General features: G+C 45.0%; 1 protein-coding gene and 2 non-coding genes across 3 annotated transcripts; 2 read left to right on the plus strand and 1 right to left on the minus strand.

Annotated features, from left to right (window-relative positions):
- Positions 1–15,328: 15,328 nt before the first annotated feature.
- On the minus strand, positions 15,329–185,162 carry MAP3K13 (mitogen-activated protein kinase kinase kinase 13). Its single transcript, XM_038743278.1, is given in 15 exon segments — positions 15,329–16,073; positions 21,481–21,778; positions 28,610–28,680; positions 39,111–39,792; positions 49,741–49,878; positions 60,392–60,508; positions 62,738–62,826; positions 62,828–62,848; positions 65,786–65,894; positions 67,223–67,381; positions 72,934–73,092; positions 79,281–79,472; positions 93,444–93,627; positions 104,110–104,667; positions 184,943–185,162. Coding segments are annotated over 14 exon segments (2,805 nt in total). The 5' UTR covers positions 104,594–104,667; positions 184,943–185,162; the 3' UTR covers positions 15,329–15,971.
- LOC119935958 lies at positions 21,106–21,181 on the plus strand. Its single transcript, XR_005453557.1, has one exon. It is a non-coding gene; the product is annotated as a small nucleolar RNA U2-19 (small nucleolar RNA).
- LOC119933594 lies at positions 120,152–120,289 on the plus strand. The gene has a single exon (XR_005452575.1). It is a non-coding gene; the product is annotated as a small nucleolar RNA SNORA7 (small nucleolar RNA).
- Positions 185,163–283,802: the final 98,640 nt, after the last annotated feature.

The following is a 283,802-nucleotide window of genomic DNA, read 5'->3' on the forward strand; positions in this document are numbered from 1 at the left end:
GTGACCGTGTCCCCTCCGGCCGTCGCCTGAACTTTGGAAAGAAACTGCCGCTCCTATTTTGGAATTGAGGGCAGAGAAAGAGAGCAGAACTTAGTGGTCTCAATTGTGCCGTCCCTTCGCTGAGACTTCAGTGACTTTTTCGGTTCCCCTTCTTCAGTAAAGTGCCTTACCGGGTCTGCATAAATTCAGCAGAGTACCTTTTTTACATATGAAGCACCTCATTTCTTGATAGAGTCCAAAATTTGCTCCGTAATGCCTTTTTGTACACACAGACAACTCATTTTAGTGGGAGTCAGGGAGACCACGGTTATTGGAAATCCACAGGCACCACAAAACTCATTTCAGACATGTTTCAACCTCCTTTACCAACCAATCTTTTACCAGAAATGGGGTCAGTGGTATTAAAAAAAAAAAGAAAAAAGGTGGTATTGGTTTGAGCATCATTTTCTTCCCCATCCTTTGTTCTAATGAAGATTCCAACAGGCAGGAGAATGAAGGTGGCAGGAGAAAGAACTAAGAGAACTGAAATAATCCAGTAATTAGACTTGTAGTTCCTGAAGAGTTGGCTGTTCCCAGCTGCCTAAATTAGTTGCTTTTTACGCCCGAGCTTATGCTGGAAGTGATCCAGGAAAACCCAGACCATCCTGCTGCGATCCCAGGTTCTGTAGGGCCTCATTCAAGTCATGCATCCAATCTCTTTTCCTAAGCCCTCCTGGCGTATTCCAAAGCCTTCTCAATTTCACCAGTTCTCAGGACACAAAGTAAGAACCTGAAGAAAAGACAAGCCCAGAAAGTAATGACGTACTTTGGTTTTTTTTGTTGTGTTTTTTTGTTTTTCATTCCATGCATTGCTTCACTTTGATAGTCATTCCATCAAGAAGCAGTGTGGCCTAGTGGTTAGAGCCCGGGCTTGGGAGTCAGAGGTCATGGGTTCTAATCCCGGCTCCACCACTTAACCGTGTGACTTTGGGCAAGTCCCTTCTCTGTGCTTCAGTTACCTCAACCGTAAAATTTGGATTAAGACTGTGAATCCCACCTGGGACAACCTGATTACTTTGTATCTGCCCCAGCGCTTAGAACAGTGCTTGGCACATAGTAAGCGCTTAAATACCATCATTATAATTATTGTTATTCTGGTGGTTCCCATCACTGTACATCCTTCAATATAAAAAGTGAAGTTGGCTTCAGAAAGAGAATGGGAGGGGAGAGCAGGAACAGGCAGATGAAGGAGCCATTTTTCAGATAAGCCATAAAGAAGAAATGATTTGGCTTTAAACTGAAATGACGGCGGTTGAGTTGGGTATCCCGCGAGGAGTCGGAACGAAGCTTCTTAGCGGCTAGAGAACGGGGAGGTGGGGGTGGGTGTCTGGATAAGTAACTCACCAAGAACTGGTTCATTCATTCAATCGTATTTATTGAGCGCTTACTGTGTGCAGAGCACTGTACTAAGCACTTGGGAAGTACAAGTTGGCAACATATAGAGACGGTCCCTCCCCAACAACGGGCTCACAGTCTAGAAGGGGGAGACAGACAACAAAACAAAACATGTGGGCAGGTGTCAAGTCATCAGAATAAATACAAATAAAGCTAGATGCACATCATTAACCAAATAGAATAGTAAATATGTACAAGTAAAATAGAGTAATAAATCTGTACAAACATATGCAGGTGCTGTGGGGAGGGGAAGGAGGTTGCTCAGAAGCAACAAGTCTAGTATTTATGGTTGAGCAGAACTGCAAGGCTCCTCCCTGAAGGCGTCAAGCATGAGGCCACAAGAAGCAGCGTGGTTTAGTGGCTAGAGCACAGGCCTGGGAGTCTTAAGGTCATGAGTTCTAATCCTGCCACTGCCACTTATCAACTGTGAGACCATGGGCAAGTCACTTGATGTCTCTGGGCCTTGGTTACCTCATCTGTAAAATGGGGGTTGAGACTGTGAGCACCTCATGGGACAGGGACCAGGTCCAGCCTGATTCGCTTGTAGCATCATCATCATCATCAGTCGTATTTATTGAGCGCTTACTGTGTGCAGAGCACCGTACTAAGCGCTTGGGAAGTACAAGTTGGCAACATATAGAGACAGTCCCTACCCAACAGTGGGCTCACAGTCTAAAAGTCTCACAGTATCCACTCCAGTGCTTAGTACAGTGTCTGGCATATAGTAAGCACATAAATACCATAATTATTATTACGTGGCCTGGTGATCACGTCCCCTCTGATCCAGCTTTCTCCGGAAAGCACAGATCTCTGACCTGTTTCCCTGAATAATGTCTTGGCACTGAGTTCCTGGATACGCGCGGTATCCCACTGTGTGACCAGGTAAGGGAGTGTGACAGGCATCTTGCAGCGAAGAGTCATGTGATTCTTGTTTTAACAGGTTAGTAGGACAGCTCACCTCCAAGTTATTCATTCATTCAATCGTGTTTATTGAGCGCTTACTGTGTGCAGAGCACTGTACTAAGCACTTGGAAAGTACAAGTCGGCGACATGTAGAGACAGTCCCTTCCCAACAACGGGCTCACAGTCTAGAAGGGAGAGACAGACAACAAAACAAAACATGTGGACAGGTGTCGAGTCATCAGAATAAATAGAAAAAAGCTAGATGCACATCATTAACAAAATAAATAGAATAGTAAATATGTACAAGTAGAATAAATAGAGTAATAAATCTTTACAAACATATTTACAGGTGCCGTGGGAAGGGAAGGAGGTTGCTCAGCAGCAGCAAGTCTAGTATTTATGGATGAGCTGAACTGCAAGGCTCCTTCCAGGTGCTGTGGGGAGGGGAAGGAGGAGAGGAAAAAGGGGGCTCAGTGTGGGAAGGCCTCCTGGAGGAGGTGAGCTCTCAGGCTTTGAAGGGAGGAAGAGAGCTAGCTTGGCGGATGTGAAGAGGGAGGGCGTTCCAGGCCAGTGGGAGGACGGGGGCCGGGGGTCGCTGGTGGGAAAGGCGAGAACGAGGCCCAGTGAGGAGGTTAGCGGCGGCAGAGGAGCGGAGGGTGCGGGCTGGGCTGGAGAAGGACAGAAGGGAAGTTATGCATGTAGAACAGGGACGTTTTAGTAGGATGATGTTTTAGCTGGGAAATTAGTAAAAAGGAGAAACAGACGCACATCACATGACTTGACACCATGTCTCTGCCAATGATCCTGAATATTATTAGCTCCCTGGGATTCATTCATTCATTCATTCAATCGTATTTATTTAGCACATACTGTGTGCAGAGCACCGTACTAAGCGCTTGGGAAGTACAAGTTGGCAACATATAGAGACTGTCCCTACCCAACAGTGGGCTCACAGTCTTCCAATTCAAGGTCAGTGTAAATGCTTGCCGATTATCTAACTCTTAGTTTCTGTAACATTCTCCTAAGGCTTGCTGAAGTTAGGTGCCTGAAGAGAACTTGGGCATAGGTAGCCTTGGTAATACTGAAGGAAGCACAGGTAAATAAATGTCTACAAATAATAAATACGGTATTTGTTAGGCGCTTACTATGTAGCAGGTACTGTACTGACCTCCCCTCCCCGCCAAACGAATGAGTATGGGTTGAGGTTTCCTTCTCCCTGTTCTTGTTCCTGTCCATCTGCTGGTAGAAGTGTCAATAAGTAGGGAAAGAGCCAAAATATGAGCAAGAAGGGAATATGCAATACAATAATAATAATAATTTTACGGTATTTGTTCGCTTAACCACGTGGCAGGCACTGTACTAAGCACTGGGGTGGATCCAAGCAAATGGGGTTGGACATAGTCCATGTCTCATGTGGGGCTTACAGTCTCACCCCCCATTTTACAGAGGAGGTAATTGAGGCCCAGAGAATTGAAGTGACTTGCCCAGGGTCACCCAGCAGACAAGTAACAGAGCTGGGATTCACTCATTCATTCATTCATTCAATCGTATTTATTGAGTGCTTACTATGTTCAGAGCACTGTACTAAGTGCTTGGGAAAATACAACACAACAAACAACAGTGAATTCCCTGCCCGCAGTGAGGTCATAACCTAGGGGCAGGGGACAGCTCAATGGAAAGAGCCCGGGCTTAGGAGTCAGAGGTCATGGGTTCAAATCCCAGCTCTGCCACTTTTCTGCTGTGTGACTTTGGGCAAGTCACTTCACTTCTCTGGGCCTCAGTTCCCTCACCTGTAAAATGGGGATGAAGACTGTGAGCCCCACGTGGGACAACCTGATCACCTTGTATCCTCCCCAGCGCTTCGAACGGCGCTTTGCACTTAGTAAGTGCTTAACAAATGCCATCATTATTATTATTAATACAACTAAATAAAATTACAGATATGGACAGAAGTGATGTGGGGCTGGGAGTGGGGGGATGAACAAAGGGAGCAAGTCGGTGATGCAGAAGGGAGTGGGAGATGAGGAAAAGTGGGGCTTAGTCTGGGAAGGTTGGTTGGAGGAGTGGGCCTTCAATAATGCTTTGAAATGGGGGGAGGACAGTAATTGTCCGTCGGATTTGAGGAGGGAAGGCATTCCAGGTCAGAGGCAGGATGTGGGCTAAGGGTTGGTGGTGAGACAGGCGAGATGGAGGCACAGTGAGAAGGTTAGCATCAGAGGAGCAAAATGTGTGGTAAGAGTAACAAGATTATAGTAAGAGTGACAAGGTGAGGAAGGAGGGGGTGAGGGAATTGAGTTCTTTTAAGCCAATAGTGAGGAGTTTTTGTTTGATGCAGAATTGGATGGGCAACCACTGGAGTTTTTTGAGGAGGGGGTTGGCACGTCCTGAACGTTTATGTAGAAAACTGATCTGAGCAGCAGAGTGAAGTATGGACTGGAGTGGGGAGAGACAGGAGGCTGGGAGGTCAGCAAGGAGGCTGATGCAGTCTTCCAGGTGGTAGGATGAGTGATTGGATTAACTCGGTAGCAGTTTAGATGGAGAGGAAAGGGTGGATTTTAGCGGTTGTGAAGGTGGGACCAACGGAATTTGGTGACGGATCGAATATGTGGGTAGAATGACAGAGAGGAGTCAGGGATAATGCCAAGGTTACGGGCTTGTGAGGCAGGAAGGTGGTGGTGCCGTCTACAGTAGTGATGGGAAAGTCAGGGGGAGACAGGGTTTGGGTGGGAAGTTAAAGCGCTCTGTTTTGGACGTTAAGCTTGAGGTGACGGGAGATATACAAGTAGAGATGTCCGTCGTTGGGTAGGGACCGCCTCTATATGTTGCCGACTTGTACTTTCCAAGCACTCAGTACAGTGCTCTGCACACAGTAAGCGCTCAATAAAAACGATTGATTGCTCTGCGCACAGTAAGCGCTCAATAAATACAATTGAACGAATGACTGGAGAGAGGGAGGGAGATCAGGGCTGGAGATATAGATTTGGGTGTCATCTGCGTACAGGTGGTAGTTGAAACCATGGGAGCAAATGTGTATATATTATTCTATGGATCTATTCTGCTATGTGATCTTGGGCAAGTCGCTTCACTTCTTTGGGCCTCATTTACCTCCTATGCAAAATGGGGATTAAGACTGTGAGCCCCATATGGGAAAAAGACTGTCCCACCTATCCAACCTGATTGTCTTGTAGTTAGTCCAGCGCTGGGGCATAGTGAGCACTAAATGAATACCACAATTATTATTATTATAGTCAGTCAATCGTACTTATTGAACGCTTACTGTGTGCAGAGCACTGGATTAAGTGCTTGGGAGAGTACAATATAACAGACGCATTCCCTGCCCACGACAAGCTTACCCCTACTCAGTAGGGGAAAGCAAGAAATCATGTCTAAATATACCTCAGGGAAAGGGGAATGTAAATCTGCTCTAAGAAAAAACACACAACCAAGAAATGGCTACTCAGGCTTGAGTGTTTTTCATTCATTCATTCAATCTTATTTATTGAGCGCTTACTGTTGTGCAGAGCACTGTACTAAGCACTTGGAAAGTATAATTCGGCAACAGAGAGAGACAGTCCCTGTCCAGCAACGGGTTCACGGCCTAGAAGGGTTTTTTTTGCCTTCCAGAGTCGATCAATCGTATTTACTGAGCGCTTCCTGTGTGCAGAGCACTGAACGAAGCGCTTGAGTCAAGCAACAAGTCATTTTCCAGGAAAATTATCATGTTCAGCTTCTAATTGGAGTGATGTCACTATAAGAAAGCAAATGAAGGAATCTGGGAAGTTCCTATCGCTCCAGGAGGAAACTCTCAAAAGCCCCCATATAGCAGTTACTCCTCAAAGAAAAAGGAACAGTTGTTCCTCAGAGAAGCAGCATGGCTCAATGGAAAGAGCACGGGCTTGAGAGTCCGAAGTCATGGGTTCAAATCCCAGCTCTGCCAATTGTCAGCTGTGTGACTTTGGGCAAGTCACTTCACTTCTCTGTGCCTCAGTTACCTCATCTTGAAAATAGGGAAGAAAACTGTGAGCCCCACGTGGGACAATCTGATCACCTCGTATCCTCCCCAGCGCTTAGAACAGTGCTGTGCACATAGTAAGCGCTTAACAAATGCCATCATCATCAACTTTCCGAGGTTGTTTTTCCTCCCAGGACTCATTAGGAGGATGTACAGACTGTAAACTTCGTATGGGCAGGGAATGGGCCTTCTAATTCTGTTTGAACTCTCCCAAGAGCTTAGTACAATGCTCTGCTCATAGTTAGCGCTCGATAAATACCATTGATGGATTGATTGAAAGCTGTAAAAGAGCTAGAACCCACACATCCTGACTCTCAGCTAGAAACACCACCAGGTCCACAGCGAAACAGAGTTCAAACTATTTCTTAGGGTTTCGGTTTCAGGGATTCACATCAGCTCACAGGTCCAGGGTCTGAAAAACAGGAAACCAGTAAGCCTGTTTAGCAAAATCAAAAATTCTGCGTCTGCCTCTCCCCCTGTAGACGGTAAGCTCGTTGTGGGAAAGGAATGTGTCTATTGTTCTGCTGTACTCTCCCAACCGCTTAGTACAGTGCTTTGCACACAGTAGGCACTCAATAAATATGGTTGAATTCATGAACAAATGCCATCTTTGCAGCCTCATCGGAGAAGCGGCAGGCTTAGTGGATAGAGCATGGGCTTGGGAGTTCTAATCCCACTATTCTACTCATCTGCTGTGTGACCCTGGGCAATCCACTTCAATTCTCTGTGCCACAGTTACCTCATCTGTAAACTAGGGATAATAATAATAATAATGGCATTTATTAAGCGCTTACTATGTGCAGAGCACTGTTCTAAGCGCTGGGGAATTTACAAGGTGATCAGGTTGTCCCACGTGGGGCTCACAGTCTTCATCCCCATTTTACAGATGAGGGAACTGAGGCCCAGAGAAGTTAAGTGACTTGCCCAAAGTCACACAGTTGACAAGTGGTGGAGCCGGGATTTGAACCCATGACCTCTGACTCCAAAGCCCGTGCTTTTTCCACTGAGCCACGCTGCTTCAGGGATGAAGAATATGAGCCCCATGTGGGACAGGAACAGTATCCAACTTGATTTGCTTGTAACCACCCCAGGGCTTAGTTCAGTGCCTGGCACAGAGTAAGTGCTTAACAAATACCAGAATTGTTAATAATAGTAATGGTATTTGTTAAGTGCTTACTATTCAATCATTCATTCATTCAATTGTATTTATTGAGCACTTACTGTGTGCAGAGCACTGTACTAAGCGCATGGGAAGTACAAGTCGGCAAGCACTGTTCTAAGTGCTGGGGTAGATAGAACGCTATCAGGTTGTCCCACGTGGGGCTCACAGTCTTAATCCCTATTTTACAGATGAGGTAACTGAAGCACAGAGAAGTTAAGAGACTTGCCCAAAGTCCCACAGCTGACAAGTGGTGGAGCCGGGACTAGAACCCATGTCCACTGACTCCCAAGCCCGTGCTCTTTCCACTAAGCCACGCTGCTTCTATTATTATTGTATTATTATTATATTCTATTATTATTGTTATCTACAAAGCTACTGAAGGATGTGTTCCCTTCCTATATTTCTGAGGGCTAGCTAAGATGGACCCAATCCTCCTTGACCTCTCATCTGCCTTCGACTCCGTGGACCATCCCCTTCTCCTCAACACGCTCTCCAACCTTGGCTTCACAGACTCCATCCTCTCCTGGTTCTCCTCTTATCTCTCTGGCCATTCATTCTCAGTCTCTTTCGCGGGCTCCTCTTCCCCCTCCCATTCCCTTACTTTAGAGATTCCTCAAGGGTCAGTTCTTGGTCCCCTTCTGTTCTACATCTACACTCACTCCCTTGGTGAACTCATTCACTCCCACGGCTTCAGCTATCATCTCTACACTGACGACACCCAAATCTACATCTCCACCCCTGTCTCCCTCCCTCCCTCCAGTCTCGCATCTCCTCCTGCCTTCAGGACATCTCCATCTGGATGTCTGCCCGCCATCTAAAACTCAACATGTCCAAGACTGAACTCCTTATCTTCCCTCCCAAGCCCTGTCCTCTTCCTGCCTTTCCCATCACTGTAGACGGCACTACCATTCTTCCCGTCTCGCAAGCCCTCAACCTTGGTGTCATTCTTGACTCCACTCTCTCATTCATCCCATACAGCCAATCTGTCACCAAAACCTGCCGGTCTCGCCTCCACAACATCGCCAAGATCCGTCCTTTCCTCTCCATCCAAACGGCTGCCTTACTGGTTCAATCTCTCATCCTATCCTGACTGGATTACTGCATCGGCCTCCTTTCTGATCTTCCATCCTCCTGTCTCTCCCCGCTTCAGTCTATACTTCACTCTGCTGCCCAGATTATCTTTGCACAGAAATGCTCTGGGCGTGTCACTTTCCTCCTCAAAAATCTCCGGTGGCTGCCCGTCAACGTACAAATCAAGCAAAAACTTCTCACTCTCAGCTTCAAGGCTGTCCATTACCTCGCCCCCTCCTGCCTCACCTCCCTTCTCTTCTTCTCCAGCCTAGCCCGCACCCTCCGCTCCTGTGCCACCACTAACCTCCTCACTGGGTCTTGTTCTCACCTGTCCCACCATCGACCTCCGGCCCACGTTATCCCTCGGGCCTGGAATGCCCTCCCTCTGCCCACCCGCCAAGCTAGCTCTCTTCCTCCCTTCAAGGCCCTGCTGAGAGCTCACCTCCTCCAGGAGGCCTTCCCAGACTGAGCTCCCCCTCCTTATCCCCTCCTCCTTCTCCCTTCCCCATCACCCCCACTCCCTCCCTCTGCCCTACCCTCTTCCCCTCCCCACAGCACTTATGTATATTTGTACATATTTATTACTTTATTTATTTTATTAATGATGTGTATATAGCTACAATTCTATTTATTCTGATGGCATTGACACCTGATTACTTGATTTGTTTTGTTGTCTGCCTCCCCCTTCTAGACTGTGAGCCTGTTGTTGGGTAGGGACCATCTCTATGTTGCCGATTTGTACTTCCCAAGCGCTTAGTACAGTGCTCTGCACACAGTAAGCACTCAATAAATACGATTGGATGAATGACCCTCTGAACACTAAGAGTAACAGCCTTTGCCTCCATGGGTTTTTAATCAGCAGCAGATATCGGGTACCCTTGAAAAGTTCATCTGAATCAGTCTGGGGAAAAGAACAGCCAAATGGACTAAAAGCCCGAAGACCTAGAATGAAAAGATGAGAAATAATGACCTGCAATGTTCCACTGGGAAGGAAGCTCTGAGCATTGATGCTATCATCAGTTTGCTGTAACATTTTTATTAACAATCTAGAAAAGGGAAAAAAAAAACCCAAATCCAGTGAGAAAATTAGCACATGGTACTAATCTGTGACACATTCCAAACAGCACGCCAGAAAGAGGACTGATACAGAGACAACAACAGAGGTTAGACAGAAAGGCTGGAAAATGGGATTCCAAGTAAAACCAACATCTTTGAGAGGACAACGTTCACATTAAGGGAAGTGGAGAGTCTCAGGAAGCAGAACGCGATCAGAAAACCTCAGAGTTTACCGATTGGCACGGTAGCCAAATGAGCTGGTGTGGCCATTCGCCAAAAGGCACCGCGACACAGAACAGGGAGAAGGTGGAACCTTTCCCATTAATACTGGGTTTCCTTCCAGGAAGACACAGAGGGGAATGGTTTTCGAAAAAGCGAGTGAAAGGCCGAGGGTGAGAGTGACGGTCGGGATTGGGTGCTGACGGTAGGAAAGATTAAAATAACTAATCTGGGGTTTTTGGTCATTTAAGGGGTCATAGCAAACATCTATTCGGGACTGAAAGACAATGACAACCCAGAAATAGAGAAATTGCTTAAAGTAGCCCAGTTCGGAACTGGTCAAAACTGAGCAGCGAAAGATGCTATCTAAGATTATCCATCCTACAATCCTTTAAGACTAAACTGGATGCTGGGAATCGTTGGAGAGGGGTCTAGAGCCTCTAAGCAATCAACGGGCCTCTGATGTTAAAGAGATGGACATTCTATATTCTAAATTTGATTTCAGGGACCAAAACCTCAAACTGGGGCATTCAGAAGGAAACTTTCTGACCCAAGGGATGTGGTAAGCACACGTGAACTTCGGCTCCTGCGCCTTCAACCATCACTCCATCGGTCCTAATTCTAGGTGAGTTTGGTACGCAACGGTCAATCAATGGTATTTAGTGAGCGCTTACTCGGTGCAGAACACTGTAGCAAGCTCTTAGGAGAGGGCAATATAATCAAATTGGTAGATACATCCCTGCCCATAGCGAACTTACAGTCTAGAGGGGGAGACAACAATGTCACGTGGCTTGGTGTTCTGATTGGGATCCAAAGTTTACCACTGACTGAATAATAATAATAATAATAATGGCATTTATTAAGCACTTACTATGTGCAGAGCACTGTTCTAAGCGCTGGAATGTCTAAGACTGAAATGAGGCTATACTCGCCAGAAGAATAGAGCTAGATCCCGGATAAAGAAGGGCCATCACCTGAAGCAGTGTGGCTTAAAGGCAAGAGCTTAGAACAGTGCTTTGCACATAGTAAGTGCTTAATAAATGCCATCGTTATTATTATTATTAAGAGCACGGGCTTCTGAGTCAGAGGATGTGGGTTCTAAAGCCGGCTCTGCCACTTGTCTGCTGTGTGACCTTGGGCAAGACACTTAATTTCTCTGAGCCTCCGTTCCCTCATCTGGAAAATGGGGATGAAGACTGTGATCCCCAAGTGGGACAAGCTGATTACCTTGTGTCTACCCCAGTGCTTAGAACAGTGCTTGGCACATAGTAAGTGCTTAACAGACACCATCATTTTATGTTCCACCCATGCCAAAGTATCACTCCATTGCAGAGTGCTTAGACCCAGACCCTCAAGCAGGGTCCTGGAAACAATCCATTCCTTTCTCCAGCTTCCCGATAGATGTAGTGTGGCCCAGGGCCTAGTCTAAATTCAATCTCATTTGGCCTTTTGAATAGATCACGGGTCCGGGGGTCAGAAGGTCATGAGTTCTAATCCCGGCTTTGCCACTTGTCTGGTGTGTGACCTCGGGCAAGTCACTTCACTTCTGTGGGTCTCAGCTACCTCGTCTGGAAAATGGGATTGAGACTGTGAGCCCCACGTGGGACAGGGACTGGATTCACCCAATTTGCTTGTATCCACCCCCTCGCTTAGCACAGTGACTGGCACATGGTAAGTCCTTAACAAATATCACAATTATTATTATTATTCTGCAGTTATTGTTATTATTATTATTGTTGTATTTGTTAAGCACTTACTATAAACCTTGTCCCCCCTTTCCTAGATTGTGAGTCCCCTTAAGGTCAGAGAACCTATCTAATTCTTCGTCCCATAGTCTTCCCCAGCACTGAGTTCAGTGTGCTTTGCACAGAGGAGACATTTAATAAATACCATTACTACTACTACTACTACTAGTAGACCCCAGAGTGAGATGACTGGCTCGATAGACAACTCGCTGACAGCTTTTCAAGTTTCCTAGGCATCACCAGCCTGGCAGTTACGAGGAATGTCGGGCTGGAGAAAGTATTTATTTTCTATTCTTTTAGCCCAGCCTGGAAATCATGTCTACCATCCAGGGGTACGTGAAGGTTTGACCAGAGGGTGTTTCACTGCTTTCCAACTACCTGGAGTGACTAAAGACCCAGTGTGGTCTTACTTTTTTGAAAAGCAGTATTTGTTAAGCTTCTGCTATGTGCCGAGCACTGTACTAAGCACTGGGGTAAATCCCGGCTCTGCCACTTGTCTGCTTTGTGATCCTGGGCAAGTCACTTCACAGAAGCAGCGTGGCTCAGTGGAAAGAGCACGGGCTTGGCAGCCAGAGGTCATGGGTTCTAATTCCAGCTCCACCACATGTCTGCTGTGGGACCTTGGGCAAGTCACTTAACTTCTCTGAGCCTCAGTTACCTCATCTTTAAAATGGGGATTAAGACTGTGAGCCCCATGTGGAACAACCTGATCACCTTGTATCCCCCCCCAGCGCTTAGAACAGTGCTTTGCATGTAGTAAGTGCTTAACAAATGCCATTATTGTTATTATTAATATTCTCTGTGCCTCAGTTAACTCATCTGGAAAATAGGGATTGAGACTGTGAGCCCCATTGTGTCCAATCTGATTTGCTCGCATCCAGCCAATGCTTAGTACAGTGCCCGGCACATAGTAAGTGCTTAACTTAGCCAGTGCTTGGCACATAGTAAGTGCTTAACAAATACCATCATTATTATTATTATTATTAACAAATGCCACAATTAATATTATTATTGTTACAAGATAATCAGGTTGGACACAGTTTCTGCCCCATGTGGGGCTCACAGTCCAAGTATATAACCAGCAGCGGTTATAATAGGAAATTGGGGGGACTCTTGGTGGTGTCAGAATATCAACACCCCACACCCCCAAAATCAGGAGGAAAGTTACAAAAGCCCAAAGAGGGGTTATTTACATAGAGGAGATGGAACAAGAAGAAAGAAACTTCAACGTCAGCCGGAGAGATGGAGCACAGATCCGTTACAAGGAAGAACTTCCGGACAACGAGGGGATGGGTCGCCGAAGACACTCCTTTCTCCAGGAGTCCCGAAGGAGAAGACGTCAAGTGGGAGGAAGGCGAGACGATTCCTCAAATTCCCATCCGGCCTGCTCATTCTCTAAATGACCAGAATCAATCAATCAATCAATCAATCGAATTTATTGAGAGCTTACTGTGTGCAGAGCACTGTACTAAGCGCTTGGGAAGTACAAGTTGGCAACATATAGAGACAGTCCCTACCCAACAGTGGGCTCACAGTCTAAAAGGGGCTCACAGTCTAAAAGACCAGAACTTCAAAACCCTCACGCTGGAAATCTCCAGGTTGTTAGAATGACCAAGGGGGTGTTTTGCTGATACCCCGAAGCAGGAGACTCTTCCTTCTTTCCTTCCTCCCCACTCCCACATAGTTGAAACATTGGATTAGGCTGGAGATCTGCTCTTCCCTGGAATGACTGTGCTGATCTACTCTTATGGCAAGGTCTCTTCCAACGAATTTCTTCTTCTAGCCGAGGGAAGGGTCTGCCTTCCTCCTTGATGCCCAGGGAATCACTCAGTAGATCAAATCAATCAATTGTATTTATTGAGCGCTCACTGTGTGCACCGAACCGAGCGCTTGGGAGAGGACAACAGAACGACATAACAGACACATTCCCTGCCCACACCGAGCTTACAGTCTAGAGTCCCAGGAATTAGCTTGGAGAGAACTTAGAGGTTCTTAAATTGCTCGTCTGCTACTCAGTCATCTGCTCCCCTGTTCTCCCTCCTCCGCGGCTCGCTCCGGGAACTCTCGTGAGTACGCCAAAATCACAACATATCCACAATTCAAAGCTTTTCGAAAACATGAAAATCGGGGAGACAGCGGTTACTTCACCGTTACAATGATTGTAGCTAACCGGGCAAAAAGGAGAGGGGAGGATGTGGGCGAATCATTGAGAGCCCCCCAAAGTCACTTCCATTTTCATTCTTCTTCATCTTTTTTTATAAAAAAAAATCACACAATTCACCGTCAGGAATAAAGACACAATCATTGTGCTAGTAAACCAAACCTTCTGATCTACAGAAAAAGAGAACAATAACAACAATTATAAAACAACGATAATAAAATAACCGTAACGCCATAACTTAAGATTTCTCATGTAGTCCTGCTACAGAATAAAAAATGGAATAATTTAACTCATACAATACTGCTTTCTGCATAATCAATCGATCAACGGTGTTTATTGAGCGCTTCCCGCGTGCAGAGTCCTCTACTAAGCGCTTGGGAGAGTACACTACAGCAGAGTTGGTAGTCACGATCCCTGCCCACAACGAGTCTTCGGTGACAACGTGATCCTTCGTCCCACCCAAGGACTCTCAATTAAGGACACGAAATGCAAATCAACGGTATCGATGTAAAGTGTAAACAATGGGATGGATCAAACCAGGAAAAGAACTGTCCCAAATGAATTCCCGCCATTCATTTAGAGCGTGTGCAATCCATCAGCTGAGGGGGTGGGGGGAGGGCGGCAAAACCCTCTTCTGCTCGAGCAAAGATTTCCTGACTGGAGATACCCTCCTCTCGAAATGTCGACCACGAGGCCTATCTCCAGAAGCCAGCTGCCTGCCGTGTGAGAACGCTTTAGGGCGAACCCCCACTAAACAAGTGAAAATGTTGCGGACAACGGGGACTTTTTCTTCAAGCCAAGGCACGATAGGGCCCGGGAAGAGAATTTCGGAGCCAGCCAAGCCGGGAGCGAGGAGATTGGCGGACCTCCGCCTCTTCGGTCCACCGCTCTGCCCCCTTGTCTTCTCCAGTCAGTTCGTGGATGACCGTCCCATCACCTCGGGTTCAAACCGGACGATCTCGGCGGTGTCCACCCTCCGTCCGGGGTTCCGTTTCCCACTTTGGCCCCGAACCCCACTCGGAGGGCGTCGGTCCGCCGATTGCTGTGGCAAAAACGAGGAGGCTCACGTTGGTGCCGTCTTGTTTCCCGGCCTCCTCCCAGATCCCAACTCTCTCTTCTGGGAATCCCGAGGTCGGTAGTAGCCAGAGCCGAGGCTCTCAGAGAGGGCTCCCGACTTCCTCCCATCCAGCTGGGGTGAGGTTTCTCGAGACTGTGCTTCCCGCGCCCTGAAATCGGCTCTTCCAACACTGATGTGGTTTTTTTTTGTTTTGTTTCTTCTTTCGTCCTTCCAGCCTTCTTTTTGGGGGGAAGTAGTAAACGTTGGGGGCTGAAAGGCCTTTCTGTGCTCTTCAGGAGAACCATCCAGTTCCGCCTGACACCATTAAACGGGGATGGGGGGCGTCGACGATAAGAAGTGCTCTTCGTATTAAGTCTCGGGAAAGGATGGATTCCGACCCGAGCTGCAGGCCCTCACGACGTATTGCTGGTTTGACCTCCCGCTCCCCGCCAAACCCACTATAACCCACTGAACCCACCCACCCTCCCTCTTCCCACCCCAGGGCGTGGGAAGACTCCGGATGTGATCATCGGCTACAAACCATCCTCGGGACGGGACCGCCATCTGAGAACTGAAAATCCAGATGATCCGGAGATTTGTTCCTACGTTTCCTGGAATCTCAGCCACCTCTCACATTAAGACGGCTCTATGCGTTTTGTTCCGACTCTTTTTTGTTCACGGGGGCCCGAAGGGCCCGATTCATGCAGCATGTGAAGAATTCCCCCAACCCCGTCCCCCAATGGATCCCGCTCATCCCCTTAATTCAACTCCTTTCTGAATTTTTTTGCAACAAAGTATCGTGCCTATATATACGCACCATATATATAGTCCACTCTTTACAGTACAAAGTGTTAAAATGTCAAACAAAAATAAATATCCGTGTTACAGTAGCTAGAATATTCCATAAAATAGATCCCTGCCATTCTTGATTGAAATGCTCAGTGAGGATTAACTTCATTTGGACGTTTTTCCGGAGATTTGAGAAGTCTTGTATCCCTGTTATTGCAGATCGTCTCTAGGGAGGGCAAGGGGCTGCTCTCCTTTGGGGGAAAGCATCACGGAAGGAGGGGAAGAGTTGCGGGAGGGGGTGAGGGAGAGTGAAATGCCTGGAGTACGGTAAGAGCTTGCTTCAGGCTGGGCCCGTTTCTTCATTACCAAGTAGCTGAGTTGCAGTGTTTATTGGTCCTGACCGTTGCATCGGAGCATTCTCCATCCGAAGAGTCGCAGTCTGATTCCTCAAACTGCACGGGATTCTGTAAAGCAAAAGGGAGAAACACCTCATCTAATTAGATACTTGCGGGATTTGTTAAGCGCTTACCGTGCGTTGGGCACTGATCTCGGCACTGAGGTGGATACAAGCAAATCAGACGGGACACATCCCTGTCCCGTGTCCCTGTCACGATCCCGATCTCATTTTACAGATGAACTATCTGAGGTACAGAGAAGTTAAGTGATTTGTCCAAAGTCCCACAGCAGGCAAGTTGTGGAGCCGGGACTAGAACCCAGATCCTTCTGACTCCTGCTCTAGCCACTAGGCCACACCGCGTCCGCTGATATGTCCATTTTGGAAGCTGGCTGGGATGGCAGCTTTCTGGTTTCTGAGGAATTACCTCTTGGTCTTCCCCATGTGACATTCCTAGAGGGAAGGGTCTGCCATAATTCCCCCCGGCTGGCCACTTTTATTAGCACCAAACAGGCCAAGGGGATCCCAATATAATTCCCAGCCTAAGAAACAGAGGGGAGGGACAAGAGGTGGAGGAGAGCCAGAGGAGAGACACAAGCTGAGAAGCGGTGTGGTCCGGCGCGAAGACCTCGGTTCTAATCCCGGTTCCATCCCACGTCTGGCCTGTGCCCTTGGGGAAGTCACTTTCCTTCTAAGCTTCAACATACCATTAAACTCTGTTTTCCTAGTAATTTTCTAAAGCTGTAAGCATCTGTCCATTTTGAAAAGTGACGATTTATTGAGTACCTACTATGAGCCAAATATTGCTTTGCACATAACAAGCGCTTAATAAATGCCATTAAAAAAAAAGTACTGTAGAGTAAGCACTGATCTAACCAAGGATGCTCTTTAGGATTGTACAAAGTGAAAGAAACATAGGAAATATTTGCTTTTGCAGAGTTGACATTCCTGTTATGTATAATTACCTACATGTATCCCAAGACACAGCCTTATTTTCTCAATATTCTCAAGAAGAGTCTATGTAAGTATGGTTACTTCACCCTTTGGTAATAATAGACTGTGAACCCACTGTTGGGTAGGGACTGTCTCTATATGTTGCCAACTTGTACTTCCCAAGCGCTTAGTACAGTGCTCGGCACACAGTAAGTGCTCAATAAATACAATTGATTGATATCATATTATATATTATTATTAATCATCATAATTATAATTATATAATCATTATATATTTAATCGTTAATTATTATGCTATATATTATAATTAACAATCATACTATATTATATATTGTAATCATTCATTATAGTATTATAATGAATGATTACAATATATAATATAGTTATGATGATAATTATTATTATTATTTGTACGTATGTATTTATTACTCTATTTATTTATTTATTTTATTTGTACATATTTATTCTATTTATTTTATTTTATCAATATGTTTCGTTTTGTTGTCTGTCTCCCCCTTGTAGACTGTGAGGCCACTGTTGGGTAGGGACCGTCTCTATATGTTGCCAACTTGTACTTCGGTGTGGGAGCGTGGCTCAGTGGAAAGAGCCTGGGCTTTGGAGTAAGAGGTCATGGGTTCAAATCCCGGCTCCACCACTCGTCAGCTGTGTGACTTTGGGCAAGTCACTTCACTTCTCTGGGCCTCAGTTACCTCATCTGTAAAGTGGGGATTAAGACTGTGAACCCCACGGGGAGCAACCTGATCACCTTGTAAATTCCCCAGCACTTAGAACAGTGCTCTGCACATAGTAAGTGCTTAATAAATGCCATTATTATTATTATTATTATTATTATTCCCAAGTGCTTAGTACAGTGCTCTGCACACAGTAAGCGCTCAATAAATACAATTGAATGAATGAATGAATGGCCTGTGCCCTTGGGGAAGTCACTTTCCTTCTAAGAATAATGATTATATATTATATTATATATTAATAACAATAATTATAATCATGTAATTATAATATATTATCGTAATTATGATACATTATAACTATTAAGTATAATATATTACACTTGATCATTATATTATATATTATAATTATGATGATTATAATAATTATTATTTGTGCATATTTATTTATTACTCTATTTATTTATTTTATTTGTACATATTTATTCTATTTATTTTAGTTTGTTAATACATTTTGTTTTGTTACCTCTCTCCCCCTTCTAGACTGTGAGCCTGCTGTTGGGTAAGGACCGTCTCTCTATGTTGCCAACTTGTGCTTCCCAAGCGCTTAGTCCAGTGCTCTGCACACAGTAAGCACTCAATAAATACGATTGAATGAATGAATTATGGTACTTGTTAAGCGCTCACTGTGTGCCAAGCACTGTTGGGGTAAATACACGCAAATCAAGCTGAACACAATCCCTGTCCCACAGGGGGCTCACAGTCTTAATCCCCATTTTACAGATGAGGGAACTGAGGCCCAGAGAAGTGAAGTGACTTGCCTAAGGTCACACAGCATTCATTCATTCATTCAATCGTATTTATTGAGCGCTTACTGTGTGCAGAGCACTGTACTAAGAGCTTGGGAAGTACAAGTCAGCAGCATATAGAGACGGTCCCTACCCAACAACGGGTTCACAGTCTAGAAGACATGGGGCAGACATGGGGCAGAGGCGGGATTAGAACCCAGGTCCTTCGGACTTCCAGGCCTGTGGTCTATCCACTAGGCCATCCTGCTTCCCAGATTTTCAGTGCCTCAGATTACCTAATCTGTAAAATGGGGTTTCAATACCTGTCCTCTTTCCTACTTAGGATCTGAGCCCCACGTGGTGCCTGATTAGGTTGAATCTACCCCAGTGCTTCGAACAGTGCTGTGCACATAGTAAGCGCTTAACAAATGCCGTTATTATTATTATTATTATTATTATTATTATTATTATTATTATTATTATTATTATTAACAGAGCTTGGCACAGAAGCAGCATGTCCTAGTGGAAAGAACACAGACTTGGGAGTCGGAGGACGTCGGTTCTCGTCCTAACTCTACCACGTACCTGCTGGGTGACCTTGGGCAAGTCGCTTAACTTCTCTGACCCTCGGTTCCTGCATCTACAAAATGAGGATTCAATACCCGTTCTCTCTCCTACTTAGACTCTGAGCCCCTTGTGGGCTTTTGGCTCTACTCTGGTGCTTAGTACAGTAATTATAATAATAATAATAATGATAATAATAATAATAATGGCATTTATTAAGCGTTTACTATGTGCAAAGCACTAAGCACTGGGGGGGTTACAAGGTGATCAGGTTGTCCCACGGGGGGCTCACAGTCTTAATCTCTGTTTTACAGATGAGGGAACTGAGGCCCAGAAAAGTGAAGTGACTTGCCCAAAGTCACACAGCTGACAATCGGCGGAGCAGGGATTCGAACCCATGACCTCTGACTCCAGAGCCCGGGCTCTTTCCACTGAGCCACGCTGCAGTACAGGAAGCAGCTTGGTGTAGTGGATAGATCCCGGGCCTGGGAGTAGGAAAGTCATGAGTTCTAATCTTGGCTCTGTCACTTGTCTGCTGTGTGGCCTTGAGCAAGTCGCTTCACTTCTCTGGGCCTCAGTTACCTCCTCTGTAAAATGGGAATCGAGACATAGATATTCTGATGGTTTTGACACCTGTCCCCATGTTTTGTTGTCTGTCTCCCCCTTCTAGACTGTGAGCCCGTTGTTGGGGAGGGACTGTCTCTATATGTTACCGTCTTCTGCTTCCCAAGCGCTTAGTACAGTGCTCTGCACACAGTAAGCGCTCAATAAATACGACTGAATGAATGAATGACGGGGACTGTGTCCAATTCAGTTTGCTTGCATTCACCCCAGCACTTAGTACAGTACCCAACACATAGTAAGCGCTTAATACCATAATTATTACTATTACAGTGCTTAGCACACCCAGTGGCTTGGGAGTCAGAGGATGTGGGTTCGAATCCCACCTCCACCGCTTGTCTGCTACGTGACCTTGGGCAAGTCACTTCACTTCTCTGGGCCTCAGTTCCCTCATCTGTAAAATGGGGATTATGACTGTAAACCCCATGTAGGACAGAGACTCAGCATGGCCTAGTGGCTAGAGCCCGAGCCTGGGACTCAGAGGACCTGGGTTCTAATCCTGGCTCTGCCACTTGTCCTCTCCATCCCCCCCGCCTTACCTCCTTCCCTTCCCCACAGCACTTGTATATATGTTTGTACGTATTTATTACTCTATTTATTTATTTTACTTATACATATCTAATCTATTTTATTTTGTTAATATGTTTGGTTTTGTTCTCTGTCTCCCCCTTCTAGACTGTGAGCCCACTGTTGGGTAGGGACCATCTCTATATGTGTTGCCAATGTGTACTTCCCAAGCGCTTAGTACAGTGCTCTGCACACAGTAAGCGCTCAATAAATACGATTGATTGATTTTCCATTGCGTGACTTTGGGCAAGTCACTTCACTTCTCTGGGCCTCAGTTACTTTATCGGCAAAATGCGGATTAAGTACCTATTTACTATTCTATTTATTTTGTTAATGATGTGCATCTAGTTTTATTTGTATTTATTCTGATGACTTGACACCTGCCCACATATTTTGTTTTGTTGTCTGTCTCCCCCTTCTAGACTGGAAGCCCATTGTTGGGGAGGGACCGTCTCTATGTTGCCAACTTGGACTTCCCAAGCGCTTAGCACAGTGCTCTGCACACAGTAAGTGCTCAATAAATACGATTGAATGAATGAATGAGTGAATGAATTGCGAGCCCCATGTGGGACAGGAACTGTGTCCAACCTGATTACCTTGTATCTACCTCAGCGCTTCGAACAGTACTTGGCACATAGTAAGCACTTAAATTCATTCATTCATTCATTCAATCGTATTTATTGAGCGCTTACTGTGTGCAAAGCAACAAATACCATCAGCGTGGCTCAGTGGATAAAGCCCGGGCTTTGGAGTCTGAGGTCATGGGTTCAAATCCCGGCTCCGCCAATTGTCAGCTGTGTGACTTGGGGCAAGTCACTTCACTTCTCTGGGCCTCAGTGACCTCATCTGGAAAATGGGGATGAAGAATGTGAGCCCCCCGAGGGACACCCCGATCACCTTGTAACCTCCCCAGCGCTTAGAACAGCGCTTTCAGCCAAAGCTGAGCATCAGAGGCCATCTGGTCCACGTGGTGCATGATCGCTATAGTTCTGGGAAGCAATGAGATAGACAGACTAGGAAGTGAGTGTGAGAGAGAGCATGAGAGAATGAGTCTTTGCACATAGTAAGCGCTTAATAAATGCTATTATTATTATTATTAAAGTGCTCAGCATTCATTCATTCATTCAATCGTATGCACGCTTGGGAAGTCCAAGTTGGCAACATATAGAGACGGTCCCTACCCAACAGCGGGCTTTCAATCAACAAATACGATTCATAAGTTCATTTACCATGATAGACGCCCGCAGGAAGCGCTCAACGGGTACCATAAAGAGGTAGAAAAAGGGGCGCCCACCTCGTAGCCGTGGTCGTCGGCGCACAGCTTGCCCAGGGACATCTGCGTCTTGACGCGCCTGACGGCGCACTCCTTGTCCGACAGCCCGTCGGACTGGGTGGAGATCTCGATGGGGATCTCCGGGGTCTGGGAGAGCATGTCCTCCAGCTGCTCGGCCAGCCGGTCCTTCAGCCGGGCCGCCGACTCGTCCGGGCTGTTGGAATGGTCGCTCGTGTTCCCTTCCTCTCCGTCGGACACCGAGAAGTTCTCGGAGCTGAAAGTCGAGTAGGACTGCCGGCTGCTGATACAGCGGTGGGGCCTGAAACCCCAAGGGGATCGGGGTTGGCTTCGTTCGTTCGTTCATCATCATCATCAATCGTATTTATTGAGCGCTTACTGTGTGCAGAGCACTGGGCTAAGCGCTTGGGAAGTCCAAGTTGGCAACATAGAGAGACGGTCCCTACCCAACGGCGGGCTCACAGGCTAAAAGGGGGAGACAGAGAACGGAACCAAACATACTAACAAAATAAAATAAATAGAATAGATATGTACAAGTAAAATAAATAAATAAATAGAGTAATAAATATATACAAACATATATACAGGTTTATTTCACAGTAATGATGATAAAGATGGTATTTGTTAAGCGCTTACTAGGTGCCAAGCACTGTTCTAAGCATCAGGGTAGATACCAGCTAATCAGCTTGTCCCACATGGGGCTCACTGTCTTAATCCTCATTTTACAGGTGAGGGAACTGAGGCACAGAGAAGTGAAGTGACTTGCCCAAAGTCACACAGCTGACAAGTGGCAGAGGCGGGGTTATTAATTAATTAATTAATTAATGTTGGTCTTTGTTAAGCACTTACTATGTGCCAAGCACCGTTCTAAGCGCTGGGGGGAATACCAGGAGATGAGGTTGTCCCACGTGGGGCTCACAGTCTTAATCCCCATTTCACAGATGAGGGAACTGAGGCCCAGAGAAGTGAAGTGACTTGCCCAAGGTCACACAGCAGACACGTGGGGGAGGCGGGAAGCTTAACTGTACTTTCTTAGTAAGACCTTACTGTGAGTAGAGGGACCCCTCCGGCCCCCAACGTCCCAAGCAATAACCTCCCAGCGCCCCGGATCAGGCCGAGGCAACGTGGCCTAATGGATAGGGCCCGGGCCGGGGACTCAGAAGGTCCTGGGTTCTAATCCTGGCTCCACCCCCGTCTGCCGTCTGGGGCAAATCACTTCACTCCCCTGGGCCTCGGTTTCCTCATCTGTAAAAGGGGGATTGAGACTCTGAACCCCGCGAGGGACAGGGACTGTGTTCAACCAGATTACCTCGTATCCACCCCACCGCTCAGAACAGTGCCTGGCACATAGTAAGTTCTTAATGAATAATAATAATAATGACAATAATTATGGTATTTGTTAAGCGCTTACTTTGTGCCAGGCACTGTGCTAAGTGCTAGTACACTTCCCAAGCATTTAGTACAGTGCTCTGCACACAGTAAGCGCTCAATAAATACGACTGACTGAATGAATGCAAGGATGGATACAAGCAAATTGGGTTGGACGCAGTCCCTTGTCCCACTGTGGGGCTCACAGTCTCGATCCTCATTTTTTTTTACAGGTGAGGTAACTGAGGCCCAGAGAAGTGAAGCGACTTGTCCAAGGTCACACAGCAGACAAGTGGCAGAGCCAGGATTAGAACCCATGACCTTCTGACTCCCAAGCTCGCGCTCTATCCGCTATGTCAAGATACAAGCTAATCAGGCTGGACGAAGGCCATGTCTCACAGGGGGCTCGGATGTAATCTCAAGCTGATGCATTATTAAACGTGGCCAAACTGGGGTGATGTAAATAATAATGGTGGTATTTGTTAAGCGCTTACTATGTGCCAAGCACTGTTCTAAGCACTGGGGTAGATTACAAGGTAATCACGTTGTCCCACGTGGGGCATACAGTTTCCATCCCCATTTTCCAGATGAGGTAACTGAGGCACAGAGAAGTGAAGTGACTTTCCCAAGGTCATACAGTCAACAAGTGGCGTGGCCGGAATTAGAACCCATGACCTTCTGATTTCCAGGTTCGTGCCTGGTCCAGGTATGTCATCCCGTCGGCCAACTCTAGTACTTACATAGTTATCTAAGGCCTCCCTCACAACTTAATAATTATAATAATAATAATGGCATTTGTTAAGCGCTTACCATGTGTAAAGCACTGTTCTAAGCGCTGGGGGGATAAAGGTGATCAGGTTGTCCCACGTGGGGCTCACAGTCATCATCCCCATTTTACAGATGAGGTAACTGAGGCCCAGAGAAGTTAAGTGACTTGCCCAAGGTCACACAGCAGACATGTGGCGGAGCTGGGATTCAAACCCACGACCTCTGACTCCAAAGCCTGTGCTCTTTCCACTGAGCCACGCTGCTTCTCTAGATGTCTAGATGTCTAATTGATTGTACAGTTGAGAAGCAGCGTGGCAGCGTGGCTCAGTGGAAAGAGCCCGGGATTTGGAGTCAGAGGTCCTGGGTTCAAATCCCCACTCTGCCAATTGTCAGCTGTGTTACTTTGGGCAAGTCACTTCACTTCTCTGTGCCTCAGTGACCTCATCTGTAAAATGGGGAATAAGACTGTGAGCCCCCCCCGTGGGACAATCTGATCACCTTGTAACCTCCCCAGTGCTTAGAACAGTGCTTTGCACATAGTAAGCGCTTAATAAGTGCCATTATTATTATTATTATTGTTACAGGCCATTGCTAGGGAAGCAACATGGCCTAGTGGCTAGAGCCCAAGCCTTAGAGTCTGGAGGATCTGGGTTCTAATCCCGGCTCTGCCACTCATCTGTTAGGTGACCTTGGGCAAATCGCTTCACTTCTCTGGGCTTCAGTTGCCTCATCTGTAAAATGGGGATTAAGACTGTGAGCCCCACGTGGGACAGGGACTGTGTTTAAACTGATGAGCTCGTATCTGCTCCAGCGCTTAGAACGCTTAACACATAATAAACACTTAACAAATATCATCATAATTATTAATAATAATAATAATAATAATAATGATGGCATTTGTTACGTGCTTACTATGTGCCAAGCACTGTTCTAAGCACTGTGGGGGATGCAAGGTTATCAGGTTGTCCCACGTGGGGCTCACAGTCTTCATCCCCATTTTACAGATGAGGGAACTGAGGCCCAGAGAAGTGAAGTGACTTGCCCAAAGTCACACAGCCGACAAGCAGCGGAGCTGGGATTAGAACCCAAGACCTCTGCTCCCAAGTCTGGGCTGTTTCCACTGAGCCATGTTTCTGGTTATCCATCATCAATAGTATTTATTGAGCGCTTACTGTGTGCAGAGCACTGTACTAAGAGCTTAAGTGTTAAGCGCTTAAGCTTAAGTGTAGCATCCATCTGTAAGTGTTGCTATGCCTAGCTCCATGTTCACAGTGCAATCTCCCTGTGGGCAGGAACTGTATTCATTCATTCATTCATTCAATCATATTTACTGAGCACTTACTGTGTGCAGAGCACTGTACTAAGCGCTTGGGAAGTAGAAGTTGGCAACATATAATCCACTTTTTTTTCCTGTATCCCAGAATTTACCAGAATGTTTGGTGCTTAGTAAATGTTATCTTCATCGTTAGCCTGGCCTAGTGGCAGCGTGGCTCAGTGGAAAGAGCCAAGGCTTTGGAGTCAGTGGTCATGGGTTCAAATGCCAGCTCCGCCAATTGTCAGCTGTGTGACTTTGGTCAAGTCACTTAACTTCTCTGGGCCTCAGTTCCCTCATCTGTAAAATGGGGATTGACTGTGAGCTCCCCGTGGGACAACCTGATCACTTTGCAACCTCCCCAGCGCTTAGAGCAGTGCTTTGCACATAGTAAGCGCTTAATAAATGACATCATTTGGCGCAGGGAAAGTGTTCTGTGCTTCTGTTATACTTTCCCAAGCTACTCCATGCAAGCAGTGTGGCCTAATGGCTAGAACACCATCCAGGGACTCAGAGGACCTGGGGTCTAATCCCGGTTCCACCCCTTGCCTGCTGTATGACCTTGGGCAAGTCACTTCATTCATTCATTCATTCATTCATTCAAGAGTATTTATTGAGCGCTTACTGTGTGCAGAGCACTGTACTAAGCGCTTGGGAAGTCCAAGTTGGCAACATAGAGAGACGGTCCCTACCCAACAGCGGGCTCACAGTCTAGAATATCACCCGGCTCTTTAGGCCTCGGCCCTCACCACGGCTCTGTTCTGTTCCCCAAGTCGATCAATCGATGGTATCCATTGAGTGCCGACGGTGTGCAGAGCACTGCACTGAGCGCTTGGGAGAGGACAATGCAGTTGGTGACGCTGCCCCTCCACCACTTGTCTGCTGTGTGACCTTGGCAAGTCACAACTTCTCTGGGCCTCAGTTACCTCATCTGTCAAATGGGGACTGTGAGCCCGCTGTTGGGTAGGGACTGTCTCTAAGTGTTGCCGACTTGTACTTCCCAAGCGCTTAGTACAGTGCTCTGCACACAGTAAGTGCTCAATAAATATAAATGATTGATTGATTGACTGAGACTGTGAGCCCCATGCAGGGCTCATATTATTAATAATAATAACTGTAGCATTTGTTAAGCGCTTACTACTACTACTAATAATAATCGCTTCTCTGTGTCAGTTTCCTCAGCTGCAAAAAGGGAATTCAATACCTGTTATCTCTCCTATTTAGATAATAGTAATAATAATAATAATAATAATAATGGCATGTATTAAGCGCTTACTATGTGCAAAGCACTGTTCTAAGTGCTGGGGAGCTTACAAGGTGATCAGGTTGTCCCATGTGGGGCTCACAGTCTTCATCCCCATTTTCCAGATGAGGTCACTGAGGCCCAGAGAAGTGAAGTGACTTGCCCAAAGTCACACAGCTGACAATTGGTGGAGCGGGACTTGAACCCATGACCTCTGACTCCAAAGCCCGGGCTCTTTCCACTGAGCCACGCTTTTTAGATATATGTGAGCCCCATGTGGGACAGGGACTGTGTCCAACCTGATTTACTTGTATCTATCCCAGTGCTTAGAACAGGGCTTGACGTATAGTAAATGCTTAACAAATACCCTCAAAAAAAAATTAAAAGTGGGCGGCAATCTGATCCTGGAGGGAGTTTTAGAGGAAGCAGCATGGCGTAGTGGATAGAGCCTGGGCACGGGAGTTGGAAAGTCAAGAGTTCTAATCCTGATTCCACCACTTGTCTGCTGTGTGACCTACTTGTTTTGTTTTGTCCTCTGTCCCCCCCTTCTAGACTGTGAGCCCGTTGTTGGGTAGGGACCGTCTCTATATGTTGCCAACTTGTACTTCCCAAGTGCTTAGTACAGTGCTCTGCACACAGTAAGTTCTCAATAATAATAATAATAATTTTGGTATTTCCTTAGCACTTACTATGTGCCAAGCATTGTTCTAAGCACTGGGTAGATACAAGGTAATCAGGTTTTCCCACATGGGGCTCACAGTCTTAATCCCCATTTTCCAGATGAGGGAACTGAGCCACAGAGAAGTTAAGTGACTTGCCCAAAGTCACACAGCTGATCAGTGGCGGAGCTGGTATTCAAACCCACGACCTCTGACTCCCAAGCCCGGGCTCTTTCCACTGAGCCACGCTGCTTCTCAGTAAATACGATTGAATGAATGAATGAATGAATGAATGAACTTAAGGTCTCTGGGCCTCAGTGACCTTATCTGCAAAATAGGGATTGAGGCGGTGAGCCCCACGTGGAACGGGGACTGTGTCCAACCCGACTGGCTTGTATCCACCCCAGCGCTTAGTACAGTGCCTGGCACATAGTAAGTGCTTAATGGATACCATAAAAAAAAATATTAGCAGCATTCACATGGCCTAACTCCTCTCCCTCGGCTTCAAGGCTGTCCATCCCCTCGCCCTCTCCTACCTCCCCTCCCTTCTCTCCTTCTCCAGCCCAGCCGGCACCCTCCGCTCCTCCGCCTCCGCTAACCTCCTCACCGGGCCTCGTTCTCTCCTGTTCCGCCGTCGACCCCCAGCCCACGTCCTTCCCCTGGCCTGGAATGCCCTCCCTCCCTCCGCACATCCACCAAGCTGGCTCTCTTCCTCCCTTCAAAGCCCTACTGAGAGCTCACCTCCTCCAGGAGGCCTTCCCACACTCAGCCCCCTCCTTCCTCTCCCCCTCCTCCCCCTCTCCATTCCCCCGCCTTACCTCCTCCCCTCCCCACAGCACCTGTATATATGTATGTATGTTTGTATGTATTTATTACTCTATTTTATTTGCACATATTTATTCTATTCATTTTATTTTGTTAATATGTTTTGTTTTGTTCTCTGTCTCCCCCTTCTAGACTGTGAGCCCACTGTTGGGTAGGGACTGTCTCTATATGTTGCCAACTTTTACTTCCCAAGCGCTTAGTCCAGTGCTCTGCACACAGTAAGCGCTCAATAAATACGATTGAATGAATGAATGCTTGGAATAGCTGATGCCAGACAGGACAGGGAAGCAGTGTGGCCTGGACTCTTATCCCCTGGAATTCTTCTGGCTCTGCCGCTTGTCTGCTGCAGAAACTCGGGCTGTGCTCTATACACTATGCCAAGATACAAACTAATCAGGCTGGACGAAGGCCATGTCTCACACAGGGCTCGTATGTAATCTCAAGCCGATGCATTGTTAAACGTGGCCACACTGGGGTGATGTAATAATAATAATAATAACGATAATAATAATAATAATTGGCATTTGTTAAGCGCTTACTATGTGCAAAGCACTGTTCTAAGCGCTGGGGAGGATACAGGGTGATCAGGTTGTCCCATGTGGGGCTCACAGTCTTAGTCCCCATTTTACAGATGAGGTAACTGAGGCCCAGAGAAGTTAAGTGACTTTATCATCAATCGTATTTATTGAGTGCTTACTGTGTGCAGAGCACTGTACTAAGCGCTTGGGAAGTCCAAGTTGGCAACATATAGAGACGGTCCCTACCCACCAGTGGGCTCGCAGTCTAAAAGACTTGCCCAAGATCACACAGCAGACAGGTGGTGGAGTCGGAATTCGAACCCATGACCTCTGACTCCAAATCCCGGGCTCTTTCCACTGAGCCACGCTGCTTCTCAACCCAGATGTAAAGATCTGGGTTCCCTTGGGGAGGCCCCAGCCCGACTGCTCTGCTCTTTACCTTTGTCTTCGAGGAAATTCAACTTCACTGTCCACTTCTCCTTCTTCCTCTTCGGAGGACTCATCGCCGCTCTAATAGGGATAAGGAAACAGTTGGATGAGGGTTGCGACTTGCCTCGGCTTCTGCCGTCGGGTCGTCTCCCACCCGTAGCGACGCCGTGGACACCTCTCTCCCAGAACGCTCCGCCCTCCATCTGCAATCGTTCTGGGAATAATAATAATAATAATAATAATAATAGGCATTTGTTAAGTGCTTACTATGTGCAAAGCACTGTTCTAAGTGCTGGGGAGGATACAGGGTGATCAGGTTGTTCCACGTGGGGCTCACAGTCTTAATCCCCATTTTACAGATGAGGGAACTGAGGCCCAGAGAAGTTAAGTGACTTGCCCAAGATCACACAGCAGACATGTGGTGGAGTTGGGATTCGAACCCATGACCTCTGACTCCAAAGCCCGGGAGTGGATCCGTAGAGTTTTCTCGGTCAAAATGTGGAAGTGGTTCACCAGTGCCGCCTTCCAAGCCGTCAGCTTCAGTCTCCACCCTCGACTCTCTCCCATGTCGCAGTCTTTTAGACTGTGAGCCCACTGTTGGGTAGGGACTGTCTCTATATGTTGCCAATTTGTACTTCCCAAGCGCTTAGTACAGTGCTCTGCACATAGTGAGCACTCAATAAATACGATTGATGATGATGTCGCCGCTGCCCGGCCCGGGTGAGTTTTGACCTGTAGCCGATTGCCTGCCACTCGCTAGCCACTGCCCAACCTAGGAATGGAATGGGTTGCCCTCCCCACAGCACCTGTATATATTTAGAAGCGGCGTGGCTCAGTGGAAAGAGCCCGGGCTTTAGAGTCAGAGGTCATGGGTTCTAATCCCGGCCCTGCCACCTGTCAGCTGTGTGACTTTGGGCAAGTTACTGGACTTCTCTGGGCCTCAGTGACCTCATCTGAAAAATGGGGATTAAAACTGTGAGCCCCCCGTGGGACAACCTGATCACCTTGTAACCTCCCCAGTGTTTAGAACAGTGCTTTACACATAGTAAGCACTTAACAAATACCATTATTATTATTTCTATTTATTTATTTATTTATTTATTTATTTATTTATTTTACTTGTACATAGCTATTCTACTTATTTTATTTTGTTAGTATGTTTGATTTTGTTCTCTGTCTCCCCCTTTTAGACTGTGAGCCCACTGTTGGGTAGGGACTGTATATGTTGCAAATTTGTACTTCCCAAGCGCTTAGTACAGTGATCTGCACATAGTAAGCGCTCAATAAATACGATTGATGATGATGATTTCTACATATTTATTACTCTATTTTATTTGTACATATTTACTATATTTATTTTATTAATGATATGTATATAGCTATAATCCTATTTATTCTGATAGTAGTGACCCCCGTCTGTGACCTACATGTTTTGTTTTGTTGTCTGTCTCCCCCTTCTAGACTGTGAGCCCGTTGTTGGGTAGGGACCGTCCCTATATGTTGCCGATTTGTACTTCCCAAGCGCTTTGTACAGTGCTCTGCACACAGTAAGCGCTCAGTAAATACGATTGAATGAATGAATGCTTGACTCTCCCTCCAGTAGTCGAGACTGGGAGAGGACTGGAAACTCTCCAGGTGCCATCCTGAGAGGGGAGGGTTGCTACTGGGAAAGTATAAATCCAATTTTTCCAACAATGGGACGAGGTAGAGAGGAGGGAAATGAAGCAGCCTTACCTAGTGGAAAAAGCACAGGCCTGGGAGTCCAAGGACCTGGGTTCTAATCCTTCTCTGCCAACTGCTGTGTGAACTTGGGCAAGTCACTTCATTCATTCAGTCGTATTTATAAAGCACTTACTGTGTGCAGACCACTGTATTAAGTGCTTGGAAAGTATAATTAGGCAACAGAGACAATCCCTACCCAACAATGGGCTTACAGACTAGAGGGGGGAGACAGATAAGAAAACAAAGCAAAACAAGTAGATAGAAATCAATAGCATCAATATAAATAAATGGAATTATAGATATATATATAGATATATATATGTATATATACATCATTAATAAAATAGATAGAATAATAAATATGTACATATATACACAAGTGCTGCGAGGTGGGGAGGGGGGTAGAGCAGAGGAGGAGGAGCAGAGGAAAAGGGGGGCTCAGTCTGGAAAGGCCTCCTGGAGGAGGTAGGCTTTGAAGGGGGAAGTGTGCTAGTTCATTCATTCATTCATTCATTCATTCACTCAATCGTATTTATTGAGCACTTACTGTGTGCAGAGCACTGTACTAAGAGCTTGGGAAGTACAAGTTGGCAACATATAGAGACAGTTCCTACCCAACAACGGGCTCACAGTCTAGAAGGGGGGAGACAGACAACAAAACAAAACATGTGGACAAGTGTCGAGTCAGCAGAATAAATAGAAATAAAGCTAGATGCATATCATTAAGAAAATAAATAGAATAGGAAAAATGTACAAGTAAAATAAATAGAGTAATAAATCTGTACAAACACATATGCAGGTACTGTGGGGAGGGGAAGGAGGTAGGGTGGGGTGGATGGGGAGGAGGAGAGGAAAAATGGGGCTCAGTGTGGGAAGGCCTCCTGGAGGAGGTGAGCTCTCAGTAGGGCTTTGAAGGGAGGAAGAGAGCTAGTTTGGCGGATGTGCGGAGGGAGGGCATGCCAGGCCAGGGGGAGGACGTGGGCCAGGGGTCGACGGCGGGACGGGCCAGAACAAGGCCCAGTGAGGAGGTTAGCGGCGGCAGAGGAGCGGAGGGTGCGGGCTGGGATGGAGAAGGAGAGAAGGGAGGTGAGGGAGGAGGGGGCGAGGGGATGGACAGCCTGGAAGCCCAGGGTGAGGAGTTTTTGCCTGATTCATAGGTTGACAGGCAGCCACTGGAGATTTTTGAGGAGGGGAGTGACATGCCCAGAGCGTTTCTAGAAGGGCATTCCAGGCCAGAGGTAGGATGTGGGCCAGGGGACAGTGGTGAGACAGACGAGATGGAGGCACAGTGAGAAGTTTAGCACCAGAGGAGAGAAATGTATGGGCTAAGATGTAGAAGGAGAGAAGGGAAGTGAGGTAGGAGGGGGCAAGGGGATGGAGAGCTTTGAAGCCAATAGTGAGGACTTTTTGCTTGATACTGTCTACTGTGGGATCTCGGGAAACTCATTTCACTTCTCTGTGCCTTAGTTCCCTCATCATAAAATGGGGATTAAGACTGCGGGCCCCCTGTGGGACCAGGACTGTGTCCAACCTGATTATCTTGTATCTACCCCAGCACTTACTACAGTGCCTGGTACATAGTAAGCACTTAACAAATGCCATTTAAAAAAAAAAATCACACTTGGGACATACCTCGACTGAAAACTGCATCCAGCTGAATTGTGTGCAACGAGACGTGGGTAGGGATTGTCTCTCTTTATTGCTGAATTGTACTTTCAAAGCACTTAATACAGTGCTCTGCACACAGTACGAACTCAATAAATACGATTGAATGAATGAATGAATGAAACAATCCACTGTTTATTCGTGCCTGGGTCATTCATTCATTCAATCGTATTTATTAAACGATTACTGTGTTCAGAGCACTGTACTAAGCGCTTGGGAAAGCACAGTACAACAATAAACAGTGACAGTTCCTGCCTACGATGAGCTTACAGTCTAGAGGGGTTCAGGAGTAGGTTGGTGTTCTGTGAGAATTAAAGTCTGTCTCCCCGCTTCTAGACTGTAAGCTCCTTATGGGCAGGGAACGTGTCCGTTTATTGTTGCATTGTACTCTCCCAAGCACTTAGTTCAGTGCTCTGCACACAGTTGGCGCTCAATAAATACAATTAAGTCAAATAGACTTGGTCCCTTCCTACTAGAATCTGACAGTCCCATCTATCCCCATCTATCATCTATGAAGAGAAGCAGCGTGGCTCAGTGGAAAGAGCCCGGGCTTTGGAGTCAGAGGTCGTGGGTTCGAGTCCCAGCTCCACCACGAGTCTGCTGTGTGACCTTGGGCAAGTCACTTAACTTCTCTGAGCCTCAGTTACCTCATCTGTAAAAATGGGGATTAAGACTGTGAGCCCTACGTGGGACAACTTGATCACATTGTATCCCCCCCAGCGCTTAGAATGGTGCTTTGCACTTAGTAAGCGCTTAACAAATGCCATTATTATTATTATTATTATCCCCAACCTATCTGCCTAGCCCTGTGTAGCCTGCAGGCTCCTCGATAAATTATTTTCCTTTTTCTGCTGTTCCCCCAAGAGGTGTTGTTGGGTTTTTTTTTGTAAAAGATAGCTCAAAAAGCACAATATAGACTTAAAAAGAGAGTATTCCCATCAGGAGGAAGACCAAGCTGACCAGGACCATGTCTCGATCGGAACGAAACTTTCCTCCCATTCAGTATTCCATTGTCATTTCATTTTCCATCTCCTCTCGTCTCCCTCCAGGCCATCAAGGAAAGGAGCCGGAGTTGGGGTTCGCACTGGTCCTTTGTTTGAAAAATCCTAAGTAGAGGCTGAACTTCCCATCTCTGACCGACCATTTTGATGCTAGTGATGCCTGTCCACTTGTTTTGTTGTCTGTCTCCCCCTTCTAGACTGTAAGCCCATTGTTGGGTTGGGATTGTCTCTATCTGTTGCCGAATTGTACTTTCCAAGCGCTTAGTCCAGTGCTCTGCACACAGTAAGCGCTCGATAAATAAGATTGAATGAATGAATGAAGGCAGGGAGATAAAACTTCTGATAGAATCTGTGGATTTCAGAGTATAGACTTTGGACTATCATCATCAATCGTATTTATTGAACGCTTACTATGTGCAGAGCACTGTACTAAGCGCTTGGGAAGTACATATTGACTACGATAAATAATAATAGTAAAATAATGATGGCATCTGTTAAGCACCTACTACATGCCAGGCACTGTTCCAAGTGCTGGGGTAGATACATGGTAATCGGGTTGTCCCACGTGGGGCTGAAAAATTGGTATCGACTCCAGCGATCAGTACGGTGCTTGGTACATAGTAAGCGCTTAAAAGAGGCCATGATTATTATTAAGTTGCATTTTCTCTTTAATTGCGATAAAGTTGGGTTTGAATTTTGAAAATCTGGGCTTTGATTTTAGCTTTTCTGTTTATGATTTACATACAGCAATACCTGCATAGAAAGTGTTTCCTCACTGATATTGGTCCACCATGGGTAAATGATGCAAATGGCTAAATAATAATAATAATAATGATGATGATGATGATGGTATTCGTTAAGCACTTACTGTGTGTCAAGCACTGCTTTAAGTGCTGGGGTAGATGTAGGTAATCAGGTTGGACACAATCCCTGTCCTACATGGGGCTCATAGTCTTCATCCCATTTTACAGATAAGGTAACTGTGGTACAGAGAAGCGACGGGGCTCATAGTCTTCATCCCCATTTTACAGATGAGGTAACTGAGGTACAGAGAAGTGAAGTGACTTGCCTAAGCGCACAGAGCAGCTGTGAGACCCCCTTCTAGACTGTGAGCCCGTTGTTGGGTAGGGACCGTCTCTATATGTTACTGACTTGTACTTCCCAAGCGTTTTGTACAGTGCTCTGCACACAGTAAACGCTCAATAAATACGATTGAGTGAATGAATGAATGACAAGTGGCCGAGCCGGGATTAGAACCCATGACCTTTTGATCCCCAGGCCCGTGCTCTATCCACTATGCCATACTGTACTCGGGAAGTGCTCAATAAATACGACTGAATGAATGAATGCTCTGTACTCAGTGGCTCAGAGAAGCAGGGTGGCTCAGTGGAAAGAGCCCAGGCTTTGGAGTCAGAGGTCATGGGTTCAAATCCTGGCTCTGCCGCTTATCAGCTATGCGACTTTGGGCAAATCACTTCACTTCTCTGTGCTTCAGTTCCCTCATCTGTAAAATGGGGGTTGAGACTGTGAGCCCTACGTGGGACAACCTAAATTACCTTGTATCCACCCCAGCGCTTGGCACGTAGTAAGCGCTTAACAAATACCTTCATTAATTAATGAATTAATTGCCAGCTGTGTGACTTTGGGGAAGTCACTTAACTTCTCTGGGCCTCAGTTCCCTCATCTGTAAAATGGGGGTTGAAACTGTGAGCCCCCCGTGGGACAACCTGATCACCTTGTAACCTCCTCAGCGCTTAGAACAGTGCTTTGCACATAGTAAGCGCTTAATAAATGCTATCATCATTATTATTATTATTACACAGTAAGCATTCCAGAAATATAATTGATTGATTGAGTGCTTAGAACAGTGCTTTGCACATAGTAAGCGCTTAATAAATGCTATCATCATTATTATTATTACACAGTAAGCATTCCAGAAATACAGTTGATTGATTGAGCGCTTAGAATAGTACTTTGCACATAGTAAGCACTTAATAAATGCTATCATTATTATTATTATTACACAGTAAGCATTCCAGAAATACAATTGATTGATTGAGCGCTTAGAACAGTGCTTTGCACATAGTAAGCGCTTAATAAATGCTGTCATCATCATTATTATTATTATTATTACATAGTAAGCATTCTAGAAATACAATTGATTGATTGAGCGCTTAGAACAGTGCTTTGCACATAGTAAGTGCTTAATTAATGCTATCATTGTTATTATTATTATTATTATTATTATTCTTCATTCATTCATTCAATCGTATTTATTGAGCGCTTACTGTGTGCAGAGCACTGTACTAAGCGCTTGGGAAGTACAAGTTGGCAACATAGACAGACGGTCCCGACCCAACAACGGGCTCACAGTCTAGAAGGGGGAGGAGACAGACAACAAAACAAAACATGTAGACAGGTGTGAAGTCATCAGAATAAATAGAAGTAAAGCTAGACGCACATCAGGAGTTGGATATTAAAATAAAAAAGCGTTCCAGAAATACAATTGATTGATTGATATCGATTGATCCCCTTCAAAGCCCTACTGAGAGCTCACCTCCTCCAGGAGGCCTTCCCAGACTGAGCCCCCTCCTTCCTCTCCCCCTCTCCATCCCCCCCGCCTTACCTCCTTCCCCTCCCCACAGCACCTGTATATATGTATAGATGTTTGTACGGATTTATTACTCTATTTTATTTGTACCTATTTATTTTATTTTGTTAATATGTTTTGTTTTATCGCCCGTCTCCCCCTTCTCGACTGTGAGCCCGCTGCTGGGTAGGGGCCGTCTCTCTACGTTGCCAACTTGCACTTCCCAAGCGCTTAGTCCAGTGCTCTGCGCTTACAGTAAGCGCTCATTGCACTTAGTCAATCAATCGTATTTATTGAGCGCTTACTGTGCGCAGAGCACTGTACTAAGCGCTTAGACTAAGTGGACTAAAAGTAGACTAAGTAGTCTAAGACTAAGTGGACTAAGCACTGTACTTAGTGCACTGCCAAGTGCTCAGTCCAGTGCTCTGCACACAGTAAGCGCTCATTTTTTAGACTGTGAGCCCACTGTTGGGTAGGGACTGTCTCTATATGTTGCCAGTTTGTACTTCCCAAGCGCTTAGTACAGTGCTCTGCACATAGTAAGTGCTCAATAAATACGATTGATGATGATGATGATTGCACTTAGTCAATCGTATTTATTGAGCGCTTACTGTGCGCAGAGCACTGTACTAAGCGCTTAGACTAAGTGGACTAAAAGTAGACTAAGTAGACTAAGACTAAGTGTGCTAAGTGGACTAAGCACTGGACTTAGTCCACTGCCAAGAGCTCAGTCCAGTGCTCTGCACACAGTAAGCGCTCATTGCACTTAATCGTATTTATTGAGCACTTACTGTGCGCAGAGCACTGTACTAAGCGCTTAGACTAAGTGGACTAAAAGTAGACTAAGTAGACTAAGACTAAGTGGACTAAGTGGACTAAGCACTGTACTTAGTCCACTGCCAAGCGCTCAGTCCAGTGCTCTGCACACAGTAAGCGCTCATTGCACTTAGTCAATCGTATTTATTGAGCGCTTACTGTGCGCAGAGCACTGTACTAAGCGCTTAGACTAAGTGGACTAAAAGTAGACTAAGTAGACTAAGACTAAGTGTGCTAAGTGGACTAAGCACTGCACTTAGTCCACTGCCAATAATAATAATAATAATAATAATAATAATAATAATAATGAGGGCATTTGTTAAGCGCTTACTATGTGCAGAGCACTGTTCTAAGCGCTGGGGGGGATACAAGGTGATCAAGTTGTCCCACGTGGGGCTCCCAGTCTTAATCCCCATTTTACAGATGAGGGAACTGAGGCTCAGAGAAGTTAAGAAGTGACTTGCCCAAGGTCACACAGCAGACATGTGGCAGAGCGGGATTCGAACTCATGACCTCTGACTCCAAAGCCCGGGCTCTTTCCAATGAGCGCTCAGTCCGGTGCTCTGCACACAGGAAGCGCTCAATAAATACGATGGAATGAACGGAGCGATTGCGGACTAAGCGCTGTACTTAGTGCACTGCCAAGCGCTCAGTCCGGTGCTCCGCACACAGGAAGTGCTCAATAAATATGATTGAATGAACGGAACGATTGCGGACTAAGTGCTGTACTTAGTGCACTGCCAAGCGCTCAGTCCAGTGCTCCGCACACAGGAAGTGCTCAATAAATATGATTGAATGAACGGAACGATTGTGGACTAAGCGCTGTACTTAGTGCACTGCCAAGCGCTCAGTCCGGTGCTCCGCACACAGGAAGTGCTCAATAAATATGATTGAATGAACGGAACAATTGTGGACTAAGTGCTGTACTTAGCGCAGTGCCAAGCGCTCAGTCCAGTGCTCCGCACACAGGAAGTGCTCAATAAATATGATTGAATGAACGGAACGATTGTGGACTAAGCGCTGTACTTAGTGCACTGCCAAGCGCTCAGTCCGGTGCTCTGCACACAGGAAGTGCTCAATAAATATGATTGAATGAACGGAACGATTGTGGACTAAGCGCTGTACTTAGTCCACTGCCAAGCGCTCAGTCCAGTGCTCCGCACACAGGAAGTGCTCAATAAATGTGATGGAATGAATGGAACGATTGCGGACTAAATGCTGCACTTAGTCCACTGCCAAGCGCTCAGTCCAGTGCTCCGCACACAGGAAGTGCTCAATAAATATGATTGAATGAATGGAACGATTGTGGACTAAGCGCTGTACTTAGTGCACTGCCAAGCGCTCAGTCCGGTGCTCTGCACACAGGAAGTGCTCAATAAATATGACTGAATGAATGGAACCATTGTGGACTAAGTGCTGTACTTAGTCCACTGCCAAGCGCCCAGTCCAATGCTCTGCACACAGGAAGTGCTCAATAAATATGATTGAGAACGGAATGATTGTGGACTAAGCGCTGTACTTAGTCCACTGCCAAGTGCTCAGTCCAGTGCTCCGCACACAGGAAGTGCTCGATAAATATGATGGAATGAACAGAACGATTGTGGACTAAGCGCTGTACTTAGTCCTCTGCCAAGCGCTTAGTCCAGTGCTCTGCACACAGGAAGCGCTCAATAAATGTGATGGAATGAATGGAACGATTGCGGACTAAGTGCTGTACTTAGTCCACTGCCAAGTGCTCAGTCCAGTGCTCCGCACACAGGAAGTGCTCAATAAATATGACTGAATGAATGGAACCATTGTGGACTAAGTGCTGTACTTAGTCCACTGCCAAGGGCTCAGTCCAGTGCTCTGCACACAGGAAGTGCTCAATAAATATGATTGAATGAACGGAACGATTGTGGACTAAGCGCTGTACTTAGTGCACTGCCAAGCGCTCAGTCCAGTGCTCCGCACACAGGAAGTGCTCAATAAATGTGATGGAATGAATGGAACGATTGCGGACTAAATGCTGCACTTAGTCCACTGCCAAGCGCTCAGTCCAGTGCTCTGCACACAGGAAGCACTCAATAAATATGATTGAATGAATGGAACGATTGTGGACTAAGCACTGTACTTAGTGCACTGCCAAGCGCTCAGTCCAGTGCTCCGCACACAGGAAGTGCTCAATAAATATGACTGAATGAATGGAACCATTGTGGACTAAGTGCTGTACTTAGTCCACTGCCAAGCGCCCAGTCCAATGCTCTGCACACAGGAAGTGCTCAATAAATATGATTGAGAACGGAATGATTGTGGACTAAGCGCTGTACTTAGTCCACTGCCAAGTGCTCAGTCCAGTGCTCCGCACACAGGAAGTGCTCGATAAATATGATGGAATGAACAGAACGATTGTGGACTAAGCGCTGTACTTAGTCCTCTGCCAAGCGCTCAGTCCAGTGCTCTGCACACAGGAAGCGCTCAATAAATACGATGGAATGAATGGAACGATTGCGGACTAATCGCTGTACTTAGTCCACTGCCAAGCGCTCAGTCCAATGCTCCGCACACAGGAAGCGCTCAATAAATATGATTGAATGAACGGAACGATTGTGGACTAAGCGCTGCACTTAGTCCACTGCCAAGCGCTCAGTCCAGTGACGGGAAGCGCTCAATAAATACGACGGATGAACGAACGATTGATGGGTCGGGCTCTTAGGAGAGGGCAGGGTGCCCCTTACCTTGCGAAGGGGCCTGACGTTGCGAGGTAGAACGGGGGGCGTCATGTGCTGGGGTGTGCCGAGGGAGGAGGCCGACCCGCAGCCGCCGCCGTCGTCGTCGTCGTCCGGCGGCCCGTCGAGGCGGTCGTCCACGGGGCCGGCGGGCGAGCTGAGGCCCGCCACGTGCCTCCCTTCCCGCCCGGCGGGCGCGGGCCCCGGCCGGCACCTGAGGCAGGGGTCCGAACAGCCCCCGGCCCGAGGAGCCCCGGCCCTTCGGCCGTCGGCCGCCACGGCGGTGGAGATGAGGTCGGGGCTGGACCCCGCCACCTGCCTCTGAGCGTGGTCGCTCAGCGGGCTGCGCAGGGCCGCCGCCGGCCCGAAGTACCTCAGGTTGTTGGCGCAGCTGGCGATGTCCCGCCCGTGCCCGCCGAGCCGGGGGTAGGAGCCGAAGGAGAAGGGGGCGAGGGGAGGCTCGGGGGGCTGGTGTGGGCCCGGCCGAGGCGAGTCCTCCGGGCCTGGCTGAGCTTTCGAGAAGGCCGCAAAGTCGCCATGGCTGCCCTTGCTGTTCCCTCGGCGGTGGCGCGGCTTGCCGCGGTGGCGGCCCTTCCCGCCCGCGGCCGACGTCTTGGGGCTCCCGGACACCGGGGAGCCCTGGGGACCCGTTTCCACGCTGGGGATGCCTTCGGACCTCAGTAGGTCCGGCCTGCGACGGGAGAAAGGGCAGTCGTTCGTTCAGTCAGTCATTCAATCGTATTTATTCATCATCATCATCATCATCATCAATCGTATTTATTGAGCGCTTACTGTGTGCAGAGCACTGTACCAAATTGGCAACATGTAGAGGCAGTCCCAACAGTGGGCTCACAGTCTAAAAGGGGGAGGCAGAGAACAAAACCAAACATACTAACAAAATAAAATGAATAGAATAGATATTTATTGAGCGCTTACGGTGGGCAGAGCCTGGGAAGTACAAGTTAGCCCACTCTTTTAGACTGGGAGCCCACTCTGTGAGCCCACTGTTGGGTAGGGATTGTCTCTATATGTTGCCAACTTGGACTTCCCAAGCGCTTAGTGCAGTGCTCTGCGCACAGTAAGCGCTCAATAAATGCGATTGATTGATGGATTACAAGTTGGCAACATAAAGAGACGGTCATCATCATCATCATCAATCGTGTTTATTGAGCGCTTACTATGTGCAGAGCACTGTACTAAGCGCTTGGGAAGTATCAATTGGCAACCTATAGAGGCAGTCCCTACCCAACAGTGGGCTCACAGTCTAAAAGGGGTCCCTACCCAACAGTGGGCTCACAGTCTAGAATAATAATAATAGTGATGGCATTTATTAAGCACTTACTATGTGCAAAGCACTGCTCTAAGTGCTGGGGAATTTACAAGGTGAGCAGGCTGTCCCACGTGGGGCTCACAGTCTTCATCCCCATTTTCCAGATGAGGGAACTGAGGCCCACAGAAGTGAAGTGACTTGCCCAAAGTCACCCAGCTGACAAGTGGCGGAGCTGGGATTTGAACCCATGACCTCTGACTCCAAAGCCCGGGCTCTTTCCACTGAACCACGCTGCTGACAGTCGTTTATTCATTCAGTCACTCAATCGTATTCATTCATTCATTCAATCGTATTTATTGAGCGCTTACGGTGTGCAGAGCACCGCACTAAGCACCTGGGAGGTACAAGGTGGCAACATAGAGAGACGGTCCCTACTCAACAGTGGGCTCACAGTCTAGAATAATAATAATAATAATAATAGTGATGGCATTTATTAAGCACCTACTATGTGCAAAGCACTGTTCTAAACGCTGGGGAATTTACAAGGTGATCAGGTTGTCCCACGTGGGGCTCACAGTCTGCATCCCCATTTTCCAGATGAGGGAACTGAGGCCCAGAGAAGTGAAGTGACTTGCCCAAAGTCGCACAGCTGACCAGTGGCAGAGCCAGGATTTGAACCGATGACCTCTGACTTCAAAGCCCAGGCTCATTCCACTGAGCCACGCTGCTTCCCTAGAAGACTTCGGTATTCCTTCCCAAGTGCTTAGTACAGTGCTCTGCACACAGTAAGCGCTCAATAAATACAGTTGAATGAATGAATGAATGATGATGGCATGTGTTAAGTGCTTACTATGTGCAAAGCACTGTTCTAAGCACTGGGATAGGTACAAGGTGATCAGATGTCCCACGGGGGGCTCACAGTCTTCATCCCCATTTTCCAGATGAGGGAACTGAGGCCCAGAGAAGTGAAGTGACTTGCCCAAAGTCACCCAGCTGACGTGGCGGAGCCGGGATTTGAACTCATGACCTCTGACTCTAAAGCCCGGGCTCTTTCCACTGAGCCAGGCTGCTGACAGTCGTTCATTCATTCAGTCACTCAATCGTATTTATTCATTCATTCAATCGTATTTATTGAGCGCTTACTGTGTGCAGAGCACTGTACTAAGTGCTTAGGAAGTACAAGTTGGCAACATAGAGAGACGGTCCCTACCCAACAGTGGGTTCACAGTCTGGAAGACTTCAGTATTCCTTCCCAAGCGCTTAGTACAGTGCTCTGCACACAGCAAGCGTTCAATAAATACAATTGAATGAATGAATGAATGAATGCTGATGGCATTTGTTAAGCGCTTACTATGTGCAAAGCACTGTTCTAAGCGCTGGGGAGGTTACAAGGTGATCAGGTTGTCCCATGGGCGGGCTCACAGTCTTAATCCCCATTTTACAGATGAGGGAACTGAGGCCCAGAGAAGTGAAGTGACTTGCCCAAAGTCACACAGCTGACAATTGGCGGAGCCAATTGAGCGCTTTATTGAGCGCTTACTTGTGCCGAGCATTGGACTGAGCATTAGGGAGAGTCCAATATAATAATAATAATAATGGTTTTTGTTCAGTGCTTATTCTGTGCCAGGCACTGTACTAAGCGCTGGGGTGGACACAAACAAATTGGGTTGGACACAGTCCGGTTCCCACAAGGGGCTCACAGTCTTTATCCCCATTTTACAGATGAAGCAACTGAGGCCCGGAGAAGTGAAGTGACTTTCATTCAATCGTATTTATCGAGCACTTACTGTGTGCAGAGCACTGGGCTGAGGGCTTGGAGAGTCCAATATAATAATAGTAATAATAATGATGAGGGTATTTGTTACATATCTATTCTATTTATTTATTCTATTTATTCTATTTATTTTATTTTGTTAGTATGTTTGTTTTTTTTTTCTCTGTCTCCCCCTTTTAGACTGTGAGCCCAATGTTGGGTAGGGACTGTCTCTATATGTTGCCAATTTGTACTTCCCAAGCACTTAGTACAGTGCTCTGCACATAGTAAGCGCTCAATAAATATGATTGATTGATTGATTAAGCACTTATTATCTGCTAGGCACTGTAGTAAGTGCTGGGGTGGATGCAAGCAAATCGAGTTGGACACAGTCCCTGTCCCACGTGGGGCTCACAGTCTCAATCTCCATTTTACGGGTGAGAGAACTGAGGCCCGGAGAAGTGAAGTGACTCCCCCAAGGTCACACAGCAGACAAGTTGCTGAATTGTACCTCCCAAGCGCTTAGTACAGTGCTCCGCACACAGTAAGCGCTCAATAAATACGATCGAATGAATGAACGAATGCATGAAAGTGGCGGAAGCGGGATTAGAACCCATGACCTCCTGTCTCCCAGACTCGTGCTCTATCCGCTAGACCATGCCCACAATAAACTTACCGTCTAAAGGATATTCAGAGATTGGGCATGTGGGCAAATTATAGGACAATGTGATAGATGAATCATGGGAAGCCATCGGCTCAGACCCGACGGACAATCGTCATCCCCGCCTTCGAAGCCTTACTGAAGGCCCGTCTCCTTCAGGAAGCCTTCCCTCCTTTCCTCCTCTCCCACTTCCATCTGCTTCGCCCTGATTTCCTCCCTTTATTCACCCTCCACCCCACCCTCAGCCCCACGTATCCATAATTTATTTATTTATATTAATGTCTATCTCTCCCTCCAGACTGTAAGTTCGTTGTGGGCAAGGAATGTGTCTGTAATATGGCGTTCTCCCTATAATAATTACTATAGCTTATATTATATATTAGATTACATTACTGCATTATATCATATTATTATATTATATTACATTACATTACATTATATTATATTATATTATATTATATTATATTATGTTATATTATATTATATTATATCATATTATCACATTATATTATATTATATTATATATATATTATATTATATTACATTATATTATCACATTATATTATATTATATTATATATTATATTGTATATATTATATTATATTATATTATATTATATTATATTATATTATATTATTATATTATATTATATTATCTTTTATATTATATTATATTGTATTGTATATTATATTATTATGTTATGTTATGTTATATCATATCGTATATTATATTACATTAATTATATTATATTAATTATATTATATTATCATATTATATCATATTATATTATATATTATGTTATGTGACGTTATGTTATATCACATTATCACTATTGAACTATTGAATGAATGAATGGGAGAGTACAAGAACAATATGACAGGGATGGTAGATAGAGAAGCAGCGTGGCTCAGTGGAAAGAATCCGGGCTTGGGAGTCAGAGGACTTGGGTTCAAATCCTGCCTCCACCACTAATCAGCTGTGTGACTTTGGGACAGTCACTTCACTTCTCTGTGCCTCAGTTCCCTCATCTGTAAAATGGGGATGAAGACTATGAGCCCCCTGTGGGACAACCTGATCGCCTTGTAACCGCCCCAGCGCTTAGAACAGTGCTCTGCACATAGTAAGCGCTTAATAAATGCCATCATTATTATTATTATCTCAGAGCAATGGCTGGTCATCATGGCCTGCAGTGTAATCTATGCTAAGGAGCAGTGTGGCCTCGTGGTTAGAGCCCGGGCCTGGGAGCCAGAGGACCTGGGTTTTAATCACGGCTCCACTACTGGCCCGCTGTGTGACCCTGGACAAGTCACTTGACTTCTCAGTGTCTCAGTTCCCTCATCTGCAAAATGGGGATGAAGACTGTGAGCCCCACATGGGACTCCCTCCTTCCTCTCCCCCTCCCCCTCCCCCCCGCCCTACCTCCTTCCCCTCCCCACAGCACCTGTATATATGTTTGTACAGTTTTATCACTCTATTTATTTTACCTGTACATATTTAGTATTCTATTTATTTTCTTATGATGTGCGTCTAGCTTTACTTCTATTTATTCTGATGGCTTGACACCCGTCCACATGTTTTGTTTTGTTGTCTGTCTCCCCCTTCTAGACTGTGAGCCCGTTGTTGGGTAGGGACCGTCTCTATATGTTGCCAATGTGTACTTCCCAAGCGCTTAGTACAGTGCTCTGCACACAGTAAGCACTCAAAAAATGCGATTGAATGAATGACAGGGACTGCGTCCAATCGGATTTGCTTGTATCTATCCCAGAGCTTAGTACGGTCCCTGACATATCATCATCATCAATCGTATTTATTGAGCGCTTACTATGTGCAGAGCACTGTACTAAGCGCTTGAGCACTGTACTAAGCGCTTGAGCACTTACATATAGTAAGCATTTAACAAATACCACACATTAAATCAATCATTACGATTACTATTATTATATTTATATACCTGAATAATAATTATGGTATTTGTTAAGAACTTACTATGTGCCAGGGACTGTACTAAACGCTGGGGGGGGGGGGGGAAACAAGCAAATCAGGTTGGACACAGTCCCTGTCCCACTTGGAGCTCACAGTCTCCATCCCCATTTTGCAGATGAGGTAACTGAGGCACAGAGAAGTAGAGCGACTTGCCCAAGGCCACAAAGCAGACAGTTGGCGGAGCTGGGATTAGAACCCAAGACCCTCTGATTTCCAGGCCTGTTTTCTCTATCCAGTAGAGCAGTTTTCGCTTCTTGTGGTTAATAATAATAATGATAATTATTATTATGGTATTTGTTAAGCACTTAATACGTGTCAAGCACTGTTCTAAGCGCTGGGGTAGATACAGAGTAATGAGGTAGTCCCGCACAGGGCTCCCAGTCTTAATCCCCTTTTGGCAGATGAGGTAACTGAGGCACAGAGAAGCTAGTGGCTTGCCCAAGGTCACACAGCAGACAAGTGGTGGAGCTGGGATTAGAACCCACGTCCCCTGATTCCCAAGCCCGTGCTCTTCCCACTGAGCCACGCTGCTTCTCCCAACGTGTTAAATAACCTACATCTCTCAAATTGTTTCCCAGGGGTAATATTTTCCAATTATCTTTGTGATTCTACTCTGAACTGCAATTTCTTTTAGTCTCGATTACTTTGCAAAGCTCAGAAGAGGGCATCATTCCCTTAATTAAAGAATCTGATCAGGACGACGTACAAGAGGAGTTTTTCACAGATTTTATATGGCATGTTCTTGTTTACACTTTCTGGTAACACGCTTACATCATTAACAACAGCACGATTTTGCGAGATCTTTCATCTGTTGTTCTTAAAATAAACAGGCCGTTCCCCATCTTATACTTAGGCGGTGAAGAAACATGCCCTCCTTCACTTGTTCCTATTGATTTTGATTTTATTTTTTTGCGGTATTTGTTAAGTGCTTATTATATTCCAGGCACTGTACTAAGAGCCAGGGAAATCACAAGCTAATTAGGTTGGACACAGTTCTTATCCCACATGGGGCTAATAGTCTTAATACCCATATTGCAGATGAGGTCACTGAGGCCTAGAAAAGTGAAATAATTTGCCCAAGGTCACACAGCACTTATGTGAGAAGCAGCATGGCTCAGTGGAAAGAGCCCGGGCTTTGGAGTCAGAGGTCATGGGTTCAAATCCTAGCTCTGCCAATTGCCAGCTGTGTGACTTTGGGCAAGTCACTTAATTTCTCCGTGCCTCAGTTACCTCATCTGTAAAATGGGGATTAAGACTGTGAGACCCTCATGGGACAACCTGATCACCTTGTAACCTCCCCAGTGCTTAGAACAGTGCTTTGCACATAGTAAGCACTTAATAAATGCCACTATTATTATTATTATTATTATGTACATATCTGTAATTTACTTATTCATAGTAAGGTCTGTCTCCCCCTCTAATAATAATAATAATGATGATGATATTTTTTAAGTGCTTACTATGTGCCACGCACTGTTCTAAGCGCTGGGGTAGACGCAAGGTAATCGGGTAGTCCCACATGGGGCTCACAGTCTTATTCTCCATTTTACAGATGAATTAACTGAGGCACAGAGAAGTTAAGCGACTTGCCCAAATTCACACAGCTGACAAGTGGCAGAGCCAGGATTAGAACCCATGACCATGACCCATGACTGTAAGCTCATTGTGGGCAGGGAATGTGCCTGTTTATTGTTATTTTGCACTCTCCCAAGTGTTTGGTACAGTGCTCCGAAGACAGTGAGAGCTCGATAAATATGATTGAATGAATGAATGAATGAATGAATAAGCAGCAGGCAATTGGCAGAGGCAGGATTGGAATCCAGGACCTTTAGTCTCCCAGGCCCATGCTCTATCCACTAGGCCAGGCTGCTTTTCTTTATTCCTGACCACTTGTACTAACTAAAGTCATTTTGAATTTTCAGTCCATCTTCCAAGGTGCTGGGCAATCCCCAAGCCACTTCATGTTACCCAGAGCAACTTGGAATAATAATAATAATAATAATAATGATGGTATTTATTAAGCGTTTACTATGTGCAAAACACTATTCTAAGTGCTGGGGAGGTTACAAGGTGATCAGGTTGTCCCCCAGGGGGCTCACAGTCTTAATCCCCATTCTACAGATGAGGGAACTGAGGCCCAGAGAAGTGAAGTGACTTGCTCAAAGTCACACAGCTGACAATTGGCAGAGCCGGGATTCGAACCCATGACCTCTGACTCTAAAGCCCGCGCTCTTTCCACTGAGCCACACTGCCTTCCAAGAAACTGATGAGGCATTTAAGACCCATCCCCAGGGTCCCATTTCACTATTTTCACCTTCCTTCCCCCTGGCTCTATATCTGCTTTCCCTGGGAGCAGGGTGCGAGGTCAGATTGGCTTGTTCCTCGAGCATCCAAAACACTAGGAAATGAAAAACGATTTTCAAAATGAAAAACGATTCATTACTCTATTTATTTTACTTGTACCTATTTACTATTCTATTTGTGTTGTTAATGATGTGCATATAGCTAGAATTCTATTTATTCTGATGATTTTGACACCTGTCTACATGTTTTGTTTTGTTGTCTGTCTCATCATCATCATCAATCGTATTTATTGAGCGCTTACTATGTGCAGAGCACTGTACTAAGCGCTTGGGAAGTACAAATTGGCAACATATAGAGACAGTCCCTACCCAACAGTGGGCTCACAGTCTAAAAGACGGTCTCCCCCTTCTAGACTGTGAGCCCGTTGTTGGGTAGGGACCATCTCTATATAATAGTAATAATGACTGTATTTGTTAATATACTATAATATATTATGTTATATCTATTCTATTTATTTTATTTTGTTAGTATGTTTGGTTTTGTTCTCTGTCTCCCCCTTTTAGACTGTGAACCCACTGTTGGGTAGGGACCGTCTCTATATGTTGCCAACTTGTACTTCCCAAGCGCTTAGTACAGTGCTCTGCACACAGTAAGCGCTCAATAAATACGATTGATGATGATGATGATGGTTAAGCACGTACTATGTGCAAAGCACTGTTCTAGGCGCTGGGGGGATACAGGGTGGTCAGGTTGTCCCACGTGGGGCTCACAGTCTTAATCCCCATTTTACAGATGAGGGAACTGAGGCACAGAGAAGTGAAGTGACTTGCCCAAAGTCACACAGCTGACGTTGGTGGAGCTGGGATTTGAACCCATGACCTCTGACTCCAAAGCCTGTGCTCTTTCCCCTGAGCCACGCTGCTTCTCTATATGTTGCCGACTTGTACAGTGCTCTGCACACAGTAAGCGCTCAATAAATGTGATTGAATGAATGAATGAAAAAAGGGAAAAACTATATGGTAAGTATTGTACCCTCCAAGTATAATAGTGCATATCTTTTAGACTGTGAGCCCACTGTTGGGTCGGGACTGTCTCTATACGTTGCCAATTTGTACTTCTCAAGCGCTTAGTACAGTGCTCTGCACATAGTAAGCGCTCAATAAATACGATTGATGATGATATCCTTTGCGTATCTATATGAGAAGCAGCTTTGTCTAATGAGAAGCAGTGTGGCCTACCGGAAAGGGCACGGCCCTGGGAGCTGGAGGACGTGGGTTCTAATCCCGGCTCTGCCACGTGTCTGCTGTGCGACCTTGGGAGAGTCACTTTCTGCGCCTCAGCCGCCTCATCTGTAAAACTGGGGTCAAGACTGGGGGCCCCACGTGGGACAGGGATTGTGTTCAATATACTTCCCAAGCGCTTAGTACAGTGCTCTGCACACAGTAAGCGCTCAATAAATATGTTTGGTTCTGTTCTCTGTCTCCCCCTTTTAGACTGTGAGCCCGCTGTTGGGTAGGGACTGTCTCTATATGTTACCAACTTGTCCTTCCCAAGCTCTTAGTACAGTGTTCTGCACACAGTAAGCGCTCAATAAATACGATTGATGATGATGATAATAAACACGATTGATTGATTGATTGATTGGTGTCCTCCTTCCCTTCCCCACAGCACCTGTATATATGTTTGTACATATTTATTACTCTATTTATTTTACTTGTACGTATCTATTGTATTGATTTGATTTTGTTAATATGTGTTGTTTCGTTCTCTGTCTCCCCTTTCTAGACTGTGAGCCCGCTGTTGGGTAGGGACTGTCTCTAGATGTTGCCAACTTGTACTTCCCAAGTGCTTAGTACAGTGCTCTGCACACAGTAAGCACTCAATAAATACGATTGATGATGATGATAATAAATACGATTGATTGATTGATTGATTGGTGTCCTCCTTCCCTTCCCCACAGCACCTGTATATATGTTTGTACATATTTATTACTCTATTTATTTTACTTGTACATATCTATTGTATTGATTTTATTTTGTTAATATGTGTTGTTTTGTTCTCTGTCTCCCCCTTCTAGACTGTGAGACTGCTATTGGGTAGGGACTGTCTTTATATGTTACCAACTTGTACTTCCCAAGCGCTCAGTACAGTGCTCTGCACACAGTAAGCGCTCAATAAATACGATTGATGATGATGATAATAAACACGATTGATTGATTGATTGATTGGTGTCCTCCTTCCCTTCCCCACAGCACCTGTATATATGTTTGTACATATTTATTACTCCATTTATTTTACTTGTACATATCTATTGTACTGATTTTATTTTGTTAATATGTGTTGTTTCGTTCTCTGTCTCCCCCCTTCTAGACTGTGAGCCCGCTGTTGGGTAGGGACTGTCTCTATATGTTGCCAACTTGTACTTCCCAAGCGCTTAGTCCAGTGCTCTGCACACAGTAAGCGCTCAATAAATACGATTGATTGATTGATTAGGTTGTCTCTACCCCAGTGCTCAGAATAACGCTTGGCACAAAGTAAGTGCTTAACAAATACTACAATTATTATTATTTCCTATGATATCCTGTGCCCACACGCAGTTTTCAAAGCCCTAAAGCCTAACCCTGCTTCACTTTTAGCCTTGCTTCTGGTCCGTGCCGAAGTCTCTCACCGTTTGGCTTGCACTCCTGGCCTTTGGGCCACTCCTTTCCTTTTCATCAGTTTCTCCACTGCATTGGGGTGGATGATCGGTCTGACTGGATGACGTTTGTAGGTTCCAGGATACTTCTTCTCCACAGCTTGTTCTCGTCTGCAGGGTGAAAGGACAAAAGGGCAGCCCCCTCATCTTCAGAAGACAGCAAAAACTGACCCGTGGCCCGTCCTGGGCCTGTTTCATTTAATAATGGCATTTATTAAGTGCTTACTATGTGCAAAGCCCCGTTCTAAGCGCTGGGGAGGTTACACGGCGATCAGGTTGTCCCACGTGGGGTCCCATTTTACAGACGAGGCAACTGAGGCACAGAGAAGCGAAGCGAATTGCCCAAAGTCACACAGCTGACAAGTGGCAGAGCTGGGATTTGAACCCACGTCCTTTGGCTCCCAAGCCTGTGCTTTTTCCACTGAGCCACGCTGCCTCATTTATTGAGCGATTACTATATGCAGGACAATGTACTAAGCGCTTGGGAGAATGCAAAATAGCAATAAACAGACACATTTCCTGCCCACAATGAGCTTACTGTTGAGAGGTGGAGACGGTCGTTAATAGAAAGAAATTAATTCCAAATCCGTGCGTAAGTGCTGTGTGGCTGGGAGGGGGGATGAATAAAGGGAGCAAGTCAGGGGGATGCAGAAGGGAGTGGGAAAAGAGGGAAGGAGAGGAAGGAGGGCTTAGTAAGGGAAGGTCTCGTGGAGGAGATGATGATAATAATAATGATGGTATTTGTTAAGCACTTCCTATGTGCCCGGCACTGTACTAGGTGCTGGGGTGGATCCAAGCAAATCAAGTTGGACACAGTCCCTGTCCCACGTGGAGCTCCCAGTCTCATTCCTCATTTTACAGATGAGGTAACTGAGGCACGGAGAAGTGAAGTGACTTGCCCAGGGTCACACTGCAAACACCTGACGGAGCTGGGCTCAGAACCCATGACCTCAGAGAAGCAGCGTGGCACAGTGGAAAGAGCCCGGGCTTGGGAGTCAGAGGTCGTGGGTTCTAATCCCGGCTCCGCCACTTGTCAGCTGTGTGACTTTGGGCAAGTCACTTCGCTTCGCTGGGCCTCAGTTCCCTCATCTGTAATAATAATCATAATAAAATAATAATAATGGCATTTGTTAAGCGCTTACTATGTGCAAAGCACTGTTCTAAGCGCTGGGGGGATACAGGGTAATCAGGTTGTCCCACGGAGGGCTCACACTCTTAATCCCCATTTTACAGATGAGGAAACTGAGGCCCAGAGAAGTTAAGTGACTTGCCCTTTTGTTTTGTTGTCTGTCTCCCCCTTCTAGGTTGTGAGCCCGCTGTTGAGTAGGGACTGTCTCCATATGTTGCCAACCCGTACCTCCCAAGCGCTCAGTACAGTGCTCTGCACACAGTAAGCGCTCAATAAATACGATTGAATGAATGAATGAATGAACACCAAGCCGGTGTTAATTTTTTTGCTTTCAATGGGGATGAAGACTATGAGCCCCATGTGGGATAACCTGATCACCCTGTATCCCCCCCAAGAGCTTAGAACAGTGCTTCGCACATAGTAAGCACTTAACAAATACCATTATTATTATTATTATTATTATTATTATTATTATTATCTGATTCCCAGGCCCATGCTCTCTTCACTACACCATTTGGCTTCAATAAGGCTTTGAATGGGGAGAGACTAATTGTCAGATTTGGGGTGGTGTTGGGGGGTATTCCAGGCCAGAGGGAGGACGTGGGTGAGGAGTCGGTGGTGAGATAGACCATTCATTCAATCGTATTTATTGATCGCTTACTGTGTGCGGAGCACTGTACTAAGCGCTTGGGAAGTACAAGTTGGCAACAGACCAGACTGAGGTACAGTGAGAAGGTTGTCATTAGTGTAAGCCTGCTGTTGGGTAGGGACCGTCTCTATATGTTGCCAACTTGTACTTCCCAAGCGCTTAGTACAGTGCTCTGCACACAGTAAGTGCTCAATAAATACGACTGAATGAATGAATCAAAGTGTGCGGGCTGGCTTGTACAAGGAGAATAGCGAGGTGAGGTAAGGGGGGCAAGGGGATTGACTGCTTTGAAACCAATGGTGAGGAGTTTTTCTCTGACGCGAAGGTGAATGGGCATCCTCTGGAGTTTCTTGAGGACTAGGGAAACATGTCCTGAACGTTTCTGTAGAAAAGTGATCCGGGCAGCAGAGTGAAGTACGGACTCGAGGCGGGAGAGACAGGAGGCTGGGAGGTCAGCATGGAGGCCGATACAGTAATCAAGGTGGGATGGGATGAGTGATTGGATTAACGTGGCAGCAGTTTGGATGGAGAGGAAAGGGTGGATTTTTGCAATGTGGTGAAGGTGGAAATGACAGGATATAGTGATGGACTGAATATGAGGGTTGAATGAGAGAGAGAGGAGTTGAGGATAATGCCAAGGTTACGGGCTTCTGGGACAGGAAGGATGGTGGTGCTGTCTACAGTGATGAAAAAGTGAGGGGAGGGACAGGGTTTGGGTGGGAAGATAGGTTTCAAAGGTCATTTCTATCAATTAATCAATCAGTGGTATTTTATTGAGCACTTACTATGTACAGAGCACTGTACTAAATGCTTGGGAGAATAACAATCATCATCATGCCATATTTGTTAAGTGCTTACTTTGTGCCATGCACTGTACTAAGCGCTGGGGTAGATACAAGCAATTAGGGTTGGACACAGTCCCTGTCATCATCAATCGTATTTACTGAGCGCTTACTGTGTGCAGAGCACTGTACTAAGCGCTTGGGAAGTACAGGTTGGCAACATATAGAGACAGTCCCTACCCAACAGTGGGCTCACAGTCATGGGGCTCCCGGTCTCAATCTCCATTTTACAGATGAGGGAACTGAGGCCCAGAGAAGTGAAGTGACTTGCCCAAGGTCACACAGCAGACAGGTGGCAGAGCCGGGATTAGAACCCATGACCTTCTGACTCCAGGCCTGTGATCTCTGCACTACACCATGCAGGGCTCTGCACACAGTAAGCACTCAATAAATACGATTGAATGAAATGCTTCTCCCTACAGTACAACAGAATAAGCAGATTCATTCTCTGCCCTTCGGGGACTGTGGGTGAAGGGAGAAAGGAGGGAAGGGTGGAGTGGATAGAGGGTGGAAGTATGGCCTAGCGGAAAAGTAATATTAATAAAAATAATAGTGGCATTTATTAAGCGCTTAGTATGGACAAAGCACTGTTCTAAGTGCTGGGGAGGTTACAAGGTGATGAGGTTGTCCCCCGTGGGGCTCACAGTCTTCATCCCCATTTTCCAGATGAGGGAACTGAGGCCCAGAGAAGTTAAGTGACTTGCCCAAAGTCACACACCTGACAGTCGGCCGAGCTGGGATTTGAACCCGTGACCTCTGACTCCAAAGCCCGGGCTCTTTCCACTGAGCCACGCTGCTTCTCTGTGATGATACTACACATACTACTACGACTACTACTACTACTACTACTACTAGTATTTGTTTAGCATTCACACAGTAAGTGCTCAATAATTATGATCGGTTGATTGCTTATTATATGCCAAGCAAGTAAGTTCCCCCCGCCCCCCCGTTCTAGACTGTGAGCCTGTTGTGGGCAGGGATTGTCTCTATTTGTTGCTGAATAGTACTTCTCAAGCACTTAGTACAGTGGTCTGCGTACAGTAAGCGCTCAATAAATATGATTGAATGAATGAATGAATGAATGAATGAGGGACTGGATTAAGCACTGGAGTAGAAACAAGATAATCATGCCCCACATGGGGCTCACATTCTAAATAGGAGGGAGAACAGGTATTGAATCCCCATTTTGCAGATGAGGGAACTGAGGCACAGAGAAGTGAAGTGACTTGCCCAAGGTCAACACAGCAGGGAAGGGGTAGAGTCAGGATTAGAACCCAGGTCCGGGCTCCTTCCACTAAGCTTTTTCTCAAAAGTCCAAGATTGGCAGTCGGGAGACTGCGGGTTCGAGTCTTAGTTCTGCCACTGGCCTGCGGGATGACTTACACAGATCACTTCTCTCTGTGTCTCCGTTTGTCACCTGCAAAATGGGGATAAAAATATCAGCCTCTCCCGGTAAAAGAAGAGGACTGTGAAAAATAAAATGACACTCTGGAAAAATAAAAGGGCTCCTTGAATACGGGGCTTTATTCTAGACGGTGAGCCCGTTGTTGGGTAGGGACCATCTCTATATAATAATAATAATAATAATAATAATAATAATAATAATGGCATTTGTTAAATTCTTACTATGTGCAAAGCACTGTTCTAAGCGCTGGGGGAATACAATGTGATCAAGTTGTCCCACGTGGGGCTCACAGTCTTAATCCCCATTTTTACAGATGAGGTGACTGAGGCTCAGAGAAGTTAAGTGACTTGCTGCCAACTTGTACTTCCCAAGTGCTTAAGTACAGTGCTCTGCACACAGTAAGCACTCAATAAATACGATCAAATGAATTAATGATGGGGCTTTTTCATATTTCCGCGTTCTCTCACCAGAACAGATTTTTGCCCCGAAGAATACCCATTTTAATCACTTTGTAAGAATGAGCTGATGAACCTCTCCGTCCCAGATAATTACGGGCATTGTACCGTGATTCTAGCACCTCCATTCCCAATTCAGGAGAGGGACATGGCTGTGTGGGTTGTCAGTGGTGACATCATTCATTCATTCATTCATTCAATCGTATTATTGAGCGCTTACTGTGTGCAGAGCACTGTACTAAGCGCTTGGGAAGTACAAGTTGGCATTCGGGTCAGGACTGGCCTCTGGAGCCTGAGGGCTCACGGGAGGTCCAGTTCAAAACTAGAAAGGGCGTTCTGAGCCCGGCCCCAGTGGATTTTTGGGAAAAATGTGGCCCTCTGGTCCAACCTGGAACTGATACAATAACAACATTAATAATAATAATAATAATATTTGTTAAGCACTTAATCTGCAGCAAACCCATCATGGGGAAGCAGCATGGCCTCGTGAAAAGCACACAGGTCTGGGGATCAGAAAGACCTGGGTTCTAATCCAGCATGGCTCAGTGGAAAAAGCCCGGGCTTTGGAGTCAGAGGTTATGGGTTCAAATCCCAGCTCTGCCAATTGTCAGCTGTGTGACTTTGGGCAGGTCACTTAACTTCTCTGTGCCTTAGTTCCCTCATCTGTAAAATGGGGATGAAGACTGTGAGCCCCATGTGGGACAACCTGATCACCTTACATCCCCCCAGCGCTTAGAACAGTGCTTTGCACATAGTAAGTGCTTAACAAATACCATTATTATTATTATTATTATTATTAATCCTCTCCTTTTTCCTGTCCTCCTCCCCATCCCCTCCACCATACCCCCTTCCCCTCCCCACAGCACCTGCATATGTGTTTGTACAGATTTATTACTCTATTTATTTTACTTGTATGTATTTACTATTCTATTTATATCATTAATGATGTTCATTTAACTTTAATTCTATTTGTTCTGATGACACCTGTTCACATGTTTTTGTTTTGTTGTCTGTCTCCCCCTTCTAGACTGTGAGCCTGTTGTTGGGTAGGGACTGTCTCTATATGTTGCCGACTTGTACTTCCCAAGCACTCAGTACAGTGCTGTGCACACAGTAAGCACTCAATAAATACAATTGAATAAATAAATGAATAATCCCAGCTCTGCCACTCGTCTGCTGGAAGGCTTCGGAGTCAGAGGACTGGCTTCTACTCCTGGCTCTGCCATTTGCTTACTGGGTGACCTGGGGCAAGTCACTTAAATTTCTTTGTGCTTCTATTTCTTCATTTGTAAAATGGGAATTAAATACCTGTTCTCCCTTCTCCCTTAGGCTGTGATTCCCATATGTGTCAGGGACTGTGTCCCACCTGTGTGTGCCTGCCACCTAAATCTCAACATGTCCAAGACAGAACTGCTTGTCTTCCCTCCCAAACCCTGCCCTCTCCCTGACTTTCCCATCTCTGTTGACGGCACTACCATCCTTCCCGTCTCACAAGCCCGCAATCTTGGTGTCATCCTCGACTCCGCTCTCTCATTCCCCCCTCACATCCAAGCCGTCACCAAAACCTGCCGGTCTCAGCTCCGCAACATTGCCAAGATCCGCCCTTTCCTCTCCATCCCAACTGCTACCCTGCTCATTCAAGCTCTCATCCTATCCCGTCTGGACTACTGCATCAGTCTTCTCCCTGATCTCCCATCCTCCTTTCTTTCCCCACTTCAATCCATACCTCACGCTGCTGCCCGGATTGTCTTTGTCCAGAAACGCTCTGGGCATGTTACTTCCCTCCTCAAAAATCTCCAGTGGCTACCAATCAGTCTGCGCATCAAGCAGAAGCTCCTCACCCTGGGCTTCCAGGCTGTCCATCCCCTCGCCCCCTCCTACCTCACCTCCCTTCTCTCCTTCTCCAGCCAAGCCCGCACCCTCCACTCCTCCGCTGCTAATCTCCTCACTGTTCCTCGTTCTCGCCTGTCCCACCGTCGACCCCCGGCCCACGTCCTCCCCTGGGCCACGTCCTCCCTCTGCCCCTCCGCCAAGCTCGCTCTCTTCCTCCCTTCAAGGCCCTACTGAGAGCTCACCTCCTCCAGGAGGCCTTCCCAGACTGAGCCCCCTCCTTCCTCTCCCCCTCGTCCCCCTCTTCATCCCCCCGTCTTACCTCCTTCCCTTCCCCACAGCACCTGTATATTTGTATATATGTTTGTACATATTTATTACTCTATTTATTTATTTTACTTGTACATATCTATTCTATTTATTTTATTTTGTTAATATGTTTGGTTTTGTTCTCTGTCTCCCCCTTCTAGACTGTGAGCCCACTATTGGGTAGGGACTGTCTCTATATGTTGCCAACTTGTACTTCCCAAGCGCTTAGTACAGTGCTCTGAACACAGTAAGCGCTCAATAAATACAATTGATTGATTGATTGATCTTCCCCAGTGCAAAATTTGTTTTATTTGTTTTGTTTTTATGGAATTTGTTAAGCACTTACCATGTGCCAGGCATCGTACTAAGCACTGGGGTAGATACAAGCTAATCAATCAATCAATCAATCGTATTTATTGAGCACTTACTGTGTGCAGAGCACTGCACTAAGTGCTTGGGAAGTACAAGTTGGCAACATATAGAGACAGTCCCTACCTGACAGTGGGCTCACAGTCTAGAAGGGGGAGACAGAGAACAAAACCAAACATATTAACAAAATAAAATAAATAGAATAGATATGTACAAGTAAAATAAATAAATGAATAGAGCAATAAATATGTACAAACATATATACATATATACAGGTGCTGTGGGGAAGGGAAGGAGGTAAGACGTGGGGATAGAGAGGGGGACGAGGGGGAGAGGAAGGAAGGGGCTGAGTGTGGGAAAGCCTCCTGGAGGAGGTGAGCTTTCAGTAGGGCCTTGAAGGGAGGAAGAGAGTTAGCTTGGCGGGTGGGCAGAGGGAGGGCATTCCAGGCCAGGGGGAGGACGTGGGCCGGTGGGATGGTGGGACGGTGTCCTACTCAGGTTGGACACTGTCCCTGTCCCACATGGGGCTCAGAGACGGTGGGACGGTGTCCTGATCAGGTTGGACACCGTCCCTGTCCCACATGGGGCTCAGAGTCTTCATCCCCATTTTACAAATGAGGTAACTGAGGCCCAAAGAAGTGAAGCGACCTGCTCACCCAGTAAGCCAATGGCAGAGCCAGGAGTAGAAGCCAGGCTGCTGACTCCCAAGCCTGTGTCCTCTCCACTAAGCCACACTGCTTCCCCCCACTGACATTCTTAGCCGTCCTTATTACATGTTATTAGAATCTGGGTCGCGGTCCTTCACAGAAGAATCTCTGATTAAAACCCAATAAGTGAAAAATGAAGAGATCAGAACAGAAGAGATCGAATCAATTAAGGAACTTGCTTTTAATCCCACTTCTCGGTACGTGACTCATCGTGGGTTGAAAATGAGCTAACTTTCATTTCATTTCATATCTTCAAGCTGCTTCCAAGGCCTGTAGCAGGTCAGGAGAATAATAATAATAATAATAACAATGGCATTTATTAAGTGCTTACTATGTGCAAAGCACTGTTCTAAGCACTGGGGAGGTTACAAGGTGATCGGGTTGTCCCACGGGGGCTCACAGTCTTAATCCCCATTTTACAGATGAGGTAACTGAGGCCCAGAGAAGTGAAGTGACTTGCCCAAAGTCACACAGCTGACAAGTGGCAGAGCCGGGATTTGAACCCATGACCTCTGACTCCAAAGCCCAGGCTCTTTCCACTGAGCCACGCTGCTAGGTCCTGCGTGCTTTCTTTTACTCAATCACCTTGCCCCACCAGCGATTTACCTCGCTGACTTCTTCATTCATTCATTCATTCATTCATTAAATCGTATTTATTGAGCGCTTACTGTGTGCAGAGCACTGTACTAAGCGCTTGGGAAGTACAATTTGGCAACATATATGGTTGTTCTTCCTACAACCCAGCACGTTCATTCTGCTCCTCTAACACCTACCTACGGACTCTACCTCCATCGTGTCTATCTCACCGCCGACCACTCTCTCCCACGCCCTGCCTGTGGCCTCCCTCCCTCTCCCTTCATATCCAACAGACCATCACTCTTCCTACTTTCAAAGCCTTATTAAAAATCAAATCTCCCCCAAGAAAGCTTCCCTGAGTAAGCCCACATTTCCTCTATTCCCTTTCCCTTCAGTGTCCCCCTCGCACTTGTGCTTTGCACATAGTAAGCGCTTAACAAATACCATTATTATTATTATTTGTACCCTTAATTCAGTCCACCCTCTGCCCCACAGCCTTATGGACAAAGCTGTAATTTATTTTAATGTCTGTCTCCCACTTAGGACTGGTAACCCATTATGGGCAACTCTGTCGTATTTTGCTCTCTTAAGTGCTTAGTTCAGTGCTCTGTACACAGTAAGCACTCAAAAACATGACTGATTTTTTAAAAAGATGGAAACAGGATTCGAGGAACACTTTTGTTCTCTCTCTCCCCCTCCCCATATATAAAACTGTGAACCCAATGTGGGGCAAGGACTGTGTCTAACCTGATTATCTTCTATACTTATTAGTAACTGCTTAAGAAATATCATTATTATTATTCATTCAATCATATTTATTGAGTGCTTACTGTGTGCAGAACACTATACTAAGCACTTGGGTACAATTATTATTATTGTTGCTGTCATTGTTATTATCTCTCCCTCCCGTTCCAACTTATTCTCCCCAGAGGCTAGACACTAGAACCTTTGCTCATTTAATGCTCCTTTTTTAGGGTCACCATTTCTTCTTTTCCAGGAAAGCATCTAATCCCATCACCTTTGTAATTTATTTTATTGTCTGTCCCCCTCTTAGGACTGTAAGCTCCTTATGGGCCACTTGGTCATACTGTACTTTCTCAAGCACTTAGTTCAGTGCTCTGCACACAGCAAGTGCTTAATAAATACGACCAAATGAATTAATAATAAATACTATTGAATGAACAAATCCACTGGCTTCATCACCGGCTCTGTCTGAGGTCAGTGAAGGGAGCTCTGCTCCGCTGAAAACTGACAACACAATGAGGGCATTTCCCAGCGGTCCTTTCCGCTTACACTGTAAGTTCCAACAGTGCTTGGCACATAGTAAGCGCTTAATAAATGCCATCATTATTATTATACATCATTCACTTAGTCAATGGTATTTACTGAGCTCTTATTATGTGCCGAATACTGTACTAAGCACTTGGGAGAGGACAAAATAACAATAAGCAGACACATTCCCTGTCCACAATGAGCTTACAGTCTAGAGAGACTGGGGCAGTGTCTCTTCATTCATTCATTCATATTAATTGAGCGCTTATTGTGTGCAGTGCACTGTTCTAAGCGCTTGGGAAGTACAAGTCTGCAACATATAGAGACGGTCCCTCCCCAACAACGGGCTCACAGTCTAGAAGGGGGCGAGACAGACAACAAAACAAAGCATGTGGACAGGTGTCAAGTCATCAGGACAAATAAATTAAAGTTAAATGCACATCATTAACAAAATGAATAGAATAGTAAATATGTACAAGTAAAATAAATAGAGTAATAAATCTGCACAAACGTATACAGGTGCTGTGGGGAGGGGAAGGAGGTAGGGCAGCAGGGACGGGGAGGAGGAGAGGAAAAAGGGGGCTCAGTCTGGGAAGGCCTCTTGGAGGAGGTGAGCTCTCAGTAGGGTTTTGAAGAGAGGAAGAGAGCTAGCTTGGCGGATGGGCAGAGGGAGGACATTCCAGGCCAGGGGGAGGACGTGGGCCGGGGGTCAACGGCGGGACAGGCGAGAACGAGGCACAGTGAGGAGGTGAGTGGCAGAGGAGCGGAGGGTGCAGGTTGGGCTGGAGAAGGAGAGAAGGGAGGTGAGGTAGGAGGGGGTGAGGGGATGGACAGCCTGGAAGCCCAGGGTGAGGAGTTTTTGCCTGATGAGTAGGTTGACAGGCAGCCACTGGAGATTTTTGAGGAACGGACTCTCCTCTGACTGAGACCACAGAGCTCGGCAAATAGTAAGGACTTCGCAAATACCATGATTACTATTTTTATTTTTGGAATATTTTATGCACTTTTTTTTGGAGCTCTGCCCACACACATGCCCACATATGTACACACACACCCCCTCACACACACACCCATCACCTACTTAATGAGTTCCTTCTCGCGGACTTCCAGCTGCAGCATGATGGCACTCAGCTCCATGTATAAGTTATTGGCTCTTTCCAGCTTTCTCTCATAGTGCTCCCGGATATCCAAAGCGTGCCTATCAAAGGAATGAAAAAGTTTCAGGAGACAACGGGGACTTTGTTTCGGGGAGCGAGAAGGTGGTCCGTTCCCGAAGAAGGGACAAAACCGAACAGTTCCCCTGAGAATTGGAGCGGAGAAGCAGTGTGGCTTAGTGGATAGAGCACAGGCCTGGGAGTTGGAAGGGCCTGGCTTCTGAAATCGGCTCTGCCGGATGTCTGCTGTGTGACCTTGGGCAAGTCACTTCGCTTCTCCGGACCTCACTTACCTCATCTGTAAAATGGGGGTTAAGAGTGTGAGCCCCATGGGGGACAGGGACCGTGGCCAAACTGCTTAACTTGTATCTACCCCAGCATTTAGGACAGTGCTTGGCACATAGTAAGCACATTATTATTATTATTATTAATGAAAGGTGCCCCAATTCAGAAGTCTTCTCCAATAATAATAATAATAATAATAATAATAATAATAATGGCATTTATTAAGTACTTATTATGTGCAAAGCACTGTTCTAAGCTCTGGGGAGGTTACAAGGTGATCAGGTTGTCCCACAGGGGGCTCACAGTCTTAATCCCCCTTTTTACAGATGTGGTTACTGAGGCACAGAGAAGTGAAGTACAGTGCTTAGTACAGTGCTCTGCACATAGTAAGCACTCAATAAATATGACTGATGATGATGATGAAGTGACTTGCCCAAAGTCACCCAGCTGACAATTGGCGGAGCCGGGATTTGAACCCATGAACTCTAACTGCAAAGCCCGGGCTCTTTCCACTGAGCCACCCTGCTTCCCCAAGCTGCTTCTCCAAGCAGTTAGTACAGTGCCCTGCATACTTAAGTGCTCAATAAATACCATTAATTGATCGATAGGTTGGCTCCCCGCAGTGGGGTTCTGTTTTCTGCCCTTGTGGCGATGGCTCAGACAAAATGAGAGACAGACATCATAAAGTGGAATCTAATAATGGTAATAGTAACAATTATTGTGGTATCTGTTAAGCGCTTCCTATATGTCAAGCACAGTACTGAGTTCTGCGTGACCTTGGGCAAGTCACTTCGCTTCTCTGGGCCTCAGTTACTTCATCTGTTAAATGAGGATTAAGACTGCGAGCCCATCTGGGACAAGGACTGTGTCCAAACTGATTTCCTTGTACCTACCCAGCACTTACAATAGTGCCTGGCACATAGTAAGCGATTAACAAATATCATTAAAAAAATGTGCTGGGGTAGGTAGATCCAAGATAATCAGGCCCCACATGGGGCTCACAGAGAAAGCAGGAGGGGGAATAGGTATTAATAATCATAATAATAATGGTATTTGTTAAGCGCTTACTATGTGCCAAGCACTGTTCTAAATGCTGGGGGAGATACAGGGTGATCAGGTTGTCCCACATGGGGCTCACACTTTTAATCCCCATTTTCCAGATGAGGTAACTGAGGCACAGAGAAGTGAAGTGACTTGCCCAAAGTCACACAGCTGACAAGGGGCGGAGGTGGGATTAGAACCCACGTCCTCTGACACCCAAGCCTGCACTCTTTCCACTAAGCCACGTTGAATCCTTATCTTGCAGGTGAGGGAACTGAGGCACAGAGAAGTAAGGTGACTTGCCCAAGGTCTCAAAGCGGGCCGGTGGCAGAGCCGGGATTAGAACCCAGGTCCTCTGACTCTCTATTCCATTAGGCCATGCTGGATCTTCTAGACTGTGAGCCCACTGTTGGGTAGGGACCGTCTCTATATGTTGCCAACTTGTACTTCCCAAGCACTTAGTACAGTGCTCTGCACCCAGTAAGTGCTCAATAAATACGATTGATTGATTGATTGGATCTCTACTCAGATTTTACCAAAGGTCGCGACTGAGGACAGAGCGAGGGTGAAATTTTCCAGATGGTTCCAAGCGTACCTGCGTAGAAAATCCGTGTTGCCATCATAAACAGTACAGTCTAATCTGAGGCAATTTTCCAGTTCAAACGCTTTTGCTCTTAAACTGGAGATCGCCGTTTCCTTATTTTCCTCTCCCCTCTTCCTCGTCCACTAAGGCTGACCCGGAGCAGGAGGGAAAATGACCCAAGGAGGGACAGAGGACAGCGGGAAGCCAGAGCGAGGGGACGTCAGAGGGAGGAAGGGATCGGCATAGGCCGCCGAAACTCTCTGCCACTTCCCAGAGATTTGCCGGGAGTCGGCCACCGATTAGGAATTTTTGGTGGCGAGAGTGGCAGGCCTGGGAAAAGGAAAGGATAGAACCAGCCGCGGACCTGAGCTCTTCTCTTCGTCGGCGGATGAGTTCTTCGTCTAACCGGTGTATGCAGGTCCCTTCGCTTTTAATCTTCTCGAAGTGTTTTTTTCACTTCTTCTCTCCATTCAGCCTGAAGGAGGGGAATTTACATTCAGGAAATTTGGCAAATCCGCAACAACAGCAGTCAGGCACCATCCCCGAGAACATTATTCAGGTGTAGAAGAAAGCAGTGTGGCCTAGTGGGTAGAGCTTATCTGAACCTCCCCTGTTTCTAATTAATCTCTTCTGATTAGGCTGCAGAGGATGTGTTACTTAAGTGCTCTTGTGCCTCTGTTTCCTCAGCTGTAAAATGGGGATTCAATTTAGAGATGCAGCATGGCCTTGTAAAATGGGGATTCAAGTCGGATAGAGAAGCAGCATGGCCTAGTAGCAACAGCATGGGCTTGGGAATCAGAGGTCGTGGGTTCTAATCCCGGCTCTGCCACTTGTCCGCTGTGTGACCTTGGGAAAGTCACTTCACTTCTCTGTGCCTCAGTTACCTCATCTGTAAAATGGGGATTGAGACTGTGAGCCCCACGTGGGACAACCTGATTACTTTCTATCTACCCCAGCGCTTAGACCAGTGCTTGGCACATATTAAGCACTTTACAAATACCATCATTATCAATTATTATTATATTCTCCCGCCTTCTCAGATTGTGAGCCTCATATGAGGCAAGTACTGAGTCCTACCTGGATTTTTTTGCTGTATTTGTTAAGCACTTACTATGTAGCGGGCACTGGGGTAGAAACAAGCTAATCAGATTGGACACAGTCCATGTCCCACATGGGGCTCACAGTCTTCATCTCCATTTTACAGATGAGGTAACTGAGGAACAGAGAAGTTAAGTGACTTTTCCAAGGTCACACAGCAGACAGTTGGCAGAGCCGGGATTAGAATGCCAGGTCCTCTGACTCCTAGGCCTGTGATTTTTCCGTTAGGCCACACGGCTTCTCTAGCCTGATTAACCTATATCTTCCCCAGTGCTTAGTACAGTGCTCGATCAATCAAAAGTATTTATTGAGTGGTTACTTTTTTAAAATTTGCATTTGTTAAGTGTTTACCATGTCTTAAGCACTGTTCCAAGCATTGGGGTGGCTACAAGTTAATCAGATGGGACACAGTCCCACGTGGCTCACATTTCAGTAGGAGGGAGAACTGGTACTGAATCCCCATTTTACAGTTCAGGAAACTGAGGCCTAGAAAGGTTAAGGGACTTCTCGAAGGTCCCACAGCAGACACGTGGTGGAGCTGGGATAAGAACCCAGGTCTCCAAGCCCATGCTTTGTTCATTTGTTCTTCTAGACTGTGAGCCCGCGGTTGGGTAGGGACCGTCTCTATATGTTGCCAACTTGTACTTCCCAAGCGCCTAGTACAGTGCTCTGCACACAGTAAGCGCTCAATAAATACGATTGAATGAATGAATGAATGAATGAATTAGGCCATGCTGCTTCCCTTTGGTGTAGAGCATGCACATATTTACTATTCTATTTATTTTGTTAATGATGTGCATACAACTTTAGTTCTATTTGTTCTGACGACTTTGACACCTGTCTCCATGTTTTGTTTTGTTGTCTGTCTCCCCCCTTCTAGACTGTGAGCCCATTGTTGGGAAGGGACGGTCTTTATATGTTGCCAACTTGAGCTTCCCAAGCGCTTAGTACAGTGCTCTGCACACAGTAAGCGCTCAATGAATACGATTGAATGAATTGAATGAATGAAAGTAAGCATTTAGGAGAGTACATTACAACAGAGTTGGTTGACATGTTTCCTGCCCACAGGGAGCTTACAGGCCACAGGAACAGACATTTATATAAATAAATGAATCACGGCTATGTACGTAAGTGCTGTGGGGTTGAGGGTGGAGTAAATAAAGGGTGGAAATCCAAATGCAAAGATGACATGGAACGAAGTGGGAGAAGAGGAAAGGAGGGATTAGTCAGGGAAGGCCTTCGGGAGGAGATGTGTCTTCAATAAGGCAATCTGTAGGTGGGGAGAGTATGTCTGTCAGATATTCATTCATTCAATCGTATTTATTGAGTGCTTACTGTGTGCAGAGCACTATACTAAGCGCTTGGGAAGTACAAGTTGGCAACATATAGAGACGGTCCCTACCCAACAGCGGGCTCACAGTCTAGAAGGGGGAGACAGAGAACAAAACAAAACATGGAGACAGGTGTCAAAGTCGTCAAAACAAATAGAATTAAAGCTGTATGCACATAATTAACAAAATAAATAGAATAGTAAATATGTGCATGCTCTACACCAAAGGGAAGCAGCATGGCCTAATTCATTCATTCATTCATTCATTCAATACAAGTACAAGTAAAATAAATAAATAAATAGAGTAATAAATACGTACAAACATATATACATATATACAGGTGTTGTGGGGAAGGGAAGGAGGTAAGGCGGGGGGGATGGAGAGGGGGAGGAAGGAGGGGGCTCAGTCTGGGAAGGCCTATGAAGTGGGAGGCAGGACTTGGGCAGGGGATCGGCAACTAAGAGAGATGATATTGAGGTCCGGTGAGAAGGTTGCCATTAGAGGAACAAAGTGTGTGGACTGGGTTGTAGAAGAAAATGAGAGAGGTGAGGTGCGGGGAACAAGGTGATTGAGGGCTTCAAAGTCGATGGTAAGGAGTTTCCGTTTGACACGGAGGTAGAGGGGCAACTGCTGGGGGCTCTTGAGGAGTGGGGAAATCTGGACTAGAGTGGTTTTGTAAAAAAATGATCCAGGCAGCAGAGTGAAGTACGAACTGAAGTGGGGAGAGGCAGGAGGCAGGAAGGTTGGCAAGGAGGCACCTCGCTCCTGAAGCGTGACGATGACTAGGGCAGGCACCCATTCTCTCTCCCGTTCAGTAGTGTAGACACCATGGAATGATCCACTTCTACGTATTTACGAACACCATCCTCCAAACCACCGCCAGACACTTTGGAAATACCCTTTCCACGGCCCTGCTCCTAAGGCAGGAGGAAGATGACGGAGGGTTCCCGGTTGCCTTGAGCAGGCCCCAAAGGGATCGTTACCTGGGATTTGAAATAAGTCTCCTGCGGCGTGGCGAGCACGTCGGCCGACGCGATGTCCAGATGCATGAGTGTCTGCCGGAAAGAAGGTCGATTACGGGGCTTGCTCTGCCTGGAGGTAAAAACAGACGCTACTGTCTAATAAGCATTTTTTTTCAGCTCCTCTAACCCCCCCGCTCCAGTCAGCTTTCGGTCAGTCGGTCGTATTTATTGAGCACTTACCGTGTGCAGAACGCTGTACTAAGCGCTTGGGAGCGTACAATACAACAATAGAATAGCCGCATTCCTTGCCCACAGTGAGCTTACAGTCTAGAGGGGAAGACAGACGTTAATAGAAATCAATAAATTACAGATCTGTAGACTGCGAGCCCGTTGTTGGGTAGGGACCGTCTCTCTATGTTGCCAGCTTGTACTTCCCAAGCGCTTAGTACAGTAAGCGCTCAATAAATACGACCGAATGAATGAAAGTCAGTGGGGCTGGGAGTGGGGGGAATGAATAAATTACAGAGAAGCAGCGTGGCTCGGTGGAAAGAGCATGGGCTTTGGAGTCAGAGGTCATGGGTTCGAATCCCGACTCCGCCACATCTGCTGGGTGACCTTGGGTAAGTCACTTAACTTCTCTGAGCCTCAGTTAACCTCATCTGTAAAATGGGGATTAAGACTGTGAGCCCCATGTGGGACCACTTGATCACCTTGTAACCTCCCCAGCGCTTAGAACAGTGCTCTGCACATAGTAAGTGCTTAATAAATGCCCTTATTATTATTATTATTATTATGAATAAAGGGAGCAAGTCAGGGCAAAGCAGAAGGAGTTGAGGAAAAGGATAAGATAGTCTGGGAAGGCCCCTTGGAGGAGATGTGCTTTTAAGAAGGCTTTGAAGGTGGGGAAAGTCATTGTCTCTTGGATAACAACAACAATAATAATAATAGGTAAGTGTTTACTATATGCCAAGCACTGTTCTAAGCGCTGGGGTAGATTTAAGTTAATCAGTAGGATGCAGTTCCTGTCCCACATGGGGCTCACACTCTTAATCCCCATTTTACAGATGAGCAAATTGAGGCCCAGAGAAGCTAAGTGACTTGCCCAAAGTCACACAGCAGACATGCGGCAGAGCCGGGATTAGAACTCATGCCCTTCTGATATGAGGAGGGAGGGCGTTCCAGGCCAGAGGCAGGACGTGGGTTTTACTCCATTTACCACTAAAAACAGGAGTCCCAGATGCTTTTTGACTGCAAAACTCAAATCTCCAGGGCCAGGCCCGTTTCCCTGGCGACCTGTCCTTTAGATCAAGGAAATTGAATCTGGATCGATCCTACCTGATGGTTCATGAGTCCCCGCACCTGGGGGTCCTCTCTGTTTTCCAGAAGTCTTTCCTAGACTTGGGTCTGAGGAGGAACAGGAAAGGGGTAGAGAGGTAGGTGGGGAGATAATTTTCTCACCACGTCTGCTTCATAAGGATTTTGAAGCCGTCAGGACAAGTCGAAGGGACGGGAAGGTGTAGGCTGTTGCTGCCCACCCCCCAGATGATGGCTGAGGAATCCACATCCTTATAGGGAATTTCTCCTGTGAGGAGTTCCCACAGCACCACTCCGAAGGACCTGAAACAAGAGGAAAATAGGACGTGAGATCCAGTACCCAATGGGAAAGTGAGTTCATTCATCCATTTTTTTTGGGGGTGGTGGTTAATGGCATTTATTAAGCGCTTACTATGTGCAAAGCACTGCTCTAAGCACTGGGGAGGTTACAGAGTGATCAGGTTGTCCCACGGGGGGCTCACAGTCTTCATTCTCATTTTGCAGATGAGGTAACTGAGGTACAGAGAAGTTAAGTGACTTGCCCAAAGTCACACAGCTGACAACTGGCAGAGCTGGGAATTTTTTTAATGGCATTTATTAAGCGCTTACTGTGTGCAAAGCACTGTTCTAAGCACTGGGGAGGTTACAGGGTGATCAGGTTGTCCCAAGGGGGGCTCACAGTCTTCATCCTCATTTTACAGATGAGGTAACTGAGGCACAGAGAAGTGAAGTGACTTGCCCAAAGTCACACAGCTGACAATTGGCAGAACTGGGATTTGAACCCATGACCTCTGACTCCAAAGCCCGGGCTCTTTCCACTGAGCCACGCTGCTTCTTTCATTCAATCATATTTATTGTGTGCTTACTGTGTGCAGAGCACTGTACTAAGCGCTTGGGAAGTACAAGTTGGTGACATATAGAGACGGTCCCTACCCAACAATGGGATCACAGTCTAGAAGGGAGAGACGGACAACAAAACAAGACATGTGGACAGGTGTCAAGTCGTCAGAACAAATAGAATTATAGCTAAATGCACATCATTAACAAAAGCAGAATAGTAAATATGGACAAGTAAAATAAATAGAGTAATAAATCTGTACAAACATATATGCAGGTGCTGTGGGGAGGGGAAGGAGGTAGGGTAGGGGGGATGGGGAGGAGGAGAGGAAAAGGGGGGCTCAGTGTGGGAAGGCCTCCTGGAGGAGGTGAGCTCTCAGTAGGGCTTTGAAGGGAGGAAGAGAGCTAGTTTGGCGGATGTGCGGAGGGAGGGCATGCCAGGCCACGGGGAGGACGTGGGCTGGGGGTCGATGGCGGGACAGGCGAGAACGAGGTACAGTGAGAAGTTTGGCAGAGGAGCGGAGGGTGCAGGCTGGGCTGGAGGAGAGAAGGGAGGTGAGGTAGGAGGGGGTGAGGGGATGGACAGCCTTGAAGCCCAGAGTGAGGAGTTTTTGCTTGATGCGTAGTTGACAGGCAGCCACTGGGGATTTTTGAAGAGGGGAGTAACATGCCCAAGTGCTTACTATGTACCAGGCATTGTACTGAGCGCTGGGGTAGATACGAGTTGATCAGATTGGATACCGTTGCTGTCACACATAGGGCTCACAGTCTTAATCCCCATTTTACAGATGAGGCAACTGAGGCACAGAGAAGTTAAGTGACTTGCCCAAGGTCACACAGCCAACATGAAGCACAGCCAAGATTGGAACCCTGATCCTTCTGGTTCCCAGATTTGTGCTCTGGCCACTAGGCCACGCTCAATCAACCGTATTTATTGAGTGCTTTCTGTGTGCAAATCACTGTACTGAGCGCTTGGGAGACTACAATACAACTACAAATGGACATGATGATGATGATGATGATGATGGCATTTGTTAAGCGCTTACTATGTGCACAGCACTGTTCTAAGCGCTGAGGAGGATACAAGGTGATCAAATTGTCCCACATGGGGCTCATAGTTTTCTTCCCCATTTTCCAGATGAGGTAACTGAGGCACAGAGAAGTGAAGTGACTTGCCCACAATCACACAGTTGACAGTTGGCAGAGCCGGGATTTGAAACCATGACCTCTGACTCTATCAATCAATCAAATAAATACGATTGATTGATTGATTGATTGACTCTCAAGCCCGTGCTCTTTCCATTGAGCCATGCTGCTTCTCTGAGGAACAACTGTTCCTTTTTCTTTGAGGGGGGTCCTTTGAGAGTTTCCTCCTGGAGCGATAGGAACTTCCCAGATTCCTTCATTTGCTTTCTTATAGTGACATCACTCTAGTTAGAAGCTGAAATTTCAGATTTCACTGCCGTATTCTTAGAAGGCAGTTCACTTAAGAGTTTTTGAACACCTTAGGGAATTTGCTAAGGAGTGTTCAGAAAGCAGTATAGCTTCAGTGTTGGCTTAGGACAATGTGTACTACTATTAAACATGCTTCAGGCTGTGCTTGGAATGTTTAAGTAAGAAGAATTGTGGTCTGCATTTACTGTAGAAATCTGAATCAGTGATTGAAATGAAAATTATCCGTTTTTCATAGCAGATGAAATTGGCATCTAAGGCAAGCATTTGGTCTCTTCCAGAAGACTAAATCCTGGTCACCCATCCTTACCACTCAATAGTACTTGTAACTTGCCAACTTATACTTCCCAAGCACTTAGTACAGTGCTCTGCACACAGTAAGCGCTCAACAAATACGATTGAATGAATGAATGAATTAATCATTTTCCTGGAAAATGACATATTCCCTAACCACAACAAGCTCGCAGTCTAGAGGGGGAGATAGATATTAATATAAATAAATAAATTATGGATATATACCTATGTGCCGTGGGGATGAGAGGAGGGATGAATGAAGAGAGCAAATCAGGGCGACGCAGAAGGGAGTGGGAGGAGAGGAGTGGAGGGATTAGTTATTTGGGAATAGTCTTGTCTTGCATTATCGGTGACACATGGGAAGAAGAGCCTCAAAAAACCATATGATTTTGAACACAATTAGCATTCTATTCATTCATTTGATCATGCTTATTGCGTGATTACTGTGGGCAGAGCACAGTACTAAGCACTTGGGAGAGTATAATACAAACATAAACGACACATTCCCTGCCCATTACGAGCTTACAGTCTAGAAGGTGATATCTTCCCCTAGTCTTTTTCTAAGGCTTTGTTTTTACCTCGGAAACCTCTTTTATCTTCAGCTACCCTTTAAAATTTTCCATTTACAGTCTCTCACGTGTGAAGGAAAATGATATTTCAGAACTTGGACGGAACAGGAGATATACCTGCTAGAGGAAGCCCACTGCTGGGTAGGGACTGTCTCTATATGTTGCCAACTTGTATTTCCCAAGCGCTTAGTACAGTGCTCTGCACACAGTAAGCGCTCAATAAATACGATTGATGATGATATAAGTCCCACCAATACTATTATTTTCTAAAAAATATTTTACGGTATTTGTTAAGTGCTTACTATGTGCCAGGCACTGTGCTAAGCACTGGAGTAGATACAAGATAATTAGGTTGGACACAGTCCATGTCCCACCTGGGTCCACAGTCTTAATCCCCAATTTACAGATGAGGTAAAGAGGCACAGAGAAGTTAAGTGACTTGCCCAAGGTCACACAGCAGGCAATTGGAAAAGCCAAGATTAGAACGCAGGTCCTCTGATTTCCAGATCCATGCTCTTTCCACTAGGCCACACTGCTTGAAAACCATTTCCTGCAGCCCTCCTAATAATAGCTGCAACTGTCTCTACTGCAGCATGGCTCAGTGGAAAGAGCACAGGCTTTGGAGTCAGAGGTCATGGGTTCAAACCCTGGCTCTGCCAATTGTCAGCTGTGTGACTTTGGGCAAGTCACTTCTCTGTGCCTCAGTTACCTCATCTGGAAAATGGGGATTAAGACTGTGAGCACCCTCTGGGACAACCTGATCACCTTGTAACCTCCCCAGAGCTTAGAACAGTACTTTGCACATAGTAAGCGCTTAATAAATGCCATCATTATTATTATTACTGCATTCCCTGTCAGGTGGGAGAGAACACTGCACATTTAAGAGATCAGGAACCAACCCTAGAAATAGACTGTCACTACCCCAGATGCTGCTCGGGTTACAATAATAACAATAATAATAATAATAATGGTATTTGTTAAGCACTTACCATGTGCAAATAATAATAATAATAATAACGGCATTTGCTAACGCTTACTATGTGCAAAGCACTGTTCTAAGTGCTGGGGGGATACAAGGTGATCAGGTTGTCCCACATGCGGCTCACAGTCTTCACCCCCATTTTACAGATGAGGCAACTGAGGCACAGAGAAGTTAAGTGGCTTGCCCAAGGTCACACATCAGACAAGTGGCGGAGCCGGGATTCGAACCCTTGACCTTTGACTCCTAAGCCCGGGCTCTTTCCACTGAGCCACGCCGCTTCTTAATCCCCATTTTACAGATGAGATACCTGAGGCATGGAGAAGTTAAGCGACTTGCCCAAGGTCACGGAGACAAGTGCTTGAGCCGGGATTAAAACCCAGGCCTGTGCTCTTTCCCCTAGGCCGTGCTGCTTCCCCTCTTAACCATTGAGGGGGATACAAGGTGATCAGGTTGTGGGGCTCACAGTCTTAATCCCCATTTTACAGATGAGGGAACTGAGGCACAGAGGAACACAGTCGACAAGTGGTGGAGCCGGGATTAGAACCCATGACCTCTGACTCCCAAGCCCGGGCTCTTTCCACCGAGCCTTGCTGCTTCTCTATGGAATCTTATTTTTCGGAAGAGGGAAGGTACTAAATTTCACGCTTTAGTTGCTGAAACCGGGGACTCTAAGAGGGGCCACCATGAAAATAAATACATGCCTATAAGTGCGGGACCTAAAAGGAAATCAGAGAACCCCGATGAAAATTAGCCAGTGGGGAGCATTTGTGTTTGATAAGCGCTTAGTACAGTGCTCTGCACATAGTAAGCGCTCAATAAATATGATTGATGATGATGATGATGATGATTTTGAAGGGAATTTGTGTGTATTTGTTGCGAGCAGATGTTTGAGTTCCATCAGCCTGGTGACAAAGAAGGAAAATAATGCTTGTTCCCAATGATCAATTAATCAATCAAACAGTGGTACTTATTAAGTGCTTAGTACGTGCAGAGCACTGTTCTAAGTGTTTGGGAGAGTACAATACAACAGAATTAGCAGATACATTCCCTGCCCATAACGAGCTTACATTCTAGAGGGATGCCTAGATGCTGATTTTGAACTATTTTATTTCTGTTAGTTTTACTGAGAATTCAAAAATATGAGAACCCTTTAGGTCTAGCCTGTTTTTCCATCTGCTGGTATTTATCCAAAAAAATACATTTTTTATTCCTTCTTAAGTCTGTTTGATTTCCTCATAGTTCCTCAAACTCCGCTGTCTTTTTACAATGGGTTCCCTAGACACTCAAGCACAGCGCAGTCATCATCATCAATCGTATTTATTGAGCGCTTACTATGTGCAGAGCACTGTACTAAGCGCTTGGGAAGTACAAATTGGCAACATACAGAGTCCTTCGCCCTTTGGCATTTATTGAGCGCTTACCGTGTGCAGAGCACTGTACTAAGCGCTCGGGAAGTACAATTCGGCAACGTATAGAGACGGTTCCTACCCAACAACGGGCTCACAGTCTAGAAGGGAGAGACGGACAACAGAACAAGTAGATGGGTGCCAATACCAACAGAATAGATAAATAGAATTATAGATATGTACACATGATTAATAAAATAATTAGAGGAATAAATATGTACAAATATACGCAAGCGCTTGCGTATATACCGAAGAATACCGAGAGGGCATTGAAGGAGAGAAGAGTGAGAAGACGCGGTTTTGCAATGATCTCACCAGATATCCACTTTCTCCGAGACGGGCTCGTTGCGAATCACCTCTGGTGCCATCCATGCCACCGTGCCAGCGAAGGACATTTTGGTACTTTTATCGCTGAGTTCTTTCGAAGTGCCAAAATCTGAAATCTTGACTGCATCGGTGTGAGTGACTAATACGCTAAGAGGAGAAAAACACGCGGCATTTAGGCCCGAAGAAAAACGCAACTGGGAAAATTTTAGTATTTCTTCCTATTAATATAGCTTCCTCCGTGCCAAATGCTGTTCTGAGCACTGGGGTAGACACAACCACTTGTGTATATTTGTACATATTTATTACTCTAATTATTTTATTATTAATAATAATTCATTCACTCAATCGCATTTATTGAGCGCTTACTGTGTGCAGAGCACTGGACTAAGCGCTTGGGAAGTAATAACAATAATGATGATGGCATTTATTAAGCGCTTACTATTACTCTATTTATTTATTACTCTATGATTACTCTATTTATTTATTTATGTTACTTGTACATATCTATTCTATTTATTTTATTTTGTTAATATGTTTGGTTTTGTTCTCTGTCTCCCCCTTCTAGACTGTGAGCCCACTGTTGGGTAGGGACTGTCTCTATATGTTGCCAACTTGTACTTCCCAAGGGCTTAGTACAGTGCTCTGCACACAGTAAGCGCTCAATAAATATGATTGATTGATTGATTGATTGATTGTTAAGCACTTACTATCTGCAAAGCACTTTTCTAAGCGCTGGGGGATACAAGGTGATCAGGTTGTCCCGCATGGGGCTCACAGTCATCATCCCCATTTTACAGATGAGGTAACTGAGGCTCCGAGAAGCTAAGTGACTTGCCCAAGGTCACACAGCAGACATGTGGCAGAGCTGGGATTTGGACCCGTGACCTCTGACTCCAAAGCCTGGGCTCTTTCCACTGAGCCACGCTGCTTCTCTTATATAATAATGGCATTTATTCAGCGCTTACTATGTGTAAAGCACTGTTCTAAGCGCTGGGAGGTTACAAGGAGATCAGGTTACCCCACGGGGGGCTCACAGTCTTAACCCCCATTTTACAGATGAAGGAACTGAGGCACAGAGAAGTTAAGTGACTTGCCCAAGGTCACACAGCAGGCAATTGGTGGAGGCAGGATTTGAACCCGTGACCTCTGACGCCAAAGCCTTGGCTCTTTCCACTGAGCCACGCTGCTTCTTTTAATGCTTTCTTATTAATGATGTGTATATATCTATAATTCTATTTATCTATTCTGTCGGTATTGACACCTGTCTACTTGCTTTGGTTTGTTCTCTGTCTCCCGCTTCTACACTGTGAGCCTGTTGTTGGGTAGGGACCGTCTCTATATGTTGCCAACTTGTACTTCCCAAGCGCTTAGTACAGTGCTCTGCACAAGGTAAGTGCTCAATAAATACGATTGAATGAATGAATACAAGGTAATCAGATTGGTCACGGTCTCTGCCCACGTGGAGCTCCCAATCTAAATCCCCATTTTACAGAGGAGGTAACTGAGGCCCAGAGAAGTGAAGCGACTTGCCCAAGGTCACACAGCAAACAAGTGGCAGAGCCAGGATTAGAACTCATGACCTTCTGACTCTCAGATCTGTGATCTTTTCTCTAGGAAACACTGGCCCCCCTCTCGCTTGGAGCCACAGTAGCGTCCTAAACGTTAATAGCAAAGCAGCAGTTTCGTTTTTAGAGTAGCCCAACAAACGGTAGCTTCACACAGGCTCAAACTCATCCATTTCCACCCAATGACACTGAAACAACTTCTCTGTGCCTCAGTTCCCTCATCTGCAAAATGGGGATTAAGACTTTGAGCCCCCCGTGGAGCGACCTGATCACCTTGTAACCTCCCCAGCACTTAGAACAGTGCTTTGCACATCGTAAGTGCTTAATAATACTAATAATTTTGGTATTTGTTAAGCGCTTACTATGTGCAAAGCACTGTTCTAAGCGCTGGGGAGGATACAAGGTGATCAGGTTGTCCCATGTGAGGCTCACAGTCTTAATCCCCATTTTACAGATGAGGTAAATGAGGCCCAGAGAAGTGAAGTGAGTTGCCCAAAGTCACACAGCTGACAAGCGACGGAGCCGGGATTAGAACCCATGACCTCTGACTCCAAAGCCCGGGCTCTTTCCACTGAGCCATGCTGCTTCCCCCATGGCTTAATAAATGCCATTATTATCAATGATGACCCTAATTGGGGCCCCCCGATATTGAGTATAGCATCCAGGAGTGGTTTGGTTCTCCCCGAAGGCCACTGTACTAGGGATTTCAATCAATCAATCAATCAATCAATCAATCGTATTTATTGAGTGCTTACTGTGTGCAGAGCACTGTACTAAGTGCTTGGGAAGTACAAGTTGGCAACATATAGAGACAGCCCCTAACCAACAGTGGGCTCACAGTCTAGAAGACACTTAACAAATGCAATTATCATTATTACTATTATTGTTATTACCTTGTATCTACCCCAGCACTTAGAACAGTGCTTTGCACATAGTAAGCACTTAAAAAATGCCATTATTATTATTATTATTATCTTGTATCTACCCCAGCGCTTAGAACAGTGTTCGGCACATAGTAAGCACTTAACAAATACCATAATAATAATAATTATTGATTGATTTATATACTATTCCCTGCAAGGTGGGGATTCTGCACAATGTACTCTCCCGATTCAGCCACTTAATGTTGGTATTTGTTAAGTGCTTACTATGTGCTAAGCACTGTTCTAAGCTCTGGGGTAGATACAAGGTGATCAGGTTGTCCCATGTGGGGCTCACAGTCTTCATCCCTATTTTACAGATGAGGGAACTGAGACCCAGAGAAGTGAAGTGACTTGCCCAAAGTCACACAGCTAAGTGACAGAGCCGGGATTTGAACCCGTGACCTCTGACTCCAAAGCCCGGGCTCTTTCCACTGAGCCACACTGCTTCACTTTAGGGCTGTTTAGGGGCCTGGTGTTCTGAAAGCATTTCCCCAATCCCAAACGTGCCTAAGGGCAAGTAGGGAGAAATATATACATGAGGGATTTCCGATTTATGACCCTTGAGCAAGATCAATCAATCAATCAGTCAATCAATCGTATTTATTGAGCGCTTACTGTGTGCAGAGCACTGGACTAAGCGCTTGGGAAGTACAAGTTGGCAACAGATAGAGACAGTCCCTGCCCAACAGTGGGCTCACAGACTAGAAGGGGGAGACAGAGAACAAAACCAAACATATTAACAAAATAAAATAAATAGAATAGATATATAGAAGTAAAATAAATACATAAATGGAGTAATCAATATGTACAAACATATATACATATATACAGGGACTTCCTCAAGGGGCTGGAGGTCCAGCAGCTACACATGGAATAATTCACTTTCTAATACTATGCCTGTTCAGTCCTCCCCACCCACATCCCTGATAAAGATCACTCAGCTCTTCTCAGAGAACAGCGGGGTGGACACACCGATGGGCACTATCCTCCACCTAGCGCTATATCAATCAATCAATCAATCAATCAATCGTATTTATTGAGCGCTTACTGGAGCGCACAAGTTGGCAACATATAGAGACAGTCCCTACCCAACAGTGGGCTCACAGTCTAAAAGGGGGAGACAGAGAACAAAACCAAACATACTAACAAAATAAAATTAATAAATAAAAATAAAATAAAGATGCGTCAAAGTGGTCCCCTCACGTTAGACCATGTATTCACGCTACCGCATCTTGGTGCAATTAGGTGAAATTTTTTGGGCGGAGAGTCGGGAAACATTTAGCTTCTTAAATCTATCGTTTGGGATGAGAGCATCTCTATAGAGGCATGACAGAAGCATTTCCCACTGTGCTGATTTAAACCAGACTAGACAAGGACCTCAGATAACCTCAGCGGAAACTCTGTACAGTGCATAGGACCGATGCTATTGGAGTCACATGCCACGGATCCGAACCCAGAACCCCCGCCTTCTCCCCGCCGCCCCCGTCAAGAAATTCTGACGTTAGTAATGGTGGTATTTGTTAAGCGCTGACTATGTGCGATTCACTGTTCTAAGCGCTGGTGGGGGGGGGCTGCAAGGTGATCAGGTTGTCCCACTTGGGGCTCACAGGCTTAATCCCCATTTTACAGATGAGGTAACTGAGGCACAGAGAAGTTAAGCGGCTTGTTGCCTGTCCCCTCATCTGACAAGGGGTTTCAAACTTTTCTAGCCATCAACACTTTTCCCAGTCGCCCGGCAGTGGTCCCTGGATTCTAGAAATCTGGGCCTTCTCTGGGCCTCAGTTACCTCATCTGTAAAATGGGGATTAAGTCCGTGAGCCCAACGTGGGCCAACCTGATCACGCTGTATCTACCCCAGTGCTTAGAACAATGCTTGGCACATAGTAAGCGCTTAACAAATACCATCATTATTATCTTTCTAATCCTGGCTCCGCCTCTTGTCTGCTATGTGATCTTGAGCAACTCACGTCAATTCTCAGTGCCTCAGTTAACTCATTTGTAAAATGGGGATGAAGACTGTGAGCCTTATATGTTAGTATGTTTGGTTTTGATCTCTGTCTCCCCCTTTTAGACCGTGAGCCCACTGTTGGGTAGGGACTGTCTCTATATGTTGCCAACTTGGACTTCCCAAGCGCTTAGTACAGTGCTCTGCACACAGTAAGCGCTCAATAAATACGATTGATTGATTGATTGATTGACAGGGATCATGTCCAACTTGATTACTTCATATCTACCCCAGCGCTTGAGATGGGAGAAGTATCACGCCCTAGGGGATAGATTATGGGCCCGGGAGTCCGAAGGACCCGGCTTCTAATCCCGGCTCCACCGCTCGTCCGCTGTGTGAACTTGGGCAAGTCACTTCACTTCTCTGGGCCTCAGGGACTGTCTCTATATGTCGCCAACTTGTACTTCCCAAGCGCTTAGTACAGTGCTCTGCACACAGTAAGTGCTCAATAAATACGATTGATTGATTGATTGATTGATCTGTAAAATGGGGATTAAGACTGTGAGCCCCACATGGGACGGGGATTGCATCTGGTCTAATAATCTTGTATCTACCACAATGTTGTGTTGAGTGCCTTAATAAATGCACAGTGAGCACTTAATAAATACCATAATGATTATTAATGATTAGCTGGTGGCAGGAGAGGGAAGCAGCGATTAGTAACCAGTGGCAACTAGAAATTGGATGGACTGAACAGCTAATCAAGGAGTATGCACATAAATACTGATCTTCAGGGAAAAAAAAATCCCACCCTGTCTGCCTGACTTCAAATGCTTATCAACCCTCTAGTGCTGAATTCCTTCAAAAACTTCCTGTGGCACATTTTCCTGTCCCCAGCTGGCCTACAAGGCAGAACGTGTTACTGCTCATAAGAAAACAGACAAAGAAAACAGTGGATAGATCATTGGCCCGCGAGTCCGAAGGACCCGGCTTCTAATCCCGGCTCCACCGCTCGTCCGCTGTGTGAACTTGGGCAAGGCACTTCACTTCTCGGGACCTCAGTTATCTCATCTGTAAAATGGGGATTAAGACCGTGAGCCCCACATGGGACGGGGATTGCATCTGGTCTAATAATCTTGTGTCTACCACAACGTTTTGTTGAGTGCCTTAATAAATGCACAGTGAGCACTTAATAAATACCATAATGATTATTAATGATTAGCTGGTGACAGGAGAGGGAAGCAGCCATTAGTAACTGGTGGCAGCTAGAAATTGGATGGACTAAACAGCCAATCAAGGTAAATACTGATCTTCAGGGAAAAAAAAAAAACCCACCCTGTCTGCCTGACCTCAAATGCTTATCAACCCTTTAGTGCTGAATTCCTTCAAAAACTTCATGTGGCACATTTTCCTGTCCCCAACTGGCCTACAAGGCAGAATGCATTAGTGCTCATAAGAAAACAGACAAATCCTTCATTGTTTTTTCAACAGAATAACAATAATAACTGTGGTATTTGTTACGCGCTTACTATGTGCCAGGCACCGTACTAAGCACTGGGGTGGATACCAGCACGTACGGTTGGACACAGTCCCTGTCCCACGTGGGACTCACAGTTTCAATCCCCATTTTACAGATGAGGTGACTGAAGTAGAGAGAAGAGACTTGTCCAGGGTCACCCAGCGGACATGCGGAGCGGCCGGAATTAGAGCTCCTCCGTCCACTCTGCCATGCTGCTTCTCAGGCTCGGTCATCTTCTGAACACAATTCTGAACACGGAGCACTTAGGACAGTGCTCCGCACACCGTAGGCGCTCAATAAATACAACTGAATGAATTCCGGCCGGCAGAATTTCTCATTTTAAAGCAACAAAACAATAGTAGCGCATCTGAGGGGGAACTTACTTGGGTGACTTGAGATCCCGGTGGATGATTTTATGAAGGTGCAGGTAATTCATTCCACTGGCGATCCCCGTGGACCAGTCCACCAGGAGCCGGGGGGTGATTTTGCGTCCCGCCCTCAGGACCTCGTAGAGTTGTCCGTGGGCACAATACTCCATGATGATACAGTAACACGGGGCCTGGGTGCAAACCCCTCTGCCGGGGGAGGGGAAGAGGGGAAACCGCATTAATATTTAACGAAAGAGCAAACGGAAAATGAACTCGAGGATTTGATTTGTGGCATCCGGCGGTAATGTTGCACCTGTGCCTGAGCCTCAGTTACCTCACCTGTAAAATGGGGATGAAGACTGTGAGCCCCCCGTAGGACAACCTGATCACCTTGTAGCTCCCCCAGTGCTTAGAACAGTGCTTTGCACATAGTAAGTGCTTAACAAATGCCATTATTATTATTATTATTATTATTATTGAGGGCTTGTAGCAGCAAAAGCCCTGGGTATCAATCAATCAATTAATCAATCAATCGTATTTATTGAGCGCTTACTTTGTGCAGAGCACTGTACTAAGCGCTTGGGAAGTACAAGTTGGCAACATATAGAGACAGTCCTTACCCAACAGTGGGCTCACAGTATAAAAGGGGGAGACAGAGAACAAAACCAAACATACTAACAAAATAAAATAGAATAGATATGTACAAGTAAAATAAATAAATAAATAAATAAATAGAGTAATAAATATGTACAAACATATATACAGGTGCTGTGGGGAAGGGAAGGAGGTAAGATGGGGGGATGGAGAGGGGTGCGAGGGGGACAGGAAAGAAGGGGCTGAGTCTGGGAAGGCCTCCTGGAGGAGCTGAGCTCTCAGTAGGGCCTTGAAGGGAGGAAGAGTGCTAGCTTGGTGGATGGGCAGAGGGAGGGCATTCCAGGCCTGGGGGAGGAGGTGGGCCGGGGGTCGATGGCGGGACAGGCGAGAGCGAGGTACGGTGAGGAGATTAGTGGCGGAGGAGTGGAGGGTGCGGGCTGGGCGGGAGAAGGAGAGAAGGGAGGTGAGGTAGGAGGGGGCGAGGGGATGGACAGCCTTGAAGCCCAGGGTGAGGAGTTTCTGCCTGATGCGCAGACTGATTGGTAGCCACTGGAGATTTTTGAGGACGGGAGTAACATGCCCAGAGCGTTTTTGGACAAAGACAATCCAGGCAGCAGCGTGAAGTATGGATTGAAGTGGGGAGAGACATGAGGATGGGAGATCAGAGAGAAGGCTGATGCAGTAGTCCAGACGGGATAGGATGAGAGCTTGAACGAGCAGGGTAGCGGTATGGATGGAGAGGAAAGGGCGGATCTTGGCAATGTTGCGGAGCTGAGACCGGCAGGTTTTGGTGACGGCTTGGATGTGAGGGGTGAATGAGAGAGCGGAGTCGAGGATGACACCAAGGTTGCGGGCTTGTGAGATGGGAAGGATGGTGGTGCCGTCAACAGAGATGGGAAAGTCAGGGAGAGGACAGGGTTTGGGAGGGAAGACAAGGAGTTCAGTCTTGGACATGTTGAGTTTCAGGTGGCGGGCAGACATCCAGATGGAGATGTCCTGAAGGCAGGAGGAGATGTGAGCCTGGAGGGAGGGAGAGCGAGCAAGGGCAGAGATGTAGATCTGGATGTCATCAGCACAGAAATGATAGTTGAAGCCGTGGGAGCGAATGAGGTCACCGAGGGAGTGCGTGTAGATCGAGAACAGAAGGGGACCAAGCACTGAACCTTGGGGAACCCCCACAGTAAGGGGATTGGAGGGGGAGGAGGAGCCTGCAAAAGAGACTGAGAATGAATGACCGGAGAGATAAGAGGAGAACCAGGAGAGGACGGAGTCTGTGAAGCCAAGGTCGGATAGCGTATTGAGGAGAAGGGGGTGGGCCACAGTGTCGAAGGCAGCTGAGAGGTCGAGGAGGATTAGGATGGAGTATGAGCCGTTGGATTTGGCAAGCAGGAGGTCATTGGTGACCTTTGAGAGGGCAGTTTCTGTAGAATGTAGGGGACGGAAGCCAGACTGGAGGGGGTGGAGGAGAGAGTTGGTGTTGAAGAATTCGAGGCAGCGCGAGTAGATGACTCGTTCAAGGAGTTTGGAAAGGAATGGTAGGAGAGAGATGGGACGATAACTAGAAGGTGAGGTGGGGTCAAGAGAGGGTTTTTTTAGGATGGGAGAGACATGGTCATGTTTGAAGGCAGAGGGGAAGGAACCAGTGGAGAGTGAGCGGTTGAAGATGGAATTTAAGGAGGGGAGAAGGGATGGAGCGAGAGATTTCATGAGATGAGAGAGAATGGGGTCAGAAGCATAGGTGGCCGGAGTAGCACTTGAGAGGAAGGAGGAGAGCTCCTCTGAGGATACTGCTGGGAAGGATGGGAGAGTAGCGGAGAGCATTGAGAGCCGGGGGGTTGGAGAAGCGGGGGGAGTGACTTTGGGGAGGTCGGACCTGATGGATTTAATTTTGTTAATGAAGTAGGAGACCAGATAGTTGCGGGTGAGGGAAGGAGGAGGGGGAGGAACCAGGGGTCTGAGAATGGAGTTGAATGTACGGAACAGCACTTTTAAAAAAAAATACTGGAGCACAACAGAGAGGCAGAAGAGGTGGAGGGTTTAATGTTATATTATAAATATTTTAAATAATTTGAAATAATATTTAAATAATTTAAAATTATTATTATTATTTGGGATACAAGGAGGGTAGGAATGCTGCTCGGAACAGGGAAGGTAGAGAGAGAGAGAGAGAGAGAGAGAGAGAGAGAGAGAGAGAGAGAGAGAGAGAGAGAGAGAGAGAGAGAGAGAGAGAGAGAGAGAGAGAGAGAGAGAGAGAGAGAGAGAGAGAGAGAGAGAGAGAGAGAGAGAGAGAGAGAGAGAAGCAGCATGGCTCAGTGGAAAGAGTGGGGGCTTGGGAGTCAGAGATCATGGGTTCGAATCCAGGCTCTGCCACTTGTCAGCTGTGTGATCTTGCACAAGCCACTTCACTTCTCTGTGCCTCAGTTCCCTCATCTGTAAAATGGGGATGAAGACTGTGAGCCCCACGTGGGACAACCCTATCACCTTGTATCCCCCAGCGCTTAGAACAGTGCTTCACACATAGTAAGCGCTTAACAAATACCATCATTATTATCATTATTATTTCTTGACAGTAATTGGATGTAACTCTGGGATGGGGCTGCTCTTCTACAACCCAATCGGCACACTTCGCTCCTCTAATGCCACCGTTTTCACTCTACCTCGATCTCATCTCAGAGAAGCAGCGTGGCTCAGTGGAAAAGAGCCCAGGCTTTGGAGTCAGAGGTCATGGGCTCAAATCCCAGCTCTGCCAATTGTCAGCTGTGTGACTTTGGGCAAGTCACTTCACTTCTCTGAGCCTCAGTGACCTCATCTGTAAAATGGGGATTAAAACTGTGAGACCCCCCAACCCAGGACAACCTGATCAATCAATCAACAATCAATCGTATTTACTGAGCGCTTACTATGTGCAGAGCACTGTACTAAGCGCTTGGGAAGTACAAATTGGCAACACGTAGAGACAGTCCCTACCCAACAGTGGGCTCACAGTCTAAAAGGGGGAGACAGAGAACAGAACCAAACATACCAACAAAATAAAATAAATAGGATAGAAATGTACAAGTAAAATAAATAAATAAATAAATAAATAGAGTAATAAATATGTACAACCATATATACATATATACAGGTGCTGTGGGGAAGGGAAGGAGGTAAGATGGGGGGATGGAGAGGGGGACGAGGGGGAGAGGAAGGAAGGGGCTCATTCTGGGAAGGCCTCCTGGAGGAGGTGAGCTCTCAGCAGGGCCTTGAAGGGAGGAAGAGAGCTAGCTTGGCAGAGGGGCAGAGGGAGGGCATTCCAGGCCCGGGGGATGACGTCGGCCGGGGGTCGATGGCGGGACAGGCGAGAACGAGGCCTAACGGTGAGGAGATTAGCGGCGGAGGAGCGGAGGGTGCGGGCTGGGCGGGAGAAGGAGAGAAGGGAGGTGAGGTAGGAGGGGGCGAGGGGATGGAGAGCCTTGAAGCCCAGGGTGAGGAGTTTCTGCCTGATGCGCAGATTGATCGGTAGCCACTGGAGATTTTTGAGGAGGGGAGTAATATGCCCAGAGCGTTTCTGGACAAAGATAATACGGGCAGCAGCATGAAGTATGGATTGAAGTGGAGAGAGACACGAGGATGGGAGATCAGAGAGAAGGCTGATGCAATAGTCCAGACGGGATAGGGTGAGAGCTTGAATGAGCAGGGTAGCGGTTTGGATGGAGAGGAAAGGGCGGATCTTGGCAATGTTGCGGAGCTGAGACCGGCAGGTTTTGGTGACGGCTTGGATGTGAGGGGTGAATGAGAGAGCGGAGTCGAGGATGACACCAAGGTTGCGGGCTTGTGAGACGGGAAGGATGGTAGTGCCATCAACAGAGATGGGAAAGTCAGGGAGAGGACAAGGTTTGGGAGGGAAGACAAGGAGCTCAGTCTTCGACATGTTGAGCTTTAGGTGGCGGGCGGACATCCAGATGGAGATGTCCTGAAGGCAGGAGGAGATGTGAGCCTGGAGGGAGGGGGAGAGAGCAGGGGCAGAGATGTAGATCTGGGTGTCATCAGCGTAGAGATGATAGTTGAAGCCGTGGGAGCGAATGAGGTCACCAAGGGAGTGAGTGTAGATTGAAAACAGAAGGGGACCAAGCACTGAACCTTGGGGAACCCCCACAGTAAGGGGATGGGAGGGGGAGGAGGAGCCTGAAAAAGAGACTGAGAAAGAACAACCGGAGAGATAAGAGGAGAACCAGGAGAGGACGGAGTCTGTGAAGCCGAGGTCAGATAGCGTGTTGAGGAGAAGGGGGTGGTCCACAGTGTCAAAGGCAGCTGAGAGGTCGAGGAGGATTAGGACAGAATATGATCACCTTGTAACCTCCCCAGCGCTTAGAACAGTGCTTTGCACATAGTAAGCACTTAACAAATGCCATTATTATTATTATTGTTATTATCTATCTAGCCGCCGACCTCTTTCCCAAATCCTGCTTCTGGCCTGGAACGCCCTCCCCATCATATCCAACAGACAGTGGCTCTCCCCTCATTCAAAGTCTTACTGAAAGTGTATCTTCTCCAAGGGGCCTTCCCTTGGAGAAGCAGCATGGCTCAGTGGAAAGAGCCCGAGCTTTGGAGTCAGAGGTCATGGGTTCGAATCCCGACTCCACCACAGGTCTGCTGTGTGATCTTGGGCAAGTCACTTCACTTCTCTGAGCCTCAGTGACCTCATCTGTAAAATGGGGATTAAGACTGTGAGCCCCACGTGGGACAACCTGATCAGCCGGTATCCTCCCCAGTGCTTAGAACAGTGCTTTGCACATAGTAAGCGCTTAACAAATGCCAATTATTATTATTATTATTATTCCCCATCCAACCCTCCCCGCCTCCACTTCCTCTTCTCCCACTCCCTTAGGCCTCACCCTGACTGGTTCCCTTTATTCATCCCTCCTCCTCCCCCCAGCCCCACAGCACTTTTGTCCCTATCTGCCATTTATTTATTTCTATTAATGTCCTTCTCCCCCTCTAGACTGTAAGCTCATTGTGGGCAGGAAACACGTCTGTTCTATTGTTCCACAGTACAGTGCTCTGCACACAGTTCTTCAAATGCTGTCGAGTCGCTTCTGACCCAGAGTGACTCCATGGACACCCCCGCTTCAGAACATCCCTGCGGCGTTGTTCAGTGGAAAGAGCCCGGGCTTGGGAGTCAGAGGTCATGGGTTCTAATCCCGGTTCCACCACTTGTCAGCTGGGTGACTTTGGGCAAGTCACTTCACTTCTCTGGGCCTCAGTGACCTCATCTGGAAAACGGGGATTAATAATAATAATGATGATGGCATTTGTTAAGCGCTTACTATGTGCAGAGCACTGTTCTAAGCACTGGGGAAGGGATACAAGGTAATCAAGTGGTCCCCCGTGGGGCTCACAGTCTTCACCCCCATTTTCCAGATGAGGTAACTGAGGCTCAGAGAAGTTAAGTGACTTGCCCAAGGTCACACAGCAGATATGTGGTGGAGTCAGGAAGACCGCGGGCCCCATGTGGGACAACCTGGTTACCTTGTATCTCCCCCAGCACTTAGGAGAGGGCTTGGCATATAGTAAGCGCTTAACAAATGCCATCATAATAAAGTCAGTAAGCGCTCAGTAAATACAATGGGCTAACTGACTGACTGACTGGCCAAAAATCCTGAGTTATGTCAGCTGTCAGTGCTGGATGTATCCCCAAGTTGCACATCTGTGGAATGGACATAAGTTGCAGCATGGCTCAGTGGAAAGAGCACGGGCTTGGGAGTCAGTGGTCATGGGTTCTGATCCCAGCTCTGCCACGTGTCTGCTGTGTGACCTTGGACAAGTCACTTAACTTTATTTATTTATTTTATTGGTACATATTTATTCTATTTATTTTATTTTGTAAATATGTTTTGTTTTGTTCTCTGTCTCCCCCTTCTAGACTGTGAGCCCACTGTTGGGTAGGGACCGTCTCTATATGTTGCCAACTTGTACTTCCCAAGCGCTTAGTCCAGTGCTCTGCACACAGTAAGCGCTCAATAAATACGATTGAATGAATGAATGAATGAACTTCCCTGAGCCTCAGTTACTACATCTGTAGAATGGGGAGTAAGACTGTGAGCCCCATGTGGGGCAACCTGATCACCTTGTATCCCCCCCCAGTGCTTAGAACAGTGCTTTGCACATAGTAAGCGCTTAACAAGTGCCATTATTAAGTAACCCAGCCAGACTTGCGTTACTCTCTCTATAGAGAAAACAGTCTACAAACACTTCAGATACTGAAATAATGCTCAGCCACAGGGAAATAAACCTGCAATTTTTTTTAATATGGCATTTATTAAGTGCTCACTGTGTGCCAGGCACTGTAGTAAGCACTGGGGTAGATACAAGCTAATTAGGTTGGACATAGTCCATGTCCCACATTTTGCAGATGGGAGAACTGAGGCCCAGGGAAGTTAAGTGACTTGCCCAAGATCAATCAATCCAACAATTGATCAATCATATTTATTGAGTGTTTACTGTGTACTAAGCATTTAGAATAATAATAATAATGATGATGATGGCATTTGTTAAGCGCTTACTGTTCTAAGCGCTGAGGAGGCTACAAGGTGATCAGGTTGTCCCACGTGGGGCTCACAGTCAATCCCCATTTTGCAGATGAGGTAACTGAGGCACAGAGAAGTTAAGTGACTCGCCCGAAGTCACACAGCTGACAATTGGCGGAGCCGGGATTTGAACCCATGATTACTGACTCCAAATCCCATGCTCTTTCCACTGAGCCACGCCGAATACAAAATAACTGTTTGCAGACACATTCCCTGCCCACAGTGAGCCTCCAGTCTAGGGGGGGATCAGACATTTACTTATTAATATAAGTAAATATTATATGTAATAATAATAATAATGGTATTTGTTAAGCGCTTACTATGTGCTAAGCACTGTTCTAAGCCCTGTATATATGTATATATGTTTGTACGTATTTATTACTCTATTTATTTATTTTATTTGTACATATTTATTCTTTTTATTTTATTTTGTTAGTATGATTTGTTCTGTTTGTCTCCCCCTTCTAGACTGTGAGCCCGATGTTGGGTAGGGACCGTCTCTATATGTTGCCAACTTGTACTTCCCAAGCACTTAGGACAGTGCTCTGCACACAGTAAGCGCTCAATAAATATGAATGAATGAATGTTCATTAGTGAGCCCCCTTTATCCTCTCCTCCTCCCCATCCCCCTGCCCTACCTCCTTCCCCTCCCCACAGCACCTGTACATGTTTCTACAGATTTATTACTCTATTTATTTTACTTGTACATATTTACTATTCTATTTATTTTGTCAATAATGTGCATCTAGCTTTACTTCTATTTATTCTGATAACTTGACACTTGTCCACATGTTTTGTTTTGTTGTCTGTCTCCCTTCTAGACTGTGAGCCCGTTGTTGGTAGGGACCGTCTCTATATGTTGCCGACTTGTAATTCCCAAGCGCTTAGTACAGTTCTCTGCACACAGTAAGGGCTCAATAAATATGATTGAATGAATGAATGAATGAATATTTGTTAATTATTTATTATTATGTATTTATTGATATACAATAAATATAAGTAAATAAATTAGGGATATGGATATAAGTGCCTTGGGACTGAAGGAGGGGTCAATAAAGGGAGCAAAACAGTGTGATACTGAAGGGGATGGGGGAGAGGAAAGGAGGGCTCAGTCAGGGAAGGCCTCTTGGAGGAGATGGGCCTTCAGTAAGAAGGTGGCGAGAGTAATTGTCTGTCGGGTATGAAGAGGGAGGGCATTCCAGGCCAGAGGCAGAATGTGGGCGAGAAGTCGGAGGCAAGATAAATGAGAACGAAGTACGGTGAGTTGGTTTACATTAGAGGAGCAAAGCAGTGTGGCCCAGTGGAAAGAGCGCGGGCTTTGGAGTCAGAGGTCATGGGTTCAAATCTTGGCTCCACCAATTAAGAATAATAATTATAATAATAATGGTATTTGTTAAGCGCTTACTATGCACAAAGCACTGTTCTAAGCGCTGGGGAGGTTACAAGGTGATCAGGTTATCCCATGGGGGGCTCACAATCTTCATCCCCATTTTCCAGATGAGGGAACTGTGGCCCAGAGAAGTGAAGTGACTTGCCCAAAGTCACACAGCTGTCAGTGGCGGAGCGGGGATTTGAACCCATGACCTCTGACTCCAAAGCCCGGGCTCTTTCCACTGAGCCACGCAATTGTCAGCTGTGTGACTTGGGGCAAGTCACTTCACTTCTCTGGGCCTCCGTTCCCTCATCTGGAAAATGGGGATGAAGACCGTGAGCCCCTCGTGGGACAACCCGATCACCTTGTAACCTCCCCAGCGCTTAGAACAGTGCTTTGCACATAGTAAGCGCTTAACAAATGCCATTATTGTTATAATTATTATTACGTGGGCTGGGTTGTAGTAGGAAAGCAGTGAGGTGCAGAAGGAAAGGGCAAAAGGGATGGAGGTCAAACGGCAGAAAAATGGCATAACTGGGATAAGAACCGAGGTCCTTCTGACGCCCAGGCCCTTGCTCTATCCACTAGGCCATGCTGCTTTTCAATATTTGCAATAAGCAGCTTTCTGTCTGTGCCCCAATGAGACTTGTCTTCCCTTATGCTAAGAACAGTGCTTTGCACATAGTAAGCGCTTAACAAATACCATCATTATTATTATTATGCTGTGAAATCGTCTTTAACCCATAGCGACACCAAGACACATCTCTCCCAGAGCACCCCACCTCCATCTGCAATTGTTCTGGTAGTGGATCCACTGAGTTTTCTTGGTAAAAATAAGGAAATGGTTTACCCCACTGCCTCCTTCCACGCAGTCAACTCGAGTCTCCGCCCTCGACTCTCTCCCACGCCGCTACCGCCCGGCACAGGGGAGTTTTGACTTGTAGCCGATTGCCTGCCACTAGCTAGCCAGAGCCCAAGCGAGGATTGATATGGAAAGGTTAGGCCTCTGCTTGATTCTCCCTCCCATAGTCGAGACTGGTAGAGGACTGGAAACTCTCCAGGTGTGACTCTCAGAGGGGCCTGGTGACACCGCCGTAACAATAATAATCATCGTGGCATTTATTAAGCATTCAACATGTGCTGAGAACAACAAAAACAGATCAGACACAGTCCCGTGTCCCAAATGGCAGTCTAAGGAGGCGAGAAGATATGTAATTATAATCACCACATACGCGGAAACTCTCAGGGCGGGCTCCGAGGCCATGGATCAACGTGACTCTTTCCCAGTTACCAAGGCCCTGACGTTTTGCCCTCTTATTACACAGCTACCTGTGCTTCTCTCCCACGGGAGGAAAAGCCAAGTACTTGTCAGCACTTCAAGAACCCGACTTTGGGCATTCTTCCCCATTTTCCGACTCCGTTCTGACTCACCTTCCTTCAAACCTGGGCCTGAAAACCCACACAAGAGAAAGATTTCTCTGCACTGCTCAGGAAATGTGTTTTGAGACTGCCAAACAGCTGCTCTTTCTCACATCGTGGCCGGCTTCCAGTGTTCCCGCCCCAGGTTTGACCAGAAATGAACCTTTTTTTGGAACTGTCAGCAATCATCCGCAGGGTGAAGGTGCCAAGTTCCCAGGATCCCGCCTACCTTGTGGCTCCAGATTCAGTGGTGACATTTCCCTTGAGGGGCAGGTAGAGTGTGCCCAGTTGCCCATAAGTTCTCTATGTGTGCATATCTCAATCAATCAATCAATCGTATTTATTGAGCGCTTACTATGTGCAGAGCACTGTACTAAGCACTTGGGAAGTACAAGTTGGCAACATATAGAGACGGTCCCTACCCAACAGTGAGCTCACAGTCTAGAAGGGGGAGACGGACAACAAAACAAAACACATTAACAAAATAAAATAAATAGAATAAATATGTACAAGTGAAATAAATAAATAGAGTAATAAATACATGCAAACATATATACATATATACAGGTGCTATGGGGAAAGGAAGGAGGTAAGGTGGGGGGATGGAGAGGGGGAGGAGGGGGAGACGTAGGAGGGGGCTTAGTGTGGGAAGGCCTCCTGGAGGAGGTGAGCTCTCAGTAGGGCCTTGAAGGGAAGAAGAGAGCTAGCTTGGCAGATGGGCGGAGGGAGGGCATTCCAAGCCAGGGGGATGACGTGGGCCGGGGGTCGACGGCGGGACAGGCGAGAACAAGGCACAGTGAGGAGATGAGCGGCAGAGGAGCGGAGGGTGCGGGCTGGGCTGGAGAAGGAGAGAAGGGAGGTGAGGTAGGAAGGGGCGAGGGGATGGACAGCCTTGAAGCCCAGGGTGAGGAGTTTCTGCCTGATGCGTAGGTTGATTGGTAGCCACTGGAGATTTTTGAGGAGGGGAGTAACATGCCCAGAGCATTTCTGGACAAAGACAATCCGGGCAGCAGCGTGAAGTATGGATTGAAGTGGGGAGAGACAAGAGGATGGGAGATCAGAGAGAAGGCTGATGCAGTAATCCAGACGGGATAGGATGAGAGCTTGAACGAGCAGGGTAGCGGTTTGGATGGAGAGGAAAGGGCAGATCTTGGCAATTTTGCGGAGCTGAGACCAGCAGGTTTTGGTGATGGCTTGGATGTGAGGGGTGAACAAGAGAGCGGAGTCGAGGATGACACAAAGGTTGAGGGCTTGTGAGACGGGAAGGATGGTAGTTCCGTCAACAGAGATGGGAAAGTCAGGGAGAGGGCAGGGTTTGGGAGGGAAGGCAAGGAGTTCAGTCTAGGACATATTGAGTTTTAGGTGGTGGGCAGACATCCAGATGGAGATGTCCTGAGGGCAGGAGGAGATGCGAGCCTGGAGGGAGGGGGAGAGAGCAGGGGCAGAGATGTAGATCTGGGTGTTATCAGCGTAGAGATGATAGTTGAAGCCGTGGGAGCGAATGAGGTCGCCAAGGGAGTGAGTGTAGATCGAGAACAGAAGGGGATCAAGAACTGAACCTTGAGGAGCCCCCACAGTAAGGGGATGGGAGGGGGAGGAGGAGCCTGCAAAAGAGACTGAGAATGAAGAATATCTCCTCCAAGAAGCCTTCCCTGACTAAGCCCTCTTCTCTTCTCCCTCTCCCTTCTGCGCCGCTCTTACTTGCTCCTTCATTCATCCTCCTTCCCATCCCCACAGCACATATGGATAAACCTGTATATATCTTTAATTAATTAATTAATTTATTTATTTATATTAATGTCTGTCTCTCCTTACACTGTGAGCTATATATTTGTTGTTATATATTGCACTCTCCCAAGCACTTAGTACATTGCTTTGCATAAAATAAGCGCTCAATAAATACTATTGAATTTAAAGACTCTACAGAGCTGGTGTGCACCCTCCAAAACACATTCATTTAGTCAGTCAATCGATCGTATTTAATGAGCGCTTACTGTGTGCAGAGCACAGTAGTAAGCGCTCGGGAGAATACAATCCAACAATAAATGGACACATTCCTGCCCACAGTGAGCTTATAGTCTAGAGGGAGATGGCACAGAATGGACCGTCATCCACAACTCTATGTATAATAATTATAATAATCTTAATAGTGATAATTGTGGTATTTCTTAAGCACTACTATATGCCAAGCACTCTACTAAGTGCAGTGGCAGAGGCAATGCAATCAGATCAGACACAGTCCCTGTCCTATACAGTTCGAGGGGGAGGCAGTCCAGGGATTGAATCCCCACTTTACAGATGTGATATCTGATGCACAGAGAAGTCAGGTGACCTGCCCAGGGTCACGTTGCAAGTAGTAGGGTCGGGATTAGAACCCAGAACCCCCGACTCCCAGCCTATGCTCTTTCCACTAGGCCACACTGCTCTATAAAGCAGTGTGAGGCTCGGAAAGAAAGGGCTGATAGCAGTCGCCTGTAAGCCCGTCTTCTAGACTGTGAGCCCGCTGCTGAGTAGGGACCGTCTCTATATGTTGCCGACTTGTACTTCCCAAGCACTTAGTACAGTGCTCTGCACACAGTAAGCGCTCAATAAATATGATTGAATGAATGAATGAGTGAACAATTTTGGTGAAAGACTACTGAAGCATCTGTTAGTTCCCCTCTTAGACTGTAAGTTCCTTGAGGGCAGGGATCATGTCTATCAACCTTATTGTACTCTTCCCAAAGTTCAGTACAATGCTCTGCAAAAAGCAAGCACTGTATTGTACTTCCCTAAGCGCTTAGTATAGTGGTCTGCACACAGTAAGCACTCAATAAATACGATTGAATGAATGAACACATACCACTGAAGCAGCATGACCTGGTGGAAAGAGCACAGGAGTCAGAGGACCTGGGCCCTAACCCCGGCTCTGCCAATCACTTGCTGTGTGACCTTGGGCAAGTCACTTAATGTCTCTGTGCCTCAGTTCCCCTGTTCTCCCTCCTACTTGGACTGTGAGCCCCATGCGGGACAGGGACTGCGTCCAGCCTAATTCACTTGTATCTACTCCAGAGCTTAGAACAGTGTTTAACACAAAGTAAATAGTGGTAATAATAATAATGATGATTACGGCATTTGTTAAGTGCTTACTATGTGCCAGGCACTGTACTGAGAGCTGGGGTGGATATAAGCGAATCGGGTTGGACACAGTCCCTGTCCCACCTGGGGCTCACAGTTTCAATCCCCATTTTACAGATGAGGGAACTGAGGCCCCGAAGAGGGAAGTGACTTCCCCAAGGTTACACAGAAGACAAGTGGCGGAGCCAGGATTAGAACTCATGACCTTCTGACTCCCAGGCATGTGCTCTATCCACTCATTCATCCAATCGTATTTACTGAGCGCTTACTGTGTGCAGAGCACTGTACCAAGCACTTTTGGGAGAGTACAATATAACAACAAGCAGACATATTCCCTGCCCACATTGAGCTTACAGTCTAGACGGGGGCACAGACATTAATAAACACTTTACAGATACCATTTAAAAAAACTGATGGATTGACCGATGGATTGGTTTAGTTCTATGCTTCTCCTACTGAAAGCTCACCTCCTCCAGGAGGCCTTCCCAGACTGAGCCCCCTTTTTCCTCTCCTTCTCCCCATCCCCCCAGCCCTACCTCCTTCTCCTTCCCACAGCACCTGTATATATTACTCTATTTTACTTGTCCATATTTACTATTCTATTTATTTTGATAATGATGTGCATCTAGCTTTATTTCTATTTATTCTGAGGACTTGACACCTGTCCACATGTTTTGTTTTGTTGTCTGTCACCCCCTTCTAGACTGTGAGCCCGTTGTTGGGGAGGGACTGTATATGTTGCCGACTTGTACTTCCCAAGCGCTTAGTACAGTGCTCTGCACACAGTAAGCGCTCAATAAATACGATTGAATGAATGAATGAATGAATCTAAGCCCGTTGTTGGGGAGGGACCGTCTCTATATGTTGCCAACTTGTACTTCCCAAGCCCTTAGTACAGTGCTCTGCACACAATAAGCGATCAATAAATACGATTGAATAAATGAGTGAATGCTTATGGAAGGAATCTGGATGAGAATGGGGAGCATTCCTCTTTCACGGGGAGAACACACTCAGAATCATCTCCCTTCTCACTGAGAGCAGGAACAAAAAGGCATATCACTTTCCTACAAAGGAGTACGAATTCAAAAGAAGAAGAAAGTCTTGACCTACTTGAAAGCGATGATGTTCGGATGCTTCAACTTCCGCAAGTGTTTGATGTCCGTCTCGTTCTGTTCTCTCACTTTCTTGATGGCCACCTCTTCGGCTCGGAACTTTCCCAGGAAGACAGCCCCTTGGGCTCCACTGCCCAGCCACTGCAGCTCCGAGATCTCCTCAAACGGCACCTCCCACGTATCTGGTAAGGGTCGGAAAAGTGAGGATCAAAGTCTGGACTCACCCAAGACAACTCCCCCTTTGAAGGAGTATACACCTCAACCTCAACCTCAGCCTCAACCACCTAATGATAATAATAGTAACTGTGGTATTTGTTAAGCACTTACTGTGTGCCAGGCACTGTACTAAGCCCTGGGGTGAATACAAGGAAATGGGATTTGACACTTTGGTCCTCTAATGATAACTGAACTCCTTATCTTCCCTCCCAAACCCTGCCCTCTCCCTGACTTTCCCGTCACTGTAGATGGCACTACCATCCTTCCCGTCTCACAAGCCCACAAGCTTGGTGTCATCCTCGACTCTGCTCTCTCGTTCACCCCACACATCCAATCTGTCACCAAAACCTGCCAGTCTCACCTCCGCAACATCACCGAGACCCACTCTTTCCGCTCCATGCAAACCACTACCTTGCTGGTTCAATCTCTCATCCCATCCCAACTGGATTACTGCAACAGCCTCCTCTCTGATCTCCCATCCTCCTGTCTCTCCCCATTTCAGTCTATACTTCACTCTGCTGCCCGGATTATCTCTGTGCAGAAACGCTCTGGGCACGTTACTCCTCTCCTCAAAAATCTCCAGTGGCTGCCTGTAAACCTACGAATCAGGCAAAAACTCCTCACTCTCTTCTTCAAGGCTGTCCATCCCCTCGCCCCCTCCTACCTCATTTCCCTTCTCTCCTTCTCCAGCCCAGCCCACACCCTCCGCTCCTCTGCCGCCGCTAACCTCCTCACTGGGCCTCGTTCTCGCCTGTCCCACCGTCGACCCCCGGCCCAAGTCCTCCCCCGGGCTGGAATGCCCTCCCTCTACATGTCTGCCAAACTAGCTCTCTTCCTCCCTTCAAAGCCCTTCTGAGAGCTCACCTCCTCCAGGAGGCCTTCCCTGACTGAGCCTCCTTTTTCCTCTCCTCCTCCCCATTCCCTGGCCCTACCACCTTCCCCTCCCCACAGCACCTGTATATATATTTGTACAGATTTATTACTTTATTTATTTCTTTGTACATATTTACTATTTATTTTGTTACTGATGTGCATATAGCTTTAATATAGAATATATGCTAGAGAAGCAGCGTGGCTCAGTGGAAAAGAGCACGGGCTTTAGAGTCAGAGGTCATGGGTTCAAATCCCGGCTCTGCCAATTGTCAGCTGTGTGACTTTGGGTAAGTCACTTAACTTCTCTGTGCCTCAGTTACCTCATCTGCAAAATGGGGATTAAGGCTGTGAGCCCTTTGTGGGAAAACCTGATCACCTTGTAACCTCCCTAGCGCTTAGAACAGTGCTTTGCACATAGTAAGCGCTTAATAAATGTCATCATTATTATTTAATTCTGTTAGTTCTGACGATTTTGACACCTGTCTACATGTTTTGCTTTGTTGTCTGTCTCCCCCTTCTAGACTGTGAGCCTGTTGTTGGGTGGGGACCGTCTCTGTATGTTATCGACTTGTACTTCCCAAGCGCTCAGTACAGTGCTCCGCACACAGTAAGTGCTCAATAAATATAATTGAATGAACAAATAACTATCCCTATCCCTGATCCACCTGGGACCTCCAGGCTCCATCCCCGTTTTATTCATTCATTCAATCGTATTTATTGAGCACAGAGCACTGTACTAAGCGTTTTACAGATGAGGTCACTGAGGCACAGAGAAATGAAGTGACTTGCCCGAGATCACACAACTGACAAGTGGTGGAGCTGGAATTCAAACCCTTGACCTTCCAACTCCCAGGCCCGTGCTCTATCCACTAAACCACGCCGCTTCTCCAGAGAGAGTTGCCTTCCAGAAAATAGATGAACAAACAGTTATTATTGTTGTTTTATTATTATTATTGTTTCATCACTGCTGATTTGTCCATTGCCCTCTCAGGGTCACACCTGGGGAGTTTCCAGTCATCTACCAGTCTCAAATATTGGAGGGAGAGTCAAGCAGAGGCCTACCCATTCCCTTCCTAGCTTGGCCAGTTGCTAGTGAGTGGAAGGCAATCTACTACAAGTCAAAACTCACCCGTGCTGGGCAGCAGCGGCACAGGAGAGAGTCAAGGGCGGAGACTCAAGCTGACTGCACGGAAGAAGGTAATGGTCAAACACTTCCACATTTTTACCAAGAAAACTCTGTGGATCCACTACCAGAATGATTGCAGATGGAGGTGGGGCATTTTGGAAGTGATGTGCCCATGGTGCCGCTATGGAACAGAGACTACTTATAATAATAACAATAATAATGGCATTTATTAAGCGCTTACTATGTGCAAAGCACTGTTCTAAGCGCTCGGGAGGTTACACGGTGATCAGGTTGTCCCACGGGGGGGCTCACAGTCTTCATCCCCATTTTACAGATGAGGTAACTGAGGCCCGGAGAAGTGAAGTGACTTGCCCAAAGTCACACAGCTGACAACTGGCAGAGCCGGGATTTGAACCCCTGACCTCTGACTCCAAAGCCCGTTCTCTTTCCATTGAGCCACGCTGCTTCTCCAAGCTTGGCAGCAGAAGACAAGATTTGTCTGTCTCCAGCCCCTTCTCCCCATTTTTATATTCTTAAATTGAGTCTCCTGATGGACTCTGTCTACATTCCTACCTGCATATTTTTCCCCCACTCCAGTCCATACTTCACTGCCCGCATCATTTTTCTACAGGAGCATTCAGGCTATGTAGATTTTCCCCCAACTCCAGTCCACACTTCACTGCCCGGATCATTTTTCTACAGAAACATTCAGGCCATGTTTTTCTCACTCCTCAAGAAACTCCAACGGTTGCCCATCCACCTCCGCATCAAACAGAAACTAATCACCATCGCCATTAAAACACTCAATCACCTTGCCCCCTCCTACCTCACCTTACTACTGTCCTTCTACATTCCAGCCCACACACTTCGGTCCTCTAATGATAACTATCTTACTGTACCTCGATGTCATCTGTCTCGTCACCAACCCCTGGTCCACATCCTGCCTCTGGCTTGGAACGCCCTCCCTCCTCTCCCTGGCTTCAAAGCCTGATTGAAAGCACATCTCCTCTAACAGATCTTCCCAGACTAAGCCCTCTTTTCCTCTTCTTTAACTACCTAAACTGCTCTCTTTATTCATCCCCTTCCTCCCAGCCCCACAGTACTTCTGTACGTATCTGTAATTTATTTAATTGACCTTATATAGGCCTTCCCGGACTGAGCCCCTTCCTTCCTCTCCCCCTCGTCCCCCCCTCCATCCCCCCATCTTACCTCCTTCCCTTCCTCACAGCACCTGTATATATGTATATATGTTTGTACATATTTATTACTCTATTTATTTATTTATTTATTTTACTTGTACATATCTTTTCTATTTATTTTATTTTGTTAGTATGTTTGGTTTTGTTCTCTGTCTCCCCCTTTTAGACTGTGAGCCCACTGTTGGGTAGGGACTGTCTCTATATGTTGCCAATTTGTACTTCCCAAGCGCTTAGTACAGTGCTCTGCACACAGTAAGCGCTCAATAAATACGATTGATGATGATGATGATGATGATGGTCTGTCTCCCCCACTAGACTGTAGCTCACTGTGGGCAGGGAATGTCTCTGTGATATCGTTATGGTGTACTCTCCCAAGCGCTTACTATGGTGCCCTGTACACTCAATAAATATGATTGACTGACTGACTTTCCCAGAGTTTACTACAGATTTCTGCACACAGAAAGCAATAAACACTTGGACCACTACTACTACTGGAGAATCAGCGTGGCTTAGTGGAAAAAGCCCGAGCTTGGGAGTCAGAGGTCGTGGGTTCTAATCCCATTTCCACCACTTGTCAGCTGTGTGACTTTGGGCAAGTCATTTCCCTTCTCTGTGCCTCAGTTACCTCATCTGTGAAATGAGGATTAAGACTGTGAGTCCCATGTGGGACAATCTGATCACCTTGTATCCCCCCCCAGCGCTTAGAACAGTGTTTGGCACATAGTGCTTAACAAATATTACTATTATTATTATTGTTACTATTATTACTACTATCACTCACCTCCTCCTGGAGGCCTTTCCACACTGAGCCCCTTCCTTCCTCTCCCCCTTGTCCCTCTCTCCATCCCACCCATCTTACCTCCTTCCCTTCCCCACAGCACCTGTATATATGTATATATGTTTGTACATATTTATTACTCTATTTATTTATCTTACTTGTACATATCTATTGTATTTATTTTATTTTGTTAGTATGTTTGGTTTTGTTCTCTGTCTCCCCCTTCTAGACTATGAGCCTGCTGTTGGGTAGGGACTGTCTCTATGTGACTTGTACTTCCCAAGCGCTTAGTACAGTGCTCTGCACACAGTAAGCGCTCAATAAATACGATTGATTGATTGATTGATAATAAGAGCCTTGGTGGTATTGTCCTGTGGCCAGCACTGTCTCCTTCTTAACACTACATCCAACTCTAAAACAGACTAACACAGATTAATAACACAAGAGAAGCATAAGCAAAGCTGTCAATTCCCATAATGAATTAAGCTCAGAAAACTGAAATGTTTTTTGGATCATTCTAATGGTGATATTAGCCTCAGGGGACTTGAAATAAGAAAAAGCACAAGACAGTAACTACTATCTCCTGGGAGCCTTAAATATGCCTGGCTAAAAATAATAATAATATTTCCCATCCACAGAGGCAGATACAAGGTAATCTGGTTGGACACAATCCCTACCCCATCTGGCGCTTTTAGTGGTATTTCTTAAGCACGTACTATGTGCCAGGCACTGCACTAAGCATTGGGGTGGATACAAGGTAATCAGTTTGTCCCACGTGGGGCTCGCAGTCTTAATCCTCATTTTACAGGTGAGGTAACTGAGGCACAGAGAATCAATCAATCGTATTTATTGAGCGCTTACTGTGTGCAGAGCACTGTACTAAGCGCTTGCCCAAAGTCAAACAGCTGACAAGCAGCGGAGCCAAGATTAGTCCCTGTCCCACGTGGGGTTCACGGTCTTCATCCCATCCCCGTTTTACAGATGAGGTAACTGAGGCCCAGAGAACAGGGGGAGGGAGATTGAATCCCCATTTTACAGATGAGAAATCTGAAGCCCAGAGAAGTGAAGTGTCTTGCCCAAGGTAGGCAAATAGCAGAGCTGGGATTAGACCCCAAATCCCACTAAATCCCAGGCCCATGTTCTTTTTATTGCCGCACTAATTCCTATGTCATTTCCCTGCATAACTTCGGAAGAGCCCTAAACCAAAGCTATGTTTCCTCTTTAGTTAAGATGTGTACTTTTAAAAGTAGAGAAGCAGTGTGGCTCAGTGGAGAAGAACACGGGTTTTGGAGTCAGAGGTCATGGGTTCAAACCGGCTCTGCCAATTGTCAGCTGTGTGACTTTGGGCAAGTCACTTAACTTCTCTGTGCCTCAGTTACCTCATCTGTAAAATGGGGATTGAGACTGTGAGCCCCACGTGGGACAACCTGATCACCTTGTAACATCCCCAGTGCTTAGAATAGTGCTTTGCACATAGTAAGTGCTTAGTAAATGCCATTATTATTATTATTAAATGACTAAATCATTCACATAGCCCTAGTCTTCTATCCCCACCACCACTAGAATGAAGAAGCGGACTATTTTGAAACTTCTCTGAAATGTTCCTAAGCCCCTAGTTCAGTCCTTTTCACACAGTAGGAACACAATAAATGTTTCTGATGATTATGAAAAGCAATCTGAGGATCAAATGTGTGTGTGTGTGTGTTTGTGTGTAAATACAAATAATATGGTCAGTATATACATACATATTTGCTTTGCACATAGTAAGCGCTTAATAAATGCCATCATCGTCATATTATATGTATAATAATGGTCTTCAATTTCTAGACTGTGAGCCCATTGTTGGGTAGGGACCGTTTCTATATGTTGCCGACTTGTACTACCCAAGCGCTTAGTACAGTGCTCTGCATACAGTAAGTGCTCAATAAATACAATTGAATGAATGAATGAATAATAATGAAGGTATTTGTTAAGCGCTTACTATGAGCCAGGCACTGTACTAAGCACTGGGGTGGGTACAAGCAAACTGGGCTGGACACAGTCCCCGTCCCACATGGGGCTCACAGGCTCAATCCCCATTTCACAGATGAGGTAACTGAGGCCCAGAGAAGTGAAGTGGTCACAAAGCAGATAAGTGGTGGAGCCAGGATTAGAACCCATGACCTTCTGACTCCCAGTCCAAGAGTCCACTATGCTTTGCGGCTCTCCCCAATATATAAAATATGTGTATGTGTATACTGACCGTATTATTTTTATTTAAGCTGGAGAAAACAAATCCAGACGTGATGCTTCCCCATTTCTTAGCAACAATGAAAGCTGTGTGGGGAGGGAGGAGAAGGTATGGGGTTAAAGTTCCCTGACACTGTTGTTGTAAATGCTATTTGTTAAGTGCTTCCTATGTGCCAGGCAGTCTATTAAATGCTGGGGTAGATACAAGTTAATCAGGTTATTCAGCACTTAACATTCATTCATTTCATTCAATCGTATTTATTGAGCGCTTACTGTGTGCAGGGCACAGTACTAAGCGCTTGGGAAGTACAAGTTGGCAGCAGCATGGCTCAGTGGAAAGAGCCCGGGCTTTGGAGTCAGAGGTCATGGGTTCAAATCTCAGCTCCACCAATTGTCAGCTGTGTGGCTTTGGGCAAGTCACTTACCTTCTCTGTGCCTCAGTTACCTCATCTGTAAAGTGGGGATTAATCAATCAATCAATCATATTTATGGATCACTTACTGTGTGCAGAGCACTGTACTAAGTGCTTGGGAAGTACAAGTTGGCAACATATAGAGACAGTCCCTACCCAACAGTGGGCTCACAGTCTAGAAGGGGGAGACCGAGAACAAAACCAAACATATTAACAAAATAAAATAAATAGAATAGATATGTACAAGTAAAATAAATAAATAAATAGAGTAATAAATATGTACAAACATATATACATATATACAGGTGCTGTGGGGAAGGGAAGGAGGTAAGACTCGGGGGGATGGAGGGGGGACGGTGGGGAGAGGAAGGAAGGGGCTCAGTCTGGGAAGGCCTCCTGGAGGAGGTGGGCTCTCAGTAGGGCCTTGAAGGGAGGAAGAGAGCTAGCTTGGCGGATGGGCAGAGGGAGGGATTAAGACTGTGAACCCCCCCGTGGGACAACCTGATCACCTCGTAACCTCTCCAGCGCTGAGAACAGTGCCTTGCACATAGTAAGCGCTTAATAAATGCCATCATTATTATTGCTATTATTATGTAGAGATGGTCCCTACCCAACAACGGGCTCACAGTCTAGAAGGAGCAACAGAAACCACTACATAAATGCCTGGGATTTGGGAGAGGGTAGTGGGGGTGACTCCTTCCGGAGGTGAGGAGGGGGCTGACTACCTTGTAGCTCGGCTTCACTGACCTGGTATAAAAGGGGGGATCACCAACCCCATTCCCCAAGCGTATGACCAAGTTACCAACAGTTCTCCTGGTGATTCATTCATTCGATCGTATTTATTGAGCGCTTACTGTGTGCAGAGCACTGTACTAAGCGCTTGGGAAGTACAAGTTGGCAACATATAGAGATGGTCCCTACCCAACAGCGGGCTCACAGTGTAGAAGGGGAAGACAGACAACAAAACAAAACATATTAACAAAATAAAATAGAATAGTAAATATGTACAAGTAAAATAGAGTAATAAATCTGTACAAATCAATCAATCAATCAATCAATCAATCATAGTTATTGAGCGCTTACTATGTGCAGAGCACTGTACTAAGCGCTTGGGAAGTACAAATTGGCAACACATAGAGACAGTCCCTACCCAACAGTGGGCTCACAGTCTAAAAGGGGGAGACAGAGAACAGAACCAAACATACCAACAAAATAAAATAAATAAGATAGAAATGTACAAGTAAAATAAATAAATAAATAAATAGAGTAATAAATATGTTCAACCATATATATATATATATACAGGTGCTGTGGGGAAGGGAAGGAGGTAAGACGGGGGGATGGAGAGGGGGACGAGGGGAAGAGGAAGGAAGGGGCTCAGTCTGGGAAGGCCTCCTGGAGGAGGTGAGCTCTCAGCAGGGCCTTGAAGGGAGGAAGAGAGCTAGCTTGGCGGATGGGCAGAGGGAGGGCATTCCAGGCCCAGGGGATGACGTGGGCCGGGGGTCGATGGCGGGACAGGCGAGAACGAGGTACAGTGAGGAGATTAGCGGTGGAGGAGCGGAGGGTGCGGGCTGGGCAGTAGAAGGAGAGAAGGGAGGTGAGGTAGGAGGGGGCAAGGTGATGGACAGCCTTGAAGCCCAGGGTGAAGAGTTTCTGCCTGATGCGCAGATTGATCGGTAGCCATTGGAGGTTTTTGAGGAGGGGAGTAATATGCCCAGAGCGTTTCTGGACAAAAATAATCCGGGCAGCAGCATGAAGTATGGATTGAAGTGGAGAGAGACACGAGGATGGGAGATCAGAGAGGAGGCTGATGCAGTAGTCCAGACGGGATAGGATGAGAGCTTGAATGAGCAGGGTAGCGGTTTGGATGGAGAGGAAAGGGCGGAGCTTGGCAATGTTGCGGAGCTGAGACTGGCAGGTTTTGGTGACGGCTTGGATGTGAGGGGTGAACGAGAGAGCGGAGTCGAGGATGACACCAAGGTTGCGGGCTTGTGAGACGGGAAGGATGGTAGTGCCGTCAACAGAGATGGGAAAGTCAGGGAGAGGACAAGGTTTGGGAGGGAAGACAAGGAGCTCAGTCTTCGACATGTTGAGCTTTAGGTGGCGGGCAGACATCCAGATGGAGATGTCCTGAAGGCAGGAGGAGATGCGAGCCTGGAGGGAGGGGGAGAGAGCAGGGGCAGAGATGTAGATCTGGGTGTCATCAGCATAGAGATGATAGTTGAAGCCGTGGGAGCGAATGAGGTCACCAAGGGAGTGAGTGTAGATTGAGAACAGAAGGGGACCAAGCACTGAACCTTGGGGAACCCCCACAGTAAGAGGATGGGAGGGGGAGGAGGAGCCTGCAAAAGAGACTGAGAAAGAACGACCGGAGAGATAAGAGGAGAACCAGGAGAGGACGGAGTCTGTGAAGCCAAGGTCAGATAGCGTGTTGAGGAGAAGGGGGTGGTCCACAGTGTCAAAGGCAGCTGAGAGGTCGAGGAGGATTAGGACAGAGTATGAGCCGTTGGATTTGGCAAGCAGGAAGTCATTGGTGACCTTTGAGAGGGCAGTTTCCGTGGAATGAAGGGGACAGAAGCCAGACTGGAGGGGGTCGAGGAGAGAGTTGTTGTTGAGGAATTCTAGGCAGCGCGTGTAGACAACTCGTTCAAGGAGTTTGGAAAGGAATGGTAGGAGGGATATGGGACGATAACTAGAAGGTGAGGTGGGGTCAAGAGAGGGTTTTTTTAGGATGGGAGAGACATGGGCATGTTTGAAGGCAGAGGGGAAGGAACCAGTGGAGAGTGAGCGGTTGAAGATGGAAGTTAAGGAGGGGAGAAGGGATGGAGCGAGAGATTTCATAAGATGAGAGGGAATGGGGTCAGAAGCACAGGTGGCCGGAGTAGCACTTGAGAGGAGGGAGGAGAGTTCCTCTGAGGATACCGCTGGGAAGGATGGGAGAGGAGCAGACAGTGTTGAGAGCCGGGGGGTTGGAGAAAGGGGAGAAGAGACTTTGGGGAGGTCGGACCTGATGGATTTAATTTTGTTAATGAAGTAGGAGGCCAGATCGTTGGGGGTGAGGGAAGGAGGAGGGGGAGGAACCGGGGGCCTGAGAAGGGAGTTGAATGTACGGGAGAGCTGGCAGGGGTGATGGGCATGGGTGTCAGTAAGGGAGGAGAAATAAGGGAGGAGAAATAGTATATACATACAAACATATATACAGGTGCTGTGGGGAGGGAAAGGAGGTAAGGTGGGAGGATGGAGAGGGGGAGGAGGGGAGAGGAACGAAGGGGGCTCAGTCTGGACTTGGGAGTCAGAAGTCATGGGTTCAAATCCCAGCTCCGCCAACTGTCAGCTAGCTGTATGACCTTGGACAAGTCACTTAACTTCTCTGTGCCTCAGTGACCTCATCTGTAAAATGGGGATTAAGACTGTGAGCCCCACGTGGGACAACCTGATCACCTTGTATCCTCCCCAGCGCTTAGAACAGTACTTTGCACTGAGAAGCAGCATGGCTCAGTGGAAAAGAGCCCGGACTTTGGAGTCAGAGGTCATGGGTTCAAATCCCAGCTCTGCCAATTGTCAGTTGTGTGACTTTGGGCAAGTCACTTAACTTCTCTGTGCCTCAGTTCCCTCATCTGAAACAAGGATTAAGACTGTGAGCCCCCAGTGGGACAACCCAATCATCTTGTAACCTGAACAGTGCTTTGCACATAGGAAGCGCTTAATAAATGCCATCATCATTATTATCTGCACAGAGTGTTTAACAAATGCCATCATTATTATTATTAATGATACTAATAACAAAAGTCAACAAGGCTTTGAGGAGAGTCCCCAAGTTCCCGCTGTTACCTTGCTGCTGCAGTTTGTAGTCTGTGGAATAAGCCTTCCCTATGATATTCCAGACAGGCCTGAGGCAGCCAAAAAGTCCTTCCAGAAAGCCGCCGCTGCCACTTCCCGACCGGCTGAACTGGATCTTGATGTCCTCTGGGCCTCCGGTGTCGTCCCCATCCATCGCGCCGTCGTTCCCCGGAGAACCGGCCGGCTCCGACTCGTCTTGCTCCCTCAACTGCAGCACGCTGTTCTCAAACTGGTCCCTGGAGTCTTCGCTCACGCTGGTCAACACCGTGGCGGGGACAGGGCTGCTCCAGGCCTCGGCCGGTTCCCCCCGAGGCAGCCCCTTCTCTGGCGGCTCCTCTGGGGTCTTCGCGGAAGGGGGGTCGTCGTGGACCCCGGGGAAGGTCCCGCTGTGGCTCGGAGTCTCGGGGATCAGGTTGGGGGAGGAGGACCAGCTCGGGGGCTCTTGAGGGCCTGCCATCGGGCCGCGAGGGCGCATGTGGCGGGCGGCCCCAGGACGAGGTTCAGAGGATCACGAAGCCCCAGTCCGGTTGGGAGAAAGGGCTCCAGCACCTGGAAAAGAGAAGCAATCAATCAATCAATCGTATTTTTGAGCACTTACTGAGTGCAGAACACTGTACTAAGCGCTTGGGAAGTACAAGCCAGCAACATATAGAGACGGTCCCTACCCAACAGCGGGCTCACGGTCTAAAAGAGAAGCAAAGGGGACGTTACGCCATCCGGATGACCATCGGTTAGGCCTGAAACGATCGCACGATTGAAAATTGGGATGGACCCACAGAGAGGCAGCGTGGCCCAGTGGAAAGAGCCCGGGCTTGGGTGTGAGAGGCTGTGGGTTCTAATCCCAGCTCTGCCATTTGTCGGCTGGATGACCTTGCGGTTGAGTCACTTCTCTGTTCCTCAGGTCCCTCATCTGTAAAATGGGGATTAAGTCTGGGAGCCCCACGTGGGACAACCTGATTCATTCATTCGTTCATTCAGTTGTATTTATTGAGCGCTTACTGTGTGCAGAGCACTCTACTAAGTGCTTGGAAAGTATAATTTGGCAACATATAGAGACGCTCCCTACCCAACAATGGGCTCACAGTCTGGAAGGGGGAGACAGACAGCAAAACAGAACAAGTAGACAGGTGTCAATACCATCAAAATAAATAGAATAATAGATATATACACATCAGTAATCAAATAAATAAAATAATAAAGCAGCATGGTGTTGTGGATAGAGCGTGGGCCGTGGCGTCATGAGGTCATGAGTTCTAATCCCCGCTCAGCCACTTTTCTGCTCTGTGACCTTGGGCAGATCACTTCACTTCTCTGTGCCTCAGTTGCCTCCTCTGTAAAGTGGGGATTGAGACTGTGAGCTCCACATGGGACAAGGGACCGTGTCCAATCCGATTTGCTCGTATCCACCCCAGCGTTGAATACATTGCCTGGTACATAGTAAGTGCTTAAGCAAATGCCATCATCATCATTAAGAGAAGCAGCGTGGCTCAGTGGAAAGAGCCCGGGCTTTGGAGTCAGTGGTCAAGGGTTCAAATACCGGCTCTGCCAGTTGTCAGCTGTGTGACTTTGGGCAAGTCACTTCACTTCTCTGGGCCTCAGTTACCCCATCTGGAAAATGGGGTTGACTGTGAGCCCTCTGTGGGACAAGCTGATCACTCTGTAGCCTCCCCAGCACTTAGAACAGTGCTTTGCACATAGTAAGCGCTTAATAAATGCCATCGTTATTATTAATATTATTGATGAACGGGCCCAAGACAACAACAGAACGTCCCAAATACAATTTTTAAATGTGGAACTTTCTGGAAGCCTCATCTCTCATCTCTGAGTGCACAGAGATGCAATCAGATGAGAGTGTCATGGGTTATAATCCCCGCTCCACCACTTGTCTGCTGTATGACCTTGGGTAAGTCATTTCATTTCTCTGGGCCCCAGTTACCTCATCTGGAAAATGAGGACTGAGACTGCAAGCCTCACATGGGACAGGAACTCTGTCTTACTTGATTTGCTTGAAAGGACCCAAGACAACAACTGAACGGTCCAAATACAATTTTTAAATGTGGAACTTTCTGGAAGCCTCATCTCTCGTCTCTGAGTCAGGGAGAAACTGACGACCTCCATTTTGTTGTTTTCAGAGCTAAATGACTAACCGTTGATGAGGTTTGGGTTTTCAACTCCGCTCTTGTGTGATACCCCCGTAGGAACATCAGGGTGTGGGTGAAACACTGAGTGCTCACCGCCCCCACGCCCCCAAAAAGCTTGGGGGTGGTCTGGGTTTTACCGCTCTCACTCATCCCTCCCCGGGAACGGGTATGTAATTGGACTCAACATCCCACTGATTTTCAAGGAATGAGAAGTGTGTGGCAGGGATTCGAAGCAAACGGTCACGACTCTAGTACGCAGCAGGAATTTCTTGTCCTGGAAGAACGTGGGAAAGATGACGTGAAGATGCCTCGTGGGACCCTCTTTTAGCTAACGTAACCAACCGATCGCTGTACATGCGAAAGATGTGCAGTTCAGAGAGGAGCCTGGCATTTCTATCCATCAATCAATCAATCAATCGTATTTATTGAGCGCTTACTGTGTGCAGAGCACTGTACTAAGCGCTTGGGAAGTACAAGTTGGCAACATATAGAGACGGTCCCTACCCAACAGTGGGCTCACAGTCTAGAAGGGGGAGACAGAGAACAAAACAAAACATATTAACAAAATAAAATAATTAGAATAGATATGTACAAGCAAAATAAATAAATAAATAGAGTAATAAATACATACAGACATATATACATATATACAGGTGCTGTGGGAAAGGGAAGGAGGTAAGGCGGGGGGGTAGAGAGGGGGAGGAGGGAAGGCCTCCTAGACTGTGAGCCCCTTGTTGGGCAGGGACCGTCTCTATGTGTTGCCAATTTGTACTTCCCAAGCGCTTAGTACAGTGCCCTGCACACAGTAAGCGCTCAATAAATATGACTGAATGAATGAATTAAGCACCCCAGGACCTCTCCTAAAAGGTTAAAAGGATCATATGGGGGTGAATGTCGAGTTCGGATTGCAGCCTCCTGTTGCTCTGGCATTCTTGTGGCCCCACTTAGGACCATAATTCTATTTGTTCTGATGATTTTGTCACCTGTCTATGTGTTTTGTTTTGTTGCCTGTCTCCCTCTTCTAGACTGTGAGCCTGTTGTTTTTTTTGTTTTTTTTTTCAATTGTATTTATTGAGCGCTTACTATGTGCAGAGCACCGTACTAAGCACTTGTTGTTGGGTAGGGACTGTCTCTATATGTTGCCAACTTGTAATAATAATAATAATAATGATGATGGCATTGATTAAGTGCTTACTATATGCAAAGCGCTGTTCTAAGTGCTGGGGAGGTTACAAGGTGATCAGGTTGTCCCATGGGGGGCTCACAGTCTTAATCCCCATTTTCTAGATGACGTAACTGAGGCACAGAGAAGGTAAGTGACTTTCCCAAAGTCACACAGCTGACAATTGGCAGAGCCAGGGTTTGAACCCATGACCTCTGACTCCAAAGCCCGGGCTCTTTCCACTGAGTCACACTGCTTCTCTTAACTTCTCTTGTACTTCCCAAGTGCTTAGTCCAGTGCTGTGCACACAGTAAGTGCTCAATAAATACGATTGAATGAATGAATGAACCAATCAGTTAGTGATACTTATTGAGCACTTTCTGTGTGCAGAGCACTGTTCTGAGTGCTCGAAAGGGTACAATAAAGTAGGTAGATACAATCCCTGTCATATCCGTAATCCATTTCTCATATCTGCAATTTATTTATATAAATGTCTGTCTCCCCCTTGAGACTGTAAACTCATTGTGGGCAGGGAATGTGTCTGTTTACTGTTAAACTGTACTTACCCAAGAGCTTAGTACAGTGCTTTGCACACAGTAAGCGCTCAATAAATATAATTGAATGAATCCCCGCACACAGGGAGCTTTCGATCCAAAATAAAGGACACCTTGGGCTTCTGGGTGTGTGGCAGCTCTCTGTGAAATAAATTGGGAACATTATCGAGCTGGTTCCCTTAGATATCTACTGGCTGCTGAATGCATAATGGGTCTGGGAACCACCCTTCCAACCGGTTATAATAATAATAATAATGTTGGTATTTGTTAAGCGCTTACTATGTGCAAAGCACTGTTCTAAGCGCTGGGGTAGATACAAGTTGATCAGGTTGTCCCACGTGAGGCTCACAGTCTCAATCCCCATTTTACAGATAGGGTAACTGAGGCACAGAGAAGTAAAGTGACTTGCCCAAAGTCATACAGCTGACAATTGGCAGAGCCGGGGTTTGAACCCATGACCTCTGACTCCAAAGCCCGGGCTCTTTCCACTGAGCCACGCTGAATGTTGTTGACCTAGAAGTGGGCATCAACAAAGGTGGCCTTAAGAGATGCCCTCTTCGGTGGGGTCCGACACACTCCCCGCATGGGCCCATTCCTGCTGGGACGAGATTAGAACCCAGAACATCGTGGGTTATAATCCCCGCTCCACCACTTGCCTGCTGTGTGACCTTGGGTAAGTCACTTCATTTCTCTGGGCCTCAGTTACCTCATCTGGAAAATGAGGACTGAGACTGCGAGCCTCACATGGGACAGGGACTCTGTCCTACTTGATTTGCTTGTAATAATAATAATAATGATGATGGCATTTATTTCTAGACTGTGAGCCCACTGTTGGGTAGGGACTGTCTCTATATGTTGCCAACCTGTACTTCCCAAGCGCTTAGTACAGTGCTCTGCACACAGTAAGTGCTCAATAAATATGATTGATAGATTGATTGATTGATTAAGCACTTACTATGTGCAAAGCACTGTTCTAAGCACTGGGGAGGTTACAAGATAATAATAATAATAATAACGATGGCATTTATTAAGCGCTTACTATGTGCAAAGCACTGTTCTAAGCACTGGGGAGGTTACAAGGAGATCAGGTTGTCCCACGGGGGGCTCACAGTTTTAATCTCCATTTTCCAGATGAGGTAACTGAGGCACAGAGAAGTGACTTGCCCAAAGTCACACAGCTGACAATTGGTGGAGCTGAGATTTGAACGCATGACCTCTGACTCCAAAGCCTGTGCTCTTTCCACTGAGCCATTCTTCTTCTCTAAGCAGCATATCTAAGTATTTAAGTATCCACCCCAGCACTCAGTTCAGTGCCTGGCACCTAGTAAGTGTTTACCGAATACCATAATTTTTTTTGTTATTATTGTCTGCTGTGTAGCGTTGGGCATGTCCACTTCTCTGTGCCTCAGTTTCCTCATCTGTAAAATGGGGGTTAAGACTGTGAACCCCTTGTGGCATAGGGATTGTATACAACTTGTACGCTTGTATCCATCTCAGCACTTAGTACAGTGCCTGGCACATAGTAATGCTTGAACAAATGCCATTGTAATTATTATTATTATTAATTCTTTTAGACTGTGAGCCCACTGTTGGGTAGGGACTGTCTCTATATGTTGCCAATTTGTACTTCCCAAGCGCTTAGTACAGTGCTCTGCACATAGTAAGCGCTCAATAAATACGATTGATGATGATGATTAATTCCATGTGGCCATCAAACAGGCTTTCCTTGGGCTCAAACGATAATGATCTGTACCAACAAAGGAAGGGAAATTGAGAGTCACCAGAGCAAAAGAGAATGAAATTATTACCACGACTACATTCAAATACAGTTAAACTGACTTTATTCATTCAGTCATTCAATCGTATTTATTGAGCGCTTACTTTGTGCAGAGCACTGTACTAAGCGCTTGGGAAGTACAAGTTGGCAACATACAGAGACGGTCCCTACCCAACAGTGGGCTCACAGTCTAGAAGGGGGAGACAGAGAACAAAACAAAACATATTAACAAAATAAAATAAATAGAATAAATATGTACAAATAAAATAAATAGAGTAATAAATACATACAAACATATATACATGTCTTAATGGACATGAAGGCCTCCTAGAGGTTTTCTTCTACCTCACTGTATAGCTGAGGTAGTACTTTGCGGCAACAGCTTTTACTACTCCATTCTAATTAGAATCTGCACATGAAACTTCTCCAGCGCAGTGTGGCACACATCATTTCCCTTCTTCAGAATGTGTTTTGTTTTTTTTTTTGGATAAGCTCAAAAGCTTTACATTTAAGGAGGAATGTAGGAGGATTCGATCTAAATTTTACCTGTTTCTTCCTACATCTACATGTCCCCACTGCACAGCGAAGCGGTTGGTAAGCGACTTTCAAGGGCTTTCAACCTTGTGACATTCCCCAATTATCTCTGAGTCGGATGACCCCACTGTTGGGTAGGGACCGTCTCTAGATGTTGCCGACTTGTACTTCCCAAGCGCTTAGTACAGTGCTCTGCACACAGTGAGCGCTCAATAAATACGATTGAATGAATGAATGAATGAATTGTCTAACTTTCTACCTTTCCAGTTTTTCTCTCCCCTCTCCACAGATGTCTTTATCTGTAGGGAAACTGCTAGCTTTATAAGGATTTCTAGACTGCAGGCTCCTCCTTCTAGATTATAAACTCCTTGTGGGCAGGGAATGTCTCTCCCGACTCTGTCATATTGTACTCTCCCAAGCACTTAGTATGGTGTTTTGCACATAGACAGCACTCAATAAATACAATTGATCGATTGAATATTAAATGTCAAATATTTTCAACTTGGAGGAAATTCGAGTCAAAGGAGCTATTGCTTATGAGGAGAAGGTAGGAAGAAAATGAAGCCCGAGCATGGAAATAACAGGGGGACAGACAGAGATGGAGAGTTAGACAGAAGAGAGAGAAAGAGAAAAAGAAATTACAAAGATAGTCTCTCTTGTGAGAGAAGCAGCGTGGCTCAGTGAAAAGAGCACAGCCTTTGGAGTCAGAGGTCATGGGTTCAAATCACCGCTCTGCCAATTGTCAGCTGTGTGACTTTGGGCAAGTCACTTAACTTCTCTGTGCCTCAGTTACCTCATCTGGAAAATGGGGATTAAGACTGTGAGCCCCGCCTGGGACACCCTGATCACCTGGTAACCTCCTCAGCGCTTAGAACAGTGCTTTGCACATAGTAAGCACTTAATAAATAAGCACTTAATAAATGCCATTATTATTATTATTGTGAGAAAAGAAGAATTGGGGAAGTAAGGCAAGAATTGTGCAATACGTTCTCTGTGTGACATATGCTTCTTTGGCAGGGCCCCTCAGCACCTGTGGAACTTGTTTTTATGGTATTTGTTATGCACTTATTATGTGCCAGGCATTGTCAATCAATCAAGTTATTTATTGAGTGCTGACTATGTGCAGAACACTGTACTAAGCGCTTGGAAGAGTACAATATAACAGAGTCAGTAGACACATTCCCTGCCAACAAGGAGTTTACAGCCTAGAGAGAGAGCCGGGCAGTAATAGAAATAAACTACTATGTGCATAAGTGCTGTGGGGCTCAGGGAGGGATCAGACAAACTAATAATGATGGCATTTGTTAATCACTTACAAGAGCCCGGGCTCTTTCCACTGAGCCACACTGCTTCATGTGCTTAGTACAGTGCTCCACACACAGTAAGCACTCAATAAATATGACGGACTGACTGACAGTTTGAATATATGGGTTGAAGGAGAGAGATGAGTAGAGGATGGTGACAAGATTTCAGGCTTATAAAATACGGAGGATAGTGGTACTGTCTATAGTGATGGGAAACACCAGGGGAGGACAGAGTTTGAGAAGATAAAGAGTTCTGTTTTGGACATGTTTAGTTTGGTGTTTACGGTGACAAAGTATGGATCTGAAAGCTGGACCATGAAAAAACAGGATACAAAGAGCACCAATTCTTTTGAAATGTGCTGTTGGAGAAGGCTTTTGCGAGAGGCATCCACTACCCGAAAAACAAACCAATGGGTTTTAGAGCAAATTAAGCCGGTGTAGTCTTTGGAAGGCCAAATGATTCAACTTAGAGGAACATATTTTAGACACACCAAAATAAGGACTAGTCCTCTGGAAAAGAAGACACTAATGCTAGGAAAAGTCCAGGGAAAATGTGGAAGAGGCAGACCAGCAGCTAGATGGATAAAAACCATAACAACGATAATGGATGAGTCATTAGCTAGGTTACAGATTATGGTGGAAGATAGGATGTTCTGAAGTCAATAAATCCATAGAGTCACTATGAATTGGAAATGACTTGATGACATTTGATAATAATAATAATAATAATAATAATAATAATAATAATAATAATAAAAGTTTGAGGTATCTGTGGGACTTCCAAGTAGAGATGTCTTCAAGGCAGGAGGAAGTGCAAAACTGCAGAGAAGGAGAGAGAGATGGGGATGTAGATTTGGGAATCATCTTAATAATAATAATAATAAAAAAGAAGAAGAATATTTCTTAAGTGCTTACTATGTGCCAGCTGTTCTAAATGCTGGGGTAGATACAAACTAATCAGCTTGGACCACTGTCCAAGTCCCAAGTGAGACTTAATCTCCATTTTAAAGGTGAGGTAACTGAGGCCCAGAGAAGTGAAGTAACTTGCCCAAGGTCACACAGCAGACAAGTGGCAGAGCAGGGACCTTCTGATTCCCAGGCCCGTGTTCTGTTCACTGGGCCATGCTGCTTTGTTGAAGCCATGGAACCAAATGGGTTCTCCAAGGGAGAAGGTGAATCAATCAATCAATCAATCGTATTTATTGAGCACTTACTGTGTGCAGAGCACTGTACTAAGCGCTTGGGAAGTACAAGCTGGCAACACATAGAGACGGTCCCTACCCAACAGTGGGCTCACAGTCGAGAAGAGTGGAGACCAGAAGAGGACCCCGAACTGAACCTTAAGGGACCCCCACAGTTAGGGGGTGGGAGGCAGAGGAGGAGCCCACTAAGGAGACTGAAAATGAACATCCAGAGAGATAGGAGGAGAACCAAAACAGGACAGTAACAGTGAGCTCAAGGAGAATAAATACAACCTAAAGGCCAAGTCGATAACCTCAAATATTAGATACGATAGATTCTAGGAAAGCAAGCGATAGACAGATCTTCTAGACTGTGAGCCCACTGTTGGGTAGGGACCGTCTCTACATGTTGCCAACTTGTACTTCCCAAGCGCTCAGTACAGTGCTCTGCACACAGTAAGTGCTCAATAAATATGATCAATCAATCAATCAATCGTATTTATTGAGCGCTTACTGTGTGCAGAGCACTGTACTAAGCGCTTGGGAAGTACAAGTTGGCAACATATAGAGACAGTCCCTACCCGACAGTGGGCTCACAGTCTAAAAGGGGTGACAGAGAACAAAACCAACCATACTAACAAAATAAAATAAATGGAATAGATATGTACAAGTAAAATAAATAAATAAATAAATAGAGTAATAAATATGTACAATATTTATTGTACATTGATTGAATGAATGAATGAATGAATGAATCTGTAAAATGGAACAACAGCCCTTGTTTGCAGAGAGTCACCTACTGGGGCGTTGGAAAAATGATTTGTTAAACCCACATATGGCTTATCAGTGCTAACGCTGCCTGCATTATTATCTGGTTAGCATAAACGGGGTTAGAACTTTTAGCATAATTCAGCCTAGAAGGGCTGAAAAGCTTTAGGATGCGGCGCAGTTTTGCTAACGAGACATTTTCTCGGTGAGAGTGCTCCTGTGGCTAAGTGGAAAGAGCATGCACCTTGGAGCCAGAGGACTTGGATTCTAATCCCACTTCATTACTGGGTGACCTTAGGGAGGTCATTCTGCTTCTCTGTGCCAGTTTCCTCATTTGTAAAATGAGAATTCAATACCTGTTCTCCTTTCCCCCATAGACTGTGAACCCCACAGGGGACCAGGGATTCTTTCCAACTTAATTGACCTGTATCTGTCCCAGTGCTTAGTACAGTGCTTGGCGCATAGAAAGCACTTAACTAATTATTATTTGTATGATATTTGTTAAGCGCTTTCTATGTGCCAAACACTGTTCTAAGCTCTGGGGTAGATACAAGTTAACTGGGTCGGATACATGGGGGGCTATTATTATCCTTGTGTTCCTCCAGAAGATCATTCAGAGAAGCAGGGTGGCTTAATGGAAAGAGCCCAGCCTTGGGAGTCAGAGGTCATGGGTTCAAATCCCAGCTCTCCCAATTGTCAGCTGTGTGACCTTGGGCAAGTCACTTAACTTCTCCGTGCCTCAGTTACCTCACCTATAAAATGGGGATTAAGACTGTGAGCCCCACATGGGACAACCTGATCACCTTGTATCCTCCCCAGTGTCTAGAACAGTGCTTGGCACATAGTAAGTGCTTAACAAATGTCATCATTATTATTATTATTAGTATTCAGGTGTTGGCTCATTATGGGCACGGAATGGGTCCGCTAATTATCATCATCATCAATCGTATTTATTGAGCGCTTACTGTGTGCAGAACACTGTACTAAGCGCTTGGGAAGTACAAGTTGGCAACAAGCGCTAATTCTGTTGTACCGTTCTCTCCCAAGCACTCAGTACAGTGCTCTGGACATAAGTAAGCGCTTAATAAATACCACTGATCGATCGATTGCTCTGAAGTCCTCCAAACACAGCAGCGGGGTCAGGGGCTTCGGCTGGGAGTGAAAAAGTCTAAAACCTGGTCTGGTGATCAAACGGACCTGATGATATCAATATTCCTTAGGCTAGTCTCAGAGGTGGCATGTTCACCTCCAAATTTGTGGTCTGTCACATAGTCCTCTGCCTACGGTAAAAGCGCTCAGTAAATATGAACAATTGATTAACTGATTGATAGCATAATTTCCACAGACTTTGAAGAGGTTCTCAGTGTTAGGTTTATCTAACACAGCTTCGGTTGGAGTTTTCAGCAAAAAAATTATCTTTAAAAAATACCCTTGAATATCCCAGACATAATCAGATGGACGGTATAATAGTTGAAGTTTCCTGGGAGGCTGAATGCTGATGTTTGTGCAATGGAATTAATCTTTTAGACACCCTAAATGCTATTTTTAGAATTTAGGTGCCAAATATCTCTCGGGCTTACTTGCCCCTAGCTTCAACTCTCTCCTGAAGCAGCAGGGTGTAGCGCTTAGAGTACGGGCCTGGAATTCAGAAAGTCATGGGTCAGAAATCGTGGGTTCTAATCCCGGTTCCACCATTTCCCTGCTGTGTGACCTTGGGCAAGTCACTTCATTCCTCTGGGCCTCAGTTACCTCATCTGTAAAATGGGGGATTGAGACTCAGAGCCCCACGTGGGACAGGAACTGTGTCCAACCTGATTTGCTTGTATCCACCCCAGTGCTTAGTACAGTGCCTGGCACATAGTAGTAAGTGCTTTATGAGAAGCAGCGTGGCTCAGTGGAAAGAGCGCGAGCTTGGGATTTGGAGGGCATGGGTTCGAATCCCGGCTCTGCCACTTGTCAGCTGTGTGACCTTGGGCAAGCCACTTAACTTCTCTGAGCCTCAGTTACCTCATCTGTAAAATGGGGATTAAGACTGTGAGCCCCATGTGGGACAACTTGATCACCTTGTATTCCCCCCCAACGCTTAGAACAGTGCTCTGCACATAGTAAGCGCTTAACAAATGCCATTATTGTTATTATTATTATTACTATTAACAAGTTATTATCACTATTATTTCCCAGTCCCCTACCTAACCCTTTTTTTTTTTACTGTATTTGCTAAGCGCTTACTCTGTGTCAGGCACTGTACTAAGCTCTGGGTTAGATACAAGCTAATCAGGTTGGACACAGTCCCTGTCCCACATGGGGCTCGCAGTCTTAATCCCCATTTTATAGAAGAGATAACTGAGGCACAGAGAGGTTAAGTGACTTGCCCAAGGTCACACCACAGACAAGCGGTAGAGCAGAATTAGAATCTAGGTCCTTCTGATTCCCAAGCCCGTGTTCTTTCCACTAGCCGTGCTGCTCCTGCTTCGCACATAGTAAGCGCTTAACAAATGCCGTTATTATTTTTATTAAATGAAAGCGCACTGGATTCTAAATTGCTCTTAAAGCAGGCAAACTTCCAGGGCAACTTTCCCTAGACAATATGCACCACCCCGTTTACCCCTCTCCTTGAGGATCAATGCTCCGAAGATCATGGGACACAGCTTAGCATGACTTGTTGCCCAGAAAGCAGGCTTAGGCGGGGAACAGATGCTGTCAACATGGTGAAACCCAAAGCAAACAGAGGCCTAAAGCAGCCGAGACCTTGCTCTCCCACCTCACATGCTGGAGGAGAGAATTCTTCAGTTTCACAAAAGATAACCGATATCTTCCCTTCACTCATAATTATAAAGCGTGCGCGATTATGCAGGTCACGTGGAGGAGCCTTTCTAGTGCTGAGCAGGAGAAAAGTCAGAATTGCCAAAAGGGATAAGAATACTAGCAAGATTCCTCACAGCTGACAGTATAGATGATCTATGATCACAAACTCTAAACACTAAAAAAAGTTTAACGAACGGATTAGGAATATGTGCTTTATTGTGTGCCTTATTCGGCGGGCCATGGTGTAAACTGCTATCTGAGAGAAACTGTGGAGACCTCAGAGGTGCCAAAAGCCAAAGTCTGAGATTGCTTTTTACTCACCAAATTGGCAGCTCTCCAACTGCCTTTAGTCTGTGGAGGCTTTCGTAGAATACCTTGAAATACTTTGAATACCACAGGAGGCATATTTGATTCAAATCCCAGAGCGGAATCGGAGTGTGAACACTCAAAATGTCTCCATCGCACTCACAAAACGTAATCATTAAAGCCACCTCAAGCATACACAAGGAAATGAGTGTCTTCAGTCCAACTGTGTTGCTTTAAACCCTAAAAACAAATATTGTCACACACGGGGTGGTGAGCCGGCTTTAAGGTAACCAGGCATCCTGAATTAAGCACACAGTCCTTCAATGCCTCTAGGGGGGTAGGTCCTTAAAAAAAAAGCAAAGAGGCCATAATAATAATTATAATGGCATTTATTAAGCACTTACTATGCATACGGTAAGTGCTCAATGAACACCACTGATTGATTGGTTGATTAATAACTGGGGTATTTGTTAGGCCCTTACTATGTGCCGAACGTTGCAGCATGGCAGAGTGGATAGAGCTTGGGCCTGGCAGTCAGAAGGTCTTGGGTTCTAATCCTGGCTCCACCACTTGTCTTGTGTGGCTTTGGGCAAATCACTTGGCTTCTCTGTGCCTCAGTTACCTCATCTGTAAAATGGGGATTCAAACTACGGGTCCTATGTGGGACACGGACTGTGTCAAACCTGAATTGCTCATATTCATTCATTCCTTCATTCGTTAAGTAGTATTTACTGAGCGCTTACCGTGTGAATTTACCGTGCTAAGCGCTTGGGAAAGTACAATACAACAATAAACAGTGGTATTCCCTGTCCAAAATGAGCTTACAGGGTGGGGGTGGGGGGAGACAGACATCAATAAAATAAATAAAATGACAGATAAGTACATAAGTGCTATGGGGATGGGAGGAGGGAAGAGCAAAGGGAGCAAGTCACTCAGAAGGGAGTGGGAGATGAGGAAAAATAGGACTTAGTGTGGGAAGGCCTCTTGGAGGAGATGTGCCTTCGATAAGGCTTTGAAGTGGGGGCAGAGTAATTTAATTGTCTGTTGGATTTGAGGAAGGGAGGGTGTTCCAGGCCAGAGGCAGGATGTGGGCAAGGTGTCGGCGGCGAGACAGGTGAGACTGAGACACAGTGAGCAGGAGCACTAGAGGAGTGAACTGTGAGGCTGCGTTGTAGAAGGAGCGAAGTCAGGTGAGATGGGAGGAGGAGCAAGTTGGTGGACTGCTTTAAAGCCAGTGCTGAGGAGTTTTTCTTTGATATGGAGATGGATGGGCAACCACTGGCATTTTTTGAGGAGGGTTGACATGTCCCGAATGTTTCTGTAGAAAGATGATCTGGGCAGCAGAGTGAAGTATGGACTGCAATGGGGAGAGACACCCTCGCACCCCACTCCCAGCTCCAAAGCATTTTTGGACTCTGGTGCATCCCCACTCTGTGATTTATTTTAATTTCTGTCTCCACTACTAGAAGGCAGGGATCACATTTACCAACTCCATTGTATCAAATGTTCCAAAGCACTTAGTAACAATAATAATAATAATAATGTTGGTATTTGTTAAGCCCTCACTATGTGCCATGCACTGTTCTAAGTGCTGGGGGGATACAAGGTAATCAAGGTTGTCCCACGTGAGCTCACAATCTTAATCCCCATTTTACAGATGAGGGAACTGAGGCAAAGAGAAGTTAAGTGACTTGCCCAAAGTCACACAGCTAACAGTTGGTGGAGCAGGGATTTGAACCCATAACCTCTGACTTCCAAGCCCGGGATCTTTCCACTGAGCCACGGTAGGGTTCTGCACACAATGAGTGCTCAATAAATACCACTGATTGATGATGGATTAGGAATTCAGAGACTCTTCAGATTCCAGGTGCTCAAGACTGGATTCCGAACAATATAACAACACAACAATGGCTTGCCAAAGCATTCTGTTATCTCATTTTGCTGTCCCGCTATTATCCTATCCATTGTTCTCTTACTAGTAGGATAACTTTGCTAAACACTTTGATAGTCGCCCCATCCTCACAGCGCTTATATACATATCCATCTATAGTTTATTTAAATGCCTGCTACCATCCAAAATACTATAAGATCCTTGAAGGCAGATATAGAATTCTATCAATTATATTGTCCTCCCCCAGGCACACTGGGTTTCAGAAGCCATTCAGGGTTCAGCCTCTTGAATAGGATAGGAATAAAGGTGGAATTATTATTATTATTATTGTTATTATTATCCAGAATTATCCAGAATTATTAGTATTATCTGGCAGTTGCCTCATTCGTAAAATGGGTATTAAGACTGTGAGCCCCGTGTGGGACAGGGACTGTGCTCACACTGATTTGTTTGTACCCACCCCAGTGCTTAGTACAGTGCCTGGCACATAGTAAGTGCTTAACAAATACCAGAATTATTATTAGTAAGGGCTGTATTTCTCAATGAGCAAAGTGCTCAGCACACAGTAAGTGTGCAAGAATACCAGCGATTAATACAGTAGAAACACATGTCCTAGTGGAAAGAGCATTGGCTTTGGAGTCAGAGGTCATGGGTTCAAATCCCAGCTCCAGCAATTGTCAGCTGTGTGACTTTGGGCAGGTCACTTAACTTCTCTGTGCCTCAGTTACCTCATCGGTAAAATGGGGATTAAGACTGTGATCACCTATGTTTGTACATATTTATTACTCTATTTATTTATTTATTTATTTTACTTGTACATATCTATTCTATTTATTTTATTTTGTTAATATGTTTGGTTTTGTTCTCTGTCTCCCCATTCTAGACTGTGAGCCCACTGTTGGGTAGGGGCCGTCTCTATATGTTGCCAACTTGGACTTCCCAAGCGCTTAGTACAGTGCTTTGCACACGGTAAGTGCTCAATAAATACGATTGATTGGTTGATTGATTGATTGATGGGACACAGTCCCTGTCCCACATAGGGCTCACAGTCTTAATCCCCATTTTGCAGGTGAGGTAACTGAGGCACTGAGAAGTAAAGTGACTTGCTCAAGGTCACACGGCAGACGAGTGGTAGAGGCCAGATTAGAACCCACAACAATATGAGATACATGGAGAAGCAGCACGGCTTGTGGGAAGAGCACAGACATGGGAGCCAAAACGTTATGAGTCTAATCCTGGCTCCTCCACTTATCTGCTGCGTGACCTTGGGCAAGTCACTTTATTCTCTGGGCCTCAGTTACCTCATCTGTAAAATAGGGATCGAGACCATGAGCCCCACGTGGAACAGGGACTGTGTCCAACCCGATTTGCTTGTACCCACCCCAGCGCATAGTACAGTGCCTGGCACATAGTAGGTGCTTAATAAATGCCACAATTATTATTATTATTGTTGTTGTTGCTGCTATTATTATTCCTTGGCCACAATGAGCTCTTAGGAGAATAAGCTTTCTAGAGAGGCAAAAGACTTTAGGGGTTCGGTGCCTAATTAGGGACTCTCCAGGGCCACGTGTGGACAATCTAATTAAATTAAACACTTGTAACAGATTAAATGTTTCTCAGGGTGGCACCTGGAGAGTTTCCAGTCCTCTACCAGTCTCGGCTATGGGAGGAAGAGTCAAGCAGAGGCCTACCCGTTCCATTCCTAGCTTGGCCAGTGGCTAGCGAGTGGAAGGCAATCTGCTAAAAGCCAAAACTCACACATAATAATAATAATAATAATAATAATAATAATAATAATGGTATTTGTTAAGCGCTTACTATGTGCACAGCACTGTTCTAAGCGCTGATGCTGGGCAGCAGCGACGTGAGAGAGACTCGAGGGCAGAGACTTGAGTTTACTGCGTGGAAGCCGGCAATGGTAAACCACTTCCGTATTTTTACCAAGAAAACTGTATGGATCCACTACCAGAACGATTGCAGATGGAGAACAGCATGTTCTGGGAGAGATGTGTCCGTCGTGTCGCTATGGGTAGGAAACGACTCGACGGCGTAAGACAAGACAAGAACAGATTAAATTAAACACTTACTGAAATTATTTATTTCCCACACAATAGAAAATAATCTCAAGCAGGTGGGACAGTGTTAAAAGCAAAAGATTTTCCTGGAAGAAGAATGAGTGTCCCTCACAGGCCTTGGGATATTAGGCCTGGAGACGCCTCAGACCATTGAAAACATATTATGTTTTCCCTGTGCGGGAAACATCTCTTTCTCCTCCTGTGCAGATGGATATTGTTGCTGAAGCTGGTAATGATGGCTCTGAAACTAGCCTGGCTCTGCGATGGATTCCCACCACCCCGTCTGGATGGTGTGAAATTTCAGTTTAACCTTTTGTCTGCTTTATTGGCCAGGTTTATAATTGCGCTGCCCCTCCGGGCCTGACCCATTGAATGTGCACTCTGGACTGCTGGAGAACCCAAACAGAGCAGTTGCTAGAAAACACAAGCCAGGAAAAGCCCTTGGGCATCTCAGTTTCCTCATGGGTGGCTGGGAATTGTTTGGGAACAATAGATGCTTCTATAATCATTTCAGTTCTTCTCCACCGAGAGCAGCCTGTGATCCTCGTACAGATACAGCCTCTCCGATGATCTGACTGGAATCTCGGGCCCCCAAACCAAAACGAATCACAATTTTCCAGAGGTACATGCAGACGCTGGTGTCTATAGGAAGGTGGATTTCAAAACCTGCCCATTGCCACCACAGACAGACAACTCGACGGACAGAGTGACCACCATAATAATAATAATAATAATGGCATTTATTAAGCGCTTACTATGTGCAAACCACTGTTCTAAGTGCATAAACAGACTGACCACCCCCCCAGACAGAAGACAACCACAGATTGACCACCGAGGACAGACTGTCCACCACAAACAGATTGACCACCAGAGATAGATAGGTCACCACAGACTGACCACCATGGACAGCATGGACACTGCAGACCGACTGACCACCAAAGACTGATCACCACAGATAGGCTGACCACCACAGACTAGTTGATCACTACAGACTATCACAGATAGACTGGCCAACACAGATAGATTGGCCACCACCATTAGACTGACCATCACAAATAGACTGAGCTTCACAGACAGATTGGCCACCACAGAAAGACTGACCACCACAGATTGACCACCACAGATATATAGACCACCAAAGACTGATCACCACAGATAGACTGCCCATCACAGACAGATTGGCCACCACAGATTGACCACCACAAACTGACCACCACAGATAGACTGATCATCACAGACAGACTGGCCACGACAGATAGACTGATCACCACAGACTGTCCACCACAGGTAGACCGACCACTACAGACTGACTGCTAGACAGAATGACCACCACAAATATTCATTCAATCATATAGACTAGCCACCACAGAAAGATTGACCACCACAGATGGAACGACCACCACTTTCAGACTGATCACCGCAGAAAGACTGACCATCAGACCATGACAGACAGCCCGACCACCAGAGACCTTTGTTTCCTTAAGTTAAAAGTGAGATAACGAGATGCAGGGGAACATTAAGATTCTGATGCTTGAGAAATGTGGAACTTCTTCCCGTCCAATTTGAGAGGCTGAACAGTGGCTTCTGAAACCCTAGAGAACCGAGAAGTTTGTCCGACTCCCTGGTTTCTTCGATTCCCATCTGTGTCCTCAAACTACACTGAATACCAACAGGACTTCTTTCAACCTCCCACTTTCCTCCAACTGGTAGAGTCTGCGGCATGCTTCCGGCAACGTAACTTGCCTTCCCTTCTAACTTTTCTCCTTTCCGTTGCAGCTCCTTCACTGGACTGGCATTGGCTCAGTACCATGATCCAAACTTTTCTTCTTCCTCAACACACTGATGCCAGCTGGGGAAAACATCGCACTGCGGAAGAAAATGTCCCACGTCTGAATTTCACTTTAAGAAATTCAGCGGACACACTCTCCTATATGTCTCATCCTCTTGTTCCCCAATTATGTATTCGGCCTAACTGCCCCCAGGGAGTTTCCCTGGAAGAGAAGCCTTCTCTGTGGAGCAAATCTATAAGGGTTTATAGCCGGAGAGTTTCAGAATGTGAGCTGAGACGAAAAAAGAGTTCCCAAATCCCCAGAAAATTGGCAGGAGCTTCAGTTTTAGAAAGATGCTGAGGTCTACATAACCTGAAGCGAGTCATAGCTAAATAACTTAGTTTGAACTTTCCAGGTGCTTAGTACAGTGCTCTGCACACAGTAAGTGCTCAATAAATACAACTGAATGAATGAGTGAATGGATGAATTCCAGCCACCACAAGAACCATACAATAGACATCCCACCAAGTCACTGCAAGAGACTGGAAATGAGACTGGAAATGATTCTCCCCTGGGAGTCTACAGAATCCAACTTGTGACCGACATGCGCTATTTGTTCTATGTTTCCAGTCGTCGTCATCATCATCGGTACTTATTGAGCACTTACTACGTGCAGAGCACTGTACTAAGTGCTCTGGAGAGCACAATACAACAGAATTGGTAGTGTCATTCCCTGCCCACAATGAGCTTACAGTCTAGAGTGGGAGACAGACATTAATATAAATAATTCATAACATATAATTTATAGATATGTACATCAGTGCAGCAATGGAATAGCTGTGTTGTAATCTTGAAATGGAGCAAAGTAGGGATTAGCAACTCCAATGGCTGATGAGCCCCCTCCTTCCTCTCTCCCTCCTCCCCTTCCCCATCCCCCCCACCTTTCCTCCTTCCCCTCCCCACAGCACCTGTATATATGTTTGTACAGATTTATTACTCTATTTTATTTGTACATATTTATTCTATTTATTTTATTTTGTTAATATGTTTTGTTTTGTTTTCTGTCTCTCCCTCCTAGACTGTAAACCCACTGTTGGGTAGGGACCGTCTCTATATGTTGCCAACTTGTACTTCCCTAGCACTTAGTACGGTGCTCTGCACACAGTAAGCGCTCAATCAATATGATTGAATGAATGAATGAATGAATTTGCCCAAATGCTAGATGACTCAGTGGAATCAATCAATAGATTGATAGAAATTGGTCAATAGAAACAGCATGACTTAGTGGCTAGAGCACCAGCCTGGGAGTTAAAAGATCATGGATTCTAATCCTGGCTTTGCCGCATGCCTGCTGTGTGACCTTGGACAAGTCACTTCACTTCTCTGGGCCTCAGTTACCTCATCTTGAAAGTGGAGATTAAGACCATGAGCCCTATGTGGGACAGAGACTGTGTCTAACTCTGCAGCTAACCTCCTCACTGTACCTCATTATCACCTGTCCCGCTGTCGACCCCTGACCCACGTCCTCCCCCTGGCCTGGAATGCCCTCCCTCTGCCCATCCGCCAAGCTAGCTCTCTTTCTCCCTTCAAAGCCCTACTGAGAGCTCACCTCCTCCAAGAGGCCTTCCCACACTGAGCCCCCTTTTTCCTCTCCTCCTCCCCATCCCCCCGCCCTACCTCCTTCCCCTCCCCACAGCACTTGTATATATATTTGTACAGACTTATTACTCTATTTTACTTGTACATATTTACTATTCTATTTATTTTGTTAATGATGTGCACAGAGCTTTAATTCTATTTGTTCTGATGATTTTGACACCTGTCTACATGTTTTGTTTTGTTGTTTGTCTCCTCCTTCTAGACTGTGAGCCCATTGTTGGGTAGGGACCGCCTCTATATGTCGCCAACTTGTACTTCCCAAGCGCTTAGTACAGTGCTCTGCACACAGTAAGCGCTCAATAAATATGATTGAATTAACTGAATGAATGAATGAATGACTAACGATTCTACTCCAGCACCTAGAACCATGCTTGGCACATAGTAAGTGCTTAACAAGTACCATAATTATTATTATTGTTATTATTAATAATTATTATTACTTACTGAGCACTTGCTGCATGCAGAGCTGTATACTAAGCACTTGGAAGAGTACAATACAACAGAGATAATAATAATAATGATGGCATTTATTAAGCGCTTACTATGTGCAAAGCACTGTGCTAAGTGCTGGATGGTAGAAATGATCCCTGCCCTCAAGGAGCTGACAGTGTCCCAAGGTGACCTTGGGATACCTACCTTCTCATGGTCAAATGCTATCTCGTGACTGCCCAAGCCAGCGAAGCGGAACTCAGAATTGCAGGTGGGATGCAATTATTTTATTTTGTTAGTATGTTTGGTTTTGTTCTCTGTCTCCCCCTTTTAGACTGTGAGCCCACTGTTGGGTAGGGACTGTCTCTATATGTTGCCAACTTGTACTTCCCAAGTGCTTAGTACATTGCTCTGCACACAGTAAGTGCTCAATAAATACGATTGATGATGATGCGGCCCCCACAACCAAAACCGCTAGATTGACAGCCCAAGCCGGGAATACAGAAAGTATCCCTCACCCCCGTGGCAATCAAATTAGGGATGGAGGAGGCGGGGAATATTTATTTTACTTGTACATATTTACTATTCTATTTATTTTGTTAATGATGTGCATTTAGTTTTAATTCTACTTGTTCTGATGACTTGACACCCGTCCATATGTTTTGTTTCGCTGCCTGTCTCCCCCTTCTAGACTGTGAGTCCGTTGTTGGGATTAGGGACCGTCTCTATATGTTGCCGACTTGTACTTCCCAAGTGCTCTGCACACAGTAAGCGCTCAATAAATACGATTGAATGAATGAATGAGTGAGATTGGATAAAGTGAAGCTGGAAGCTGGGATGGCCTAGGAACACAAGGTGATAAATACCTGCGGCCTTTGACCTTCTGTGCAGCAAATGGAGACGTGCAGCAGCCGGCTGTGGGTCGCCTCTGCCCAGAGAGTGAGATGCCCTCTCAACCTGCACCAAGTAAGGAGCCGTGGGGTGGGTGAGTGTCCCGCCGAGCACTCATCATCATCATCATCAATCGTATTTATTGAGCGCTTACTGTGTGCAGAGCACTGTACTAAGCGCTTGGGAAGTACAAGTTGGCAACATATAGAGACGGTCCCTACGCAACAGTGGGCTCACTCATGGGGCTGGAAGTTAGGTGCTTCGCCACGGGCGTGTAACGCAGAGGTGAATTCCTCCCAAGTGGAAAGCGTTCGTGGGTGGGAGCGAGTCGCCTCACCACAAGCGAACAAACCCTAAGTGAATTCCTCCTGTGTGGGCTGCGGTGTTTTGCCTCCCGCGAGTGACACATAAGTTATTCCTCCCGATAGGGAAGCTCTAATATCAGAGTGGGAGCCCGTTGTTGGGTAGGGATTGTCTCTATTTGTTGCTGAATTGTACTTTCCAAGCGCTAAAGTACAGTGGTCTGCTCACAGTAAGCGCTCACTATATACGATTGAATGAATTACTCAAATTCCTACCGAAATTCGCCGTGTCCAAAATAATCACCTGTCTACACGCTTTGTTTTGTCATCTGTCTCCCCGTTCTAGACTGTGAGCCCGTTGTTGGGTAGGGACCGTCTCTATATGTTGCCGACTTATACTTCCCAAGTGCTTAGTACAGTGCTCTGCACACAGTAAGCGCTCGATAAATACGATTGAATGAATGAATGAATCAAATAATTCAATTCGCTATGTCCAAAATAATCAAAAGCTCAATTTGCCTCGCAGAATCAATTTTGAATAAAACTCTGCTTTTCTGCCCCGGTCTCTCTCTCTCTTTCGCCGCGCCGATTCCTGAATGAACCCATTGCCGGGCGACGGGTGATGCAAGCGTGGCTCAATGGAAAGAGCCTGGGTATTGGAGTCAGAGGTCATGGGTTCAAATCCCGGGCTCCACCATTTGTCAGCTGTGTGACTTTGGGAAAGTCACTTAACTTCTCTGTGCCTCAGTTTCCTCATCTGTAAAATGGGGATTAAGACTGTGAGCCCCCCGTGGGACAGCCTGATCACCTTGTAATCTACCCAGCGCTTAGAACAGTGCTTTGCACATAGTAAGCGCTTAATAAATGCCATCATCATTATTATTATAAGGGCATGACTTACTTCAGGTTTCCAATGTGTCTGCTTTATTGTTTTATCAGTCACTCTCAAGCACTTAGTACAGTGCCCTGCACACAGTGAGCGCTCAACAGATACCACTGATTTTATTGATTGATTGATTGATCGCTTTTCTGGGAGCCCCACATCTTCCCACCATCCAGGGTGGCAGAAGAAGCAGGCGGCACAGGTCTCCAAAGGAATCGCTCTAAATTGAAAGCAACACTGAAGAAACCCCAAAATGTTGATATCAGCGCAGAAGGTAGGATCTTAGCCAGCATCGATCGTATTCATTGAGCACTTGCTATGTGCAGAGCACTGTACTAAGCGCTTGGGAGAGCCCAATACAGCAGAATTAGCAGACGCATTCCCTGCCCATGACGAGCTTACAGTTTAGAGAATGCTTAGGTTGCCACCCTCCTAGTGGCAAACTGATTGGGAGAGGAGGGTTCTGCTTAATCACACCTAATAATTTAAAATATCTTCCTAATTATCTTACAGTTTGAACCCATCCTCAGGAGAAACTCGTTGTGGGCAGGGAAATTCTCTATTTATTGTTATATTGTACTGGGCCAAGCACTTAGTACAGTGCTCTGCACACAGTAAGTGCCTTATAATAATAATAATTGTGGTATTTGTTAAGGACTTACTGTGTGTCAGGCACTGTTTTAAGCGTTAGGGTGGATACAAGCAAATCAGGTTGGACACAGTCCCTGTCCCACATGGGGCTCACAGTCTCGATCCCCATTTTACGGGTGAGGTAACTGAGGCCTAGAGAAGTGGAGTGACTTGCCCAAGGTCAAGTGGCAGAGGATGATCTAGGCAGCAGCTTAGACTTTGGACTGAAGTGGGAAGAGCCTGGAGGCAGGGGAACCAGCAAGGAGACCAATCCAGTGGGTTGAATCAGGATATAACGAGGATTTGAACCAGGTTAGTGGCTGTGTGAGTGGAGAGGAAGGAGTGTATCCATGAGATGTTTTGGAGGAAAAAAAAAATCAACTGCAATTCCACAGACAAGCAGTCTATAGTATTTATTGAGCGGTTATTATGTGTGGAGCACTGTACTAAGCGCTTGGGAGATTACACTGTAACAACAAACTGACACATTCGCTGCTCACCACGAGCTTACAGTGTAGAGGTAGAAGCAGTACCAGGGATTCATGATACGATACCAGGATTTCCTGGAAAAAAATCTCTTAATAATAATAATGGCATTTATTAAGCACTTACTATGTGCAAAGCACTGTTCTAAGCACTGAGGAGGTTACAAGGTGATCAGGTTGTCCCACGGGGGGCTCACAGTCTTAATCTCCATTTTCCAGATGAGGTAACTGAGGCCCAGAGAAGTGAAGTGACTTGCCCAAAGTCACACAGCTGACAATTGGTGGAGCCGGGATTTGAACCCATGACCTCTGACTTTAAAGCCCGTGCTCTTTCCACTGAGCCACACTGCTTCCTGCTTCTACACTTAATGCTTCTACGTCTCACTTTTCATCGCTACCAACAGTGAACCTACTTCTCCCAGGACGTAAGTTTTCTCTCTGATAGTAAAGTAGACAGAACCCTATTCAGTATGAGGCCACAAAGACTGTGAGCCCGTTGTGGGCAGGGATTGTCTCTATTTGTTGCTGATTTGTACTTCCCAAGCACTTACTACAGTGCTCTGCATCCAGTAAGTGCTCAGGAAATACGATGGAACGGATGAATGAATGAACGTTTACACAGAATATGCCACGATGTACTAAATTGTCTAATAATGCTCTGAAACTGTGGCCAGGCCTTTACATAGCACCTAATTACAGTACCTAATTTACTTCCCAGGAGTAATTTAGGAGCAATTTAGGCACTGGGAGAGTTGGGATTATGGAAACACTACTGACTTTCTTCAGGATCACCGCAAAGCGGAGATCCCTAACTGCAACCTATCAGTTTATTCAATCAATCAATCGTATTTATTGAGCACTTACTGTGTGCAGAGCACTGTACTAAGCGCTTAGGAAGTACAAGTTGGCAACATAAGTGCCAACATATTCATAATATATTCATGAGTCGTTCCATTATGTGCCAGTCACTGTACTATGCGCTGGGGTGGATGAAAGCAAATCGGATTGGATACAGTCCCTGTCCCACGTGGGATACACAGTCGCAATCCCCATTTTCCAGATGATGTAACTGAGGCCCAGAGAAGTGAAGTAACTTGCCCAAGGTCACACAGCACACAAGTGGTGGAGCCAGAATTGGAACCCGTGACCGTCTGATTCCCAGGCCTAGGCTTTATCCATGCTGAGTACAATACAACACATTCTCTGCCCACATGACCTTACAGTCTTGAGGGAGCGATAGACATTAATGTAAATAATTTATAATAATGACCCCACGATTCAATTCGGAAAATGCTACGTCGCAGAAGAGTGAAGAAAAAACTACACGTACACAACAGGAATATTCTAAAGAGTGGCTCAAAGCTCGACACTTTATAATGCAATAATTTAATCCAAGCGGTTCACTGCTCATTAGGCATAATACAATAGAGTGCACGTCCACTTTGCTGATGGAAGCAGCCCTAAATTTCAGCACCAGAACATTGTGAACATCACTGAGAATAGACATTTTTAATTTCAACTAATCTATCATTTTACCTAAGACACCTTCCAGGGCTTGGAAAAGAAGTTTGACTGTGCATTTGAGAGCCATTCATACGAATAATTTAATGATTATCTGGGGGAGTTTCAATTTCCATTTCCTAAAAATAGCTGGAGTGAGTAGATTATTTACCAGACTAAAGCTATTTCTCAAACACACACACACTCACCCTTAGGAATGAGAGAACTAACATTAGGGGCATGATTACAGAGGAAATGTTGAAGATGTTAGCGGCTCCTCTAGAGACTCAATAAGAAGAAGAAGAAAAAGAAGAAAAAGAATACTTATTGAGCATTTACTGTGTATCGAGCACTGCTCTAAGCACTGGGGTAGATACAAGTTAATCAGTTCCTGTCCCACATGGGGCTCACAGTCTTCATCCCCATTTTACAGACGAGGTAACTGAGGCCCAGAGAAGTGAAGTGCCTTGCCCAAGGTCACCCAACAGACATGTGGTGGAGCCAGGATTAGAATCCAGGTCCTTCTGACTCCCAAACCTGTGCTCTATCCACTAAGGCACTTCACTAAGCACTAGGCATTTCTATCCACTAAGCTGCTTCACATAGGGTGTAAAGGGAGGAGGAAAAAGAGATCCTCAGCAGTACTAATCAATCTTTGGTATTTATTGAGCGCTGACTGTATGCACAGCACTATATTAAGTGCTTGGGAAAGTAGAATACAACAGAGTATTCATTCATTCATTCATTATTGAGTGCTTACTGTGTGCAGAGCACTGTACTAAGCACTTGGGAAGTACAATCAATCAATCAATCAATGAATTTGTATTTATTGAGCGCTTACTGTGTGCAGAGCACTGTACTAAGTGCTTGGGAAGTACAAGTTGGCAACATATAAAGATGGTCCCTATCCAACAGCGGGGTAGGTTGACATGTTCCCTGCCCACAGTGAGTTTACGGTCTAGAGTTTTCAGCTGTCTCCTGAAGACTCAGTAGACTGCTGAGTAGTAACAACAATAATAATAATTGTGGTACTTGTTAAGTGCTTACTATGTACCAAGCACTGTTCTAAGTGCTGGATTAGATACCATATAGTAAGCTTGGACACAGTCTCTGTCCCACAAGGGGCTCACAGTCTCAATCCCCATTTTACAGATGAGGTAACTAAGGCACAGACAAGTGTCTTGACTCATCCAAGGTCACACAGCAGATAAGTGGCAAAGCCAGAATTAGAACCCAGGTCCTCTAACTCCCAGGCCCGGGCTCTATCATCTAGGCCACGCTGCTTCCCATGCTTTTATAGTCAGCCACGGTCCTGGAGATGTCACGGCCCGGGCTTCGTTCATTTGGGTTGGAAAATCATCCCAGACGTGGCTTAAACAGCCACGTTAGTCAGTCAACCATATTTATTGAGCGCTTACTGTTTGCAGAGCACTGTACTAAGCGCTTGGGAGAGTACAGTAGAAGAATAGAACAGACACATTCTCTGCCCATGAGGTAACAGCCCAGAGGAGCCTGTCTGGGATCTGGAATAACAGGCTAAGAAGGTGACCTGGGAGGTCAAAATTCCCGGTTTTGACAGCGGGCCTCATGGCTCTAGCACATTTAAGAATAATAATAATAATAATAATGGCATTTATTAAGTGCTTACTATGTGCAACGCACTGTTCTAAGTGCTGGGGAAGTTACAAGGTGATCAGTTTGTCCCATGGGGGGCTCACAGTCTTAATCCCCACTTTACAGATGAGGTAACGGAGGCCCAGAGAAGTGAAGTGACTTGTCCAAAGTCACACAGCTGACAATTGGCGGAGGCAGGATTTGAACCCACAACCTCTGACTCCAAAGCCTGTGCTCTTTCCACGGAGCCGCGCTGTTTCTTTCCAGTCAGACCTAGCTACCCTAAGCCACATATTAACTGCTAGCGTTGCCAGTGCCATGCGAAACACATTTTGCCAACCTCTGCTCTAGAGGAGCCTTGATCTAATTATGTGCAGTGGGCATGGTGCAGAGAAAGGCTCAGATTTTTGTAACTTGAACGGACTATTGAACTCTCCCATTTGGGGATGGACTTTCCTAATGATAATAATAATAATACCTGTGGTATTTGTTAAGCGCTTACTCTGTGTCAGACAACGTACTAAGCACTGGGGTAGATAGGAGGTTATCAGATTGGATCCAGGTCCTTTCATTCATTCATTCCTTCATTCAATTGTATTTATTGAGCGCTTACCGTTTGCAGAGCACTGTACTAAGCGCTTGGAAAGTAAAATTGGGCAACAGATGGAGACAATCCCTACCCAACAATGGGCTCACAGTCTACAAGTGGGGAGACAGACAACAAAACAAAACAAGTAGACAGGCATCAATAGCAGGGCTCACATCTTTAATCCCTATTTTACAGATGAGGTGACTGAGGCCCAGAGAAGTGAAGTAATTTGCCCAAGATCACCCCGCAGACAAGTGGCAGAGGTGGGATTAGAACCCATGTCCTTCTGATTCCCAGGCCCGTACTACCTGTTCCACCTATTAGGGTATAGCTCATTGCTACCTTTAAGAGTTAAAGGTTTAAAGATCTATAAAGCTGCCCTCAACCAAAAAGGAGGACTATTTCATTCATTCATTCATTCATTCATTCAATCGTATTTATTGAGCGCTTACTGTGTGCAGAGCACTGTACTAAGCGCTTGGGAAGTACAAGTTGGCAACATCTAGAGACGGTCCCTACCCAACAGCGGGCTCACAGGCTTTCCAGCTTCTTTAACTTTTGCGGCAATACCGCTTTAAAGTAGTCCCCAAACTTTGATCACAACTGAATTCTAGGTTTTAATTTCACTGGAAGAGTCATTTCTCTCTCTCCATTTGGATTATTCTGCCACGTGAAGCCAGTAAGAACTCAGTGCAATTCTTTAAAAGAATTTATCAGGGACATCAATCAATTCGGGGCACTCAAACAGTAATTGATTGGGAAGGCCATTGATTTTAGTGTCTGATTCACAGTATCTGGAACGGATTTATGACTTCTATCAGTTAGCATTCCATTTTGTGGTTTGTAGGAAGGAATATAAATTGAGTAAGGCAAATAAATCACCCAAGGCATGAAGCCCTTTATCATCTCTTGCCACTGATGATGCAGTTGATTTTTCAAAAGGAATTCCAGCTGGCACAGTGGATTCCTTAGATTTCTATTGATCTGAAGGAGTTCCTGCTTCTCCCAAAGTGGCTAACTTCCCTATCAATCAATCAGCGTCAGTCACTGGCATTTATCGAGCATTTCCTACATGGCAGAATCCGTTCTAAACCCCGAGATGGGGGAAGCAACATGGCATGCTGGATAGAGCACAGGTCTGAGATTAGAAGGTCATGGGTTCCAATCCCGGCTCTGCCGCTTGTCTGCTGTGTGACCTTGGGCAAGTTACTTCACTTCTCTGGGCCTCAGTTGCCTCATCTGGAAAATGGGCATCGAGGCTGTGAGCCCAGTGGGGGAAAGGGACTGCGTTCGACCCGATTTGCTTGTATCTACCCCAGCGCTTAGTACAGTGCCTGGCACACAGTGAACACCTAACAAATACCGCAAATATTTTTACATAATTAGGTCGGACTCAGTCCCTGTCCCACTTGGGGTTCACAGTCTAAGTTGGAAGGGAGGAGGGTTTACCCCCTATTTTCCAGATGAGGGACCAGAGGTCCAGAGCAGTGAAGTGATTCACCCAAGGCCACACAGCAGACAAGTGGTGGATTCAGGATTAGAATCCAGGTCTCCCAACACCAAGGCCCACTAGACACACTGTTTCCTGCTGTGTGACTTTGGGCAGATCGCACAATCTCTCCATGCCTCATCACAGTTCACAGCATGGAGTAAGCATTAAATAAATATTATAATTGTTATAGAAATAATAGCTCTTCTCTTGTGAATAGGATTGAAACGCATTTTGGAACGAGATAGCTGGAAAGTTTGGTGATTTTTTAAAGAGTCATACCTCATTTTTTTTCTTGGCGATCTTGGATTTCCTTGGATAATGACCCCAGTGGCCCGTTTTGATTATCTCTGCATGCCCTCATTTCTAGCTTCTAATACTGCTGTATATGCCCACAGGTAGTTATCGAGGTTGGGCATTCATTTAATAATAATAATAATAATGATGGTATTTGTTAAGCGCTTACTAGGTGCAAAGCACTGTTCTAAGCACTGGGGGGATATGAGGTGATCAGGTTTTCTCACGTGGGTTTCACAGTCTTAATCCCCATTTTACAGAAGGTAACTGAGGCCCAGAGAAGTTAAGTGGCTTGCCCAAGGTCACACAGCTGACAAGTGGCGGAGTCGGGATTTAACCATGGCAAGGTTTGCAAACTCTATAAAGAAGCAACATTTGCTTATAAACTCTTGGCTTGAACATGTTGTTGGTCAAGGATGGAGAAAATAAAAACTAAAATAAAATCACAAAATGGGAAGCAGCGTGGCCTAGTGGAAAGAGCACCGGCCTGGGAGCCATAGGACCTGAGTTTCGTTTGCTGAGCGCTAAACTAGGCATTTGGGAAAGTCTTAGTTGGGAGAGAAGCAGCGTGGCTCAGTGGAAAGAGCACGGGCTTGGGAGTCAGAGGTCATGGGTTCTAATCCCGGCTCTGCCATTTGTCAGCTGTGTGACTTTGGGCAAGTCACTTCACTTCTCTGTGCCTCGGTTACCTCATCGGTAAAACAGGGATTAAGACTGTGAGCCCCAAGTGGCACAACCTTATCACCTGTATATATATTTGTATGTATTTATTACTCTATTTATTTATTTATTTTACTTGTACATATTTATTCTATTTATTTTATTCTGTTAATATGTTTTGCTTTGTTCTCTGTCTCCCCCTTCTAGACTGGGAGCCCACTGTTGGGTAGGGACCGTCTCTATATGTTGCCAAATTGTACTTCCCAAGCGCTTAGTACAGTGCTCTGCACACAGTAAGCGCTCAATAAATACGATTGAATGAATGAATGAATCACCTTGTATCCCCTCCAGTGCTTAGAACAGTGCATTGTACATAGTAAGTGCTTAATAAATACCATCATTAGTATTATTATTATTACAATGAAATAAAGATGGTAGGCATGATCCTTGCCCTCAAGGAGCTTATAGTTTGCAGTAGAAATGCAATCCCCCGCATATGGAGATCAGAGGAAAAAAAATGCTTATGAACACCCACAGAGAGTGTACAGCCCTGTTCAATTTTGTGCTCTCTCAAATGCTTAGTATAATAAATATGATTAACTGACTGACCTGAGCATTTTCCAATCTAGGTTTATTTTTTTAGACCCCAGGAGCATTTGGGCACTTAACAATGTGATCCATATCATCAGTTATTATAATTATTATTACAGTTGTGTTTGTTAAAGGCTTGCTTTGCGCCAAGCACTGTACTAAGTACACTGTCCCCAGTCTCGTCTATCTTGCTGCCAACCTCTCACCTACGTACTGCCCTCTGGCCTGAAACACCCTCCCTCTTCTGACAGACCATTACCCTCCATACCCCTCCCAACCTGGCCTTGGCTTCAAAGCCTTATTGAAGTAGTCTTTTAGTCTTTTAGACTGTGAGCCCACTGTTTTGGGCAGGGACTGTCTCTATATGTTGCCAATTTGTACCTCCCAAGTGCTTAGTACAGTGCTCTGCACACAGTAAGCGCTCAATAAATACAATTGATGATGAAGGCCCATCTCCTACAAGAGGCCTTCCCTGACTAAGCCCTCATTTCCTCTTCTCCCATTCTCTTCTGCATTGCCCTTACACCTGGATTTTCTCTCTTTATTCACCCCTCCCTCAGTTCCACAGCACTTAAGTACATATCCGTAATTTATTTTATTTATGTTCATTAATTCAATCGTATTTATTGAGCATTTACTGTATGCAGAGCACAGTACTAAGTGCTTGGGAAGTACAAGTCGACAACACATAGAGACAGTCCCTACCCAACAACGGGCTCACAGTCTAAAAGGGGGAGACAGATGACAAAACAAAACATGTGGACAGGTGTCAAGTCACAAGAATAAATAGAAGTAAAGCTAGATGCACATCATTAAGAAAATAAATAGAATAGTAAATGTGTACAAGTAAAATAAATAGAATAATAAATCAGTACAAACATATATACAGGTGCTGTGGGGAGGGGAAGGAGGTAGGGTGGGGGTGATGAGGAGGGGGAGAGGAAAAAGGGGGTTCAGTGTGGGAAGGCCTCCTGGAGGAGGTGAGCTCTCAGTAGGGCTCTGAAGGGAGGAAGAGAGTTAGCTTGGCAGATGTGCGGAGGGAGGGCATTCCAGGCCAGGGGGAGGATGTGGGCTGGGGGTCGACGGCGGGACAGGAGAGAATGAGGCCCCATCTAGGCTGTAAGCTCATTGTGGACAGGAAACATGTCTCCCAACTCTTTTATATTATTATAGTGTTCTCTCCCAAGCACTTAGTTCAGTCCTCTGCATACAGAAAGTGCTCAGCGCTTAGCATAGTTCTTGGCATATAGTAAGCTCTTAACAAATACCATCATCATTATTATTAATAAATATAATTGATTGATTGATTGATGGGAAGTGTTGAGGTAGATGAAGGGTACGTGGATTAGATGCAGCCCCATCCCACAATGGGATCACAGTCTAAGGGGAGAGAGAATAGGTATTTAATTCCCATTTTACAGATGAGGCAAAGAAAAGATAAGATATTTTCCCAGAGTCACACAGCAGGCAAGAGGCAGAGCCGGGACTAGAGCCCGGGCCTGGGAATCAGAAGGTCACAGGTTCTAATCCCGGCTCCGCCACTTGTCTGCTGTGTGACCTTGGGCAAGTCACTTCACTTCTCTTTGCCTCAGTTCCCTCAACTGTAAAATGGGGATCTAGACTGTGAGCCCCATGTGAGACAGGGACTGTGTCCAACCCGATTTGCTTGTATCCAAACCCGCGTTTAGTAGAGTGCCTGCACATAGTAAGCCCTTAACAAATACCATTATTAAACCCAGCTCTCCTGAATCCCAGGTTCCTGAACTTTCCACTCTACCAAGTTGAACACAACACGATGTGTACAAGCATTTCCAGTAGCTGCATATCTGCTGTGCGACCTTGGGTAAGTCATTAACTTCTCTGTGCCTCAGTTCCTGCATCTTAAAATGGAGATTAAGACTGTAGGCCCCATGTACCCAACTGATTGGCTTGTGCCCAACCTGATTTGCTTAGTACAATGCTTGGCATGTAGTAAGCCCTTAAGAAATACCACAGTTACTATTAGTAGTAGTAGTAGTAGTAGCTACATCAGACTATCAAATTACAGATGTGTCATCTGTTAATGAAAACCAGAAGAACTCTTCCCTCCAGATTGTAAACTCTCTATGGGCAGGGAATGTGTCTGCTTATTTTTGTACTGTTTTCTCCCAAGCACTTTTTACAGTGCTCTGCACACAGTAAGGGCTCTATAAATACAACTGAAAGAATGAATGAATGAGAAGTTAGCAGTCCTTTATGTTTTCTAATCAGTTGATTCATAGAATTTATGGAACACCTACTGCGTGCAGAGCACTGTACTGAGCCCTTATTAAGCACAGTAAGTGCTCAATAAATACAATTGGAAGAATGAATAAATGAGAAGTTACCCGTCCTTTATGTTTTCTAATCAACTGATGCACAGAATTTATGGAATACCTACTGCGTGCAGAGCACTGTACTGAGCCCTTGAGAGAGTATAAAAGAATTAGATTATACAGGCAGCACACGGTCTAGTGAGGGAGATGGATACAGAATAATTTAGAGCTAGAAGGGTCAGAGGTCTTCTTCAACTAAACCTTCATCTTCCCAACTCCCTCTCCCTTCTGCTTCATGTAAGCATTTGGATCTGTACCCTTTAAGCAGTTGATAAACTCCCCTGTGCTGGGCAGCAGCGGGATGGGAGGGAGTCGAGGGCGGAGACTCAAATTTACTGCACAGAAGGAGGCCATGGTCAACCACTTCTGTATTTTGACCAAGAAGACTCTGTGGAATCACTACCAGAGCGATGGCAGATGGAGGAGGGGTGTTCTGGGAGAGATGTGTCCACGGTATCGCTATGGGTCATAGACGACTCCAAAGCATAAGACGAGACGCACCCCACAACACTTATGTTCATATCCATAATTTATTTTTAATGTGTGACTTTGGGCAAGTCACTTAACCTCTCTGTGCCCCAGTTCCCTCATCTATAAAATGGGGATTAAGATGTGAGCCCCACGTGGGACAACCTGATCACCTTGTATCCCCCCAGCACTTAGAACAGTGCTTTGCACATAGTAAGTGCCTAACAAATACCATTATTATTATTATTATTGTTAATGTGTATTCATTCATTCAATCATATTTATTGAGCACTTACTGTGTGCAGAGCACTGTACTAAGCGCTTAGGAAGTACAAGTCGGCAACATAAAGAGACGGTCCCTACCCAACAATGGGCTCACACTCTAGAAGGGGGAGACATATAAGAAAACAAAACATGTAGACAGGTGTCAAAATCGTCATCTCCCCATCTAGACTGTAAGCTTATCGTGGGCAGGGAATGTGTCTGTCAACTCTGTTGAATTGTACTCTCCCAAGTGCTTAGTCCCATTCTTACACGCAGTAAGCACTCGATAAATCCGTTTGATAGATTGATTGAGAGGATCCGAATTCTTATCCTAAAGTAGGTGAGTGCAGATGAGTCGGTCTCTCCCTTGGGCCCACCCTTCAACTAAGTGGAGACTTTCCTTCCTTTGAGAAAGCACATTTGTTAAAAATCCACCGTGCCTTTTTTGCCCCCAGAGCAAAGAGAATTCTCCATAGGAAATCTGAATTCTCTTCTGCTTGGTTAATTAGAGCACAACTTAATTCCCCGGAGAATTATCGAATCCTCTGGAGAATCTGCAAGGGGAAGATGCAGTTGTATAGTAGTTTGCAAGAAATAATTGAGATTGTGAATTATTTTTCCGAGGTATAGTGTGGGTTTTTTTTTTCTTTTTAGCCCAAGTTAAAGTAGGGAGTGGCTAGTTGAACTGAAAAATATGTCCGGAGAGTTATGGGCTGCCTTCCTCACTGATCTCTAAAGATAAGAGGGATATTTATCTGTCTAGACTGGCTTACTAAGGGAACCCTGTTAGTAGATACAGTCTCCAAACTGGCTTATAGGAATTTGTGCAGCTCAACAGAGGGTTAGAGATGGGGTTGCTATCCCTCCCTCCATTCCCTGGCTTTGGTCCCTTTCAATCTTTTTTTTTTTTTTAATGGTATTTGTTAAGTAATTACATTGTGCCAGGTACTATACTAAGCGCTGGAATAGATACAAACTAATCATGTTGGACACAACCCAATCCAAGTCCCGCATGGGGCTCATGGTCTTAATCCTCATTTTACGGATGAGGCAAACACAGAGAAGTGAAGCGACTTGCCCAAGGTCACACAGCAGACAGGTGGCAGAGCTGGGATTAGAACCCAGGTTCTTCTGATTCCCAGGCCTGTGCTCTATCCACTAGGCAATGCTGCTGTGGCCCCTAGTTTGGTTTAAAAAGCACTAGGATAATAATAATAATGATGGTATTTGTTAGCGATTACTATGTGCAAAGCACTGTTCTAAGCACTGGGGGGATACAAGGTGATCAGATTGTCCCACGTGGGGCTCACAGTCTCAACCCCCATTTTACAGATGAGGTAACTGAGGCACAGAGAAGTGAAGTGAGCTGCCCAAAGTCACCCAGCCAACAAGTGGAGGAGCCAGGATTAGAACCCATGACCTCTGACTCCCAAGCCCGGGATCTTTCCACTGAGCCACGCAGGGGTCAGTCAAGGGTTAATAAGAAAGCTACTTAGTAAGTGCCGATGAGAAGATCCCGGGAGCCAAAATGAAAAAGGAAAATAAAGAAGACAGGCTTTCATTCAGAATCCAGTCTGACAAATCAGTTAGTACAAACAAACAATTAGGTACAGCCAGACAAACACAGCACCTGAACAGGGGAAATGATTTTTCATCATTATGTAATTCCTTTTTTTATGGTATTTTTTATGCATTTACTATGTGTGTCAAGCACTGTTCTAAGCGTTCGGGTAGATACAAGCTATTAGTTACAATCTAATCAAGGTAGACACAGTTCCTGTCCCATATGGGGCTCACAATCTTAATCCCCATTTCACGGAAGAGGGAACTGAGGCACAGAGAAGTGAAGTGACTTGCCCAAAGTCACACAGCCGACGATTGGTGGAGCGGGGATTAGAGTTCAAGTCCTTCTTACTCTCAGGTCTGTGCTCTATCCATTAGGCCATGCTACCTCTTTTACAAATTTTCAGATTGCCCAGTCCACAATTAGAATTTCATATGTAAAGCTGAAGGGTGTCTTAAAATGATCAAAATATGTTTCCAGAAACATAGAGATGCATGGAATTTGGCTAATGGCAGCTTGGGGGGGAGGGTGGAAACTTGGGGTTAACAAAAAAAAAATAATGATGGCATTTATTAAGCACTTATATGCAAAGCACGGTTCTAAGCACTGGGGAGGATACAACGGGATCAGATTGTCCCTTGGAGGGCTCACAGTCTTCATCTCCATTTACAGATAAGGTAGCTGAGGCACAGAGAAGTTAAGTGACTTGCCCAAAGTCACACAGCTGACAATTGGCGGGGACGGGATTTGAACCCATGACCTCTGACTCCAAATAATAATAAAAATAATAATGATGGCATTTGTTAAGTGCTTACTATGTGCAAAGCACTGTTCTAAGCGCTGGGGGGATACAAGGTGTTCAGGTTGTCCCACATGGGGCTCACAGTCTTAATCCCCATTTTACAGATGAGGTAACTGAGGCACAGAGAAGTTAAGTGGCTTGCCCAAGGTCGCACAGCTGACAATTGGCGGAGTCGGGATTTGAATCCATGCCCTCTGACTCCACTTTCCACTGAACCATGCTGCTTCTCTGCATTATAGTAGAGCACTAAGTTTTGTGGAGGGTTTGTATGTTACTTGTTAAGCGCTTACTATTTCCAAGCACTGTTTTAAGCGCTAGGGGAGACACGAGGTAATCAGGTTGAACACAGTTCCTGTCCCATATGGGGCTCACAGTCTTAATCCCCATTTTACAGATAAGGGAACTGAGGCACAGAGAAATGAAGTGACTTGCCTTAGGTCACACAACAGATGAGCGTCAGAGCCAGGACTAGAACTCAGGTCCTTTGGACTCCCAGTCCCGTGCTCTAACGCTTCTCTTTTTTTTAGCAAGAACTCCCCTCTCCTATTTCTTTGTCAAAAAACGGGGACAACAATGAGGGACAACAATAATTTTCTCCCCATAATTTTTAAAAAGCCCTTAAAATATGCCTCTATTCATCAATACTATTCATTCATTCAATTGTATTTATTGAGCGCTTTCTGTGTGCAGAGCACTGTAATAAGCGCTTGGAAAGTGCAATTCAGCAACAGAGACAATCCCTGTCCAACAACGGGCTCAGTCTAGAAGAGGGGAGAGAGACATTAAAACAAGTAAACAGGCATCAGTAGCATCAATATACACCTCACTCATATCCAACTACAACCCAACCCTCACACTGCTAACATCCACCTACTCACTGTACCTCAGTCTCCAGCGCTTAGAACAGTGCTTTGCACATAGTAAGCGCTTAATAAATGCCATTATTATTATTATTATTATCTGTTTCACCACCAACACCTCACCCACATCCTTTCCCTGCCCAGACCTCTCTCCCCTTTTAAACCTAACGGTCGACCACTCTCCCCATCTTCAAAGCTCCACTAAAATCACAACTCCATGTTATGTTGCCAATTTGTACTTCCCAGGTGCTCTGCACACAGTAAGCGCTCAATAAATACGATTGATGAGGATGATGATGATGTAACATTAAACTTTGTGCGCTTTCATTACTTTCAAACAAGCTTTGTTGATTAATGAAGTCCCCCAAGATCGTCAATGTGTCACTGTTCTGTAAAATCCTCAATTAGACTGCATACTCCTGGGGACAGAAATCTGATTTGTACTTCCCAAGCGCTTAGTACAGTGCTCTGCACACAGTAAGTGCTCAATAAATACGATTGAACTCCACCAAGAAGCCTTCCTCAAATTCCCCTCCCTTCTGTGTCACTTGTGCAGTGAGTTCATCTCTAGACTATGAGCCTGTTGTGGGCCGGGAACGTCACTGTTAATTTTTGTACTGTAATAATAATAATAATGGCATTTAGTAAGCGCTTACTATTGTGCCAAGCCCTGTTCTAAGAGCTGAGGTAGATTGTCCCACAGGGGACTCACAGTCTTCGCCCCCATTTTACAGATGAGGTAACTGAGGCCCAGAGAAGTGAAGTGCCCTGCCCAAACTCACACAGCAGACAAGTGGTGGAGCCAGGATTAGAACCCACAACCTCTGACTCTTTAGCCCAGGGAAGTACAAGTCGGCAACATATAGAAGCAGCAGAGAAGCAGTGTGGCTCAGTGGAGAGAGGATGGGCTTTGGAATTAGAGGTCATGGGTTCAAATCCCGGCTCTGCCAACTGTCAGCTGTGTGACTTTGGGCAAGTCACTTCATTTCTCTGGGCCTCAGTTACCTCATCTGTAAAATGAGGATTAAAACTGTGAGCCCCTCGTGGGACAACGTGATCACCTTGTAACCTCCCCAGCGCTTAGAACAGTGCTTTGCACATAGTAAGTGCTTAATAAATGCCATTATTATTATTATTATTATTATTATTATTATTTCCACTAAGCCACACTGCTTCTCTGTAATGTAGTATACTCTGATGAAAGTATTGTACTTTCCCAAGCACTTGGTTATGGTGCTCTGCATACAGTAAACGCTCAATAAATATGGTTGAACGAATGATTGAGTGGGTCTGTAGCCCTTAAGCATTTGTCTACTCACCCCTAGTTCTTTCCCCCCTGCACTCCCATAAACAAATCCTTACACTCTGCCATCTCCCCTATCTGCAATGCAATCTATTTTAATATTTAATGTAGGCAGGGATCATGTCTATTAATCAACCAATCAATAGTATTTATTCATTCCTTCATTCATTCATTCAATCATATTTATTGAGCACTTACTGCGTGCAGTGTACTGCACTAAGCACTTGGGAAAATACAGTAGAATGGTAACAGACACATTCCCTGCTCACAACACTATGTGCAGAGCACTGCTCTAAGCACTTGGGAGAGTACAATACAACAGAATTAGCAGACATGTTCCTTGCCCATTAACGAGTTTACATTCGAGAAGGGGAGATGGACACTGAGGTGAATACATAAATAATTTATCATTTATAATGTATATTTTAAAGATATTTACATGAGTGCCAGGGGATTGGGGCATATATCAAATGTCTAATAATAATAATAATTCTAGTATTTATTAAGCGCTTACTATGTGTGTCAGGCCCTGTTCTAAGCGCTGGGGTGGATACAAGCAAATCAAGTTGGACACGGTCCCTCTCCCACATAGGGCTCACAGTCTTAATCCCCATTTTACAGATGAGGTGACAGGCACAGAAATATAAAGTGACTTGTCCAAGGTCACACAAGAGGCAAGTGGCAGAGCCGGGAGTAGAACCCAAGTCCCTCTGACTCTCACTCTATCCACCCGGCCACGCTGCTTCTCAGATCCGCTCTTGATTTCCATTCAAGATGCATTTGAGCTTTTAAACATTTTCTGAGGGTTAAAGCACTTCCTCTGAGCTCTGCATAGTTACCAATTCATCATCATACGAGTTGGGTCCAACTTGATTAGCGCTTATCTACCCCCGGGCTTAGTACAGTGCCTGGAACATAGTAAGCACTTGACAAATACCATAAAATACCATACAAATACCATAAAAAAAATGATGCTCTTGACAGTGAAGTTCAAACCATGCTTGCAAACTTATAAAGACCAATATAGGATTGACGCACTCTTCCACAGACACACTTTTCACATTGTTCACGGATAAGAATTAATAAGAATAATAAGAATTAATTCTGAGTGTGTTATATTGTGATATTGTACTCTCCCAAGGGCTTAGTACACAGTAAGTGCCAATAAATATGATAGACTGCCAGGGCTGGTAGGTTTGTCTTACACCAGGCCTGTCATCATCATCATCTTCCTTATCATCAACAGTATTTACTGAGCACTGTGCTAAGCACTTGGGAGAGTACAATACCAGAATTGACAGACACGTTCCCCGCCCACAACGAGCTTACGGTCTAGAAGGGGAGACTGACATTAATATAAACATAGAATTTCTACTATAGCAAATTAACAAATACAATAATTATCATTCTTACAGTGCCTTGTACATAAGTGCTCAATAAATACGATCGAATGAATGAAATATTATATTTGATAAAGATCGAGCAATCAAGTTGTGGTATTCACTTTGGGCAGACTACAGTTCTATGAATTTGGGAGAGTGCAAAACAGCAGAGTTGGAAGACACATTTCCTGACCACAGGGAACTTACAGTCTAGAGAGGGAAACAGACATTAAAATGTATTAGAAATACGTATATAAATACTGTGAGGGCGAGGGTGGGGTGAATGTCGAAGTGCTTAAAGGGTACAGCTCTATAAGGGCATAGGTGAAGCAGGAGGGAGAGAGAATAGGGAAAACACAGGGTTAGTTGAGGAAGCCCTCTTGGAGGAGATGGGATTTTAATAAGGTTTCGAAGGTGGCGAGTGTGAACGTCTGTCTCATATTCAATTGTATTTATTGAGCTCTTACTGTGTGCAAAGCACTGTACTAAACACTTTGGAGAGTACAATACAGCAACAAACTGACACATTCCCGGCCCAAAATGAAAAGGGGGGGAGTTCCAGGCCTGAAGAGGAGGGGTCGGCTGGAGATAGACAAGATCAAGGAAAAGTGAGGACATAGACTTCTTCAGAGGATAATCTAAAGTAAAAGTTTCTATGCTTTCACACAGTGCTACGATGGAGAATTTTTAAGGCTAAGCCCCCTCTCTTTCCTGAACCAACTGTAGGCGTTTGTGCAGGGCGGGGGGGCACTGTAAAAGTATGGCCGATCAATTTAATCAGACATCACTTCAGCACTAGATTTAAAGGCAAATGTCCTTTCCTGATCAGAGTTACGCTCATTTGATTAGAGTAGTGTCATTCTCCTTAAACGGGAACATTTTTCAGACTAAAGTGGAATTTCCAGAGATGTGATTTTTTTGTCTTTGGTGCAGATCTCTCTTTTCCTCTTACGTCATTTCTCCGTTTGGAACACGAAACCCTTCACTGGTGTCCCCATACTTACATCAGTACAGCCTTCTAAGGACAAGAGGCACGCTATCCTTTTATTCTTTTTAAAGTATCTGTTACGTGCTTACTATGTACGCTGTTCTAAGTGCTGGGGTAGATACAAAGTCATCAGGTTGGACAGAGCCCATGTCCCCAGTGGGGCTCACAGTCTCAATCTCACAATCTCAATCCCAATTGTCCAGACGAGGTCACTGAGGCCCAGAGAAACAAAGTGACTTGCCCAAGGTCACACAGCAGACAGGTGGCAGAGCAGGGATGAGACCCATGACCTTCTGGCTCCTAGGCCCGTGCTCTATCCATTAAGCCACGCCGCTTCTCGCTACGCCTTGCCGGTTCCCGCTAAACCGTGATACAGCAGATGAGTGGCGGAGCTGGATTAGAACCCAAGTCCTTCTGCCTCCCAAGCTCGGGCTCTATCCACCAGGCCTTGCAGTTTCTCTTGGTACCTTTTGCTTACCGAACTGCATTTTAACAACGTTAGCCAAAGCAGTTCAGCCAGAGCGGAACTGAGCGGCAGCTGCGAGTCCCTCTAATCACTCACACTGGGGAAAACCCTGAGAATTCACAGAAACGCTGCTCAACTGGAAATCTAATCTCTACTAATGATGTTTTCTCCTCACTCCCATCTCGTGACCGCGTCTTTACGCATGCGCCGAGACACAAAGACATGCGCTTCTTTCTACGCAGGGCCCTGTCAGGTCAAACCTCACAGGGCCTGGGATTAAATTACACAGTAGATCTGGCCTCCATACACAGTTAAATTAATGCTGCCATAGTTCAGACCTGAGCTGTTAAGGGATATAAGCCAGACAACTAAAAAGAACCTCAATTTCAAAGGTATAAACGGTATTTTCATTATTTAGGTATCACTATTATAGAACAGCAGCATTGTCTAATGGATAGAGCATTAGCCTACGAGTCAAAAGGACCTGGGTTCTAATCCTTGCTCTGCCACTTGTCTGCTGTGTGACCTTGGGTAAGTCACTTCACTTCTACTTGCTTTAGTTACCTCATCTGTAAAATGGGGATTAAGACTGAGCCCCATGTGAGACAGGGACTGTGTCCACCTGATTAACTTGTATCTACTCCAGCGATTAGAACAGTGCTTGACACATAGTAAATGTGTAACAAATACCATAATTATTATCATTATTATTATTATATCTGCAATTCATTTATTTACATTAATGTCCATCTGCCCCTCTAGACTGTAAGATCATTGTGGACAGGAAATGTGCCTTTATATTCATTCATTCATTCATTCAATTGTATTTATTGAGTGCTTACTGTGTGCAGAGCACTGTACTAAGCACTTGGGAAGTACAATTTGGCAACATATAGAGATGGTCCCTACCTAACAGCGGGCTCACAGTCTAGAAGGGGGAGACAGACAAGAAAACAAAACATATTAACAAAATAAAATAACTAGAATAAATATGTACAAATAAAATAAATACATAAATAGAGTAATATTGTTATACTGTATTCTCCCAAGCACTTAGTACAGAGCTCTGCACACAATAAGTGCTCAATAAATATGATTGATTGTGGAGCATACTAGATAACCAGGTCCCACATGGGATTCATGGTCTCAGTAGGAGGGAGACAGACACTGAATCCCCATTTTGCAGAGGGGGGAACTGAGGCCCAGATAAGTGAAGTGACTTGCCCAAGGTCACATAGAAGACAAAAGGCAGAACTGGGATTAGAACCCAGATCTTCTAACTCCCGGTCCATGATCTTTCCAACTGGGCCATGCTGCATCTCTAAGGAGAAGCAGCGTGGCTCAGTGGAAAGAGCACAGGCTTGGGAGCGAGAGGTCATGGGTTCTAATCCCAGTTCCAACACTTATCGGCTGTGTGACTTTGGGCAAGTCACTTCACTTCTCTGTGCCTCAGTTATCTCATCTGTAAAATGGGGATTAAGACTGTGAGCCCCACGTGGGACAACCTGATCACCTTGTATCCCCCCAGTGCTTAGAACAGTGCTTTGCGCAAAGTGTTTAACAAATACCATTATTATTATTATTAATGAAATGAAAGATTCTAATGTAATGAAAGGCTTTGACATTATGTGCATTAAACAGGGTCAGAGAAGACTGAATTCTTTATTATTCATTTCCTAGACTTACAAAATTGCCAACCAAGTTGAAAAAACCTGATTAAATGAAACCCATAAATTAGAAGCCATGATCACCAGCTTATAGTAAAATCAACATTTCACCAATTATGTATAAGTACATAATTTCATATGTATTGCACACTGATATATAATTTACATAAATATGTATATATGCATGTATGTGTATATATGTGTGTGTATATGTGTATATATATATATGATTTGCTTTGTTGCTGGAAGATTGGCAGATGAACGAGGGCCTGTCTTGGGAACAGAAAAATTCCAGTTTTCTGGGACTGGAATTTGGGGCAAGAAGAGTCTCAGCTGAGGTTAATTACTGTGATGGATTCTTAGGCGGTATGTTTCAAGAACCACACTTTGGGCATAAATGGAGACATTTAATTTCCCTACTCCTCTAAGGAAAGAGAAAAGATAATGAATGACAAGCCTTTTTCAGCAGATGGAACTCTCCTCCAAGGTCTTTCTATAAAACTGGTGTCTGTGTCCTCCTGGGATTTGTGCCACTCAGGAAATTAAGAAAAAAAAATGCTTGTCTAATGATTCATTCCCACAAGAAGCAATTGCTTCAGGCTTCTCGTAGATGTTTCTTTCACCAGTTCATTTGAACATGCTAAAATAAACTAAAACTCTGGCCTCAAAAGTGCTGATGAATAATCCTACCACTATAAATCTACCAGATTTTTTTAAAAGAACTGACATACTGTTTGCTTAAGTTTACATTTGGCCCCTTAATGTCAAGCAGTGGCTCTTGGTCTCTCCTCCCCAAGTTGGATTTAAGGAAGAGGTTCAGTTTCCCCATGCCAACCCCCAAAACTGGGAACATTTCCAGAAGCAGTGTCAGACAGGGACAGATGGAAGGAGGGAGCAAAATGGGGACAGTTTCTGGAAACAGAACTAGCTGGGAGCCCTGTCCGAACGGAAATAAAATGGGTGAAGAGGTCTTACTGAGGAATTCAAGTCATTTTAAGTCAGAAAAGGTTCTCGTGGTTTTGAATCACTCTTGTAAAGTGGGCTCTATAGATTAGGGGTAAATCTTCAGCTATTAAATACATTCTTGATTTACAGAGCAATGTCCCCCTCTCTAGACTAAGCTCGTTGTGGGCAGGGAATGTAATAATGTATTGTCACAGTGTACTCTCTCAAGCGCTTAGTACAGTGCCTTGTACACAGTAAGCACTCAATAAGTGTGATTGAATGAATAAATGAATGCATAATAACCAAATAACCCAGGGCTGGGTAATAAGGTCATGTTATACTGTACTCTCCCAAGGGTTTTGTACAGTGCTCTGTGCACAGTAAGCACTCAATGGATATGATTGATTGATAGATTAGGATTAAGTGCAATTAAGTGCTTAGTCCAGTGCTCTGCACACAGTAAGTGCTCAATAAATATGATTAAATGAATGAATTAGTGAATTTCCAGGCAGGGGTTTGAGATTATTATTATTATGGTACTTGTTAAGCGCTTACTATGTGTCAAGCACTGTTCATTCATTCATTCATTCAATCATATTTATTGAGCGCTTACTGTGTGCAGAGCACTGGACTAAGCGCTTGGGAAGTACAAGTTGGCAACATATAGACGGTTCCTACCCAACAGCGGGCTCACAGTCTAGAAGGGGGAGACGGACAACAAAACAAAACATGTTAACAAAATAAAATAAATAGAATAGTAAATATGTACAAGTAAAATAAATAGAGTAATAAATCTGTACAAACATATATACAGGTGCTGTGGGGAGGGGAAGAAGGTAAGGTGGGGGGGATGGGGAGGGTGAGGAGGGGGAGAGGAAGGAGGGAGCTCAGTGTAGGAAGGCGTCCTGGAGGAGGTGAGCTCTCAGTAGGGCTTTGAAGGGAGGAAGAGAGCTAATTTGGCGGATGTGCGGAGGGAGGGCATTCCAGGCCAGGGGGAGGACGTGGCCGGGGGTCGATGGCGGGACCCCACTGTTCTAAGCTCTGGGGTAGATACAAGGTAATCAGGTTGTCCCTCATGGAGCTCACAGTCTTAACCCTCATTTTACAGATGAAGTAACTGAGGCACAGAGAAGTTAAGTGGTTTGCCCAAGGTCACACAGCAGACAAGTAGAGGAGTTGGGATTAGCACTCACATCCTCCGACTCCGAAGCCCATGCTCCTGCCACTAAACAAAGGAAGACAGACCTTCGTTTGGAGTGCGATTTAAGACTACAAAATTGTCATATTTGTAAATTTACCCATGGAAGATTGAAAGAAAGACTAAGAGGTTTGATGCAGAGAGAGATTGATCATAAATCGGCTATTTTCTAATATTAAAAAAGGGCTCCTCATGAATTTCAGTTCAGACAGGAACAAAGGTGAGAAAGGATTTTAAATTCCAAGTTCTCACTTGGATTTGAACGACATCTTTTGCATCCACGGGTACTATTGATTGGGTGGGGACATTCTACTTTGTTTTAATAACACAACAGATCCAATAATTTAATGTTCGCCTGTTAAATCTATCAAATTGCTGTGATGAATTTATATTTGGGCTTAGTGCATAGTGTTAAAACACATTTTTGAACTGTTTAGGAGCTAATATCAAAATAATAAAAGGAATGCTCAAAATGGTTAAAAACACTAAATGATTGTTCAATAATAATAATAATAATAATAATAATAATAATAATGGCATTTGTTAAGCGCTTACTATGTGCCAAGCACTGTTCTAAGCACTGGGGTAGATACAAGGTGATCAGGTTGTTCCACGTGGGGCTCATAGTCTTAACCCCCATTTTACAGATGAGATAACTGAGTCTCAGAGAAGCTAAGTGACTTGTCCAAGGTCACACAGCAGACCTGTGGCGGAGCCAGGATTAGAACACATGACCTCTGACTCCCAAGCCCGGGCTCTTTCAGCTGAGTCACGTGGCTTAATAATTTCACCATCTATGTCATCATCTTGGACTACAAGGAATAGCTATATAATTATATATATAATTAATATATCTATCTATCTATACAGATACATAAATTCATTCGTTCATTCATTCATTCATTCAATCGTATTTATTGAGCACTTACTGTGTGCAGAGCACTCTACTAAGCGCTTGGGAAGTACAAGTTGGCAATGTATAGAGATGGTCCCTACCCAAAAGTGGGCTCACAGTCTAGAAGGGGGAGACAGAGAACAAAACAAAACATATTAACACAATAAAATAAATAGAATAAATATGTACAAGTAAAATAAATAAATAGATAGAGTAATAAATACGTACAAACATATATACGTATATACAGGTGCTGTGGGGAAGGGGAAGAGGTAAGGCAGGGGGGATGGAGAAGGAGAGGAGGGGGAGAGGAAGGAGGAGGCTCAGTCTGGGAAGGCCTCCTAAATGAATGAAATAATAAATAAATGAAAGTCAAAGTCAATGCCTTAGAGACTTAATCATATTTACTCAGTGTAGAACACTGTACTAAGCACTTGGGAGAGTAAGATATAAGAATAGAACCAAAATTAGAGCTTTAGGCTCTTCAAAATGGGCATTAGCAATAGTGTTCACTTCACAAATGAAACGTCTTGGTCAGAAATTTGGTGACTAAGAAGGAAATAAATGGTCCTTCAACCTATATATAACGGGATTTGAATATGGGCCAACAGCCATGTTCAAAAGAGCTTGCATTCTTCCAGGTCATTGTTCCTTATAAACTGGTCTGTTTCCCTGCATTCTAGTACCGTTACCTCAAATGCTTCACATCAAAATCTCATTAGTTGATGACACATGATCATTCATTCTTTCTCCCAGTAGCCCACAAAATGAATCTGCCGAATCTCAATTCAGTTCCGCCCGTTTCACTCTGACTTCTTCTGTTGGACTTTGTCTTTTCATTTATGTTGAATGGAGTTTCATAGGCCTTAATTCTGCCCAAAATGCAGGTTTTCTTTCTCTATTTCTCTGTCTTAGAACCCGGGCTTGAGAGTCAGAAGGACCTGGGTTCTAATCCCGGCTCTGCCACTTGTCTGCTCTGTGACCTTGGGCAAGTCACTTCACTTCTCTGGGCCTCAGTTCCCTCGTCTGTAAAATAATGATTAAGACTGTGAGCCCCATGGGGGACCCAGACTGTGTCCAGCCTGATTAGCTTCTATCTATCCCAGTGCTTAGAACAGGGCCTAGCACAGCGTAAGTGCTTAACAAATCCTATTTAAAAAAATAAATAATCTGAGAAAGGTTTTTAGCCTTCCTCTAACCAGAATCTGTGCATGTGTGTCTAACTCATAAATACAAGAAAAAAGCTGCTTTTTGGAGGGACATCTGGGTAGTTCTTGGAAGAGAATTTGCCCACATGGTTGTTGCATATTCATGTCTTATTGGACTGGCAACCGATCCATTATTTGTTCAATCACTGTGCACCCTGATTATAACAAAAATGTAAAAACAAAGAGACCCTTCCACATCACTATCCGCTTTTTCCATCCTTTTTGTACAGAAAGGGTTGGTTCACCACTGTCTGAGCTCATAAAAACTGGAAACGGCAAGGCCCCTTCTGTTTCCATTTCCTACCTTCTTTCATTATACCCAGTTCTGCTCCTCTGGGAAAATGTTAAACACATTCCACGCCTCTCCTCCTGGCCAGCTGGTTGGGGTGAATAAATCTAGGAAATGGATCCTCAAAGCCTAGGGAAAGAGAAGTGTTGGGCCATTAGCTAGTGATTTGTTCTGTGTGGAGAGTCAAATCGGAGAGTTCCAATCCAAAATTCACTCTGTGGATTGAATTATCAATTTTAGCTGCCTTCATGCTGTAAATCAACTCACTGATCACCTTGAATTCTAGGCTTCACGATGTCCTAATCCTCCTTGACCTCTTGAATGCCGCCTTCAAAATACACTATCTGATCTTGGTTTCCCCCATACTTGACTCACTTGGTCTTGGAAGGGTTATTCCAGGTTGGAAATGAACAAAAGGAAGGCCAATGCATGTAACTGTGCTTTGCAAAAAGAATTCGTGTCAATAGAAAAATGAATTTTTGTACTGACATCCCCTCTCCTATCTTCGCTGATTAAAATTTCTATTGCACAATCATTTTAATTGTTCATCATCTGACAAAAAGATTTGGTCTGAAGGGCAGAGTTTCTAAGAATATAGACAATCCCATAATAAAGCCAATTTTCAGCTCAGCTTCCCTAACCGTGTCTGAAGTGTTGTTAACACAGCAATGACGATAGAGCAAGTGACTATGATGGCTCATGGGGACTGGTTTTTGTTTTAGGTTTGGTTCCTGGGTGGTATAAATAATTCTGCATGCACGGAATTTACCGTGAAAATGTTTCAATACCTTCAGCCCCTCCTGACTAACCACACGGGCACTTTATGGGCCTTTTTTATGGTATATGTGAAGTGTTTACTATATGTCAAGAATTGGGGTAAGATACGATTTTATCAGGTCCGTGTACCGCATGTGACTCACAATCTTAATAGGAGGGAATAGGATTTAATCCTAAAGGAGGGAATAGGATTTAATCCCCATTTTACAGTTGAGGAAAATGAGGCACAGAGAAGTTAAATGACTTGCCCAAGGTCACACAGCAAGGAAGTGGAAGAGCCGGGATTAGAACCTCGGTCCTCTGACTCTAAGGCTCACATTCTTTCCACTAGGCCACGTTGCTTCTCTCACATGTCATCAGACAAAGAGCTTCTAGGTTCCTGCCAGGAAAATGTGGCGTTAGGAGAATGAACTAGCTTTCACCTATTTGTGCTGCTTGGGAACCTATAGATTTTCCTTTCAGGGAGGCAGATTTAAGTGGTCATGTGCTCAGAGAGTACATCAAAAATGTGTCCCAAGAGTCTAGCAATTTCTTGGGGAAGACGGCAAAATCATCATTCTTGCCAATACCATTCTGCCATTCTTAAACACCGCGATCTCTGAAATCTTCAAACCTAACAACTCTGCTGGAGGCAACATTGGAACAGACTGAGCCCCTTCCTCCCAGACTGAGCCCCTTCCTTCCTCTCCCCCTCGTCCCCCTCTCCATTCCCCCCATCTTACCTCCTTCCCTTCCCCACAGCACCTGTATATATGTTTGTACAGATTTATTACCCTATTTATTTATTTATTTTACTTGTACATATCTATTCTATTTATTTTAGTCTGTTAGTATGTTTGGTTTTGTTCTCTGTCTCGCCCTTTTAGACTGTGAGCCCACTGTTGGTTAGGGACTGTCTCTATATGTTGCCAACTTATACTACCCAAGCGCTTAGTACAGTCCTCTGCACACAGTAAGCGCTCAATTAATGCGATTGATTGATTGATTGATTGATTGACTGTCTCTATATGTTGCCAACTTGTACTTCCCAAGTGCTTAGTACAGTGCTCTGCACACAGTAAGCGCTCAATAAATACGATTGATTGATTGGAACAATATGTTTTCAGTAAAATTACACAAGTTCAGGAAACAACAGAGACTGTTTCATTGTTCTCTCCCAAGTGCTTAGTACAGCACCCAGCACAAAAATAAGTACTCAATAAATACGACATTGGTAGTCGGTCAGTCAGTTAATCATATTTATTGAGCAAAGCACTGTACTGAACACTTGGGAGAGTACAGTATAACAATAAACACATTCCCTCCCCACCATGAACTTACAGTCTAGAGGGGGAGACAGACATTAATATAAATAAATAAAGTACAGATATGTACATAAGTGCTGTGGGGCTGGTGGGGGGGAAGAAAATTTGAAAGGGAAGAAAGAAGAGGGAGAGACAAGAATCTAAGTCTCTTCCTTTCCTTCTTGACACTCTCCCACTCCCACATCACCTTTCCCTTCCTTCCCAGCTGCCTCTCATGGGGACGTCTCTACCCGCTCTAAAAAATCTACCTGCCCCCTCCCCGCTACCACCCCTCACCAGGATCTGAATCCTATCCACTATCATCTCTTAAAAATTCTTCCTCCCACTCTCTTTCCCTCCCTTCTGGCATCATCAGCCTGTCGCCCTCCTTCCCTTCTGCCTTCAAACATGCTTAAGGTTCTCCTGTCCTAAAAAGCCTTCCCTAGTTCCCACAACACCCTCCAGCTATTGCCCCGCTTCCTTGCTCTATTTTTGTCCAAAATTCTCGCCCGGGTTGTGAACATGAAATGCCTTCTTTTTTCTCTTCATCGACACTCTTTTTGACCCGCTACCAGTCAGCTTTCCACCCACTTAGCTCTCGTGAAACCGCATCCTCTCTGGTCACCAATCACCTTCTCATCACCGAGTCCAACTGTCTTAAATACTCCTTGGCCTCTCGGGCTTTTCAAACACTGCTAATCAATTCCTACTTCAGGAAATTCTAGCTCATCTTGGCTTCGCCAATATGGCATTCTGTAGGTTCTCCTCTGCCCGCTTCTCCATCTCATCTGTTAGTTTTTCTTCTACTTCTCAGCCTCCAACCCAAAAGGCTGAGTTCAGAGTTCCTTGTTTTTCTCACTCTACGCAAACTCTCTCGGGGAGCTCAAAACACTTACATGGTATCAGCTACTACTTCTTTATGAATGACTCACAAATTCATTCATTCATTCATTCATTCGTATTTATTGAGCACTTACTGTGTGCAGAGCACTGTACTAAGCGCTTGGGAAGTAAAGTTGGCAACAAATAGAGACGGTTCCTACCCAACAACGGGCTCACAGTCTAGAAGACCAATCTATCTCAACTGCCCCATTCTCTCTCCTGCTATACAATCCTACAATTTTTCTTCTTCCACAAGGATACCCGCTATCTTAAAATGAATTCTAAATTTGAACACCTCTTCTTCCCTCCTAAACCCACACTACCATCTCCCTCTCCCAAAAGCTCCCTATATGATGTCATCTATGACTCCTCACTATCTCAACCCTCAAATCCAGGGTATCGCTAAATCATGTCCTTTCTTTCTCCATACCATCTCTTGTATCCAGCCCTGTCTGTCCGTTTAAATGACCACATCCCTGATTCCAGCCCTCATTATCTCTTGATTAAATTACAGAATCCAGCCTCTCACATTGTCTTTCCTATTGTCAACCTGGCTTCTCTTTAGTCTACACTATACTCCGTAGGCTGGATATCTTCCTAAAACATTATGTTGCTCAAATCTCTCCCATCTTCCAATGGTTACCCATTCCCTCTAATAATAATCATCGTATCTGTTAAGCGATTACTATTGCAGTTTCCAAGACCTTAGCACAGTGCTCTGCAAACAGTAAGCACTCAATAAATACAACTGAATGAACAAATGAATGTGCCAGGCACTTACTAAGCGCTGGGGCGGATACAAGCAAATCGGGTTGGACACAGTCCCTGTTCCACTTGGGATTCACAGACTTAATCCCCATTTTACAAATGAGGTAACTGAGGCACAGAAGTGACTTGCCCCGGGCCATACAGCAAACAATTGGAGGAGTCAGGATTAGAACCCAGGCCTGTGCTCTACTCACTACTCCATGCTGCTCCTCTAGATTGGAAACTTCTGAATAGGGAACTTGTCTATCCACTCTGTTGTACTGTACTCCCCCAAGTGCTTAGTACACTGCTCTGCACACTAAACGCTCAACAAATACCACTGGTAGATTGAATAATTAATTCCCTCTGTATCGAGAAGCAGCTTGGCCTAATGGATAGAGCACGGGCCTGAGGGTCAGAAGGACCTGGGTTCTAATTCCGGCTCTGTCGCTTGAACAAGTCACTTAACTTCTCTGTGCCTTAGTTCCCTCATCTGCAAAATGGGGATTAAGATTGTGATCCCCATGTGGGACAGGAACTGTGTCCGACCCGATTTGCTTGTATCTGCATCATGCTTAGTTCTGTTTGGCATATAGTAAGTGCTTAACAAATGCCACAGTGGGCAAGAGGTAGTCAGTGAGATAGATAAAACTGAGGTACAGTGAGAAGATTAGCATTAGAGGAGCGAGGTATGCAGACTGGGTTGTAGTAGAAGAGTAATGAGGTGAGGTAGGAGGGGGAAAGCGGTTTGACCATTTTAAAGCCAGTGGTGAGGAGTTTTTGTTTGATACGGAGGTGGACAAGCAACCACTGGAGTTTTTTGAGGAGCAGGGTGACACTGATTGGTTCATTCATTCATTCAATCGTATTTATTGAGCGCTTACTGTGTACAGAGCACTATACTAAGCGCTTGGGAAGTACAAGTTGGCAACATATAGAGACGGTCCCTCCCCAACAGCGGGCTCACAGTCTAGGAGGGGGAGATAGACAACAAAACAAAACATGTGAATGGGTGTCAAGTCACCAGAATAAATAGAAGTAAAGCTAGATGCACATTCATTCATTCAATCGTATTTATTGAATGGTTACTGTGTGCAGAGCACTGTACTAAGCGCTTGGGAAGTACAAGTTGGCAACATATAGAGATGGTTCCTACCCAACAATGGGCTCACAGTCTAGAAGGGGGAGACAGAGAACAAAACAAAACATGTGAACAGGTGTCAAGTCACCAGAATAAATAGAAGTAAAGCTAGATGCACATTCATTCATTCAATCAATCGTATTTATTGAGTGCTTACTGTGTGCACAGCACTGTACTAAGCGCTTGGGAAGTACAAGTTGGAAACATATAGAGACGGTCCCTCACCAGCAACGGGCTCACAGTCTAGAAGGGGGAGATAGACAACAAAACAAAACATGTGAACAGGTGTCAAGTCATCAGAATAAATAGAAGTAAAGCTAGATGCACATCATTAACAAAATAAAATAAGTAGAATAGTAAATATGTACAAGCAAAATAAATAGAGTAATAAATCTGTACAAACATATATACGGGTGCTGTGGGGAGGGGAAGGAGGTAGGGTGGGGAGGATGGGGAGGGGGAGAGGAAGGAGGGGGCTCAGTCTGCACATTTCTATAGAAAAATGATCCACGCAGGAGAGTGAAGTGTGGATTGGAGTGGGGAGAGACAGGAGGCTGGGAGGTCAGAAAGGAGGCTGAAACAGTAATCAAGGCAGGATAAGTGATTGGATGAACGTGCCTTTAACTTTTGGAAGCCCATGAGTATAACCACACCTGTGTCACGCAGGGGGTGTTGTGAGCACCTCCATCCCAAAAATGAGGGGGGATTCGGCCTCACAACGCACTGTGGCTTAGTGGAAAGAGCCTGGGCTTGGAAGTCAGAGGTTGTGGGTTCTAATCCCAGCTCTGCCACTTGTCAGCTGTGTGACTTTGGGCAAATCACTTAACTTCTCTATGCTTCAGTTACCTCTTCTGTAAAATAGGGATTAAGTCTGGGAGCCCCACATGGGACAACCTGATTACCTTGTATCTACCCCAGCGCTGAGAACAGTGCTTCGCACATAGTAAGCGCTTAACAAATACCATCATTATCATTATTATTATCACAGGTCTCTGTAGGGTTTTAGGCCAGGTCGTAAAGTGCAAAATAACTGGACTAGTAATAGATTCCAGGGTAAAATGCCTTTTGGTTCTAAGAAAGTTTACAAGGCTCAGTTTAAGTTGCAACTGAGCAGTGTAGTTCTGAAAACACACAAGAGCTAAGAAGTACAGTGATACTGGGAAAAATGCCAGAAAAAGCAAAGCACTGGGATCAGGTGATAAACTTAACAAAAAACAAAGACTTTTTAGCGGAAACTGGATTGGGAGGCTAATTTTTGGTTGGGCAAAGAATGTGGCAAGCTGAGGAATGTAGACTAAATATATCGGGTGTTTGGACAAGTTTTTTAAAAAATTAAAGCGAGCTACAGGTTCCAGAGAAAGTCAATTCAAAATTCCATCAAGATGAATACGGCGACGGTGGGAATTAAAAATTAAAACCCTGAAAAAGATTGTTTAACTGGTTAATCACAGTTTGTGGATTGGGCCTATTCCAAGAAGATATTGGAGTCTTCCCAACCTCCTAATTTAACAAGTCTATTTCTCCCGTAGCCCATATTATATAGTCCAAGTCCCCGCCTCCTTCCCGGAATATTGGATCTGTTAATGGTGGAGAAAAAAAAGTCAGTCAGCGAGGGACTTAATAAACAGTCAGAGGCAGACGACTGTTGAGAAGCAGCATGGCTTAGCAGAAAGAGCACAGGTTTGGGAGCCAGAGGACCTGGATTCTAATCCTGGCTCTGCCACTTCCCGCCGTGTGACCCTGTGCAAGTCACTTAACTTCTCTGTGCCTCACTTACTTCGTCTGTAAAATGGAGATTAAGACTGTGGGACATGGACTGTGTCCAACCTGACACAGTCAGGTTTCTACCCCAGCACTTAGTACACTGCCTGGCCCATGGTAAGTGCTTAGCAAATACCATAAAAAAAGATCTAGAAAATGATCAATTGTGAGCGGAGGGCATTTTAGAGCCGCCCCATCCCTGCCAGCACAGAGACCCTGACTCTGATCTTCAAGATCAACATAACTGAGGAATTAGTCATATTTATTAAGCGATTACCGTGTGCAGAGCACTGTAATAATAATAATTATAATGATGGCATTTGTGAAGCACTTACTATGTGCCAAACACTGTTCTAAGTGCTGGGGTAGATAGAAGGCAACCAGGTTGTCCCACTTGGAGCTCATAGTCTTAATCCCCATTTTACAGGTGAGGTAACTGAGGCACGGAGAAGTTAAGTGACTTGCCCAAAGTCACACAGCTGATAAGTAGCGGAGCTGGGATTAGAACCCACATCCTCTGACTCCCGAGCCTGTGTTCTTTCCGCTAAGCCATACTGCTTCTGCTCTACTAAGTGCATAGTAATCTTCTCCCTCCCTCAGGCTCACAGTATGGCAAGGGAGGATTAATGCAGATGTTTATGGGGTTGAAGACTGGGGTCCCGGAAAAGGGAGGGGAATGGCATGAACACCCCCCAATATGATCACCAACTGCTCCCTCAATTATTCTCCCCACCTTCAAAACATTATTGAAGGCACATCTCCTCCAAGAAGCCTTCCTTGACTAAGCCCTCCTTTCCCCCTTCTCCCACCCCGTTCTGAATCTCCCTGACTTGCTCCCTTTATTTATCCCCCTGCCCAGCCGCACATCACTTACGTCCATATCTGTAATTTATTTATTTCTATTCATGTCTGTCTCCCCCATCTAGACTGGAAGCTCGTTGTGGGCGGGGAATGTGTCTGTTTATTGTTATATTGTACCCTCCCAAGGCTTAGTCCCACTCCCTTGTGAATCTCCCTGACTTGCTCCTTTTATTTATCCCCCACCCAGCCCCACATCACTTATGTCCATATCTGTCATTTATTTATTTCTATTCATGTCTGTCTCCCCCATCTAGACTGGAAGCTCGTTGTGGGCGGGGAATGTGTCTGTTTATTGTTATATTGTACCCTCCCAAGGCTTAGTCCCACTCCCTTCTGAATCTCCCTGACTTGCTCCTTTTATTTATCCCCCGCCCAGCCCCACATCACTTATGTTCATATCTGTCATTTATTTATTTCTATTCATGTCTGTCTCCCCCATCTAGACTGTAAGCTCGTTGTGGGCAGGGAATGTGTCTTTTTATTGTTATATTGTACCCTCCCAGGGCTTAGTCCCACTCCCTTCTGAATCTCCCTGACTTGCTCCTTTTATTTATCCCCCGCCCAGCCCCACATCACTTATGTCTGCATCTGTGGGGCTCACAGTCTTAATCCCCATTTACCAGATGAGGTAACTGAGGCCCAGAGAAGTTAAGTGACTTGCCCAAAGTCACACAGCAAACAAGTGGCAGAGACCGGGTTAGAGCCCATGACCTCTGACTCATAAGCCTGTGCTCTTTCCACTAAGCCACACTGCTCCTCATATGGAATACAGTGATCTAGAAAGAGATGGAAGAACTTCAGAGGCATGCATTCACTGATGCTCACCTCCTCCAGGAGGCCTTCCCATACTGAGCCTCCTTTTCCTCTCCTCCTCCCCATCCCCCCTCTGCCCTAACTCCTTCCCCTCCCCACAGCACCTGTATATATTTGTACAGATTTATTACTCTATTTATTTTACTTGTACATATTTACTACTCTATTTTATTAGTGATGTATATATAGCTATAATTCTATTTATTCTGATGGTATTAACACCTGTCTACATGTTTTGTGTTGTTGTCTGTCTTCCTCTTCTAGACTGTGAGCCCGTTGTAGGGTAGGGACCGTCTCTATATGGTGCTGACTTGTACTTCCCAAGTGCTTAGTACAGTGCTTTGTACACAGTAAGCGCTCAATAAATACGATTGAATGAATGAATGTCCTTTATTTATTTCTATTCATATCTGTCTCCCCTATCTAGACTGTAAGCTCCTTGTGGGCAGGGAATGTGTCTGTTTATTGTTATATGGTATTCTCCCATAAGGGAGACATAAGGGAACGTGTACTTCCCAAGCGCTTAGTTCAGTGCTCTGCACACAGGAAGCGCTCAATAAATACGATTGATTGATTGATTGATTCTCCCAGGGCTTAGTACACTGCTCTGCACACAGTAAGCAACTGACTGATTGACTGAGTGACTTCTCATCTTCCCCATCCCCCATATCCCTGGCTGGAAATTGGGAGGAAAGGGAAGAGGGGAAACTGACCCAGGTGGAATCCCACCAGCTGCAGCCTCTAGAAAGCCCCCAGCCCAAGCAGCCATTGAGCTAAACAACTCCCCCTATTCTCTAGCTACTCGCTCCAACAATTTGCTTTAGCTAATTGCCCCAACAATTTGCCTTAATTGGTTAATGCTAATATCTGAGGGATTAGGGAGTGCTAATAGCAAGAGGATTAGTGAACCTAAGTGGTGGGAATGAAGTAGTTGGGGGTACTAGACAGATCAGTCTCCTGGGCTGGGAGAGTGGGGTATTTTAGGGGGAGAGTGTGAGGGGTAAAATGGGAATCCCTCGAGGCCCAGACCGGAGCCAGAGAAGCCAGAAAGATGACACCAATGTCATCACCATATAGTGGGGTCACCGGTCACATGGGAGCCCTGAAAAATCCATTAGCCCCAGGCCCAGGGGAGGGAAAAAGAGAGGTTTAACATGGCCCTGAGCCAGCCCCAGGCCTAGTAGCAAAAAAAAAAAAAAAGCCCTGGGTAAGCATATAAATGGGTGAGGATAAAAGCCCTTCAGAACATGTCAAAGACAAAAGTTCATTGTTGTAGTCCTCTGTGTCCTCCTCCAATGCCCCTTTCCTGCACCGAACCAAACACAGCTTCTACTTTTTCAGTAACAAATGGAGCATAGTCGTATTGGAGTCAAAAACCACCAATAAGCTTTGGCTATCTATCGGACCATCAGGCCTGGATCGAAGCGATCTCTGGCTCGCCAAGGCTGAAGGTAGCCCGATGGCTACCTCAGTAAGAAGGCAGTTAATGAAAAGACAGCCCAGAAGAGGTTTATTTTTTTGGTCAGGCACTGTCCTAACTGCTGGGGGAGATACAAACAAATCAGGTTGGACACAGTCCATGTTCCACATGGGGCTCCCAGTATTAATCCCTATTTCCCCTCTAGACTGTAAGTTCGTTTTGGGCAAGGAATGTCACTTTTGATTGTTGTATTGTACTTTCCCAAGTGCTCAGTTCAGTGCTCTGCACACAGTAAGCGCTCAATAAACACTACTGAGTGAATCTCCCTCCTTCTAGACTATGAACTCATTGTGGGCAGGGAATGTCGCTGTTTATCGGTCGTATTGTACTTTCCCAATCGCTTAGAACAGGGCTCTGCCCACACTAAGCGCTAATAAATACGATTGAATGAACGAATGAGGGAACTGAGTTCAAGAGAAGTGAAGTGACTTGCCCAAGGTCACACACCGAACAAGTGGCGGAGCCGGGAAGAGAACCTAGGTCATTTTGACTCCCAGGCCTAGCCACTAATAATAATAATAATGGCATTTGTTAAGCGCTTACTATGTGCAAAGCATTGTTCTAAGCGCTGGGGGGATGCAAGGTAATCAGGTTTTCCCACTTGGGGCTCACAGTCTTCATCCCCATTTTACAGATGAGGTAACTGAGGCCCAGGGAAGTTAAGTGACTACCCAAAGTCACACAGCTGACAAGTGGCAGAGCCGGGATTTGAACCAATGACCTCTGATTCCAAAGTCTGTGCACTTTCCACTGAGCCATGCTGCTTCTCACTAGGCCTCGTTGCTGCTCTACTATTCACTGCTGATCGTCGGTCTCTGAGGACACTATTTTCCAAGAAGCTCTAAGAAAGAGAGTGGGCCAAGATGATTACTGCATCAGCCTCCTCTCTGCTCTCCCATCCTCCTGTCTCTCCCCACTTCAATATATACTTCACACTGCTGCCCGGATCATCTCTGTGCAGAAACGCTCTGGGCATGTTACTCCCCTCCTCAAAAATCTCCAGTGGCTACCAATCAACCTACGCATCAGGCAGAAACTCCTCACCCTGGGCTTCAAGGCTGTCCATCCCCTCGCCCCCTCCTCCCTCACCTCCCTTCTCTCCTTCTACAGCCCAGCCCGCACCCTCCGCTCCTCTGCCTCCGCTAACCTCCTCGCTGTACCTCGTTCTTGCCTGTCCCGCCATCAACCCCCGGCCCACGTCATCCCCCGGGCCTGGAATGCCCTCCCTCCACACATCCACCAAACTAGCTCTCTTCCTCCCTTCAAAGCCCTACTGAGAGCTCACCTCCTCCAGGAGGCCTTCCCACACTGAGCCCCCTCCTTCCTTTGCCCCTCCTCCCCCTCCCCATCCCCCCTGCCTCACCTCCTTCCCCTCCCCACAGCACCTGTATATATGTTTGTACAGATTTATTACTCTATTTATTTTACTTGTACATATTTACTATTCTATTCGTTTTATTTTGTCTCCCCCTTCTAGAACTGTGAGCCCGCTGTTGGGTAGGGACCATCTCTATATGTTGCCAACTTGTACTTCCCAAGCGCTTAGTACAGTGCTCTGCACACAGTAAGTGCTCAATAAATACGATTGAATGAATGAATGAATGAGGGAGGAGGAAATCAGAAGGATTCATAGTGCGTGGCTCAGTGGAAAGAGCCCGGGCTTTGGAGTCAGAGGTCATGTGTTCAAATCCCGCTCTGCCACTTGTCAGCTGTGTGACTTTGGGCAAGTCACTTAACTTCTCTGTGCCTCAGTTCCCTCATCTGTAAAATGGGGATGAAGGTTGTGAGCCCCCCAGGGGACAACCTGATCACCTTGTAACCTCCCCAGTGCTTAGAACAGTGCTTTGCACATAGTAAGCGCTTAATAAATGCCATCATTATTATTAGTATAGTGTAGGGGTTTGGGTCAATCAATTGTATTTACTGAGCACTTACTGGGTGCAGAGCACTGTTCTAAGCACTTGGGAGAGTACAATATAACAATATATTATATTTATATATATATATATATATATATATATTCCCCCTTCTAGACTGTGAGCCTGTTGTTGGGTAGGGACTGTCTGTATAGCTTGGCCCATCTAACAAGCTAGTTCTCTTCCCCCCCTTCAAGGCCCTACTGAGAGCTCACCTCTTCCAGGAGGCCTTCCCAGACTGAGCCCCTTCCTTCCTCTCCCCCTCGTCCCCCTCTCCATCCCCCATCTTACCTCCTTCCCTTCCCCACAGCACCTGTATATATGTATATATGTTTGTACATATTTATTACTCTATTTATTTATTTATTTATTTTACTTGTACATATCTATTCTATTTATTTTATTTTGTTAGTATGTTTGGTTTTGTTCTCTGTCTCCCTCTTTTAGACTGTGAGCCCACTATTGGGTAGGGACTGTCTCTATATGTTGCCAACTTGTACTTTCCAAGCGCTTAGTACAGTGCTCTGCACACAGCAAGTGCTCAATAAATACAATTGATGATGATGATGATGATGTTGCCAACTTGTACTTCCCAAATGCTTAGTACGGTGCTCTGCACACAGTAACCGCTCAATAAATACGATTGAATAAATGAATATAACAGACATATTCTCTGCCCACCATGAGCTTACAGTCTAGTCGGGCAGACAGGCATTAACATCAACATAAATCAATAAATTACAGATCTCTAGTGCTGTGGGGCTGGGATGGGGGGATGAATAAAGGCCCTGCACACAGTAAGCGCTCAATAAATGCGATTGAATGAATGAATGAATGAATAAAGGGAGCAAGTCAGGGCAGTGCAGAAGGGAATGGGAGAAGAGGAAAGGAGGGCTTAGTCAGGGGAAGTCTCTTGGAGGAGATGGGCCTTCAGTAAGGTTTGAAGTTGGGGAGAGTCACGGTCTGTCGGATAGAAGGAGGGAGGGCATTTCAGGCCCGGAGCCAGGACATGGGCGAGAGGTCGGCGGCGAGCTAGACGAGATGGAGGTCCAGTGAGAAGGTTAACATTAGAAGAGCGAAGCGTGTGGGCTGGGTTCATTCGTTCATTCATTCAATTGCATTTATTGAGCGCTTACTGTGTGCAGAGCACCGGACTAAGTGCTTGGGAAGGACAATTCAGCAATAAATAGAGACAATCCCTGCCCTGTAGTAGGAGAGTAGCGAGGTGAGGTGGGAGGGGGCAAGGTGATTGAGTGTTTTCAAACCACTGGTGAGGAGTTTCTGTTTGATGCGGGTCACCATTAGGGTCAACTGGAAGCAACGGCTTATGCCCAACTGTCCCCTCAATCAACAGCCAGCCAGTCGGACCGAATGCTAGCATAACTAAATGACCGAACCAGGTTCACAGGGTGAAAGACGTGCAAAGCTTTGGGTTTGAATACTTTGGGCAAGTCACTTCACTTCTCTGTGCCTCAGTTCCCTCATCTGGAAATTGGGGATCAAGACTGTGAGCCCCCTATGGGGCAACATGATCACCTTGTAACCTCCCCAGCTCTTAGAACGGTGCTTTGCACATAGTAAGCGCTTAATAAATGTCATCATTATTAGTAGTAGTAGGAGAGGAGCGAGGGGAGGCAGGAAGGGACAAGTTACCTCATCTGTAAAAGGGGATCAAGACTGCGAGCCCCATGAAGGACAGGGACTACGTCCAACCTGATTTACTTGTAGAACAGTGTGCTTGTCGCAAAGTAAGCACTTAACAAATACCACAATTATTTATTATTATTATTATTATTATCATTATTACTATTATTTAATCACATCTTTGCCTTCTTACTTATGCTAGTAGCAGCTGTACCGACCGTAGAAATTCTCTCCTGAGTCCCCAGAAGTTGTACGTTCTGTAGCCTTTTTAAAAAATTGACCTTGGAACACCAGGGGAAAATAAGGCATTCTACTTATTCTCAAGATGAACCATTGCGTTTCTTAATCATAACAGAGCTGTATTCTCCCCGTGTCTAACTTTCACCACGGGGTGTTTACACTTTGGGGAGGAAAGCTGAGCATTCATTCATTCGTTCAGTCGTATTTATTGACTAATAATAATGATGACATTCCAGTTGACCCTAATGGTGACCCGCATCAAACAGTAACTGAGGCACACAGAAGTTAAGTGACTTGCCCCAGGTCACACAGCAGACATGTGACAGTCCTTTAGACTGTGAGCCCACTGTTGGGTAGGGACTGTCTCTATATGTTGCCAACTTGTACTTCCCAAGCGCTTAGTACAGTGCTCTGCACACAGTAAGCACTCAATAAATATGATTGATTGATTGATTGATTGATTGACAGAGCCGGGACTAGAACTCAAGTGCTCCGACACCCAGGCCTGTGCTCTATCCACTAGACCACACTGCTTCTCACAATAACTGTGGCATTCATTAAGCGCTTACTATGTGCCGGCACTGTTCTAAGCGGTGGGGGGGATACAAGGTGATCAGGTTGTCCCACGTGGGGCTCACAGCCTCCATTACCATTTTACAGATGAGGGAACTGAGGCACAGAGAAGTGAAGTGACTTGCCCACGGTCACACAGCAGACATGTGGCAGAGCCGGGATTAGAACCCATGACCTCTGACTCCCGAGCCCAGGCTCTTTCCACTGAGCCACGATCAGGTTGGACACAATCCTTGTCCCAAGAGGGTTCACAGTCTTGATCCTCATTTTACAGATGAGGGCACTGAGGCACAGAGAAGTGAAGTGACTTGCCCAAGGTCACACAGCAGATAGTGGTGACTACAACCCAGACAGTCAACCAGTGGACCAAGTTTGGGTTCTAACTGGTTGAGCTCCAGTTCACTCCACGCTCTTGGGCCCCCCAAAATGGGGCTACTTCATCTTTAACCCACCCTCTGTTCTTCTCTAAGATCAAATTATGTGACAAGGTAGAGGGCCCAGCATCATTCAGATGATAAAAACATCTTCTTTCCATATCAGAGCTACAACTCCTCACGACTGCTTACGGTTGTTCCAGGAGCTAATTTCAAATAATTGACTAAGTGCTATATCCAGGATGAAATAGTGCAGGGGAGGGAAAGGCAGTTCGAAAGCTAGCGGAGGTACGGAATATTAAATAATACAGAGAGCCAATTTGGGTAAAAATAGGCACACACTACAGATGAAGTTACTCCCAGCCACTAATAGCTCCTAAGCGTTTTGTTTCCTATCATCGGCACTTACGTAGATATGTGAATTTAAATTTGGATTTCACTTGTATCTTTCCCAGCGCTTAGAACAATGCTGGGCACATTCATTCATTCATTCATACAATCGTATTTATTGAGCGCTTACTATGTGCAGAGCACTGTACTAAGCGCTTAACAAATACCATCATCATTATTATTTGTATACTCAGTTGCTTCTGCTATTTTATCTTGATATACTTGAACTCACTTCTTGAAAGTCGTCCGTCTCCCTGCTTTAAAACGTAGCTCCTTGAGGGAAGGGAACTTGGATCTTCTGGCTGCTTTATTCAATGCATGCATTCATTCGATCATATTTATTGAGCGCTATACTGTGCGCAGAGCACTGTAGTAGGCGCTTGGAAAGTGCAATACACTAATAAAGAGAGACAATCCCTGCCCACCACGGGCTTACAGTCTAGAGGGGAGGAGACAGACATCAAAACAAGTAAATCGGCACTGATATAAATAAATAGAATTATAGATATATGCATATATACATAAGTGCTGTGGGGTGGGGACGGGAGGGGGGAAGAGCAAAGGGAGCCAGTTGAGGTGAGGCAGAATCAATCAATCAATCAATCGTATTTAAGACGGGGGAGCTGAGGACACGGGGGCTTACTCATTGTGGTCAGGGAATTTGTCTGCTTAGTGCTGTATTGGACCCTCCCAAGCGCTTAGTACAGTATTCTACGTACCGTAAGTGCTCAATAAATACAATTGAATTTTGTACTCTCCTCAGAGTTTAGTACAGTGGTTCGCACTTAATAGTGGGTGCTCAAAAAATACCACTGATTAGGGATACTAAGCCTTTGGTAGTAAGATCTAGATATTACCTTGATCCAAGTTTTATGGGAACCTAAAGGACCGTTTCTGCAGGATCTGAAGTGACAGATTTTTCCAAAACCCAGAGTTCATTCATTCATTCATTCAATCATATTTATTGAGCGCTTACCGTGTGCAGAGCACCGTACTAAGCGCTTGGGAAGTACAAGTTGGCAACATATAGAGATGGTCCCTACCCAACAACAGGCTCACAGTCTAGAAGGGATTGTCCTCTTAGTGACTAAAACCAGAGGACCACACTGTTCTAAGTTCCAAGTCTGCCGGTAATAAATCGATGATGACAATTGTTCATATTAGAGACTACATTAAAAAAGAGTCATCATTCGATCGCATCAAGCAGAAGGGATTTTCTCTTCATGCCACTATTCCAACTGGCCTTCTTGTTTACTGAGATTTGCAGTTTCCAATTAATAAGGAGCAGTAGGAACATGGTAAGAAAGCCCCCTCCTTCCTCTCCCTCTCCTCACCTCCTTCCCCTCCCCACAGCACCTGTATATATATATATATATATATATATACATATATAGTTTGTACGTGCACCTGTATATATATATATAGTTTGTACGTAATTATTACTCTATTTATTTATTTTATTTGTACATATTTATTCTATTTATTTTATTTTGTTAATATGTTTTGTTTTGTTCTCTGTCTCCCCCTTCTAGACTGTGAGCCCGCTGTTGGGTGGGGACCGACTCTATATTTTGCCAACTTGGAATTCCCAAGCGCTTAGTCCAGAGCTCTGCACACAGTAAGCGCTCAATAAATACGATTGAGTGAATGAATGAATTAATGAATGAATGGTGGTGGTTCCTGAAAGCCAGGAACTACCATAAATTATTAACTGGATTATTGTGGGATTGATTAGACTGGTTTCTGGCTTCTCCTGCCCAGCTGTTGCCTTTAGGCCATTTCATGGCTCATTAGCCCCCCTGACCTGAGAGCGGGAAGGGCATGGAAGAAGGCAAAACTCCAATCAATCAGCTCGACTTCTTATTAGCAACTTTGATACAGGTTTGATAGTGGAGGAGGCAAAATCGGCTTGGGGGAGGGGGAATGGAGCCCGTTGTTGGGTAGGGATTGTCTTTATCTGTTGCTGAATTGTACTTTCCAAGCGCTTAATCATATTTATTGAGTGCTTACTGTGTGCAGAGCACTGTACTAAGTGCTTGGAAGAGTACAAGAAAACAATGAACAGGCACATTCCCTGCTCGCAATGAGTTTACAGTCTATATGGGGAGATGGGCATTAATATAATAATAATAATAATAATAATAATAATAGCATTTATTCTAGACTGTGAGCCCACTGTTGGGTAGGGACCATCTCTGTATGTTGCCAACTTGTACTTCCCAAGCACTTAGTACAGTGCTCTGCACACAGTAAGTGCTCAATAAATGCGATTGATTGATTGATTAAGTGATTACTATATGCAAAGCACTGTTCTAAGCGCTGGGGGGATACAAGGTGATCAGGTTGTCCCACGTAGGGCTCACAGTCTTAATCCCCATTTTACAGATGAGGTAACTGAGGCTTGGAGAAGTTAAATGACTTGTCCAAGGTCACACAGCAGAAATGACAGATATGGACCTAAGTGGTGGTGGGGGTGAGGGAATTAAAGCATGCGAGTCAGGGTGACGCAGAAGAGAGTGGGAGAAGAGGAAGAAGGGGTCAGGTTACTGTTTTACGGTATTTGTTAAGTGCTTACTATAATAACAATAATTGTGGTATTTGTTAAGCACTTACTGTGTACCAGGTACTGTACTAAGCACTGGGGTGGATATGAGCAAATCAAGTTAGACACAGTCCCTGCCATTCATTCATTCATTCAATCATATTTATTGAGCGCTTACTGTGTGCAGAGCACTGTACTAAGTGCTTGGGAAGTACAAGTCAGCAACATATAGAGACGGTCCCTACCCAACAACGGGCTCACAGTCTAGAAGGGGAAGGCAGACAACAAAACAAAACTTGTAGACCGGTGTACATGTACAGCCCACCTGGGGCTCATAATCTTCATCCCCATTTTCCAGATCATCATCATCAATCGTATTTATTGAGCGCTTCCTATGTGCAGAGCACTGTACTAAGCACTTGGGAAGTACAAATTGGCAACATATAGAGACAGTCCCTACCCAACAGTGGGCTCACAGTCTAAAAGGGGGAGACAGAGAACAAAACCAAACATACTAATAAAATAAAATAAATAGAATAGATGAGGTAACCAAGGCACAGAGAAGTGAAGTGGCTTGCCCTAGGTCACACAACAGTCAAGTGGCGGAGCAGGAATTAGAACCCACGACCTTCTGACAGCCAGGCCCTCTATCCACTACGGCATTCTGCATCTCCCAGGCCCTGTACTAAGTGCTGGGTTCAATACAAGCCAATCAGATTGGAAACAGTCCTCGTCCCACATGGGGCTCACAGTCTTACTCGCCATAGTACAGATGAGGTAACTGAGGCACAGAAGAGTTAAGTGACTTACCCAAGGTCACACTTGCAAGCACGTGGCAGAGCCGGGATTAGAACCCAGGTCCTTTGGACTCCCAGACCTATGGTCTAACCATTAGACACTCTGGGCATGTTACTCCCCTCCTCAAAAGTCTCCAGTGGCTAGCAATCAATCTGCGCATCAGGCAGAAACTCCTCACCCTGGGCTTCCAGGCTGTCCATCCCCTCGCCCCCTCCTCCCTCCCCTCCCTTCTGTCCTTCTCCAGCCCAGCCCGCACCCTCCGCTCCTCTGCCGCCGCTAACCTCCTCACTGGGCCTCGTTCTCACCTGTCCCACCGTCGACCCCCGGCCCACGTCATCCCCGTGGCCTGGAATGCCCTCCCTCCTCACATCCCCCCATCTTACCTCCTTCCCTTCCCCACAGCACCTGTATATATGTATATATGGTTGTACATATTTATTACTCTATTTATTTATTTATTTATTTATTTTTCTTGTACATTTCTATCCTATTTATTTTATTTTGTTGGTATGTTTGGTTCTGTTCTCTGTCTCCCCCTTTTAGACTGTGAGCTCACTGTTGGGTAAGGACTGTCTCTATGTGTTGCCAATTTGTACTTCCCAAGCGCTTAGTACAGTGCTCTGCACATAGTAAGCGCTCAATAAATACGATTGATTGATTGATTGATCCGCCAAGCTAGCTCTCTTCCCCGCTTCAAAGCCCTACTGAGAGCTCACCTCCTCCAGGAGGCCTTCCCACACTGAGCCCCCTCCTTCCTCTCCCCCTCCTCCCCCTCCGCCTTACCTCCTTCCCTTCCCCACAGCACCTGTATATATGTATATATGTTTGTTCGCATTTATTACTCTATTTATTTATTTATTCTACTGGTACATAACTATTCTATTTATTTTATTTTGTTAATATGTTTTGTTTTGTTCTCTGTCTCCCCCTTCTAGACTGTGAGCCCACTGTTGGGTAGGGACCATCTCTATATGTTGCCAACTTGTACTTCCCAAGCACTTAGTACCGTGCTCTGCACACAGTAAGCGCTCAATAAGTACGATTGATTGATTGATTGATAGACCACATTGCTTGATGATCTGTGTTCCCGTCTAGCCCAACCAATGAGCTCTGAGGGAGCCTAGGTTTAGCTTAGCTTAGCTTCCCTCTGGGCGTTTCTCCAGACCTAGAAGGCTTACAGTTCTCCCTCAAGGACTCTGAGGAGTGCTTCACTCATTCATTCAAACGTATTTATTGAGCACTCACTGTGGGCAGAGCACTGTACTAAGCGCTTGGAAAGTACAATTCAGCCACAGATAGAGGCAAGCCCTACCCAACAATGGGCTCACAGTCTAGAATGGGGAGACCGACAGCAAAACAAAACAAGTAGACAGGTGTCAATACCATCAGAATAGAATTATAGGTATATACACTTCATACAAGAAGTCTGCTAGGACACAAAGCAGGCTTGGAAACACCACTTCCATACTCAGCCTAGTTGAGTAATAATTCCTTTCGTCTCCATCCAAACAGCTACATAGTTAAGCCAAGCGCTCATCCACGGAAGCAGCGTGGCTCAGCGGAACGAGCCCGGGCTTTGGAGTCAGAGGTCAGGGGTTCAAATCCAGCTCTGCTAATTGTCAGCTGTGTGACTTTGGGCAAGTCAGTACACTTCTCTGTGCCTCAGTTACCTCATCTGTACAATGGGGATTAAGACTGTGAGTGCCCTGTGGGACAACCTGACCATCTTGTAACCCCCCCAGTGCTTAGAACAGTGCTTTGCACATAGTAAGTGCTTAACAAATACCATCATCATTATTGTTATTATCTTGTAACCTCCCCAGCGCTGAGAACAGTGCTTTCCACATAGTAAGTGCTTAACAAATGCCATCATCATTATTATTATTTTTACTTCATTCTGCTGCCCGGATCATTTTTCTACAGAAACGTTCAGGCCATGTTTTTCCCACTCCTCGAGAAACTCCAGTGGTTGCCCATTCACTTCCACGGAAGACAGAAACTCTTCACCCTTGGCTTTAAAGCAGTCTACCACCTTGCCCCCTCCTACCTCGCCTCACTACTCTCCCTTTGACAACTCAGCCCGCAAACTTGACTCCTCTAATGCCAATTTACTCACTGTACCTCCACCTCATCTATCTCTTCGCTGACTCTCACCCATGTCTTGCCTCTGGCCTGGAATGCCCTCCTTCTTCATCATCATCATCATCATCAATCGTATTTATTGAGCGCTTACTATGTGCAGAGCACTGTACTAAGCGCTTGGGAAGTACAAATTGGCAACACATAGAGACAGTCCTTTCCCAACAGTGGGCTCACAGTCTAAAAGGGGGAGACAGAGAACAAAACCAAACATACCAACAAAATAAAATAAATAGGATAGATATGTACAAGTAAAATAAATAAATAAATAAATAGAGTAATAAATATGTACAACCATATATACATATATACAGGTGCTGTGGGGAAGGGAAGGAGGTAAGATGGGGGGCTGACAGGCTATCACTCTTCCATCCTTCAAAGCCTTATCAAAAACACATCACCTCCAAGAAGCCTTCCCTGACTAAGCCCTCATTTTCTCCTCTTCCACACCCTTCTGCATCATACTGCACTGTGGGCAGAGCACTGTACTGAGCGCTTGGAAAGTACAATTCAGCCACAGATTCAATTCAGCCTTTATTCACCCTGCACTCAGCCCCATCACACTGAAGAGAAGCAGCATGGCTCAGTGGAAAGATCACAGGCTTGGGAGTCAGAGATCATGGGTTCTAATCCCTGCGCTGCCGCTTGTCAGTTGTGTCACTCTGGGCAAGTCACTTAACTCTGCTGCGCCTCAGTTACCTCATCTGTAATATGGGGGTTAAGACGGTGAGCCCCACGTGGGGCAACCTGATCACCTTGTATCCACCCCAGCACTTAGAACAGTGCTTTGCATTCATTCAATCGTATTTCTTGAGCTCTTACTGTGTGCAGGGCACCGTACTAAGCGCTTGGGAAGTACAAGTTTGCAACATATAGAGATGGTCCCTACCCAACAGTGGGCTCACAGTCTAGAAGAATAGAATAGAGAATAGAATCAGCAGGGGAGAGGAAGAAAAAGTGAGAAGAAAAGAATTATCAGTTCAGTTTTCCCTTTAAATGAATTCATCAATGGCACATAGTAAGCACTTAACAAATGCCATTATTATTATTATTATTATGTATGTCTTTGTAATTTAATTTATTTATTTATATTAACATCTGTCCCCCCTCTAGATTGTACTTGTACTTCCCAAGTGCTTAGTACAGTGCTCTGCACACAGTAAGCACTCAATAAATACGATTGATTGAATAAATGTAAGTTCACTGAGAGCAGGAAATGGGCTACCAACTCTGTTACATTATAGTCATCCAAGCACTTAGTACAGTGCTCTGCTCATGCAAGCATTCAATAAACGCCACTGGCTGATTGATTAATTAAAATCTATTTAGGTACTGGAAAGAGTGGCTTGGTTAAAAAAGGTACGAAGGAACTGGTGGGTTCATTCATTCATTCAATCGTATTTATTGAGCGCTAATACTTCGGAGACTAAAAGAGAACAATAAGCAGACACATTCCCTGCCCACAACGAGCTTACAGTCTAGAGCATGTGGGAAGCAACATCATCTAGTAGATGGAGCCTGGGCCCGGGAGTTAGGAGGACCTGGGTTCTAATAATAATAATGATGGTATTGGCTAAGTGCTTACTGTGTGCCAAGCACTGTTCTAAGCGCTGGGGTAGATACAAGGAAATCAGGTTGTCCCACGTGTGACTCACAGTCTTAATCCCCATTCTACAAATGAAGTAATTGAGGCACAGAAAAGTGAAGTGACTTGCCCAAAGTCACACAGCTGACAAGTGGCAGAGCTGGGATTAGAACCCATAATAATAATGATGGCATTTATTAAGTGCTTACTATGTGCAAAGCACTGTTCTAAGCGCTGGAGAGGTTACAAAGTGATCCGGTTGTCCCACGGTGGGGCTCACAGTCTTAATCCCCATTTTACAGATGAGGGAACTGAGGCCAAGAGAAGTTAAGTGACTTGCCCAAAGTCACACAGCTGACAATTGGCGGAGATGGGATTTGAACCCATGACCTCTGACTCCAAAGCCCGGGCTCTTTCCACTGAGCCACACTGCTTCTAATCCTAGATCTGCCACTTGTCTGCTGTGTGACCTTGGGCAAGTCACTTCACTTCTTTGCTCCTCAGTTCCCTCATCTGTAAAATGGGGATTAAGCCTGTGAGTCCCACGTCCAACCTGATTAGCTTGTATCTACCCCAGTGCTTAGAACAGTGCCTGGCACATAGTAAGCGCTTAACAAATACCATTAAAAAAAAGAGGCTGACAAATGATTGGGAGATACTCCCCTTGGAAATACGGGCAGTGATGAGGAGGTAATGGCCCCTTGAGAGCCAGTCTAAAGGGCTGATGTTTGTCAAATGTTCAGAACTCATGGTTGATTTCTGGGGGAGCAGAGCTTTATCTGAAAGGACTGTACCTCAGACTCATTCTCCAGATGATGTGCCTGAAAATCATTCTAATAGTCGTAAGAGTAATAATAAATAACAACGATGACATTTGTTAAGTGCTTACTATGTGCACAGCACTGTTCTAGACTGTGAGCCCACTGTTGGGTAGGGACCGTCTCTAAGTGTTGCCAACTTGTACTTCCCAAGTGCTTAGTACAGTGCTCTGCACACAGTAAGCGCTCAATAAATACGATTGATTGACTGATTCTAAGTGCTGGGGAGGATACAAGGTGATCAGGTTGTCCCCCGTGGGGCTCACAGTCTTTATCCCCATTTTACAGATGAGGGAACTGAGGCCCAGAGAAGTTAAGTGACTTGCCCAAATTCACACAGCTGACAAGTGGCAGAAGCGGGATTTGAACCCATGACTTCTGACTCCCAAGCCCATGCTCTTTCCACTGAGCCATGCTGCTTCTCTAAACAATAATGGCATTTGTTAAGTGCTTACTATGTGCAAAGCTCTGTTCTAAGCACTGGGGAGGATACAAGGTGATCAGGTTGTCCCCCGTGGGGCTCACAGTCTTCAGACCCATTTTACAGATGAGGGAACTGAGGCACAGAGAAGTGAAGTGACTTGCCCAAAGTCACACAGCTGACAAGTGGCAGAGGTGGGATTTGAACCCATGACCTCTGACTCCAAATCCCGGGCTTTTTACACTGAGCCACGCTGTTTCTCTGAGAACTGGTTTATATAGTCTTGACTGAGTTTTTGCATACTAAATATGTTCATTTCTATTTCTGGAATAGATAATAATAATTGTGCTATTTGTTAAATGCTTACTATGTGCCAGACACTGTATTAAGTACCGGGGTAGATGCAAGGTAACTGGATTGGACACAGACCCAGTTCCACATGGGGCTTTCAGTCTTAATCCCCATTTTATAAAATGAGATAACTGAGGCCTAGAGAGAAGTAGTGACTTGCCTAAGGTCACACAGCAAACACGCGGAGAAGGCAGGATTTGAACCCGGCAGTTTTTAAGCAAAATGCCACCTATCAGTGTGCACTGACAAATTGTGTTTTTAAAATGGCATTTGTTAAGCGCTTACTATAAGCCAGGCACTGTACTCAACACTGGGGAGATTCAATCAATCAATCAATCAATCAATCAATCAATTGTATTTATTGAGCGCTTAGTATGTGCAGAGCACTGTACTAAGCGCTTGGGAAGTACAAATTGGCAACACATGGAGACAGTCCCTACCCAACAGTGGGCTCACAGTCTAAAAGGGGGAGACAGGGAACAAAACCAAACATACCAACAAAATAAAATAAATAGGATAGAAATGTACAAGTAAAATAAATAAATAAATAAATAAATAGAGTAATAAATATGTGCAACCATATATACATATATACAGGTGCTGTGGGGAAGGGAAGGAGGTAAGATGGGGGGATGGAGAGGGGGACGAGGGGGAGGGGGAGATTCAAACAATTATTCATTCATTCATTCATTCAGTCAGTCAGTCAGTCAGTCATATTTATTGAGCGCTTACTGTGTGAAGAGCACTGTACTAGGCGCTTGGGAAGTACAAGTTAGCAACATAACTTGGATATAGTCCATATCCCACATGGGGCTCAGAGCTTCGATCCCCACTTTACAGATGAGGTAACTGAGGTCCAGAGAAGGTAACTGACTTGCCCAAGGTCACACAGCAGACAAGTGGAGGAGGCAGGATAAGAACCCAGGTCCTTTGACTCCTAGGCTCTTATCACTAGGCCACACTATTCATTCAATCGTATTTATTGTGTGCTTACTGTATGCAGAGCACTGTACTAAGCGCTTGGGAAGTACAAAATGGCAACATATAGAGACGGTCCCTCCCCAACAACGGGCTCACAGTCTAGAAGGGGGAGACGGACAGCAAAACAAAACATGTAGACAGGTGTCATCAGAACAAATAGAATCAAAGCTAAATGCACATCATTAACAAAATAAATAGAATAGCAAATATGGACAAGTAAAATAAATAGAGTAATAAATCTGGACAGACATATATACAGGTGCTGTGGGGAGGGGAAGGAGGTAGGGTGAGGGGGATGGGGAGGAGGAGAGGAAAAAGGGGGCTCAGTGTGGGAAGGCCTCCTGGAGGAGGCACTATTATTAATAGTAGTAGTAGCATAGCATTTATTAAGTGCTTACTATGAATTAAGCAGTGTTAAAAGCATTGTTTTTAAGCACTGGAGTAGATACAAGTTAGGTTGGATACAATGCCTGTTCCACTTAAGGCTAAAAGTCAAAGTAATAATAACAATAACAACTGAGGTATTTCTTAGACGCTTATTATGAGCCAGGCACTGTTCTAAGCGCTGGGACGGATTCAAGCTAATCAGTTTGGACATAATCCCTGTCCCCCATGAGGCTCACAGTTTTAATCCCCATTTTTAATCCCCATGAGAAGCAGCGTGGTTCAGTGGAAAGAGCCCGGGCTTTGGAGTCGGTGGTTATGGGTTCAAATCCCGGCTCTGCCAACTGTCAGCTGTGTGACCTTGGGCAAGTCACTTCACTTCTCTGTTCCTCAGTTACCTCATCTGTAAAAATGGGGATTGACTGTGAGCCCCCCATGGGACAACCTGATCACCCTGTATCCCCCCAGCACTTAGAACAATGCTTTGCACATAGTAAGTGCTTAATCAATGCCATCATCATTATTATTATTATTATTATTATTATTTTACAGATGAGGGAACTGAGTCCCAGACAAGTGATGTGACTTGCCCAAGGCCATAGAGCCTACAAGTGACAGAGCTGGGATTAGAACCCAGGGCCTCCTGACTCCTCTAGCCACTAGGCCACACTGCTTCTCGTGGAAGTAGGAAGGAGAACAGGCTCTGAATCCCCATTTTACAGATAAGAAAACTAAGGCACAGGGCAGTTAAATGACTTGCCCTAGGTCACACCCTAAGCAACGGGAAGACTCTACATTAGAACCCAGGTCCTCTGACTTTCAGGCTCTTTCCATTAGGCCACACTGCCCTACCCGGGTACCTTCTCCATGCTCACACACTGTGATGTCCATGGTTCAAATCCCCTTCTTGTAATAATAATAATAATAGCCTTTATTAAGTACTTACTATGTGCAACACACTGTTCTAAGCACTGGAGAGGTTACAAGGTGATCAGGTTGTCCCACAGGGGGCTCACAGCCTTAACCCCCATTTTACAGATGAGGTAACTGAGGCCCAGAGACGCTAAGTGACTTGCCCAAAGTCACACAGCTGACAAGTGGTGGAGCCAGGTTTTGAACCCATGACCTCTGACTCCAAAGCCCGGGTTCTTTCCACTGAGCCACTCTGCTTCTCTATCAACTTGTACCAATTTGAGAAGCAGCATGGCTTAGTGGAAAGAGCATGGCCTTGGGAGTCAGAGGTCGTGGGTTCTAATCCCAGCTCCGCCACTTAAATCAGCTGGGTGACTTTGGGCAAGTCACTTCGCTTCTCTGGGCCTCAGTTACCTCATCTGTAAAATGGGGATTAAGACTGTGAGCCCCACGTGGGACAACCTGATTTCCTTTTATCTACCCCAGTGTTTAGAACAGTGCTTGGCACATAGTAAGCGCTAAATAATTGTACTTCCCAAGCGCTTAGTACAGTGCTCTGCACACAGTAAGCGCTCAATAAATACGATTGATTGACTGTACTTCCCAAGCACTTAGTACAGTGCTCTGCACACAGTAAGTGCTCAATAAATACGATTGAATGAATGAATGAATGAATGAATAACAAATACCATCATTATCATCATCATCAATCAATCAATCGTATTTATTGAGGGCTTACTGTGTGCAGAGCACTGTACTAAGCGCTTGGGAAGTACAATCAACTTTAGACAATTTACTGTACCTCAATCTCACCTAGCTTGCCGCCAACCCTTCCTCTTACGCCCTGCCTCTGGCCTGGAACATACGTGACAGATAATTACTCTCCACCCCGCTTCAATCAATCAATCAATCGTATTTATTGAGCACTTACTGTGTGCAGAGCACTGTACTAAGCGCTTGGGAAGTACAAGTTGGCAACATATTAATAACAAGACTTATTGAAGGCACATCTTCTCCTCCAAGAGGCCTTCCCTGACTAATCCCCCTGCCCCTTTCCTCTTCACTCACTCCCTCTGCGTCCCCCTTGTTTTCAGATTTGGTCCCTTTATTCCCCTCTTCCTAATCCCCACAGCACTTACGTACACAGCCGTAATTTACTAATTTCTATTCATCATCATCATCATCATCAATCGTATTTATTGAGCGCTTACTATGTGCAGAGCACTGTACTAAGCGCTTGGAAAGTACAAATTGGCAACATATAGAGACAGTCCCTACCCAACAGTGGGCTCACAGTCTAAAAGGGGGAGACAGAGAACAAAACCAAACATACTAACAAAATAAAATAAATAGGATAGATATGTACAAGTAAAATAAATAAATAAATAAATAGAGTAACAAATATGTATGTTATTATGTTATTATTATTATTATTATGTTATAAATATGTATGTTATTAATGTTTGTCTCCCCCCTTTACACCCTGTAAGCCCACTGTGGGCAGGGAATGGGTCTACCAAGTCTGTAATACCTCCTAAGCGCTAGTAGAGAAGCAGCGTGGTTCAGTGGAAAGAGCATGGGCTTGGGAGCCATCATCATCATCATCAAACGTATTTATTGAGCACTTACTGTGTGCAGAGCACTGTACTAAGCGCTTGGGAAGTACAAATTGGTAACATATAGAGAAAGTCCCTACCCAGCAGTGGGCTCACAGTCTAAATGAGGTCATGGGTTCTAATCCCGGCTCCACCATGTGTCAGCTGTGTGACTTTGGGGCACGTCACTTAACTTCTCTATGCCTCAGTTACCTCATTTGTAAAATGGGGATTAAGACTGGGAGCCCCATATAGGACAACCTGATTACCTTGTGTCCTCCCCAGCGCTTAGAACAGTGCTTGGCACATAGTAAACGCTTAACAAATACCATTATTATTATTATTATTGTTACAGTGCTCTGCGCACAGTAAGCGCTCAATAAATATGATCGATTGATTGATCCCTGTCAAGGTGAAAGGATTGGGAAACCCCTCACCCCCTGAGGGTGTGTCCCTGTGGCAAGTAATAATAATAATAATGGCATTTATTAAGCGCTTACTATGTGCAAGGCACTGTTCTAAGCGCTGGGGAGGATACAAGGTGATCAGGTTGTCCCACGTGGGGCTCACAATCTTCATCCCCATTTTACAGATGAGGTAACTGAGGCCCAGAGAAGTTAAGTGACTTGCCCAAAGTCACACAGCTGACAAGTGGCAGAGCCAGGATTCGAACCCATGACCTCTGGCTCCAAAGTCCGTGCTCTTTCCACTGAGCCATGCTGCTTCCATTTCACTCCCATACCCAAAAGCCCTGGGAGTCCTTGAAGGGAGGAGGCATCATTCATTCATTCATTCAATCGTATTTATTGAGTGCTTACTGGGCACAGCACTGTACTAAGCGCTTGGCAAGAGCAATACAACAATAAACAGTGACACTCCCTGCCCGCAACGAGCTACAGTCTACAGTCGGGGAGACAGACATCAATACAAATAAATAAAATGAGATATGTACATAAGTGAAGTACATAGAGAAGCAGCATGGCTCAGTGGAAAGAGCCCGGGCTTTGGAGTCAGAGGTCATGGGTTCAAATCCCCGCTCCATCACTTGTCAGCTGTGTGACTTTGGGCAAGTCACTTAACTTCTCTGGGCCTCAGTTACCTCATCTGGAAAATGGGGATGAAGACTGTGAGCCCCCGTGGGACAACCTGATCACCTTGTAACCTCCCAAGTGCTTAGAACAGTGCTTTGCACATAGTAAGCGCTTAACAAATGCCATCATCATTATTATTATTACTGCGAGAGTTCGAGTATTTTTATTCCAGTTTCTTTGGAAGCCAGTATACGGATGGTGGTCTTCCATGTCCCATCTTGGTTGTTGCTGTTTAGACTCTTGTTTGAAAGGCAGAGAAAGCAGCGTGGCTCAGTAGAAAGAGCGTGGGCTTTGGAGTCAGAGGTCACGGGTTCAAATCCCTGCTCATCCAACTGTCAGCTGTGTGACTTTGGGCAAGTCATTTAACTTCTCCGTGCCTCAGTTACCTCATCTGGAAAATGGGGATGAAGACTGCGAGCGCTCCGTGGGACAACCTGATCACCTTGTAACCTCTCCAGTGCTTAGAACAGTGCTTTGCATATAGTAAGCGCTTCATAAGCGCCATCATTATTATTATAAGTGTTTGGGGGCTGGGAAAGGGGATGGGCAAAGGGAGAAGAAATCAGGTTGGACGTAGTCCCCGCTTCACGAGGGACTAGGGAAACATAGCCGGGGCCTCCGTATCCCATCTTTAGCTGGTTGTCTTTCTCGGGGGTATTTCTTGGACATCTGTTCCCGGAGTCCTCCCTGTTTTCGTGGAGATGGTACATGCTAATGAACTGCTTAATAAATGCCATCATTATTATTAACTGCAGCACAGTCACACCTCTCTCCTCTCCTCCTGGCAAGAAGCGGAGAGCAGGTGGAGCCTGTCAGTCCCCCGCCGAGGCGAAGGGATCCATGACGCTCGGGACTCGGAGGTCTTCGCTTGGTGGACGAGGCCTAGGCCTGTAGCCAATGTCGGTCGCTGGGAGCCACCTGCCAGGGATTTTAAACTTGGGGTCCTCCCCAGTCTGTGCCCCCTTCCGAGCGGATTAGAAGGAGTCCTCTTTCATCATCATCAATCGTGTTTATTGAGCGCTTACTGTGTGCAGAGCACTGTACTAAGCGCTTGGGAAGTACAAATTGGCAACGTATAGAGACGGTCCCTACCCAACAGTGGGCTTATGAAGTATCCAGAACTGTTCTAAGCGCTGGGGTGGATACAAGCTTCTAGACTGTAAGCCCGTTGTTGGGTAGGGACCGTCTCTATATGCTGCCAACTTGGACTTCCCAAGCGCTTAATACAGTGCTCTGCACACAGTAAGCGCTCAATAAATACGAATGAATTGAATGAATGAATGAATGAATGAATGATTAGGTCAGACGCAGGCTCTGTCCCTCATGGGGTTCACATTCTAAGTAATAATAATAATAATAATGGTGGTATTTGTTAAGCGCTTACTGTGTGCAAAGCACTGTTCTAAGCGCTTGGGGGTACAAGGTGATCAGGTTGTCCCACGTGGGACTCACAGTCTTAATCCCCATTTTACGGATGAGGGAACTGAGGCCCAGAGAAGTGAAGTGACTTGCCCAAAGTCGCACAGCTGACAATTGGCGGAGTCGGGATTCGAACCCATGACCTCTGACTCCAAAGCCCAAGTGCTTTCCAAGTTGGAGGGAGAATAATAATAATCAATCAATCAGTCAATCAATCAATCCATCAATCGTATTTATTGAGCGCTTACTGTGTGCACAGCACTGTACTAAGCACTTGGGAAGTCCAAGTTGGCAGCATATAGAGACAGTCCCTGCCCAACAGTGAGCTCACAGTCTAGAAGGGGGAGACAGAGAACAAAACAAAACATATTAACAAATTAAAATAAATAGAATAGATATGTACAAGTAAAATAAATAAATAAATAGAGTAATAAATACGAACAAACATACATACATATATACAGGTGCTGTGGGGAAGGGAAGGAGGTATAATAATAATGATAATGATGATGGCATTTGTTAAGCGCTTACTATGTGTCAAGCACTGTTCTAAGTGCTGGGGGAGATACAAGGTAATCAGGTTGGCCCACGGGGGCTCACAGTCTTAATCCCCATTTTGCAGATGAGGTAGCTGAGGCACAGAGAAGTTAAGTGACTTGCCCATAGTCACACAGCTGACAATTGGCGGAGCTGAGATTTGAACCTATGACCTCTGACTCCCAAGCCCGGGCTCTTTCCGGTAAGCCAGGGTGCTTCTCTTTAGCAGCTATTGAAGCCCCATTTACAGTTGTTGAGGAAACTGAGGCACAGAGAAATTAAGTGTCTTATCCAAAGTCACAGAACAAGTCATTGGCAATCGACCAATCAATCAATCAATTGTAAATATTGAGTGCTTACTTTGTGCAGGGCAGTCAGTTAAGCATATTTATTGAGCACTTACTGTGTGTGCAGAGCACTGTACTAAGCGCTTGGGAGACACATTCCCTGCCCACAACATGAGTACAGTCTAGAAGCAGCATGGCTTAATGTGAGGAGAACCATCTTGGGAGTCAGAGGTCATGGGTTCTACTCCCGGCTCTGTTACTCGTCAGCTATGTGACCTTGGGCAAGTCGCTTAACTTCTCTGTGCCTCAATTACCTCATCCGTAAAATGGGGATTAAGACTGTGAGCCCCCCGTGGGACAACCTGATTACCTTGTATCTACCCCAGTGCTTAGAACAGTGCCAAGGCACATAGTAAGTGCTTAACAAATGCCATCATTATTATTTTTTCTAGACTGTGAGCCCATTGTTGGGTAGGGACTGTCAATATCAGTTGCCGAATTGTACTTTCCAAGCAGTACAGTGTCCTGCACACAGTAAATGCTCAATAAATACGATTGAATGAATGAATGAATTGCTGTAAAAGATGCCCATGTCAATGAACTAATCTTTAGGCCTGTTAGATTTATACCTTGGAAATAGCAGGGTCTAGCTAGTTGCCCAATTGGGTAACTCATTTTTTCAATCAGATAATCCATCTATAGACATTATTTATTGAGCACTTAGTGCAGACCACTGTCCCATTCATTCATTCATTCATTCAATCGTATTTATTGAGCGCTTACTGTGTGCAGAGCACTGGACTAAGCGCTTCGGAAGTACAAGTTGGCAATAAATAGAGACAGTCCCTACCCACCAGTGGGCTCACAGTCTAGAAGGGGGAGACAGAGAACAAAACAAAACATATTAACAAAATAAAATAAGCACTGCCCCCCAAGCACTTGTGGGGAGTACAATACAACAGAATGTGCAGACAGGCTCCCTGCCCACAAAGAGTTTGCCGCAGATGGGGAGACAGGCATTATTATAAATAAATCAACTAAAGAAAGACAAATCCCTAAAGTACTGTCAGTCTGAGGGTGCATCCCAAGTGCCCATAGGGTACAGCTTTTTCTATAGAGTTTTCTATAGGGGTTGGGGAAGGATGAAGAAAAAAACCACAACAGAAAGGAGCTAAAAACATTTTGAAACTAGGTGAGAATGCCTTCCTATTCAACCTCAGAAAGTATCCACAGTAAAACTGAACCCCCAGCAGGTAGGGGTAGGACAAAGAGAGATCTGATTTACAATCAGACAATGCTCCTATCGCACACTCAGACAAGGCTGAGGAGAAGTTTGAGTTCACAAAGGGCAAAATGAAGAGCACAGTGGGAGCTGGGACCAGGAAAGAGAACAAAAGAAAACAAATATGCCCAATGCCTTCGAATCTTACATTAAAGATACAGAGAACATGATCAAATATCCTGGTTATCCTCAGTTTAAGAATACAACCTCTCTTTCCAAGAACAAGGACGTTCGTGCCAATATCTATGAAATTTTTAAGCGAGTTGCCTTGATGATTTAAGGATACAACCTTGGATGAACAGGCATTACGCTCTTTTAACTGCCTTGAAAATGCACGCGCCGGCTTTGAGTTTGTATTCAGGATTCTTCCAAAGAAACTAATAGATACAGAAGAATAGCCTCGGATGAACAGTATAACACATGCATATTCCTTTCTTTGGTGTCACCAAAACTCCTTTCACCTGAGATAACCCGGGCAACTTGGATATATTATGTAAAGCTTAGAGAGTGGAGAAATTGAAATCCTACTTTAAAACATTATTGATTACAGATAGCTCTGAAAAATCTTCAGCTTCACTGCCAGAAGCATTAATTGCACATCCGAGAATGTCCTTATTTACCTCCAAAGGAAAAATAAAAATCGTCCTTGGTTTGGGGTTCAGATAAAGATGGATATAATAATAATGATTATGGTATTTGTTAAGGGCTTACTATGTGCCAGGCACTGTTCTAAGCAATGTATATGCATATATATGTATATACATACATACATATATTTGTGTGTGTGTGTCTATTTATATATATATATATATATATATATACACATGATAAACACACACACACACACACACACACACACACACACACACACACACAAACATATTTTCCCCTCTAGACTGTGAGCCCATTGTTGGGTAAGGGACCATCTCTATATATTGCCAACTTGTACTTCCCAAGCGCTTAGTACGGTGCTCTGCACACAGTAAGCACTCAATAAATACAACTGAATGAATGAATACACATCTATGCATAGACACAAACACGTATATGCACTATATAATATATAGATCTATGTATATATCTATATATATTCTCTCTATATGTATATAAACACATTGATGAATATTGCAACTCTGTAGACTTCTAAAACATAATCACATACATCTTTTTGCACCAGATTTATTAACTGCTACTCAGGGTTATTACATGATTTTTTTTCCTCGTTTGTAATTCAACTCCAAGCTCTTAAAGTTTCCCATCAATGTTCATGTAAAAATGCAGCTACACCGGCTCGGCTCACCAAATCCGGGAAACAGAAAAACGATTTAAAAACCCAATTATCCTAAAACCGGAACCTCTCACCAATCCCCAATCGCTCCACCTCTTTCGGATTCTGGCTAAAGAAAGCTTCTGCTCCGTAATCAAGAGAGGAGGACAAAATCATAACAAGAAAGAGAAAGAGAAAGGAAGAAGGCTGCACCCAGATGCTGTAGCCTGCCCGGCTCTATCTAGGCGACCCCATCATCTGGCGATGAGGGTTTTGTTTGTTTTTTTTTTTTCTCTCCCCTTTGATACCCTCCGTGCAGCCATCGCTCATCGGCGGCATCAGCGGATAACGTGCAGGATTGTACATGAAAAATGTCCACGTCTAGTAGGCAAGCAGGCAGGAGGAAAACAGCTGTCAGTTTCGGGGACTCCTCGCTAAAACACGGTTTCAGGTTTCTCCCTGTGTGTCCTCTCAACCCATCGGTCTCTTAGTGCCCCCCCATCCTAAATCCCTCCATCCATCTACCTTCTGAAATAGATGCGGATCCCGAAAAGGGCCAAACCGTAACGACAACAGTCCCTTAGAGATACTCACAACGGTGGAGAATTCCTACACATGCTGCTCCATTTTCTGGTTTTGCAAAAGATGGAAGGCGAATAGACAGGCTTTGCCGGAGGAAAGGAAAAGGGGGGCATCGCATCCCCGCACTGGTCCAGCCCACCGCAGAGGAGCCCCGCACGCTCTTGACGTCACGGATTCATGAATGGATGCAGGCCGGCCTGCTTTAGGATTCCGCCCAGACCTCGCTGGGCTGTGTGGCCTGCAAGAGAGAAATAAAAGAGGGGGTGACTGGGGGGACCGGAGCCTGGCCAATGGGCACAGGCCAACCGAGGCCTGCCTTCTTGGACGAGGGATCTGGTCACAGAGCAAACAGAGCTCGCCAATCCGGTTATTGGCCTCTGTCTCTCCCAGGGTTTGACAGGAGCCAGTAGCTTGAGAAGGGTTTGGTTTCATTCGATCGTTCGATCTCGTTTATGGAGCGCTCACTGGACGTGGAGCACCCACACTGGATCACTGGGTGTGTTGATTGATTGACTGATTGATTGATTGATTGGAGCACTGTGCTAAGCGCTTGGAAGAGGACGGTCTCCAGACCGTGAGCTCGTTGCGGGCTGGGAATGTGTCCGTCTGTTGTCACGGCGTACTCTCATTCATTCATTCAGTCGTATTTATGGAGCGCTTACTGTGTGCAGTGCACTGTACTAAGCGCTTGGGAAGTCCAAGTTGGCAACATATGGAGACGGTCCCTACCCAACAGCGGGCTCAATCAATCAGTCGTATTTATTGAGCTCTTACTGTGTGCAAAGCACTGTACTAAGCACTTGGGAAGTACAAATCAGCAATATATAGAGATGGTCCCTACCCGACAGCGGGCTCACAGTCTAGAAGGGGGAGACAGACAACAACAAAAAAAAATGTATTAACAAAATAAAATAAATAGAATAGTAAATGTGTACAAGTAAATAGAGTAATAAATCTGTACAAACATACATGCAGGTGCTGTGGGGAGGGGAAGGAAGTAAGGCGGGGGGGATGGGGAGAGGGAGGGGGAGAGGATGGAGGTATAATAATAGTAATGACATTTGTTAAGCGCTTACGATGTGCAAAGCACTGTTCCAAGCGCTGGGGAGGAAACAAGGGGGTCAGATTGTCCCACGTGGGGCTCACATCTTCATCCTACAGATGAGATAACTGAGGTCCAGAGAAGTGAAGTGACTTGCCCAAAGTCACGCAGCTGACAATTGGCAGAGCCGGGATTTGAACCCATGACCTCTAACTCCCAAGCCCATGCTCTTTCCACAGAGCCACGCTGTGCCTCTAACGCTGCACCTTATTATTACTGTGTGCCAAGCACTGTTCTAAGCGCTGAGGTAGATACAAGCTAATCAGGCTGTCCCACGTGGGGCTCACAGTCTTACTCCCCATTTTACAGATGAGGGAACTGAAGCCCAGAGAAGTGACTTGTCTAAAGTCACACAGCTGACAAGTGGCGGAGCCGGTACAGTGCTCTGCACACAGTAAGCGCTCAGTAAATACCACTGAATGAATACAACAACGGACACATAATAATAATGATGGCACTTGTTCATTCATTCATTCAGTCATACTTATTGAGCACTTACTGTGTGCAGAGCACTGTACTAAGCGCTTGGGAAGTACAAGTCGGTAACATATAGAGATGTACAAAGCACTGTTCTAAGCACTGGGGAGGACTCAAGGTGATCAGATTGTCCCACATAGGGCTCACAGTCTTCATCCCCATTTTCCAGATGAGGCAACTGAGGCACAGAGAAGTGAAGTGACTTGCCCAAAGTCACACAGATGACAATTGGCAGAGCCGGGGTTTGAACTCATGACCTCTGACTCCAAAGCCCGGGCTCTTTCCATTGAGCCACGCTGCTTCTCTAGAATTGAAAAGAGCACAGGCTGGGGAGCCAGAGGTCATGGGTTCTAATCCCGGCACGACCACTTGTCAGCTGTGTGACCTTGGGTAAGTCACTTAACTTCTCTGGGCCTCAGTTACTTCATCTGGAAAGTGGGGATGAAGACTGTGAGCCCCACCTGGGATAACCCGATTACCTTGTATCTACCCCAGCGTTTAGAACAGTGCTTGGCACATAGTAAGCGCTTAACAAATACCAACATTATTATTATTATTATTATTCCCTGCCCACAACGTGCTTATAACCCAGCTTCAGGGGAGCTGTGTGTGTGTGTGTGTGTGTGTGTGTGTGTGTGTGTGTTTGTGTGTGTGTTCATGTGCGTAACACGCAAGTCACTATTTCTATTACTGTCTGTCTCCCCCTCTGGACTGTAATCTCATCATGGGCAGGAAATGTGCCGGTTTATCGTACAGTGCTCTGCACACAGTAAGCGCTCAATAAATACCATTGGTCAATTGATAGACTGTATGCACCTACCAACTCTGTTAAATTGTACTCTCCCCAAGCACTTAGTACAATGCTCTGCACACAGTAAGCACTCAATAAATACCATTGGTTAATTAATAGACTGTATGTATCATTGCTCAGTGGAAAGAGCCCGGGCTTTGGAGTCAGAGGTCATGGATTCAAATCCCAGCTCTGCCAATTGTCAGCTGGGTGACTTTGGGCAAGTCACTTCACTTCTCTGGGCCTCAGTTACCTCATCTGTAAAATGGGGATTAAGACTGTGAGCTCCCTGTGGGACAACCTGATCGCCTTGTAACCTCCCCTGCGCTTAAAACAGTGCTCTGCACATAGTAAGCACTTAATAAATGCCATCATTATTATTATTACCAACTCTGTTATATTGTACTCTCGCCAAGCACTTAGTACAATGCTCTGCACACGGTAAGCACTCAATAAATACCACTGGTTGATTAATAGACTGTACATGTCTGTCTATTAACTCTGTTATATTGCACTCTTCCAAGCACTTAGTTCAGTGCTCTGCACGCAGTAAGTGCTTAATAAATACTATTGTTTGATTGATAGACTGTACGTGTCTAAGAATAATAATAATGGCATTTATTAAGCGCTTACTATGTGCGAAGCACTGGGGAGGTTACAAGGTGATCAGGTTGTCCCACGAGGGGCTCACAGTCTTAATCCCCATTTTACAGATGAGGGAACTGAGGTACAGAGAAGTGAAGTGACTTGCCCAAAGTCACCCAGCTGACAATTGGCGGAGCTGGGATTTGAACCCATGACCTCCGACTCCAAAGCCCGGGCTATTTCCACTGAGCCACGCTGCTTCTCTCCTAATAGTCTACTGTTTTAGCATGCTCTCCCCAGCGCTTAGTACAATGCTCTGCACACAGTAAGCACTCAATACATTCCACTGGTTGATTAATAGACTGTTCATGTCAACTACCTCTTGGACTCTCCCAAGGGCTTAGTACAGTGCTGTGCACACAGTGAGCACTCAGTAGATATGATCAAATGAATGAATGAATGAATGAATGAATGAATGTTAAGCTCGTTGATCCTACTGAAACCCTGATTATTGTTAATGAACAAAGGGGTAGGAAAATCATTTGGATGAAAAAATCATAGTGATATTTGTTAAGCTTTGTTAAGCACTTACTATGTGCAGAGCACCGTGCTAAGCACTGGGGTGAAGACAAGATCATCAGGTCCCACATGGGGTTTGCCGTCTAAGTAGCGGGGAGGAGAGGTACTGAATCCCCATTTGGCAGATGAGGGAACTGAGTCACAGAGAATCTTCATTCATTCATTCATTCAATCGTATTTATTGAGCACTTACTATGTGCAGAGCACTATACTGAGCTGAAGAGAGTACAACACAGAGAATCTTCATTCATTCATTCATTCATTCATTCAATCGTATTTATTGAGCACTTACTATGTACAGAGCACTATATTGAGCTGAAGAGAGTACAATACAACAAAAAGCAGAGTACAATACAACAAAAAGCAGACACATTTCCTGCCCAGAATGAGCTTACAGTTGGCGGGGGAGATAGACAACAATATAAATAAATGACAGATATAACGATAATAATATTAATGATGGCATTTGTTAAGCACTTACTATGTGCAAAGCACTGTTCTAAGCGCTGGGAGGAATACAAGGTGGTCAGGTTGTCCCACGGAGGGCTCACCATCTTAATCCCCATTTTCCAGATGAGGTAACTGAGGCCCAGTGAAGTGACTTGCCCAAAGTCACACAGCCGACAAGTGGCGGAGCCGGGATTAGAACCCATGACCTCTGACTCCCAAGCCCGGGCTCTTTCCACTGAACTACGCTGCTTCTGTGCATTGACACTTTATGCATTTACATAAATGCTGAGGTGCTCGGAGGGAGGGTCGGGGGGAGCGGGGAGATCAATCAATCATATTTATTGAGCGCTTACTGTGTGCAGAGCACTGTACTAAGCGCTTGATGAATAAAGGGAGCAAGTTGGGGCGATGCAGAAGGGAGTGGGAGAAGAGAAAAGTGGGGTTTAGTCTGGGAAGACCTCTTGGAGGAGATGTGCCTTCAGTGACGCTGAGATGTGAAGTGACTTGCCCAAGGTCACACAGCAGACAAATGGGGGAGCCAGGATTAGGACCTCTTGATTCCCAGGCCCATGCTCTTTCCACGAGGCCACAAGCCACGGTCCAGAAATTAATCAGTAAATCCATCTGCGGTATTTACTGAATACCTACAGAGCAGCGAACTAAGCGTTTGGCAGAGTACAGAGAACCGGTGTGGCCTAATGGATAGAGCACAGGCTTAGGAGTCAGAAGGGTCTGGGTTCTAATCCCAGTTCTGCCACTTGTCTGCTGTGTGACCTAGGGCAAGTCACTTCACTTCTCTGGGCCTCAGTTCCTCTACGAAATGGGGATTAAGACTGTGAGCCCCATGGGGGACGGGGACTAGGTTCAACCTGATTCCTTCTCCAGCCCAGCCCGCACCCTCCGCTCCTCTGCCGCCGCTAACCTCCTCACTGGGCCTCGTTCTCGCCCGTCCCGCCGTCGACCCCCAGCCCACGTCAATCAATCAATCAATCATATTTATTGAGTGCTTACTGTGTGCAGAGCACTGTACTAAGCGCTTGATGAATAAAGGGAGCAAGTCGGGGCGATGCAGAAGGGAGTGGGAGAAGAGAAAAGTGGGGTTTAGTCTGGGAAGACCTCTTGGAGGAGATGTGCCTTCAGTGAGGCTAAGAGACGTGAAGTGACTTACCCAAGGTCTCACAGCAGACAAATGGGGGAGCCAGGATTAGGACCTCTTGATTCCCAGGCCCGTGCTCTTTCCACGAGGCCACAAGTCACGGTCCAGAAATTAATCAGTAAATCCATCTGCGGTATTTACTGAATACCTACAGAGCAACGAACTAAGCGTTTGGCAGAGTACAGAGAACCGGTGTGGCCTAATGGATAGAGCACAGGTTTAGGAGTCAGAAGGGTCTGGGTTCTAATCCCAGTTCTGCCACTTGTCTGCTGTGTGACCTGGGGCAAGTCACTTCACTTCTCTGGGCCTCAGTTCCTCTACGAAATGGGGATTAAGACTGTGAGCCCCATGGGGGACAGGGACTAGGTTCAACCTGATTCCTTCTCCAGCCCAGCCCGCACCCTCCGCTCCTCTGCCGCCGCTAACCTCCTCACTGGGCCTCGTTCTCGCCCGTCCCGCCATCGACCCCCAGCCCACGTCAATCAATCAATCAATCGTATTTATTGAGCGCTTACTGTGTGCAGAGCACTGTACTAAGCGCTTGAGCACTGTACTAAGCGCTAAGCACGTCCTCCCCCTGGCCTGGAATGTCTTCCCTCCGCACATCGGCCAAGCTAGCTCTCTTCCTCCCTTCAAAGCCTTACTGAACGCTCACCTCCTCCAGGAGGCCTTCCCACACTGAGCCCCCTCCTTCCTCTCCCCCTTATACCCCCTCTCCATCCCCCCCACCTTACCTCCTTCCCCTCACCACAGCACCTGTATATATATGTTTGTCCATATTTATTACTCTATTTATTTAAATGGAGATTCACCAAATGAAATTTAAAACTACAATCAGTCAATCCAGTGGTATTGATTGAGTACTTACTGTGTGCAGAGCACCGCACTAAGGGCTTGGGAGAGTAAAGTGGAGTTGGCAGACCTGTTCCTTGACCACAGTGAGCTTCCAGCAGTCTATAAATGCTAAGGTTGCTCACAACAAAGGTTGATTGAGGGTTATGGAGGCTCCTTACATGGATTTACGCTCCAACCTTGGCCCCCAGAGCACACGGACTTGGAGTTGGAAAGGGGATTGGAAAAAGGTTAAAATGGAAGTAACCCCAATTTAGCTTGCCCTAGCCTATTTTCCCTCAAGGGCTGATTTAAAAGAGAAAGTTCACCAAAAGAAGCAGCCTGGCCTAGTGGAAAGAGCACGGGACTGAGTCTGAGGACCTGGGTTCTAGTTTCAGCTCCACCACTTGCCTGTCTCGTGACCTCAGGCAAATCCTTTACCGTGAGCCCGTTGTTGGGTAGGGACTGTCTCTATATGTTGCCAACTTGTACTTCCCAAGCGCTTAGTCCAGTGCTCTGCACACAGTAAGTGCTCAATAAATACGATTGAATGAATTTATTTATTTTACTTGTACATATTTATTCGATTTATTTTATTTTGTTAATATGTTTTGTTTTGTTGTCTGCCTCCCCCTTCTAGACTGTGAGCCCTCTGTTGGGTAGGGACCATCTCTAGATGTTCCTGACTTGTACTTCCCAAGCGCTTAGTCCAGTGCTCTGCACCCAGTAAGCGCTCAGTAAATACGACTGACTGAATGAATGAATAAATGTGAGCCCGCAGTTGGGTAGGGACCGTCTCTATATGTTGCCAACTTGTACTTCCCAAGCGCTTAGTCCAGTGCTCTGCACACAGTAAGCGCTCAATAAATACGATTGAATGAATTTATTTATTTTACTTGTACATATTTATTCTATTTATTTTATTTTGTTAATATGTTTTGTTTTGTTGTCTGCCTCCCCCTTCTAGACTGTGAGCCCGCTGTTGGGTAGGGACCGTCTCTAGATGTTGCCACCTTGTACTTCCCAAGCACTTAGTACAGTGCTCTACACGCAATAAGCGCTCAATAAATTCGATTGAATGAATGAATGAATGAACGTGTTTCTACCCCAGCACTTAGAACAGTGCCTGGCATATAGTAAGCACTTAACACCAGGGATGTCTGGCTGGGTTAGCTCAAGTGAAGTCTGGTTTAGAAAAAACAATAAAATACCCAGCTCGGTCCCCAATGTTCTTACCTGTTCTAAACATTCGTTGTCTGTCTCCACCTTCTAGACTGCGAGTCCGTTGTTGGGTAGGGACCATCTCTATATGTTGCCAACTTGGACTTCCCAAGCGCTTAGTACAGTGTTCTGCACACAGTAAGCGCTCAATAAATACGATTAACTGAATGAATGAATTCCCTCATAACTTATTGAATTATGCAAACTGCTGCGGTTTCCCTCCTTCACATTTACTATTTGCCTCACTCCCATCCCCACAGCACGTATGCACAGATCTTTAAATCATATGTTATAAATGAGTTATTTATTCACATTAATGCCTGTCTCCCCCTCACGACTGTAAGCTCATTATGGACAGGGAATGTGTCTGCTAATTCTGTTGTACTGTACTCTTCCAAATGCTTAGTACCATGCCCTACACATAATAATAATAATAATCATGGCATTTGTTAAGCGCTTACTATGTGCAAAGCACTGTTCTAAGCATTGGGGGGGATACAATGTGATCAAGTTGTCCCACGTAGGGCTCACAGTCTTAATCCCCATTTTTACAGATGAGGTAACTGAGGCTCAGAGAAGTTAAGTGACTTGCCCAAGGTCACACAGCAGACTTGTGGTGGAGCTGGCATTCGAACCCATGACCTCTGACTCCAAAGCCCAGGCTCTTCCCCCTGAGCCATGCTGCTAAGCGCTCAATAAGTCCCATTGACTGATTGATTGATAGAGGAGGAGACAAATATTAAAATGAATTATGGATATAGAGCGAAGCAGTGTTGCTCAGTGGAAAGAGCCCGGGCTTTGGAGTCAGAGGTCATGGGTTCAAATCCCGGCTCCGCCACTTGTCAGCTGTGTGACTTTGGGCAAGTCACTTCACTTCTCTGTGCCTCAGTTACCTCATCTGTCAAATGGGATGAAAACTGTGAGCCCCCCATGGGACAACCCGATCACACTGTAACCTCCCCAGTGCTTAGAATAGTGCTTTGCACATAGTAAGTGCTTAATAAATGCTATCACTATTATTATATGTTTAGTTTCTCTGGTTACAACCTTGACCTCTCTAGCAACATAACTTCCCTACTGTTTGGCTGTGGGTGGGGTGAATATCACGTGCTTAAAGGGTACAGATCTAGGTGAAACAAAAAGGAGAGGGATAAGGGGAAATAAGGGGTCAGTCATGGAAGGCCTCTTGGAGGAGGAGGGATTTTAATAAGGCAAAATGCTTTACGATTTACTATTATCTGTTCTGTCCCGCAAGGGTGAATAATATTTCATTCAAGGGAGTGGACGAGGAAGTCTTAGAACAGTGCTTTGCACATAGTAAGCGCCTAGTAAATGCCCTTAAAAAAAAGTCTGCTTTAACTTTAAAATAACGATTGTAGCGAACAACCAATGAAACAGTGAAACCAGGTTAATTTGAATGCAAGGAATGGAAATAATCCACAGAGTGATCCAATATTTTTATTTAAGGTCAGTATGGCACCTAGTAAGCTGGGGGAATGAAAAGTGCTTTGAATAACTTGCCATTTTGAATAAACTAATATAGACAAAAAAACCCAATAACTAAGGTTTAATGATATTATCGTAACCAAGATGGTTGGTGTATGAGGGAGGTGGAAATTCTTCTTAGACCAAGTACAAACACACTTAAATAGAAGGCAAATGAATCCCCAAATTAATAAAACATTCAACTTCCCCAAAATACATCATTCCATAAAATCAAAATTCTGGTTGACAGCCCAAAAACTAACCTTCTGTTAGCTGAAAATAACAGTACTTTGAATTTATAAATTATTTATCTTTAGTAATGTCTGTCTCTCCCTCTATACTGTAAGCTCGTTATGGGCAGGGAACAGAGCTACTAATTCTGCCAAATTATATTCTCCCAAGTGCTGAGTACAGTGCTCTGCACATAGTAAGTGCTCAATAAATACCACTGATTTTTATTAAGTGATTTATCCAGTACTTTTCCTCCATAGAGTTCAAATCACCTTCACATTCATTCATTGTCATATTTATTGAGCACTTTCTGTGTGCATAGCACTGTACTAAACTCCTGGGAAGTTAATATATTGATCTTCACAGATATTTAATACAGTGCTTTCTCAGACAGCATCCTTTTTTTAAAAATGTTAACCATTAAAAAAAACTTAAGCACTTAACGTGCTTAAAATGTACCAAGCACTGGGGTGGACACAAGTTAATCAGGTTGGACACAGTTCATGTCCCACGCGGTGCTCACAGTCTTAATCCCCATTTTACAGGTGAGGGAACTGAGGCACAGAGAAGTGAAGTGACTTGTCCAAGGTCCCAGAGCAGACAAGTGGCAGAGCTTGAATTAGAACCCAGATCCTTCTGACTCATGGCATGCTCTACTGTGTCCAACCCGATTTGCTCATATCCTCCCCAGCGCTTAGTACAGTGCCTGGCACATAGTAAACGCTTAACAAATACCATCATTTTATTATTATTATTATCTAGACTGGAAGCCCACTGTTGGGTAGGGACCGTCTCTATATGTTGCCAACTTGTACTTCCCAAGAGCTTAATACAGTGCTCTGCACACAGTAAGTGCTCAATAAATACGATTGAATGAATGAATGAATTATTATTATTATTTTATTCTTCTTATTATTATTATTATTCACTAGGCAGAGCTATTTCTCCTTTTCACAACCAACCTTTTGGGTCTCTAAATATTCTGCCCCACCCTTTTCCTTTTCAGCCCAGGGGAGCCCTTCCTTGACCTGCTCATGAAGAAAATAATAATAATAATAATGGTATTTGTTAAGCGCATACTATGTGCCAAGCACTGTTCTAAGCACTGGGGTGGATACAAGGTAAATGGAAATCTAATCCTGGCTCTGCCAGTTGCTTGCTATGTGACCCTGGGCTAGTCACTTAACTTCTCTATTCTTCAGTTCTCCTGTTGACCCTTTGACTTAGACTGTGATTCCCAAGGGGGACGTGGCTCAGTGGAAAGAGCCCAGGCTTTGAAGTCAGATGTCATGGGTTCAAATCCCAGGTCCGCCAATTGTCAGACCTGTGACTTTGGACAAGTCACTTCTCTGTGCCTCAGTTCCCTCATCTGTAAAATGGGGATTAAGACTGTGAGCCCCCCGTGGGACAACCTGATCACCTTGTAACCTCCCCAGTGCTTAGAACGGTGCTTTGCACATAGTAAGCGCTTAATAAACACCATGATTATTATTGTTAAGAGGGACAGGGACTGTGGCCAAACTAATTAACCTGCATTTATCCCAGTGCTTTATCCTAGTGCTATATGTTAATGTTTGACACATACGAAGCATGTAACGAATACCATATATTTTTAAAAAAGGAAATTCCAGAGAAGAGGAACAGCATGAACTAGAGGTCAGAAATGGAGGAATAATAATAATAATAATAATAATAATAATAATAATAATAATAATTTCAATCGTATTTATTGAGCACTTACTGTGTGCAGAGCACTGTACTAAGCACTTGGGAAGTACAAGTTGGCAACATATAGAGACGGCCCCTACCCAACCGTGGGCTCACAGTCTAGAAGGGGGAGAGAGACAACCAAACAAAACATATTAACAAAATAAAATAAATAGAATAAATATGTACAAATAAAATAAATAAATAGAGTAATAAATCTGTACAAACATATACACATATATACAGTGGCTGTGGGGAGGGGAAGGAGGTAAGGCAGGGGGGGTGGGGAGGGGGAGGAGGGGGAGAGGAAGGAGGAGGCTCAGTCTGGGAAGGCCTCCAAAATAATGATAATAATGGCATTTGTTAAGCGCTTACTATATGCCAATCACTGTTCTAAGTGCCGGGGTGGACACAAGGTAATCAAGTTGTCCCACGTCAGGCTCACGGTCTTCATCCCCATTTTACAGATGAGGGTACCGAGGTACAGAGAAGTGAAGCGTCTTGCCCTAGGTCACCCAGCAGACAAGCGGCAGAGCCAGGATTAGAACCCACGTCCTCTGACTCCCGAGCCCAGGCTCCTGCCACTAAGCCACGCTGCTTCAGGAATAGATACAGTTGGACAGGGTGCTTAGGAGGAGGGAAAAGTGCACGATGCTGAGTAGTAAATTGAGAGAGTCTAAACGTAAGACAGAGAAAGCGGATGGTAAGGAGTTACTGCTTGACAACGACAGTAGCCATTTTTTGTGCTCCTCCCCAAGAACGAGAGAAAAGAATGAGAGAAAAGCTGTGATGTGTTGTATTGCACTCTCCCAAGCCCTTAGCGTAGTGCTCTTGACACAATAAGTGCTCAATAAATATGACAGAATGAATGAATAGACTGTGAGCCCACTGTTGGGTAGGGACTGTCTCTATATGTTGCCAACTTGTACTTCCCAAGCGCTTAGTACAGTGCTCTGCACACAGTAAGTGCTTAATAAATGCAACTGATTGATTGACCTAGCTGATAATTTAGCAGCAAGAAGCACCATGGCCTATTCATTCATTCATTCATTCAATCGTATTTATTGAGTGCTTACTGCGTGCAGAGCACTGGACTAAGCACTTGGGAAGTCCAAGTCGGCAACATATAGAGATGGTCCCTACCAAACAGTGGGCTCACAGTCTAGAACGGGGAGACAGACAACAAAACACAACATATTAACACAATAAAATAAAGGGAATAAATATGTACAAATAAATGGAGTAATAAATATGTGCAAACATATATACATATATACATATATACATGTGCTGTGAGGAGGGGAAGGAGGTAAGGTGGGCGGAACAGGGAAGGGGATGAGGGGGAGAGGAAGGAGGGGGCTCAGTCTGGGTATTGACCTCCTGGAGGGGGTGAGCTCTCAGTATTCGTTCATTCATTAATTCAATTGTATTTATTGAGCGCTTACTGTGTACAGAGCACTGTACTAAGCGCTTCGGAAGTCCAAGTCGGCAACATCTAGAGACAGTCCCTACCTAACAGCAGGCTCACAGTCTAGAAGGGGGAGACAGACAACAAAACACAACATATTAACACAGTAAAATAAATGGAATAAATATGTACAAGCAAAATAAATGAATAGAGTAATAAATATGTACAAACATATATACAGGTGCTGTGGGGAGGGGAAGAAGGGGGAGAGGAAGGAGGCCTACTGAAAAGAGCCGGAGCCTAGGAGTCAGGAAGCTTGCATTCTAATTCATTCAATCGTATTTATTGAGTGCTTACTGTGTGCAGAGCAATGTACTAAGCGCTTGGGAAGTACAAGTTGGCAACATATAGAGACGGTCCCTACCCATCAACGGGCTCACAGTCTAGAAGGGGGAGACGGACAATTCCCAGTTTTGCTACCTGTCTGCTGTGTGACTTTGGGAAATTCACCTAACTTGTCTGTGCTTCAGTTTCCCTCTGGAAAGTGAGGATAACCTAAATCTATTCTCCTTCCTCCTTAGACTGGGAGCGCCATATGGGATAGTGGCTGCGTCCAATCTGCTCCTATCGTATCCAATCTCAGTGGTTGTAAAATGCTTGGAACGTGTTGAGTGCTTCACAGATGGCAAAATTATTATTATCAAAATGCATATGGCTTTTCTGGTTTCCTCAAAAAGCTACACGGAATGATTTTAGTAATTGATCATGTAAAAATCCCTCCAAATAGGAGAAACAGTTCAACGAGGCATGCTCCACTGTGAAGGGGGCAACTTTAAGGGGAATGGGCAAAATTCACTAAACCATTCTCTCCCCAAAGATGACAGAACTACATTCACGGATTTCTGCTACTAAAAATTTCATAATGTCTACAGTTTCTCCAGGTAAATTTCATTTCTTTTGTCTCTCCTAAAAGCGTAAGGGACTGTCATCCATAATTCAATATATAATACACTTTAGACTGGTCCTTCCTCCCCCTTCTTTTTTCTTTTCCTGTTTTTTCCCTAATATCAAAAGAAGAGAAAATATGTTTCTTCCTCTGTTTCTTCCTCAAACCACCCCCACCCTCACCCCTCTTCTCTGGGAAGCAACGTGGCCTTGTGGAAAGAGCATAGGCCCGGGAGTAAGAAGACCTGGGTTCTAATCCGGACTCAGCCACTGATATGCTGTGTGAACTTGGGCAAGTCGCTTCATTTCTCTGTAACTCACTTTTCTCATCTGTAAAATGGGGATTAAATCCTACTCCTTCTTAGACCGTGAGCTCCATGGGGGACATGGACTGTGTCCAACCTGATTATCTTATAACCACCCAAATGTTAGAACAGTGTTTGACACCTCGTAACCACTTAAGAAGTATTATTATGATTTCCATTAATGATAATAATGACAATAATAATAATAATAATAATAATCTCTGTTAGTTTACTAGTAAGAGGGGGTCCTTATTCAGGGATTTTTCATGCCACTTGGTGGACAAACTGAGTCCCGGTTTAGCATAACATCATCATTATCATCATCATCAATCGTATTTATTGAGTGCTTACTGTGTGCAGAGCACTGTACTAAGCGCTTGGGAAGTACAAGTTGGCAACATATAGAGACGGTCCCTACCTAATAATGGGCTCACAGTCTAGAAGGGGGAGACAGAGAACAAAACAAAACATATTAACAAAATAAAATAAATAGAATAAATATGTACAAATAAAATAAATAAATAATTAGAGTAATAAATACATACAAACATATGTACGTATATACAGGTGCTGTGGGGAGGGGAAGGAGGTAAGGTGGGGGGGATGGGGAGGGGGAGGACGGAGAGAGGAAGGAGGGGGCTCAGTCTGGGAGCATTATCATGGTATGGGCAATTAATAATAATAATAATAATAATAATAGTATTTGTTAAGTGCATACTATGTGCCAAGCACTGTTCTAAGCACTGAGCTTGATACAAAGTTATCAGGTTGTCCCACATGGGGCTCACAGTCTTAATCCCCATTTTACAGATGAGGTAACTGAGGCCCAGAGAAATGAAATGATTTGCCCAAAGTCACACAGCTGACACGCGACGGAGCCAGGATTAGAACCCACGACCTCTGACTCCCAAGCCCGGGCTCTTTCCACTAAGTCACGCTGCTTCTTGAGACGCTGCATGGCCTAGTGGATCTAATGCAGACCTGGGAATCAGAAGGACCCGGGATCTAATTTCAGGTCGGCTGTCTGTCTGCCGTGTGACCTTGGGTATGTCACTTAACTTCTCTGTGCTTCGCTTACCTCTTCTGTAAAATGGGGATTGGGACTGTGAGCCTCACGTGGGACATGGACTGTGTCCAACCTGATTAGCTTGTTTCTACCCCGGCGCTTAAAACAGTGCCTGACAGAGAGTAAGCACTTAACAAATGCCATAAAAAATACCGTTGATCGATTGTTTGATCTCCAAACCTCTTCAACATTCCCACCTCCTCCCGGATGCCTTTCCCCTGAATCCACAACACTTCAAGTCCCATTAAGTCAAAGGAATCCTTAGTACTTCTGTATTGATTCCCTCCTCAACATTTATAGTAATAATAATAAAATTAATAATTATGGTATTTGTGAAGTGCTTACTATGTGCCAAGCACTGTTCTAAGTACTAGGGTAGATACAACGTCATCAAGTGGGGCTCACAGTCTTAATTCTCATTTTACAGATCATCATCATCATCATCAATCGTATTTATTGAGTGCTTACTATGTGCAGAGCACTGTACTAAGCGCTTGGGAAGTACAAATTGGCAACACATAGAGACAGTCCCTACCCAACAGTGGGCTCACAGTCTAAAAGGGGGAGACAGAGAACAAAACCAAACATGCTAACAAAATAAAATAAATAGGATAGATATGTACAAGTAAAATAAATAAATAAATAAATAGAATAATAAATATGTACAACCATATATACATATATACAGCTGATATACATATATACAGATGAGGTAACTGAGGCACAGAGAAGTTTAGTGACATGGGGATTAAGATTGTGAGCCCCCCGTGTGACAAGCTGATCACCTTGTAATCTCCCCAGCGCTTAGAACAGTGCTTTGCACATAGTAAGCGCTTAATAAATGCCATTATTATTATTATTATTATTAAGTGGTTTGCCCAAGGTCACAGAGCAGACTTGTGGTGGAGTCAGGATTAGAACCCAGGTCCTTCTGACTCCCCTAGCGGAAATGGATAATGATTCATTCATTCATTCATTAATAATGATGACACTTGTTAAGCGCTTGCTATGTGCAAAGGACTGTTCTAAGCGCTGAGGGGGGATGAGCTTCTCACGCTGCTGAGAAGCAGTGTGGCTCAGTGGAAAGAGCCCGGGCTTTGGAGTCAGAGGTCATGGGTTCAAATCCCATCCCCGGCAATTGTCAGCTGTGTGACTTTGGGCAAGTCACTTAACTTCTCTGTGCCTCAGTTACCTCATCTGGAAAATGGGGATTAAGACTGTGAGCCCCCTGTGGGACAACCTTATCACCTTGTAACCTCCCCAGTGCTTAGAACAGTGCTTTGCACATTGTAAGCACTTAATAAATGCCAATATCATTATTATTATTACAAGGTGATCAGGTTGTCCCACGTGAGGCTCACAGTCTTAATCCCCATTTTACAGATGAGGTAACTGAGGCACAGAGAAGTTGAGTGGCTTACCCAAGGTCACACAGCTGACAAGTGGCGGAGCCGGGATTCAAACCCATGACCTCTGACTCCCAAGCCCGCGCTCTTTCCACTGAGCCACGCTGCTTCCCCGACTAGACACTAGACATACAACAGCAAACTGGGGCTCTCTGAACCCCACTATTCCAGGCTTCTGGCGCAAAATGATCCAACAGAAAGATCTGATTTTTCCTAGGAACTGTGCAATTAGGCTCGAATCAAATGCTGATCATCTCCATCCCAAGAGTAACTAATACTCAGTAATACGTTAGTGATGCTTAATAGGCAAGAAATGCAAAATGTATCCAATGTGCTAACTCTCACAGACACTTTTTTATGGTATTGGTTAAGTGCATATCTATTCTATTTATTTTATTTTGTTAATATGTTTTGTTTTGTTCTCTCTCTCCCCCTTCTAGACTGTGAGCCCACTGTTGGGTAGGGACCGTCTCTATATTCATTCAATCGCATTTATTGAGCGCTTACTGTGTGCAGAGCACTGTACTAAGCGCTTGGGAAAGTCCGAGTTGGCAACCTATAGAGACGGTCCCTACCCAACAGTGGGCTCACAATCTATTCATTCATTCATTGAATCGTATTTACTGAGCGCTTACTGTGTGCAGAGGACTGTACTAAGCACTTGGGAAGTACAAGTCGGCAACGGATAGAGACGGGCCCTACCCTCTATATGTTGCCAACTTGTACTTCCCAAGCGCTTAGTACACTGCTCTGCACACAGTAAGCGCTCAATAAATATGATTGATTGATTGTCAGGCATCGTACTAAGCGCTGGGGTGACTACAAGCTAATCAGGTTGCACACAGTCCATGTCCCACGTGGGGCTCACAGTATTAATTTCAATTTTACAGATGAGGTCATGGAGGCCCAGAGAAGTGTGGTGACTTGCCCAAGATCACACAGTGAGCCCACTGTTGGGTAGGGACCTATATGTTGCCAACTTGTACTTCCCAAGCGCTTAGTTCAGTGCTCTGCACACAGTAAGCGCTCAATAAATACGATTGAATGAATGAATGAAAGCGACACAGCGGGGAATAGAACCCAAGTCCTTGACGCCCGGGCCCATGCTCTATCCAGTAGGCCACACTGCTTCTCATAGTATCGGTGATAGAGTCCCAAGGGGATCGGGGGCAAATAAACACCACTGATTGATGAATTAACTGATTGATGAATTGACTGATTGATTTCGCACTCATCTCTCCACTCCTCAACATCCCCTAATGGTTGCCCATTCCTGCCCATGTCACGCGGAAATTCCTGACAATTAGCTTTAATCCCTCAATCTTCTCTCTCCCCCCACCCTACTGCTCCTAGCTCCTCTCCCACTACTTCCCAGCTTTCCCACTTCACCCCAATAAGGCCAAACTACTCGCTGGCTCTCACTATCATCTCTTTTTCCACTTGCCTCCTCCTCACACCCTCCCTCCCGAAACTCCCTCCGAGAAGCGGCGAGGCCTAGCAGAAAGAGGACAGGCCCGGGAATCAGAGGACCTGGGTTCTAATCCCTGCTCTGCTGATTCCTTGCTGTGTGACCAGAGCCTCAGTTTCCTCAACCATAAAATAGGAACTAAAAGCCCGTTCTCCCTTCTACTCTGACTCTACTCTGTGGGACGGAGACTGTGTCCAACCAGATTAGCCCAGCGCTTAGAACAGTGCTTGACACCTTGTAAACATTTAACAAATACCAAAATAATGATAACAAATACCACAGTAATATCTGTCAGTCCTCTAATCATCAACAGTATTTATTGAGCGCTTACTGTGTGCAGAGCACTGTACTAAGCGCTTGGGAAGTACAAATTGGCAACATATAGAGACAGTCCCTACCCAACAGTGGGCTCACAGTCTAATCTCCCTGTCTTCATAGTTCTTCTAAAATCGCAACTCCCTGTTATTATATTTTTACGTATATTGCACATATTTACATATTACAATATATGTACATATACATATACAATATATTGTACATATATTGTACATATTTACATATTCTATTTATTTTATTTTGTTAATGTGTTTTGTTTTGTTGTCTGTCTCCCCCTTCTAGGCTGCGAGCCCGCAGTTGGGTAGGGACTGTCTTTATGTGTTGCCAACTTGTACTTCCCAAGCGCTTAGTACAGTGCTCTGCACACAGTAAGTGCTCAAGAAATACGATTGAATGAGTGAATGAATGAATATTGTACATATTTACATATATTATACATATATTACAATATATGTACATAGATTACAATATATGTACATATGCATATACAATATATTGTACATATATTGTACATATTTACATATTCTATTTATTTTATTTTGTTAATATGTTTTATTTTGTTGTCTGTCTCCCCCTTCTAGACTGTGAGCCCACTGTTGGGTAGGGACCATCTCTATATGTTGCCAACTTCTAATAATAATAATGATGGCATTTGTTAAGCGCTTACTATGTGCAGAGCACTGTTCTAAGCGCTGGATACAAGGTGATCAAGTTGTCCCACATGGGGCTCACAGTCTTAATCCCCATTTTCCAGATGAGGTAACTGAGGCTCAGAGAAGTTAAGTGACTTGCCCAAGGTCACACAGCAGACATGTGGCAGAGCCGGGATTCGAACCCATGACCTCTGACTCCAAAGTACTTCCCAAGCGCTTAGTACAGTGCTCTGCACACAGTAAGCGCTCAGTAAATACGATTGAATGAGTGAATGAATGAATATTGTACATATTTACATATATTGTACATATATTACAATATATGTACATATACATACACAATATATTGTACATATATTGTACATATTTACATATTCTATTCATTTTATTTTGTTAATATGTTTTGTTTTGTTGTCTATCTCCCCCTTCTAGGCTGTGAGCCCGTTGTTGGGTAGGGACCATCTCTATACGTTGCCAACTTGGACTTCCCAAGCACTTAGTACAGTGCTCTGCACACAGTAAGCGCTCAATAAATACGATTGAATGAATGAATGAATGAATGAATGAATGAATATTATAATTATCATTATAATAATTATTATTTGGAAACCCAGAATCCGGACAGCATGACTCCAGAGTTTGGGGTGCCACTCCCAAAAAGCTCAATGTTTAAAAGTTCTAGAAGTATCTGGACCCTTATGACAATGATTTCACATTGATTTCCTTCAAGAAAGAACTCTACTTATTGTTTCTAAAATCACAACTCCCTGAGGAGGCCTTCCCAAATTAACCTCTCATTAAGCGCTTAGTACAGTGCTCTGCACACAGTAAGCGCTCAATAAATACAATTGATTGATTGATTGATTGATTGTTTGATTGATTGATTTCCCCACCACCATTTTATAGTTCTGCAGCTCCTGTGCAGTTCCTGTACCGTCCCGGAGCCCCACTCTCCTAGCACTAAGGAACATAATCTTAAATTCTGTCTCTTCCCCATCTTCGTCACTTTTTTTATCCAACTAGATTGTAAGATTCTTGAGGAGAGGGATCATGTCTACTTTCTTTTTTATGGTATTTGTTAAGCACTTACTATGTGCCAAGCACTGTACTGGCTTCTTATCCCGGCCCCGCCACTTGTAATAATAATAATAATGGTATTTGTTAAGCACTTACTATGTACCAAGCACTGTACTGGCTTCTAATCCCAGCTCCACCACTTGTAATAATAATAGTAATGGCATTTGTTAAGCATTATATGCCAAGAACTGTACTGGCTTCTAATCCCGGCCCTGCCACTTGTAATAATAATAATAATAACAATGGTATTTGTTAAGCACTTACTATGCGCCAGGCACTGTACTAAGTGCAAGGGTGGTGACAAGCAAATGGGGTTGGACACAGTCCCTGTCCCACGTGGGGCTCACAGTTTCAATCTCCATTTTCCAGATGAGGTAACTGAGGCCCAGAGAATCAATCAATCAATCAATCAATCGTATTTATTGAGCTCTTACTGTGTGCAGAGCACTGTACTAAGTGCTTGGGAAGTACAAGTTGGCAACATATAGAGACAGTCCCTACCCAACAGTGGGCTCACAGTCTAAAAGTCTAAAAGAGAAGTGAAGTGACTTGCCCAAGGTCACACAGCAGACACGTGGCAGAGCCGGAATTAGAACCCATGACCTTCTGACTCCCAGGACCGTGCCCTATCCACTATGCCATGCTGCTGTGTGACCTTGGGCAAGTCACTTCGCTTCTCTAGGCCTCAGTGACCTCAACTGTAAAATGGGGATTAGGACTGTGATCGCCATATGGTACGGGGACTGTGTCCAACCTGATTAGCTTGTATCTTCCCCAGCGCTTAGAACAGTGTTAGGCACATAGTAAGTGCTTAACAAATATGATCATTATTACTAAGTGCTAGGGTAGATAAGAGGTTGTCATGTTGGACACAATCCCTGTCATTCATTCATTCAATCGTATTTATTGAGTGCTTACTGTGTGCAGAGCACTGTACTAAGCGCTTGGGAAGGACAAGTTGGCAACATATAGAGACGATCCCTACCCAACAGTGGGCTCACAGTCTAGAAGGGGGGGGCATTCTGTCACACATGGGACACACAGTCTTAATCCCCATTTTACAGATGAGGTAACTGAGGCACAGAGAAGCTAAGTGACTTAACCAAGGCCACACAGCAGACAAGTGGAAGATCCAGGATTAGAACCCATGACCTTCTGATTCCCAGGCCTTTGCCCTACGCACTACACCATGCTGCTTCCCCTTCTTGAGCCTCACTCGTTGTCGGAGAAGCAGCGTGGCTCAGTGGAAAGAGAAAGGCTTTGGACTCAGAGGTCATGGTTTCAAATCCCAGCTCTGCCACCTGTCATTCATTCATTCAATTGTATTTATTGAGCGCTTACTGTTTGCAGAGCACTGTATTAAGCGCTTGGAAACAGCTGTGTGACTTTGGGCAAGTCACTTAACTTCTCTGGGCCTCAGTTACCTCATCTGTAAAAATGGGGACAAAAACTGTGAGCGCCCCCGTGGGACAACCTGATCATCATCATCATCATCATCAATCGTATTTATTGAGTGCTTACTGTGTGCAGAGCACTGTACTAAGCGCTTGGGAAGTACAAGATCACCTTGTAACCTCCCCAGCGCTTAGAACAGTGCTTTGCACATAGTAAGCACTTAACAAATACCATCATCATTATTATTATTATTATTATTATTACCACTCTGAGCTCCAGAACACATGGTCATCTTAATCTCACACCCAAATCCCCTTATCTGCACAGCCTTTTACGCTGGAGAATATCCGAGTAGCAAATTCCTCAACCACTAGCTGTCTAGGAATCAACAGCGCTTCTTTCCTCTGCTCTCGAAGAAAACTTGTCAATAAAATGAAACCTCATGTAAATAACAAAAAGTACCTGCATATTTTTTCCAGCAACAAAGAAAGCCCATTTCCTTCTGTGCTATTTTGTGAGGGCTTCCTCACCAGATCAGACAAATTACAGTGCTTTCTGAAAGTTGCACGTGAGAGTTCCACAGAGGATTCTTCTCTCTGAATCAATCAATCAATCAATCAATCAATCGTATTTATTGAGCGCTTACTGTGTGCAGAGCACTGTACTAAGCGCTTGGGAAGTATAAGCTGGCAACATATAGAGACGGTCCCTACCCAACAGTGGGCTCACAGTCTAGAAGGGGGAGACAGAGAACAAAAGCAAACATACTAACAAAATAAAATAGAATAGATAGGTACAAGTAAAATAAATAAATAGAGTAATAAACCACTAGAAACCACTAGAAAGAAACACGAGAAACCAGCATTCTGGTTAACTGTTTAACAGTGGCCAATCCAGATTAAGCCCTATAGAATAAGAATTAGAATATTACTAGGAAAGATGAAATATCAGTTCCCAAAAAGAAAATGTTTGGGATAATGGAATCTTATTATATTTGCCTGTCTGCTAAACTTGTCTTGTGTTAGAGAACTACCACATGATCTATGACAAGTCCATTCAGTTTTCTAACACTGGCATTTCAATAATAATCATATAATTTTTTAAATCATGACATAAATGATTAAACGGCACATAGTAAGTGCTTAACACACACCACAATTATTATTATTATTATCCTGTATATATGTATATATGTTTGTACATATTTATTACTCTATTTATTTATTTATTTTACTTGTACATATCTATTCTATTTATTTTATTTTGTTAGTATGTTTGGTTTTGTTCTGTCTCCCCTTTTCAGACTGTGAGCCCACTGTTGGGTAGGGACTGTCTCTATATGTTGCCAACTTGTACTTCCCAAGCGCTTGGTACAGTGCTCTGCACACAGTAAGTGCTCAATAAATACGATTGATCGATTGATTGATTGATTGATTATCAAGAGCACCGGCTTGGGAGTCAGAGGTCATGGTTAAATGATTAAACGGCACATAGTAAGTACTTAACAAATACCACAATTATTATTATTATTATCAAGAGCACCGGCTTGGGAGTCAGAGGTCATGTCTGCTGTGTGACCTTGGGCAAGTCACTTACCTTCTCTGTGCCTCAGTTATCTCATCTGTAAAATGGGGATTAAGAGTGTGAGCCTCACGTGGGACAGGGACTGTGTGTCCAACCTGATTTCTGGTATTCACCCCAGAGCTTAGAACAGTGCTTGGCATACAGTAAGCACTTAAACATCATCATTATTATTATTATTACCAGGAGGCTGTATGACTCCCTCAGTTACCTGCAATGCCCGCCATTGTGCTCAGGGTCATTCATTCATTCATTCATTCATTCATTCATTCAATCATACTTTTTCAGCCATATGCCGAGCAGAGTACTAAGCGCTTGGGAAAGTACAATACAACAATAAACAGTGACATTCCCTGCCCACATCGAGCTCACAGTCTCAAGGGCGGTGGCAAACATCACCACAAATGAATAAAATTATTTATTTTATTTACATAAGATAGATATTAATTTATAATATATTATATTATATTTATAGATAGATATTTATAGATATTTACATAAGTGCTGTAGGGCTGGTCCTCTAGCCAACTACCGCAATGTCCCTCCCCTGAATCCCACGTCAGATCTCCTCCACATCACCGAGGGACCTCCATTCCATTATGAGAAGCTACGTGGCCTAGTGGATAGAGCACCAGCCTGGGACTCAGAAGGTCATGGGTTCTAATCCTGCCTCCACCATGTGCCTGCTGTGTAACCTCAGGCAAGTCCCTTCACTTCTCTGTGCCTGTTACCTCATCTGCAGAATGGGAATTGAGACTGTGAGCCCCACGAGGGACAGGGACTGTGTTCAACCCCGTTTCTGTCTCCCTCTTCTAGACTGTGAGCCCGCTGTTGGGTAGGGACTGTCTCTATGTGTTGCCGACTTCTACTTCCCAAGCGCTTGGTACAGTGCTCTGCACACAGTAAGCGCTCAATAAATACGATTGATTGATTGATTGATTCCAACCCGTATTCCGCTATCGCAGCAGTATACGGGGAAGCGGCCTTGGTCTGGCATCTCCTCCACCAGACCTCGGGAAGACCCAGGAGGCTGCCGCTGTAGCCATTTCTGAGGCTGCGGTCGTGAGTGGACTCTGAGTCGTGAGGAGCCTGAAATTGTGCTCTTCTAGTCACAGTAATCCTGCTGGGCTTTTAATCACTCAGTCAATCGTAGTCATTGAATACTTACTGTGGGCAGAGTACTATACTAAGTGCTTTGTAGACTACGATATAACAATCTAACAGATACATTCCGTGCCCACAGTGAGGTTTCATTCCAGTTTTTTTGTCTTTATTATCTTTGTGTTTCGTTTCAGTTCTTCATAAGCACTTAGTACAGTGCTCTGCACACAGTAAGTGCTCAATAAATACGATTGAATGAATGAATGTATCTGATGCCAGTCCCATCTGCCTCTTTTAATTTGCAGATTGTGTGCCCCTGAGGGACAGAGACAGTGTCTAATTCCCATCTAGGTACTCTATGCAAGAACTTAGTACAGCACCCTGCACAGAGTATGTGCTTAATGAATCCTAGCATAAAAAGTTGAAAATACAGCATATTAAAATATGGTACAGTACAGTAACTGCAAATGATCGACAATGCAGGGAAGAAATTTGCAAGCTTTCCTTTATTTTAACAAAAATTAGACTGTGGATAAGTGTGATTGTGTGCCCCTGAGGGACAGAAACAGTGTCTAATTCCCATCTGGGTACTCTATGCCTGAACTTAGTACAGCGCTCTACACAGAGTATGTGCTTAATGAATCCTAGCATAAAAAGTTGAAAATACTGGATATTAAAATATGGTACAGTACAGTAACTACAAATGATCGACAATGCAGGGAAGAAATTTGCAAGCTTTCCTTTATTTTAACAAAATTTAGACTGCGGATGTTTGATTGCCAGAACTTAGTGCAGCGCTCTGCACAGAGTATGTGCTTAATGAATCCTAGCATAAAAAGTTGAAAATACAGCATATTAAAATATGGCACAGTACAGTAACTACAAATGATCGACAATGCAGGGAAGAAATTTGCAAACTTTCCTTTATTTTAACAAAAATTAGACCGCGGATAAGTCTGATTGTGTGCCCCTGAGGGACAGAAACAGTGTCTAATTCCCATCTGGGTACTCTATGCCAGAACTTAGTACAGCGCTCTGCACAGGGCATGTGCTTAATGAATCCTAGGATAAAAAGTTGAAAATACAGCATATTAAAATATGGTACAGTACAGTAACTACAAATGATCGACAAAGCAGGGAAGAAATTTTCAAACTTTCCTTTATTTTAACAAAAATTAGACTGCGGATAAGTCTGATTCGGTGAGGTTTCAGGGGAGGAGGGCTAGAATTTAGAACAGTGCTCCAGTATTTAGAACAGTGCTTGGCACATAGTAAGCACTTAACAAGTGCCATTATTATTATTATTGTTAGAAGGAATTCAGGGGGACTTTTTGAGGGGTTCTTGCCTGGAGTCTTCTCAGGTGATTTGAAGGTTAGCATTTTTCAGTGCTTTTTTTATGTTGTTGTTTAGTGCTTACTTTGTGCCAGGAACTGTTCTGAGCACTGGGGCAGATGCAAAGTAATCACATTGGACACAGTCCCTGTTCCAGTCTTAATCCCCATCTTGCAGATGAGGAAACTGAGCCACAGAAAAGTTAGGTGACTTGTCCAAGACCACACAGAGACGTGGCAGAGCCGGGATTGGAACCCGGGTCCTTCTGACTCCGAGGCCCATGCGCTAACCACTAGCCTCGCTGTTTCTTTTCTGCAGCCTCGGGCTGAATGGGCCTTGCCCTCTCAGATCATCATCATCGTCAATCGTATTTATTGAGCGCTTACTGTGTGCAGAGCACTGTACTAAGCGCTTGGATGAGTCAACCATGGAAGTGACCTAGGAAAAAAGTTAACAGGTGGAGGAAAGAGACGCGGGAGAAGAGAAGGAGGGGATGAAGTCGAAACACTGGTGGGCATCATCTACATGGAAATTCGGGTGGATGAAATGAGGGGACTGTTTCATTCATTCATTCATTCAATCGTATTTATTGAGCGCTTACTGTGTGCAGAGCACTGTACTAAGCGCTTGGGAAGTACAAGTTGGCAACATATATAGACGGTCCCTACCCAACAGCGGGCTCACACTCTAGAAGGGGGAGACATATGAGAAGGAGCATGGCTTAGTGGAAAGAGCCCGGGCTTGGGATTCAGAGGTTGTGGGTTCTAATCCCGGCTGCACCACTTATTAGACGTGTGACTTTGGGCAAGTCACCTCACTTCTCTGTGCCTCAATTACCTCATCTGTAAAATGGGGACGAAGACTGTGGGACAACCTGATAACCTTGAATCTATCCCGGCTCTTAGAACGGTGCTTGGCAGATAGTAAGCACCTAACAAATACCATCATCATCATCATCATCATAATTGGCTGGAAAGAAAAAGCAAACAATAATGAAAATATCTTTCCTCACAACAAGCTGCCTTATTAATGACCATTTGTGATCCTGCGAACAACAATGCAGCGTGGCTCAGTGGAAAGAGCACGGGCTTGGGAGTCAGAGGTCATGGGTTCAAATCCCAGGTCTGCCGCTTGTCAGCTGTGTGACTTTGGGCAAGTCACTTCACTTCTCTGTGCCTCCGTTCCCTCATCTGTAAAATGGGGATTAAGGTCGTGAGCCCCACATGGGACAACCTGATCGCTTTGTATCCTTCCCAGAACTCAGAACAGTGTTTTGCACATAGTAGGCACTTAACAAATGCCAAAGTTATTATTAATTATTATTAACAAGGAGGGAGAGCCTGGCGAAGGCACTGATGGACTCTACCTGAGGCAGGTGATTGTGGGCTTGTGGGGACGGAGCATGAGGGAAATGTGGCTTTCTCTCCCTGTTCTACCTGGTAATGGGCCTGGATCAATTAATCAATGACTGCCATGGAGAGCCAAAGATGCCACACCTAAGGCAGATCAATAATAATAATAATGATGGCATTTATTAAGCGCTTACTACATGCAAAGCACTGCTCTTAGCGCTGGGGAGGTTACAAGGTGATCAGGTTGTCCCTCATGGGGCTCACAGTCTTCATCCCTATTTTCCAGATGAGGTAACTGAGGCCCAGAGAAATGAAGTGACTTGCCCAAAGTCACACAGCTGGCAATGGGCGGATCTGGGATTTGAACCCATGATCTCTGACTCCAAAGCCCGGGCTCTTTCCTACTGAGCCACGCTGCTTCTCTAGGCGGTTGCTTTGAATCAAGAGGGGGCCCACGCAGATGCGAGAAGAAGGCACGCAGAGAAGCAGGGGCATTACAGAGAAGCGAGCACTGAAGCAGCAGGAGAGTAGCACTCAAATGCTGAAAGAAGCAGCATTGGCACAACAGGCTCCTTTGACCATCATCATCATCATCATCATCAATCGTATTTGTTGAGCGCTTACTATGTGCAGAGCACTGCACTAAGCGCTTGGGAAGTACAAATTGGCAACATATAGAGACAGTCCCTACCCAACAGTGGGCTCACAGTCTAAAAGGGGGAGACAGAGAACAAAACCAAACATACTAACAAAATAAAATAAATAGAATAGATAGGTACAAATAAAATAAATAAATAAATAGAGTAATAAATCTGTACAAACATATATACATATATGCAGGTGCTGTGGGGAAGGGAAGGAGGTAAGATGCGGGGGATGGAGAGGGGGGCGAGGGGGAGAGGAAGGGGCTCACAGACTGGTACTGGACCCTTGGTGGAAAAGAGTGAGTGAGTGTTTTTATGTGAAACTCCCCTGCAAGTTGGCAAAACTAAGGAAAAAAACTTTTCACTGTCACCTTGGTGATCAGAGATATGGTTTGAACTCAATTACTTGTCACTGAGGCTTCCCCGGTCCAGGAAAGTCTGAGCTGGTACGAACCCTTCCCCGCCCCACAGCACTTGTGTTTATTTGTACGTATTTATTATTCTATTTATTTTATTAATGATGTGTATATATCTATAATCCCATTCATCACCAATCGTATTTATTGAGTGCTTACTGTGTGCAGAGCACTGTACTAAGCGCTTAGCGCTGTACTAAGTACCATTCATCTATTTTGATGCTACGCTATTGATGCCTGTCTTCTTGTTTTGTTTGGTTAATAATATAATAATAATGATGGCATTTATTAAGCACTTACTATGTGCAGGGCACTGTTCTAAGCGCTGGGGTGGTACAAGGTGATCAGGTTGTCCCAAGGGGGGCTCACAGTCTTAATCCCCATTTTACAGATGAGGTAACTGAGGCACAGAGAAGTTAGGTGACTTGCCCAAAGTCACACAGCTGACAATTGCCGGAGCCGGGATTTGAAGCCATGATCTCTGACTCCAAAGCCTGGGCTCTTTCCACTGAGCCATTCTGCCATTGATGCCTGTCTACTTATAATAATAATAATGATGGCATTTATTAAGCACTTACTATGTGCAAAGCACTGTTCTAAGCGCTGGGGTGGTACAAGGTGATCAGGTTGTCCCATGGGGGGCTCACAGTCTTAATCCCCATTTTACAGATGAGGGAACTGAGGCACAGAGAAGTGAAGTGACTTGTCCAAAGTCGCACAGCTGACAATTGCCGGAGTCGCCATTTGAACCCATGACCTCTGACTCCAAAGCCCGGGCTCTTTCCACTGAGAAACGCTGCTATTGATTCCTGTCTACTTGTTTTGTTTTGTTGTTTGTCTCCTCCCTTCAAGACTGTGAGTCTGATGTTGGGTAGGGATTGTCTCTATCTGTTGCTGAATTGTACTTTCCAAGCGCTTAGTCCAGTGCTATGCACACAGTAAGCACTCAATAAATACGATTGAATGAATGAACGAATGAACCGAGGCTCACCGACAACACGCAATTTATTTGCCTCAGAATGTTGCCAACTTGTACTTCCCAAGTGCTTAGTACAGTGCTCTGCACACAGTAAGCGCTCAATAAATACGATTGAATGAATGGTTTTGATTCAACACTTTTCTGCTGTTTTTCAAAATGAACCGAACCCACGGGGAGGCACGCAAGCAAAGATTTGGTGTAGGTGCTAACAGGCGCGTAGCTTACAGAAGTAAGCTTACAGCTTAGAGAAGCAGCGTGGCTCAGTGGAAAGAGCCCGGGCTTTGGAGTCAGAGGTCATGGGTTCAAATCCTGTCTCCGCCAACTGTCAGCTGTGTGACTTTGGGCAAGTCACTTCGCTTCTCTGGGCCTCAGATCCCTCATCTCTAAAATGGGGATTAAAACTGTGAGCCCCCCCCCCCATGGGACAACCTGTTCACCTTGTAACCTCCCCAGTGCTTAGAACAGTGCTTTGCACATAGTAAGCGCTTAACAAATATTATTATTATTAGTAGTAGAGGTCTCTGGCAGTTTCTTGGCGCTGATTTGCCTGTTGCAGCTGCTGAAAGTCACCCAGCTGCCCAGGGTGGGTATACGTCATCAAGGTAAACTGACCAACAGGCAGGTATGGGTTGAAACACCTCTCGGGTAATTTGAGTTCTGTATTTTTTTGTTTTCGCAAAGCAGCATGGCTTAGTGGAAAGAGCCCTGGATTTGGAGTCAGAGGTCATGGGTTCAAATCCCTGCTCCACCAATTGTCAGCTGTGTGACTTTGGGCAAGTCGCTTCACTTCTCTGGGCCTCAGTTCCCTCATTTGGAAAATGGGGATTAAAACTGGGAGCCCCCCGTGGGACAACCTGATCACCTTTATAACCTCCCCAGTGCTTAGAACAGTGCTTTGCACATAGTAAGCGCTTAACAAATACCATTATTATTATTATTATTATTATTATCAATCTCTCAACGGGAGTTTGCGTATGCGAATGAAGCTTAGAGCTATGCCATTGAGAGAGATTCTCTCGTCAAGGTCACACACACTGGAAAGGTCTAAACCGAAGCGTCAAAGTTGCTTCATAATAATAATAATAATAATAATGGCATTTGTTAAGCGCTTACCTTGTGCAAAGCACTGTTCTAAGCACTGGGGGGATACAATGTGATCAAGTTGTCCCACATAGGGCTCACAGTCTTAATCCCCATTTTTACAGATGAGGGAACTGAGGCTCAGAGAAGTTAAGTGACTTGCCCAAGGTCACACAGCAGACTTGTGGCGGAGCCGGGATTCGAACCCATGACCTCTGACTCCAAAGCCCGGGCTCGTCCCACTGAGCCATGCTGCTTCTCCTGTGCTGGGCAGCAGGGGCATGGGAAGGGATCAAAACTAGATGATCAGATGATCAAAACACCGATCAAAGACAACAGCAGAGACTTGGGTTTTTGCTGCACAGAAGAAGGTGAAGGTAAAACACTTCTGTATTTTTAAATAATAATAATGATGTTATTTGTTATAATACTAATAATAATAATGGCATTTATTAAGCGCTTACTATGTGCAAAGCACTGTTCTAAGCGCTGGGGAGGTTACAAGGTGGTCAGGTTGTCCCCCGGGGGGCTCACAATCTTAATCCCCATTTTTCAGATGAGGGAACTGAGGCACAGAGAAGTTATGTGATTTGCGCTTAGTACAGTGCTCTGCACACAGTAAGCGCTCAATAAATACGATTGACTGATTTGCCCAAAGTCACACAGCTGACAACTGGTGGAGCCAGGATTTGAACCTACGACCTCTGACTCCAATTTGTTAAGCACTTACTCTGTGCCAAGCACCGTCCTAAGCACTGGGGGAGATACAAGGTGATCAGGTTGTCCCACGTGGGGCAACAGTCTTCATCCCCATTTTCCAGATGAGGGAACTGAGGCACAGAGAAGTGAAGTGACTTGACCAAAGTCACACAGCTGACAAGTGGTGGGGCCGGGATTAGAACCCTCAACCTCTCCAAGCCCGGGTTCTTGCCACTAAGCCACACTGAGAAAACTCATAAAGTAGCTATGAATAGGAAACGACTCGAGGGCATCTAAGAAGAATCAATCAATCAATCAATTGTATTTATTGAGCGCTTACTGTGTGCAGAGCACTGTACTAAGCCCTTGGGAAGTACAAGTTGGCAACACATAGAGACAGTCCCTACCCAACAGTGGGCTCACAGTCTAAAAGGGGGAGACAGAGAACAAAACCAAACATACTAACAAAATAAAATAAATAGAATAGATATGTACAAATAAAATAAATAAATAAATAAATAGAGTAATAAATATGTACAAACATATATACATATATACAGGTGCTGTGGGGAAGGGAAGGAGGTAAGATGGGGGGGATGGAGAGGGGGACGAGGAGGAGAGGAAGGAAGAGGCTCAGTCTGGGAAGGCCTCCTGGAGGAGGTGAGCTCTCAGTAGGGCCTTGAAGGGAAAGAAGAGAGGTGATCAATAAATATCATTTGATGATATCATGATTTGAAGCAAGTCCTAGTGGATGAAATGGGGATGAAGACTGTGAGCCCCAAGTGGGACAGGGACTGTGTCTAACTCGATTTGCTTGTATCCACCCCAGCACTTAGTACAGTGCTTGGCACATAGTAAGCGCTTAACAAATACCACAATTATTATTATTATTATTAGAGCCCGGGTCTGGGAGTCAAAAGGTCATGGGTTTTAATCCCGGCTCCGCCAAATGTCTGCTGTGTGACCTTGGACAAGTCACTTCACTTCTCTGGGCCTCAGTTCCTTCATCTGTAAAATGGGGATTAAGACTGGGAGCCCTATGTGGAACAGGGACTGTGTCCAACCTGATTAGGTTGTATTTACCCCAGCGTTTAGAACAGTGCCTGACAAATAATAATAATAATAATGTTGGTATTTGTTAAGCACTTACTATGTGCAAAGCACTGTTCTAAGCACTGGGGGGAATACAAGGAGATGAGGTTGTCCCATGTGGGGCTCACAGTCTTAATCCCCATTTTACAGATGAGGGAACTGAGGCACAGAGAAGTGAAGCGACTTGCCCAAGGTCACACAGCAGACATGTGGGAGTGGCAGAACTCGAACCCATGGCCCGTGACTCCCAAATAGTAAGTGCTAGCGTGGCCTCGTGGCAAGAGCATGCGCTTGAGAGTCAGAGGATGTGAGTTCTAATCCTGCCTCCACCACTTGTCTGCTGTGTGACCTTGGGCAAGTCACTTCACTTCGCCGGGCTTCAGTTACCTCATCTGGAAAATGGGGATGAAAACAGCGGGCCCAGTGTGGGACAGGGACTGTGTCCAAACAAGTTTCCTTGTATCTACCCAAGTGTTTAGTACAGTGCCTGGTACATAGTAAAGGCTTAACAAATACCACAATTATTATTAACAAGTACCACAATTATTATTAACCCCACTGTTGGGTAGGGACTGTCTCTATATGTTGCCAACTTGTGCTTCCCAAGCGCTTAGTACAGTGCTCTTCACACAGTAAGTGCTCAATAAATACGATTGATGATGATGATGATGATGATTAACAAGTTCCACATTTATTATTATTATTACCATATATCAGAGTTGGTAGACACGGTTCCTAACCATGTACGTAGTAAGTGCTCAATAAATACCACTGATTGATTGATTGATTGATGTACAGAAAAGCTGTGGGGCTGAGGGTGCAGTGAATAAAGCCTATGGATCCAAGCGTGAAGCTGAGGCAGAAGGGAAAAGGAGCAGAGGAAATGATGCCTTAGGGCGGAGATGTGATTTTAATAAGGTCTTGAAGGTGGGAAGAGTAATTCATTCATTCAGTCGTATTTATTGAGCGCTTACTGTGTGCAGAGCACTGTACTAAGCGCTTGGGAAGTCCAAGTTGGCAACATATAGAGACGGTCCCTACCCACCAGCGGGCTCACAGTCTAGAATCATCGTTCAGATCTGAAGGCGAAGGGAATCCTAGGCCGGCGGCAGGACATGTTGCCAACTTGTACTTCCCAAACGCTTAGTACACTGCTCTGCACACAGTAAGCGCTCAATAAATACGATTGAATGAATGAATGAATGAATGACAAGGGTGAGGAGTGGATGGGGAGACAGACAAGATGGAGGTACAGTGAGTAGATTGGCATTAGAGGAGCAAAGCGAGCTCCTAGGAAATCAGAGAAGCAGTATGGCCTAGTGGCAAGATAACAGGCTTAAGAGTCAAAGGTCATGGGTTCTAATCCTGACTCCGTCACTTGTCTACTGTGTGACCTTGGGCAAGTCACTTAACTTCTCTGTGCCTGTTACCTCATCTGGAAAATGGGGATGAAGACTGTGAGCCCAATGTGGGAAAGGGACTGTGTCCTTCTATGTATCCCAGTGCTTAGGACAGTGTGTGGCACATAGTAAGCATTTAACAAATACCGTTATTATTATTATTATTATTATTATTATTATTATTATTGTGAGATAAGATAGGAGGGGGGCAAGGTGATGGAGTGCTTTAAAGACAATAGTGAGAAATTTTTGTTTGATGCTTAAGTGGATGGGCAACTACTGGAGATTCTTGAGGAGTGGGGAAAAATGATTCAGACAGCAAAGTGAATGATAATAATAATGGCATTTGTTAAGCGCTTACTATGTGCAGAGCACTGTTCTAAGTGCTGGGGGAATACAAGGTGATCAAGTTGTCCCACGTGGGGCTCACAGTCTTAATTCCCATTTTACAGATTAGGGAACTGAGGCTCAGAGAAGTTAAGTGACTTGCCCAAGGTCACACAGCAGACATGTGGTGGAGCCGGGATTCGAACCCATGACCTCTGACTCCAAAGCCTGTGCCCTTTCCAATGAGCCACGGTGCTTCTCGTAGTGAAGTACAGAAAGGGGGCAGGGAGGTCAGCAAGGAGGCTGATTCGTTCATTCATTCTTGCAGTAGTTGAGGAGGGATTAGATAATAATAATAATAATAATGACATTTATTAAGTGCTTACTATGTGCAAAGCACTGTTCTAAGCACTGAGGAGGTTACAAGGTGATCAGGTTGTCCCATGGGGTGCTCACAGTCTTAATCCCCATTTAACAGATGAGGTAACTGAGGCCCAGAGAAGTGAAGTGACTTGCCCAAAGTCACCCAGCTGACAAGTGGAGGAGCCGGAATTTGAACCCACAACCTCCGACTCCAAAGCCCGGGCTCTTTCCACTGAGCCACGCTGCTTCTCAGCCTGGATAAGTGCTTGTGTCATTGTGGTAGCAGTTTGGATGGAGAGGAAAGGGCAGATTTTAGCAATGTTGTGATGGTAGAAGTGGTAGAATTTGGTGACAGATTAAATTGAGGAGCAGCGTGGCTCAATGGAAAGAGCATGGGTTTTGGGGTCAGAGGTCATGGGTTCAAATCCCGGCCCTGCCAATTGTCAGCTGTGTGACTTTAGGCAAGTCACTTAACTTCTCTGTGCCTCAGTAACCTCATCTGTAAAATGGGGATTAAGACTGTGAGCCCCCCGTGGGACAACCTGATCACCTTGTAACCTCCCCAGTGCTTAGAGCATTGCTTTGCACATAGTAAGCGCTTAATAAATGCCATTATTATTATTATTATTATTAAATGTGGGCTGAATGAGAGAGATGAGTCGAGGATAATGCCAAGGTTCTGGGCTTGTGAGACAGGCTTGTGAAATAGTAATAATAATACTAATGATGGCATTTATTAAGCGCTTACTATGTGCAAAGCACTGTTCTAAGCACCGGGGAGTCTACAAGGTGATCAGGTTGCCCCCCGGGGTGCTCACATTCTTCATCCCCCATTTTACAATTGAGGTCACTGAGGCCCAGAGAAGTGAAGTGACTTGCCCAAAGTCACACAGCTGACAGTTGGAGGAGCTAGGATTTGAACCCATGACCACTGACTCCAAAGCCCGGGCTCTTTCCACTGAGCCACGCTGCTTCTCTAGTAGTAGAACTAGTATTTACTAAGTACTTATTGTGTACTGAGCACTGTACTAAGCACTGGGACAGAATCCACAGGTGGCAATTAGATACGGTCCCCGGGGGGCTCACGGTTTAAGAGCACGATACAGCCTAGAGATAATCAACTTGTCTGCTGGGTGACCTTGGGCAAGCCACTTCACTTCTCTGTGCCTCAGTTCCCTCATCTGTAAAATGGGGATGAAGCCTGTGAGCCCCATATGGGACAACCTGATTACCTTGTATCTACCCCAGCGCTTAGGATGGTGCTTGGCACATAGCAAGCGCTAAACAAATACCATCATTATTATTATTATTTAATAATTCAAGCATATTGCTGGCAATAGTTGTGTGCAGTTTATAAACTCCATTTCTTGCCAATGTATGAGTAAACCTGAGAGCATTTGTGGAGATGGTAGGAAAATTAACAAGTCACCTAGTCTGACCTCCACCCCCTCTGAACTAACCCAGCCAGGACTGGATTAAAGAAGCAGTGTGGTTTAGTGGAAAGAGCCCAGGTTTGGGAGTCAGAGGTCATGGGTTCTAATCCCCGCTCCACCACTTATCAGTTGTTTGACTTTGGGCGAGTCACTTCTTTTTTAATGACATTTACTGAGTGCTTACTATGTGCAAAGCACTGTACTAAGCACTGGGGAGGTTACAAGTGATCAGTTTGTCCCACAGTCTCAATCCCCATTTTCTAGATGAGGTAACTGAGGCACAGAGAAGTTAAGAAACTTGCCCAGGGTCACACAGCTGACAAGTGGTGGCGCCGGCATTTGAACCCATGACCTCTGACTCCAAAACCCGGGCTCTTTCCACTGAGCCACGCTGCTTCTCTGCGCCTCAGCTACCTCATCTGTAAGCCCATTGTTGGGTAGGGCCCGTGCCGACTTGTACTTTCCAAGGGCTTAGTACAGTGCTCCACACACAGTAAGCGCTCAATAAATACGATTGAATGAATGAATAGGGATAATAATAATAATGTTGGTATTTGTTAAGTACTTACTATGTGCAAAGCACTGTTCTAAGCGCTGGGGGGGATACAAGGTGATCAGGTTGTCCCACGTGGGGCTCACAGTCTTAATCCCCATTTTACAGATGAGGTAACTGAGGCCCGGAGAAGTGAAGCGACTTGCCCAAAGTCACACAGCTGACAATTGGTGGAGCCGGGATTTGAACCCATGACCTGTGACTCCAAAACCCAGGCTCTTTTCCACTGAGCCACGCTGCTTCTCTGACCTTCTTCTCCTTCTCTGAGGGATGAAGACTGTGAGCCCCACATGGAACAACCTGATTACCTCGTCTCTACCTCAGTGCTTAGAACAGTGCTTGGCACATAGTAAGTCAATCAATCAATCAATCAATCGTATTTATTGAGCGCTTACTGTGTGCAGAGCACTGGACTAAGCGCTTGGGAAGTACAAGTTGGCAACATATAGAGACAGTCCCTACCCAACAGTGGGCTCACAGTCTAGAAGGGGGAGACAGAGAACAAAACCAAACATACTAATAAAATAAAATGAATAGAATAGATATGTACAATCAATCAATCAATCAATCGTATTTATTGTGCGCTTACTATGTGCAGAGCACTGTACTAAGCGCTTGGGAAGTACAAATTGGCAACACATAGAGACAGTCCCTACCCAACAGTGGGCTCACAGTCTAAAAGGGGGAGACAGAGAACAGAACCAAACATACCAACAAAATAAAATAAATAGGATAGAAATGTACAAGTAAAATAAATAAATAAATAAATACATAGAGTAATAAATATGTACAACCATATATACATATATACAGGTGCTGTGGGGATGTACAAGTAAAATAAATAGAGTAATAAATATGTACAAACATATATACAGGTGCTAAGTAAGTGCTTAACAAGCACCATCCCCCTTTTAGACTGTGAGCCCACTGTTGGGTAGGGACTGTCTCTATATGTTGCCAATTTGTACTTCCCAAGTGCTTAGTACAGTGCTGTGCACATAGTAAGCGCTCAATAAATACGATTGACGATGATCATGATCATCATCATCGGACGGAGGCTCCGCAGCCGCCCTTAGAAGAAACGGGAACAAATCTAATCGACACGAATCACTTCTTCGACGGTCTCGTGTTATATGCGGATCGACTCGCGGAAAGATTATACAAGACGTCAGCGGGACATAGGAAAACTAGGGAGCAGATGGCAACCGGCAAAGATTCCTTTTTCCTCCCGCTGGATAAATGCAAGGCGGTGTAAATAGACTGCAGAGTATTTCCCAAACTGGTTTGTCCGCAAAAGCTTTTAGACTGCGAGCCCACTGTTGGGTAGGGACTGTCTCTATATGTTGCCAATTTGTACTTCCCAAGCGCTTAGTACAGTGCTCTGCACACAGTAAGCGCTCAATAAATACGATTGATGATGAAGTCCAGGGAGGTCAACGGCGTTGCAGTTGTGAGATGGCAGCTCTGGAAAGAACTGGAATCTGGCTGAAGAGGCCCCAGACCGGTTTTCGGGTGGCATCATCATCATCATCATCAATCGTATTTATTGAGCACTTACTATGTGCAGAGCACTGTACTAAGAGCTTGGGAAGTACAAATTGGCAACATATAGAGACAGTCCCTACCCAACAGTGGGCTCACAGTCTAAAAGGGGGAGACAGACAACAAAACCAAACATACTAACCAAATAAAATAAATAGAATAGATAGGTACAAGTAAAATAAATAAGTAAAATAAATAAATAAGCATGGGATAAGAATGATATCTGCCAAAGAAGGCCTGGACGGTCACTGGAAAGAAAGCCACCTGACGAGCAGCGTGGCGTAGCAGATAGAGCACAGGCTTGCGAGTCAGGAGGTCATGGGTTCAAATCCTGGCTTCCCCAATCAATCAATCATATTTATTGAGCGCTTACTGTGTGCAGAGCACTGTACTAAGCGCTTGGGAAGTACAATAATAATAATAGCATTTATTAAGCACTTACTAGGTGCAAAGCACTGTTCTAAGCGCTGGGGGGATACAAGGTGATCAGGTTGTCCCACGTGGGGCTCACAGTCTTAATCCCATTTTACGGATGAGGTAACTGAGGCAAAGAGAAGTTAAGTGGCTTGCCCAAGGTCCCACAGCTGACAAGTGGCAGAGCTGGGATTCGAACCCATGACCTCTGACTCCAAAGCCCGCGCTCTTTCCACTGAGCCACGCTGCTTACAAGTTGGTAACGTATAGAGACAGTCCCTACCCAACAGTGGGCTCACAGTCTAACTCATCGGCTGTGAGACCTTGGGCAAGTCACTTCACTTCTCTGGGCCTCAGTTACCTCCTTTGTAAAATGGGGATTGAGACTGCGAGCCCCTTGTGGTACAGGGACTTTGTCCAGCCCAATTTGCTTGTATTCAATTCAGTCGTATTTATTGAGCGCTTACTGTGTGCAGAGCACTGTACTAAGTGCTTGTATCCACCCCAGTGCTTCGTACAGTGCCTGGCACACGGTAAGTGCTCAATAAATGCCACAGTTATCATTATTAACTTTTAGACTTTTAGTCTTTTAGACTGTGAGCCCACTGTCTTTTAGACTGTGAGTCCACTGTCTTTTAGACTGTGAGCCCACTGTTGGGTAGGGACTGTCTCTATATGTTGCCAACTTGTACTTCCCAAGTGCTTAGTACAGTGCTCTGCACACAGTAAGCGCTCAATAAATACGATTGATTGATTTTAACTTAACCTGGAATTGGGAGGTCATGAAACCCCATCTCCTTCCTTAGGATCCAGTTTTCTTAAAATCAAAAGTGAATCCATCAATCAATGGTATTCATTGAGCGCTTACTATGTGCAGAGTGCTGTACTAAGTGCTTGGGAGGTCATGAAACCCCATCTCCTTTCTTAGGATCCAGTTTTCTTAAAATCAAAAGTGAATCCATCAATCAATGGTATTCATTGAGCGCTTACTATGTGCAGAGTGCTGTACTAAGCGCTTGGGAGGTCATGAAACCCCATCTCCTTCCTTAGAATCCAGTTTTCTTAAAATCAAAAGTGAATCCATCAATCAATGGTATTCATTGAGCACTTACTATGTGCAGAGAGCTGTACTAAGCGCTTGGGAGAGTACAATACAACAGAATTAGCAGACACATTTACTGCCCATAACGAGCTTATAGTCTAGAGGGGGAAGATAGACATCAATATGAATAGATAAGGAAAGATAATATATCAATAAATTAATGATATTTATTTATTCATTCATTCAATCATATTTATTGAGCACTTAATGTGTGCAGAGCACTGTACTAAGCGCTTGGGAGAGTACAATACAACAGAATTAGCAGACACATTTACTGCCCATAACAAGCTTATAGTCTAGAGGGGGAAGAGAGACATTAATATGAATAGATAAGGAAAGACAATATAGCTATAAATTAATGGTATTTATTTATTCATTCAATCGTATTTATTGAGCACTTAATGTGTGCAGAGCACTGCACTAAGCACTTGGGAGAGTACAGTACAACAAAATTAGCAGACCATTCCCTGCCCATAATGAGTTTACAGTCTAGAGGGGGAAGATAGACATTAATATGAATAGATAAGGAATGATAATATATCAATAAATCAACGGTATTTATTTATTCATTCATTCATTCAATCGTATTTATTGAGCACTTAATGTGTGCAGAGCACTGTACTAAGCGCTTGGGAGAGTACAGTACAACAAAATTAGCAGACCATTCCCTGTCCATAACGAGTTTACAGTCTGGAGGGGGAAGATAGACATTAATATGAATAAATAAGGAATTATAATATATCAATAAATCAACGGTATTTATCCCGATCCCGCCGCTTGTCAGCTGTGTGACTTCGGGCAAGTCACTTCTCTTTCCCTCAGTTCCCTCGTCTGTAAAATGGGGATTAAGATTGTGAGCCCCACGTGGGACAACCTGATCATCTTGTATCCTTCCCAGCGCTTAAGAACAGTGCTTTGCATATAGTAAGCACTTAACAAATACCAAAATTATTATTATTATTGACCACTTACAATATGCAGAGCACTGTTCTAAGTGCTTGGGAGGGTGCAGTACAACAGAATTAGCATACACGTTCCCTTCCCATAACAAGCTTACAGTCTCAAGAGGGAAGAAGACATTAATACGAATAACTAATTTATAACGTGTAATTTAAAGATCTCCACGTAAGTATTCGGGGTTGGGGGGTGAAGCAAATAGCAAATGCGAAGGAGGGAAATCAACATTAACAGCCTTTCCAAGCCCTTTCGGGGCCCACGACAGGTTGCCTAATTCAATATGTTTGTACATATTTATTACTCTATTTATTTATTTTACTTGTACATATCCATTCTATTTATTTTATATTGTTAGTATGTTTGGTTTTGTTCTCTGTCTCCCCCTTTTAGACAGTGAGCCCACCGTTGGGTAGGGACTGTCTCTATATGTTGCCAACTTGGACTTCCCAAGTGCTTAGTACAGTGCTCTGCAAACAGTAAGCGCTCAATAAATACGATTGATGATGATGATGATGAGGGAATGAATGTCTGAGAGCAGGTAAGAACACGGAGGATAGAGCCGGGTATTTTTTTTCTTAATTCAGTTCAATCCAATCGTATTTACTGCAAGCTTACTGCGCGCAGAGCGCTGTCCTAAGCGCTTGGAACCGGACTTCACTTGACCCAACACAGCTAGACGTCGCTTCAAAATAATAATGCTGGTATTTGTTGAGCGCTTACTATGAGCTAAGCACTGTTCTAAACGCCAGGGTAGATGCAATGTGATCAGGTTGTCCCACGCGGGGCTCACAGTCTTAATCCCCATTTTACAGATGAGGTCACTGAGGCACAGAATAGTGAATTGGCTTGCCCGAGGTCACACAGCTGACAAGTGGCGGAGCCGGGATTAGAACGCACAACCTCTGACTCATCATCATCACTCGTATTTATTGAGCGCTTACTGTGTGCAGAGCACTGTACTAAGCGCTTGGGAAGTACAAGTTGGCAACATATAGAGACAGTCCCTACCCAACAGTGGGCTCACAGTCTAAAAGGGGGAGACAAAACCAAACATACTAACAAAATAAAATAAATACCCAAGCCCGGGCTCTTTCCACTAAGCCACGCTGCTTCTCAGTGCATGGCAGTGCTGGGATTAGAACCCATGACCTTCTCACTCCCAGGCCCGCGTGCTTGCTCTTCTGGCTAGGCCATGCTTGCTTCACTGTTCCAGACTTGAGCAGTGCTTTCAATAGCGTGAATTCCTCTGGACAAAATTCCTGGGTTGCATTTTTGTTCCACATCAGGTAATATCTGTCTCTGCCCTACCTCATGGGAGTCAGAGGTCACGGGTTCTAATCCCGCCTCCTTTCCTCATCAGCTGTGTGACTTTGGGCAAGTCACTTCAGCTCTCTGTGCCTCAGTTACCTCATCTGCAAAATGGGATGAAGACTGTGAGCCCCACGTGGGACAACCCGATCACCCTGTATCCTTCCCAGCGCTTAGAACAGTGCTTTGCACATAGTAAGCGCTTAACAAGTGCCATCATTAATTTCTAGACTGTGAGCCCGCTGTTGGGTAGGGACCGTCTCTATATGTTGCCGACTTGTACTTCCCGAGCACTTAGTACAGTGCTCTGCAAACAGGAAGCGCTCAATAAATACGATTGAATGAATGAATGAATGGGGATGTTTCGATGATAAATAAAATATCAGATGTTAAATTTTGGTATGGATATCCTCTCTGCTTCTCACTCAATTGATCGATGGTATTTATTGAGCATTTACCATGTGCAGAGCACTGTGCTAAGCCCTTGGGAAAGAAAGCAGCATCTCCCCCTCATCCCCCTCTCCATCCCCCCCATCTTACCTCCTTCCCTTCCCCACAGCACCTGTATATATGTATATATGGTTGTACATATTTATTACTCTATTTATTTATTTATTTTACTTGTACATATCTATCCTATTTATTTTATTTTGTTAGTATGTTTGGTTTTGTTCTCTGTCTCCCCCTTTTAGACTGTGAGCCCACTGTTGGGTAGGGACTGTCTCCATATGTTGTCAATTTGTACTTCCCAAGCGCTTAGTACAGTGCTCTGCACATAGTAAGCGCTCAATAAATAAGATTGATAATAATGATGATGATGATGGCTCAGTGGAAAGAGCCCAGGCTTGGGAGCCAGAGGTCATGGGTTCTAATCCCGGCTCTGCCACTTGTCAGCTGGGTGACTTTGGGCAAGTCACTTCACTTCTCTGGGCCTCAGTTACCTCATCTGTAAAATGGAGATTAAGACTGTGCACCCCACAGGGGACAACCTGATCATCTTGTATCCTCCCCAGTGCTTAGAACAGTGCTTTGCACATATTACGCGCTTAACAGATGCCATCATAATTATTATCAGCGCTTAGAACAGTGCTTTGCACATAGTGCTTAATTAATGCCATAAAAAAAACAAACAAACAAAAAAACAATAGGCGAGAGTGGCTAGAGATGATCCTCATCCACCAGAAACTCACAATTTTACCCCTAAGAAGTGGTCTGCCGTTCATCTCCCCTCTCTCACAACATATTTAGGACTTACACCTATAAATAAAATAATTCTTTGTATTTATAATGATGCTACTGATCCCTGTTTACTTGTTCAGCACCCGTCTCCCCCCTTCTAGATTGTGAGCTCGTTGTGGGCAGGGATCGTCTTTATTTGATGCTGAATTGTACTTCCCAAGCGCTTATTACAGTGCTCTGCACACAGTAAGCGCTCAATAAATACGATTGAGTGAATGAATGAAAGAACATAAGCAAGATTGATTAAAAATGATTTAAAAATAGAAAGTCCTGCATCTAGGCAAGACTGCAAGTTTGCTGTGGGAAGGTTTTCTCACTGTTTATTGCCATAATTGTACTTTCCCAAGTGCTTAGTATAGTGTTCTGTAAACAGTAAGCATTCAATAAAGACGATTGAATGAATGAATGAAGGTGCCACTATTTCCTCAGAACCCTGTTCCAGCACTTAAACTATCCTCATCATTAAAAGGTTCCTTTTTGGTTTTTTTCCAAATCATCTTGGCAAGTATATAGCTATAATTGTGTATATAGCTATAATTCTATTTATTCTGATGGTAATGACACCTGTCTACATGTTTTGTTTTGTTGTTTATTTTGTTAATATGTTTTGTTTAGTTGTCTGTCTCCCCCTTCTAGACTGTGAGTCCACTGTTGGGTAGGGACTGTCTCTATATGTTGCCAACTTGTACTTCCCAAGCACTTAGCACAGTGCTCTGCACACAGTAAGCGCTCAATAAATACGATTGATTGATTGATTAACGGAAGCAGCGTGGCTCAGTGGAAAGAGCCCGGGCTTTGGAGTCAGAGGCCATGGGTTCAAATCCCGGCTCCGCCACTTGTCAGCTGTGTGACTTTGGGCAAGTCACTTCACTTCTCTGGGCATCAGTTCCCTCATCTGTAAAATGGGGATGAAGACTGTGAGCTCCTAGTGGGACAACCTGATTACCTTGTATTTACCCCAGCTCTTAGAACAGTGCTTTGCACATAGTAAGCGCTTAACAAATACCAACATTATTATTATTATTATTATTGATTGATTCCCCTTCTAGACTGGGAGCCTGTTGTTGGGTAGGGATTGTCTCTATCTGTTGTCGAGTTGTACTTTCCAAGTTGTACAGTGCTCTGCACACAGTAAATGCTCAATAAATATGATCGAATGAATGAAAGTAGCTTGAGAGCCCACAGACATAATTCTAAGAGCAAAAGCCAGATCAGTAGCATCTAACGAGAAACATTCCTTTATTTCCTTTGCTCTGCTTTGATTCAGCTATCCAAACCAGAGTCCTTCTCTTTCCAGTTTCTGTAGAATTTCCTGAACCAAAAATTCCCTGAAGTTCAATGCCGCTTTCATTCGTGGGAGTAAAGACAAGGTCTCTATATATATCAGATGCAAGAGAAGTGTAAGAAACACCACCAAGACTTTCTTTTTTTTTTTATGGTATATGCTATTTATAGTCTATGTACTAAGCACTGGGGTAGATACAAGCTAATCAGTCCATGTCCTATGGGGGGCTCACAGTCTTCATCCCCATTTTACAGATGAGGTACCTGAGGCCCAGAGAAGTGACTTGCCCAAGGTCACACAGCAGACAAATGGCAAAGAAGCAGTGTGGCTTAGTGGATAGAGCCCGGGCTTGGGAGTCAGAAGGACCTGGGTTCTAATCCCGGCTCCACTACCTGTCTGCTGTGTGAATTTGGGCAAGTCACTTCACTTCTCTGTGCCTCAGTTCCCTCATCTGTAAAATAGGGATAACCTGATAATAATAATAATAATAATGGCATTTGTTAAGCACTTACTATGTGCAAAGCACTGTTCTAAGCGCTGGGGGGATACAAGGTGATCAGGTTGTCCCACGGGGGGCTCACAGTCTTAATCCTCATTTTACAGATGAGGGAACTTTCATTCATTCATTCATTCAATCGTATTTATTGAGCGCTTACTGTGTGCAGAGCACTGTAACTGTAACAGGTAACTGAGGCACAGAGAAGTTAAGTGACTTGCCCAAGGTCACACAGCAGACCTTGTAACCTTCCCAGCGCTTAGAACAGTGCTTTGCACATAGTAAGCACTTAATAAATGCCATTATTATTATCATTATTCTCTGTACCTCAGTTCCCTCACCTGTCAAATGGGGATAAAGACTGTGAGCCCTGCATGGGACAGGGACTGTGTCCAACTCATTTACCTTGTTGTTGGGTAGGGACCGTCTCTGTTTGTTGGCAACTTGTACTTCCCAAGCGCTTAGTACAGTGCTCTGCACACAGTAAGCGCTCAATAAATACGATTGAATGAATCCACCCCAGCACTTCATTTATTCATTCATTCAATCATAGTTATTCAGCACTTACATTGTCCAAAGCACACTGTACTAAGCACTTGGGAGAGTACAAGCAGCATGGCCTAGTGGATAGAGCCCGGGCATGGGGGTCATGGGTTCTCATACCAGCTCTGCCACTTGTCTGCTGTGTGGCCTTGGGCAAGTTAGTTCACTTCTCTGTGAACAGAGCTTGGCACATAGTAAGCACTTAACGAATACCATCATTATTATTATTATTAATAATAATAATAATAATATTCTCTGGGCCTCAGTTACATCATCTGTAAAATGGGGATTATTTATTACTCTATTTATTTTACTTGTACATATTTATTGTACAATAAATCATTATTATTATTAATATTAATATTATTCTCTGGGCCTCAGTTACATCATCCGTAAAATGGGGATTACTTATTACTCTATTTTACTTGTACATATTTATTCTATTTATTTTATTTTGTTAATACGTTTTGTTTTGTTGTCCGTCTCCCCCTTCTAGACTGTGAACCCGCTGGTGGGTGGGGACCGTCTCTATATGTTGCCAACTTGTACTTCCCAAGCAGTGCTCTGCACACAGTAAGCGCTCAATAAATACAATTGAATGAATGAATGAAAATTAAGACTGTGAGCCCTATGCGGGTCAGGGACTGCGCCCACTGCAATTTGCTTTGTACCTGCCCCAGCACTTAGTACAGAGCCTGGTACATAGTAAGCACTTAACAAATACTATAATTATCATTATTACAGTACAACACCACATTTCCTGCCCCCATTGAGCTCGCAGTCTAGAGGGGTAGACAGACCTGAATACAAATAAATAAATACATTACAGGTGTATACCTATGTGCTGTGGGGATGGGAGGGAGGATGAATGGAAGGGGCAAGGCAGAGCAATGCAGAAGGGACTGGGAGAAGAGGAAAGTAGGGCTTAGAAAGGGAAGGCTTCTTGGAGGAGGTGTGCTTTGAAGTAGGGGAGAGCAATTATCTGTCTGATATGAGGAGGGAGGGCATTCCAGGCCAGGGGCAGGATGTGGGCGAGAGGTTGGTGGCGAGATAGATGAGATTGAGGTACATGGAGATGGTTAGAATTACACAAATACCACAATTTTATTATTATTATTATTATTATTATTATTATTATTATTATTATTATTATTGTTATCATCCCAGGTCCTTCTGACGCTCAGGCCCGTGTTCTTTCCACTGGGCCACACTGCCTCTCCATATTTTGCTCTTATGCCACACAAAAGTGTTTGATGCCATCTGTAGACTTGGCTTTGGGGGGCTACTACGTAGCTCACCAAGATCCTTCAGCTAACAAGAATAATCCTAGTAATAATAGTATTTGTTAAGTGCTTACTAAGTGCCAAGCACTGTTCTAAGCGCTGGAGTAATACTAATAATAATGATGGCATTTGTTAAGCACTTACTATGTGCAAAGTACTGTTCTAAGCGCTGGGGGGGATACAAGGTGATCGGGTTGTCCCACGGGGGGCTCACAGTCATCATCCCCATTTGACAGATGAGGGAACTGAGGCTCTGAGAAGTGAAGTGACTTGCCCAAGGTCACACAGCAGACATGTGGCGGAGCCGGGATTTGAACCCATGACCTCTGACTCCAAAGCCCGTTTTCTTTCCACTAAGCCGCGCTGCTTCTCAAGTGCTCAATTAATACCATTGACTGACAGACTGACTAATAATAATAATAATAATAATAATAATGATAATAATAATAATAATAATAATAATAATGGTATTTGTTAAGCGCTGTGCTGGGAGACATGGGTGGCTTGTGTAAGAATTAAAGGGTCTCCGCCTGACCCTTTTCCCATCACTAGTAGAACTGGGGAATTAAACCAATTATGTTTAACCTATCCTACACAGCCATGCTGGAGCACAAAACAAGCGCTAAAATGTTTCTAATTCAGGCACTGCTCTTTGCTGGTACAGGCCCACAAACACAAAATGGCGCTAAATGATTACGGACTGCCTCAGGAAGAAGAACACCCCGCTGAACCATTCCGCAATAATAATGATTATGGTATTTGTTAAGTGTTTACTATGTGCCAGGCACTGTACTAAGCACTGGGGTGGATACAAGCAAATTGGGTTGGACACAGTCCCTGTCCCATGTGGGGCTCACAGTCTCAATCCCCATCTTACTGATGAGGGAACTGAAGCCCAGAGAAGTGAAGTGACTTGCCCAAGATCACACAGCACACAAGAGGTCATGTCGGGATTAGAACCGATGACCTTCTCAGTCCCTGGCCTGTGCTCCATTATTCCCTATAAGTAGCCTAAGATTTTCGGCAGGGGTACATGCTCCAAATCTTTCAATGAATCCTATTTTGGCTGTAATAATAATAATGATAATAATAATTATTTGTTAATTGTTAATTGTTTGTTGTTTGGTATTTGTTAAGTGCTCACACTTTTAATCCCCATTTTCCAGATGAGGTAACTGAGGCACAGAGTAGTTAAGTGACTTGCCCGAGGTCACACAGCTGACAAGTGGCAGAGGTGGGATTAGAACCCACATCCTCTGAGCCACGAGGAGCAGCGTGGCTCAGTGGAAAGAGCCTGGGCTTTGGAGTCAGAGGTCATGGGTTCAAATCCTGTCTCTGCCAATTGTCGGCTGTGTTACTTTGGGCAAGTCACTTCACTTCTCTGGGCCTCAGTTACCTCATCTGTAAAATGGGGATTAAGACTGTGAGCCCCACGTGGGACAACCTGATCACCTTGTAACCTCCCCGGCGCTTAGAACAGTGCTTTGTACATAGTAAGTGCTTAATAAATGCCATTAAATAAAATAAATGATAATAATCCTTTGAGAAGGAAGGAAGAAAGAAAGGAAGAAAGAAAGAAAGAAAGAAAGAAAGAAAGAAAGAAAGAAAGAAAGAAAGAAAGAAAGAAAGAAAGAAAGAAAGAAAAAGAAAAAATGAAAGAAAGAAAGAATGAAAGAAAGAAAGAAAGAGAAAGAGAGAAAGAGAGAGTGAGAAAGAAGGAAAGAAAGAAAAAGAAAGAAAGAAAGAAAAAGAAGGAAAGAGAAAGAAGGAAAGAAAGAAAGAGAGAAAGAAAGAAAAAGAAGGAAAGAAAGAGAAAGAAGGAAAGAAAGAAAGAGAGAAAGAGAGAAAGAAGAAAAGAAAGAAAAAGAAGGAAAGAGAAAGAAGGAAAGAAAGAAAAAGAAAGAAAGAAAAAGGAAAGAAAGAAAGAAGGAAAGAAAGAAAGAAAGAAGGAGAGAGAGAAAGAGAGAAAGAAAGAGAGAAAGAGAGAAAGAAGAAAAGAAAAAAAAAGAAGGAAAGAGAAAGAAGGAAAGAAAGAAAAAGAAAGAAGGAAAGAAAAAGAAGGAAAGAAAGAAAGAGAAAGAAGGAAAGAAAGAGAGAGAGAGAGAGAGAGAAAGAAGGAAAGAAAGAAAAAGAAAGAAAGAAAGAAAGAAAGAAAGAAAGAAAGAAGGAAAGAAAGAAAGAAAGAAAGAGAAGGAAAGAAGGAAAGAAAGAAAAAGCAAGAAGAAGCTCAAATGCTACCACAGAGCCAGGGTGGACAACAATGGTTGACTGGCCAGCTTGGCAGGTAGACATCATGTGACTGGCCACTCCAGGAAGTCTTGGAAGATTGTGCTCCTGTGAATTATATTACCACCGGCTACTGCAAAGAGTTATTGTGTAAATACAGAGAGGTACAGTCTTTAGGTGCACATAGTGCAGAAGAGATCTTTTGCTTGCCTGTTGGCTGCAAAAACCAATAATTATAATCATCATTTTGTTAATAATAATTATTATAGCATTTGTCAAGTGCTATGTGCCAGGCACCATTCTAAGCGCTGGGATGGATGCAAGTAAATTGGACTGGACCCAATCCCTGTTCCACGTGAGGCTCACAGTCTCAATCCCCATTTTCCAGATGAGGTAACTGAGGCCAGAGAAGTGAAGTGACTTGCCCAAGTTCAACAGCGGATGAGAGGCGGGGCTGGGATTAGAACCCATGACTTTCGGACTCTCAGGCCTTTGCTTTATCCACTACGCCATGCTGCTCCTCTATTATGCCATGCTCCTTCTCTAAAGCAATTACTATGTGCCAAACATAGCCAAGCGCTTAGTACAGTGCTCTGCACAGTAAGCGCTCAATAAATACGATTGAATGAATGAATGAATGAATGAATGAAAACACTGTATTAAGCGCTGGGGTAGAAACAAGAAAATCGGGTCTCACATGGGACTCATATTCTAAGTAGGAGGTAGCACAGGAATGAATCCCCACTTGTTGTGCTTTAATAATGTTAGCATTTATTAAGTGCTTACTATGTGCAAAGCACTGTTCTAAGTGCTGGAGAGGTTACAAGGTGATCAGGTTGTCCCACATGGGGCTCAAAGACTTAATCCCCATTTTACAGATGAGGGAACTGAGGCACAGAGAAGTGAAGTGATTTGCCCAAAGTCACACAGCTGACAGTGGTGGAGCTGGGATTTGAACCCATGACCTCAGACTCCAAAGCCTGGGCTCTTTCCATTGAGCCACGCTGCTTCTGTATTTTGTATTTATTAAGCACTTACTATGTGCCAGGCACTGAAACAATAATTAATAATAATATTGATAGTATTTATTAAGCACTTACTATGTGCCAAGCCTGTTCTAAGCACTGGGGAAGATACAAGCTAATCAGGTTGGACACAGTCCCTGTCCCACATGGGTCTCACAGTCGTTAGTCCCCATTTTTACAGATGAGAGAAGTGAGGCCCGGAGAAGTGAAGTGACTAGCCAAGGTCACTCAGCAGACAAGCAGTGGAGTCGGGATTAAAAATCAGGTCTTCTGACTCTCAGGCTGGGGTTCTTTCCACTAGGCTACACTGCTTTTCCATGGTTCTTTGCCAATAGTTAAGTGGCCCAAGCCACCCTCCTTGCCCGGGGTACCCTCCCCATTTCTGAAGACCGCGGTGATCAGCAGACCCCTCTCCCATCCCTAGAACCTGGAGATAGCAAGAATCCACATTCCCGATGGCCAGGACACTAGGAGATGGTGACAACACGGAATATCGCCTACAGCGGGGTGGGGGGGGAGTAATAAAAATAATAATGGTATTTGTTAAGCGCTTACTATGACCCAGGCAATGTTCTAAATGATACAATGATGTTAGATAATAATAATAATAATAATGATGGCATTTATTAAGCGCTTACTATGTGCAAAGCACAGGAGGCCTTCCCAGACTGAGCCCCTTCCTTCCTCTCCCCCTCGTTCCCCTCTCCATCCCCCCCATCTTACCTCCTTCTCTTCCCCACAGCACCTGTATATATGTATATATGTTTGTACATATTTATTACTCTATTTATTTATTTATTTTACTTGTACATATCTATTCTATTTATTTTATTTTGTTAGTATGTTTGGTTTTGTTCTCTGTCTCCCCCTTTTAGACCGTGAGCCCATTGTTGGGTAGGGACTGTCTCTATATGTTGCCAACTTGTACTTCCCAAGTGCTTAGTACAGTGCTCTGCACACAGTAAGCGCTCAATAAATATGATTGATTGATTGATTGATTCTAAGTGCTGGGGAGGTTACAAGGTGATCAGGTTGTCCCAAAGGGGGCTCACAGTCTTCATCCCCATTTTACAGATGAGGTACCTGAGGTCCAGAGAAGTTAAGTGACTTGCCCAAAGTCACACAGCTGACAATTAGTTGAGCCGGGATTTGAACCCATGACCTCTGACTCTCAGGCTGGGGTTCTTTCCACTATGCTACGCTGCTTCTCTGTGGTTCTTTGCCAATAGCTAAGTGGCCCAAGCCACCATCCTTGCCTGGGGTACCCTCCCCATTTCTGAAGACCGCGGTGATCAGCAGACCCCTCTCATCATCATCATCATCATCAATCGTATTTATTGAGCGCTTACTATGTGCAGAGCACTGTACTAAGCGCTTGGGAAGTACAAATTGGCAACATATAGAGACAGTCCCTACCCAACAGTGGGCTCACAGTCTAAAAGGGGGAGACAGAGAACAAAACCAAACATGCTAACAAAATAAAATAAATAGGATAGATATGTACAAGTAAAATAAATAAATAAATAAATAGAGTAATTTATTACTATTATTACTATTACTCTCCCACCTCTAGAACCTGGAGACAGCAAGAATCCACATTCCCGACGGCCAGGACACTAGGAGATAGTGACAACATGGAATATTGCCTATAGCTGGGGCGGGGGGGAGGGGGACGTAATAAAAATAATAATGGTATTTGTTAAGCGCTTACTATGACCCAGGCAATGTTCTAAATGATACAACGATGTGAGATTATAATAATAATAATTATTATTATTATAATGGCATTTATTAAGCACTTACTATGTGCAAAGCACTGTTCTAAGCGCTGGGGAGGTTACAAGGTGATCAGGTTGTCCCGGGGGGCCTCACAGTCTTAATTCCCATTTTACAGATGAAGTAACTGAGGCCCAGAGAAGTTAAGTGACTTTTCCAAAGTAACACAGCTGACAATTGGCGGAGCCGGGATTTGAACCCATGACCTCTGACTCCAAAGCCCGGGCTCTTTCCACTGAGCCACGCTGCTTCTCTAATATAATGATAATATTAGATAATGATGTTATCTAAGATAATGATGTTAGATACAAGCTAATCAGGTTGGACACAGTCCCTGTCCCACATGGGGCTCACAGTCTTAATCCCTGTTTTACAGATGGAGGAACGGAGGCACAGAGAAGTGACATGACTTACCCAAGGTCACTCAGCAGACAAGTGGCAGGGGCAGAATTAGAACCCGGGTCCTTCTGATTCCCAGGCCTGTGCTTTAGCCGCTTGGCCACGCTGCTTCTAGACTGTGAGCCCACTGTTGGGTAGGGACCGACTCTATATGTTGCCAACTTGTACTTCCCAAGCGCTTAGTACAGTGCTCTGCAACAGTAAGCGCTCAATAAATACGATTGAATGAATGAATGAATCAGGACGGCCTCCTCCAAGACCCATCTATCTCTTTATGTATGTCCCTAATTTTTTATTTTTATACTTTTTTCAACACTCTCACGGTCTGCCATTTGCTGTTTGTAATGTGTAATTGCTGTGCAATTTGCTGTTTTCCATGTGTCTGTCCTCTGCTACCTCGATTGTGTGTCCTTTGCGGGATGGGGAACATATCTGAATTATTTCTTGAGTACTGGTCCTAATGCTTAGCACAGTGCTTCAAGCATAGTAAGCGCTCAGTCAGTACCACACTCACGTAGGTGATGTTCATTTCAAGCAGAATTTCCTCTGAACCCAAAGAGTGTGTCAGCACATGTACAAAGTTGCTATATATCAGGTTTGTTTTAGGGAACGATATTGTTACATTGTTACCTTATAATTAGCCTGAGCCCATTCATTCCTTCATTCAGTCGTATTTATTGAGCGCTTGCTGTGTGTCGAGCACTGTACTAAGCGCTTGGAAAGTACAATTCGGCAACAGATAGAGACAATCCCTACCCAACTACGGGCTCAGGTCCTCAAGGACTCAAGATCTTTTCATGTCCTACTCACACAAAACTAGACTTTTCCCATCTCGTGTTTGAGGAGTAAGTGTTTCCTCCCTCATCTGCCCAGAGCACAGCTCTTTCTCTTAGCAAAAGTTAAATCAATATTAGTTGACCACATTGGTGCATTTACTCCTAACTGGAGAATTATGGATAAATTAAAGAGAGCAAGAAAAAAAATTAGGAAAATTGCCAAACCCTGACTCAAAAATCTTACTTTTGGGACCTAAGATTGCTTGGAGAGAAGAAACCAAATAAGGAGACACTTTCTGCTCTTACTGTGAAAGAGCAGATTGTGTAAAATCCTAAAATTAAAACTGTTTTTCAGGAGAAAGAACTATGCCTGAAAAACAAATTCTTGGCCTCAGTATCCTTCTAGAGGATGGAAAGCCACAGCTACATCTATAGCAGCAGAATTTGAGGGTAGATGTCCCAAGGAAAAATTAAATAGGCACCTGCAGTTTCTAGCGTGTTATCCAAAACAATGATCTCTATAATTAAAAAGAGCATTCCAGCATAGTCTGACCAAAATGAAGAGCTCTTTGTTTTCCAGAAAAAGCCCTGCTAACACATAATTCTACACCCAGAGACCCACTCATCTTGGATCACTCGTACTGTATTCCCCACCCTTCAACTTAACCCCACTTCAGTCAGTTTTTTTGTGCGTGTTTGTTTGGATTTTGCTTTTCTTAAGCGCTTACTAAGTGCCAGACGTTGTACTAGTCACTGGGGTAGATACAAGCTAATCAGGTTGGACCCAGCCCCTGTCCCACAGGGGACTCACAGTCTTAACCCCATTTAGCAGATGAGGTAGCTGAGGCCCAGAGAAGTGAAGTGACTTGCCCAAAGTCACAAAGCGGACAGGTGGCGGAGCCAGGATTAGAACCCAGGTCCTTCTAACTCTCAGGCCCGGGCTCTATCCACCATGTTGCTTCTCAGTTAATCACGCACGTAATTTCTGCTGGTGCGTGTGTGATTTGACAAAGTCATTTTCCTTTTATCAAATCCTTCAACGATCCCCCTCTCCACACATCAAGAATAAATCGGCCAAACCTCGGTTTGCCCACCTATTTTGGTTGGATGGGGAAAGGAGCTTTTTCTACCTTTGACGTCTTTTCTCCAGTTGGCCTCTATCATTAAAAGAACAAAGTATGGTTTCAGCCTGAGTTTTTCTCTCACGCTCTGCAATTAAGTCATCCTTTTTGGTGGCTGAATTGAAGCCACATTGACGAGCCAGTCGAGTACTCCAACGGAGTGTTTTGCACACAGTAATCGCTCAATCCCCCTCCCCATCCCCCCGCCTTACCTCCTTCCCCTCCCCACAGCACCTGTATATATGTTTGTACATATTTATTACTCTATTTATGTATTTTATTTGTACATATTTATTCTATTTATTTTATTTTGTTAATATATTTTGTTTCATTCTCTGTCTCCCCCTTCTTGACTGTGAGCCTGCTGTTAGGTAGGGACCGTCTCTATATGTTGCCAACTTGTACTTCCCAAGCGCTTAGTACAGTGCTCTGCACACAGTAAGCGCTCAATAAATACAATTGGATGAGTGAATGAATCCATATGATTGAATGAATGAATGAATGAATGAATGAATGAATGAATACCTCCTCAGTGGCAGGCCACAGGTCGATCGGATCCAACTAGGAAGACTTGCTTTGGGGACTCACTCGGTGGTTAGTTCTTTTCACTGGGGATTCAGAAATGAATCCCACAGGAAGCAACTCTTCTCCGGGATATTTGGAAGGAAGCAAGGGCCCCTTGGAGAAGCAGTGTGGCCTAGTGGAAAGAGCCCTGGCCTGGGAATCAGAAGGACCTGGGTTCTAATCCCAGCTCGGCCAACTCCTTGCTGTGTGTACTTGGGACACTATACTTTCCTGGGCCTCAGTTTCCTCAACTGAAAAATGGGGATGTGTGTTCTCCTTCCAATATAGACCGTGCCTCCTGGGAGGGATGGGGCCTGCGTTGGGCCTAATTAACTTGTATCTGTCCCAGCGCTTAGAACAGTTTGACACGCAATGAAGCGCTTAGCAAATACCATAAAAAAAGGCGAGGCGGGCAGATTTATTAAACCTGTAGGGTTTGGTGTTTCCACCTTACAATTTAGATCTGCCCCTGATTTCAATACAAACTGTGTTGGAGCTTTTAAATTTTTTCTGAGGGCTAGGGCACTTCCTCTGAGCTCTGCATAGCTACCAATTCGGTTGTATGCTTTTCCAGGCACTCTCGATTTCAATCCAAACTGTACTTGAGCTTTTAAATTTTTGCTGAGGGCTAGGGCACGTCCTCGGAGCTCTGCATAGTTACCAATTCGGTTGTATGCTTTTCCAGGCGCTCTTGATTTCAATCCAAACTGTACTTGAGCTTTCAAATTTTTTCTGAGGGCTAGGGCCCTTCCTCTGAGTTCTGCACAGTTACCAATTCGGTTGTGGGCTTTTCCAGGCAGTCAACCGAGGCTGTTTACTTTTGATATTAATTTATCCAAGTTGACATTTCCTCCACATCATCCACAATCAATATTTATTGAGAGCCCTCACAGAGCATGGAACAGCACCAAGGCGCTACTGAGTGGGAGAGTGATTACTAACATACTCCAAGAACTCCTGTCCTTTCAAATATTAAAATTTTGCCTAAGCAAAAATAAAACTTACCTCACATAATCTAAGGATGAAGGGCTTTTTATTTAATAAAATGGACAAATCTGATGAGAGCCAAGCTCTCTGATAATTACATTAAGTCCTTGCCTCCTACCTTCTGGGGAAAGGTTTCAAATCCCGGGTTCCAACCCCAGCTCTGCCGATTGCCTGTTGTGTGACCTTGGGTAAGTCACTTAATTTCTCTGTGACTCGATTGCCTCATCTGTCAAATGGGGATTTAAATACCCTTTCTCCCTCCTACCATTTTTTAATTTGTTAAGTGCTTACTATGTGCCAGGCACTGGTCTAAGTGCCGGGGTAGATAGAAGATAATCTCGTTGGACAATCAATCAATCAATCAATCGTATTTATTGAGCGCTTACTATGTGCAGAGCACTGTACTAAGCGCTTGGGAAGTACAAATTGACACAGACTGTTAGTCCCATGTGGGATGAGGATTGATTAATAATAATAATGATGACATTTATTAAGCGCTTACTAAGTGCAAAGCACTGTTCTAAGCGCTGGGGAATTTACAAGGTGATCAGGTTGTCCCATGTGGGGCTCACAGTCTTAATCCCCATTTTACAGAGGAGGTAACTGAGGCCCAGATAAGTGAAGTGACTGGCCCAAAGTCACACAGCTGACAAGTGGCAGAGCCGGGATTTGAACCGACGACCTCTGACTTCCCCTGAGCAACGCTGATTAACTTATTCATTTATTTATTCATTCAAAATCATATTTATTGAGCACTAACTGTGTGCAGAGCACTGTACTAAATCATCATCATCATCAATCATCAATCATATTTATTGAGCGCTTACTATGTGCAGAGCATTGTACTAAGCGCTTGGGAAGTACAAATTGGCAACATATAGGGACAGTCCCTACCCAACAGTGGGCTCACAGTCTAAAAGGGGGAGACAGAGAACAAAACCAAACATACTACCAAAATAAAATAAATAGAATAGATATGTACAAGTAAAATAAATAAATAGAGTAATAAATAAAAATAAAATAAATAGAATAGATATGTACAAGTAAAATAAATAAATAGAGTAATAAATATGTACAAACATATATACATATATACAGGTGCTGTGGGGAAGGGAAGGAGGTAAGATGGGGGGATGGAGAGGGGGAAGGGGGAGAGGAAGGAAGGGGCTCACATTACACCTGTATATATGTATATATGTTTGTACATATTTATTACTCTATTTATTTATTTATTTTATTTGTACATATCTATTCTATTTATTTTATTTTGTTAGTATGTTTGATTTTGTTCTCTGTCTCTCCCTTTTAGACTGTGAGCCCACTGTTGGGTAGGGACTGTCTCTATATGTTGCCAATTTGTACTTCCCAAGCGCTTAGTACAGTGCTCTGCACATAGTAAGCGCTCAATAAATACGATTGATGATGACGATTACAACGATAAACAATCACATTCCTGGCCCAAAATGAGTTTACAGTCTAGATGCGGGGGGAGACAGACAGAAATAAAATTACATACATGAACATAAGTGCTGTGGGGCTGGGAGAAGGGGAGACCAAAGGGAGCCAGTGAGGGTGATGCAGAAGGGAGTGGGAGATGAGGAAAAGTGAGGCTTAGTCTGGGAGGGCCTCTTGGAGGAGACGTGATGTCAGTAAGGCTTTGAAGGCGGGGAAGAGGGATAGTTTGGCAGATTTGAAGAGGGACAGCGTTCCAGGATAGAGGCAGGACGTGGGCCAGGGGTCGGGGGCAAGACAGGAGAGATGGAGGCTCAGAAAGAAGGTTAGCACCAGAGGAGTGAAGTGTATGGACTGGATTAGCGAGGTGAGGTAGGAGGGGGCAAGGTGGTGGACTGCTTTAAAGCCGTTGGTGAGGAGTTTTTGTTTGATGCGGAGGTGGGTGGGCAGCCACTGGAGTTTTCTGAGGGGTGGGGTGATATGTCCTATCTAACCCACACTTTGAAGGGTCTTTGACACACAGTAAACACTGAACAAATACCACTGAAAAAAAGCAGATGTTAAGATGAGCTTTGGAAGAGGGGAAGGAAAAAAGAGAAGAAGCAGAAGAAGAAGAGAAGAGAAGAAGCTGCTTAGAGAAGCAGCGTGGCTCAGTGGAAAAGAGCCCGGGCTTTGGAGTCAGAGGTCATGGGTTCAAATCCCGGCTCCGCCACTTGTCAGCTGTGTGACTTCGGGCAAGTCGCTTCACTTCTCTGGGCCTCAGTTCCCTCATCTGGAAAATGGGGATGAAGACTGGGAGCCCCACGTGGGACAACCTGATCACCTTGTTACCTCCCCAGTGCTTAGAACAGAGCTTTGCACATAGTAAGCGCTAAGGGAAGCATCATGGCTCAGTGGGAAGACCACGGCCTTGGGAGTCAGAGGTCATGGGTTCGAATTCCGCTCCACCACATGTCTGCTGTGTGACCTTGGGCAAGTCACTTAACTTCTCTGAGCTTCAGTTACCTCATCTATAATATGGGGATGAAGACTGTGAGCCCCACATAGGACAACCTCATCACCTTGTATCCCCCCAGCGCTTAGAACAATGCTTTGCACATAGTAAGCGCTTAACAAATACCATTATTATTCAGCGCTTAGAACAGCGCTTTGCACATAGTAAGTGCTTAATAAATGTCATTATTATTATTGTTATTATTATTAATAAATGCCATTATTATTAAAAAACAATTCTGGCAAGTGGAAGGTGGAAGTCTTCAAGCGGAGTGCGGAAAACATGAGAAAGATGGGTAGCAGGAAGCAATGAAACTGGCCACAAAGCAGGGAAGATGAGCCCTGTATCCAGATTTTTTAAAGGCGTTTGTGAAGTGATGATGTTGATGGCATTTGTAGAGCGCTTACTATGTGCGAAGCACTGTTCTAAGCGCTGATGTGCTCACTACGTGACAGGCACTGTACTAAGAGCTGGGGTACATACAAGTTAATCAGGTTGGACACAGTCTATGTCCCACATGGGGCTCACGGTTTCTGTCCCCATTTTACAGACGGGGGGAACTGAAGCCCAGAGAAGTGAGAAGCAGCGTGGCTCAGTGGAAAGAGCACGGGCTTTGGAGTCAGAGGTCATGGGTTCGAATCCCGACTCCATCACATGTCTGCTGTGTGACCTTGGGCAAGTCACTTAACTTCTCTGCGCCTCAGTTACCTCATCTGTAAAATGGGGATGAAGACTGTGAGCCCCACGTGGGACAACTTGATCACCTTGTATCCCCCCAGCGCTTAGAACAGTGCTCTGCACATAGTAAGCGCTTAATAAATGCCATCAAAACAAAAAAAAAAGTGAAAGGACTTGCACAAGGTCTCACGGCGGGTAGGTGGTGGTGCCAGAATTAGAACCCGGATCCTCTGACTCTCAGACCTATGGTCTTTCCATTAGGCTGTGGTGCATCTCTGAACACAGTGCATGGAACATGACATGGAACATGAATATGTTCCATTGGCAACCCCAACGGACCTGGGATATTCCCCACCATGGTGCTCCCTGAATCTTTATAATAATAATGGTATTTGTTCAGCACTTACTATGTGCCAGGCACTGTATTAAGCGCTGGGCTGGATACAAGCACGTTGATTTGGACACAATCTCTGTCTCACATGGGCCTCACAGTCTCAATCCCCATTTTACAGATGAGGTAACTGAGGCACAGAGAAGCAGCATGACTCAGTGGAAAGAGCCTGGGCTTTGGAGTCAGAGGTCATGAGTTCAAATCCCAACTCCACTACTTGTCATCTGTGTGACTTTGTCATCTGTGTGACTTCACTTCTCTGGGCCTCAGTGACCTCATCTGGAAAATGGGGATGAAGACTGTGAGCCCCCCATGGGACAACCTGATCACCTTGTAACCTCCCCAGCGCTTAGAACAGTGCTTTGCACATACTAAGCGCTTAATAAATGCTATAAAAAAAAAGTAAAGTGAGTTGCCCAAAGTCACACAGCAGACAAGTGGCGGAGCCAGGATTAGAACCCATGACCTCTGACTCCCAAACCCGGGCTCTTTCCACTGAGCCACACTGCTTCTCTCAAAAGGAGTTAAGGGGAGAATTTGGAGTAGGGGGATAGATCAGACGCTATAGCAATGCTATTTGGGGGAATTCAAGTGGGCTGGGGCTGGAAAGTCTAAAAGGAAGCCAGAAAGATAGGGTCCTAGAGAAAAGCAGGCAAGGAGGGAAAGAAATGGATACATACAGAAGCAGCATGGCTCAGTGGAAAGAGCCCGGGCTTGGGAGTCAGAGGTCATGGGTTCAAATCCCGGCTCTCCCAATTGTCAGCTGTGTGACTTTGGGCAAGTCACAACTCCTCTGAGCCTCTGTGACCTCATCTGTAAAATGGGGATGAAGACTGTGAGCCCCACGTGGGACAACCTGCTCACCTTGTATCCCTCCCAGCGCTTAGAACAGTGCTTTGCACATAGTAAGAGCCTAACAAATGCCATCATTATCATTATTATTAACCCTAACTCAACCTCCGCCATTTCTGGCGGAGTCACTGTTCATCTCCATTTTCCAGATGCGGTAACTGAGGCATGGAGAAGTGAAGTGACTTGAAGAAGGTCACACTGGAGAAGCAGCGTGGCTCAGTGGAAAGAGCCCGGGCTTTGGAGTCAGAGGTCATGGGTTCAAATCCCGGCTCCGCCAATTGTCAGCTGTGTGACTTTGGGCAAGTCACTTCACTGGGCCTCTGTTACCTCATCTGTAAAATGGGGATTAAGACTGTGAGCCCCACATCAATCAATCAATCAATCGTATTTATTGAGCGCTTACTGTGTGCAGAGCACTGTACTAAGCGCTTGGGAAGTACAAGTTGGCAACATATAGAGACAGTCCCTACCCAACAGTGGGTTCACAGTCTAGAAGTCCCACAGTCCCACATGGGACAACTTGATTACTTTGTATTATTACCTCCCCAGCGCTTAGAACAGTGCTTTGCACATAGTAAGCACTTAATAAACGCCATCATTATCATTATTATACTGCAGACAAGTGGCGGAGCCGGGATTAGAACCGAGGTCCTTCTAACTCCCAAATCCATGCTCTATCCACTAGACCACTCTGGATCTACAAAAACGACCTTCCGTGCGCTCTGAGGTTCTGTTATTGAACAATGTTGACACAACCGTTTAACGTCTACTACACTAAAACTGTTGCTATGGCAGCCAGGTAAAACGTCCCATTTTCTCTATAGCGTATTAGCCTCCTTTCTGTCCTCCCCACCTCCGGTCTCTCTCCCTTGTCATCTACGCTACACGATGCGGCACAGACCGTTTTCCTGAAGCATCGCTCGGGACTCACCTACCAATTTCAGCCCTCTGAAACGGGAATTTGGGGGGCGACTGGGAATCCTGCTCCCATTCGTTCTCCTCCCAAGCCCCCCTTAGCATAACTTTGTTAAATAGAGCATAGCTTCAGTGGCAGCAGTCTATCTATCCTCCAGAAGGCCATTTTTCATGTTCTTGTCTTTCCATTTGTTGTTGAGAATTGCCTCTACGTGAGCTCATTAGATCTAGCTGCGAAGGATCAAAGCCTCCCAACCACAGAGAAGGTTGGACGACACCACAAATTTCTTTATCTACCCTGTACCCATATATCACAAGCATATCCTCGCGGTGCTCTGCACACAGTAAGCGCTCAATAAATACGATTGAATGAATGAATGAATGTGGGCAGGGAAAATATCTGTTTATTGTTATATTGCCCTCTCCCAAGTGCTTGGTACAGTGCTCAATAAATACAATTGAATGCATGAAGATACCTAATCCTCACACAGGAAGTTCATGTGGGCAGGGATTGTCACTGTTTATTGCTGTATTGTACTTTCCCAAGCACTTAGTACAGTGCTCTGCACACAGTAAGTGCTTAATAAGTCCCCATCTAGACTGTGAGCCCGTTGTTGGGTAGGGTCCGTCTCTATATGTTGCCAACTTGTACTTCCCAAATGCTTAGCACGGTGCCCTGCACACAGTAAGCGCTCAATAAATACGATTGAATGCATGAATCAGAGAAGCAGCGTGGCTCAGTGGAAAGAGCACGGGCTTTGGAGTCAGATGTCATGGGTTCAAATACCGGCTCCGCCACTTGTCAGCTGTGTGACTTCAGGCAAATCACTTAACTTCTCTGGGCCTCAGTTACCTCATCTGTAAAATGGGGATTGAGACTGTGAGCCACCTGTGGGACAACCTAATCACCCTGTAACCTTCCCAGCACTTAGAACAGTGCTTTGCACATAGTAAGAGCTTAATAAATGCCATCATTATTATTATTACGAATGAATAAATAATAAATACAACTGAATGAATGAATGAATATACACCAATCTTGCCTAAGCATACTATACATATAATAATAACGATGGCATTTGTTAAGAGCTAATTTTGTGCCAGGCACTGTACTAAGTGCTGGGGTGGTTACAAGCAAATTGAGTTGGACACAGTTCCTGTCCCACGTGGGGCTCACATTTTCCATTTGTGGCAATGGCCAAGAAAAGTGAAGTGACTTGTCCAAGGTCACACAGCAGACAAGAGGCAGAGCTGGGATTAGAACCCAGGACTTTCTGACTCCCAAGCCCAGCCTCTATCCGCTATACCAGGCTGCTTCTCAAGGAGCTTTAGTTTAATAATAATGATAATGATGACATTTGTTAAGCACTTACTATGTGCAAAGCACTGTTCTAAGTGCTGGGGGGATACAAGGTAATAAGGTTGTCCCACATGGGGCTCACAGTCTAAATTCCCATTTTCCAGATGAGGTAACCGGGGCACAAAGAGGTGAAATGACTTGCCCAAAGTCTCACAGCTGACAAATGGTGGAGTCAGGATTAGAACCCATGACCTCTGACTCCCAAGCCCGGGCTCTTTCCACTGAGCCAAAGTATGCGCTGAGATAGATAAAAGTCAGTCGGTCAATTGTATTTATTGAGTGCTTACTATAGGAATAATAATAATGGTATTTGTTCATTCACTCCTTCAATCGTATTTATTGAGCACTTACTGTGTGCAGAGCACTGTACTAAGTACATGGGAAGAACAGGTTGGCAACAGATAGAGACGGTCCCTACCCAACAACGGGCTTACCATCTAGAAGGGAGAGACGGACAACAAAACAAAACATGTGGACAGGTGTCAAGTCGTCAGAACAAATAGAATTAAAGCTAAATGCACATCATTAACAAAATAAATAGAATAGTAAATATGTACAAGTAAAATAGAGTAATAAATCTGTACAAACATATATACAGGTGCTGTGGGGTTTCTTTGCACTGCCAAGGCAGTGTGCTCGAGAAGCAGCGTGGCTCAGTGGAAAGAGCCCAGGCTTGGGAGTCAGAGGTCATGGGTTCAAATCCCAGCTCCTCCACTTGTCAGCTGTGTGACTTTGGGCAAGTCTACTACGTGCCAAGCACTGTTCTATGCACTGGGGTGGATACAAGTTAATCAGGTTGGATATTAATCACCGGGGAGAGTACAATACAATAATAAACAGACCCGTTCCCTGCCCACAACGAGCTTACAGTTGGTTGGACACAGTCCATGTCCCACATGGGGTTTGTAGTCTTTACCCCCATTTTACAGCTGAGGTAACTGAGGCATAGAAGAGTGAAGTGACTTACCCAAGATCACAGTCCACAGCAAGGTCACTGGGCCTCGCTCTCGCCTGTCCTGCTGTCGACCCCTGGCCGGGAATGCCCTCCCTCCGCACATCTGCCAAGCTAGCTCTCTTCCTCCCTTCAAAACCCTACTGAGAGCTCACCTCCTCCAGGAGGCCTTCCCATTCATTCATTCATTCATTCATTCAATCGTATTTATTGAGCGCTTACTGTGTGCAGAGCACTGTACCAAGCGCTTGGGAAGTACAAGTTTTAGACTGAGCCCCCTTTTTCCTCTCCTCCTCCCCATCCCCCCCCCGCCCTACCTCCTTCCCCTCCTCACAGCACCTGTATATATGTTTGTCCAGATTTATTACTCTATTTATTCTACTTGTACATATTTACTATTCTATTTATTTTGTTAATGATGTGCACCTAGCTTTAATCCTGTTTGTTCTGACAACTTGACACCTGTTCACATGTTTTGTTTTGTCGTCTGTCTCCCCCTTCTAGACTGCGAGCACATAGACTGTGAGTCCACTGTTGGGTAGGGACTGTCTCTCTATGTTGCCAACTTGTACTTCCCAAGCGCTTAGTACAGTGCTCTGCACACAGTAAGCGCTCAATAAATATGGTTGATTGATTGATTGATTGATTGATTGAGCACATTGTTGGGTAGGGACCATCTCTATATGTTGCCGACTTGTACTTCCCAAGTGCTTAGTCCAGTGTTCTGCACATAGTAAGTGTTAAATAAATACGACTGACAATGAATGAATGAATGAGTGGCAGAGCTGGGATTATTCATTCATTCAATCATTAGACTGTGAGCCCACTGTTGGGTAGGGACTGTCTCTATATGTTGCCAACTTGTACTTCCCAAGAGCTTAGTACAGTGCTCTGCACACAGTAAGCGCTCAATAAATACGATTGATGATGATGATATAGAGACGGTCCCTACCCAACAGCGGGCTCACATTTATTCATTCATTCAGTCAGTCGTATTTATTGAGCGCTTACTGTGTGCAGAGCACTGGACTAAACGCTTGGGAAGTACAAGTCGGCAACATATAGAGACGGTCCCTACCCAACTGCGGGCTCACGTTTATTCATTCATTCAGTCAGTCGTATTTATTAAGCGCTTACTGTGTGCAGAGCACTGGACTAAGCGCTTGGGAAGTACAAATCAGCAACATATAGAGACAGTCCCTACCCAACAGTGGGCTCACATTTATTCATTCAGTCAGTCAGTCGTATTTATTGAGCGCTTACTGTGTGCAGAGCACTGGACTAAGCTCTTGGGAAGTACAAGTTGGCAACATATAGAGACGGTCCCTACCCAACAGCGGGCTCACACTTATTCATTCAGTCAGTCAGTCGTATTTATTGAGCGCTTACTGTGTGCAGAGCACTGGACTGAGCGCTTGGGAAGTACAAGTTGGCAACATATAGAGACGGTCCCCACCCAACAGCGGGCTCACAGTCTAGAAGGGGGAGACCAACAGCCAAACAAAACAAGCAGACAGGTGTCAACACCATCAAAATAAATAGAATTATAGATATATACACTTCATACAAGAACCCAGCTCTTTCCACTAGGCCTACCTGCTGTTGCAAAGCACTCTGCCAAGTGCTTAGTAATGCTCTGCACATAGTAAGCGCTCAATAAATACTGTGGATTGGTTCACGGTCTCCACCAACTTTCCCGGGGTCCATAGTACAAGGATCCGCCCTCAGTAAGCGCTCAATAAATACCATCGGTTGACTGACGGACTTTTGCTAGATACGCAGGAAAACAAAAGCCTCATTGTGCCTGCCTCCCACTCTAAGGGAGACTTGGCTTGAGTCCCGGCCAATATTTAAAAGATTTTGACACCTGGATCTGGCCCTCACTCAGTCTCCCAGATGCTGCGTCTCTTTTAAGGTTGAGAAAACCTGCTAAATGAACAGACACATAAATTACCTTAGTGGGAGGAAAGCAGGCCGCCAACCATTCGCCTCGGATTAAAGAGGGAGGAAGAGAAATTCAGTGACTTGGCTAATGACTCACAGAAAATCGGTTATAGAAATGATCCCGATGCCTTGAGTTTTCGTTGACGGCCCTGTGCATAAACCTTTGAACTACGTTGATGAGGATGATGGCATTTGTTAAGTGCTTACTATGTGCAAAGCACTATTCTAAGCGCTGGGGTAGATACAGGGTAATCAGATTGTCCCACGTGGGGCTCACGGTCTTCATCCCCATTTTACAGATGGGGGAACTGAGGCCCAGAGAAGTTAAGTGACTTCCCCAAAGTCACACAGCTGACAAGTGGCAGAAGCAGGATTAGAACCCATGACTTCTGAGTCCTAAGCCCGGGCTCTTGCCACTGAACCAGGCTGCTTCCCCATTGTTGGCTGCTCCTGTTCATTGTTGACTGTTCTTATTCATTTAATCATATTTATTGAGCGCTCGGAGGCAGCATGGCTTAATGGAAAGAGCCCGGGCTTGGGAGTCAGAGGTCATGGGTTCTAATTCCGGCTCCACCACTTGTCTGCTGCTTCAGTTCCCTCATCTGTAAAATGGGGATGAAGACTGTGACTGAGCCCCCTCCTTCCTCTCCCCCTCCTCCCCCTCCCCATCCCCCCCGCCTTACCTCCTTCCCCTCCCCACAGCACCTGTGTATATATATATATATATATATATATATATATATATATATATATATATATATATATATATATACAGGTATTGTATATATGTATATATGTTTGTACATATTTATTACTCTATTTATTGATTGATTTATTTTACTTGTACATATCTATTCTATTTATTTTATTTTGTTAGTATGTTTGGTTTTGTTCTCTGTCTCCCCCTTTTAGACTGTGAGCCCACTGTTGGGTAGGGACTGTCTCTATACGTTGCCAACTTGTACTTCCCAAGCGCTTAGTACAGTGCTCTGCATACAGTAAGCGCTCAAAAATTACGATTGATAATGATGATATATATATATATATATACATATACACATATACATATATGTGTGTGTGTATATATGCTTGTACATATTTATTACTCTATTTATTTACTTATTCTACTTGTATGTATTTATTCTATTTATTTTATTTTGTTAATATGTTTTGTTTTGTTGTCTGTCTCCCCCTTCTAGACTGTGAGCCCGCTGTTGGGTAGGGACCGTCTCTATATGTTGCCAACTTGGACTTCCCAAGCGCTTAGTACAGTGCTCTGCACACAGTAAGCGCTCAATAAATACGATTGAATGAATGAATGAATGAACTGTGAGCCCCACGTGGGACAACCTGATCACCTTGTATCTACCCCAGTACTTAGAACAGTGCTTGGCACATAGTAAACGCCCCTCCTCCCCCCTCCCCATCCCCCCGCCTTACCTCCTTCCCTTCCCCACAGCACCTGTATATATGTATATACGTTTGTATGTATTTATTTATTTTATTTGTACATATTTATTCTATTTATTTTATTTTGTTAATATGTTTGGTTTCGTTGTCTGTCTCCCCCTTCTAGACTGTGAGCCCGCTGTTGGGTGGGGACCGTCTCTATATGTTGCCAACTTGTACTTCCCAAGCGCTTAGTATAGTGCTCCGCACACAGTAAGCGCTCAATAAATACAATTGAATGAATGAATGAATGAACTGTGAGCCCCACGTGGGACAACCTAATCACCTTCTATCTACCCCAGTACTTAGAACAGTGCTTGGCACATAGTAAGTGCTTAACAAATACCAACACTATTATTATTATTTCTGTGTGCAGAGCACTGTACTAAGCACTTGGAAAGTGCAATAGAACAATAAACAGACACATTCCATGCCCACATGGAGTTTAATAATAACAATAATAATAATAATGTTGGCATTTGTTAAGTGCTTACTATGTACCAAGCACTGTTCTAAGCACTGGGGTAGATACAAGGTAATCAGATTGTCCCACGTGGGGCTCACAGCCTTCATCCCCATTTTACAGATGAGGGAACTGAGGCCCAGAGAAGTTAAGTGACTTGTCCAAGGTCACACAGCTGACAAGTGGCGGAGCCAGGATTTGAACCCACAACCTCTGACTCCAAAGTCCGGGCTCTTTCCACTGAGCCACGCTACAGACTAGAGGGGAGACAGGCATTAAAATATTTTACATATAAGGGGCACTGGAGAGTATAAGGATATGTTTGAGGGTGGGATAAGTGAAATCATGGCCTTTGGATAAAGCCCAGGCCTGGGAATCAGAAGGTCATGGGTTCTAATCCTGGCTCCACTACTCTGCCATGTGACCTTGGGCAAGTCACTTTCATTCATTCATTCAATTGTATTTATTGAGCGCTTACTGTGTCCAGAGCAGTGTACTAAGCGCTTGGGAAGTACAAGTTGGCAACATAGAGAGACGGTCCCTACCCAACAGTGGGCTCACACTCTAGAAGGGGGAGACAGACAACCCAACAAAACATATTAACAAAATAAAATAAATAGAATAAGTATGTAAGTTGCCTCATCTGTAAAATGTGGATTAAGAAAGTGAGCCCCACGTGGGACAGGGACTGTGTCCAACCCGATTTGCTCATATCCACCCCAGCGCTTAGTACAGTGCCTGGAACATAGTAAGTGCTTAACAAATACCATAATTTATTCATTTTTTTATTTAGTGGCAAAAGCACCAGCTTGGGAGTCAGAGGTCATGGGTTCTAATCTCTGCTCCGCCACTTGTCAGCTGTGTGACCTTGGACAAGTCACTTAACTTCTCTGGGCCTCAGTTCCCTCATCTGTAAAATGGGGATTAAGACTGTGAGCCCTATGTGGAACAGAACTGTGTCCAACCTGATTATCTTGTATTTACCCCAGTGCTAAGAACAGTGCCTGGCTAATAGTAAGTGCTAGCATGCCCTAGTGGGAAGAGCCCGGGCTTGGGAGTCAGAGGTCATGGGTTCTAATCCTGGCTCCTCCACTTGTCTGCTGTGCGACCTTGGGCAAGACACTTAACTTCTCTGTGCTTCAGTTACTTCATCTGTAAAAAGGGGATTAAGACTGTGAGCCCCACGTGGGATAACCCAATTACCTTGTATCTACCCCAGCGCTTAGAACAGTGCTTGGCATATAGTAAGCATTTAACAAATACCATCATTATTATTATTATTATCATTATTATTACAAGCACTTAGAATAGTGATTGGCACAAAGTAATCACTTAACAAATACCATAATTATTATTATTATTACGTTATGATTATTATTAGATTCAGGTCCAGGTGCACATGAGACCTGAGAGTGGAGAGCAAATAGGGGACTCAAGACCCCTTGATCCGCCGCTTGTCAGCTGTGTGACTTTGGGCAAGTCACTTAACTTCTCTGTGCCTCAGTTCCCTCATCTGTAAAATGGGGACTAAGACTGTGAATCCCCCGTGGGACAACATGATCACCTTGTATGCTCCCCAGTGCTTAGAACAGTGCTTTGCACATAGTAAGCGCTTAACAATTTATTGTTAACAAGCGCTTACATGTTCATTCTATTTATTTTATTTGGTTAATATGTTTTGTTTTGTTGTCTGTCTCCCCCTTCTAGACTGTGAGCCCGCTGTTGGGTGGGGACCGACTCTAGATGTTGCAAACTTGGACTTCCCAAGCGCTTAGTACAGTGCTCTGCACATAGTAAGCGCTCAATCAATACGATTGAATGAATGAATGAATGAACAAATGCCATTATTATTATCATTATTATTATTATTATTATTGTTCAGAGGGCTTGGAAGGTGGGGCAGGTGGTCATCCATCGGATAAGAAGGAGGAGGGAGTTTGAGGCCAAAGGGAAGACGTGGGCAAGGGACCAACGGCAAGATAGATAAAGATCGAGGTCTAGTGAGTGGGTTGCGCTTAGCCAATATCATTATTATCGTCGTCGTTATTAGAGCTACTATTATTGTTACTACTAATAATAATAATTGAGCGCCTACTGTGTGCAGAGCACTGTACAGAGAGAGATTGAGAGAGTACAATTCAACAGAATTGGTAGACTCGTTCCCTGCCCCAAAGGATCTTACAGTCTAGATGGGTGAGGCTATTAAGCTACTGATTAAAGACAGGAAACAAAAAAAAAAATTCAAACATCACCCTCGAGTGGTACCAACACGCTTGGGGAACGCCCCGCCGTCGGTGGGATCCTGAGGTCAGGACTGTAACACTGAAATGTAGTAATAATGATGGCATTTGTTAAGCGCTTACTATGTGCAAAGCACTGTTCTAAGTGCTGGGGGGGATACAAGGTGATCAAGTTGCCCCACGTGGGGCTCACAGTCTTCATCCCCATTTTTACAGATGAGGTAACTGAGGCTCAGAGAAGTTAAGTGGCTTGCCCAAGGTCACACAGCAGACTCGCGGTGGAGCCGGGATTCGAACACACCCCCTCTGAATCACAAGCCTGTGCTCTTGCCACACGCACAGTGCCAGCTTTATAATAACGATGGTATTCGTTAAGCTCTTACTATGTGCCAAGCACTGTTCTAAGCACTGTGGTGGATACGTGGGGCTCACAGCCTTCATCCCCATTTTCCAGGTGAGGCCCAGAGAAGTGAAGTGGCTTGCTCAAGGTCACACAGCCGACGAGCGGCAGAGTCGGGATTGGAACCCACGTCCTCTGACTCCCAAGCCTGGGCTCTTTCCACTGAGCCACGTGGCTTCTCTAATCATCATCATCATCATCAATCGTATTTATTGAGCGCTTACTATGTGCAGAGCACTGCACTAAGTGCTTGGGAAGTACAAATTGGCAACATATAGAGACAGTCCCTACCCAACAGTGGGCTCACAGTCTAGAAGGGGGAGACAGAGAACAAAACCAACATACTAACAAAATAAAATAAATAGAATAGATATGTACAAGTAAAATAAATAAATAAATAAATAGAGTAATAAATATGTACAAACATATATACATATATACAGGTGCTGTGGGGAAGGGAAGGAGGTAAGATGGGGGGATGGAGAGGGGGACGAGGGGGAGAAGAAGGAAGGGGCTCAGTCTGGGAAGGCCTCCTGGAGGAGGCGAGCTCTCAGCAGGGCCTTAGACTGCTTTATAATATACCACAGTTTACTCTGTATCGCAAAGTAATGGAAAGTAGGGTTAGGTGTTATAATCGCAAAGGCACGAAGCTTTTTAGCACAGTTCCCACCTTCAAAAATTCGACAAATCCACCTCTCTGAAAATGAGTTATTTTCCCTCATTTATTTGGACTCAGTGTGGCGTAGAGGATAGAGCAAGGCCCTGGGAGACGGAGGACCTGGGTTCTAATCCCAGCTTCAACGTTCATCATCATCATCAATCGTATTTATTCATTCATTCATTCATTCAATCGCATTTATTGAGCGCTTACTGTATTTATTGAGCGCTTACTGTGTGCAGAGCACTGTACTCATCGCTCGTCTGCTGTGTGACCTTGGGTAAGTCCCATAACTTCTTTGGGGATTAAAACTGTGAGCCCCATGTGGGACATGGACCGTGTCCATCCTGATTAGTTTATATCTACCCCATTGCTTAGTACAGTGCCTGGCACATAATAAACACTTAACAAATTACATTTAAAAAAAAGACAATAATCTAAATACCTATGACCCCATTATAGGGCTCTCAATTCATACTTCACTTTACTCTCTGAATTCTATTTTTTTCAAGCAGCAAAGCTTCATTCATTTATTAGTATGTTTGGTTTTGTTCTCTGTCTCCCCCTTTTAAGACTGTGAGCCCACTGTTGGGTAGGGACTGTCTCTATATGTTGCCAGCTTGTACTTCCCAAGCGCTTAGTACAGTGCTCTGCACATAGTAAGCGCTCAATAAATACGATTGACGATTTATTACTCTATTTATTTATTTATTTTACTTGTACATATCTATTCTATTTATTTTATTTTGTTAGTATGTTTGGTTTTGTTCTCTGTCTCCCCCTTTTAGACTGTGAGCCCACTGTTGGGTAGGGACTGTCTCTATATGTTCCCAGCTTGTACTTCCCAAGCGCTTAGTACAGCGCTCTGCACACAGTAAGCGCTCAATAAATACGATTGATTGATTGATTCGAACTTTTCAAATTACAATTTTAGACCTATTGTTTAAATCCCCACTAAATAAAATCCGTATCGAGTGCCCGGCCTCAAGCAGAGAAGTTGAAATCGGGGCGCCAAAATAGTTCATTCATTCAGTCGTATTTATTGAGCGCTTACTGTGTGCTGAGCACTGTACTAAGCGCTTGGGAAGTACAAGTTGGCAATATATAGAGACGGTCCCTACCCAACAACGGGCTCCCAGTCTAGAAGCGGGACATTGTTCGAATCTAAGTGCCTCTTGGAAACAACGGAAAGCACCAGACATATTGTCAGGCCCACTTTTACTTCCCCACCGGAGCGAATAACTCACTTCCGAAGACAACATGTTGAAAAACAACTGAACACCCACATCGCTTCATGACTACAAAAGCGACCACCGGAAAGCTTAAACTCTATTATATTGTAATTTTACTAGGGAAACGTGCACGGTGAAAGGGATTAGAATACCCCAGTCCCAGGGAAAACTAAAGAACCTCTAATCCTTCGGGATCGTTGAATCAATGCCATCGTAAAACCAACATTATTTTTATATAAAAAAAGCAACTACTTACAGCGCAGCCGCACTCTGGGCCTGTATGGACGGGCGCTTAGTACAGTGCTCTGCACATAGTAAGCGCTCAATAAATACGATTGATGATGAAATCAGCAGGAACCACGCGTTTCTTCACGGACACAACTGAGTTTCCATCCAGACTGGGTCGTCTCTGGATGGGTTTCCGACGGGACCGTCTCTATATGTTGCCAACTTGTACTTCCCGAGCGCTTAGTACAGTGCTCTGCACACAGTAAGCGCTCAATAAATACGATTGGTGATGATGATGATGATGATGGTACACGTTTCTTGAGTCCCTGGAAGCTCTACCCAGCCCCAGAGGTGGGAGAGTTTATTCCTTTAATTCCTGTCTGATAAGAGCTTATCAGCAACATCCCAAAGGTCGAGTTCAACATGTTTATAGAGGCAAAGGCAAAGGAAGCCTCTGTGTGGCTGGAGGGTGTGTTTGTGTGTGTGTGTGTGTAGAGGCAGACTGCATTTGTGAGTGTGTGTGTAGATAAAAACAAGGAAATACGGGGGGGGGGTGTTTATATAATAATGATGATGGCATTTGTTAAGCGCTTACTATGTGCAAAGCACTGTTCTAAGCACTGGGAAGGATACAAAGTGATCAAAGTGATACAAAGAATAAAAACGCCTCCAGGAGGCCTTTCCAGACTGAGCCCCTTCTTTCCTCTCCCCCTCGTCCCCCTCTCCATCCCCCCCATCTGACCTCCTTCCCTTCCCCACAGCACCTGTATACATGTATATATGTTTGCACATATTTATTACTCTATTTATTTATTTATTTTACTTGTACATATCTATTCTATTTATTTTATTTTGTTAGTATGTTTGGTTTTGTTCTCTGTCTCCCCCTTTTAGACTGTGAGCCCACTGTTGGGTAGGGACTGTCTCTATATGTTGCCAATTTGTACTTCCCAAGCGCTTAATACAGTGCTCTGCACATAGTAAGCGCTCAATAAATACAATTGATGATGATGATGATGTCTCCCCCTTTTAGACTGTGAGCCCACTGTTGTGTAGGGACTGTCTCTATATGTTGCCAATTTGTACTTCCCAAGTGCTTAGTACAGTGCTCAGCACATAGTAAGCGCTCAGTAAATACGATTGATGATGATGATGATGATGATCAGGTTGTTCCACAGGGGGCTCCCAGTCTTCATCCCCATTTTCCAGATGAGGTAACTGAGGTCCAGAGAATAATAATAATAATGATGATGGCATTTATTAAGCGCTTACTATGTGCAAAGCACTGTTCTAAGCGCTGGGGAGGATACAAGGTGATCGGGTTGTCCCACGGGGGGCTCCCAGTCTTCATCCCCATTTTCCAGATGAGGTAACTGAGGTCCAGAGAATAATAATAATGATGATGATGGCATTTATTAAGCACTTACTATATGCAAAGCACTGTTCTAAGCGCAGGGAAGGATACAAAGTGATCAGGTTGTCCCACGGGGGGCTCACAGTTTTCATCCCCATTTTCCTGGAAAATGGATTCCTAGATAAAGCCTCCAAGGCTTCTTTTTTCTGTAATTCTGGGCTAGACTTGTGGGATTAAATCCTGTTCTGCCTTTCCTACAACCCAAGGCCAGAACAATAATAATAATAATAAATAATAATGATAGCAGTTATTAAGCGCCTACCTCCCCAGTGCTTAGAACCGTGCTTTGCACATAGTAAGCGCTTAATAAATGCCATCATTATTATTATTATTACTATGTGCAAAGCACTGTTCTAAGCACTGGATGTTCTAAGTACAAGGTGATCGGGTTGTCCCACGGGGGGCTCACGGTTTTCATCCCCATTTTCCAGATGAGGGAACTGAGGCCCAGAGAAGTGAAGTGACTCGCCCAAAGTCACACAGCTGACAAGTGGCGGAGCCGGGATTAGAACCCATGACCTTTGACTCCCAAGTCTGGGCTCTTTCCACTGAGCCACGTGTGTGTGGGGGCGGGACAAACACAAGGAAACCTCTGTGTGTGTGAACGCATGTGTTTATTTTTTGCATGTATATATGTTATATCATCATCATCATCAATCATATTTATTGAGCGCTTACTATGTGCAGAGCACTGTACTAAGCGCTTGGGAAGTACAAATTGGCAACATATAGAGACAGTCCCTACCCAACAGTGGGCTCACAGTAATAGATGTATTTCTACGCGCATAAATAATCCTATTACGGAAATTTTGGTTGATGGGGGAGGCAGACGGGGAGGGGATGCAGAAAAGAGAAGATGGGCGTAGAAACAGGAGTCCTGTCCAGTTGAGGGATATACACTTTCCTTTTTAAAAAGCACTTCCTTTCTACTTCAGAAACCAGATGTTCCGGCAAAGAGGGCCAGAAAGTTTGGAGCAATACAAACTTCTCCACTCCCCGCCCACCCTGTCCCCCACCCCCAAACCTTATTTCCTCTTCCTGTTATTTTTTCATGGTACTTAAGCAATTATTAAGCACTGGTGTATTGCACCCCTTATCATCAATTGTATTTACTGTGCGCTTACTGTGTGCAGAGCACTGTACTAAGCGCTTATAATAATGATGGAATGCCCTCCCTCCCCACATCCGCCAAGCTAGCTCTCTTCCTCCCTTCAAGGCCCTACTGAGAGCTCACCTCCTCCAGGAGGCCTTCCCAGACTAAGCCCCTTCCTTCCTCTCCCCCTCGTCCCCTTCTCCATCCCCCTCATCCTACCTCCTTCCCTTCCCCACAGCACCTGTATATATGTATATATGTTTGTACATATTTATTACTCTATTAATTTATTTATTTATTTTACTTGTACATATCTAGTCTATTTATTTTATTTTGTTAGTATGTTTGGTTTTGTTCTCTGTCTCCCCCTTTTAGACTGTGAGCCCACTGTTGGGTAGGGACTGTATATGTTGCCAATTTGTACTTCCCAAGCGCTTAGTACAGTGCTCTGCACACAGTAAGCGCTCAATAAATACGATTGATTGATTGATGGCATTTATTAAGCGCTTACTATGTGCAAAGCACTGTTCTAAGCGCTGGGGAGGTTACAAGGTGATGAAGTTGTCCCACAGGGGGCTCACAGTCTTCATCCCCATTTTATAGATGAGGGAACTGAGGCCCAGAGAAGTGAAGTGACTTGCCCAAAGTCACACAGCTGACAAGTGGCGGAGCCGGGATTTGAACTCATGACCTCTGACTCCAAAGGCCAGGCTCTTTTCCACTGAGCCACGCTGCTTCTCTAATAATGATGGCATTTATTAAGCGCTTACTATGTGCAAAGCACCGTTCTAAGCGCTGGGGAGGTTACAAGGTATCATCATGATGGTGGTGATGGTGTTTGTGAAGCGCTTACTGAGGGCCAAGCACTGTGCTCAGCGCTGGGGGGGATACGAGGTCATCAGGTTAATAATAATAATAATGATGGCATTTATTAAGCATTTACTATGTGCAGAGCACTGTTCTAAGCGCTGGGGAGGTTACAAGGTGATCAGGTTGTCCCACGGGGGGCTCACAGTCTTCATCCCCATTTTACAGATGAGGGAACTGAGAAGTGAAGTGACTTGCCCAAAGTCACCCAGCTGACAAGTGGCGGAGCCGGGATTTGAACCCATGACCTCTGACTCCAAAGCCCGGGCTCTTCTCCACTGAACCACGCTGCTTCTGAATGCATTTAGTTCCACCTTAATGACTTAGTTACTCACCCCCTCCATCCCCACCCTCGGGACACCTTAAGAACCTATGCTTATCAATCAATCAATCAATCAATTGTATTTATTGAGCGCTTACTGTGTGCAGGGCACTGTACTAGGCGCTTGGGAAGCACAAGTTGGCAACATATAGAGACAGTCCCTACCCAACAGTGGGCTCACAGTCTAAAAGCTTATCTTCTGCTGCTTCCCTTACCTGTAATTTATTTTAATGTTTATCTTCCCCGGCCAGATTGTAAATTCCTTAAGAGCAGGAACTTTGTCTACCCTGAGTATTGCCCCCTCCATGCGCCTAGTAATAATAATAATAATTATGGAAGTATTCGGTAAGCGCTTACTATGTGCCCAGCACTGCTCTAAGCGCTGGAGTAGATACAAGGTTATCAGGTTGGACGCAGCCGCTGTGCCAAGTGGGGCTCACAGTCTTGAGAAGCAGTGTGGCTCAGTGGAAATCAATCAATCAATCAATCAATCATATTTATTGAGCGCTTACTGTGTGCAGAGCACTGTACTAAGCGCTTGGGAAGTACAAGTTGGCAACATATAGAGATAGTGCCTACCCAACAGTGGGCTCACAGTCTAAAAGGGGGAGACAGAGAACAAAACCAAACATACTAACAAAATAAAATAAATAGAATAGATATGTACAAGTAAAATAAATAAATAGAGTAATAAATATGTGCAAACATCTATACATATATACAGGTACTGTGGGGAAGGGAAGGAGGTAAGATGGGGGGATGGAGAGGGGGACGAGGGGGAGAGGAAGGAAGGGGCTCAGTCTGGGAAGGCCTCCTGGAGGAGGTGAGCTCTCAGTAGGGCCTTGGAAAGAGCCTGGGCTTTGGAGTCAGAGGTCATGGGTTCAAATCCCAGCTCCGCCAATTGTCAGCTGTGTGACTTTGGGCAAGCCACCTAACTTCTCTGTGCCTCAGTTCCCTCATCTGTAAAATGAGGATTAAAACTGTGAGCCCCCCATGGGACAATCTGATCACCTTGCAACCTCCCCAGCGCTTAGAACAGTGTTTTGCACATAGTAAGAGCTTAACAAATACCATCATTATTATTATTATTATTTACCCTGAGTATTGCCCCCTCCGTGCACCTAGTAATAATAATAATAATTATGACAGTATTCAGTAAGCGCTTACTATGTGCCAAGCACTGCTCTAAGCGCTGGAGTAGATACAAGGTTATCAGGTTGGACGCAGCCGCTGTCCCACGTGGGGCTCACGGTCTTAATCCCCATTTTACAGATGAGGGAGCTGAGGTGTGGAGAAGTGAAATGACTTGCCCAAGGTCACACGGCAGACATAAAATAATAATAATAATAATAACAATAATAATGGCATTTGTTAAGTGCTATGTGTGGAGCACTGTTCTAAGCGCTGGGGGGATACAAGGTGATCAAGTTGTCCCACGTGAGACTCACAGTTTTAATCCCCATTTTACAGATGAGGGAACTGAGGCCCAGAGAAATGAAGTGACTTGCCCAAAGTCACACAGCTGACAAGTGGTGGAGCCGGGATTAGAACCCATTACCTCTGGCTCCCCAGCCCGGGCTCTTTCCACTGAGCCACGCTGCTTCTCATATGGTGGAGCTGGGATTAGAACCCAGGTCCTTCTGAATCTCAGGTTGTTGCTCTACCCATTAGGCTGTGCTGCTTCCCTAATTACAGGTAGACAGGAAGAAACAATGGAGTACTTAATAATAATGTTAATAATAATGATGGCATTTATTAAGTGCTTACTACGTGCAAAGCACTGTTCTAAGTGCTGGGGAGGTTACAAGGAGATCAGGTTGTCCCACGGGGGGCTCACAGTCTTAATCCCCATTTTACAGATGAGGGAACTGAGGCCCAGAGAAGTGAAGTGACTTGCCCAAAGTCACACAGCTGACAAGTGGTGGAGCCGGGATTAGAACCCATGCCCTCTGGCTCCCCAGCCCGGGCTTTTTCTACTGAGCCACGCTACTTCTCATGTGGTGGAGCTGGGATTAGAACCCATGACCTCTGGCTCCCCAGCCCGGGCTCTTTCCACGGAGCCACGCTGCATCTCATGTGGCCACTTTCCTATTGCAACCCAGCCCGTAAGCTCTGCCCTTCCAACGCCAACCTTCTCACTGTGCCTCCATCTCATCTGTGTGACCGTGGGCAAGTCGCTTCACTTCTCTGTGCCTCCGTTACCTCATCTTGAAATGGGGATTAAGACTGTGAGCCCCTCGCGGGACAACCTGATTACCTTCTATCTCCCCCAGCACTTAGAACAGTGCTTGGTACATAGTACGCGTTTTACAAATACCAACATTATTATGATCTACCTCGCCGTCGATTTATTTATTTATTTATTTTACTTGCACATATCTATTCTATTTATTTTATTTTGTTAGTATGTTTGGTTTTTGTTCTCTGTCTCCCCATTTTAGACTGTGAGCCCACTGCTGGGTAGGGACTGTCTCTATATGTTACCAACTTGTACTTCCCAAGCATTTAGTACAGTGCTCTGCACACAGTAAGCGCTCAATAAATACGATTGATGATGATGATGACTTCTCACCCGTATCCTGCCTCTGGCCTGGAATGCCTCCATCTTCATATCGACAGACAATTACTCTCCCTCGCCTTCAAAGCCATATTGAAGGTGCATCTCCTCCAAGAGGCCTTCCGTGACTAAGCCCTCTTTTTCCTTTTCTTCCACTCCCTTCTGCATCAACCCCACTTGCTCCCTTTATTCATTCATTATTTATTTTATTTTGTTAGTATGTTTGGTTTTGTTCTCTGTCTCCCCCTTTTAGACTGCGAGCCCACTGTTGGGTAGGGACTGTCTCCATATGTTGCCAACTTGTACTTCCCAAGCGCTTAGTACAGAGCTCTGCACACAGTAAGCGCTCAATAAATACAATTGATGGTGATGATTCCCCCCTCCCAGCCTTGTAATCTGTATCTGTAATTTTACATATTGATATTAATGTCTGTCTCCCGCTCTGTAAACTTGCTGTGGGCAGGGACTTTGTTATATTATACTCTCACAAGCGCTTAGTACAGTGCTCTGCACATTGTAAGTGCCCAATAAATACAATGATGATGATGATGGTGTTTGTTAAAGCACTTATCCTCTACATACCCTAGTGCTTAGAACAGTGCCCAGCACATAGTAAGCACTTAAATACCACAATTATTATTGTTATCATTATTATTATTATCACAGTAGTAGTCATTTCAAATCAAAGCTAGAGGCTGATGATAGAATATCTAATCCTTCTTAGATTGCCAAGCACTCTTCTAAGCTCTGTGTCTGTTTATTGCTATATTATACTCTCTCAAGCGCTTAGTACAGTGTTCTGCACACAATAAGCGTTCAATAAATATGAGTGAATGAATAAATGAACGGTAGATACAAGCTAATCAGGTTGGACACAGTCCATGCCAACTTGGACTTCCCAAGCGCTTGGTACAGTGCTCTGCACACAGTAAGCGCTCAATAAATACAATTGAATGAATCCCCCCATCTTACCTCCTTCCCCTCCCCACAGCACCTGTATATATGTATATATATTTGTACGTATTTATTACTCTTTATTTTATTTGTACATATTTACTTTATTTTGTTAATATGTTTTGTTTTGTTGTCTGTCTCCCCCTTCTAGACTGTGAGCCCACTGTTGGGTAGGGACCGTCTTTATATGTTGCCAACTTGTACTTCCCAAGTGCTTAGTTCAGTGCTCTGCACACAGTAAGTTATTACTCTATTTATTTATTTTACTTGTACATATCTATTCTATTAATTTTATTTTGTTAGTATGTTTGGTTTTGTTCTCTGTATCCCCCTTTTAGACTGTGAGCCCACTGTTGGGTAGGGACTGTTTCTATATGTTGCCAATTTGTACTTCCCAAGCACTTAATATAGTGCTCTGCACATAGTAAGCACTCAATAAATACGATTGATGATGAATAAATACGATTGAATGAATGAATGAATGAATGAATGAATGAATGAATGAATGAATCTTACAGATGAGTTGCCTGAGGCACAGAGACTTACCTAACATCACACAGCAGACTACATTAGCAGTTAGGTTCTTTTGATTCCCAGGCCTGTGCCCTATCCACTAGGCCATACTGCTTCCCAGTTGACTGACTGGGAATTCAGGATGGTTTGAATTCTCAGCCTGGGCCATTGTAGTGTTGCACATCAACCAGATAATCTCCAATTCTCCACTTTACTCAGGCTGGGCAGTGCTCTGCACACAGTAAGCGCTCAATAAATACGATTGAACGAATGAATCTAATGGAAGGCATCAATATGTTAAAAATCATAAATCTTTACAAGCTCCAATTCAAACCAATGCCTGTGTTTCTCCCCAAGTCACAGTACTCGATTCTGCTGCAACACCCCACTGAATATTCCAAAGAACTTTCGAGAACTTAGACCAGAAGAAGAGCTGAAAACTAAAAGAGCCAGTCAGCAGCGTGGCTCAGTGGAAAGAGCCTGGGCTTTGGAGTCAGAGGTCGTGGGTTCAAATCCCGGCTCCACCACTTGTCAGCTGTGTGCTGTTGGGCAAGTCACTTCACTTCTCTGGGCCTCAGTTCCCTCCTCATCTGTAAAATGGGGATGAAGACTGTGAGCCCCTCATGGGACAACCTGATTACCTTGTATCTACCCCAGAGCTTAGAACAGTGCTTTGCACATAGTAAGCGCTTAACAAATACCAACATTATTATCATTATTATTATTATTATTATTATTATTATCTTCTAAAGGAAAATCTATGGGAGGTAGTCCTCCAACCCAAGTTTCCCTGATCAAAGCATCCTCAGAGAAGGAGAGTTTCCCTCCTCCGGAATCTCCAGTGGCTACCCATTTCCCTCCTCATTAAGCAAAAATTCCTAACCACTGGTTTCAAGTCTTTCTACCCACTCTCTCCTTCTCCTCTTCCCTTCTTCACCCGCTACTCCCCAATTCATTCCTCTCCAGAGGACCTCCTCACCATCCCTTCCTCTCACCTCTCCCACTTCTCATCCCTTGACCTGGGGTCCCCTTCCACGTGGAACTCTCTCCCCCTTCAAATCTGCCGCGACTTTCCTCCCCTTCTGAAATCCCAGCTCCTCCAGAATCCCTGATTCTCTTCTCCCTTCAGGAAAATCTCCTGTCTACCAAGAGAAGCAGCATGGCGTAGTGTGACCTTGGGCAAGTCAGTGTACTTCTCTTTGCCTCAGTTACCTCATCTGTAAAATGGGGATTGAGACTGTAAGTGGGACAGGGACTTGTCCAATCCGATTTGCTCGTATCCACCCCAGCGCTTAGTACAGTGCCTGGCACATGGTGAGCGCTTAACAAATACCACATTTATTCTTACTACTTCAGTACCTCTTTACCAACAGCATCGCCCCCCCCCACCAGTCAATCAATCAATCAATCAATCAGTCGTATTTATTGAGCGCTTACTGTGTGCAGATCACTGTACTAAGCGCATGGGAAGTACAAGCTGGCAACATATAGAGACGGTCCCTAACTCTTGTTTACATAATGATATATGCACTCTACAACTTGACCACCCCTTCATTCACTCATCTAGCTTCCCGTTCTCTTTTCCCTCCTGTCTGAAAAGACATTTTATCCATCTCCAGTTAAGCTGGAGGGCTGGGATTGGGTCTCTGAGCTCCGTACACCATAGATTCCCAAATACTGTGGACTGGTTGATTGGGAGTAATAATAATAATGGCATTTATTAAGCGATTACTATGTGCAAAGCACTGGGGAGGTTACAAGGTGATCAGGTTGTCCCACGTGGAGCTCACAGTCTTAATCCCCATTTTACAGATGAGGGAACAGAGAAGTGAAGTGACTTGCCCAAAGTCACCCAGCTGACAATTGGTGGAGCCAGGATTTGAACCCATGACCTCTGACTCCAAAGTCCACGCTCTTTCCACTGAGCCACGCTGCTTCTCTACTGAAGGGAGTACTGAAGTTGGGGTCCAATCTCTTCCGTAGAGCTCAGTGACTTTGCTCCTACTGAATTTTAAGTGATAGCGCTGGCGGTCAAAAAAGAGAGGCTAAATTCACATTACAGATTGAAGAGTAGGTTCTCGTATAACACCACACACTGACCGATTTTGATATTACTCGATTTTATTCATTTTCATTTAAACAATTAAGCATCCAAGCTTCACCGACTCCGGAGAAGTAGCAAAACATTCCGTCTCCACATTAACATTTCAGAGAAAAGGAGTAATGTAAAAGAGTTATTTTTACCTGTTTGACTTTCTGATGGTGATTGATGATCGTTGTGGGGAATAAGCACATATCCGTTGTCAGGAAAAAAAAAAATGACCCTCAAATTTTCTGCACACATCCTGAAAGTTTATTCTGCCAAAGGATCAAGGGGGCTGAAGCATTTGTCTTTTTGCCATAATTTGAGAGCGTGAGAGAAAGAAGGTGGCGTAGCCCCCATTTTGTAAGGGATAATAACAATGTTGGTATTAAGTGATTACTATGTGCAAAGCACTGTTCTAAGCGCTGGGGAGGAAACAAGGTGATCAGGTTGTCCCTCGTGGGGCTCGCAGTCTTAATCCCCATTTTACAGATGAGGGAACTGAGGAACAGAGAAGTTAAGTGTCTTGCCCAAGGTCACACAGCTGACAAGTGGCTGAGTGGGGATTCGAACCCATGACCTCTGACTCCCAAGCCCACGTTCTTTACATTGAGCCAAGCAGGAATTCGAACCCATGAGCCCGTTGTTGGGTAGGGACCGTCTCTATATGTTGCCAACTTGTACTTCCCAAGCGCTTAGTACAGTGCTCTGCACACGGTAAGCGCTCAATAAATACGATTGAATGAATGAATGAATGTGGAGGATCACACTCTGGATCCGTCTTGGGGAGTAAAGATTTCTTTCAGGACTCCAGCTGCAGCAATAAAAGGGAGAAATTGGAATTTGAAATTCTAAGAGGATTTACTCTGTCACTCTAGGAGAGAATGCAAACAAAAATGTTATCACACCTTCAAGAAATTGAGGAAGTTGTCAGAGAGTCACAGATCCTGGCTGTACCTCCTAGAAGCTTGAAATTTTGCCCACCTACACTCTTCACCACACAGAGGGAATACGCCAAGGCTATGTAGAGCCCACTGTTGGGTAGGGACCGTCTCTATATGTTGCCAACTTGTACTTCCCAAGCGCTTAGTACAGTGCTCTGCACACAGTAAGCGCTCAATAAATACAATTGATGATGATGATGATGTAGAGGATTCCGGGCCTCTAATCTGTTCAGTACTGGTTAATTGTTTGTCATTTAATCCAAAGGAATTAGCTCAGTGGAAAAGAGCCCGGGCTTTGGAGTCAGAGGTCATGGGTTCAAACCCCTGCTCCTCTGTCAGCTGTGTGACTCTGAGCAAGTCGATTCACTTCTCTGTGCCTCAGTTACCTCATTTGTAAAATGGGGATTAAGACTGTGAGCCCCACATGGGGCAACCTGATCACCTTGTAACCTCCCCAGCGCTTAGAACAGTGCTTTGCACATAGTAAGTGCTTAATAAATGCCGTCATAATTATTATTATTATTATTTAGGTATCAATGGGAATCTTTTCCCACACCGCAGAATCTTTTTTGAATCCTGGGTTCTTCTAGCAGAAGCAGCGTGGCTTAGGGGAAGGAATCCGGGCTTGGGAGTCAGAGGTCGTGGGTTCTAATTATTCATTCATTCAGTCAGTCAGTCGTATTTATTGAGCGCTCACTGTGTGCAGAACACTGGACTAAGCCCTTGAGAAGTACAAGTCGTCAACATGCAGAGGTGGTCCCTACCCAACAACGGGTTCACAGTCTAGAAGAAGCATGGCTCAGTGGAAAGATCATGGGCTTTGGAGTCAGAGGTCATGGGTTCAAGTTCCGGCTCCGCCAATTGTCAGCTGTGTGACTTTGGGCAACTCACTTAACTTCTCTGTGCCTCAGTTACCTCATCTGTAAAATGGGAATTAAGACTGTGAGCCCCCCATGGGACAACCTGATCACCTTGTAACCTCCCCAGTGCTTAGAACAGTGCTTTACACATAGTAAGCGCTTAATAAATGCCATTATTATTATTATTATTATTAGAAGGGGGAGACAGACAACAAAATAAAATGTAGACAGGTGTCAAAATTGTCAGAACAAATAGAATTAAAGCTCTATGCACATCATAAACAAAATAGAATATTGAATACGTACAAGTAACATAAATAGAGTAATAAATCTGTTCAAATATGTATACAGGTGCTGTGGGGAGGGGAAGGAGGTAGGGTGGGGGGGATAGGGAGGAAGAGAGGAAAAAGGGGGCTCAGTCTGGGAAGGCCTCCTGGAGGAGGTGAGCTCTCAGTAGGGCTTGGAAGGGAGGAAGAGAGCTAGCTTGGCGGATGTGTGGAGGGAGGGCATTCCATTCATTCATTCATTCAATCGTATTTATTGAGCGCTTACTGTGTGCAGAGCACTGTACTAAGCGCTTGGGAAGTACAAGTTGGCAACATATAGAGACGGTCCCTACCCAACAATGGGCTCACAGTCTAGAAGCGGGAGACAGACAACAAAACAAAACACATGAACAGGTGTCAAGTCATCAGAATAAATAGAAGTAAAGCTAGATGCACATCATTAACAAAATAAATAGAATAGTAAATATTCATTCATTCATTCATTCAATCAATCATATTTATTGAGTGCTTACTGTGTGCAGAGCACTGTACTAAGCGCTTGGGAAGTACAAGTTGGCAACATATAGAGACGGTCCCTACCCAACAACGGGCTCACAGTCTAGAAGGGGGAGACAGAGAACAAAAGAAAACATGTGGACAGGTAAGTCATCAGAATAAATAGAAGTAAAGCTAGATGCACATCATTAACAAAATAAATAGAATAGTAAGTATGTGCAAGTAAAATAAATAGAGTAATAAATCTGGACAAACATATATACAGGTGCTGTGGGGAAGGGAAGGAGGTAGGGTGGGGGGGGTGGGGAGGGGGAGAGGAAGGAGGGGGCTCAGTCTGGGATGAGCCCAGACTTTTAGACTGTGAGCCCACTGTTAGGTAGGGACTGTCTCTATATGTTGCCAACTTGTACTTCCCAAGCGCTTAGTACAGTGCTCTGCACACAGTAAGCGCTCAATAAATACGATTGATTGATTGATTGATGAGGGGGCTCAGTCTGGGGCCCCAGGGGAAGGACGTGGGCTGGGGGTCGACGGCGGAATTGGCGAGAACGAGGTACAGTTCCAATCCCGGCTCCACCATTTGTCAGCTGTGTGACTTTGGGTAAGTCACTTCACTTCTCTGCGCCTCATTTGTAAAATGGGGATTAAGACTGTGACTGTAGGACAAACTGATTACCTTGGATCTTCCCCAGTGCTTAGAACAGTGCTTGGCACATAGTGAGCGCTTAACAAATACCATCATTATTAGTAGTAGTAGTATTCTACTAAACCCTAGTTTGTGATGGGCAGTCGTGGCAAAAGAGCTGCCAGTTACCTCATCTGTAAAATGGGGATTAAGACTGTGAGCCCCATGTGGGATGTGTGTCCAACCTGATTAACTTCAATCTACTCCATTCATTCATTCAATCGTATTTATTGAGCGTTTACTGTGTGCAGAGCACTGTACTAAGTGCTTTGACTGTTTAAGTGTTTAAATACCATAAAAAATGGTTGCAGTTAACTTTCAGGCTAATGAATCTTTCTCTCACTAATAACAATAATGATGGTATTTGTTAAGCATTCATTCATTCATTCAATCGTATTTATTGAGCGCTTACTGTGTGCAGAGCACTGTACTAAGCGCTTGGGAAGTACAAGTTGGCAACATAAATAAATAGTATTTATTGAGGGCTTACTGTGTGCAAAGCCGGACTAAATGCTTAGGAGAGTACACCAGACAAGTTCTCTGCCCACAGTGAGCTTACAGTCTAGAGGGGGAGACAGACACTAACATAAATAGAAGGAGCGTGGCTCAGTGGAAAGAGCCGGGCTTTGGAGTCAGAGGTCATGGGTTCAAATCCCAACTCCGCCAATTGTCAGCTGTGTGACTTTGGACAAGTCACTTAACTTCTCTCGGCCTCAGTTGCCTCATCTGTAAAATGGGGATTAAGACTGTGCACTTAACTTTGTGCCAGGCACTGTACTAAGTGCTAAGCAAATCGGGTTGGACACAGTCCCTGTTCTGTGGGGGGCTCACAGTCTCAATCCCCATTTTACAGACGAGGTCACTGAGGCCCAGAGAAGTGAAGAGACTTGCCCAAGGTCACACAGCAGACAAGTGGCCGAGACTTGCCCAAGGTCACACAGCAGACAAGTGGCCAAGTCAGAATTAGAACCCATGACCTTCTGATTCCCAGGCCCGGTCTCTATCCATGACACCCTGCTGCTTCTCCACAGATATACTAATTTGGAAGATGAAATCATTTTAACTTCTTTTTTCAATAACTTAGAAAAAAAAACTTCAAAGGAGACCGGTTAATGATTACCCAAAGACAAACATTATTTTGTTTTCAGTTTCAATGGGTGAACTTTGACTTCCCTGGAATTCCCCAGGTTGCTCTGAAGTATCTGTCTGAGAAGTTTCTGGTAGGAACTGCCTTTCCTGGACGCAATCAATGAGGTGTGCCTGCCACTGTTTACCTCGGCACCTGGAACTTGGATTATGTGATAAAGAAAAGGAATAAACTTCAAGCCTGCATAGCAATGTGTTTCTTTTTTCTTCAAACATTTGAGAACGGATGAAGTTTAAATTACTACTTTGGACCTTGTTTACACAGCCTGCCAATTATTTCTGAAATTATAACCAAAAAGCTTCTTATTTAACTTGTTTGCGATAGGTGTCTGTATTTGACAAATTATTTCACTTTCCTCACCCACCTCAACCAAATGGGAATAGACCCTTTGATACTGTATTTATCAAATCAGTCAGGTGTATAAATCTATAATGCCATTTATTTATGGGTTTTTTGTTGTCTTTCTTCCCCCTCTAGACTGTGAGACCGTTGTTGGGTAGGGACCGTCTCTATATGTTGCCGATTTGTACTTCCCAAGTGCTTAGTCCAGTGTTCTGCACACAATAAGTGCTCAATAAATACGATTGAAGGAATGAATGAATGAATGAATGAATACTACTGATGCCCATTTACTTGTTTTAATGTCTGTTTCCCCCCTTCTAGACTGGGAGCCCGTTGTGGGCAGGGATTGTCTCTATTTGTTGCGGAACTGTCCTTCCCAAGTGCTTAGTACAGTGCTCTGCACACAGTAAGAGCTCAATAAATACAACTGAATGAATGAAATCAATACACGTGCATAAACAATCTAGATTGAGAAGCTGAGCGACCTAGAGGAAAGAGCAGGACCCTGAGGGTCGGAAGGACTTTGGGCAAGTCACTTAACTTCTCTGGGCCTCAGGTACCTCATCTGTAAAATGGGGATGAAGGCCGTGAGCTCCCCGTGAGACAACCTGATCACCTTGTAACCTCCCCAGCGCTTAGAACAGTGCTTTGCACATAGTAAGTGTTTAATAAATGCCATTAAAACAAAAAGGGCCTGGGATCTAATCCAGGCTCCACCACTTGTCTGCTGGGTGATCTCACTTCTCTGAGCTTCAGTTCCCTCATCTGTAAAATGGGGATTAAGACTGTGAGCCCCATGTGGGACTGGACTGTGTCCAACCTGATTAATTTGTATAATTCGTACGGTGACCAGGGAATAATAATAATGATGGCATTTATTAAGTGCTTACTATGTGCAAAGCACTGTTCTAAGCACTGGGGAGGTTACAAGGTGATCAGGTTGTCCCAAGGGGGGCTCACAGTCTTAATCTCCATTTTACAGATGAGGGAACTGAGGCCCAGAGAAGTGAAGTGACTTGCCCAAAGTCACACAGCTGACAATTGGCAGAGCTGGGATTTGAACCCATGACCTCTGACTCCAAAGCCCGGGCTCTTTCCACTGAGCCACATGCTTCTCAGGGAAGAACTGGACTGCTCAGGAAGGGGACAGGAAGCAAAAATAAGAGATAGATAAAATTTCTCTTGCACCTCTGAATTATAAATTGTTTTGTTTTGATTTCTTATGGTATTTGTTAAGCACATGTTATGTGTCAAACCCTGTACTAAGCACTGAGGTAGACACAAGCTATAGCCCTCTTTTAATAGGAAAAGACCTTATGTCCAAATCAACTTTTTGATTTTCTCATTCCTTTAGCTTGTCCTCATGATTGATGAGTATGGGATACAGATGTCTCTTTGTTATATTGTATTCTCCCAAGCACTTAGTACAGTGCTTTACACACAGTAAGTGCTCAATAAATAAGATCGAATGAATGACTGAATGAATTTATTTGTATTGATGTCTGTCTCCCCGGCTCTAGACTGTGAGCTTGTTGCAGGGAATGTCATTGTTGATTGTCATATCGTGCTTTCCCATGCACTTAGTACAGTGCTCTGCACACAGTAAGCACTCAATAAATAGAATTGAATGAATGAAAGACTGAGCCCTCTCTCCCCTTCCTCCCCCTCCTTACCTCCTTCCCCTCCCCACAGCACCTGTATATATGTATATATGTTTGTACGTATTTATTACTCTATTTATTTATTTATTTATTTTATTTGTACGTATTTATTCTATTTCTTTTATTTTGTTAATATGTTTGGTTTTGTTCTCTGTCTCCCCCTTCTAGACTGTGAGCCCACTGTTGGGTAGGGACCGTCTCTATATGTTGCCAGCTTGTACTTCCCAAGCGCTTAATACAGTGCTCTGCACACAGTAAGCACTCAATAAATACGATTGATCGATTAATTGATTAGAGAGGGGAGAAACAGATGTTAATAGAAAAATAAATAAATTACAGATATGTACAAAAGGGCTGTGAGGCTGGGTGATGTGGGTAAACTAATTACTGAGGCCATCCAAGAACACATCAGCGTGGACCTCCAAGGAACTCGTTACCCCACCTGAAAGTACTCAAGCAGCATGGCTTTCATTCATTCATTCATTCAATCGTATTTATTGAGCGCTTACTGTGTGCAGAGCACTGTACTAAGCGTTCGGGAAGTACAAGTTGGCAACATATAGAGACGGTCCCTACCCAACAGCGGGCTCACAGTCTGGGAGGGGGAGACAGACAACAAAACAAAACATATAAACCAAATAAAATAAATAGAATAAATATGTACAAGCAAAATAAATAGAGTAATAGATATGTACAAACATATATACATATATACAGGTAACTTAATGGCAAGAGCCCAGGCTTGGGATTCAGAGGTCGTGTGTTCTAATCCCAACTCCGCCACTTGTCTGCTGTGTGATCTTGGATGAGTCCCACTGCATTAACTTCTCTGGGCCTCAGTGACCTCATCTGTAAAATGGGGGTGAAGGCTGTGAGCCCCACATTCATTCATTCATTCATTCATTCAATTGTATTTATTGAGCGCTTACTGTGTGCAGAGCACTGTACTAAGCGCTTGGGAAGTACAAGTTGGCAACATATAGAGACGGTCCCTACCCAACAGTGGGCTCACAGTCTAGAAGGGGGAGACAGAGAACAAAACAAAACATATTAACAAAATAAAATAAATAGAATAAATATGTACAAGTAAAATAAATAGAGTAATAAATATTTACAAACATATATGCATATATACAGGTGCTGTGGGGAGGGGAAGGAGGTAAGGCAGGGGGGATGGGGCGGGAAAGAGGAGGAGAGGACAACCTGATTACCTTGTATCTACCCCAGCACTTAGATCAGTGTTTGGCACATTCATTCATTCATTCATTCATTCAATTGTATTTATTGAGCACTTACTGTGTTCAGAGCACTATATTAAGTGCTTGGGAAGTACAAGTCGGCAACATATAGAGACGGTCCCTACCCACCAACGGGCTCACAGTCTGGAAGGGAGAGACAGACAACAAAACAAAACATGTAGACAGGTGTCTTAATCATCAGAACAAATAGAATTACGGCTCAAAATAGATGCCAAATAGAATAGTAAATATATACGAGTAAAGTAAATAGAGTAATAAATCTGTACAAATATATACAAGAGCTGTGGGGAGGGGAAGGAGGTAGGGCATGGGGGGATGGGGAGGAGGAGAGAAAAAAGGGGGCTCAGTCTGGGAAGGCCTCCTGGAGGAGGTGGGCTCTCAGTAAGGCTTTGAAGGGAGGAAGAGAGCTAGCTCGGCCGATGTGCAGAGGGAGGGCATTCCAGGCCAGGGGATGGACGTGGGCCGGGGGTCGACGGCGGGACAGGCGGGAACGAGGCCCAGTGAGGAGGTTAGTGGCACAGGAGCGGAGGATGTGGGCTGGGCTGGAGAAGGAGAGAAGGGAGGTGAGGTAGGAGGGGGCAAGGGGATGGACAGCCTTGAAGCTGAGAGTGAGGAGTTTTTGCTTGATGCGTAGGTTGACAGGCAGTCACTGAAGATTTTTGAGGATGGGAGTAACGTGCCCAGAGAGTTTCTGCACAAAGATAATCTGGGCAGCAGAGTGAAGTATTGTCTGAAGTGGGGAGAGACAGGAGAATGGGAGATCAGAGAGGAGGCTGATGCAGTAATCCAGTAATGCAGTAATACCATCGTCATCGTCATCATAAGGCCCCTGAGCTATCCCCAGGGGGTTCGATCTCAAAACTAACAGGCAATGCTACAGTGACATCTCCTTCAAACCCAAAGGACAACTCTCTATGTTGAAGAGTTCATAAAAGCACCTCAGTGAGTTACTTAGTGAGCTATCAAGACAGGTGTAATATAACTTAAGCTTGGTGAAACATCTAGTTGAATGGTTGACACCTCATATTAGGAATGGCATTTTCAGATGCACAATAGCAAAAAGCAGCGTGGTCTAGTGAAAAGAGATTAGGCCTGGGAATCAGAGGATCTGGGTTCTAATCCCAGCTCTGCCACTTCTGCTTTGTGATCTTGGGCAAGTCACTTCACTTCTCTGGGCCTCAGTTCCCTCATCTCTAAAATAGGATTAAGGCTGTGAGCCCCACTTGGGACATGGACCGTGTCCAACCTGATTAGCTTGTATCTATCCCAGCTCTTAGACAGTGCCTGGCACATACTAAGCACTTAATTAGATTATTTTTAAAAAAAATCCATTCATAAAACCAGTCACCCAGAGAAAATATTTTTTCACTTAAAACTATTTTTTAAAAAAGCTCAATATGTGCTGTTTGTACCATGAGACTCAACTACAGTGCCTTGCAAACAGTGAGTCTTCTAAGCAGCTAGCTTAGAAAACCTGTGTCCAATCTGATTACCTTGGCTCTACCCCAGTACTTAGGTACAGAGTCTGGCATATAATAAGCGCTTGCTCCCTTTATTTATCCCCCCTCCCAGCCCCAGAGCACTTATGTACAGATCTGTAATTTATTTATATTCATGTCAGTCTCCCCCTCTAAACAGCCCCACAGCACTAATGTACAGATCTGTAATTGATTTATATTCATGTCAGTCTCCCCCCTAAACTGAAGTTCGCTGTGAGCAGGGATGTACATGCCTGTAATTTATTTATATTAATATCTGTCTCCCCCCTAGACTGTAAGTTCATTGTGGCAGAGAATGTGTCCGTTTATTGTTCTACTGTACCCTCCCAAGCACTTAATACAGTGCTCTGCACGCAGTAAGCGCTCAAAAAATACGGCTGACTGGCTTAACAAATACCGTTAAAAGCAAATTTGAATTCTCTTAAGGCCTTTACAATTTCCCACGTCTTTGGGGTTAGAGCCAGTGGTGGCGGATTCACAAGCCTCTGTTTTCTGAAGACTGAAAACTTGACTAAACCTTCCTAAGAGACCTAAAAGGCAAGATCAGCTTCGACTGGGGAAGCAAAGAACGCCACGCAAATCCACCGGTCGCGGCCCGGACGATGACTTCAGCCCAATATCGTCGAACAACGTGGATTTACAGTGGATTTGGGATCTTAATTGAAATGAAATGAACTTTACCAACCTCTGATTGGCAAATGGGGGGATTTTTCCTTCACATCCTCCTCCTCCTCAGCCACATTCAGCCTTTTTTTCCAGTCAACCCTCTTTTCCCAGCCTGATCAATGTATGAGGGATCCTGAAGCAGCCGACAGATGGGCTTTAGCCCGCCTAGACCGGAGGGACCCTGGTTTCTCATCAACCTCTCAGGAAGAGGGCAAGGAAAGCCAGAAAGCTGGACTTTATGACACCGATTTCTCTTGAGGATTCGGAAGCTGCCCGAAAGGAGGGTTGCAACAGCTTGGATAACAGATGCAGAGAGCATTCGGACGGATGATCAGGAGGCAGTCCGTGCCAAATCGTCTGGACAAGGCCTATTTTTTTTTATAATGGCCTTTATTAAGCGCTTACTATGCACCAGGCACTGTTCTAAGCGCTGGGGTAGATACAGGCCAATAACTTTGGACACAGTCCTACATGGGACTCACAGTCTTCACTCCTACTTTACAGATGAGGTAACTGAGGCACAGAGAGGTAAAGCGGCTTTCGCAGCAGACAAGTGGTGGAGCCGGGATTAGAAATTTCTCCAGGACAGGTAGGGGAACCAAGGTGTTTATTTTTAACGTCTGTGTCCCCCGCTAGATCATAAGCTTCCTTGAGGGCAGGGATCACGACTACCACCTCTATTGCATGGTACTCTCTCAAGCACTTCAGACAGTGCTCTACAATCGATCGATCGATCGATCAATGGTAAAGAAAGAGTGCTGTATCAAGTGATCGGGAGAGTTGGTAGACACTTTCCCTGCCCACAAGGCTCTTACAGTCTAGACAGGGAGCAGACATTAAAATAAAGTACAAATATGTTTGGGGGTGAATATCAAGTGCTAAAGAGCAGAAATTCAGTTGCACTAAGGAGAGAGAATAGGAAAAATGAAGACTTTAGTCAGAGAAGGCTTCTTGGAGATGTGATCTTAGTAAAACTTTGAAGCTGCTGGGGAGAGTGGTGGTCTATCATTTCATAGAGAAGCAGTGTGGCTCCGTGGAAAGAGCCCGGGCTTTGGAGTCAGAAGTCATGGGTTCAAATCCCAGTTCTGCCAATTGTCAGCTGTGTGACTTTGGGCAAGTCGCTTCACTTCTCTGTGCCTCAAGTACCTCATCTGTAAAATGGGGATGAAGACTGTGAGCCCCCTGTGGGACAACCTGATCACCTTGTAAGCTCCTCAGTGCTTAGAACAGTGCTTTGCATATAGTAAGCACTTAATAAACGCCATCGTTATTATTCTCTGTGCCTCGGTCACCTCATCTGTAAAATGGGGATGAAGACTGTGAGCCCCCCGTGGGACAACCTGATCACCTGGTAAGCTCCCCAGTGCTTAGAACAATCAATCAATCAATCAATCAATCAATCGTATTTACTGAGCGCTTACTGTGTGCACAGCACTGTACTAAGCACTTGGGAAGTACAAGTTGGCAATGTATAGAGACAGTCCCTACCCAACAGTGGGCTCACAGTCTAGAAGGGGGAGACAGAGAACAAAACAAAACATATTAACAAAATAAAATAAATAGAATAGATATGTACAAGTAAAATAAATAAATAAATGAGTAATAAATACGTACAAACATATATACATATATACAGGTGCTGTGGGGAAAGGAAGGAGGTAAGTTGGGGGGATGGAGAGGGGGACGAAGGAGAGAAGAACGAAGGGGCTCAGTGTGGGAAGGCCTCCTGGAGGAGGTGAGCTCTCAGTAGGGCCTTGAAGGGAGGAAGAGAGCTAGGCTTGGTGGATGGGCAGAGGGAGGGCATTCCAGCCACGGGGGGATGATGTGGGCCAGGGGTCGATGGCGGGACAGGCGAGGACAAGGTACGGTGAGGAGATTAGCGGCAGAGGAGCGGAGGGTGCAGGCTGGGCTGGAGAAGGACAGAAGGGAGGTGAGGTAGGAGGGGGTGAGGGGATGGACAGCCTTGAAGCCCAGGGTGAGGAGTTTCTGCCTGATGCGCAGATTGATTGGGAGCCACTGGAGATTTTTGAGGAGGGGAGTAACATGCCCAGAGCGTTTCTGGACAAAGACAATCCGGGCAGCACCATGAAGTATGGATTGAAGTGGGGAGAGACACGAGGACAGTGCTTTGAACAATGCTTTGCATGTAGTAAGCGCTTAATAAATGTCATTATTATTATTATTATTATTATTATTATTATTATTATTATTATATCAACTAACCAATCATATTTTTTGAGCACTTACTGAGTGAAGAGCACTGTACTAAGCACTTGGGAGAGTACACTATAAGGTCAGCACACTATAATAATGATGGCATTTGTTAAGCGCTTACTATGATGTGCCAAGCACTGTTCTAAGAGCTGGGGAGGATACAAGGTGATCAGATTGTCCCATGTGGGGCTCACAGTCTTCATCCCCATTTTCCAGATGAGGTAACTGAGGCCCAGAGAAGTTGAGTGACTTGTCCAAAGTCACACAGCTGACAATTGGCAGAGCTGGGATTTGAACCCATGACCTCTGACTCCCAAGCCCGTGCTCTTTCATTCATTCAATCGCATTTATTGAGCATTTACTGTGTATAGAGCACTATGCTAAGCGCTTGGGAAGTACAAGTTGGCAACATATAGAGACGGTCGCTACCCAACAGCGGGCTCACAGTCTAGAAGGGGGAGACAGACAACAAAACAAAACATATTCACAAAATAAAATAAATAGAATAAATATGTACAAGTAAAATAAATAGAGTAATAAATATGCGCAAGCACATATACATATATACAGGTGCTGTGGGGAGGGGAAGGAGGTAAGGCAGGGGGGAGGAGCCACGCTTGCACTAGGCCTCTGTCCACTCGCTGCCCCCTCCCCGAGTGGATGGGGGGAATCAGTGCCAACCACCCATCTGTCTTGCCCCCCCCCCCCCAACCCCCTGATGCTCGGAAGGATCGTGGGGGGAGTGGGCAGCCACAGCGATGCCAGGGGGAAGCGGGGGTCGGAGGGTGACAGAGTTATAGTTTTCTATATATGGAATTTTTTCATATATACCAAGGGGGAGAGAGTTTCAGATCATCATCATCATCATCAATCGTATTTATTGAGCGCTTACTGTGTGCAGAGCACTGTACTAAGCGCTTGGGAAGTACAAACTGGCAACATATAGAGACAGTCCCTGCCCAACAGTGGGCTCACAGTCTAAAAGGGGGAGACAGAGAACAAAACCAAACATACTAACAAAATAAAATAAATAGAATAGATATGTACAAGTAAAATAAATAAATAAACAAATAGAGTAATAAATATGTACAAACATATATACATATATACAGGTGCTGTGGGGAAGGGAAGGAGGTAAGATGAGGGGGATGGAGAGGGGGATGAGGGGGAGAGGAAGGAGGGGGCTCAGTGTGGGAAGGCCTCCTGGAGGAGGTGAGCTCTCAGCAGGGCCTTGAAGGGAGGAAGAGAGCTAGCTGGGTGGATGGGCAGAGGGAGGGCATTCCAGGCCCGGGGGAGGACGTGGGCCGGGGGTCGACGGCGGGACAGGAGAGAACAAGGCACAGTGAGGAGGTGAGCGGGCTGGGCTGGAGAAGGACAGAAGGGAGGTGAGGTAGTAGGGGGTGAGGGGATGGACAGCCTTGAAGCCCAGGGTGAGGAGTTTCTGCCTGATGCGCAGATTGATTGGTAGCCATTGGAGATTTTTGAGGAGGGGAGTAATATGCTCAGAGCGTTTCTAGACAAAGATAATCCGGGCAGCAGCATGAAGTATGGATTGAAGTGGGGAGAGACACGAGGATGGGAGATCAGAGAGAAGGCTGATGCAGTAGTCCAGACGGGATAGGATGAGAGCTTGAATGAGCAGGGTAGCGGTATGGATGGAGAGGAAAGGGCGGATCTTGGCAATGTTGGGGAGCAGACAGGATGTGGGCAACGGGACAGTGGCAAAATGAGTGAGATCAGGGTACAGTGAGTAGTTTGGCATGCAAGGAGCAAAGTTTCAATCAATCAATCAATCATATTTATTGAGTGCTTACTTTGTGCAGAGCACTGTACTAAGCGCTTGGGAAGTACAAGTTGGCAACATATAGAGACGGTCCTTACCCAACAGTGGGCTCACAGTCTAAAGGGGGAAAGTCTGTGGGCTGTACTGTAAGATAAAATTCAGGTGAGGTAGGAGAGGGAGAATTGACTGAGTGCCCTAAAGCCCATGGTAAGCCCGTGATGGTTATGTTGCCAACTTGTACTTCCCAAGCGCTTAGTACAGTGCTATGCACATAGTAAGCGCTCAATAAATACGATTGAATGAATGAATGAATGACTTTCTGTTCATTGCAGGGGAGGATGGGCAAACCACTGGAGGCTCCTGAGGAGTGGAGAGACATGGACTGGACGGTTATTTAGAAAAATGATCCGGGCAGCAGAAAGAATCAATCAATCAATCAATCAATCGTATTTATTGAGCACTTACTGTGTGCAGAGCACTGTACTAAGCACTTGGGAAGTACAAGTTGGCAACACATAGAGATGGTCCCTACCCAACAGTGGGCTCACAGTCTAGAAGAAGTAAGAACCGGAGTGGGAAGAGACGGGAGGCCTGGAGGTCAGAGAGGAAGCTGAACCAGTAGCCAAGGAGGGATATAAGTACGTGGATTAGCGTGATGGTGATTGCCCATTCACCTCCAGATAATAATAATAAAAATGATGGCATTTATTAAGCGCTTACTATGTGCAAATCACTGTTCTAAGTGCTAGGGAGGTTAGAAGGTGATCAGGTTGTCCCGTGGGGGGCTCCCAGTCTTAATCCCCATTTTACAGATGAGGGAACTGAGGGAAGTGAAGTAACTCCCCGAAAGTCACACAGCTGACAAGTGGCAGAGCCGGGATTTGAACCCATGACCTCTGACTCCAAAGCCCGGGCTCTTTCCACTGAGCCACACTGCTTTTCTACTTCTCCTTCTCCTGCTGCTTCTCCAGATCAAACAGAAACTCCTGACCCTTGGCTTTAAGCCCCTCAACCAGCTTGCCCCCTCCTATCTCATCTCGCTGATCTCCTACTAAATCCCAAAATGCTCACTTTGCTCCTCTAAGGCCAAACTATTCACTGGGTCTCGGTCTCATCCACCTTGCCATCAACACCTCACCCGCCTACAGCCTGATTCTAGCCTGGACCTCTCTTCCCCTTCATTCATTCATTCATTCAATCGTATTTATTGAGCGCTTACTGTGTGCAGAGCACTGTAGTAAGCGCTTGGGAAGTACAAGTTGGCAACATATAGAGACGATCCCTACGCCTACAGCCTGATTCTAGCCTGGAACTCTCTTCCCCTTCATTCATTCATTATTCATTCATTCAATCGTACTTATTGAGCGCTTACTGTGTGCAGAGCACTGTACTAAGCGCTTGGGAAGTACAAGTTGGCAACATATAGAGCCGGTCCCTACCCAACAGTGGGCTCACAGTCTTCATAGCTGACAGACCATCACTCTCCCCATCTTCAAAGCCTGATTAAAAATCCCATCTCCTCTACAAGGCCTTCCCCGACTAAGCTCTCATTTCCTCCACTCCCTCTCCCTTCTGCATTTCTAGACTGTCTTCTAGACTGTGAGCCCACTGTTGGGTAGGGACCGTCTCTATACGTTGCCAACTTGGACTTCCCAAGCGCTTAGTACAGTGCTCTGCACACAGTAAGCGCTCAATAAATACGATTGATTCAATAAATACGATTGATTTCCCTTCCTCTGGGATTTGTACCCTTTATTCACCCCACCCTCAGCCCCACAGCATTCATGCCCCTATCTGGAATTTATTTATATTAATGTCTGTAGACTGGAAGCTTCTTGAGGGCAGGGAATATGTCCACCAATTTGGTTATATTGTACTCTCCCAAGCGCTTACTATGGTGCTGTGCCAATGCTAAGTGCTCAATAAATACAATTGAGTGCTTGAGGACAGAGCAGATCTTAGAGATATTGTAAAGATAATAATGATATATCATTGCATTATTGTTAATTATTATATTATTGTAGTATTGACAATATCATTATTATAATACTATAATAATAAGGAGAAGCAGTGTGGCTCAATGGAAAGAGCATGGGCTTCAGATTCAGAGGTCATGGGTTCAAATCCCGGCTCCACCAACTGTCAGCTGTGTGACTTTGGACAAGTCACTTCACTTCTCTGGGTCTCAGTGACCTCATCTGTCAAATGGGGATTAAAACTGTGAGCCCTCCGTGGAACAACCTGATCACCCTGTAACCTCCGCAGCGCTTAGAACAGTGTTTTGCACATAGTAAGCGCTTAACAAATACCATCATTATTATTGCTATTATTATTATTATTAATGGTATTTTGTTAGGCACTTATTATGTGCCAAGCACTGTTCTAAGCACTGGCCTGGGGGGGGGAGGGGAGAGAATACAAGGTAATCAATCAGGTTGTCCCACATGGAGCTCACAGTCTTAATCCCCATTTTCCAGATGAGGTAACTGAGGCGCAGAGAAGTGAAGTGACTAGCCCAAAGTCACTCAGCTGATAAGTGGCGGGGCTGGGATTAGAACCCGTGACCTCTGACTCCCAAGCCCGGGCTCTTCCCACTGAGACACGTAACTGTACACACACTAATCACTCAAAAAATACTGCTGATTGATTAACTGATCTTTCATTCATTCATTCATTCATTCAATTGTATTTATTGAGCACTTACTGTGTGCAGAGCACTGTACTAAGCTCTTGGGAAGTACAAGTTGGCAACATATAGAGACGGTCCCTACCCAACAGCGGGCTCACAGTCTAGAAGGGGGAGACAGATGACAGAACAAAACATATTAACAAAATAAAATAAATAGAATAAATATGTACAAGTAAAATAAATAAATAGAGTAATAAATATGTACAAACATATATACATATATACAGGTGCTGTGGGGAGGGGAAGGAGGAAGGGGAGAGGAAGGAGGGGGCTCAGTCTGGGAAGGCCTCCTGGAGGAGGTGAGCTCTCAGTAGGGCTTTGAAGGGAAAGCCCTTACAAATTACAGCAAAAGTCAAGTCAAAAGGAGTAGTTCAATCCCTAAGTGTTTCAAGAAAGATTCCCTGAAGGCCTGAGTGTAATCACTCAATTGTATTTATTGAGCACTTACGGTGTGCAGAGCACTGTACTAAGCGCTTGGGCGGGTACAATAGAGCAGAATTGGTAGACACATTCCCTGCCCACAGACACTATCCATTCAGTCTTTCAATCATATTTATTGAGCACTTACTGTGTGCAGGGGACTGTACTGTGAGCCCACTGTTGGGTAGGGACTGTCTCTGTATGTTGCCAATTTGTACTTCCCAAGCGCTTAGTGCAGTGCTCTGCACATAGTAAGCACTCAATAAATACGATTGATGATGATGATGATACTAAGCACTTGGGAGAGGACAATACAATAATAAACAGACACATTCCCCGCCCGCAATGAAATTATGAAGTGCTGTGGGGCTGGAGGGGAGTGAATACATGGACCAAATCAAGGTGACACAGAGGGAGTGGGAGAAAAAGAAAGGAGGGCTTAATCAGGGAAGGCCTTCTGGAGGAGATGGGCCTTCTATAAGGCTTTCAGGGTGGGGAGGGTAACTGCCTCTATATGTTGCCAACTTGGACTTCCCAAGCGCTCAGTACAGTGCTCTGCACACAGTAAGCGCTCAATAAATCAATCGTAATCAATCGTATTTATTGAGCGCTTACTATGTGCAGAGCACTGTACTAAGCGCTTGGGAAGTACAAATTGGCAACACATAGAGACAGTCCCTACCTAACAGTGGGCTCACAGTCTAAAAGGGGGAGACAGAGAACAGAACCAAACATACCAACAAAATAAAATAAATAGGATAGAAATGTACAAGTAAAATAAATAAATAAATAAATAAATAAATAAATAGAGTAATAAATATGTACAACCATATATACATCTATACAGGTGCTGTGGGGAAGGGAAGGAGGTAAGACGGGGGGATGGAGAGGGGGACGAGGGGGAGAGGAAGGAAGGGGCTCAGTCTGGGAAGGCCTCCTGGAGGAGGTGAGCTCTCAGCAGGGCCTTGAAGGGAGGAAGAGAGCTAGCTTGGCGGATGGGCAGAGGGAGGCCATTCCAGGCCCGGGGGATGACGTGGGCCGGGGGTCGATGGCGGGACAGGCGAGAGCGAGGTACGGTGAGGAGATTAGCGGCGGAGGAGCGGAGGGTGCGGGCTGCGCTGGAGAAGGACAGAAGGGAGGTGAGGTAGGAGGGGGTGAGGTGATGGACAGCCTTGAAGCCCAGGGTGAGGAGTTTCTGCCTGATGCACAGATTGATTGGTAGCCACTGGAGATTTTTGAGGAGGGGAGTAACATGCCCAGAGCGTTTCTGGGCAAAGACAATCCAGGCAGCAGCATGAAGTATGGATTGGAGTGGAGAGAGACACGAGGATGGGAGATCAGAGAGAAGGCTGGTGCAGTAGTCCAGACGGGATAGGATGAGAGCTTGAATGAGCAGGGTAGCGGTTGGGATGGAGAGGAAAGGGCGGATCTTGGCAATGTTGCGGAGCTGAGACCGGCAGGTTTTGGTGAATAAATACGATTGAATGAATGAATAAGGAGGTACGATTGAGTGAATGTTTGCACGCATTTATTACTCTATTTATTTTACTTGTACTTATTCTATTTATTTCATTTGGTTTATATGTTTTGTTTTGTTCTCTGTCTTCCCCTTCTAGACTGTGAGCCCACTGTTGGGTAGGGGCCGTCTCTATGTGTTGCCAACTTGTACGTCCCAAGCGCTTAGTACAGTGCTCTGCACACAGTAAGCGCTCAATAAATATGATTGAATGAATGAATGTTTGTACGTATTTATTACTCTATTTATTTTACTTGTACATATTTATTCCATTTATTTTATCTTGTTAATATGTTTTGTCTTGTTGTCTGTCTCCCCCTTCTCG

The sequence above is a fragment of the Tachyglossus aculeatus genome, chromosome 1 (assembly GCF_015852505.1).
Source record: "Tachyglossus aculeatus isolate mTacAcu1 chromosome 1, mTacAcu1.pri, whole genome shotgun sequence".
Lineage (NCBI taxonomy): Eukaryota > Metazoa > Chordata > Mammalia > Monotremata > Tachyglossidae > Tachyglossus > Tachyglossus aculeatus.